Genomic DNA, 242659 nt, shown 5'->3' with positions numbered 1-242659 from the left:
ATCGTGGAGTGTGGATTGTGAATTTTATAAAATGTAGGGTGGAACGGGCCCTGCTCTGATACCATAAAGAAGTTCTGAAAATGTATTATTTCAGAGAGAATGTTTTTGATACATTACATAACTCAATCAATATACAACTTAAATACACAAAAGAATGGACTCTGGCTCCTATGAAAAAGGAAACGTGCTTGATACTAGAGCTGTAAATCAGCCTCACAATATTCTCACAATCTACATGATTAGTGCTTAACAGATCTTCCAATTCCTTTAGCACATTTTGTCACATGCTTTATTCCTTTCATATTGTGACTGTGAATTGATTGCCTCACATTCCATATCCCTTGGACCTTGTGATTCTGATTTGATTCCTTCAATAATACAAACATATATATACGTTGATGGCGAAATTAAACAATAATCCGTGCGTACCGCCACGTGATATTTTGGATAACTTTACAACCACACATTTCTATGGGATCTACTACTAAATGTATGAATCCCACATAAACATATGGTTGCAAAGTGGTCCGGAGTATCACGTGAAGGTACTCCTGGACTATTTGTTAATTACTCAGATGGCAAATGTATATACAGTTGGGTTGATTTTTTTTTTCCCCGCAAAAGTCAGCGTTGTGAGTTACAATCGGTGAGATTTGAATTTCTGTCAAATGAACGAGAATACATGATGTCTGTCATCCACTTGCATATAATTGGGTTGACTTGCGAATTGCGATACATTGTTGCGCACATGTACTCTTGACCCTCGTTCCTCAAGTCAACCACTTACATAAAATATACTTATTTTTTGGACTTATAGGTAATATCCAAAAAACCCCATGTGCTAAAATCCACTTGACAACTCATTTGTAAATCTACTTTTCAAAAATGGTGGTTCAATATTCAAATTGTGTTGCCTCTACTTTTGAAAACTAGACACAACAACAGCTAGACTTCGCCTGATTTTCAGCTTTGAAATGTATCCTCCTTTCTCACACTTAGTACCTTTTAATTAGCTAACTTAGATTCTCAGTAAGGCCAAAATAAAGTCATGCATGGCCAGCTTGCTAATTTAATTAACATAAGGATAATTTTTGTTAAGTTTTCAAATAGAATTCTCCGAGAAAACATTTTCGACCGCATAAAATCAGGAGCTCACACATTGGTCATTCAAATGTATGTGTGATTGTGTAGGTTTTCAAATAGAATTCTCCGAGAAAACATTTTCGACCGCATAAAATCAGGAGCTCACACATTGGTCATTCAAATGTATGTGTGATTGTGTAGGTGCGTTGAGAGAGAGAGAGAGAGAGAGAGAGAGAGAGAGAGAACACGGTACGTAGTACTCCGTAATGTTTTACGAAGTTTTCGTTTTCCTTTGCAATATTTCAAGTGATACTACAGATATGGGAGGATTAGTTGGACCGAAATCTTTCCAAAATTTTCCACCAAAAATGTAAAACAAACTAACAAGGTCCGGAAAATCTCTTATTACCTTGTGAGCAACCTCCGGCCGCGCCTCACTTTCCTTTTCTTTTCAGATGGGTAATGAAAATAATGGATTAATATTGACACATAGAAGTATAATATCATAGGAATGAAAGACCAAGATTAATCACATAAAGAGAATAATTTTTCCTATAACTATGGGATTCAAACATCTAAAAAAAAAGGTCAAAGATTGTACAGGCCCAGCCGAAGGGCAAGGCCTGAGAGGCTTGGGCCTCAAATCTTGGCCCAAAAAGAAGGGCCCGATTGGGAGTAGTTATATATTCTATTTGTCTGGCAACATACATTGGGCCTGCCGGATAGCGTACAAGATTTCTGCTTACAACAGGGCATGGGTGAGCTAGTATGTACGCAATATAACCCTCACTCTGTTTCTAGATAAGCTAATTCGCATTACTCAAAACTAGGGGTGGCAAACGGGCGGGTTTGGGTCAAATTGGGTAAGTTGTTAGTGGGTTGGGTCTTTAATGGGTCATTGACCCATTTAGACCCATTAACTATGAGTCTAATTACCCATACCCAACCCGACCCATTTATTTTAAAGCAAACCCGACCCGCCCATTAACCCAATTACATATATACTAAAAATTCTGATCGAAAAATTAGAAAAGTAAAAAAAAATTATGATCGAAACTCATAAATTTTTTCAAAAAGACGAGAATAAGTAATTTTTTTTGTCTTATTGATTTTTTTTTGTTTTTATTCAAAAAATTATAAGTTTCGATCAAATTTTTTTACTTTTCCGATTCCTCTCATCAAAACAAATTAATAAGTCACAAAAATATGACACAAAACAAAAAAAATGCAAAAAAAATTTGAAAAAGGACAAAAAAATAAGTCAATTTTTTAATCCAAACCCTTTGCGGGACTACCATGAGAGAAATTTATTCACGGCGGAGCACAATTTCACGGGTCCATTCGCGCAATTAATGGATGAGATGTGTTTTCAATTTTGACTGGTCAAAATAATTATTACCGGTCATAATTGATTTTTAATTCGAACCATTCAAAATATTTTTGAACGCGTGTAATTTAAAACAAAATAATTGAATAAAAGAGAGAGAAGGCCATGATACTTGGGGGGGGGGGGAGAGGAGAGAGAGAGAGTGGGAAAGGGGTTGGGGTTTGGGTTTTGGGGGGGGGGGGGTGGGGGGGTCGGGGTGAGTGGGAACGAGGGAGAGAGAGCGGGACCAATTGATGGGTTTGGGTTTGGAAAAGAAATCAATTAAGAGATGAAATTTGGTGGGTTACTTTCATTGCCCATTGGGTCATTTAAGTTGACCCAATTGATGCCCAATTATGACCCAACTAATAATGGGTCAGCTGGGTTTGAACCCATTCTTACCCAACTAATAAATGGGTTGGGTTGGGTCTATTTTCTAGTTGATGGGTCTGGGTTTGTTAATGGGTCTGGGTTCAATTTGCCACCCCTACTCAAAACTGCACCCCGAAACCGGGAATGATAGCAATAGCCTTCGCGCCAAGCCAACACGGTTTGATGTTCCTCTATGGAACAGAGAGCGAATCATTACCCAACATAACAAGCCAACTTGCGACAAAATGGCTTTGTTACCTAGTCCACAAGGAAACGCTGATTTTTCAATCCATCAAATTCATGCATTTACGATTCACACGTAAAGGTATTGATACTCTTGAAAAGTGCAGCAAAGAATTCTTAACTTGAAACTGTCTCTACTCCAATTAAAGGCTCCATCCCCCAACCAGCCCAGTCAGCAGTTCAAGTTAGCTAGCGAGATGAGCAATAAACTCAGATTTCTTGGATATTCAGGAAAAGAACAGACCACTTACCAATGAGTATTTGGCACGATTCGGCCTAACTAATACTAGTATGAAACCTCAATTTTAGTAGGGATGGAGGAACAAAATGAACCTTACAGTACAGGGCATTCCACCTTCTACACTGTATTGCATCTGCTTAATTTGAAAAATGAATTGCAACCAGAGCTACATAAAGTCTCCTATACCTGATGACATGATATGGTTCCTCAGAGGGGGAGAAGCACTGCTTCGTTAGTTACGGCCTTCTTCCAAGCGATGCCTTCCAGTTGTCTCCATGTGGCTTCACGCCTAGTTTTTACCTCTTCTTCCTTTATTTCGTCTTCTTGAAACTTGAGCATGCACTCCTTGAATAGCTCAGGGTCAAGATCGAAGAAAATCTTTCGGACGTTTAATGTCGAGCTGTGGACAGCTTGATTCCAGTGGCCTCTAGCATTTCTCTCCAATGCCGGGAAGATAATGGGCAGTATCACATCGCGATTTTGCTGGATTAGGTTGTAAATGTGATCGTTGTTCCACAAGAACAAAGATCTCTCTGCCACCTGATAGAAATAAGGATTAGTTGGCTGCTTGATAATTAACGATTCAAGAATTATCCGAAGAAAGCTACAAAAGGGGTAAACAAAACTGCTAAAGGCTAATCAAGCTACCGAAGTGACTTTTTAACTGGACTAGTATCAAGGTGATGCTTTTTCTGTTCCTACAAGTGTTTCATTTATTTGGAATTTTGCAGAATTCATGACTTTCTCAATATGATAACCTCTTAGGAAAAGAAAGCTCCAACATATGCACTTTGTGCAAAAGGAGTTCTCAAAAGTTGGATTTTTGAACATGTTTATCATTGCTGGGGAGCCCAAGTGAGACTTAAGTGTTTTAATTTCAACCTAATAGAAAATAGCTAGAAATTAGTTACCCAAAAGGGCAGACAACAAAAGGAACACGTGACGGAGAAAAATAAAGGCAGGAGGCACACTAATAGTAGGGGAGCTAAACCATAAGAAGCGATCCCTAAGATGGTGAATTCAAAAGTACCAAGTTGAGTTATCTGGTTGCAAAGCTAGTCAGCAAACTCCCCAGCATAGAGGGGCTGAAGCACACTTGGCACACTTTTGAGTTGGTCTACAATTGTCTTCATTTGGAGAGTCTCTCTTTAAGTCCAATCAAGGTGTAAGTCCCTAACGGAATTGAGACAAGCACCTTCACAAACCTTAACCCTAGCCAACGAAACACGTAAACACAACGGTCTCAAGCGACTCTCGATTGTGGGGCCAACTTCGAGGAAGTTCTCAGGCCCTACTAGTGCCCTAAGCCAATGGTGTCATGTGTAAATGTACCATTAGAGACAAAAGGACTTCGAGCATATACAAGGGAGACGCTCAATCCAAGGGCGGGTCTAACTGTTAAGTTACTGATTGTACCAAAAGATTAAGTTGTTAGGAAATGGACCCAACAATGTATATCAAGCTATCTAACACCCTCCCTCACATGCAACCCCATCTTGCAGGTGGAGATACAACCATCCGTACATATTGCTAAAGAATGCAATGGAAAGAAGCATAATGCCAAACAGAGAACAAATGCAAATAGAGAGACTTGAATACCTCACATCCTATTCTCCGATTCTGTTTTTAGTTACCAATTTCTTAAAACCTTAAGGTGTTAGGAAATGAGCCCAACACTAGCGTGCATGAAGGAACGCAAAGGACGTACTTGGGCTAAGGTACACCTGACCAAGAATAGGTATGAAAAGTAAACCTACGTAAGTACAACCATTAAGCCTTTAGGATATTGTTACTAGGCCAAGTGCATCCTTCCTTCATAGCACATTCATTTGTCTCAGTTGTCATGGCCTAAGAGCATCCGCAATGGGAATAATCAAAATCGATAACCAAAATGTGCCACGTCAGCATTTGATTATCCATTTAGTTCATAATCAAACTTAACAAACTTGACCTCCACATTGGTTATTTTTGTATCCCTATAAAAAAAACCCCCACAATACGCAATGCACCTATGTCCTATTGCAAACGAGTTCCAATCACGCACCCGACCACACCAAATTATTCGTCTCGATGAGACGATTCTAATGTGAGGTGTTTTTTAATTTTTTAGTTTTGAATTTGGTTATTGGGTTTGATTATTGAGTTTTGGTTATTGGTAAAAGTTGTTAAGTTTGGTTATAGAATGGATGGAATTTGGTTATTTGCTAAAAGACTTGTAACTTTGCTTATTACAATGTGAGGTGTTTTTTTAGCATTGTTGTTAAGTTTGCTTATCCATACCAATTTACTTATTACAATGTGGATGCTCTAACCAGCTAACCTCATAGGGGAACATAAGGACACATGGCAATATCTCGTGGCCCATGTGTCAATGAGATGCATCCGAGTACATGATGAAGGTGATGGCATGGCACACTATGGCACAAGGAAGACCCATAAACTACATGCAAAACCATTTCCAATTGCATTCATAATGATTTCTTTGGTTTATTGTCAAATCAAGAGAGAGTTCACCAAGGTGTTACATGGGACTACTACCTAAGAGGCCGGGGGGATCCCATAAATATTCAAGACCTACTTCTTTGAAGTAAAAGAACATAAGAGCCCACGTAGCCAGGATTCTACTCTACTTGACAATGATTGGGCACATATCTGCTCATGGTACTTGATCTTTGAATTGAATGCTGCTTTTAGCTGTTCAATTCTCCAACAAAGCAGCGTTCTACAAGATGAAAACAAAAACAAGTGAATGTGGACCATACTTACACAGTTATACTGCTACGACTATCAAATACCCTGATACTGCCAGTCTGCCAGCACCACGAGAAGTTTAGCTCTGCAACCACCTTTGTTAATTCCACTTATGAGAACCAGTCCTTAAAGACGACAGTCACACCACCGTAGAAAACCGGCATGGCAATTGGCGGCGTTGGAAGACAAATAGCAGTTTGACCCTAATGTTATCAAACTCAAAACATGCTTCTATTCCAAGACTTCAAAATGGTACTAACTACTAAAGCCACCAACATGAACACAATAAGTGCAAATAAAAAGATTTGGGTGCAGATAAAAAAATTTGAGACTGTTGACCATACTGTGTGTGTAGAGCATCCAGTTTGCATCATACAGTTGAGCATCCAGTTTGCACCATAGCAGTTAACTACACCCCATATAGTTTGATCACGAGCTTCTGTTTTGTAAGAAACTTTAACTACAGCTCATAATGTTTGTTAAGCTGCCGCATTCTACATGCTAATCATGCCCCCTGCATTCAGTACACAGAACTAGCAACTTATCGACGTTATCATTGCATTTTTATTCATCGAATCAACAAGGGTGTCTAAAGGCAACTCAAAAGCCAAAGGATTTAGGCAACCAAACCCTTTTCATCATAGAACGAGGGAAGCCAGTAGCTACTGAGCAACCCAGTTTTAGGCTTGTGATACTGCAATATTTATCCAAAGTCCCAATCACATGAAAATAGAAATGTGAGCATCAATTTACTAATCAGCTGATAACATGTGCTATTTATGAGACATATAGACCCAGAAGGTACACATCCGATCCATGTCATGATACAAATAATCCACCACGACACTTGCTTCGAGCCTAGCAAACATTGTTGCACCAGGCCAGATCTTACGCCACTGCCTTTGCCTTTCCTGTTAACAACATCCGCACCACCACCACCATGTACTGTTCTTGCCACCAGTTTGGAGATGGTAGCTGCTGGTCCCCAATTACCAACGTGGTCAACGTATCACTCCTGCAGTCCATTCATTTCCACCAAATACTCTTCACAAATCATGGCACTACGCCAGCACCGCCATTCAACAACACCCACCAGCTTCACCGCTCCCACAATGCCATCACCAAATCTTTCCTGCGTCATTCCTTCAATCTGTTATACTGTCACTGCGAATATTAGCCACCTCAAGCATGCACCACAACTGTCTCAATTAGTATTATAACTTCTGTGGGTATATGATATATCTTGCAACCGGATACACCTTTTCCAAGAACTCTGCCGGTGACCATCTCCTGGAGGAGCAAGGCCTCCTCCACAAGTTTCACCTCCCGGAGGAGCATGCTTCCTCCACAAGATTCACCTCCAAGAGGAGGCATGCTTCCTCCAAGAGTTCACCTCCAGGAGGAGGCATGCTTCCTCCACAAAGTTCACCTCCAGGAGGAGGCATGCTTCCTCCACAAGTTTCACCTCCAGGAGGAGCATGCTTCCTCCACAAGATTCACCTCCAAGAGGAGGCATGCTTCCTCCAAGAGTTCACCTCCAGGAGGAGGCATGCTTCCTCCACAAGCTTCACCTCCAGGAGGAGGCATGCTTCCTCCACAAAGTTCACCTCCAGGAGGCTTCCTCCACAAGTTTCACCTCCAGGAGGAGCATGCTTCCTCCACAAGTTCACCTCCAGGAGGAGGCATGCTTCCTCCACAAGTTTCACCTCCAGGAGGAGGCATGCTTCCTCCACAAGTTTCACCTCCAGGAGGAGCATGCTTCCTCTACAAAGTTCACCTCCAGGAGGAGGCATGCTTCCTCCACAAAGTTTACCTCCAGGAGGAGGCATGCTTCCTCCACAAGTTTCACCTCCAGGAGGAGCATGCTTCCTCTACAAAGTTCACCTCCAGGAGGAGGCATGCTTCCTCCACAAGTTTCACCTCCAGGAGGAGCATGCTTCCTCCACAAAGTTCACCTCCAGGAGGAGGCATGCTTCCTCCACAAGTTTCACCTCCCGGAGGAGCATGCTTCCTCCACAAGATTCACCTCCAGGAGGAGGCATGCTTCCTCCACAAGTTCACCTCCAGGAGGAGGCATGCTTCCTCCACAATGATCACCTCCGGGAAGAGCAAAGCCTCCTCCACAAACTGCGCCTCCGGAGGAGCAAGGCTTTCTCCAAGAATTCTCCACCCGCGGAGGGGTGAGGTCACCTCCGGGCACCTCACCTCCTATTCGACACTTCGAAGACTCCACGAACTCTTAAAGGCGACTCTATACACCACCCTAGGCCGGGAGCAGGGCCTAGGCACCCCGCTCGGGACCTACGGAGGAATGTGGCTTGGAGGCTAGAGCAAGAGGTTTGTCAAGGAGGACGAGCTTGCCTCCGGCAAGCTCTAACTTGACCGGTCCTAGAGAGAGAGGGGGGCATTGACCGCCATCTGACACCTCGAAAGAAGTATCATACCTACCGTCTGGCACCTCGGAGCTCGTATCATACCTCGCCTGACTCGGCAGATGATACGGGTCTCCATGTATCACCGAAATAGCCTCTGTCGGCTCCTTGGTTACAAACCCCAAGGCCTGACTTGAGACTAAGAGAGGAAAAGAGGTCAACCTCCACTCTGTCCACCAATGGAGATGAGCCCTACACCTGGCTCTCCTTCATCTCCAAGGTTCATATAAAAGACAAGCATTCAATACCGATCAACAAGAATTCAAGGCATTCAATACGCACCTACTCTCCACTGCCATCCCTCTCTCTCTCTAAGTCCGCCCCGAGCTCTCTCCTCCTCCACCTCCGGTGGTTCCCGAGTACCGTTGTAGCAACCGCCATATACCCGGAGGGCGACCTCAGGTACTCTTCCCGCTCCTACCTCCCACATTATACTCTGCTGGGGAAGAGTGGTGCTTGCTACAATGCCTCCCAAAAAGCCAACAGGAGCTCCCGGATTGAGTGGTATTGAGGGCTTGGAGGCTACCTCCGAACCCGTCATAGAAGAAATGCAACCCATTCCTCAAACCGCTATCGTCGAACAGTTGCGTTCGGTTACCGAAACCCTTGCCACGATGCAACAAAACCAAAACCTCTTGATGGAGACCGTACTCGCCCTGCAGAAGAAAAGCACCACCCCTCCTCCGCCTCAGGCGGAGACGGAGGGAACTCATCCGACTGGCTCTCAAACTGAGACTCGCGACAACCAAATCGGTGAGGGAGCACAAAACCTCCAATCCAAAGAGACGCTTACTCCTCCTCCAGAGATTAGCTCCCAAAAGCCCCCCTCCACGGGCGTGGGTTCAGCCGCCGTAGTCCAGAACACGGCAAACACAACCCCCGTCACTCTCGAGCAAGTGCGAGCACTCATCCAATCCGAAAAGAAATCCATCACCTTTGCTTCCGACGCAGACCTATGCCCTCCGTACCCCATAGCGGTCGCAAGCATGCCATATCCAGAGGGATACACGGTCCCTAAGTTCATCCGTTTCGACGGAAGGAAGGGGAACGCCAAGGAGCACGTCATCCGTTTTGTGGACAGCCTCGGCGTCCACAGCGGTGACCGTAACTTAAGGCTACGAGAGTTCTCCAAATCCTTGACGGACAAGGCATACTCATGGTATGCCAATCTCGCTCCTAGCTCGGTCCTCTCTTGGGAGGACATGGTAAAAAAGTTCTATTCCAAGTTCTTTTACGTGGAGGATCGCCTCACAACCCTCCAACTGATGAAGGTGACTCAAAGGCCCTCCGAGGACTTGAATGCTTACGTCTGCCGCTTCCGCGAGCTATCGGTGGATGTTCAGGAACCGATATCGGAAGATCGCTTGGCCAAGATTTGTGTGGACGGAATGCAGCCGACCTTCAAGCCTCATTTGGTCACTCACCATTTCCCAGATTTCTCCGCATTGTATGAGGCGGCCCGGAACTTGAACGAAACAGTGGAACCCCCACTTCCTCCACCTCGCTACCAACATTCTCCTCGCGGAAGGCATCCGGGTTCCAGACAAACGGCTTACGCGGCCTCTGGCCCACCTCCTAGTCGAAGTCGGGGGTATCCGGCAAAACGCCCGAGGTACAATGAGCCTCCACCTCTGCCGGTAACAGCAGCGGAGGCCCAAGCATTCTTGGATGCTTGGGTACAAGACGGCAAGGTAGCACTTCCAGAAGCCAGGAAGGAACCTACTCGGAGAGATATGGAACATCCGGACTATTGCATTTATCATAGGATGGTTCGCCATCCTACCAAAGACTGTTGGGGCCTCCGAACTTTGTTCGAAAAATTTATGGTTGAAGAAGCCGTGGAGCTCACGGCGACCAAAGATGTCCTCCGGAACCCCCTCCCAAATCACAAAGATAATGGGAAGGCTGTCATGATGGTGACTATCTCCCACCATGAAGAGAATGAAGAACCCGCCACGTGTGAAATAGCTAACACAGAAGGGCCGGAGTGCCCAAATTTTGAGGAAAGGCGGGCTTCCTCCCTCCAAAACTCTACGAAATTTAAATGGTTATTTGATCAGTTTGGCTTCTCCCAGGCAACAAGATTCGAGGCGACCAAGGCCATACTTCGCGTGGCTGAGGAGCACGGAGAGCAATGCATGGGCCTATCTGGCTCTGTGAGGAAGATTCTCCGTGACAATCATCTTCCCATCACTTTCACGGAGGCCGACCGACAACTCCCTTTCCCCCACAACAGGCCCTTGTATGTTCCGATCACCATAAATGGGATGGAGTTTCAAAGAGGTTTTCTAGATGGCGGAGCCTCGCTCAACATCCTACCTTACTCCGTTTTCAAGGCGGCAGGCATCCCATCCGGCCATTTAGTCAACCAACCCATCACAATTTCCGGATTCGGAAACCATAGCCAGCAATCCATGGGATTTGTCCAAGTGGACCTCATCGTGGGGCCGATACGATCTGCCACTAAGTTCCACGTGATCGACTCCGAGACGACTTACCAAGCCCTCCTCGGTAGGACTTGGATGCACCGATATGCAGCGGTCCCCTCCACATACCACCAATGCATGAAGGGAATATACAAGAATGGTCTGGTCACCATTGTCGGTTCTCAAAAGCCTTTCAAACCGGAAGAGTCTCACATGGCGGATGCCATATTCTACGACGACCCAAATGAGGAAGAGCCCCCGGCTCCTCCTAGGGGCATCCCGATCCCCAAATGGGATGAGATCTCGAAGGAAGGATCTCCATCCACAAACAACCCCAACGAGAAAAAGAGGGCTAGAGATGTTATCCTGGCCAAGGCCCGCGCACCCGCGGAGGACAACGCCGGCCCCAAAGTGGTGAAGTACAAGAGGCCGGACGGTAAGGAGGTCTATCGCTTGTGAAGGTGCGGGGAGCTAGCTTCCTTAGCTTCCTTGCCTGGGGAAGCCGGCTCCCAAGCGGAATGTCATGAAGTCCGCGAGGATGAAGGGTACCTCGTGGAATACCTCACCCAATGCTGCTCCTTTTCTAGTCTCACGCAAAATCAACCGAACAAGCTAAAGAAGAACAAGAAGAAGAGAGAACCTCCCACAATCCAAAAGTTGACAACACCAGATGAGGGCCAGGAAGAGCAACCCCCAGCCCTCCAAGAAGTCAAGGTGGCTCCAGAATGCTTACAAGATGGGCCTCGGCCTCAGAAGCAAGAGTTAGAGGAAGTGAACTTGGCCCCGGAGGGCATGCCTCCAAAACCAATTTTTCTAGCCAAAGATCTTCCTGGAGAGAAAAAGAAGGCTTTCATTGCACTCATCCGTGAGTACATTGAGGTTTTTGCATGGAACTATGAAGAAATGCCAGGATTGGACCCCGGAGTCACCACACATAAACTCAATGTGGTGCCTTTGGCTCGTCCGGTGAAGCAAGGCGTTCGGTTTTACAAGCCTGACGTGGAGTTAAAGATCAAGGATGAAGTAGTCAAACTCCTCAAAGCCGGATTCATCAGGCCCATCCAACACCCCTCCTGGCTCTCCAGCATCGTCCCGGTGCTGAAGAAGAATGGGCAACTCCGCGTTTGCGTGGATTTTAGAGACCTGAACAAATCTTGCCCGAAGGATGAATTCCCTCTTCCTAGCATCGACACGCTTGTGGACTCGACCTCCGGGCACCACATGTTCTCATTCATGGATGGGTTTAGTGGATACAACCAAATCAGGATGGCCCCTGACGATGCACCTAAGACCTCCTTCCGGACTCCCAATGGCAACTTTTTCTACACTGTTATGCCATTCGGCTTGAAGAATGCAGGAGCCACATATCAGCGGGCGATGACCGCCATCTTCCATGATATGTTCCACGACATACTCGAGTTCTATATAGATGATCTGGTGGTCAAATCCAAAAGACAAGAGACCCATCTGGAGGACCTCCGAAGGGTATTTGAGAGATGCAAAAAGTATCGGCTACGGATGAACCCGCTGAAATGCGCATTCGGAGTCACAGCCGGCAAGTTCCTTGGCTGCATTGTCCACCGCCATGGGGTTGATCCCGACCCCGCCAAAGTCATTGCCATCCGAGAAATGCCTCGGCCCACCAATGTGGACGAACTCCGAACATTCTTGGGGCGCACATCTTATTTACGGAGGTTTATCCCCGCTATGGCTGAGATCACCCAACCGTTCAGCAATCTGATTAAGAAGGATGCCAAATTTGTCTGGACGGAGGAACACAACAAGGCATTTGAGGCTATTAAAACAGCATTAGTCTCTCCACTCACAATGACTCCTCCTCAACAAGGAAAGCCCCTCCTCCTGTACATCACCTCCACTCCCCGCTCCGTTGGGGCCCTCCTAGCTCAAGAGGTGGATGGAACTGAAAGACCAGTTTACTACATAAGCAGAGTTATACAAGGGGCGGAATCGCGATACTTGCCAATAGAACGCCACTGCCTCGCTCTTGTGTTCGCCGCACAGAAGCTCCGCCACTATCTCCTTTCATACCCTCTCCACCTCATCACAAAATGTGATCCAATCAGGTACCTCCTCAATCGCCCCGCTCTGGCTGGTAGGCCGGCCCGATGGCTGCTTTCTTTGGCGGAATACGAGATCATTTGTAAAGCCCCTCGGGCAGTTAAAAGCCAAGCTCTGGCCGATCTTTTGGCTCATTTTCCAAGTGGCCAATACGAACCCCCATCTGAAGATTTGCCAGGAGATGAGTTCCAAGCAGCCCAAGTGGAGGTTGGAGAGTGGAGCCTCAGTTTTGATGGATCATCCACGACTAAAGGTGGAGGTGCTGGAATAGTTCTAACGGCCCCTAGTGGAGGAAAGATCAACCTCTCCTACAAACTCGATTTTCATTGCTCCAACAACGAAGCCGAGTATGAAGCGCTCATCCTTGGCCTCATGGCCGCCCTGAATTGTGGCATAACCCTCCTATGCATAAAAGGGGACTCCAAACTAGTCATCCGGCAAACGAACGGCGAATATGCAATTAGAGAACCTCCACTTGCTTCTTACAGGACCATTGTACAAAGATTAACAAGCAAATTCGACGCCCTCCGCATGGAACATGCCCCCCGCTCAGAGAATCGTCATCCCGACGCTCTCGCGACCCTCGCCTCCAAGGTGGAAGTTTCAGGGATGCCAACCAAAATCGAAATTCTCAAGAGAAGCTTGCCTTGCTCCGTAGCCGAGATCTTCCCCGAAGAAGAAGTTGAAGATTGGAGAACCCCCATCTCCAACGAACTAAAGAGTACTTCCGCCGCCATAACCCTCACCCCCATCTCCAACGAACTAAAGAGTACTTCCGCCGCCATAACCCTCAGCAATTTGAAACATTTCACCATTTATCAAGGAGTTCTATACTATAGGGGCTCCGGAGGGTTGCTAGCGCGTTGCATTGGGGAGGAAGAAGCCAAGGTCAAAATCCAGGAAGTCCATGAGCGATCATGCGAAACCGGAGATGTAAGCCTCTACAGACGACTCCAACGCCAAGGGTATTATTGGCCCACCATGGCGACAGACGCGGCGGCGCTGCAGAGTAAATGTCCCAAATGTAGAGAAATTCCGTCCAAGGCGGAATGCAATTTCATCGGAGTATACAGTGATTGGAGGAAGCCCTACATTGATTTTCTGACCGATGGTACCTTACCTCCTGATCGAGTTGACATGGCAATAGTCAAGAAAAGAGCTCCAAAGTTCTTTGTTCACAATGAAGAACTCTTTCGAAGAAGTTTCGAAGGAAAACCTCTGAAGTGCTTAGCCGGTCCTGAAACTTCAAAAGCATTAGAAGTCGCGCATGAGACCGAGCACCAGGGAGGAGCCAAGCTATTCCAACACTTACTCCATGTAGGCTATTATTGGCCCACCATGGAAGAGGATGCTAAAAACCATGTCAAAAGGTGTAAGGCGTGCCAGGTTCACGGCAATATGATTCATGCCCCCGCCGTTGACCTTAGAGCCATTGGAACCCCATGGCCATTCCATACTTGGGGCATGGACTTGATCGGTCCAATCAACCCTCCCTCCAGAGGAAACATTTGGATACTCACCGCCACAGAGCTCTATACAAAATGGGTGGAAGCCATCCCTCTCAAAAGGGCAACCGGACCAGCCGTCTCCAATTTCATTCGAGAGCACATCATATGCCGATTTGGAATTCCCAAAGTCATCCTCTCCGACAATGGCACACCCTTTGTCAATCGCCAAGTCGGGCAGCTCCTATTCTCCTATGATGTCACTCACCACAAGTCCACGGCCTATTATCCTAAAGGAAACGGGCAAGCGGAGGCGACCAACAAGACTCTCCTCAAAATATTGAGCCGAACGTTAGAGGATCACCAAAAGAATTGGGCATATGCCTTGCCCATGGCTCTCTGGGCTTATCGAACCTCCAAAAGAAGACCCACCCAGATGACCCCTTTCTCCTTGGTTTATGGGGCCGAGGCAGTCCTCCCCCTAGAAATTGCAATACCATCGGCACGGGTGGCGCTACGAAGCGAGGTCCTCCATGACGCAAGACCAAGCGAGTTGGAAGCACTGGACGAACGAAGGGATCGGGCGCAAGCTAACCTTCGCGTCTATCAGCGGAGGATAGCCCGAGCCTACGATGCCTTGGTTAGACCGCGACAATTCGCGGAGGGAGACTTGGTCTTGAAGGCAGCGCCTCATGTCATGAAAGGGAAGTCAGCCTCCAAATTTGCCGCAAAGTGGGAAGGACCGTTCGTGGTGAAAGAAGCAAACGAGAATGGATACTACCGACTCTCGGAGCTGAACTCTAACGTCCTCCTCGCACCCATCAACGCAAAGTGGTTGAAAGCATACCACCCTTAGCATATGCTCCTCCTTTATTATGCAAGCTTTTATTTGGTGTAATCAAAGAAGTTCAAAATTCTTAAGAGCTCTGTTTCATGATTGCCCTACGAGTTAATCATGTGATGGAACTCCACGAGAAGGTGAACACTATGTATTGTACCTCCTTGTTAGGAGCTTTATCAAATTATGAGTTCAATCCCCCATGTCTCAAGTCTTTCTCCATACTTACGTATTGTACCTCCTCGTTAGGAGCCTTATCGATATGAGTTCATTCCTCCACATTTTAAGGCTTCCTCCATGATTGTTTGTTGCTATAGAAAGACTAGAAGAAAGGGAATCATCCCTACCTAAAGTTCGGCAGGCTTGATTAGACGGATAAATGATAAGTCATGCCTACGGAGTGACAACTCTACAATAATTGTTACGATTCATCCTTCGGACCACCAAACACAAGGAAGTCCTGCGTTTATAGGCCTGGCCCGGATTCCCTCATTTCCTAAATTAGTCCTACGCTTGTAGGCCTGGCCCAGATTCCCCCTACTTCCCGAATTCACTCGCCCCTCTTTCGTGAAAATCCATTTCCTAGTCCTGACTCTCCTATGATTCGGGATGACGCATCCACATCCATATTTCACCTCAAGCCATGAGACGTCAAGTCTCCAAGATTCTCCAAATGCTTTTAAAAAGGACCGGAACTCACACCATAGCAAATACAAAAAAAACATCCCTCAGGTCCTCCTCTTTTCCATTTACCTCAACCATGGCTCCTCAATCACCAATCACAAGGTACCTCCACACTCCGACACCGTCCCGAGCGGGACCTAATTCTCCGGTGTGGAGCTACATCCCGCGGATGAGGCGCCTCCCAGCCATGGGGGATACGCAATTCCTCCTACTAAGGGAGGGAGTCGAATCTCCACCAGATTGGTTTATAAAAGGAGGTGTACCGCAACATCTGGTGGAGGAATACAACCACATGGCATCGTCTGGTCAAGCCTCCCTCACTAAGGAACTCATTCAAGCATGGGATTCACTCCCATTGCGCCATCTCCAATTTCACCGGTCACCAAACGACCTCCCAACGCACACTCACCAACTCCGAAAAGATACAGAATTAATCCTCCCATCTAAAGTGCACCACGCCGAGGTTCTTTCAGCTCACGGCTTTGATCAACTGAGAATCACAGCCGAACAATTGATAATGTACGGCCAACCATCGTACCGTCTCTCCGTCACAACTTTTGTCACCCCCAATCAATCCCAAGACCTCGGACCAGCCTTCATTCCCACGGCGGAAGAAGAACACCCAATATTCAGCAGCGACACACCAAGACCCTCCACCCGTCGCTCAGTAACAATTCTATGGTGGAACTGCGAAGGAGCCACCCGCATGAGTTTCTACAAGTACTTTCTTGACACCGTCACACTGCACCAACCAGATTTGGTGGTGGTTTCCAACACATGGATTGGCGGGCATCTCGCCAAGCAGATGAGCTCAACTATTGGATTCGCCAATTCCGCCATCGTGGATCCCCTTACCCCCTACTCGTTGGGAGGGATATGGATACTGTGGACTAACGAGCTCCACTGCACTATCTTAGGCACCTACCACAATGAGATCACCGCGCTGATAGACGCGCCGTCCATGTAATAACATTACCGGAAGATCGAATCCTCCTTATAACTTGCCGGCAAACTACCCTTTCCCCACATAAAGAGGATGGGGACTTAGCCTTTCTGTTTAGGCTCTTTCACCGCAATCGCCGCCGTGCATAATTTCATTCCATGTTTGATTATCGTACTCTAAAAAAAAAAAAAAAAAGAGACTCCATACATGATTCGCCACGGCAAACATAACGCCACGTATCGCCTCACTCGATCGCCCAATGAGATATTGTCTATCAATATTCTCAGCCGCCGCGCTATGGGAATCGCAAGTCTAGCCTAATCGGGGGCTTGTTGATCCACCCTTTCGGCGCTTGGCCAACCTGCCTAGCACGGGTTGACTGCCAAAGCACCGCCGGACTCCATATAAGAATCGCCATGGAAAATATAACGCCACGTATCGCCTCACTCGATCGCCCAATGAGATATTGTCTATCAATATTCTCAGCCGCCGCGCTATGGGAATCGCAAGTCTAGCCTAATCGGGGGCTTGTTGATCCACCCTTTCGGCGCTTGGCCAACCCGCCTAGCACGGGTTGACTGCCAAAGCACCGCCGGACTCCATATAAGAATCGCCATGGAAAATATAACGCCACATATCGCCCATTGAGATAGTTTACCAATATCATCCGCCACCACGATGCGGGAGTCGCAAGCCTAGCCTAATCGGTGGTTTGGCGACCGTCCCATCCTCCATCCTGGGCTTGGCCAACCTGCGTGCTTAGCACTGGTTGACAGCCGAAGCACCACAGGATCGTCTCCATCCACGAATCGCCATTGAAATCACAATGACATCGAGCGTCGCCTTATTTTTAATCACCAATAAAGATATGGCCCGAGATCATACAATCCCCCCCCAACTGCACGCCTCGATGCTCTCATTCCGCCAAATTAACAAAAAAAAAAAAGGGGGCAAAGATCGGGAAGACACGCCTCCCTCCCTAGAAAAATCTGGACGATATACCCCAATGGGGAAGCACACCTCCCTCCTAGGGAAATCTGGAGACACGCCTCCCTCCCTAGAAAAATCTGGACGATATACCCCAATGGGGAAGCACACCTCCCTCCTAGGGAAATCTGGAAGACACGCCCCTTGCCTAAAAGCGACGCCCTCTCACACGCCCAAGCAGTCACGTAACTCCGCCGAAAGAAAAAAAGCAAAACGGTATATATAAACAAGAGATTGCAAGACGAGGGTATTCCATGCATTCATTACCAAAAGTCCATTACAAACGAGAAGTGAAAGCACAAAAAGAAAGGCAAACTCCCAAAGGATTCTTCCTCCAAATTTTCCGTTACCAAAGGTTCATTACATATGAAGATCATTACTATCATTACTAATGTTTACAGAACATGATAGTTCAAGACATTACAAAAAGGAAATGAGCATCAACAAAACAAGAGTGAACCACCCGGCGCCCAATCCGTCTTCACCGCCGCAACCCTTGACCGGCGTGACTAGACATATCGAAGTCTCCTGAGAGGGCACTCTCGCGCTTGGCTACTTCACCCTCAAGTTTTTTCTTCCTCTTCCTCAACCGCGCCGCCGTTACTTCCACCTCCTCCAATTCCTTACTTACTTTCTCCAACCAATCCCGCCAAGCCGGGAGCTCAAGAAGAAAGGCCATCTGATCTATCCTCTTACGGAGCCAATCCACCTCCAATTGATAACCTCCCAACGCAGCCAAACCATCGTAAACAGATATAAACTCCTCAGGCGTAGCTTTTGGCAAACTGACATCCTCCAATAATTCCACAAACGATGCCAAGGAAATTAACGCCAACCTCCTAGCAAAGGTACTCACGTTGCCAAGCCGAACAAAAGTACTGGGCCACTGAAAAAAGATGCCAGACAGCAAAGGTCGATGCTCCTCCCGAGCCTCGGCAAACAACACACTAGGCTGCAACGTCACCTTCTCCTTCGTCTCCAAAGTCACAATGACACTTCCATCAGGATAGCGCGCTATCATAAAGGCACCCTCTTTCCACCAACGACGACTATTGCGCATTTCGGTCTCATTCGCCCCCTCCGGCAAGCTCGATGGCGCTAATTCTTGCGCAATTGAATCGCCACCACCACCCTCCTCCACATGGTCGAATCCCACCTGGTCCTCCACTAAACCGGCCTCTTCCTCACCCTCCTCCTCAACCCTTCGGTCACCATCACAATCATCCTCTTCGCTTTCCTCTTCACTCTCTTCTTCCTCCATTTCCTCCTCTCCCTCTTCGCTCGGCACCACACCCGACGAACGCATGTGACGGAGTGATTTACCCTTCCATGGGTGAGACCCCCCCATAGCCGATCCCCCCTCATCCCCCCAGATATCATTCATAACTCCATGCACCGCCACATTTTGATCGAAAGTGCCTATCGCCTCCAAAGAATCGGAAGGCACCTCCAAACCTCCTCTGGCCGCCATTGTTGAAACCTCCACTTGTGGTGTTTTTCTCACCTTTTCCACAACATCGGGTCGAAGCACTCTCCCGGAAGACACTCCCTCATCCCCCCAGATGTCATCCATACCTCCGTGTGCCACCACAAGTTGATCTAAGGTACTTATCACCTCCACGGAAGTAGAAGGCACCTCCGAACCTCCTTCGGTCTCCGTTTCCAGAATCCCCACTCGTGGCGTTCTTATCACCTCCTCCACAACACCAGGTTGAACCGCTTCAGAGCTCTCCTTGTTTCCCTCCGTAATCTAAAAAAAGGGAGAGAGAGAAGTGTCATTACACCAACAATTTAACAAGAATAAAGAAAATTAAAGACATGCGAAGGCAACGAATTCCAACCTTTCTTCGCTTGCCGGTCTTGGTCACCTACACAGCATCTCTCGCAGGCCTCTTTGAAGTATGCTTACTACTTGATCGTGCTCCCTCGGCCCTGCCCTCTCCATCTCGGTCACTCAAAGATGCACTGCTTCCCACATTCTTCTCCACAATACCATATATAGTTTCCAGATGTTCTTTCACCCTCCCCAATACCTCCTCCTTAACATATGGCGAACGGGCACCAAACGAGGCAAGGACCGGATCCTTCACCTTCGGAAGACACAACTCACCATCCTGGCTCACTACATCCTCCACTCCCAAGGACACGGGAACTCCTTTCACATATTCCAAGAAGCGTACCAGGTTATCCCTCCAATACTCCCCATAGAGTTTCGTACATCCTCCCATCCTTTTAGCCCCAGGCAACGTGATTGTATTCATTGACCTAAGCTCTGCCGGGAAAGCCGATTTCAAGAACCTCTTCCACCCATCTCCCACACCCCCCGACGGCAGAAATGGTTTCGGCACCCCCTGATCAAACCCGAATTGGCGTGCAACCCTCATCGGATCATACATCACAGAACCATACCTCCCATTCACAAAACATGGTAACTCCCCCCTCATCATACAACTCATCCTGAAAAGCTCCGCCGTGGATGCATCATCCTTATTCGCAAAGGCCACCACATCCTCCTCCGAGTACACGTTAAAAGGAAATACCCCTTTCGGCGTGTTCACATACGGTCGAGCAACAAACTCTCCCTCAACATCAAGAACATCGGCAATACTACCCCGCACATCCCGGATGCCACTTCCTGACCATCGCGCCGACCGGCATACATTTCGGCACGGCTCCCCCTTCCCTCCACTAACACCCGCCCCAAAATCGTTCGGTTTAGGTGCAACTTTGGGAAACCGCTCAAACAAGAACATATGAAGAAAGTTGGTGGCCACATAAATCGGCAAGTCATACCTCCCGCAAGAGCGTCGCGCCGCATCTTGAAGCATGTCTAATCTTTTGAACAAAGTCCCCAAAAACAACGGGGCCAACGGTACGGATTCCCCGGAGGCAAGGATCGCCGCAAGTTCAAACAATGTCGTATCAACACCATCCTTCGGAGGACCAGGAAAAATGTACCAAGTTAGCCAATAGGCTAAGAACGCTGCCAAGTGAGCCGATTCTTTCAATCCCGGCCCGTCCGTCACTACGTGAGCTTCCTCCCCGGCCTTCGACGCACCCAAATCCTTGTACCAATATCGTGCCCATTCAGTAAAGGTATTCTTCACTCCATTGTGGCCCTTCTCCCGGCGAACGGATCTCCGAAGTGCATCGACCATATCTTGTTGTGAAGGAGAAAGTCTCCCGGCGGACGGGTCAACTTTTCCTAACATGGGCAACCTCAACAAACAACCCACATCCTCCAAAGTGGGTCCGGTCTCACCCCAAGCTACCGGAAGAGTATGAGAATTGGCACTCCATCGGGACACCACGACATCCATCCACTTCCGCTCCCGCAGAACAACCAATCGCAAACTGTTCACCACGGCACGATGGACATCGGCTTTTCGCAATAACTCCACAAAATCGGCATTCCCCAAAATATCATCCGCCCAAGTCGCAAATGCAGTCGGAGGAACAACATAATTCCTGTAAGCAGATAAGCAGTGTGGAAATTCACCACGCTCAACCTGGAACCTCAGTACTGACTTGGGAGAAATAAAACAACCCTCCTCCACCGAAACCTCCTTGTACCCTAACAACGGCTTGTCAACCACTTTCTCAATCTCCGCATCCGCCTCTACTAAGTGCCACAACTTATCACCGCCGCCAAGATAGGGTGCCCGAAACCAGAATTCCGGACTAGGCAAGGAAGGAGGTGGCTTGTCTTTCTCCGTTTTAAGAGATTTATTGGATTTCAAAGCCGCGGAAGAAGCACGTTCCCGCCGTGGTTCTACCACGGTACCGGCACGGCTAGTGACAAGAAGCTTGGGCCGCGCCGTCATTTCTTTCAACCACAATGTATCCGAACCCCAGCACCTGTCAGACAATTACCAAACAAGACAATCAAGATTCAATTTTGCGAGGGAAGGGCGCCACATGCATCCCTTTTGCACCCTTGGCAAGAACAAGAAAGTTTCACTTTTTTTTTTGGGCAAGGGGAGGGAGCCGAATGCATCCCCCTTACACCCTTGGTCCACAACAAAGATTCATCATCAAGGAGGAAGCGCCGTAGCACTCCGCTTACTCCCTTGGCAAAATTACAACTTTGAAATGAACTAAAAGAGGTTACCTCGAAGAACCCCGCCGAAAACTCCTCCCGCCGGAACCCCACCCCGCCGAAACCCCTCCCGCCGAGCCCCCCCCTTTCCCGCCGACACACCCACCTCCCGCCGACACCCCCACCGCCGAAAACTCCTCCCGCCGGAACCCCACCCCGCCGAAACCCCTCCCGCCGAGCCCCCCCCCTTCCCGCCGACACACCCACCTCCCGCCGACACCCCCACCGCCGAAAACTCCTCCCGCCGGAACCCCACCCCGCCGAAACCCCTCCCGCCGACACACCCACCTCCCGCCGACACCCAGTTCCCACCGACCCCCCCCCCTCCCGCCGGGACCTCTACCCGCCGAAACCCTTCCGCCCTCCTTCGGCCTGAAACCCTCTCATCCACCCCTCGGCCGACCCCCCCCCCCTCCCCTCTCCTCTCGGTTTCTCCCTCTCCCTCTCCCCTCTCGGTTTCTCCCTCTTCCTCCTCTCCCTCTCGATTTCCCCCTCTCCCCTTCGGTTTCTCCCTCTCCCTCTCCCCTCTCGGTTTTTCCCTCTTCCTCCTCTCCCTCTCGCTTTCCCCCTCTCCCCCTCGCCCTCGGTTTCTCCTTTTTCTCCTCCCTCACCGAAAGCAAAACAAAAAAAGGAAAGGGGGAAGAGTTATGAAAATAAAGGAGAGGAAAGTAAAGTAATAAGGGAGAAGAGATGTTAAAAAAAAACAACGCCGGATGGGTGGAGGTTGGTTTTAAGTCTTGAGTGAATTCGCGGAGGATCACGCCACCCTCCTAAACTTACTTTTCCTTTCCGGAGTTGTACGATTCGGATATTACTTCCTCCCTATATAAAGAACCCACTTACTTCCTCCAAGACAATCACAATTCCACCAAGTCCAGGAAGTTCACTTTCTCTCTCTAAAAAAAATCCTAAGGCTCCTAAACTTTTCTTTTGGGTCGAAAGTAAAAAAAAAATGAGCAAGGTAAAATGCATTTATACTACTCTTCCTCGCAAACTGAAGAATCACACTATTTTTGGAACGCAAGGATGTCCTTTCATACTCCTAACTCTGATCAGATGTGAATCCTTCCATAAAAAGAGGCCGCAAGGATCCGGTGGATATACAGTACAAGGGGACATTATTGCCCGCACACACTCACCTCGCAACATGAGTACATGCGCGCAAGGGGACATTAACGCGGGCATACGATACACATCACATCCGGACGAGCATCCTACAAAAAAAAAAAAAAAAAAAAAAATCTTCCGGCAAGTCATCCTACGAGGAACGAGGTTCCCTCCGCGATTCAATTATGCCCGCACACACCCACCTCGTGACGTGAGTATATGCGCGCAAGGGGACATTAATGTGGGTATATGATATATCTTGCAACCGGATACACCTTTTCCAAGAACTCTGCCGGTGACCATCTCCTGGAGGAGCAAGGCCTCCTCCACAAGTTTCACCTCCCGGAGGAGCATGCTTCCTCCACAAGATTCACCTCCAAGAGGAGGCATGCTTCCTCCAAGAGTTCACCTCCAGGAGGAGGCATGCTTCCTCCACAAGCTTCACCTCCAGGAGGAGGCATGCTTCCTCCACAAAGTTCACCTCCAGGAGGAGGCATGCTTCCTCCACAAGTTTCACCTCCAGGAGGAGCATGCTTCCTCCACAAGATTCACCTCCAAGAGGAGGCATGCTTCCTCCAAGAGTTCACCTCCAGGAGGAGGCATGCTTCCTCCACAAGCTTCACCTCCAGGAGGAGGCATGCTTCCTCCACAAAGTTCACCTCCAGGAGGAGGCATGCTTCCTCCACAAGTTTCACCTCCAGGAGGAGCATGCTTCCTCCACAAGTTTCACCTCCAGGAGGAGGCATGCTTCCTCCACAAGTTTCACCTCCAGGAGGAGCATGCTTCCTCTACAAAGTTCACCTCCAGGAGGAGGCATGCTTCCTCCACAAAGTTTACCTCCAGGAGGAGGCATGCTTCCTCCACAAGTTTCACCTCCAGGAGGAGCATGCTTCCTCTACAAAGTTCACCTCCAGGAGGAGGCATGCTTCCTCCACAAGTTTCACCTCCAGGAGGAGCATGCTTCCTCCACAAAGTTCACCTCCAGGAGGAGGCATGCTTCCTCCACAAGTTTCACCTCCCGGAGGAGCATGCTTCCTCCACAAGATTCACCTCCAGGAGGAGGCATGCTTCCTCCACAAGTTCACCTCCAGGAGGAGGCATGCTTCCTCCACAATGATCACCTCCGGGAAGAGCAAAGCCTCCTCCACAAACTGCGCCTCCGGAGGAGCAAGGCTTTCTCCAAGAATTCTCCACCCGCGGAGGGGTGAGGTCACCTCCGGGCACCTCACCTCCTATTCGACACTTCGAAGACTCCACGAACTCTTAAAGGCGACTCTATACACCACCCTAGGCCGGGAGCAGGGCCTAGGCACCCCGCTCGGGACCTACGGAGGAATGTGGCTTGGAGGCTAGAGCAAGAGGTTTGTCAAGGAGGACGAGCTTGCCTCCGGCAAGCTCTAACTTGACCGGTCCTAGAGAGAGAGGGGGGCATTGACCGCCATCTGACACCTCGAAAGAAGTATCATACCTACCGTCTGGCACCTCGGAGCTCGTATCATACCTCGCCTGACTCGGCAGATGATACGGGTCTCCATGTATCACCGAAATAGCCTCTGTCGGCTCCTTGGTTACAAACCCCAAGGCCTGACTTGAGACTAAGAGAGGAAAAGAGGTCAACCTCCACTCTGTCCACCAATGGAGATGAGCCCTACACCTGGCTCTCCTTCATCTCCAAGGTTCATATAAAAGACAAGCATTCAATACCGATCAACAAGAATTCAAGGCATTCAATACGCACCTACTCTCCACTGCCATCCCTCTCTCTCTCTAAGTCCGCCCCGAGCTCTCTCCTCCTCCACCTCCGGTGGTTCCCGAGTACCGTTGTAGCAACCGCCATATACCCGGAGGGCGACCTCAGGTACTCTTCCCGCTCCTACCTCCCACAACTTCATCCTCACCGAAATTGATCCACATACATTCTTGCACCATGCAGCAGCTCAGAGCCACCACCACCTTCACAAACCTAATAACCTATTCACTAAGTCCTACCTACCAAAAGAATCATGACCACCGGCCACCGCTCTACTCTCACTTTTAATGTCCCATTTCCACCACCATGCCCACAGTGCCCACACAAGAGCATAAGTAAAATAGTAGGTATGATTCCAAGAGGAATCACGATTCAAACAACTCATCAGCAATAGATTGATGATAATAGATATTCTGAAATTTAAGAGGACTATGAGCTACCCAGATATCGTGAAACAACCACCTAAATATGACAGGAAAAACATGAAATTCAAGGCAAAGGCTTCAAATTGTGTAATTCATACTCCCTCCGTCCCAATTATTTTGCTTGTTATGAGGAAACCAACTTTTTAAGAAGTCAAAGTCCATATTTCCATAATTACCACTTAGGAATGGCAATGGGGCAGATATGGGCATACCCGTACCCGATACTCGAAACCAAAACTCTACCCGAATCCGCCCCAAAACCCAAAGGGGGTGGGAGAGTCTTCCCATACCCAAACCAAACAGAGTTTGGGTAATCCCCGAACCAAATGTTTTGCTTCTGATAAAAAAATATAAAAAAAGGTACCAATAAGAGAGACAGAAAGAGAAATCATTGGCATTTTATCATAAGATTCATAACCGAAGGCATGTTCACTATGGGGAGGAAGAAGAGTTGATGATATTGTTTTTTGTAGAGTGTATGGTATATAAGGGATAGGAGTGGGGGGAGGACGAGATACCCGGAAGTTGTCAAAATTGGGAGCTTTTCAGGTGAAGTCTTATCATCAAGATTTATGTAGGAGTGGTAATTCTATCCTTCTTTGGCAAGCGATTTGGAAAACAACGGCTCCGTTGAAAGTGAATTTTTTGTTTGGTGTGCAAAGCAAGGGAAGATTCTTACCATTGATAATCAGGGCATCAAGAGCCTTCTACTGCACCCACGCATCCTAATCCACAACGGTCCTCTTAAACAACAGCCCTAGAGACACCAGCAAATGCAACATTGTGCATGCGAAGACACAAAGAGAGCAATGAAATGGAGATAGGAAACAAGCAGTGGTACGATGGACACAAATGCATCCTTGGATGCACGTGGGCCCTACATAATGCAAGCGGGCCCCAAGCACATCCAACAGCTCCGCAGACATACAAGTCCAAATCATTTTTCCCAAAAGAAAACTAGAGAAACTTACCTATAATAATTTATAAGACGAGGAGTTAAACCCCCAAAAAATAGGGTTATTAGGCGGGAAGGTCTTTAACATTTTGAAATTAAGTAAAGCAGCCATAGTATAGTGCCATACTTTAATACCATAAAGAAAGTTTGAATAGAACCCAGAAAATTCCTCGTAAAAGCTACAAAAGAGAGAAATTTTGTAGTATTCTGAACCTTTCGTTTTCTTTTTGGCTAGGCATATTATATTATTCTAATAAGTCAAAATGATTATAATGAACTCCTAGCAAGAAGACGACATAAACACTAACTACGGATAACAGATTCAATAGTGAAAAAAAAAACTCACTGAATGCGCCAAGGGTGGGGTCCTTGGGATCCTTGATGGATGAGCAAATGGTGGCAAGGTCTATGTTGGCTTCGTACCTCACATGCCGGTCCTCGTGGAAGAGTCAGTCGTCCCATGTCTGTTTATTAGTCTCCTTAACCGACATTTTAACAATCTCTACTACTACAGATGATATGTGTACATATCTCTATATGTCTAACCTTTTTCTCGACAGAAATACTTGTTGAATGGAAAATGCTTGCTTTCTCTTTGTAGACATAGAAACGTTGACATAAAAAGCAAGCATTTCTGTCTAAAAAAAGGTTAAGACATATAGAGATATATACATATATCATCTACAGTAGTAGAGATTGTTAAAATATCGGTTAAGGAGGCTAATAAACAGACATACGAGGACCGACTCTTCCTCAAGGACCAGCATGTGAGGTACGAAGCCAACATAGACCTCACCACCGTCTGCTCATCCATCAAGGATTCCAAGGACTCCACCCTTGGCACATTCGGTGAGTCTTTTTATTTTCATTATTGAATCTGTTATCTGTAGTTAGTGATTATATCGTCTTCTTGCTAGTAGTTTATTATAATCCTTTTGACTTGTTAGAATAATATAATATGCCTAGCCAAAAAGAAAACGAAAGGTTCAGAATACTGTAAAATTTCTCTCTTTTATAGCTTTTAGGAGTAATTTTCTAGGAGTATAGCTGCTTTACTTAATTGTAAAATGTTAAAGACCTTCCCGCCTAGTAACCCCATTTATGGGGGGTTTAACTCCTCATCTTATAAATTATTATGGGTAAGTTTCTCTAATTTTCTTTTGGAAAAAATGATTTGGACTCGTATGTCATGGGAGCCGTTGGATATGCTTAGGGCTAATGTAGCACCGACATGGATACGGGACACATCACAGACACAACACCAACACTCAAATTTTCAAAAAATGGGGGACACGGGCCATGCGGCACGTCGGTGTATGCATATCGGAGCGGTTCCGGGGACAACTAATTAGACACCTAAAAAACACCTCATAGTTCCTAATCAGATTTTGATGATCCAAGCCACTCAATGTTATCAAAACGTGATTTTAAGGTTACCCGCGAGAAATTAGCAAAAACAATGACTGGGAAAGGCCTGATTTGAGCAGTTTTTAGCTTACATTTAATAAACGGATCAATTAAAAACTGCTCAAAATAAGCACTTTCCAGTCATATGTTTTGCTAATTTCTTGCGGCTACTCCGAAAATCACATTCTGCACACATTGAACGGTTCAGATCATAAAAATTTGATCGGGAACTATGAGATTGAGATTTGGGGTTGGGTGTCCCTTGAACCGCACCATGTGTGTGTGTATAGTCCCTTTCAGGTAAGGGCGTCCTCATTTTAAATAAAATGTGGACGTCCCCTTTTCTCATCTTTCCTTATCAAATTTCAATAATATGAGCTGCTCAATGTGTTCAGAACTTGATTTTAAAAGTACCCGCGAGAAATCAGCAAAAAAAATGACCGGGAATGGCTTGATTTGAGTAATTTTTATTTGAACTGTTCGATAAAAAATAAACAAAAACTGCTCGGATCAAGCCCTTACCGGTCTTTTTTTTTTTTTTGCTGATTTCTCATGGGTACCCTTAAAATCACGTTCTGAACATATTGAGCGGCTCGGATCATCGCAAGTTGGTCGGGAAAGGGGACGTTGTTAACTTAACAAGTTAAGGGTGCTCTTACCTGAACCTTACTACATATACACACACACAAAACTTCAGGTAAGGGCGCCCTCATTTTAAATAAAATGCGGACGTCCCATTTTCTCCCTTTTTCCGATCAAATTTCGATGATCCGAGTCGTTCAATGTATTCAAAATGTGATTTCAAGGATATACCCACGAGAATTCCGCCAAAAAAATGACCGGAAAAGGCTTGATTTGAACAGTTTTTATTTGAACCGTTCGATAAAAAACAAACAAAAACTGTTCAAATCAAGCCCTTCCCGGTCTTTTTTTTGCTGATTTCTCACGAATACCCTTTAAAATCACGTTCTAAACATATTGAGCGGCTCGGATCATCGCAAATTGGTCGGGAAAGGGGACGTCCTTAAATTAACAAGTTAAGGGCGCCCTTACCTGAAATTTTGTATATATATATTCTACGTAGCATCAACACTTTGTCGGAAGCAGCGTACCGGTATCCAACATGTATCTGACTCTTAATCTCATAATGTCATGATTTTTTTTCCAAGATTTAGGGGTTGGACACTCTCCGACACTCTAAGGACACCCACTGGACACTTTAATGATTGTCCATATCCCGAAGTGTCCCTAAAGTGTCTTTTGCGTGTCCAACCCCAAATACTGAAAAATAATTAGGACACTTTGAGATTAAGTGTTCGACACGTGTCCGAAGCATGTCTGTGTCCAACATTGACACTTCGCTCGGTGCTACATAGCTTGGGGCCCACTTGAATTATGTGGGGCCCATGTGCATCCAAGGATGCATCAGTGTCTGTGGTACCACTGCTTGTTTCCAATCAGCATCTCATCGCTCTCTGTGTTTTCGCGCACATGATGTTGCATTTGCTGGTGTCTCCAGGGCCATTATTTAAGAGGACCATTGTGGATTTGGATGTGCGGGTGCAGGAGAAGGCTCTCAATGCCCTGATTACCTACTTGGGACTGAGGGAGTAGAGAGAGTTTTAAGTGCGAGTTTTAGATTAGAAGAAAACCACGCATTCATGTACGCAATTTAGAATTAGAAATCTAGGAAACTAAAGTGAAAATTAAAGTACCTTGGAATTGGATTACCAAATTCATCTCTAAGTCTCTAACACACACACAATACATGTATGTGTGTGTGTATAGAGAGGGGGGGGTGTTGATTTTTGAGGAGAAATCATCGGCTAAGTTAGGGAGAGAGAGAGAGAGAGCCCTAAAACTTAATTGCCTCACAAACAGAACCCTAAGACTGAATTGTGTTACATATGTAGTATATATAGGGGTAATTACACAGTTTTGGTTTGGTTACGGATCGGTTTGGGTAGCAGACGAACCACAACCGAACCAAACCCGTTCGGTTATCTCATAGCCTCCACTATAACCGTACCTACGGGCAAAATTTTGGTTATGGTTTGGGGGGAAAATCAGTTACGGTTCGAACCCATCGGTTCGGTCGAGATTGTCATCCCTACCCACTTAACTTGACTATTTACTACAATTAAAAACTTGAGGGGTAAGATCAAAAGTTTTTCCCTATTTTGGTGATTATTTTTAGAAATGAAGCAAATATTTTGGGACGCCTCAAAATAAAAACAAGGGCAAACAGAACGGGACTGCAAGAGTAGTTCATTATTTCAGCTATGAAGGACATATCAAACCAGCAGGAATAGGTGAAACTACAATTCAAAACTTGAGGGGTAAGATCAAAAGTTTTTCCCTATTTTGGTGGTTATTTTTAGAAATGAAGCAAACATTTTGGGACGCCTCAAAATAAAAACACGGGCAAACAGAACGGGACTGCAAGAGTAGTTCATTGTTTCAGCTATGAAGGACATATCAAACCAGCAGGAACAGGTGAAACATAGTTGAAAGTAAACAGGCCTTGCACATAATAAAAACGGAAAACAAATGGAGAAAACTATGTAGAAAAAGTTGAAAGCTCACACCTGAAAGTGCAGACTATTCAAGCAACGAGCAATTTGCCGAAACAACGGCACCATACAGCGCTGGAATTCTGGCAGCTGAGTTGCTTCTAGAACTTCCTCCAACTCACTCAGAAACATGACTTCCTTTGAACTATTAGTGACTGGCCAATACTTCAATAAACCCTTGATAATACCATCAGCAAGCTTGCAATCTTTCTCCACAAATTGTGAAATGCAGTAAGATAACTGCTGATAATACATAGCTAAACATCTCGGTTCGTGTAAGGGTATTAGAGCCCGAACAAGAAACAATTTGTGTTCTTCCTTGAGTGGCAAAGCAAACCCATTAATGATACTGCCCAAAATATCTAAAAGTTCAGCAATACCATTATGCTTTTCAGTCTCAAAAACAAACGTATAAAATATGTTGTTCATAGATTTTCGGATGAATGGTCTGTGCACCATGAATTTCCCATAGACACGATGTAGTATAGTTTTCAAGTACTCCCTTTCCCTTGGGTCTTCAGAATCAAACAGATCCAACAAATTAAGAACAAAGAAGTGATCAATGTACTTTTTAGCTGATTTCGCATCAGTTTCGGGTGATGCAACAAACCTCAGCAAAAACTCATAAACAATCTGCAAATGAGGCCAAGCAGGATCCATTAAAGGCTCCTCCTCTTCCAAATCATAGGCTCCTAACACTGTGTTTTCGCGTGGCTGAGTAGTAAACGACCTGAATATATTGGCAGATACCATCTTTATAGCTTCTTCCATAACAGTTTCTGCGAATTTCCCGTTCACAGTAGTGATATAGTCCACAAGCTCCAACAACGTTTGTCGCTTGATTTCCTTTTCCTTTAGGTTCTTCGTTGCATCACTGAAGTCAAATACGACACAACACATCTTTAGCTTTCTGATGAACAGGTTCTCCTTCTGAGAACCTGGAACATCACGAAAACTAGGTAGTGCTTCATAAGTAGCAACTGAAGTCCCATTCAGCTTGGAACTCGCCCCGACTGACAATTTATCTACTTGATTCTGTCCAATATTTGATGCCGAATAAAGGGTTGCAAGAGATGTATTGATCGGATTCCCCAATTTCTTACTTCCTATATCACTACTCTTTGAACTGATGGAATTGTCTATAACTGGGGTAAAGGCAGCATGAACTTCTTGATTTTTAGATGACTTTGAGGACTTCTTAGGAAGCTTACTAAGAATATGTTTGAACATAATTGAACTAAATGATCAAAATTAACCCTCTATATAACCAACATAGTATACAACAGAAAGAACATCAAAAGCTAATCAAAACCCATCAAAGACACTTGGGTTCTAATTTTCTCAACAAATGTGTAAACAAAACACCAAGAATCACAAAACCCACATGCCAAAATTACTGATTTTCGTAAGCATAAACTATGTCCATTCTAGAGAAATTGAAAAAAGAATCCATTACCTAGTCTGAAAAAGAAAACCCAGATACAGAAGATGCGAATTCTGAGCCACGGATCAGGCCAAATAATGGTGTCTCAATCTGTTCTCAATCAGTTACAAACAGAAACCCCTGTTCAACTTCGTACTCTTTGACAAAAATGACCGCATTGGCTTCACTTTTCACCTGAAACAACGAGTGGAAAGACACAGACTTTGACTCGGTACTACAAGACACCAGACAGACGGTAAAGCCGCTTGAAATTCTGTGTCAAGTTTTCTTTTCAAAACTTTTCTGTTTTCATGTTTAAATGGACGGAAAGTACTTTGCTTTACTCCGCTTTTTTCTTATTCTTTTTTCCGACTATAGATTGAGAAAGCTTAGGAACATCTTGACAAATTTTTTTTTTTTTCAATTAAAGAAATTAATTAAAGAGAAGTAATTCTACACGGAGACTATAAAATTGATAAGATATTACTTTTTTCATTTTACCTTCCAATAATCGAATTATAATCAATTGTGTGGTAGTAAAAGAGTAATTATTCCATACTTCTGCATCACGTGATGATGCCCTAACTCTTTTCTACAATACATGTATGTGAGCTCCAAGCACTTTGTGATAGAAACCACACAAATGAGTGGTAGAAAAAGAGTTTGAGACATCACGTAGCAAAGCCACAAAAACATTGAATAATTCTGGAGCGAACCCACCAACCAAAAAGGGGTCAATTGTGGTATACTTTCAGTTTGGGTTCCAACCAATCCGGTCCAGTTTTGGACTTTGGAACATTTGTTGTGGGCCCTTGCCCGAATTTGACCGAAATGGTTGGAACCCAACTAGACAGGACGCTTGCCCTCTCATCTCGCTGGGATTAGGGCTGATAAAAGGAACCAAGTTTATTCTAGTTCGTTTGGTGAAGAAACGAATGAATTAAAAATGTTTGTGAAAACTCGTTAAATTTTTAGACCTCTCAAATAAGCTGCAACTCGATTCCTTTGGTTCAGGATGTCATGTAACTAAGCTAGGTTGGTCAGTAAATTAAACTCGAATTTCCATTTGACCGAAAAAAAAAATTAAACTCAAACATATTTTCAAAACTCGTTAATTTATAAAAGTCAAAGCTTGAACGCGGATTCGGTAAGCACCTTTTATCATATCTAATTGAGATTTGTTTATTTATCATTTGGTATATTGTTTAAAAATATAAATAAGTAACACAATAACTTGGCCCCCACTCGATCTCCAAATCTCGACGACTTTCGACAATAACCACTACAAGAACCTCGTCAAACAGTGGACAACAACTTGGCCCCACTCGATCTCTAAATTTGAAAGATTTTTCAAGTTGGCATAAAAAAATAGCCGGCAAAAACAACTACATTCTATTTTCCTAGCGGTGACAACAACTTGGCCCCATTTGATTAGGAGGGCAAAGGTTGAGGGGCGTAAACATTGGACCTCTAGTCTTGACAATCCAAACCACTTGGTATGCCTCAGCCGCTAAAATAGAGAAAATAAGTGAAAAATTATAAATTTGCAAAACGTTTCACGCTCAATGCGATCATTTCTTCGAGATTTTAAATTCTCTCTCGTTACATAGGGATGCGAATTTGAATTTTCAAAATCATCATAAACTCTACTACTTCAAAACAAATTTGACAGTGTAATTCTTCACTTGATATTCATTCGTCTATCCAAAACTAGAATCCTGGAAAACCCCAAAAAAGAAAGCAGCCGCCAACAATTTCTTCGGTGCATCTTTGTTTTTACATTTTTTTTGAATGGCAAAATTTTTTATAATCTTTGAATTTGTTACAAAAACTAAAGGAACAAAAATTTGACAGCATTATATCCCTAAATCTAAATCAATATATATCCCAAGAATAGTTCTATGCCCAAGAATCCGAGACCCATCTCCGAGATTGACAAAAAGCCAACCAAGGAAACACCCAATGAGCCAAGCCCACACTTATATAAGGGCCAAGCCTAGAACCTAAAAGAAAAAAACCCTAACCCCTATAGACCGCAACCAAACCACCGTCCCCCACCGGCCTGTGCATCTTTGTTTTGATGATGGGGTTCATTTTCTTGGTTCTTTCCTTATTGCCTGCATTGTTGACCTCCAAAATTTCCTATTGGTCAATCTTATTCTGTTTTGCTATCCTGGCCAAGGCTGGGAAAATACCCTTAATCAGACGAATACAAGTTACAACGACCGCGATTAAACCTGAAAACAAAGGAAAAAAAACATTCTGAAGTTATTCACATTGGGGTTACATTTTTTAGATTTCTGGTAGGATATATCGTGCATGTTTTTTATTCTCAATTCACTCCCAGTTGCACGGCATACAAACTCTGTAAAAACCTATATAAAAACCTCGAAGCACACTTTCACGAGTCGAGACCATCTGCCGCAAAACTACTCTGGCACTGAAATCTGCATCATTGACAATTTGACATGTACCGAACAAGTTACATTACAGATATGAGCACAAGCAATGGCTGCCATATTTCTGAGGCTAGAAAGAAAAATTCTACAAATTCCCGGTGGGACACCAAAGAGGCAGGTCTTGAGCATGCAAGTATATCGATGAGAAAGGGTATGTAACACAAGATCAGAACCCAGATTCGGTTTTACTGTGTGAGAAAAGGGTATGTGACACTAGTTCAGAACCCAGATTGGGTTTTACTGTCAACAAAAGCTTGGATCGACGGTTCTCTTCCTAGAAAGTCCAATAGGATCTCAACCGGATCCTTTGCTCCTCCTGGAGCCAATACCTGCCAAACAACTCGAAGTTCAGAAACATCGGTTTTGATGTGATTCCCAACAATATAAACTGATGAACGTGTTACGGAAGTAAACAAAAGTATTATTATTCTCCGTCAAAAAGTTTACACATTAAAGTCGATTTGCTAACCTTATTCCTGAATTGCATGCCTGCAAATTGATTGGAAAGATCACCACGAAATTTGGAGGCAAATATATCCGCCGCAAAAACCTACAAAAGCGTCAATACCTTGTTTCAGAAATAAAGAATTCACGAGGCAAAATATTTGATCTTCGATGTTTAGCAGTTCTTTTTCAGTTCGTATTTGGAAAATTATAGCCACGTATTCAAGATAAGACAGGTAGATAGCAGACTTGAAGATAGCAGCGATTCAGAAAACTGAACTCCTACTCTCCACGATTAACAGGGGGGGAAAAAGATTCAAAGAATGCAAAAAGATGGAGTCTGCATAAGGAGGGTTTCAAACCTCGCTCCAAATGCGACTGTAGCAAACAGCTTCATAGCCAATAGCACTCTGAGGGAAACATGAAGCTGGATTTGTTCCTTCTAACATCGGCAGTCCCAACATCACCTGGGGAGAGAAAGAAGAAGTAAATGCAATCATCATAAGCTTCCCTTCCTGTATCCAACCTATAACAGTAATCATTACCTCAGGATGAAGATGTTTAAATAACGCAACCATGTCAACATTTTCTGTGGAATGTATGATCTGATCGAAAAGACCTGGAAAAAAAAAAAAAGGCTTTTCAAGCTTCAATAAAGATAAGAAAACACATCTTGCTATTTGCACTCTGATAGTAAATGAGAATGGGGAAATTTTCTCTGCCACCTATATCGACATCCTATACAGAATCCACAAGTGTAGCATTCACTTTGATTGACAATGGTTCGATGCAATTATTTCGAAGTCCTCCTAATTAACTTAGCAATGTCAAAGCATATCCCCTCAAAGGTCCACTAACAAATTTTTTTAACCATGTCATCATTTCATGAGTGGTCAGGATCCAAACGATGAATTTTTTAACTGTAGTATAGGCATACAACTCGGCAGCATTCAAGACTTCACGTAACAGTGTTGATTAGCAGTTGCTCAATTCAGAAAGTATAATTCTCAATTTTGAGAGAAAGAGAGAGGGAGATACAAAAAGACTTACAATAAAGAATTTCTTGCTTCAATTTAAGTGCTGAGAAGGAACATCGCCATCTTTTAAGTGCTGTACATGTTTCATCCTTGATGGGTTCCGTGATATCCTATAAGTCAATTTCATAACGAGTAATGCATACCTCAAGGGACTCCCTTAAGAATCTTATAAGTAGATTAGTTAATACAGTCTAGGTAATGGAATTCAAATTCTATTGCTTGCTACAGAGACAGGTCACCTGGTTGTCATTACAAATGCACACAAGCATGTGCAAATTAAAGCATGGTCACAAAGATAAAGAAAGCATTCATCTGAAATGGAAACAAGGCTCAAAAGCATTTGTACCTGATGGAAACCAGATAACAATTTCAGAGAGATACTTTCATAACACCTAAAACAAATTTCCCAAAAGGTAGCAGCATGAGTTTTCAATTTTTTCTAATAGAATAAGTAACTGTATGAATAACTACATACCAGTTTTCTAACACCTGAGCAGGGATCTCCACAAAGTCAGGGTCGATCCGAAGTCCAGAAAATCTAGCAAATGATGCACGATTGCAAATATGATGGACCTAAAAGCTCATCAAAGATTAAAATTAATGTCTGCCACTGACATCAAACAACAGAATTACTGCTAAAACAGTAACAGCTCTATTTAGAGTTACTTCTAGAAAGATGGAACCCTGACCCTAGTACAAAGTCTGGGGCAAATCCTATGTATAAGGAGATTAGGACACAGCTAGAAATTCACACACCAAATTATAATGGTCAAATAGAACCAGAAGTTGTCTGTCAGCATGGTGTTCAACCTGTCTAATGGCAGTTTCCTGAAAACCTCTACCAGGTACTTGAAGAAAAGAAACAAACAAATTATTTTTCACCATAGTACATAATCTATGAGCCCCACTGAAGTGCCACCCGAAAAACTCATTCAACCACGTTTGAACCCGATTTGAAGAACTAACATGCATGTTGGTGCAAAACCTCTTCAAAAGCTTTTATCATAATATCCGATGCCGATTTGAAATCTAGTTTGAGGATTCCATGTGGGTTAGACTACTTAGTCGTGACTTAGAAAAGACTTCCTTTTTCGCAAAACGAGCAGGGAAAGTTGCACTTTTACAAGATCTGTAGGAGTTCAATAAACAGTACTCCATTTTGAATCTCATATAGGAATTGTGTCACAGAAAAACATTTTGATTTTCAAAATGGTGTTTACAGGTTCCAGCTTCTAACAAATATCTAAAAATGGTGCATAGTGAGAGCAAACGGGCCTGGAAAAGAATAAAGAAAAGAATCATACGGAAAGGATAATGATCAAACAATAGGTAGTGATAGAAACAAAATATCAATTTAGATCCACAAAGCATATGAAATAGGAATATTCAAGACTCAAGAGGATTGCATTAAATACAAGAGAAATTGAATTGTAAATTCCGATTCCAAACAACTTATTCACGAGGAAGATATCGACATACCACATGGGCAAACTCATGGAAAATATTAACCACTTCAGAGAATCTCAACAACCCAGTGCGACCACCAACTTCTTTTTGAAGCTGAGAAATAAGTAATGCAGCAGGAATCTACAAAGAGAAATCGAGTTTAACTCCTGCACTTTTTTTCTATTTCAAGTTTCGACAGGATATATATGAAGTCCAGCGAGAGAAATTTCTTCAATGCTGATCAAACATGCTTCATAGGCACCACACAATTTGATTTCAACACCAACAAGAGCTTAAACTTCAGTACAGCAGATAATAATGTGTTACTATTACCTTTCGGGCACCATTGACAAAAGAACCATTCTGAAGAGCCACAACACAGGTGTGTCCATACTTTCCCTCCCTGCTTGAAGATGAAACATGAAGTTTATCTGGTTCTAACTTGTATATGCAACCAAAAAACAAACTGAATAACTGACGACCAAGAGAACTAATAAAGCCAGTAGTACTAAACGAACCTGGCAAACATGTCGAGGTAAAAGTAACCCAAAAGTTCACTAGAAGACAAGTCATAAACTGAGTAAAGCTGCACATCAGAGTGCCAAACCTCAGCATCTTCAATTTCTTCGAATCTCAAGCCTGCATGAGCAATGAAAGATTGTAGATATAAGTGATAAGTCAAGTGAAATACTCAACTCAAGCGCTATAAAGTTGTGTGGTTACCAAAAAGGTCTTGGCATATCTTCAAGATCCCTGACATAACCAAAGCGACGGGAAAGTATTGCTTAAGAGCTCCAAAGTCCAGATTAAATTGTTGTTCCTCAACCCTCTTGACATAGTACAACAAATCCTCCACTCCAAAAGGAAAATCCCCTTCCTCTTTTTTCTGGTGCATCAGTAAATACAGATTGCAGAGAAATGAAACACACTTCAGCATAACAAAACATAGACTAATTCTAACTTAAAAACCAACCTTTAAGTCTTTTAACATGGTGAGCTCTCTGGTGGCCAAGTCTGTTAAACTGGCAGAGAGGTCCTCCAAGAACTCAAATACCTGAAAGCAACAGCATCATGTTTGTCAAAAGAAGGGGGGGGGGGGGGGGTTGAAGAATCAGTTTACGAAGGGATTGGTAGGGAAAAATTACCAGCAGTTATGAGATGATAAATCAGCTGAGAAATCAGTATTTCGGATTTAATAAGATATTTCCATTGAACATTTACAGACATTTATGTACTGGTAAAAACTGGAGAAATGAGTATGCAATATAGGTGCAGGGAAGAAATCCTTTTCTTTTGCGTAATTGTGACAAATCTAATCATATACTAATGCAAGCAAAAACTCTACAAACACTTACACAAACTCTCTCACATGGGGTGTGTGTACCTGACCACCAGAGTGGGGCCCACACAACTCATGTGAGAGAGTTTATGCATGTACTTGTGTAATGCAAATGCTTTCTCCTTTATTCTTTTCAATCACCAAAAGTCTGTTTAATTAACCTGTGAGGTACCTCATTTATCAGGGAATATAAAAACATTTTTGTAACGAAAGAATTGACAGGCAGAAGCACAAGCTTTCATTGGCAAGTTGGCAACAAAGGAAACACCAATTTTTCATCTGTCCAGACTCCAGAGATACTTGCACAAGACTTTGAACCTTCAACTTCTCAAATTCAACACAAATATTAGCAACCAGAACTTATGCTGAACGGGTCTAGACGGGTCCTATTGAATATAGCCAATCATGCATTTAATCCAAAATTACGCAGTTCATGTAAAAGAACGTTTTATCAATAAGGTATAGGTGAAAATGTCAGCCTTGGATCACATAATACACTTCCACTCCAAGAATAAATCGTTCAAAAACCAGTGTGACACGCAAGATAATATGAGAAAACGATATAAACATGTACCAACCTTGGAGGAAGAATTTGCCATTCTATGATTAACAGCATAGTCTGCATAGTTTGAGTAGCCAAGCAATCTAGCAATTTTATGGCGCAATTGAACCTAAACGGCACAAAAACAGACCAATGCCGACAAGCTTTCAGGCGGGAACAACCAGGAGTAACAAGAAGTATCAAATACAAATTTCAAAAGTATTAAACAAGTTAGGACAAAGGGAGCATTCAAATGTGAAGGAGAAGCACCCTTCCAAAGGGATTTCGATGATGCGATGATAACATTAGAAACATAATCATCAGAAGGTCAGGAAAGGTGTCTTTTGTTTGGCCTTACCAAGCTTTCCAAAATAGAGAAGTTAACTTCACATCTCCGTCCATAAGCCACAGCTACTATCCTCCTCGTCAAACCTACCTTTGGAGGTTTAAAGAACAAAGTTATCACAATTGTGTTAATTATACAAGGCCAACTGAAAATCATTTCCATAATAACGAACAAAAGGAAAAAGGTTTGCTCTCATGAGCAAAACAGAATTTAGGCAAAGCTGCAAAAGTAATACAATCCGAGCTATGGTATGGACTTCGCTTACAAAATAAGCACCCTCAAGGCACTTCTTCATAGCATGCAGGTTGAGTCTACGAGAAAAGACGTACAAACCATTGATTTAACAGTGTTAAAGCATCCATTCAAAACCAATTGGCAATGAGAGGAAAGGCTGCCCAGGATCATATACTAATTTTGGAGGTTATAATTAACCAATGTGAGACAAATTCCAACAAACAATCAAAGCTTTGGCCAGAGAACACAGATGCGCAGCAAACCAAAGTGCTTAGGCTTGAGCCTAAGCAGTCTCCATCTGGATGCCTTCAGCGTCCACCTTGATTAAACGTCACAACTTCGGAGTGACATTTTTGTGTTTTCTGCTTTTATTGAACTTGTCTATTCATCTTACTATTCTTTCATCTCTCAGAACTATTGTTTTCACAATCTTTTCATTGATTATCCAAGTAGAATGATGCACATAATATATCCTTTCGCTAAGTTGCTAAAGATTGACAACGGAGAATCAATGTGGAAAATGTCATGTCAAATAATCAAACTATACATTTCTTAGGGATATAGACCAAGATACAATCGATGCATCTGCAAAACAAAAAGGGTAATCGGAAAGGGGTTGATAAACTCGGCCGGCAAGCTTTTGGGCAGACAAACAAGGAGAAGTGAATGGAGGGTGCTTCTCAGCTAGTCTAAAAGAAGGGGCCAAACAAACAGATCTGATGTTATACGGACAATGTGTTCACCCAAAATTCCACTCCAAGTTTTCACAGATCTGATTAGCTATCATGATACCATACAAAAGGCTCTAGGGGACTTTTGATCAAGGGATTAGGACTACATGAATACTCAAAGCTGGCAATACAATCAATAGAATAAGATCCAACCAGCACCGTCAAGCAATATACCAATTCGCCACTATCAAATAGTGCATCAGAAAAGTCCCATTAAACTGCAGATAAACTTAATTTAAGGAAAAGCAAGCTACTGCAACTTATGGGTGACCAAATTAACAAAGACCTACGTGGACTATTTGTTGTGCAGTGCGGGCGCATACAATTGCCAGAGGTGATTTTACCTTACAAAGCTCCAGTACAGGTAAAATGTGGTGACTTCTGAGAGTGACTTTGAATTTACCATTTTCAGCTTTGTCTAAGCTCTGCACAAAAAGTTATACAAATGTAAGTTCTTAGACATACCAGTAATCTAAAATTATTGAGTCATTCTTAATCCACGAAGCCAATACGAACAAACAGCGTAGCAAGAAATAATGTGTAAAGATAAAAACTTGAACAAACAATCTAAAGACAAAAGGTGCTTGAACATTCACAGAATTAATAATCCTCATTGTTGCCGATCAAATATATATATCCTCATTGTTGGTATGCTCACACATAATTCAAGCATACTTCAACAATTGGTTAGAACATTAATTTCTTTAGTTACATTGTATTAAAGCACCCAACTCCAAACCAATTGGCAATACGTAGAGTAGCCTCTAGAATATATTAACCAAGCTTATGTGGCTTAAATGAGCGATGTGGGACAAGTCTAACACTCCCCCTGACAGACCAGGTGTTGAGCAATTAACTCGGGCGACAGAGATGACAGAGACTTTCCCACGAGAGGTGATGCCATCCAAGACCTAGCTCTGATACCATTTTAAATTTCTTGGAGGGTTCCAACCTAAAACCAATTGGCAAGGAGTGGAGAGGCCGCCCGGGCTCATATACTAGTTTTAGAGAAGACAATTAACCGATGTGGGACAAATTCCAACACTCACCCGCACATGTGACCCCTGACTCGCACGTGGAGAGGTAAACAAATGATCCATAACTTGGATCACAACAAACAACGGTGCACTTATGGCACAAATAAAGGGGAACAAATTCTCCGAAACCCTAGCTCTAATACCATGTTAAAGCATCCAACTCCAAACCAATTGGCCTCTAGAATATATTAACCAAGCTTGGGTGGCTTAAATGAGCGATGTGGGACAAGTCTAACACATTGCAACATCAAAAGTTACTTTACAGACTTTTGGAGTACATTTCAAATTCATTAGGGCCACTTACAATATATGCAAATATATATATTCAAACTTCTACTTTGAGAGATGCGATGATTTAGTACCAACATACCAAACTGTCAGGTCCTCAACAACGGCAAATGACAAAATCATTGAACACATACTTCAGAAGTTTCCACACAGAAAAACTGCCATTCAAGAATTTTTCTGATTTAATAATGAGAGAAAAATTACATATGCTAACCTTAAGGAACTCTGGTGGAATGCCAACTAGCTCAGTCTCACTAAACAGAAGGGATGCAGTATCATCATTCAGATTGCTGATATATCGCTTACTTAACTCATCTATTTGAACCCTTAATCTCTGCAACTCCTCTCTCTTTGTTATAGTAAGGCCAAGTCCATTCTGTTCAAAGTCTCTGATCTGTCACTGAATATTAAACAAATAAGTACGTTGAAACAGCAGTTGATGCAGAATAGCAGAAAGTTCGCCTATTCAATTTTAGACAATTATCAACATCAGGGAGCAAGTAAGTATACGGCAGTCGGCTGATGGCTGGTAACACAGGTATCCCAAAAGTAAGTGGAAGTTGAAGAAGTACTTTCATAAATGTAGTATGAATGAACAAGTTTCCACAAGCAAACAAAGGGTTGCTTTTGGCGTGAACTTAAAATCGAATTCAATTCCATTCTCAAGATTCTTGACCATGGCATCCCAAAGAAAATAAGAGTATGCACCGCAGCACCAGAGAGACTATGCATCAATAGTGCTTAAAATATCATATCAATCCATATGGCTGGAAAGGAATGCCATTGTGTTTGGTGGAAGTGTAAAGTCTGCAAGAATGTTGATTGAAGCAATCACAGCTGGAATTAGGGCCAGGGTGTGTTCGTGGAAGGCTTATCCTACAACTGCCACAAACAAGGAACTACGCAAGAGATGGGGGTTCTCCCTTAAAGTTTTGGGGAGTGATCATGATTGATACTTACAGATGGTGGGATAGATGTTTTGATGTCTTGTTTCTCTGTTTTTTTTTGCTGCTCCTTTCAGGAGCTGTGGTTTCCTTTCTTTGTTTAAGGATTGAGTCCTTTTGTACATTGGGTTTTGGTTAATACAATTGTCATTTACCAAAAAAAATATCCATACGGCATAATTGCTTCAAATTTCAGTACCAGACATTGGGTGTAGCATTTTGCTTCAGAACTCATCCATTCTCCCCTTGCTGCAAAAGCTTTGATGACACGATAAACATCTTCACGTTTACTGAACCATTTGCATAAAAAGAACAAATTAAAAATTCAGCTGGGTAAATAAGAAACATGATTGTGTAAAACTATCAAATCCGGGAACTAATCTGGTTGTTGAGATTAAAAGATTTTAAATTGTAAACAACCGTGATCGATAGAAAGCCAAAAGGCTGGTGTTTCCTAATGAAAAACACACGCGCGCACACGGACCATTTCCGCCTGCAAGGGTCCGAACCCACGCCGCCTTGAAGCTTAGGGAGACACATGTAGTTTGTGATTGGATGTAACTGTTAAGACAACTCTTTCGAAACCTTTTTCTATGTGATAAACTGTCGTGACGCTAAACTCCTAGCATAATGGTAATAAGTTCTAAGACAGGTAATAACTCAAAATGGATAGAGAACCAACACACACACACACACACACACACAAAAGAAGCCATTAATAGCGGCTATCAGAATTACAACCTAAAACCAATTCCCAGTAGGTGGCATAGCATCAACACTGTGCAGACAGCATAGGAAGCTTAGAAGAATCAATCTAGGACACATCTCTAACACTCCACTGCTAGCGGGGCCAGCTGAATCAGAGACCTCCCCTGTATCACTTCTCGAAGCACCCAAGCTGGGTCCATATAGTCTAGAGGCTACTCCACCTAGTGGTGTCAATTGATTTTTGGCAGGATACCTTCAGAATTTTACATGGTGATACATCCAAATTTTGGGTAGCCCCGCGGGCCTAAAAACTCACAAGTCATACCCCAATCCACCCCCAAAACCTGCACACACCCCGCAGATCTCATTCTCAGATTTTCTGTTTATCTTACTATCACCTCCACGTGCGAACGGACCGCATGCACAGGGAGTCTTATAGACTAAATCCCGCATCACTCCAGCCACCCAAGCTTAGTCCCTATAATCAAGACCGTATTCTACCTATTTATTCCCTTGGGTTAAAGGCTGATGCCTCCAAAGTTCTAACAGCAACGATACTAGACCATTCTATACAACTAGCTGTAGTTGCTCCTGCATCAAGTGAGCTTCTGCAAACATTATTTCAGTTCTTACTGGTATAATACAATGAGAAATCTATAAACACGGACCCAATGCGAAACAGCAAAATCATTCAATGATGCAAGGTGCCGAGCAGGAGGAATATAGAACAGCAAAACATTGTCCTCAAGTTATTATTCTTATGTCTGACCACCTACAGACAGTATACTCAGAACCAGGAATTCATTGGGGAGACAAAAGTTCGGATCAGTCATTGGTACCTCAAAGCATGGTTCCATTGACCTTTGATGACATGCATGAAAATTGATAACTATCCTTCTACTAACAATGGCATTGCCTTTGTTCTTAATATATATTTTCTGCAGATCCTCCAACATATTCACTCATATTTTCCCTATCTTTGTCAGTCCATGCCTTGAATATATTTTTGGATAGAAGAAAAAGGCAATGCGTAAGGTGGAAGTTAGCAACCTTTTCCTTTCCTGGGTGATGACGACGAAGAAGTAAACTGTCAGCATTGGACTACTTCAATGGCCAGGCAACTTAATATGCTTTCTTCTATGAATTTCACCAAAGGAGGACTTTATTTTTTCTCTAATACCATTAGGGTCACTTTGACGTTAGCTACTTAACGGTGTACGCTCAGTCGCTCATCTCATAACAGACCTAGGGTTCACTAAACTAGTGCTGAATCTGCTGACTCTTCTGTTCTCTGTACCCAACTGTCTCCTCTATCTTCTGGAAGTCCCTAAAGCGACAAAAATGGTCTGAAGTGGATAACACAGAACATTAGAAGGACTGAAAGAGTGAAGAGCAAGACGATACAAACATGAAAGAGTGCAGAACCTGCAACTTGAAACATAAGCATCTATTCTCCTCTCCGCTTCAGCGCTTGCTTTGCGCACATCTTCTGAAGTGGATACCAACTTTGGGAAGACACAAGATTGGACCTGTGGGAATTGTTGTGCTTCAAGTTCTGCCAAAGGTAGTATAGTATTTGCATATGTGACCTGAACAATTTCATTTACCCACCATCAGTATGTTAAATAAGCATTAGCAATATCTATTATGGAGTATCTATTACTATTATAAAGGGAACATTCTTTCGGTGTGAAAGTCAATTTTGAGGCTGGCTCACTTTTTTTTCCAAACTACCCCTTTAACTACCTAAAGAAACTGCCAAGAATAAAAAAAATTGCCCCCCATATTTTGCTGCCCCTATACATGGCACATACTTTGTGATAACTTTCAGTAAATCAGATTTTAACTCCCAGCAACAGAAAATTATAATGAGATGATCAAATAATTACAAACAAATATATTATAATCTCTCCAACTGATAGTCTAATGTACTTCTGGAAGTCTTACATCTAATAATACGGGTTAGATGTGTTACTGAAAACTTATAGCTTAAATACACGGGGTATAATACCTTGTCTAGAGGAACTGAAGCAACCGCATCGTGGACCTCCTTAGATTTGGCAACGATACGGTCCGCTAATCTTGAGATCTCAGACCGGGAAATATTTACACGAACATCATACCCCAGAAGATCTGAAGCAACAAAATCAGGACCGATCGTATAAATTACTATAAAAAGCATAAAACACGTCAAACAAGTTACAACTAGACGTCTATACGGCTCCGTTTGAAGATATAAGGATTCCAAATGACAGGATTTGACACTATCATTCAATGAGAAGACCTAATATTGAGATTTTGGAGTTTATGAATCGATTCTGCCATTGATTTTGGAAGCTTTACCTTAATAGTTTTGAAATGACAGTTGACTAGGAGTGATTCGAAGGCTCCGGTCCCTACAAACCCCCCAATTATGATAATATGTCTACTACATTTTAGGTTTTGTGCGTAAAAATTATGAATAAAGGTCCCCTTAAATTTGTGTAGTTGTTATATGAGGATGATATACATGTGATTCGGTCCCCCATATCACGAATCCTGCCCACCTCTCATCTATCCTTTAATCTACTTACACACGTCACCTGTAGTTAAACTTCTTACACTTTTTTTTCAGAATTGAACATCAATAACTCGCGTCGTTCGAAATTCACGTCTATCCAAATGGAACTAACAAGGGAACAAATTTACGAGTTTAATATATTTGCAAAATAGGGAGTGCCTGTGTGTGCGCGAGCGAGCGTGTGTGTGTGTGTGTGTGTGAGAGAGAGAGAGAGAGAGAGAGAGAGAGAGAAGGGGACCTTTCTTTTTGCGACGATTCTTGAGGGCGTTGACCGCGAAGTTAGCGGCTACGGCGAGGAGGGCAGCGGCTCCGGTGATGGCTACGAGGTGATTGTTTCTCTCTCTCTTCTGGTTGGACATCTCTCTCTCTCTCTCTCTCTCTCTCTCTCTCTCTCTCTCTCTCTCTCCCTGCAGGAGTAGCGGTGGTTGGGTGACTTGCTAAAACCCTCTCTCTCTGGACGGAAAAAGCGAGGGAAATTTTCTGTAGATGACGACGGAATTGAAAATTGACCATTGTGACGTCAGACCAGAAAAACAAGTTAATGATAACCATTTGAGGACTGAGGATGAAACTGATTTTCGAGCTACATTTTTTTATCGATGACGTTTCATTTTTAACGTGACTTCATAAACAAAGTGAAGTGTCATCGGTAAAAAAATAGAGTGTGAAAATCAAAATCCGAGAGTCGATATTCACACCCTTTTTTATATTAAATTATTAACACTTTTTTTTTTGTCTTTTAACAAAAAAAAATACACATACTTACTTTCAATAATAAAAAATAAAGTGTGGATATCAAAAAATAGAGTATGAATATCGATTCTCTACCATTTTTCCCAAATTTTTTGTTCGGTATTTTTTTTTTGAAGGAAGAATAAGAAATTCATTAAGAATAAAAAGAGAAGACCTTATAAGACGGTCAGAACAAAGACCAAACGGACAACAAAAAAAAAAACAAACTGCCTACTCTCAAAAGGAATGCAAAAGCAACTAATGCTATGTTTGGATTGGTGTTTGAAATTTTTTTTTGAAAAATAGTAGGAGTAATAAGTGAAGAGAGATAGAGAGAGAAATGTTGAAAGTAGAGAGAATCTAGGGGGAAGTTTTTGAAAAATTCTTTTTGAATTGTAAAGAGAACTTTCGACTTGTCAAAAAAAAAAAATTGTAAAGAGAACAAGGCATAAATGTATTCATGGATAAAGTTCATCTAACACCTGCAAAAAAAATAAAAACATTAGTAAATCACGAGCAAAAAAATGATACTAGTGTACCGCACAACGCCGCGGTGCCCGAAACACACGAGGATTATTGCAACTATTTTCAATGGTATATACTCGTTTCTGCTTATGCCTCTCACATTTTTTAAAAGCTTGAACACTTTGTGCATTGTCAAAATCTTTGAGCCATGATTTTCTCCTATGAGCCCTGCGTTTACCGGGACTAGCCATACCGGCGACCTCCTTCCTTAGCAATATTATCCGAAAAACCTGAATTCGCATAGTCCTGGTATGCCTCAACATTTGAATTATTGAGCGAGTCATAATATAACCTCCATCCTCAGAATCATTGTCCCTAGAAGCCAGGATACGCTTGGACTCCAGGTTCTCCACACGTTTGGACTTCAGGTTCAATATTTTTGTTTTTTGTAATTTTTTGTTTAGTTTTACATTGTAATATTTAAAATTGATCGCTTGTCTCAACGAAATGAATTATAAAAGTACTGGTGCTTGTCCGTGCCTACGGCACTACACATCCCGGTTGAAATTGTCTGTGCTTACGGCAATTGCTAGCTAATGACTCAAACACTAAAAAGTGGTTATCTCTCAAAATACTTGGGTAAAAGTGAAATTTTTTTACTTTTCTCAGTCGTCTCGTCGAGACGAACTAATAACCCACAAAAATTTGGTGCAAAACTAACAAATGTGAAAAAAATTCAAATAAGAACAAAAATTCTCATTTTAAATTTAAGTTTAAGTTAAAGCCTCTTTTTTTTTCATGGAAGAAGGGATGATTTTATTAAGACAAAGAGCGATCCGAGGACTGAATATCGTCATAGGCAAGACTAGCGATATGTTGAGAGACAAGACCCCCCCAACACTCTAGTCTAGCACCTAATAGGTAACGCTTAGCCAATGAATGAGCTACCCAATTACAAGAACGCTTAACATGAATAAAGGAACAAGATGAAAATAAAGGAAAAAGCTCTACACAATCAGCAAGAATAGAGTTACAATCAGAGAGAGACTTTTTATCTTGAATCAAAGCCTGAACTATCTGCAATGAGTCACCTTCAACAATAATTTCAGAAAATCCTCTAATAGCCGCAGTGACAAGGGCTTCATGAAATCCCAAAGCTTCAGAAGAACGTGGTGATAAAAAACCAGCAAAAGGAATCGAAATAGACCCCAAAATTTCACCAAAATGGTTCATTGCTATAATACTCACTCCAGAAAATGCCATTCTTCTTATTAACTACACCGTTAACATTAAGTTTAATAACATTAGGTGGAGGGGAAAGCCAGGACAGGACAAGGGGTGGGGTTGGGTGGGGTGGGGTGGAGGGTCTAGGGAGGAATGTACTGTTTCTATGGCTGCCTTGAACTCCTCACATGGGGCGATCGCTTTTTCAACTGTAGTTTGTAAGTCCAGAATTTTTTATCAAAGTACGCAGTGTTCTTCCCCTTCCATAACATCCAGCACAAAGTGACCAAAAGAACATGCTTTTGTTTTTGAGTTTGAATACGGGAATGAAGGACACACGAGACAAATGTTGAATTTAATCTCTTCGACTAGTTAAATGGACAAGAATTATGGGATATCTAAAAAAAAATTTAAAGTGGACCAAATTTTTCGGACGGAGGGAGTACCTACTGAAAAACAATACAAAAAGATATGAAAAATAAAAGGAAAAATCAATTACACTACCAATTTGGACATTATTCTCACGAGTGATAGCATCACTTAAATACACTGATAAAAAAATAAAAAATAAAAAAGATAGCATCACTTAAATGGAAAATAAGAAAAATAAACAATGTAACCAATCTTGGATCCTTCAAAACAGAATTAACCACTTGGATTCCTCAAGCGTAACCGCCACCACGGACTTGTTATTATCCCGCCAATTCTCTCTCTCTCTCTCTCTCTCCACATATACATACACGCAACGGCAGTTAACTCTACTCGTCTCTCTCTCTCTCTCTCTCTCTCTCTCTCTCTCTCTCTCTCTCTCCACGTATACATACACACAACGGCAGTTACTCTACTCGTCTCCCACTCTCTCTCTCCACATATACATACAAGCAACGGCAGTTACTCTGCCCGTAGGAGAGAGTTTCAGATGGCGATTCCGGCAATCCAACTGCTTCGTTGCGCGACGCCTCTCAATCGTCCGTCCTCCGCAGCAATGCCGTTCTGGTCTCGGTCGCAGATGGTGGTGGCGAGACCGACTCTTTCGGCTCTGCCTCTGCGAAGTGTCAGTTACGGCCACTTCAGGAGTACTTTCGTCGTCAATTCGAGCGCTCGGAGCCAAACTCGTGCCTCGGCCATGGTTACAACGCAATCTCCTTCGTCTCAAATGCATTTTCCTGCATTTCTTACTTAATGTAGTACGTTTAATTGATTATTTGTTGAGAAATCGTCCAAATCAACAAAACAAACGAAAAACAATCGAGAAAAGAAACAAGAAACGCAGCAAGAACGCAAGACACATGGATTTTATGAGATTCTTCAACTGCGTAGTTAAGTGCATTTACGGCTCACACTAGTTTTCACTGTGTACTTCTAGAGGTTGACTACACACGAAGCATGAGATACTCGATGTGTTGGAAAGTCACGTAGTATCCCTTACTGTTGGTCTTGTGGAATTCCTCGTCATAATAGGGTTTGCGTACTCATTGTTGTCATTAATTATAGCTTTGCGTATGGCGGTGTGTTGTTAAAACTGATCTTGTGATGGAGCCTTGCCAAGGATTCATGAGCATGACCGCATGATCAAATTCTAAAACAAGTTTCATAATGAAGCGTAAAATTAGTGAAAGGAGTAATATATGAAGCACCGACACGGAGATTGCTACATCCGCGTTCAGTTGGAGGCACGTATGAGCGATGCCACGTTACGTGTCTATTAAAATTTAACACTCCTTCCATCCAATAAAGTTAGTCCCGTGCGAAATTACGTGCAATTTTCAAGCTTAAAAATAATGTACTTATCGAAATAATTTTTTTATGTAATATGAATCTTGTTTGAAAGATCTTGATGAGAATACATTATTTTTAAATTTAAAAATTACACGTAATTTCATAAATGACTAACTTTATGAGACAAGAGTGTAAGACAGAACCTATAGTTAGTGATTTTCTGAAGTTGATGGTGGTTATTACCCCCGTTAGTTTGCAGGGGTGTAAAGAATCACTAACTATAACTTCTGACTTGGTTAATAATTGATTAGTTTAGTGTAGCTGTGTTTAGCTAGCAGCTAAGAGCAGTGAGTTTGTTCAGTTTAGCTAGCAGTTAAGAATAGTGAGTTTGTTTTAATCAGTTAGTTAGAGAAAAAGCGGTAGAGTTGACTGAGAGACAGTGGGTTTGACCTCTAAGCTGGCATTTCATATAAGACCAGTGGTGTACATTATGGTATCAGAGCGCAGTCGAAGACCACCGTCATCTCGATCCTGCGATTTTCACGATCGATCTTGTGATTTCATTTTAAGTTCACGACTTTATCTTCTTCACCTCAGATTGAATTCCTCTCTGGTATTCTCCATGGCATCATCTACTACGGTAACCCTACCTGCTTTCCTTGTTTCCAATTTTCATGCCCTAGTGAATGTAAAACTGGATGGGGGCAATTATCTCTTATGGCGTATACAAGTCGAAAATGTTATGCGTGCTAATGGATACTTTGAATATTTGGATGGTACCGTAGCAAGTCCTCCACTTCAGATCAGTAATGCTGAAGGTGTTCTTGGCCCTAATTCTGCATATACTCTATGGAAATTGATGGATTCTCAGCTATTATCTTGTCTTACCGCGTCTCTATCACAGACAACCCTTCCTTATGTTCTAGGGTTAACGAGTGCACAACAGGTGTGGGAATCGTTATCTCATAGATTCAATTCTCTGTCTCAAAATCATGTTCAAGAACTCAAAACAAGATTGTATAGTCATACAAAGTTAACCACGATGGACTCCTATATTGATACTATTAAGGACCTTGCTCAGAAACTGGCTGCAGCAGGTAGCCCCCTTGACGAGGATGATCTTATTTTTCACACCTTATGAGATTTACCTAAGCCTTTTAATGGCTTTAAAACTGCGGTGAGAATTAGGGGAGATACGATTACTTTTACAGAATTGGTTACCATATTAAAAGGGGAAGATCTTCAGTTACTTCAGGACTCTGAGGTTGATACAATAACTGTTCTAGTAGCCATTGCCAATCACTCTTCTCAGGGTCAAGAGTAATTCTGGGGGATCGCAGCTGCCATTTGTTACTCCACAACCTAGTCTTTCCCAGCAGCAATCTGTGCCTTCTGGACAACCTCAGTATTGGTCACAACAGTCTTTTGCTTCTCCTCAGTTTAGTGGACAACCTTAGTCTTCTATTTCTCATGTTCAACATATGCCAGCTCAGACGTCAAAACCCACTATCTCTCAGTCAACTCCACTACCTTTTCTAACAAACTGATTAAACAAACTCACTACCCTTAACTGCCAACTAAACACAGCTGCCCTAAACTAATCAGATATTAACCAAGACAGAAGCTATAGTTAGTGCTTCGGTCTTACAAGTGGGAGTACTATTTTTTGTGCCGGGACACACGCTTTTAACTTCAAAAGTATTGGATCTTATATGTAATATACAAAATATAAGTCTATGTGAGATGCACACATGCCATCGGTCGCTAATGCAGTCGATATATTTAGTAGTTGCAACGTAGTTTGCATAACTGAAAACGTTATTTAAAAAAATTTGTCATCTCCCCTGCCATGTGTCCCCATTTGTTGAGGATTGTCGTGTTCTGTATCCATGTCCTTGTGCCATCGCGTCAGTCTCCCTACCCATGCTGAATAGGGTAACTAATTATGTGTTTGTTTGTTCATACTCTAACTTTTGTTTAACCTGACGTAATCAGATATCACTGAATCGTCAAACATTGTTCTCTGTCTAGTTGGAATGGTGTTTTCTGTCAGATGTTGATGATATGGGTTAGCTGTTGAGGTTAGGGGAGATGAATTTCTGAAGTTATGGAGGAAATGTTTCCAATTTCTCTAAAATCGAAGCTGCTTTTGTGATTTTTGTTTTGGGTGAATGTGCATGGTATTTAATATTGGAGAATTCCACGACCTCTTGTAATCCTTGTGTCCAAATAAGATCTTCACTGTTTCACTTGTTACGATGATCTAACTGGAGTTTTTCCTCCGGTTTTCTAGGTTGAAGATAAGTCCCCAAAGGTGCAAGAGAGTGATCTTTCTGGCACAGCTTATGTTCCTGTATATGTTATGCTACCGGTGAGTTACACAATTTACTCTTGTTCTGGAACATCTTCTTTTGGAGTTATTCTTTCATCATAAGTTATCCATTTTCTTCCCCCCTTCCGTTGTCTTGTTTCTCGAGGCTGCCTGTGCATTCACTCACCAGAACTTCATTTATGTTACTTTAACTCGTCCTCAGATATTGTCTCAACTTATTTGTCAGTTGTTGGTTCTTGCCTTGTTATCTATCTTGATTACGTAATTTGGTAAATTTGTTACTCATGTCTAGCATTTACATTTTGTGGGGGCAGTTGGGTGTTATCAGTATGGACTGTGAGCTGGTTGATCCTGACAATCTGCATAAGGAGCTACAGATATTGAAGTCAGCTAATGTCGATGGCGTTATGGTTGACTGCTGGTGGGGGATCGTAGAGAGACATGCTCCACAACAGTACAATTGGAGCGGCTACAAGTGCCTCTTTCAGATTGTGCGTGACCTTGATCTCAAGCTACAGGTGAGCGGTATGGCACCTGTTTTGCTACCTGTGGCATTCTTTTCTGTTTTGTTTGATCTTTGGTACACGGATTGCTGTCTTTCTTAATTATTATGGGCTGTTTGGCTTTGTTTTAGATTGATTGGTTGTGCAATTGAGGATGGATACCTACCGAGTAAGATGATCACTTTTAACTTGCATTTATCGTCGAGAGAATTGGATTTAGGGAGAATGAAATGAGTCCTATCAAGTTGCATTTTATAGAACTAATGTATGTAGTAAAATTTATCTTCAAATAAGTTCAGGTGTCCATAAAATATCCCTTGTTCCAAGCTTACCCTTCAATTAGAATTGCGGAGATATACTTTTTAATTGAAAGAGTGTAGGTTAATTAGGATACAGAGAAATATGGAGGAAGGGAGAGAGTAGATCTTGGGGGCTATATATACCAAAAATTGACCACTCTTTATATGTTTGATCAATAATTTTATGGATGTCAAGTGGGATAAAATTAGAGTGGGATGAATGAGATGTTCCAGTGGAGGAGTGCATCATGAGGTTTTCATGTTTGCAGAATTCCTATGAAGTTGAAAAACACAATTCATATACTTGTTTTTTTTTTTCGCTCGGCGAAAGTCAATATTGTTAGTTGGAGTTAGTTAGTGAGGTTTGCACCCCCATCAAATGTGTAACTGTTATATGACGTTAATAGCCTATCTCGTGCCCAATTTGTTCCTCTTTTTTTTATTTTTTGGCTTGAGTTTTGCATGAATATGCAGGAATCATTGTGATGAGCAAGGCATTCTTCTAAGTGATGGATAGAAAATAGAAATCTATCTTAGTAGTGTTGTGTACAATAGCTTGCATCATTGGTAGTGTAGTTGATTTTGCTCCATTTCCGAGCTCTTACTTGAATTGCGAATTATCTCATTTAAGAAGAAATAAATCCCGCAGGTTGTTATGTCATTTCATGAATGTGGAGGCAATGTTGGTGATGATGTTCATATTCCACTTCCCCAGTGGGTTGCAGAAATTGGTCAAAGAAATCCTGACATGTTTTTCAAAGACCGTGAAGGAAGACACAATCCTGAATGCCTCACTTGGGGAGTTGATGAGGAGAGGGTCTTAAGAGGTCGTACTGCCCTTGAGGTAGTGCATTCTTCCGTTTCATTCGGCTATAGAGAAATTTTGCAGTCTCCATGTACACTGTAAAGTTTGAACACTTTCTCCATGAATATTGTAGATTATTGTGACATATATTGTGATCAACCTTCTGGCAATCTCTACATCCTCTCTGGTGCTACAGTCAGAGACTGATTCTTTATCATTTCTCTTGAACTGCATCTTATACCTATGCCTCAGATTATGACTGGGCTTCAAAAGTTCTATTATCTAGGTTTCAAAACTATTGCAGTTTAGGGTCATGAGCTTAAAAGTATTTGGGTTTCTTTGGTGATTTATTTTAGATAAATATCTTCGGGTGCATCATCTTTCTATAATTGATGTAGGTGTACTTCGAGTTCATGAGAAGCTTCCGAGTAGAATTTGATGAGTTCTTTGAATGTGGAATCATCTCTGAGATTGAAATTGGACTAGGTCCATGTGGGGAGCTACGATATCCCTCTTATCCTGAAAAACATGGTTGGAAATATCCTGGCATTGGTGAATTCCAGGTAACTTTAATACCTTCCATCGTGAGGGAATTTCTCATTCAGAATGGTGACCCATCACTTGTTTTTTAATGTTGCTCAATAATCTTTCAATATGTTAGGAGGACAAGAGTTTCTCCCATCATCACCTATTTTGTCATGTCTACCCACACTAATTTTCATATGCATCTAATAAATTATTTCTGGCAGTGCTATGACCAGTACTTGTTAACGAGTCTGAAGACGGCAGCAGAAGTGGGAGGACATTCATTATGGGGAAGTGGACCAGATAATGCAGGTTCTTTTAATTCCCGACCACATGAAACCGAGTTCTTTCGCGACGGAGGTGAATATGATAGCGATTATGGCAGATTCTTCCTCAATTGGTACTCCCAATTTCTGATTGATCATGGTGATCGGGTCCTCGCTCAGGCAAATTTGGCTTTTGAAGGCACTTGCATTGCTGCGAAGGCAAGTCAGCTGTTCCAAAACACACTGCTCTTCATAAGGAAGATGATTTCTTGAAGTAACAAGATACTATATCTTTTGGGAAATAATATTGGCACTCCAAAAATTGATGCATGCACTCCAAAATCAGTGCAACTCCAAAGTCACTTTCCTTTGTTTTTTGGAGTGTCTGTATCAATTTTTGGAGTGCCAATATCATTTCCCTATCTTTTTCTCTTTTAAGAAGTTATCTGATATGTGTTTTTTATTCTTGAGCAGCTTTCGGGTATTCATTGGTGGTACAAGACCGCAAGCCATGCTGCTGAGTTGACTGCTGGGTTTTACAATACATCTAATCATGATGGCTACACTCGAATTGCAACAATGTTAAAGAAGCATGGAGCTGCTCTAAACTTCACCTGTGTTGAGTTGCGCACTATGGACCAGCATGAGAACTTTCCAGAAGCATTGGCGGACCCTGAAGCATTAGTTTGGCAGGTACTTGTATTTGCTTCATCTCACCTTTATGCATAATTTTGTCGCTGGGGAGGAGTCCTTTCTTTCCCGAGAACACATTCTGTTTCCGAACTCGCAGCAGAATCAAGCTTTCCTGTTCAAAGTCAATTTGTACAACCTTGTTGGGGATCACTTCACCCTCCCATTCTTTACAGTCCTTTCCTGTTATTGTTGTTGTTTTAATTTCATCTTTTCTTCTTCGTACTTATTCTTGTTGTATTATCATTCCAGTTCCTTTCGGTACTTTGAAATTAATGTGCTAGGTTTTGGGTTCAGATTCGGCTTAGTGACAACCACATTTGCTCTGTTTGGGATATCGATCAATTTCAAATTAATGTAGCAGTATCCCCCTTTTCTGGCCCTTGTCTCGAGTGTGGCTGATGGTCGTTTTACACGTAATAAAGCTTCAAATGTTCACTTTGGAATGATCTTGTTATACTTCAGGTGTTTAAAGCTGCATGGGATGTAACCATACCAGTTGCAAGTGAGAATGCTCTTCCTTGCTACAATAGAGAAAGTTATGACAAGATATTGGAGAATGCAAAGCCCTTAAACGATCCAGAGGGGAGATGTATATCTGCTTTTACATACTTGAGGCTCAGCTCAGTTCTCATGGAGGAACAGAATTTTACGGAGTTTGAGCAATTCGTCAAGAGAATGCATGGTAAAAAATACATCCTTGTTCCGTATAATTGTGCATTTAATTTGGCAGTTATTACCTCTTTTTTCTTTTCCTTGTCCCTTTTGGTAAGGTGACTAAAGAGGATATTTAGCCCTGAAGACATCATGTCAAAATCACAAATGACTGATGCTTTTGTGTTTGATTGAAAATGATGACTGGAACCCTTGTTTGATTCATGGGTTGAATAGTCCCTCTATGGGGTGAGGCAGGGGAGATGTTCCTGGGCTTTCAGATAGTATAATTCATTATCGGTAAACAGCATATTGAATAAACCTTGAAGTAACCACTTATCTGTAGACTGCACCGCATCATTCTTGAGCCGTTTTCCTGACGATGTTTCCATGAGGTCTCTAATATCAGCTCGTTGTGTTTCTGAGACATTTGAGGAATGCTTACTTCTTGCATCATTAGAGATAACCCAGATAGATAGAATTAGAAGTATGATCATGATGTAGCTAGTCTGTCTGATTTACCATATGATCTGGAATTTGCATGGAATTACTATAGAAACTGATCTGCACTGATGAGTAATTTGCATGGAACTACTCTATTGACATCATCTTTTATGTGGCGATTAACTGAGAATTGTGTTGCCTCTTCATGTGCAGGTGAAGCATTGTCGGGTCTGCCATCGTCGTCCGAATGAAGAGGTGTTTGCAGCTAAGTAGGAAGAAACCATATGCACATGTCTGTAAATCTGTTACATACCCAAAAAAATGTCTGTAAATCTTAGACTTGTTCTTCTTCTTCCCGGAAAAGGGGAAAAACAATGTTGCACGTCGCGAAATAGGGAACTGGTTGCAGAAGTTTCGGTCGGACGACCGAAAGATGGACAGTTTATGGAGTCTGACTTTGTTTTTTCCTGTGTTCCACAAACCATAGAGCTTACTTACATCACAAAAGTGGTGGGGCAATTGGCCCATGAAAGGATGAAATAGGAATGCCTTTGTCCTGTTGTCATGTTTTGGTCCTTTGGAAATAAAAGAAACCAGCTATAACATCTACGAGCTTGCTATCCCTGTGTTTTGGCTGGAGGCTATATACTGTTAGGGTGTTCTTCAGTGGGGAAGTTTTCTTTCTTAGAAATCTTCACACATGCATATGTTTTTTGGGGATTGGGGATGGTGTTGTGCACGTCGTGCTGTTCACTTCCGGACCGTTCGTCTCGGCAATAAATTGTTAGGATTGCCGAGACGGTTAAAACTTAGATGGTTGAGATGACGCACAACACCAAGCAATTTGAACCATTGATTGTCGAGATGGACGGTCTGGCTGTGCACAACACCATCTCCTAATCTGTTTTTTTTTTTCCTTTAGTGGACTTCTGGTCTTTTTCATTTAAGTTTTTGACGTCAATTTTTAATGGTGGCAACAATGTCGCGTGGTAATTTTTTTTTTTGTATAAATATTGCTCAGGCGATATGCCATCGATACCACATGGAGTAACTTTTATTTCGTTTTTTAGCGCATTTGTATTATGAATGATTCTTTTTCGGAAAATGACCAATTTGGGCTTATTTTTATTTTGGACTAAACATCGTTTATACACGTAAACGTGACACATTTTTCTCTATATAAATAACATACTCTACGAATCAAATAAACTACGTAACAATTTGGGTCAAATGAATTAGATAAAAGAAGATCTCGTATAGAACTCATAGCAGCATGTTAAAGGCCCAAGACACAAGTCACACAACAAAACCCGGACCCTTAAAAACATTTTCAGAAACCCAAAAGAATATTTTTTGCAATGTTTCGAAAACTGAGTTGTTTCATTGTTTGAACTAAAATCAGAAAACCAGAACAGAAAATACACCCAAAGGTGCCAAACAGTCTCCCACCCAAGCTTGAACAACTTTTTGAAGTTCGTTAAGGTTTTAAACCACGTTCGAAACAAGCTATTAATTGAAAGTTGTTCAAGATCAACTCGTCTTATAAACAAACTGAGTTTAAGCACATTTTTTGAACTCGTTAAGTTTTCACAAGATTAATCAACTACCCACTAATCAACTACCCACTCGGCCGCTTGGCTCGTTTATCACCTCTGGCTACACCATCAGACATCAACGCATCTTCCTTCTAACGTGCCAACCATAGGTTCCTCGCACGGTCGCACCCAAGCTCCTTCCCTCATCAAGCACCAAGTAAAAGAGAGAGAATTTAACCAAAAAAAAAGAAAAAGAAGAGAAGATTACATAATAAATCCCAGAGTTTGATCCCTTTCTGAAATTAAAGCCTGAGATTTCATTTTGAACAACTAAAACCCCGCAGTTCCAGACGTGCTACAATTGGAACCCTTTGTTCACCCCTGTTAGCCTATTTAACAGAATTACCCCATGTCACCTTCACTCTCTCTCTCTCTCCTTTTTCCCAGCATAAAACCACCATTATTCATCACCAAACCCCTCTCTCCTCCTTCCCGGTTCACCACACTCATGATATTAGTTATTCTTATTTGACACCTAAGTATGCTCTCCCATATCATTCATACTTGAAGTTAATTTAGGATAAAATTATAAAGTATTTACCAAAAAAATGGAATATAAAGAAAAATTGGGAATCAAACTTCCCTTATCAGCCCTTCCTTTTTGATAGCCACTCGGGCAGCCTCATCGTCGATTACCCATCCCCGTACACACCCACCTATCTCTCATTCCACATGCCTCCTTTTCTTGCTTTATTTCACTTTCCACGTACACGCCCACTTCTATTACCACCTTCATCACCACACCCGAGCACTACCGCCCCCATTATCGTGCCCCAAATTCTCCACCACCATAGCCAGAAACCCTCTCCCTGAACTCTTTTGTGCGCCATCGGCAATACTAATTTTCCTCACTTACCCATAACCCTTGGACCCACCCATTTACTACTCTCTTTAGAAAGTAACCAAAACCACTGTTGCATGACTGTTTACTTTGACGCTATACCGCCATGTTGGGCCCACTCCCTAGACTTCTTATGCTCAATATATTATAGTCCCACGATGGTCTATCTCTTTTCAAGCTATCCATTTTACTACCTTTTTCAAATTGTAGATGGGGTTTTTCAATCAAATTTTAGGTTGGATTTATTCAAGTGATTTTATCTCTCTATTTCTCTAAAATAGACTTCATATCTCTATTTTTTTTTTCTTAAATGTCCTTTCTAAGGTTACATTCAGAGAGAGAAGGTACTAGTGGGAGGAAAAGCAAGTGAGAAAGAAAGAGAAGGGGGGTGGGGAGTTGTAGAAAAGGGGACATGTTAAGTTGGCTAACGGAGGTGAACGGAGGGTTCGAATTGTGAAATGTGTGGAACTATGTGGTTTTTAGTTGTTCACATTGAAATATCAGGTTTTGATTTAGGAAATGAGTCAAACTATGGGGTTAAATATGTAATTTTTCCAATAAAACAGAATGAAAGAAAGTTATCTAAAAAAACAGACCGAAACGTACAGAACGCCGCAGCCATGGCTCCCAAGGCGAAAGAGAAGCCAAAACCCTCACCCTCGCCGGCAACGGCGTCACAGCCCGCAATCGCCGTCGAAGACCTCTTCACAGCTCTCAATCGCCACATCCAGAGGTCGGAACACGAGCAAGCCGTCAAAGTCGCAGATCAAGGTCATTATCTAAAACACACATATTTATCTCGATTGCATAAGATTACGAACATACGAACCCTAGCGCGTCTTTTGAATTCTGATGAATATGTGTTTAACAGTGCTCTCAATTGCCCCGAATGACGAGGACGCCATTCGGTGTAAGATCGTGGCGTTAATTAAGAACGATAGCATCGATGAGGCTCTTGCGACCATGGAGGCTTCTAGAAGGATCCAAATTGATCTCAGTTTCTTCAAGGTGATCGTCTCTCAGTTGTACCTACTTTTTCAGTTTCGACTATGCTAGTGTGTTGTTTCTCAAGTAGGAAGTTTACTTTGTTTGGTTTGGTTTGGTTTTTGAGGTAATGAGAGGTGATAGATAGATAGAGAAATGAGAAGAGTAATTGTAGAGAAAACTTAGTGGGAACGATGCGCATAGTCGCATAGAGAGGAGTTGAATCTAGAGACTCAAAATGGGGATCAATTTTTCTGTACCGGTTACCGTTCATTTTCAATCATTAGATTACATGCCAGTTTTTATATTCTAAAATTTAACATGATGTAACAGCTCAAAACACTTTGGTACACGGGAACCAGGGGATTTGGTACAGAGGAACTGGTGTGCTCAAAACGAACACAGTTAGCTCTCAATTCGAGTTTGAAGCTATTGGTACCTAGACTGTTATGCGATTATACCAACTTTTTCTTGATTTATGAGGGTCTTTATGAACACGTTACACACATGCTGGTTCATTGTTTACTGAGACAATAGTTTGTGAAAATGTATGGTAATCGGATGTATTTGAGCTGGGTTTTTTTCATGATTTTGGCACCTGTTAGGCAAATGTATGTTGGCAAAGGTTATACAAGTGCAAGAAGTAGGTTAGTTTAAACATTTTCCTTGCCTCTTTTCCTGCCCTTCTTCTTTGGAACCTCAGGGGAAGCATTATGGACCATGGCAGCTGTCAATTCATCCTCAGAAGGCAAAATAATGTTAGTTGCCTCCTCCACATCATCCCCAACCCTTAGTACAGAAAACTTATTAGAATCTACAGGAGAAGGCAGACCAACCATAACGTCATGAGATGCACTAGCAACCATTGGACTTCTCATTTGATCAATAAACCCCAAATCCTCACTCTTGGTATTCTTACCCTTCAACTTTATACTACTGTTACCACCCAAAGGCACTTGAGGCTCCAGACCATCAGCAACTGAAAGAGGACGACATCATACCAGCAGAAACAGCTGCAGATGAAGGCGATGGCTCCTGCACAACAGCATTCCTACTCTTCACTTGCCAGACTTGATTCTGGACCACCTCCTTAACCACGTGACAGGTCCTATACATTTCAGTCTTCAGAGGACGCCAAGGATACCAAACTTTGAAGTAAACTTAGATCCATTTGAGCGAGATAGCTCAAAGCTTCGGGAAGAACATAATCCACATCCACCTCTACATGTATTTTGGCATAGCTAATTTTTTTTTCAAGACTCAGTTAATTGGTCAGCATAAAGAGGTTTCCCTACAGCACTGGCCACATAACTCAGGCCCTGCTCTGTCCATAACTCCAAAGGAAATGTGCCCAAATAAGGACCTTCTTCACGGGCTCCTTTTCAAGATTCATATGGGGATGCCATTGTTTGAGAACAAGCAACCTGCCCCCAAAATGCCATGGGCCTGCTAACAAGCTGCCTATAAGCCCCAGCCTGATCAAATTGAAAAATGAAAAATCCTTTATCGTTTGACAGAACCTCAGGCAATCCAAACTTACCCCAAATCTTTCCTGCGATACTCTTAAAATCCATAAAAGGTAATTTCTTATCAGCAAAATAGCCTACAACACAATCGTTCGATTTAGAAGCCCCAGAATTTTCAACTTCCAAAGGAGGGTTAACAAACACTCAAACAGTTTATCATTCAACACACACGGAGACATATGAGTGAGAGATGTATCTGAAACAACTTTATCTTTCCAAGAAGGGGAAGAAGCCGTACCCTGTTCAGGATGTATCGCAAGGGCCTTTTCCTCCAAATTCTTCTTCAGCAAAAGAATTTCTGCCTTCAAGTCCTTAATTTGTCCAGCAGCAGGCCCATCTGTATCATTAATCAACAAGTGATCATAATTCGGGACTGTTGCCTTCTCAAGAGTTCAATGAGATCAATATGACAAACATTCCTTTCACCAGAACCAGGTGAAACCCTAGCCCCACCAACATCCGCATATTTCAACGAAGAACATTCCTAAACTTGGAATTGGGCCTCGTAGATGGCCCCTGAGAAATCTCCATGACAATCGAGCCAAAACGAGAACCAGAACTAGAGCAACCGACAAAAACTGCAATTGAGAGAGAAGCTCTCTCCTTGAATGGATATTGTTTGTTATGTTTCTGTAACACCAAAGCATCTAATTATAAGTACGTACATATCTTTGAGGAATTTCTCCCCAAATTCTTACTGTGTTGTAGGTTTTATTTTTTGCTGTGTGTGTTGCTTCTGTAACAGGCTTTAGTTAGCTCTTGTTGATCTATTTCTTTGTTATCTTTTTCATTCCCCGTCAGGCATACTGCTTGTACAGACAAAATAAGTTAAATGAAGCTTTAGAAGCTTTGAAAGGCCAAGAGGGAAACTCTGCAATCATGCTACTGCAATCTCAGATTCTTTTTCGTATGGGAAAAATGGATGCTTCTTTGGACATTTATCAAAAGCTTCAGAAGTCCAAGATAGAGTCCTTGGAGATAAATCTTGTTGCTGGTTTAGTCTCTGCTGGGAGGGCTTCTGAAGTGCAAGGAGTGATGGAGGCACTCAGAGTGAAAGCAACAAGTAGCTTTGAGTTGGCATACAACACTGCTTGTTCATTGATTGAAAGGAACAAGCATTCAGATGCAGAGCAACTGCTACTGTCAGCTCGAAGGTGATCCACAATCTTTTGCTTGAGAATTGACTAGAACATGCAATCCACTTTCTAACTAGTTAATGCTAGTTCAGGCACTACCAGTGGGATTATCTCTTTACTTCCACTGCTCTTGCTTCCATCTCTATCTGTTATTGACCTGCTTCAGTACTTCTTTTTCGTTGGCCCTTCTTCATTCCTATTCAGCAAAGAGTGCTGGTTTGATGTTTTGATGAAACTATATTAGAAACTAAAGCATATGAGCTAGGAGATATAGTACCTGGGTTTTCAAAACATTATTGCTTGGAAATCACTTGTCGTGGAAAGAAAATGTGTCCCTTCTGGTCAGCTTGTTGGACATTCTCGTTTCTGTTTGGGTCCATGACTCGTATGTGCTGTGTTCACAGTAAAGTATGTCTTCCAAACCCTGCCTCTCATTCTATTAGGTGCTGTCAAGTGTCAACGACAATTCCTTTACAAACTATATCTTTAGTAAGAATGCCGAGAATAGATACACATCTTACAACCTGACAGATGGATTTTGAGACAATAGATTAAGGAATCATTGCCGCTTGCTTTGACTTGAAAACTTGTTTTGCTAATGTAGGATTCATGTAGAACCCATTAAGTGCTCAGATAGTGCAGAGTTGGTATGCCACCCTAATGTGGTTGAAGCATGTGTTTTTTTAGAAGGTTAACACTTTTTCGTGTATGTGGAATTGAAGGATAAAGTCTATACAATAAGAATATCATCTTCATTCTATGCATGTATCCAATGCACACTGTCTGCTGCATGTTGTTGGTACGTGGATGTTAGGCGAGTCTGCATCTCTTATGGACTTGGGCAACACTGTACAGCTGAATTCGGAAATTTTGCCTTGTCCTTCTTGTGTAATGCAGAGCCATCCCATTATTTTTTCTCCGAGAAGTAATGCGGTGAACAATGTGCAATCCTGTTATTCTCTCTTACATTTCACAGAATGAATATTTTTAATCGGTATTGTCAAGCTTGGTGGGTTTCCCTTCACATGGCTTGAGAGGACTTTGGTGGCTCAATTGGCATGTCTAGACCTTATAATGTTGCTGCAACCGTAATGCCCACATGCTCTTTGGGTGATGGTTTAAACCGTATACTCTCCACTTTAGGATTAGGGCCAGAGCCTTGAATTGGTATTAACATGTTTCAGAACCACTGTTGTTGGGTCCGTTTCTGCAAAATTTCTCTTTAGAAGTTCCTACTATTTTATGTTCCTTCTTAAACGGCACAAATCTCCTTTGGATATTTGAAGGAGATGTAACTATTTTCTCTCTGTGACAGAATTGGTCAAGAGGCTCTTATGGAAGAGAATTTGGCTGATGATGACATAGAGACTGAATTGGCTCCAATAACTGTGCAGTTGGCACATATTCAGCAGGTATAATATGGACACACTATCTCTCTTCTTTCGACAACTTTCATTTTTCATTTTATCTAAGTTGGCTTTTTTCATCAGCTCCTGGGGCACACACAAGAAGCCATTGAAGCTTTCACGGATATCATAAAGAGAAATCTGGCAGATGAATCGTCACTAGCGGTAGCAACCAACAATCTTGTATCATTGAAGGGTCCAAAAGATGTCTCGGATAGCCTCAGGAAACTTGATCGATTGATAGAGAAAGGCAGCGGGACCCAGAGTTTCCAGCTTGCTCGTGGACTGGACTTGAAGCTTTCGTCGAAGCAAAGAGAAGCAATATACACCAATCGAGTGCTTCTGCTACTTCATTCAAATAAGATGGATCAGGTCTTAAATTTCTCTCCCTCACCTCCTTTATGATCTTCCGCTGTTAAACTCGAAGATTTCCAGGGCGTTGTCTTATAATAGGGCCAGTTTTCTTTTAGGATATTTTTTTTTGTTATGTGTTCACAAGGTGAAGGGCAAAACCAAGAAAACAAATAAAAAAATAACTCCGATATCCTCTAATAATTTGGGTTCTTGTATTTTCTGTTTGTAATTGACAAGAAACCTGGGGAAACTGGAGCCTACCTCTGTGAGAAAGAAAGCCGTTCCTACCAAATGGAGGGATGCAATCTCACCTCGCGAGGGAGAGCTGAGATCCTCGTAATGGGTAAATATCCTTGATCTGCTGTCCTATAGGATTTACGTAGACCTGGGGAAACTGATAAACGTATTTCATTTATGTATATATCTATCTCCATGCAATCTGTGCTTATTGCCTCTTCTTTCGGCTGCAAGACTGAGAGATCTAAGGATCGATTTCTTGACGGCTTTGTTCTGGTGGCATATATTGAACTCCCAAGTTTTAGGGGTTTTAAGCCAGAGTTGATCGTCTTTCTTCTCGGGAATCCCTTCCTTTGGAACAATACATAATTCTTCATAAAATAAAATAAAAAAATTTGGACATGAAACCTAGGGTTTGCAAGTTTAGGGGTGTTTGTGAATTTAGGTGTGTGTAAATAAGATTTTCATATTGGTATTGATGGTATTTGCAGGCTCGAGAACTTGTTGCTGTGCTGCCAGACATGTTTCCAGATAGTGTGATACCAATATTGCTTCAAGCCGCAGTCTTTGTGAGGGAAAACAAGGCCGGAAGAGCCGAAGAATTGCTAGGTCAATATTCTGAAAAGTTCCCTGACAAATCAAAGGTGGTTCTCCTCGCGAGGGCACAAGTTGCTGCTTCCGCGGGCCACCCACAAGTTGCGGCTGAGTCCCTATCTAAGATACCTGAAATCCAACACATGCCTGCCACCGTTGCCACCCTCGTGTCGCTCAAGGAGCGTGCCGGTGACATCGACGGAGCCGTTTCCATTTTCGATTCCGCGATAAAGTGGTGGGCGAATGCCATGTCGTCGGAAGACAACAAGCGCCATGTTATCGTGCAAGAGGCAGCAGCCTTTAAGCTCAAGCATGGTAGAAAGGAGGAGGCAGCCAAATTGTATGAGGAGCTCGTTAAAAGCCACGGAAGTGTCGAGGCTTTGGTTGGGCTTATTAAGACGGCTGCTCATTCGGATATCGATAAGGCTGAAGCGTACGAGAAGAAGCTGAAGCCGCTGCCCGGTTTGAAATCAGTTGATGTTGATGGTTTGGAGAAAACTTCAGGTGCAAAGCATGTGGAAAACGGGCCTCATGTGGGGACCGTGGAACCGTCTGAAAGTAAGAGTAAGGAGAAGGCCAAGAAGAAGAGGAAGAGGAAGCCAAAGTATCCAAAAGGGTTTGACCCGGCTAATCCAGGTCCTCCACCGGATCCTGAGCGGTGGCTGCCTAAGAGGGAGAGATCTACTTTCAGGCCGAAGAGGAAGGATAAGAGGGCGGCCCAGGTGAGAGGGTCTCAGGGCGCAGTGGCGAAAGAGGCTACCAATGCCAATTCGAAATCAAACCAAGCTACTACTGCCAAAGCAGCTTCGCAGAATGCAGTTGCAGAGCAGCCCAAGGCTTCTTCTAAGTCATCTAGAAAGAAGTCCAGGAATTAGAGGGAAAGAGAACCATTTTTTGTCTTTGTTTTTTTGGGAAAAAATTGAGTCATTTGCAGCTTTATTTTCTTTTTTTTTTTTTTGAGGAATACAGGTTTTTTTTTTTTTTGGTTGTTGTTTTATCATTTGGCTTCATGAAGTGTTGTGGTTTTCCTTTACATGAAGCCTAGTTAACCATTTTAAAGTATCTTATGTATGTGGTAGCATCAAAATCTATTGGTAGATCTTATCTGGTCTTAACTTAGAGCATCCGCAATGGTAATAATTAAAATTAATAATTTAAATGTGTCATGTCAGTATTTGATTATTCATTTAGTCTATAATCAAATTTAACAACTTCTTTCTCAACATTGGTTATTTTTGCATTTCTAAAAAAAAAAAAAACCCACTATACACGATGCTCATCTGTCCAATCGTAAATGAGTTTCAATCACGCACCCAATCACACCAAATTATTTGTCTCAATGAGATAATTCGAAAACTGAAAAGTTAATTGCCAAAAACATTTTCACGCGCCCTCACATGCTGCCTAAAGAGGCTGCGTGTGATATCACGTGCCTTTACTCAATTTGGAGCATGAGGAGGTTTACGACGATTGGTCTTTCAGTTTTGGAATCGTCTGGTCAAGATGAATAATTTGGTGTGGTCGGGTGAGTGATTAGAACTCGTTTATTAAAAATCCGAATTTGGCTATTGATCGGTTTTGGTTATTGGTAAAAGTTGTTAAATTTGGTTATGAAATAAGTGGAATTTGATTATTTGCCAAAAGACTTGTAAGTTTACTTATTACAATGTTGGATGATTTTTTAGTATTATTAAATTTGCTTATTCCATTTACTTATCACAATGTGAATGCTATTAGCTTTGAGATTTTAGTGGATAGCTTGGGGGATACCGATAAGGTACTCTGAGTGAGACCATAAAGCCATGATAAGGTACTCTGAGTGAGACCATAAAGCTATGTACTGATGGTTTGTTTGGATAATGTTAGTCCAATAAAATGAAAAAATGGAAAACGAAATGAAGGCACTCTTTTTTTTTAAGAAGTACAAGAAAATATGGGTCCGAAAATACAAGAAAAACAACCTAAAAAACTATAATACAAAAGCCGCAAAAAAACATTAAAGGTAGCAAAAAACCAAGGAGACCACTCAAGACTGGATTTTGGAAGAATCATATCTACATCTTGCAAAAAACAACAAGCCCTCTGTTGTCGCGTTGTTGCCACCACGGTTGCCACTACCGCTTCTGGAGGAACTCCACCGCCGTCACCTCGAGAAAGTCGTTGGATGCAGAAGCTCCAGATCTAACATAGATATTGGTGATCATCCTAAAAATTGAAGGCACTCTTAAACTTGAAGTTTTCTTGCAACGAAGCCTAAACAATATTTTGAGTCCAACTATGGTCACGCTGCTACTTACATGCCAAATGTATGGCAGAACTCCACCACTGTCACCTCGAGAAAGTCGTCAGATGCAGAAGCTCCAGATCTACCATAGATTGGTGATCATCTTAAAAATTGAAGGCGCTCTTAAACTTGAAGTTTTCTTGCAATGAAACCTAAACAATATTTTGAGCCCAACTATGGTCACGCTGCTACTTACGTGCCAAATGTATGCCAGGTTGCGTGCGATATTTTTTTGGGTTCCAAATTAATGATCAGAGTTGTTTAATTAATGGTTGATGCAAAATTAATGTCAACTCATTCGAAAAATGGTATGAGCTTGGTTGGTTCGCCAATTTTTGTCCTTGCTGATATTTTTTATAGAGACTCACACGATCTGATATTTAATTAGTGTACATTAAATGGTGTATTCGTACTTTTAAAAAAAAAAATACTAGGAGTGGCATGACACCGCTGAAATGGAAGAAAGTAGCTGAGTAGGTAACATTTTGCACTGTTACTTTACAAATTTGACCTCACAGAATAGCCAAAGTTTTCTAGAAAAAAGTTTTTAAGGCAATAAATTTTGGCACTCCACCCCTTGGTAACCATACTGCATTATTTGGCTTTTAATAATCGTACTTTTTTTTACAAAATCATTACTGAAAATTTTAGTTCTTTCATTTCAAAGAATGATGGTTTTAGATATTGTTACGATTAATTCGGGTTCCGTCTACGGATATATACACATTCGTTTTCCCAAACCCAACAAAAAGAGTAGATAATTATAAGACGCTTATTATGGAGTTTATATCCCCTCTTATTGAGTTGACAATACATTCTATTTATGAGAAGTTCTTTTCTCTAATTCTCTTTATACTATTTCCCTAAAAATTCAAGAAGTCGTCTTCCCTAACTTTTGAATTGGAAAGTTCCACTGTCCAAAGCAAACTTTTTTTTTTAAATTTCTTGGAGAGCACACTAAGACGGACTTTTATTTGTTTGCTTACTATATTAATCCAATAACATAAAAATATATATATGAAGATAAAAGAATAGTAGTTGTCTTGATCATCATGTGGGCCCGGAAGTACCCAAAACATCCAAAACTTGCACACAACGTTTCCTCGTGCGTGTGTGGAACAAATTCTATGCGTGTGGGACCTGAGCATGAAAGCATTTTTGTTCCGAAGATATTTCAAATCTACTGCGGGCCATTCACCGACGGAATTAGTTTTGAGTCGATATAGTATCAGAAAATATACGATAAAAGAAGCCGATATAGAACATGTATATTATACAGAGGTAAGGTAAGGACGGAGACACGTAGAGATAAATGGGATCACTTGACCCCACTCACGTTGATTTCTCATATCGACATTTGATAGTTTGCAGTCATTTTTCTAGTTTGACCTCACAAAAATTCGATAAATTGCCTCAACTTATTTCGAATGTAAAGAAACCACATGCATTAATTTTCTTCCTTTTCGAGAGTTGATAATACTATAAACCAAGCTATCATTCATTGTTTTTAAAATATAATTAATAAATATTTGGTACCAATTATTAAAAAAAAACTCAGTTCTATCAGTGTATAATCTACCTTATAATTAACCTTTTAATGGAGATGTATTTTAGTTTAGTATATAGAAAAATTATTTTTGACCCCACTAACCAAAATTCTTCGCTCCGCATCAGAGGTATATATAGGAAGAATATATATAGGGAAATGTGGCATTTTCGTAATTAAAAAGCCAACTATGAAGCAAATACAATAAGGATAGGGGGAGGTGATATTATTATATTTGCCTATAGGTGGATATACAATTTGGAGGATATAATATCAACCATCTATATTCGGGTGGTAAATAACAGATATAAATAGTTCGGATATAGTATCTGGGTAATAGCATATCTGGCCTCTGTATCCAGTTAGCAAACCTGAAATTTACTTTGTTAAAATTGTACAATAACAGAAATTTACTTACCTCCTAGCTGCCGAAATGGATCGGGTCACGAGTAAGCCAAACCCGAAACAGTCTTGGTCGGAGAGACAGAGACTTGTATCTGGGTCAAACTTAACCCACTCAAATAATCCTTCATTAGATCTGTGTTTTATTTGAATTAGTATATATTTAATTGTCCTTTGACTCTAATGCTATTAAATATTAAATATGATGAAACTCAAAGTGGGGAAAAATACAAACAGAGGTGCTATAGGTACAGCAAGAACTGTACAAACACCGCGTACAACACTCTTTTGGATCCATTTTGGGTTCCAAAAAAATGATCGGAGCCGCTCATTTTGTTTAAAATAATTTGTTTAGGATCCTGGTAAAAAATTAGTTCTATCTGATATCGGTAAAAGTGTTTACAAAACGTCGTTTTTTGCCTCAGAATTTAGCCTGTATTCTAAAACAAAAAAAAGGATGTTTTGTAAACACACTTACTGATACTGGATGGAGGCTATTGAGCTGATTTTTTTACAGGAACGCTAAACAAATTATTTGGAACAAAATGAGCGACTCCGATCATCTTTTTAGAATTTGAAACGGATCCAAAAAGGTGTTGTACGCGGTGCTTGTACAGCTCTTATTGTACCTGTATACTTTCCGAAATACAAAATTTAAGTTGGGCCACATTAAACTTAGCTCATAAGCAATACTTTTTGAAGCATTTGGAAATTGGAAATGACCCCATCTTGTTGGAGAAAGATCAATTTTTCATCTACATTAATGAGATACCAATTTGTTTTCAAAAAAAAATAATGTGATAAAAATTTATTAGTAGTCCAATCTTTTTTAATCCCTTCATTTTGGTAATCGTTTTCTTAATAGTTATTGCCCCGGGTGGTTCATAAGATAATGCGGCCGTAGACTAGTTGCTCTCTTACCGAGTATATATAATGTTAGGATCATTATGGATAACAAATTTTTTTTTTTCTTCTTGCATTTCTTGTCGCTATTTTTTCATAAAAGACACTTCAAATCGCTCCCTCACCGAGTATAAATGATGTCACGATTGGAATCTTATCGTTATAGGTAAGCGTCTTTTCTTCGCCATTTCTTCTGGACAATTGTCATAGAAAGTATTTGAGGAAAAAAATTGAGAACAAATAGGAAAATGTCGGTCCAAACCTCCCTAAAATATCAACTGAGAAGTTGTTAAGCAAGACCTTTCCATGATATCATGGTTCCAACTCTAATCTATCTTTATATAATTATAGAATCGCACGTCATTCTAACACTAATCAAAATGATCACATTTGTTTAAATTTGATGACTAGTTTATCTTTGGAGCAGGTCTGAAATTTGAAACATGTCTTTGTGCATTTTTTTATCGATCTCTAACAAGTTTTAATTGAGCCGGACTTGAGTACTTGAGAATTTTTATACTACATCATAAGCCAATTGAGCCGAATAGTTGCTCGTTCAATCTTGATTGAAACTTAAGGAGCTTTAGAAAATATTAAATGAGCTTTTTACAAGCGAATAGAAGCTAAAACTCGAGTAGGTTGGTTTATTTTGCACTCCTACCAGAAAACCATAATAATTTGTCATAGATAAGGCTTTTACGTCACTATGTCCCACACCAATGTTTATCAATGTGTGGTGAGAAAGGACTTGGAACAATACTAACTCGTTACCGAGTAATCTCCTCTAGCTCAAGTAAGAACATTAGTTTCGAAAACAAGTGAAATTTATCAACCAAATCAATTTATCAACTAGTAAATGTTTTCCTAAACACTAATTAATGTGATAGATATAGATTAGGCATGTGCTTATTTATTAGGTTAGGTAGTATTACCAAACTCTTGGAAACGGATCCGGGGATGTTATAAGCGCTCTTCTTTAGTGCACACTGTAGGAAAGATTTGAATCGTCTATCTTGACAATCAATGGTTCAGATATGTTTGTTAACTTTAAAAGATAAGAGTTAACAATGACCAGTAAGAATGAACAATTGATTGCCGAGATAAACGCTTTGGATCTACCTTACATGATGCACTACGGTCTACAGGGAAGCGATCTACAGCATCCCGAGTCCCGGAAGCTCCGGTGCCCGGTGAAAAACCCCGCTACAAAGAAGGAACTTTCGTCTCCCGCCATATACCATACCGAAATACTAGTAACTCTTTCCATCCCTACACGTGTCCATCATTCCACCCCTTCTCCCTTTCCTAATTGGTCACATGTCCAGACCCTCGTGGCTGAAAAATTATTCGGTGCGAGCAAGGACACATCATGTCTTGTTTCTTATCCACCACATAATTGCATGGTCTTATCACACAGTGTGTAAATCCTACATAAATGTTTGGTGAAAATAGGAGTTAAGGCACCAAAGTGTCTATCTTTGACTCCCCATGCCTTTGCCCGGAGGGCACCGAAAAATTTCTCCTCTTCCCCTCCTCTCTCCGTTGATTCTTAAAATTTCCTCGTTGTATTTCTCTCACCTTGGATAGGGGTAATAAATGAGTCGAGCGAACCCAACAGTTATTTGTTCCAGTTCGATTTGAAAAAAATGAACATGATAGCCCTTTTATAACGTGCTTTCATAAAGGCAGAAAAAGAGGACAAACATGACTGTCGACATGCGAATTAGCTAGCTAGGAATCAAAAAATGAAATTCATGACCCCATAATCGACTAGTTGGAACTGCAAGCTTAGCCCAAGTTCGTAATAGTCAGTAATAATAAACATTTTAAATTAAGTTTCAAAAGGGTAAAAAATAAGTTAACCTCCAAAAATAAAGTTCAAATGAACGCACCCTTATGATGTGAGTACAGACTTTTAAAACATGCTTAAACTAAGTTAAGTTCATTTATGAGACGAGACAATCTTGAACGAGATTGTACCGAACACAATTTGATCTCGAGCAACTTGAACTTTTTATATATCGTAAGTCGAACGAGCCAAATACTAACTTATTCAAACAAACAAACAAACACGTGCTCTTGGTTCCTGTACCAACCCTAACCTCTGGTAAAAAGAAACCCCAGCTACAAACAAGGAACAAGCCACCACAGGATTTCCTCTCCCGCCACACACTCTACCGAAATACCAGTAACTCTTTTCAACCCGCCACGTGTCCCTGACCCCACCCCCCCTTCTCTCTCTCCTAAAATTGGACACACTTCCCAAACCCTCATCCCCTCCCTTCCCTCCCCCATCTCTCTCTCTCTCTCTAGATTTCCAATTTTTTTCACCTCTGGGTTTCTCTCTCCTCCTCCTTCTCCCCTCTCTCCTTCTCTCTACATCCCTTCCCCTGAACCCGATCGGCATATATATCCACGTCGGAGACGATATTATCGGTTTGTTGATATATACATTCTGCATATAAACACGAACGACCAATTAGGGTTTCGATTCAACCCGACGTCGTCACATATCGATGCATTCTGTCGATTGAGTTCTTTCGAAGCAAATTAGGGTTTCGAGCATCGGCGGTAATCAATTCCCTTCGTCTTGCTTTGATTATCTTCGTTTATTTCCATTATATATTTCGTTCTAAGATCTGAGTTGTATTTTCGTGTAAAATACGACTTATTTGTTTAACCCTAGTTTCATTAGTTCAGCCCGAAATAGAGGAAAGAAAAAAAAAATTGATTGCTTCGTCTTCTGATTGATTCCGCAGCTGATTTTGAGGTTAAACTCCGTGAGATTTTTGGTGCGTTGTTTTAGTTAGCATCTGAAATCGAGGGTTTTCTTGTCGGATTTTCTTTTTTCGTTCTGTATCCGTTGAAAAAAAAGGAAAAAAAAAGCTAAAAGAAAAGCAAAAAAAAGAAAGGGTACTCATTTTTCCTCTGATTATTTCATTATTGTATCCGTGTGGAGAAATCGACACGAAACCGGGGGTTTGCATCTATAGACAACCGATTAGGGTTTCGATACCAGACGTCGCTTTGTCATTTTTGTTTGTCCCGGCAAATTAGGGTTTCATCTGTTGAGGGTTTGCGTCTATAGATTGATTGGTTTAGGGGGTTTGGGTATAATATGGCGTTGAACTTCTCTCATCGTCCAATCTTTCCGGCCCATTTATCTGAGGACAATTTAGTTTCTCCAATGAGGATTGCGAATGGTTGTCTCATGGAAGGGATTCCAGAGAGGAGTGGGGATGGGTTTGTTAGGCCGTCGTGGCATTCAAACCGAGACATTGAAGGTTGTTTCGATTATGGGAGGAGGGATAGAGTGGATAGGAGTGGCTCACCGGAGTCTGCTTCCCGAGATGTTCTTGATTTATTGCCTTCGGATCCTTTTGGCATGGATATAAGTACTACTTTTACCGCACTTACGGGTTGGCTCGAGGATTTGGAAGTGGATTATGGAGGATATGGGAGGAATCATTTCGGGACTTCTAGAGGAGAGTACGATCTATTCGCTGGTCTGAATTTCATTTGGAACAATGCTATGCAGTTTCAAGCATTTCCAAGTAAGGTTCATTTTGGCGAGAATAAGTCTAATACAGCTCGTCAAGTTGGAGGTTGCACCCATGAGAAGGGAGAGGGAAGCTCTTTGACCCAAGATGGTTTTGGTTCCGTTTCCACGGTGCATGATGCCATGATATTTTGTGACGAAAGTACTAGTACTGCTGGCCAGGAAATACAACAATGTCACGAGGTTGCTCAAAGTTGTCCCGATGGAGATGGTGAAGCTCCTCATGCGGGTTTGGTTTTCGCCCTCGGTTTTCTGGGTGTCAGGGATCTTCTTTCCGTGGACCGAGTTTGTAAATATTTGCATTCAACTGTTCGAAGTGAAACCCTTTTGTGGAGGAGTATTCACATTGATCAACCGTTGAATGAGAGAATTACAGATGATGTTCTCTTGCAATTAACTTGCAGGGCACAAGGTAACCTGCAGTGCTTGAGCTTGGTGGGGTGCCAAAGGATCACTGATGACGGTCTGAAGCGTGTGCTTGAGAGTAACCCCAGGTTGACCAAGGTCAGTAAGACATTATCTTATCAATTGTAGCTCTCACATTGGTTCTTGAACCTGTTTTAGTATTCATATGCATTTTATATTTGTTGCCTGCATGGAATATATTTTATGTGGTTGATTGGTTGGTCTCTCTGGGCCTGATTTTGTTGCAATGACTATTGGCTTGATTGTTACTGGCAGTATTTGTGATCCATAACCAAAAAATCTGCTTGTTCAGGGCCTTGAAGTCCTTAATTTAAGTCTCTGTGATGCTTACTTTTTCATCAAGCTTAAATCTTCTGGTGATCTTGTTTCAGCCTGGGTCCTTCTGCTTAGGCTGGATCATACTTCCCATTCCGCAAACATTCGTTTGACTCTGGTCCATAATAGGACCTATTGATAGTTTACCGAAGTGCTTCCACAAGTTATGAAAAATGTAAAAAAAGTGCGACCTTTTGCTTACTATTTGGTGACCTTGGGCTACACCAGTGTTTTTGTGATATGTGAACGTGTAACGTACCATCAAATGCATAACTGGAAAGGATATTGCATAGAGTGGTTGATGTCATTTTGGTAATAATTGGGATTTGGGAGGTGTAATACTAATTCATTAATCAGATCCTATCCATCGGACATTAATGACCAGAATAGTACTCCCTCTATCCCATTTTGTTTGTTCAATTAGGGAAATCCAACTTATTTAGGGGACATAGTCGTTACATTTAACGAATTTAAACTTCTCATATTGCATTAGTCACTTCAATTCAAGAGAGAATGGTAAAAGGGAAGTTTTATAGGACTTTGTTCTTGAACTTTCAATATTGACATACAATTTGGGACGATAAAAAGTCCAAAATGGGACAGAGGGTGTGTGACATAATTTAATTATCATCTTTGAGTACTGCCCTTCTTATGAAACTCTTGAAGGTTGAACCAGCAATGAAGGTTGGATCGTAGGTTTTGTCCTGTTATTTGGGAGTGTTGAATCGATGTCATGCTTCTTGCAATTCTTCACAAGACCCTCTAGCATTTCTGCCAGTGCACCTGCAGTTTACTGCCCTATGTTAATTGGAAGTTTTGGCATTTTCAAGTTCGCAAGGATGATTCCCTTAATTTGTGCATGTAATTTCTCACACGTTTTTTTTTTTTTTCTCCCCTGTGGTTATGTAATGCTCTATGTTGTTTGTAAAATTGCTTTGAGATGTGATGAGCTGCTAACAGTTTTCTTGCTTCCATGCAGCTATGCGTTCCTGGATGTACCAGACTCAGTGTTGAGGGCATCGTAAATAATCTGAAGTCTTTCAAGTGTAAGGGCACACCGGGTATAAAACACCTCCGAATTGGAGGACTATATGGCGTAACCGATGAGCATTTTGAACAGTTGAAGTTGTTGTTAGGTGCTGATATCCACAACATTCATCAGAATGATCACAAGCCCCATTTCTATCACCGGGGAAACCTCTATCTGTTGTGTGACGATGAGCGGGCAATCGATATTGAAACATGCCCAAGATGCCAGAAACTGAAGCTTGTCTATGATTGCCCAGCCGAGGGTTGTCAAGAGAGAGGAAGGGATGTCGCTCAAAAGTGTCGGGCATGTAGGCTTTGCATACCGCGGTGTGTTCAGTGTGGTTGCTGCATCAACGACAATGAGTATGAAGAAACTTTTTGTCTGGAGTGGCTTTGTTCAGATTGTTGTAAGCAGTTACCCAAGTCCCCGGATAGGCAAGATGGAAAGGATGGTCTTCCTAAAAATGGTGGGCTCCAGGACCTGAGTTATACCTCCTGTTTTCATGGCTAGAGGACGATATTGCTGCAGTTAGTGGCTTTTGCACTATGGGAGCTATCCAGGTATCTCCTGAGAAGATGTTAGGCAGCTGTTTGAGATTATCGTCTCTTTTTGTCTCATTGTTGCCTCTTGATTCTGTAGTGTCTTTGTTGGTTGGTCCTTTCTATGGACTCTTGTGGCCGCTTTGGCTAGTTGGGGTTCATTGTTTGTGGAGAAAAGAAAAGAGAAAAGGCAGGAAAAAAATGAAGTAAAATTAAAGGAAAAAGTAGACGGGATCTAGTACTAAAACTTTTATATGGGTCACTCTTTGTGGTGTTACATGTTCCTGGTGAAGCTTCAAATGTCACGACTTCTCTGCAAGTCTCTGAGGTCTTCTTTAAGGATTATGTTCTCTCTTTTTCTCTCGGCAATGCTTCTTGGTTCTGTGGCCGTCAGTTGCTGATTCTTTTGATGGACTTTTGTGGCTGCTTTGGCTAGTTCGGGTTTATTGGTCGTGAAGAAAAGAAGGGAGAAAAGGAGAAGAGAGTTACATTCAGTTCAAATTCAAGAGAAAAAGCAGATGGAATCATCTGGTATAAAAATTCACTTTTTTTGTGTATAACTCTTTAATGGTGTTACATGTCTCTGCGAGTCTTCTTTTGGCACTGATCGGCTCCTGGCAAGGGTCTAAGGCGCTAATGGGCTCCTCTCGAACGACTCTATGTGTGGATAATTTGTTGATAAGAAGAAGAGGTCATGCAACGTTGGTGGATGTTTTGTGCCTCTCTTTCTGATCAAGTCTCCATTTGCTTCTCAAAGGATGTTATGCTTATTCCTTTTGAGTGAAATGCTGCTGGTCTGTTATTCATACAACTAGGTTGTCTGGAGATTGTTTGTGGCGGATAGCACAGCACCGCCACTGCGCGGCTCGGTCCACTGCCAATCCATCTACTTTATGTCGTTCATGTAATCTGATTTTATCCAGACTATTGCACCGCACGACTGTGTTAGATTTATTATGTTTATCTTTCTATTTTGAAAGAGCATCGCACTGGCGTCTCTCTGCCTGCTCTTATGTCTCTTGTTGTATCCCTTTCAAATGTCGTGCAATAAGATTTTCTGCACATTGTTTGAATGACAATCACATGTTCTAGATGATGAGAAACTTGGAAGCATAAGTTAGAACTTTTCGTGTAAGCAATCAAGTCTTGTGTATGAATTCATCTCTTTATTCTGTTGTCAAGAAATGGAGTAGTTTGTAAATCTTGAAATGGAATGAAGCCCTAGGTGAGTTTTGGAATGCTTTCGTCTCTAGCATTCACTTCATTCCATGTTTCGTAAATCCCATGCTCTTCTAGTACCAAAATACTTGGGAGACTCAATGCTTCGGACACAACTCAAATACAGATGTTTTTTGCGCCGTCCGATGTGCCATGATTCACGTGCATTGCTTGTGAACGTGCTTTTGGTGGATGAATTTTGCAGTAATAATGGCCGGCCTTGAGTTTCTCCAGTCTATGAAACACTATCAATTGCTATTTTACTCATCAGAAAGTCTAGGCTCACCGCATATGTCCACAGCACATATCCAACGCACGTTTGTGGGATTCACTTCGGGTCCTACAAAACAAAAAATACCCATAAGTTTTAAAATAATTTTTTATGTGGACCTGTGAAATCAGCTCCAATGGATTTCGATAAGTACTTTTTTTGAATTCGTAGGGTGAAACTATTTTAACTGCTCAGTTTCGCCCTTGCTTTTCCTGGTTTGGTTTTAAAGAAAAAGGAAGGGAAATAACAACCTAACTTAACGAAGAGATCATTGCTCTTTCGTTAATTTCCAAACACACCTTAGATTCTGAGTTTACAATGATCATACGTCTAGAAAAATTTATTCAATTGCGGTCCCAGATAATTCTACACCCACCTAATATCGTGTGTCAATAGTGTGAGAGGACCATTGGTCCCGAAGTGAGTAATTTCTTGGTAGAATGGCACCATTATCTTCAGCAAATGCATTTTAAATGCCAAAATTACCATCACACATATCGTTTTGCATTAATTTTCTAAGGGAGAGCTGCTGGGATAACAATTTGACTAGCTGTGGCTAGGGCTGTAAACAAGTCAAGCCAAGCTTTGTCGAGCTCGAGCTTGGCTTGTTTCAAAAACTTGAGCTTGAGCTTGGCTCGAGTCTTAACGAGTCGAGCTTTGTCGAGCTCGAGCTTGTCTTGTTTCTAATACTTGAGCTTGAGCTTGGCTCGAGCTCCACTTGCCTCGTTTACTAAACAAGTCGATAACTCGAGCTCGATTCATTTACAACCTATGTTTTTTTTGCTTGTCAAACATATGCATACGGGTAACGCGCCAATAATCATCATCTACAAGACCCTCTAGACCTTCAAATAACCACATACGATCATCATCAAAGTCTTAACACCAGACTCCCATAGAATGCGCTAGCACGAGGCATAGAAGCCAACTGGCCGAGCACAAGCAGTGTCTTGCCTTGGCTAGCCTGGTGGCAAGCACATGTCCTGCCATGCCTTGGCTAGCCCGGGATAAGTAATGAAAAACTCAACTTGAATTGCAGGTTGAAAAGAGGTTAATAACAGATAAAAAAAAGGGGTAATGGGAACAGACGAGAATTGATTCCACAATGAACTATTCCAAAAGACCCTGAAAGTTGGTGGCAAGAACACAGGAAATTGCTTTCTAACAAGATAGAAATGAACTGCAAGAATCCAATTTCTGTCAGTTAAGGATATTCCACATGGGATCCACACAAATTCATGTTGCAATGTCATAGTTTCTCAGGAACTTGTGACATGTTGGCAAATTTGGACCTGATATTGCCTTTGATCCGTCAATATCAAGGACATTATGAACTGTTGCGTGAAGAGGATGAATATGAACCATGCAACAAGGAAACCCATTTCTTAAAGTTTCCCCTCAATGCTTGAACCGCAAGATCACATACCGCTAATTCATGAAGTCAACGCATTCGAACCCGTCTCAATTTCAATTCAATAATCAATTATCAAATCGATCCGTGTTTTGTGCTTAATGAAGAGGGAAACGCAGGCCAAACACGAAGGAAATCAGAATTCTTACGAGTAGGAATCCATTTTGTATTCACATGACGAAAATAAGTAATATAAGAAAAAATCAAAAGATATCATTTCAACACAATCATCTACCAGGTTTACAACACAATAGATAAAACCATAGGACTAAATTGAAGGAGAATTTTAGCCTTAAATCCTTGAATACCCATATCACCTGTTCCATACAAAAGAATGAGGTCCATGAAAATTTTGGTACACCACCATTATCAATGTCAAAGAATACAAGTGAAATAAAGACGATTCATGCAGTCATAAAAACGGATAGTTAATGACGACGAAATTCATGATCATTTCCGAGATTTCTTGCACAGATCCTTCATCCATTTGAGACTCAATTTCTTCTTCCCAGACTTCTTCTTGCCATCCTTCTCTTTCTTATCATTTTCAGAGGACAAAGGTGGCAGAGGCTCAGGGTCCCATTGATCTGCCCAGGACAAGCCATTGGAATTGACAAATATATCCATCTTTTCTCCTCTCTTCTTTCTCTGGAGAGAATTAGAGAGAGGAACAGAAGAAATTTGATTCAATGGTCGATTGCTTCCTCTCAGGGTCTTATTATCTCAAGTCTTAAAGTTAGTCATTGCCTGTTATTTGATGGAGGGATTAGGTTGAGTTAGTTATTTTTGGAAGCCAACTATATCTACTAATATAACTGTTTTTTACTTGGTCAACATGGCTTCCAACTTCCAAGGCAACGGTAGTGGTAGGTCCAGTTTCAAGATTCTCGAAGCAGAAAAACTTCTTTACGGAGCTTTCCGTAAAGAAGAAGGATTTGCGGAGCCCAATCGTGCACATCCAAAGTGTTTTTGGACGGTCCAGATTGAAAACCAATTGTGACCGGTCGAAATTGAAAACGAATCTCAATCATTGATTGCGCGAAGGGGTGGCTGTGATTACGCCGCTCCGTAAATAAGTTTCTCTCCTCTCGAATATGGTACTTTAAAATACTACTTTATTTGTGGAGTAAAAGGAAAGGGAAAGGGAAAGGGAAAGGACAGGGAGAGCTTAGTGACAAAAGCTGAATTCATTTTTCTTTCCTATCGTATTTCTGTCATTCACAGACATCTCTCGAGAGCACAGTTTTAGGTTCGGCCTCAAGGGTAAGAATATTAAGCATTCACCAAAGCGCTTTCACAGACCAAGAACTGCGGGAACATGTCTTATTTCCCACTAGGGGTATTCTTAGCGATAAGAAACTAAACAATCGTAATTGGTCAAATACTGGCCAACTCCAACAAATCAGCCTATTTAAATCATGATTCCAGATACTCTTCCAAAGACTATTTATGTACTTCCAAAAGCTCCGTTCCGAAAATGTTCAGAAGCTATTCAAACTTGAATGTACTTTGTGTTACATAATATGAACATTTATATTTCATTGATATCTCAGCAAGTAGAGTTTACAATGTCATATAGCCATTCATGCCATACACATAAGTTGCACCAAATTTCTAATATAGCTTAGACCAAGGAGTATAAACTGCACAATAAATGAGCATTTGAGAGTACAATCTAATTTCGCAAGCATTTCTTATTTCTATTAACAGTGCAAATACTGATTAGCATAGCATGCATCATAAAAAGAAATAAAATGGCATAGCTAAACCTAATAAAATGGTTCTCAATGTCGACAAAATGAGACAACAAAATTTTAATCCTACCATTTTATGTGGTAAGATACTTGCATCTGGAAGAGTAATCCTATACAACCAAACATTTCGTAGAACTAGAACCTTAGTTGACAAACTGATGCGGCAATTGAGTTGTTCTCATCATTTAATCAAAGTTTCCACATTTCAAATCTCGAGGCTACCATTCAATTTGAGAGGCCCTGTTATAAATTCCATGGCTTCATTGCTGTGTGAATCAATTTGTGGAAACAAATTCGTAAGAAAATGTTGTTTGTGAAGTATATAGGATATACCCTGTTAGAATAAATTTTGAGCACGATAATGAAAATAGTTATAAAATATCAAGGAGGTTGCAGCATGGAATCAATCGGAATTAGGAATATCTTAGATATGAAATGTGATCTGAGTAGCGAACAAACACATACAATTAGAGCCAATAGATCACAAACCCAAAACAAAGTGCAGCTCACTGATCCTTCCAGTCCAATGCCCATCACCTGTAAAATTCGATGTGACCAGCAATCTCCCTGCACAATAATTTTGACTCACTGGCCAACTTTATACTCACAGAAATTGCCAATCCGGTCTGTTTGTGTGTTGACTCCGGTTTGTATGATCCAACTTCCTCCTCAATCCCTAGCAGCAAAGCTTCCCGGGCAGGAACCACATTTTCCCACCAAAACTCGCGTAAAATCCCATGAATCAATCGCCAATAATCACGGTCTCTACACACCCGAAATATCGTGCTTCCGTTTGGTGTCCAACAATACAAATCAACCCAATCTCTGTCCATTATCTCCATTTGACCCTGCACTTGAGGCATGTAATAGAATGGCATAGTTGACCAAGGTAAACCCATCTCAGGCTTCCCTTTATTATATGGGCACTTAACTTCTAAAATCCCACCTCCTGGAAAACATCCAAGAAGACCATCTGGAGAGGCACCTATCCAATCAAATCGATCCTCTGCATGCGTTGCAAACCCTAGAGAGCCTACATCGCGACCAGTGATGCTTTTATACTTATCCACAGCTACTGCTTCATTGAGTACACCCCACTGCATTGCACTCTTTGAAGCTTCCGTAAATGGTAAAGTTGACGCAAACACTTTCTCATGCCAAAGTTCATACCTTCGACTTCCTTTCCAGAAGCCAAGAGCAGTGCTGAAGGTGCTTGTAGTCAGCTTGTCTCGACGGAGGGCAAACCATTCTTCAGAGCGTTGTGGAGCATCAGACGGGGTGAGACGGGCAGCCAATATTAATGCTGTGGGAGGGCGGATGATCAGAGGGGCACTTCGGAAAATCATTTGTGTTGCACAGGTTGAAAAAGTCCTGAACATTCCACTTTGACACAACTTTTTCTTGGGAAGTGGATTTGCTGCCGTATGGTGAATGCAACTGACTCTAGTGATGCAGACATTGGTCATTGCTAAGCTCTGGGGCTATCGACTGCAATTTTGGTTGGCTGAAGGATTCTACAAAGGCACACACTGTTTCATAGATAAGCTTTACAAGTCAGGGCAAGGAGATTATTAGAAAGGGAAAACAAAGAGAGGGTTAAAACAGCAGAATATGGATGAGCATACTAAATGCATACATAATGGTTAAACTCCTATGGAGCCAGCCCCATTTAATTGTGACACAAGGCTTAGTTTATTACCCAAGCAGCATACATTTTTCGGTTTCTTTTACCTTTTCAATCAGAATTTCTAAAGATTACAGGTGCTTCTCCAGCCAGAAGCCTGGCCCAGGTTCTATTACTACTGCCAGCAAAACAAACAAATCATTCAAGTTGATGTCAATTATCATAGAGAATAACAGGTTATGAAACTTTCCTCTGAGAAAAGGACCAATTTCCAAACTAAGCTAAATACTCCTTTTTTCTTTTTCCTGCAAAAGCACAACATATTACATTGTGTGCAAGTGTGCAACATACCAAAGGCTTGAAAATAACCAGTTCTAAACGTTCTCTTTGTATACAGGATAAAATTAACATAAGGATTAATGCAGAGTTGCCGCCAACTTGTAGAAGACAGCGTGATGGCTGATGGCCAGATGGTCAACTAGGATCCAAAGTTGTCAATCAGCGACAATAAAGAAATCCCTATGGTAAAGAATAGAAAAAACGGACCATGGTAAGGTATAGAATTTTAAGGTCATAACCAAATATTCAAGCCCTACTTGTGTTCTGCTTGTCAAGCTCGTTTGACATTGACTCCAAATGACAAACAAGTAAAGCTTAACACTTTTTGAAACTCTTTTAAGTTTTCAAGCCAAACTTGAAAACCTCGCTACTCGGCTCAGCTCACCTCTTTTGCATTTCAAGGCAAAGTAACCTTGTATTCGAATCTAAATACAAGAAAATGAAAAGAATATTCCCTGTGTATAAAACCACCAAGTAAATCTATACGTAACACTTGCAGTTACTTGCAATATTAACTGCAAATCCACCATAAATTGTCACAGAATCCTTCTAACAATAATCCCATAAGAAAAATTCATAACTACCATGAAAAACATGTTGATGAGTTCATTTACAATGTCTAAAATAGTACACTCGCCAACTGTGGAGCTCCAATGACAAATCTTGTAAAAAAAATGTAAAATAAAAATATCAGCTGAAAATAGTCCCAATTAAAATCTTCTGGACAGTAATGAAAAATGTTAACTCATATACCAGATGACCTGTGTTCCTCGTATAAGCACGATTTGGGAATATCACCAAAAAGAAAATGAACAAATTAACCACACACACAAAAAAACCAATTTCGTGGAGGCGAGACAGATTATTTTGAAGAAAATGAAGGTCATGCATGGGAGGGGTTTGTTTCTTTACCTGAAAGAGGGTTTCGACCTTCTGCAGCTGATTTTTGCCAAGCTAAATTACCGAAAGTGGTTCAACAGCAGAACAAAAGAAGAACAAAGAAAGAAGCTTGAATGCATTATTGAAGTGGGTTTGATTCAATTGCCACCAAGAAAACGATAAATAAAAAAACATCTAGGGTTTTTGGGCTTGCAAAGGGAGGGACGGAAGCGGGGAGAGAGAGAACTGAGATGATAAGTTCACTCTCATTCTACGAAATCCAAGACACAGCCCATTTTTTGCTTGGGAGTTGGGATTGGAAGCCTTGTAAACCAAGCCCAAATTGTTCCCAGCCCAAAATCGAAGAAATTTATGTGGGGTGTTTCCTTTTTTTTTTTTTTTTTTTTATCACTTTTCATGTTTTATCACTTTTCATGTAATATTTCAAAACGTAATATTTCAAAATGTCATGTGCTCAAGTTCCAACTATTGGATGATCAAAAAAAAAAAAAGTTCCCAATATTTGCATTGAGCTCGTGTTTTCAATCCTCACCCTCACGTATTTGAGTAGTTTGGGATTTCTTTCAAAGGCGTTTTCACGTCGCGGTCCCGCCACGCACATAAGCAAGCAAATTATGTTACTTTATCTTGGAGCAAATTTTTGTCTAAACCATGAAATTTGTATAGTGAATCTTAGATTTTAGATCATAATCACAATAATGAATTATGGATGACATTTGTAAAACTAATTTTGCGACTGCATAATGGGAAAATGACGGTCCATGACATGTTTTGATAATTAATATCTGCCAAGGATAAGCTAAGAACATTTGTCAATGCTAAAAATGTCATTGGCGGGTATTAATTATCAAAACATGTCTTTGTCCGTCATTTTTCCCAGAATAATTGAGGTATAAGCTGAAGAATAAATTATTTTTTATTTTTTGATCATGATGCTCTTGCCTAGAATTGGTGAACACCGTTGTTATTACATAGAGAAAAAAATTGTTTCACTCATAAAATGTTTTACGAACTTATTGCATTTGTTTACTTCAAGTAAAAGAGAAGAAGAAGATATTGAATGACATTTGTATAACTAATTTATCTTTTGATTAAATGAGTCCCTTAAGTCAAAGAAGAGAGAAAAATTTATAAAATTTCTTATTCCACAAACTCCTCTGATAAATGGCTCTTTAAATTATCACATGTACCCACCATAGCCGCATTTGGTGTTAAATTTTACAACCTCAAGGATTGGAAATGCAAGTCAAAAAAAAGAAGAAGCACACAATAAATATTGGAAATGCAAGTTAAAAAAAAAAAGGATTGGAAATGCGCCAAGACGTAGCTGCAATCAAGTGCTACAATAAATATAACCTCTCTTTCAGTGCCGGGTGGGTAACACATGGGCCCGCTCGACGCATCCGAACCGTCCATTGCATTTTTGATATTAGAAATGGGTTACTATTTGGAGAATTTCCCAATTGCCAATATTAGTAGCATTGGCATTAGAAATGTGTTACAGCAAGATGAGGGCAGCGTTTCAAGGGCTTATCAGGGTTGAATGCGCATCAAGGTCTTTCGAGATTGGCCCAGGTTGATGCAATTTATTCCACCATGAAGACTTCGATCTATTATTGCTATATCGATCGGTCTAGCATGGATTGAAAAAGGATTCGGTCCGACAGGAAGCTTTTGAAAACGCAGTGCACCTAGGTAGATAAGCAACAACTAACAAGATGAATACAGAGGTTAAACGAGCATCCCACACCTAGGGTTATTGCTTTTTCTATAGTTGGGAGTAATCTGAGTTTCCTGTTGTCAGGCTTGACATTTGAAGTGCGCCTATTCGAGGAATCGGATCACATGCCAGTCCACAGAGATGACGAGACTTTCTACAATGAAGATGATCTACGTGACTTTGGACACGTCTCAAAGAGTATAATGGATGCACGAATATTGTTAGGATGATCTTAAAACCTAAAAATGGCAGCTCGCGTGCAATGGAGAACAGAACTGAGCAATCTTTGCTCTAATTTTGAACGCAGTTCAAGGATCGCAAAGTGAACAGATGACTGTAAATATCTTCCCCCCATCACCCTCTTCTTTTTTGTACTACTTATTAATACTTATGTCATTAGTATTGCAAGTACATTGCAAAATCATTACTGTTGATGCAGTCATCTTTAATTGTCTTAGTTTGCTTCTGTTGTTACTCCTCAGCACTCAAAGGCCTATCCTTCTTCTTTCTTTCTCCCCCTTAAAAATGTCATCTAACTCTTTCTTTCTCCCTCTTCATAATCAATATGCTTATATAATTGATGATGTTGTACAGCACATCACATTCATGGGAACTTTCTTTTTGTTGGATGTTTACAGAACTTGTATTTGCATTCGTATTTCGAGAAGTTCTCAAGTCTAATCCCTCGAATGACGGTGCATACTTGAAGAGAAAAGCAGGTACATTCCTTGCTCACTGGTATTTACTTATCAAGAAAAGAAAGAAAAAGGTCACATGTATCGAATTATTTGTTGATCTCGTATCATATTTTCTGTTTGTGTGATTAATTGCCTAAAGTTACTTAAAAACTTTGCAGAATTATGTTGTTTTGCAGTGTCCTGGATGTAAAAATTACTTCAAGCATTTCCTTGTTCTAGTTTCTGGCAACGACGAACATATATTTAGATCAAAAAGTCCTAAAAAGAAGTTTTTATAAATTTGCGTGCCACTTATAACTGTTGTCATGTTTTCTTAACTAATGAGAATTCGTAGGCTTCAACACATCCAAATTTCTTTTTCCAAACAAAATTTGAGTCTATAGTGGGGATTAATTTGAGTTTCCTGCTTTCGGAATTGTGCCTATTTGAGGAATCGGATCGCATGCCAGTCCACACAGAAGACTAGATTTTCCACAATGAAGATGATTTTCACGTCTTTCTCTTCCGCCGAGGTTGGACATGTCTCAAAGAGGATGCTGGATACAAGAACATTGATAGCATGGTCCTATGGATGATCTGAAACCAAAAAATGGCTGCTGACTTGCAGTGGGAATAGAACCGAGCAATCTTTGCTGTAATTTTGAACATTGTTTGAGGATCGTAAAGTTAACTGATGATTGTAGATATCTTTATTTTCAATTTCCCCCCTCCAGACATCAAAGATCGAAATGCTATATGTCATTAGTATTGGAAGCAGATTGCAAATCATTAATGTTGATGCTAGTTTTTCGGAAACCCAACATTGCGGTTTTGGCCCTTAGACTATGCATCACTACAAGAAAAACAAGGTGACAGCAAGATATTCAACTGGAGCTTTTAAGATTCCATGTTAAATCCGGAGATACAGATACAAAACAATACATCTCTCAATTCTTACATGATGTCAATGTGAATCAATGATTCACCTGAGTCCATTCATATTACTTGAAGGAAAACACGCGCCACACAAAAGAGAAGCCAAAAAGAGCACTTAGAAATCTGAATCAATGATTCACACAACACCAGAGCGGTGACTCTTATTGCTCGTCCCATTCATCATTCTTGTACGACACCAGTGTGTCAATCTTATGAATCTGCATATAACACAATACTATTACTTAACAAGGATCTGGCAATCAAGAGCCTCACAAAAATAACTCTGGCAATTGTTACCTTGGTGTCGAAAGAATGCAGTTTCACCATTTGTGGATTTGCAATCAGTTTGGGGTCACTCTCAATCCAGGTGAACGGTACTGCAACGTCCTTATCGGTGTATGCCAACACATCAAACACACCTTCAACCAAAAAAAACAAAACAAGATTGCTCAAGAAAATTGAAAAAGAAATGGAAACAAATCCAAGAGTGGGGACATGATTTACTGATTGGACTATAGTGATTTCTTACAGGGTTCATCAAGGCATGGCAAGTATGTTATACTAGATGCAATTTGTCGCATGATTGCTTGTATCTCTCTCATTATTTCTTTGTCACTCTTCTCCCTTGACACACTGGATTCAAATAAAATAAAATAAAGGGAAATGAAAATGTCAACAAAATCACAATACAGAAAAACATGAAATTTAAGGTGCAGATTACAATACCCTTTCTCAACGACTTCACTGTCGGTCTCAATACTGAAGTTCCACCTCTCCAATACCTCATTTGTGGCCTTGCTCATTATCACAAGCACCACCCTCTGTAACTTCCCAGATTCCAGCCATTCTTCGCATCATTCAAGAAAATTAAGAGATTTCACTTATCAATAACTGGAACTAACAGAAATCAGAAAGGGATATTGTTAGAAAATCAGGAACTTGCCAGAAAGCTGTGCCGTTAGGCTGGCAATGAAGGTCTTCACACCCTCATCCTGTGTGAGTAACAATGGAAGCCCGTACTTCTTTACCTTCGTGAAACTTTCTTCCGGATAGAGTCCACGGTTATAGAGAATACTACACGAATTACCAGACAACATTACATTTCCATATCCAAGGATAAAGGATGTGTTTGGATGTCAGATTTGTTGAGAGATTTGTAGAAGGAAAAGAAAAGGTTCCACTTGCCTTGTCTTTTCCTTCCACAACTCATTTCAAAAACTCCAAAGGTTTCAAACATTTTGGAGAAAAACAATAGAATTTGAGGATTTGGGGGTTGTTTCCTGTGAGGGTGTGTTTGGATCTTGCATTTGTCGAGGGGTTTGCGGAACTAGAAGAAAAGGCAGGGTTTTAAATTGCGGTATCGGAAGTGTAAGGATATTGGTGACCACATATTGAACAGTTTCACCGATGCATACCTAAAATTAGGTCAAAATCCCTTTACATAACTGCTGACCCCTAATAGCCTTTACTTAAAAGCCTACAAAAAAGTAAGGGAAACACAACTTGAATTTGTGTAGGAAAATTCCTTATCTCTTGAAGAAAACATTAGAAAACAAATCCGAAAGATTCAAGCAGAAATCCAAATCCAAGAGATTCACACACAGCCTCAACTTGAAGAAAAAATTAGAAACGTCAGGATTTCCCTTACCTGTTGGCAGAATAACCTGAGAAAAGGGTTTTGAACAGAGAAACGCAGATATCAGTCAAGAATTCTCGAAAATCCACAAAACCCATCAAAGGAAAAGAAAGATATTGATCTAAAACATACCGAAGAACTCGCTAACAATAGCGGCTGATCCACGGAGAGTGATGATGTCTTTGGTGGCTGTTCTTGAACCCATCTGAAATAACAGCCCTTTCAAGTCTGAATCTGTAAATTTGGTTAGTAGATCTGTTGAAAGACAAGAAGGGTACTTCTATGGAATTTGTAAAACCAAACAAGAGAGAGGAAGGAATGGAACGATTTCGATTCTGCAAACGAGGGTTTGGTTTCGTTGAGTGCCAAGAAATACGTTTGTGGGGTTTTGGAGTAATAAACGTTACAAAGCAGGAAAAAAAGGTGTGGCTTTTGTGTTTTGTCTTGGGTCTTGGCTCGACGATCGGAAGCTAACGGTCGAAAACAGTGTACAAATTTGAAATTGCAAATTCCACTGTGGAAAAAACTTGGAATCTGAAGGGGCCCCGCAAACATAAACACTACTCCTAAATAAATATAGGGAATTCCTTTCAAAAAAAATAAATATAGGGAATTGAATGAAATTGATATTCACCCCTATTTTTTTTATTTTTTATCCATTCTCTTTTTTAATTTTTGGTGTTGATAGTGTATATATTTTTTCTGTCTAAAAGGAAAAAAAAGGACTGCAAATATATATACACACACACATATATATATATATATATATAGTTAATTATTTATAGGAGTTTTTTATGTTTTTATCTTTCAAACAATCACTCATATTTCTACTTTATCCAGATTCCACGCATTGAGTCTAATTAGGTGGTGTTCCAGTTTTGGCCCTTAAAAAATAAGTATTTATTTGTAATTTTCAATCTTAAAAGTAATAGGCTTACTGAAATAAAAAAAATGCAATCTATCAAATCCTGCAAAAAAATTGAAAAATTATTTTTGTAAGCTCATTATTTTTTTACTTGAAAACAGGTCCATATTTTTTATGTACTTATTTGAGAATGTGGAACGGGTGGAAAGATTTTAGTGTTCCAAATTTCAATCTGTTTGAAACGGTGGAAAATTTTTAGTTTTCTAATCATTTTATTCTAAATGGTCATAATTAAATTTTGACTCTATAACTCTCGTTGATTAGCCCTAAGAGATATTTGATTATACGGCTTTCTTAGGACTAATCAACGTGAGCTCTCAAGTTAAAATTTAATTATGACTATTTAGGATAAAATGATTAGAAAACTAAAATCTTTCTACCGGTTCAAACAGATTGACATTTGAAACACTTAATTTTTTAACCATATTTTTTAAAAAATTTGGAACACTTAATCTTCCCTCTCTCCGATTTCCTGTTCGTCTTCTTCTTCTTTTTGTTTTCTCGCTAAATCGAAAAACCTAGTAAATAGGGGGTTGGGGAAGGGGATAAGGAGGGGTGAAATTGTCCAATTTCAAGGGAGATTGGAGGTATAACTTAATAACACCTCAAACCCCATCTATAACTAATACCCCTGCAAGTAGGGCTGCAAATGAGCCGAGCCGAGCCGAGTTTTAGAGTGTTCGAGCTCGGCTCGGCAAAAATTTAGTTGGAGCTCGAGCTCGTGACGAGCTGCAGGACTCGAGCTCAAGCTCGGCTCGATATGTATTTACGGAGCTCGAGCTCGGCTCGTTCGGCTCGTTTATGAAACAATATATATAAATATATATATAAATAAATATAAATATGTAAAAATATATATAAATATATATAAATATATATATAAATATATTATATAATCGAGCTCGCGAGCCAATTCGAGCCGAGTTTCGACTAGCTCGAGCTCGGCTCGTTTATGAAACGAGCCCAGGACTCGAGCTCGAGCTCGGCTCGTTTTTGTCTTAAACCGAGCCGAGCCGAGCCGCTCGCGAGCTGCTCGGATCGTTTGCAGCCCTACCTGCAAGCTCCCTTCTCCGGTATTGCAAAAAGGGGCGACTAAATAATACCGGCAGCCATTTGGCTTCCCAAACCAGGGTTTAGCCCTGGGCCCACGTCCTTATAATTAAGGGGCATAACTAATGCCCCTTGCTAACATCCTATCCAAACGACCCCTTACTTCCTCTTCTGGTATATTCTCTTCAGTATGATGCACTATCAGCTTGTTTTGCTAGGGTTATATGCTTTTCTTCCCTTTTTCATTCGAAATCCCTTTTTTTTTTCTTTTTCTTTTTTTATCTTTCTGTATATAATCAGAAACCCTAAGGATCAATTTGGATCATGGATTTACGAAGCAAAACAAAAGGACAAGGAAAACCTAGTTTTTTGTTTTTTACTTCATTATCTTTCAAGTTGTTCTCCGTAAAACTTAAATAAGTCATTGGTTTTAATGAATAGTTCCTGAGAATGGTTTTGTTGTGTGTGTGTGTTTTTTTTTTTTTTCATTTGGTTTGAATTTCTCGGGGGTTTAAATCTATCGGGAAGAAAATTGAGTATTTCATCGGACATTTACTTGGCTTATTAGAGTGGCAATGGATTCTCGGATGCGCTTATCCTTATGTGAAACACCTTTTCCGGACTTGATGAAATCTATCCATCTATAAAATTTACAAAAAAAATTAATGGTCTTTGGATGTTTATCTTTTGCAGGTTTAATTAGAGTGGAGTGGAGATAAAAGCATTTTTGAAGCCTAATTAAACATGAAGCGGAGTCGCTCTCTAATGTCGTCCGGTAAAGAAGCAACATCATCGCGTGAGGAAGACGATAAATACCTCTACGTGGTCTTGATGTATGTCGGAGGAGAATACAGTCATTCCTTGCACAAGATTTGCACAAGATTAGTGTCACTGAACTGAAATCGCACTCTAGCAGACGTAGACATGGAGGAGAGGGAAAGCCCAAAAAACTACCCAAACCTATTCTGAAGTTTACATGGCTCTAGTTGCCGTACTATCGCTTTCCAGTATTCATGGGTTTCTTCTCGGTCGGGTCCAAGATTTACATGGTTGGGGGTGGGATACTCACCATGGGATTGAAGGACTTACCTTCGCGGAAATGTTATGTCTTTGACACCTGCAAGCGCAACAACCCCTTTGATCTTCTGAAGGACGGGCCTCCTATGTGTAAAGAGAAGATGCATCCTATTGCGTTGGGTCCTCTGAACGGCAAGTTTTACGTTCATGGCCATACCCTTGCCTACGGAGATCTCGAGGAATTCGAACCTGAATCCGAGTCTTGGACTCCTCTTCTGCCCCCTCCCATTGATCACGATCTCCCTAGACCTTTTAAGGGAAATCGTGATGATTATGATTAAGAGGTCCAGGGAAATAGTGGTTACGAGGTCCTCTCCCATGCCATTGTTGGTGACCAAATTCTTTTCTCAACCCGGAAAGGCATAATATATATATGCTGTTGATGTTGTCTCGCGGGAATGGAAGCACATGATGATGAGCCCGTTGGGTACTGGTGAGATTGATCGGTTTCCCTTTTGCTAGCAATCCCTCTGTTTGGGTGGTTTCTGGTATGGTTTCGCCTGCACATTCCAATCCCCTGTTTGCGCCTATGGTTTCGATTGGGACAAGGGGTTCCGAGCACATCGAGAACTTGAAGATAGTTATCCATCCAGGCTTGTGAAGCATGGAATCGGAAAAACTATGGTGCCCGTGGGAAATAGAACGTTATTCTTCGTTGTCCGCGCTGGATTTCGCAGTTTTGCAGGAAGACATTGTCGAGTTACTTTCGACATGTTTAAGTATACAAGCAAGAAGAGCAGCGGAAAGCCCTAAACCTCTCAAGGTTTCTAAATAGTATAGGGCAACATATGTCATGAAAGGTGACATGGGGAAGATCCTGGCATTTCCTGCATGCATGCCTTGCTGTGTGAAGTATGTTTGATCTCTCACTTCATTTCTTGTGCCTTAGGTGGTTTGGGACCTTGGAACTCTTTAACATGTGCAGGAAACTAAAATTATAATCTGTTTACCGTCAGGTGCTTCCAAATGTTTATAGAGTCTGCTTGATTTTAGCCGTTCGTTTCGGCATTGTACGGGTGCAATTCACCTTCTTAAAATTTCTGAAGTATCTCACTCTTCATCCAATTTCCAAAAGAAATCACATATTTTTTATATCGTATTTTTACGAGTCCAATCAAACACAATATAACTAGTTTTTCAAAGGTTATATAATCTCATCTATTATTCCATTCCATGAACTCCACTTGATTCTCTTTTTTTTTTCCTTTTTTTTCTGTAGTCTCACATCTTTTCCAACTCTGCCATCGAGTGTGTCATATATTTTTCTTTCCCCTCCTCCCCAACCCATAGTCACGTCGTATTTTACCGCCAATTAAAAAGAGAATTAAAATTTATAAACTAATGCAGCAAAATTAAAATTATTGTACAAAATCTTTATTTTAGCAAAAATATTATGTCAAAAAAATGACAACTACGATTAGACAGAGGGAGGTCTTGGGCACTAGGGTGCTGTGCTTGATCTCTCCCCTCCTCCCCACCCCCCTAGACTCTCTACCGCCGATTAAAAATGCAGCAAAATTAAAAATTGTGTACAAAATCTTTACTACTTACAGAAAAATAGTTAGTTATGTTTAAAAAAATGACTTCTACGATGAGAGAAAGGGAGGCCTTTGGGGCTCACAAGGGTGCTGTGCTTGGTCTTGTCCCGAGCTTAAAAATAAACAGTATACTTATTATCTTATTTCGAGAAATACTTGGGTAAACATGTCAAGTATTTTGAGAAATAATAAGTTTTTAACGCAAAAATGTCATTTTTGTGTGCTAAAAAGTGGTTATTTCTCAAAATACTTGAGTAAAAGTGCCAAAATTTTAGTTTTCCGATTCCTCTTGTTAGGACGAATCAATAACCCACAAAAGTTTGGCGCAAAACTAACAAATACTAAAAAATTTCAAATAAGGACAATTTTTAGATTTAAGTTAAGTTCAAAAGAACAGGACATTACTGCGGGACGGTTCCGGGGACACTTAAAAAAACACCCTATAGTTTCCGATCAAATTTTGATGATCCGAGTCGTTTAATGTGTTTAAAACGTGTTTTTAAGAGTGCTCGCAAGAAATTAACTCAAAAAATATCGAGAAGGACTTGATTCGTGCAGTTTTTAATAAACAGTGTCCCCGAAACTGCCCCGACTGTTCATTTATTGAAGAAACAATGCTCACTTGTTTGCTAAGTTTTGGATATCCGGTTAAGAGATTAAATTCTTTACACCGCGGTATAAACATTTGTTTTCTTCAAATTAATTATATTGCGTAACGTCGCCATGTTTTATTAATTGGAACCACTGTTTTACAACGTGACACAATGTAATTGATTTGGAGAAAACAAATATTTATACCAATAAAACCCCAAAAATTTGGCTTTTGAGGCTTTTTATTGGATATTTCTGAAAATATTTGGGGGTACAATAAGAATTTTTTACTTTTTAGATTTTTCTCATGCATACAAATTAATAATTCACAAAAATTAAACATAAAACTAACCTACGCAAAAAAGTACTTAAATACGAACAAACAAGAAAAATAATCACAAAATCTTAGCGGAACTTGTTGCGCAAGAAGGAACTTGTTGCGCAACCCAAAAGAGACAGAGCAAAACAGACGACAAAATCCCGAAATCAGCGACTCAAACGGATTTTGTTTTGCTATATTACAGCGGCTCCTCCCTTCCAGGAAGTCAGAAACTACTGCTAGTCTGCTACTACTGGTTTTCTTTTTCCCCAGGCGTTCTACTTTCTTTTTAAATCTTTTTTTTAATTTTTTTTAAAAATAAAATAATTTCAAGTTTTAAATCTTCTTTTTAATTTTTTTTAAAAATAAAATAATTTCAAGTTTTATGAAAATAAAAAATAATTTTTTAATTTTTTTCACCGTTTAAAAAATTTTAATAACATCTATCAAATAAGATTCATATCGATAGAAAAATTATTTACGTAAATACATAACTTTTAAGTTTGAAATTATCTATCTTTTCTAAAACTTCTTTTTTCTTTTTTTTTTGAGAAACTGGAACACCCTGTGTCAGACAGACAGACAAAGCAAAACCGCTCACTTCCAACGCCTTTAAATCAAACCTCCACTCTTTCCTTCATTCTCACAAATCTACATTCCTCTCTCTAACAACCTTCAATACCCACTTCTGTTTCTCTCTCTAGACTCATGGGTAATCAACCAAACATCGTTTTAGTTCGTCTTCCATTTGATATACTGTCAATTTTCCATTGCTGTGTGCTTAGTTGCCTTAATTTGAGTTTTGGGTTTGGTTACTTCGTTTTGTAGGTTCTGCTGATAAGAAGATTAAGATCGGAATCAACGGTAATTATTTTTTTGTTTTAAAAGTTTTACTTGTGTTTTTAGGGGAAATTTCAAATAGTACCGACATTCCACGCAAATTGCACCTGACTTTTGAATATTATAAAAAAACATTTGACCTATTTAAAAATCCATCAATTTTTTACCCGCCGTTAACTTTCCATAAAAAACAGAAGGAAATGCTGAAATAACCCACACCTTGCCATTTGGAGGGAAACCAATATGCATTTTGAGAGAAAAATACATTACTTTATTGATTTTTCGCGCCAAAATCCACCTGTGAAGCCATGGAGTTCCAATAACAACTATTTTTACTTTTTTTATAACTTTTAGTTTTGTTTTCTTTTATTTTCTCTTTTTCGCGTTTGTTAGTTTTGCGCAAACCTTTTGTGACTTATTGATTCGTCTCGACAAGATGAATTGGAAATTTTTTTTTTTTTTTTACTTTTACCCAAATATTTTAGGAAATAACCACTTTTAAGTCAAAAAAATGACTATTTCCCAAAATATTTGGGCAAATATATACATTTTTTTACTTTTCTGATTTGTCTTGACCAAATGAATCAGGAAATAAAAAAAAGTGAGGCGCAAAACTAAGAAACAAGAAAAAAATTTAAATAAGAACAAAACTAAAAGTTATAGAAAAAGTTAAGTGGAATGGGGATGTCCCAAAATCTCCAAACATCTCATTCTTCTCCTTCATTTGCCTCACAACATCTCAAGCTCTGCCGAAAAAAATGGCACATAAAAAATGTGCAATAACCAGTTCAACAAAAACAAACAGTTGCAATAACCAAGATGAAGTCTTATAAGCATTACTCCCATAACAAACCATTGAAACTTCATGGCCCCTCAAGTGAGTTTTGGCGGAAGAAATCAGTAGAGTAATGTGTTTTTTTTCCAAAATGTATTTTTTCCAAAATGTATATTGGTTTCCCTCTAAATGGCCAGATGTAGGCCATTTCAGCATTTTCGTCTGTTCTGGATAGAAAGTTAACAGCGGGTGGAAAATTGATGGGTTTTTAAATAGGTCATATGTTTTTTTGATAACATTAAAAGGATAGGTGCTTATGCGTGATTTGTGTGAAATGTCAGGTGCTATTTTGAAATTTTCCCTAAGTTTAATTGTTATATTAGGGGAATTTATCTATGCTGAAAATGGTTTAGGTTTTGGAAGGATTGGTCGCTTGGTGGCCAGGGTAGCACTTCAGAGGAACGATGTTGAACTCGTTGCTGTCAATGATCCCTTTATCACCACTGATTACATGGTATATATATTTGCTTTTATGTATCTGCGTGTGTACAGTTATTGGTATATGTTAATGTTCGCTTTGTACGTTTGCTCTGTTTTTTCCCTATTAGATTGTGTTTGTTTTCCTATTAGATTTGGGTATATGTGTCAGTCCCTTTGGATTGAGAGATTCGATAAGGAAAGAAAAAAAAGTAAAGGGTTAGAGTTTCTTGCCAAATTGCTCGTTTGGATTGTGTTATTGGTGAGAAATGGAGAGAAAAAGTTAAAAAATGATATATATTTTTGATTGGACACCATTTCTCACAACGCAAATTGAGGCTGGTGTTTTGCTTATGTCTGCGGTAGTGCGGTACATGTTTGCTCCTTTTCCCCCAGTATCGTTGGCTTGTAAAATGCTTAGATTTTAGAGCGTGAATTTGTGATTGCGATTTGACCTCGTTGCTGTTGATGGTCCCTCCTCCAATCAATGCTTAGTATATGTCTGTTTTTTCATATGTATGTATTCAAGTGTGTATGTCAGCGTTTTGATTATTTCACATGTTTTTGCTACTTTTACCTTTTTTTTGGGTTGGAAACTATTCAGAGAGTGATGTTTCGTGATTGGGAATTGTGCAGACATACATGTTCAAGTACGATAGTGTTCATGGCCAGTGGAAGCATCACGATGTCAAGGTGAAGGACTCAAAGACCATCCTCTTTGATGAGAAACCAGTCACTGTGTTCGGCCTCAGGTATAGCGCTATAGCAGTCCGTTCTTCCTTAACTTCTGCTGTCCTAACTTTCAAAACGAGTAATGGAACTTTGCAACTTTCGTGTGGTTTTTCTGCAGGAACCCTGAAGAAATCCCGTGGGGGGAAACTGGGGCTGAGTTTGTTGTTGAGTCTGCTGGAGTTTTCACTGACAAGGAAAAGGCTGCTGCCCACCTGAAGGTTTGATTTGATCTCCCATTTTTGTTTGTTGATTTTCTCTCTCTGATGGAAGTTTTATAAGCCTTTTATATATCGGGTTACATTGTGTAATTGGGTTGTAACTTGCAAGGATAACATAATACAAAGTCCACTGTAATTAATTATCTCAATGACTGAATTGGGTTAAATTGTCCAGTGAATGGTTATCAAGGCTTTTGATTCATGTAGATGTGGTGATTGGGTATTGACTTTAATTGTTTGGGTGGTGATCAGGGTGGGGCGAAGAAGGTGGTCATTTCTGCCGTGAGTAAGGATGCTCCTATGTTCGTTATGGGGGTTAATGAGAAGGATTACAAGCCCGATATGGACATTGTCTCAAATGCTAGCTGCACTACCAACTGTCTAGCTATTCTGGCCAAGGTTACATCTAAACCAATCAAGGATAGCCAGAATTGTTGGCTTAGTTGATATTTTCACATGGCTTTGCTCATAGTTTTCTGTTAACTTTTTGCAGGTTATTAATGATAGGTTTGGCATTGTTGAGGGTCTTATGTCCACTGTTCACTCGATTACTGGTTAGTCATTGCTCACATGGTTGTATATGGTTTTGAATAATGAGTTATGATGTTGGATTTAATATCGTCTAAATGTCTCTATCATATTCTCACAGCCACTCAGAAGACTGTTGATGGGCCATCAAGCAAGGACTGGAGGGGTGGAAGAGCTGCTTCCTTTAACATTATCCCCAGCAGCACTGGAGCCGTTAAGGTAGTTGTCGAAATACAAAGTTACTCTCTCAATTGATGTGACAATTGTTGCTTGAACGATATTTGAACTCAATTTTTGCCCAGTAGTTGGATTTGTTGAAGAGCAGCTAGGCCTGGCCCTGAGATTTTGGAGGCCCTAGGTGAACTTTAAAAATCTGGCCAGGCTTGGCCCTCAGATTTTGGAGGCCCTAGGTGAACTTTAAAAATGAGGCCTCCCATTGCTATGTATGTATATTAGCTGTTTGAAAATATAAGCATGATAAGCCTTGGGGTGAAGTGGCAGTCCCCTTGTCTATTGGGTACTTTAGGTTGTGAGTTCCAATATCACCTCCAACAAATAAATGCCATTTTTTGTACATGTCCAATCACATTAAAAAATGAAGAGAGGGAGAGTTGAACCTGCAACCCTGAAGCTAAAAGAGGGGCCTCCTACCACTGAACTACACTAGCCTATGTTGAAATATAAAAAGCATATATAATATAATATTAGGAGGCCTTATTGTTGGGCCAAAAATTGAAGGCCCAAGGCTGTGGCCTGGTGGGCTTTGCCCAGGGCTGGCCCAAGAGCAGCCACCGTAATTAGATGCAAAATTTTCAAAATCCTGAACACCCATGTTGTGTTTCGTTAAACAACATGTTATAGTTATAGGTTGTGCGTCCTTGTTTGGTGAGATTTTTGACTGATTTCCTTGTTTTTTCCACTCTCACAGGCAGTTGGAAAAGTTCTGCCAGCACTGAATGGTAAGCTGACTGGAATGGCCTTTCGAGTTCCAACTGTCGATGTTTCAGTTGTGGACCTCACTGTTAGGCTTGAGAAGGGGGCTTCTTACCAGCAAATCAAAGATGTTGTCAAGTGAGTATCCCACTCTTGAAACTTGCACCGTCATCTCGTGAATAAAATTAAGCAATTTAGATGCCAGAGGATTTGTTCTGGTGTCCTTGGTGTCCTAACAAGGATCTTACCACTGGTTGCTATGACGTTTCTGTTTTTGCCTCTGTTCGAATCTGCGTTTTTTCGAAACAGCTCGAAAATACGATCTAATCTGTCCATCTTGTTCGTCTCGTCGAGACGATTTCGGGAAGGTATAATAAGCCTTCATCCGACGTCGGGGTGAACCACACCTTCCCGGTCAAAGTTGCGCTTAAGCAGTCAAATCAGAAAATGAATCTGACGCGCTTGTGATACGTTTCCACGCGCAACTGCAGGTTGAAGACGATGACATCAGCAAGATGTCATCATCCAGTCAGCAACATGTCATCGCTCCATCAGTACCACATGGCGCTGTCATCCGCCACATCACCTGCCCAGTCATCCGACACGTCATCTGCCACGTCACCAAACGGGACCCATATGTGCTGAGTCATCAACCACGTCAGCAGTCCGCGTGTCATTCCACGTCAGCGCCAGGTGGGTGCCACGTGTTCGACACCTCAGCAAAAGTGGTCCAGTCAATCATCCAGTCAGCAGAATTTTCCTAAAATTTGTTTTCTGTGTTTTCGGAGCCGTCCGGACTCCGTTTTTCGCCCGTGAGTAGTCGATTTTGACTATCTCGACGTTCCAGATCCAACCCCGTGCCCCGTTTTTCGAGATTCCGTTCCGAAAAATCTGTTGGGAGTATTTTCAGCGGTAAAACTCTCGCTTTTGACTTCGTTGGATGTCCAGCATCGACGAGAAGAGCCCTAGTGTTGTTTCTTCAACACCTATGGACAAATCATCAGATAAGAAGACTTCAGACGAGCCCTCGGTCAGTTCCTACATGAGGAGGAGCTCGGTTTCGAATGCCAAATTCGAAGTGGATAAGTTCGATGGCACAATTAACTTCGGCATGTGGCAATGCGAAGTTTTGGATATTCTAAATCAACAAGATTTGGAATTCACTTTGGAGGATCGTCCTGAGGATATGTCCACCTCCGATTGGGACAAGCTTAATCGGCAAGCTTGTGGCACGATCCGTCTTTGTTTGTCCAAAGACATCAAGTATTCCGTCATGAGGGACAATTCAGCCAAGGAGTTGTGGCAGAAATTAGAGAGCAAGTACATGACGAAGAGCATAGAGAACAGACTCTACCTGAAGAAGAGACTGTATCGTTTTCAGTATCAACAAGGTGCGTCAATGAACGAACATCTAAATAGTTTCAATAAAATTTTGGCCGATTTGCAAAACCTTGATGTTAAAATTGACGATGAGGATAAGGCACTTTTGTTGATAAATTCTTTGCCTGATACATATGACCACTTGGTTACTACCTTACTGTATGGAAAAGATGAAATTCGTTTTAATGACGTTTGCTCTACTTTGATTAACAACGAGGTACGGAAGAAGGTGACTGGAATGGCCTTTCGAGTTCCAACTGTCAGCACTGAATGGTAAGCTGACTGGAATGGCCTTTCGAGTTCATATCCAACTGTCAGCACTGAATGGTCTTCCGTACCTCGTTGTTGCTTTGATACCAATTGTTGCGGAAACTAAGGACCAAACCAGAACACAAACACACACACAAACACAGAGACAAAGATTTACGTGGTTCCCCAAAATCGGGTACATCCACGGGGGGCAGCCGGATTATATTTAGGAGGAGGAGGATTACAAATCACTCTAACTCACACTCACTCACAGACTGATACAAATGCATACATATGCAGCTCTCAAACTCTCACTGATTTTCCCACACCAAATACAAGTGCAGAAGGCTCAATTTATAGGCAAAGAATAGAGCCCTGTTCAACAGCCATGCTTATGGCATTAATTTCAAACCATGCGTGAGATCTTCTGCAAATGTGCAGATCTTTCCATTGTCAAGAAAGACTGCTAGTCTTTGACAAACAAGAATGGGCAGATCTTTCCATTGTCAAGAAAGACTGCTAGTCTTTGACAAATGAGAATGAAGCCAAATCTCAACATCGTTGTCATCTAATCCGATATTCTGTTTCTTGGTTAATTCAGGGAGGAATCGGAGGGGAAACTGAAGGGGATTTTGGGGTATACTGAAGACGATGTGGTCTCGACAGATCTCATTGGTGACAGCAGGTAAATTTTTTCATCGTTTACCTCCTTAGTGTCCTCGCTGATTAGGTTACCTAACATGTGCAAGCATGAAATTCTTATCAAATATCGTGTTTCTTGTGCAGGTCAAGCATCTTTGATGCCAAGGCTGGGATTGCCTTGAATGACCATTTTGTGAAACTCGTCTCTTGGTATGACAATGAATGGGGCTACAGGTAATTCTAGTATTTTATTTTTCTCTCTCATTAGAGTGCAAGTTTATCCAACCACCTAAAAGTTTTTAGATTGGATGAACATTACCCACTCTGTCTGGGGGCCGTACAGTTTCCCTCTAAGATGATCAGAGACAATTAATTTGTAGGGTGTGCTTTGTAAGCCAATCCTGAAAAAAAAATAGATCAATCCGATGTCTGTTAAGTATTTCAGATTTACACTTGTCTTGGTTGAAAATTCTAGTCTAGAATTTGAGCCAAGAATTGAATGGTTTGATGAGGCACTTATCGATGTACAATTGAGTTGGGTTTTTAAAAGAATGGCCAAAAACCAAGCCTTACAACATGGACAGATTCAATCATTGATCCGAGAGTCGGTGAGGCCCTGCACAAAATATGCAATATTCACCTAATTTTTAGAGTGTGAACAAAAACAGCACTTGTTCTCACTATGATTTCTAGTTGAATATTTGCCCCTTGCTGCATATTTAGTTTGTTTCCTTGACACTGTAGTATATGTTGTTGCAGTTCACGGGTGATCGACTTGATCGCACACATGGCTTCCGTTCAAGCTTGATTAGTATCACCTCAGATGATGCAGAGAACTTCTAGTTTTGCTCGTGTCGATGGGTAGTTTTTGGGTCTCTTGAGGTTGGTAGTTCTGAATAAACATCAGGTCTTCTGCACTTGAGTTATTGACCTATGTCTGGGTCTTAAGTTGTTGAACGCTGTCCTTGTTTTTTATTCTTCCTGGGTTTTTCCTTGATGCTCTGTGTCCTGAGTATAATTAGTGGAATATTTTCTAGAATATGATAATTCGCATATTATGTCAGAGTTGATTTCTTTTTTTTTTTTTTCTAATTAATTGACGCGTTTCGCATCGCATAGATGAGTGAACTAGTTCTGTGTGAGGATATTTTGAAGAATGGAGATACCACATTTAAGGAGGCAGATATCACTCTGTTGTAGAATTTGAGATGTCACATTTAACTTGTCTCACACAATCCGTGCTTGTTCTTAGCTGGAAGACATCTAAAGGCTAAGCTACATTTTGGATTTTGTTTCTGTTGGCTCGTCTTAGTAGAGTTACAGAACATTATTTTTGGAATCAATAATGTTCCATGCATACAGATGCTTTAGATGTTTCGTGGGATCCATTTCCAGATAGCAAGACAATGAGAGTTGAGGTAGAAGTTGGAAGGTAGTCCAAAACAACCCTACCAGCTCGTATCTGAGAAACTAATGCCTTGTTTGGATGATATTTTGAAAATTTTTGAGTTTAGTTTTTGGGTAATGAATGAAGAAAGAAATTAGGGTAATGATTGGAGAGGGGTAATGAGTGAAGAGAGATAGATAGAGAAATGAGAATAATGATTAGAGAGAGAAAAGAAAAATGAGAGTAATGATTGAAAGTAGGGGTAATGAGTGTTTTTTGAGTTGAATTTTTTTTCTTTCAAATTATGATCCAAACAAGGCATAAATGCAGGAGATGTAAGCAGTCGAAGTTTCCTAAATCTTGGACAATCATGATAGTGTTATCAATCCAGTTTATGCAAATACGGCGATTCATTCATAAATCTTGTTTTGTGATCCCAAACTTCATAAACTCGTACAACACTTTGTGTTACTAATACAATTCAATCAAACCTTCCTCAACAGTCCTTATTTGTTTTCTAGAGTATATATTATCTTAAAAAGAACGTGTGCGACCTTCTACATCACCATTCCTCGACCTCCTACATAATGATTCCTCCGTCAATGGTGAACACCTGCACAGCCACAATTGCAGTGATGAATATGGAGAATGAAAATAACAAGCAAAAATAAAAAGAGGGAAAGGTGAGCTCATTATTACAAAATATAGATAAGATGAACCAAATTCAACTACTCTGAGAAGAATGTCGACGAGATGGCAATAGAACTATTGAAGTGGATGGGACGAAATAACCAATATACCCTGGTAAAATTGTCACGTGGATGGCACATGGCTATTTTTTGTTCAAACATACCCTTGTAAAATTGTCACGTGGATGGCACATGGCTAATTTCCGTCTAAAAATTTGGACGGAAGGCAATAGAAGGGTTGGATTGAAATGCAATTGAAATTTCAAGGTCGTTCTTGTTCAAATAAAAATAGAAGGGCTGAAATAGAATCTGCATAAAAGTTGCAGAGATGTAAGAGAAATTTACACCGTGAACCTCTATAAATAACACCCATTTCGTTACCCCTCTCATTACTCTCATTCATATTTCATGCATCTCTCTAACCCAGATAGCCATGAAGCCCTAATCCTGCCGTTTGTGAGCGACAATTGTTCGCCGACCGTTCGACTTCTCTATCGCGACCGTGTACACTGTTCGTAGTTCCTAGTTTATACTCTTACTTCCTCTTCTGGTAGATTCTCTTCCGTATGATTTATTAGCTTGTTTTGCTAGGGTTATATGCTTTTCTTCCCCTTTTCATTCGAAATCTCTTTTTATTTCTTCATGTATATAATCAGTAACCCTGAGGATCAATTTGGATCATGGATTTATGAAGCAAAACAAAAGGACAAGGAAAACCTAGTTTTTTTTGTTTTTTTTACTTCATTATCTTTCTAGTTGTTCTCAGTAAAACTTAAATATCCGTAAGTCATTGGTTTTAATGAATAGTTCCTGAGAATGGGTTTGTTGTGTTTTTTTAATTTTTTTTTTCATTTGGTTTGAATTTCTCTGGGGGGTTTAAATCTATCTGGAAGAAAATTGAGTTTTCATTGGACATTTATTTGGCTTATCAGAGCGGAGTGGAGATAAAAGCATTTTTGAAGCCTAATCAAACATGAAGCGGAGTCACTCTCTGATGTCGTCCGATAAAGAAGCGACATCATCGCGTGAAGAAGACGATAAATACCTCTACGTGGTCTTGAGAGGAGAATACAGTCATTCCTTGCACAAGATTAGCGTTGCCGACCTGAAATCACACTCTAGGAGACTTAGACATGGAGGAGAGGGAAAGCCCAAAAAAACTACCCAAACCTATTCTGAAGTTGCCGTATTATCACTTTCCTATATTCATGGGTTTCTTCTCCGTCGGGTCCAAGATTTTCATGGTCGGGGGAGGGGTACTCACCATGGGATTGAAGGACTTGCCTTTGCGGAAATGTTATGTCTTTGACACCTGCAAGCGCAACAACCCCTTTGATCTTCTGAAGGACGGGCCTCCTATTTACGTTCATGGCCATACCCTTGCCTACGGAGATCTCGAGGAATTCATTCGACCCTGAATCCGAGTCTTGGACTCCTCTTCCGCCCCCTTCCATTGATCACGATCTCCTTAGACCTTTAAGGGAAATCGTGATGATGATGATTACGAGGTCCAGGAAAATCGTGGTTCTTTTCTCAACCCGGAAAGGCATAATATATGCTGTTGATGTTGTCTCGCGGGAATGGAAGCACATGATGATGAGCCCGTTGGGTACTGGTGAGATTGATCGGTTTCCCTTTTGCTAGCAATCCCTCTGTTTGGGTGGTTTCTGGTATGGTTTCGCCTGCACATTCCAATCCCCTGTTTGCGCCTATGGTTTCGATTGGGACAAGGGGTTCCGAGCACATCGAGAACTTGAAGATAGTTATCCATCCAGGCTTGTGAAGCATGGAATCGGAAAAACTATGGTGCCCGTGGGAAATAGAACGTTATTCGCTGTACCCGCGGCGTGGCTTTCGCAGTTTTGCAGGAAGACATTGTCGAGTTACTTTCGACATGCATGTTTAAGTTTACATGCAGCGGAAAGTCAAAACCTCTCAAGGTTTCTAAACAGTATTGGGCAACATATGTCATGAAAAGTGACATGGGGAAGATCCTGGCATTTCTTGCATGCCTTGCTGTGTGAAGTATGTACTTTGATCTCTCAGTTCCTTTCTTGTGCTTTAGGTTAGGGACCTTGGAACTCTTTAACATGTGCGGGCAACTAAAATTATAATCTGATTATCGTCGTTTGATTTTAGCCGTTCGTTTCGGCATTGTACGGGGCGCGATTCACCTTCATAAAATTTCTGAAGTATCTCACTCTTCATTCAATTTCCAAAAAAAATCACTGTCTTTTTTATATCGTATTTTTACGAGTCCAATCAAACACAATATAACTAGTAAACTAGTTTTTCAAAGGTTATATAATCTCATCTAATATTTCATTCCATGAACTCTTCTTGATTTTTTTTTTTCTTATCTTTAGTCTCACATCTTTTCCAACTCGGCAATCGAGTGTGTCATATATTTTTCTTTTCCCTCCTCCCCAACCCACAGTCACATATCGTATTTTACCGCCAATTAAAAAGAGAATTAAAATTCATAAACTAATGCAGCAAAATTAAATTTTTTGTACAAAATCTTTATTTTAGCAAAAATATTATGTCAAAAAAATGACAACAACGATTAGACAGAGGGAGGTCTTGGGCACTACAGGGTGCTGTGCTTGATCTCTCCCCTCCTCCCCACCCCTCTAGACTCTCTACCGCCAATTAAAAAGCTAATTAAAGACTAAAGTTTAGTATAAGCTAATGCAGCAAAATTAAAAATTGTGTATAAAATCTTTACTACTTACAGAAAAAATAGTAGTAGCACTAGTTATTTTATGTTAAAAAAAATGACCACTATGATGAGAGAGAGGGAGGCCTTGGGGCACACAAGGGAGCTGTGCTTGGTCTTGTCCCGAGCTTAAAAATAAACAGTATACTTATCTTATTTTGAGAAATACTTGGTAAAAGTGTCAAGTATTTTGAGAAATAATCAGTTTTTAGCACAAATTTTTTTTTGGTGCTAAAAAGTAGTTATTTCTCAAAATATTTAGATAAAAGTGCCAAAATTTTATTTTTTCGATTTCTCTCGTCGAGACGAATCAATAACCCATAAAAGTTTGGCGCAAAACTAAAAAATGCTAAAACAATTCAAATAAGGACAACTTTCAGATTTAAGTTAAAGTTTAAGAGAACGGGACATTACCGCGGGACGGTTTCGGAGACACTTAAAAAAATAACCTATAGTTTCCGATCAAATTTTGATGATCCGAACAGTTCAATGTGTTTAAAACGTGTTTCTAAGGGTGCTCGCAAGAAATTAGCTCAAAAAAATATCAAGAAGGGCTAGTTTTGTGCAGTTTTTCATAAAACAGTATCCCCGAAACTGTCCCGACTGTTCATTTATGGAAGAAAAAATGTAGATTTGTTTGCTAAGTTTTGGATATCCCATTAAGAGATTAAATTCTCTACATCGTCGGTGTAAACATTTGTTTCCTCCAAATCAATTATATTGTGTCATGTTGCTATATTTTATTAATTGGAATCAATGTATGGCGACGTGGCGCAGTGTAAAATATTATTAGTGATCCCAATTAATAAAATATGACGACGTGACACTGTGTAATTAATTTGAAAAAAATAAATATATACACCGACGGTATAACGAATTTATTCTCTTCAGTTAAAGTATGTTTTTTTTCCCAAGATGCTATATGCGTTGAGGTCCATCAGATCCGATCACATTTGAAAGTTCGGGACAAGGCACACGAACAAAGAGAATAAAATTCATTAATTCTTTACTTTTAGAAAATTAAGCCTAAAGAAAGTTCCGCAAAGATTTTTTTGGACTTCTTCTTGTTTTGTTCTCATTTAATTTTTTTTGTATTTGTTAGTTTTGCACTTAACTTTTATGGATTCTTAATTTTTATGAATTCTTGATTTGTCTCATCAAGACAAAAAAAAATTAAAATTATTATTTTTACCCAAATATTTTTAAAAGTTTCCAAGATAAAACCTCAAAAAGTCAGCTTTTGAGGCTTTTTGTTGGATATTTTTGAAAATATTCGGATAAAATAAGAATCTTTTACTTTTTCGATTCTTCTCATACATACAAATTAATAATTCATAAAAATTAAGCACAAAATTAATCTACGCAAAAAATTAAATTAAATAAAAACAAACAAGAAAAAAAATCACAAAATCTCAGTGGAACTTGTTGCGCAAGCAAGAAGTGAATATTCCCCAGCCCAAACGAGACAGAGCAAAACAGACGACAAAATCCCGAAATCAGCGACTCATAAACGGATTTTGTTTTGGAGTACTACTTACAGCGGCTCCGCTTCCAGAAACTACGACTACTACTGCTGGTTTTCTTTTTCCCCAAGAGAGAGACAGACGGACAGACAAAGCAAAACCGCTCACTTCCAACGCCTTTAAATCAAACCTCCACTCTTTCCTTCATTCTCACAAATCCACATTCCTCTCTCTAACAACCTTCAATACCCACTTCTGTTTCTCTCTCTAGACTCATGGGTAATCAACCAAACATCGTTTTAGTTCGTCTTCCATTTGATATACTGTCAATTTTCCATTGCTGTGTGCTTAGTTGCCTTAATTTGAGTTTTGGGTTTGGTTACTTCGTTTTGTAGGTTCTGCTGATAAGAAGATTAAGATCGGAATCAACGGTAATTATTTTTTTGTTTTCAAAGTTTTACTTGTGTTTAATTGTTGGATTAGGGGAATTCATCTCTGCTGAAAATGGTTTAGGTTTTGGAAGGATTGGTCGCTTGGTAGCCAGGGTAGCTCTCCAGAGGAACGATGTTGAACTTGTTGCTGTCAATGATCCCTTTATCACCACTGATTACATGGTATATATGGAGTATTTGCTTTTATGTATGTGTGTGTACAGTTATTGGTATATGTTAATGTTCGCTTTGTACGTTTGCTCTGTTTTTTCCCTATTAGATTTGTGTTTGTTTTCCTATTAGATTTGGGTATATGTGTCAGTCCCTTTGGATTGAGGGATTCGATAAGGAAAGAAAAAAAAGTAAAGGGTTAGAGTTCCTTGCCAAATTGCTCGTTTGGATTTTGTTATTTGGTGAGAAATTGAGAGAAAAAGTTCAAAAATGATACTCCTATATATTTTTAATTGGCTCCTTCCACTTTCTTATCACACCATTTCTCACAAAGCAAATTGAGGCTGGTGTTTTGCTTATGTCCACGGTACATGTTTGCTCCCTTCCCCCCGCATCGTTGGCTTGTAAAATGCTTAGATTTTAGAGCGTGAATTTGTGATTGCGATTTGACCTCGTTACTGTTGATGGTCCCTTCTCCAATCAATGCTTAGTATATGTCTGTTTGTTCATATGTCGTATTCAGTGTGTATGTCAGCGTTTTGATTATTTCACATGTTTTTGCTACTTTTACCTTTTTTTGGGTTGGAAACTATTCAGAGAGTGATGTTTCGTGAATGGGAATTGTGCAGACATACATGTTCAAGTACGATAGTGTTCATGGCCAGTGGAAGCATCACGATGTCAAGGTGAAGGACTCAAAGACCATCCTCTTTGATGAGAAACCAGTCACTGTGTTCGGCCTCAGGTATAGCCGTATAGCACTATAGCAGTCCGTTCTTCCTTAACTTCCGTTGTCCTAAATTTCAAAACGAGTAACGAAACTTGCAATTTTCGTGTGGTTTTTCTGCAGGAACCCTGAAGAAATTCCGTGGAGCGAAACTGGGGCTGAGTTTGTTGTTGAGTCTGCTGGAGTTTTCACAGACAAGGAAAAGGCTGCTGCCCACCTGAAGGTTTGATTTGATCTCCCATTTTTGTTTGTTGATTTTCTTTGTCTGATGGAAGTTTGAGAAGGTGTAATTGGGTTGTAACTTGCAAGGATAACATAGTACAAAGTCCACTGTAATTAATTCTCTCATTGACTGAATTGGGTTAAATTGTTCAGTGAATGGTTATCAAGGCTTTTGATTCATGTAGATGTGATGATTGGGTATTGACTTTAATTGTTTGGGTGGTGATCAGGGTGGGGCGAAGAAGGTGGTCATTTCTGCCCCGAGTAAGGATGCTCCTATGTTCGTTATGGGGGTTAATGAGAAGGATTACAAGCCCGATATGGACATTGTCTCAAATGCTAGCTGCACTACCAACTGTCTAGCTCCTCTGGCCAAGGTTACATCTAAACCAATCAAGGATAGCCAGAATTGTTGGCTTAGTTGATATTTCACATGGCTTTGCTCATAGTTTTCTGTTAACTTTTTGCAGGTTATTAATGATAGGTTTGGCATTGTTGAGGGTCTTATGACCACTGTTCACTCGATTACTGGTTAGTCATTGCTTACATCAGTTACATGGTTGTATATGGTTTTGAATAATGAGTTATGATGTTGGATTTAATATCGTCTAAATGTCTCTATTATATTCTCACAGCCACTCAGAAGACTGTTGATGGGCCATCAAGCAAGGACTGGAGGGGTGGAAGAGCTGCTTCCTTTAACATTATCCCCAGCAGCACTGGAGCCGCTAAGGTAGTTGTCGAAATACAAAGTTACTCTCTCAATTGATGTGACAATTGTTGCTTGAACGATATTTGAACGCAATCTTTTGCCCAGTAGTAGGATTTGTTGAAGAGCAGCCAGCGGAGGCCCTAGGTGAACTTTAAAAATGAGGCCTCCCATTGTTATGTATGTATATTAGTTGTTTGAAAATATAAGCATGATAAGCCTTGGGGTGAAGTGGCAGTCCCCTTGTCTATTGGGTACTTTAGGTTGTGAGTTCCAATATCACCTCCAACAAATAAATGCCATTTTTTGGACATGTCCAATTGAAAGAGAGGTAGAGATGAAGAGAGGGAGAGTTGAACCCACAACCCTGAAGCTAAAAGAGGGGCCTCCTACCACTGAACTACACTCGTCTATGTTGAAACATAAAAAGCATATATAATATAATATTTGGAGGCCTTATTATTGGGCCAAAAATTGGAGGCCCAAGGCCGTGGCCTGGTGGGCTATGCCTAGGGCCGGCCCTAGAGCAGCCACTGTAATTAGATGCAAAATTTTCAAAATCCTGAACACCCATCTTGTGTTTCGTTAAACAACACGTTATAGTTATAGGTTGTGCGTCCTTGTTTGGTGAGATTTTTGACTGATTTCCTTGTTTTTTCCACTCTCACAGGCAGTTGGAAAAGTTCTGCCAGCACTGAATGGTAAGCTGACTGGAATGGCCTTTCGAGTTCCGACTGTCAATGTTTCAGTTGTGGACCTCACCGTTAGGCTTGAGAAGGGGGCTTCTTACCAGGAAATCAAAGATTGTATCAAGTGAGTATCCTACTCTTGAAACTTGCACTGTCATCTCGCGAATAAAATTAAGCAATTTATATGCCAGAGGATTTGTTCTGGTGTCCTTGGTGTCCTTGATGTCCTAACAAGGATCTTACCACTGGTTGCTATGACGTTCCGTTGTCATCTGATCTGATATTCTGTTTCTTGGTTAATTCAGGGAGGAATCGGAGGGGAAACTCAAGGGGATTTTGGGGTATACTGAAGATGATGTGGTCTCGACAGATCTCATTGGTGACAGCAGGCAAATTTTTTCATTGTTTACCTCCTTAGCGTCCTCGCTGATTAGGTTACCTAACATGTGCAAGCATGAAATTCTTATCAAATATCGTGTTTCTTGTGCAGGTCAAGCATCTTTGATGCCAAGGCTGGGATTGCCTTGAATGACCATTTTGTGAAACTCGTCTCTTGGTATGACAATGAATGGGGCTACAGGTAATTCTTGTATTTTATTTTTCTCTCTCATTGTAGTGCAAGTTTATCCATCCAACTAAAAGTTTTTAGATTGGATGAACATTACCCACTTTGTTTGGGGGCCGTACCATTTCCCTCTAAGATGATCAGAGACAATTAATTTGTAGGGTGTGGTTTGTAAGCCAATCCTGAAAAAAAATTAGATCAATGCTTAGCCTCCAAACCTTGCCTTCAAATAAGGTTGAGAAAAACCCCAAGCATAGGGCTAGGTCGTCGGTAGCATAATAAACCGGTAAGACCGGGATCGTACCACAGGGAATCGAAAATAGCTTAATCGGATTGTTGGTTCTATACAGTGGTTTCGGCGTTTAAGACGGCCAACTTGGTTTTGCTTTAAATGGTGGAAAACTAAGGCAAAAGACTAGAAAAGAGTTTTATGAACTAAAAGAGGCAAGTCTAGGGATCGTCTAACCCTTGACTTAGGCCGTTACCGGTTCTCAATATAACTCAAGCGAGAGTCACGACCGCGTGCTCACGCCCGGAAGATTTAGCTTTAAAGACTACGTTTATTGAAAGATGTGATTAAACAGAGGCGAACCAACTTGTTTTTAACATTTATTGAACACATAGGAGGCCACGAGCCCTCGGTAAGTTGCTTGCCAAGACCGCTTGACTAAACAACTTACCAAGGAGTTAACACCCCTTGTTTAGACCAAAAATGCAAGTTAAGCTCTATTCCGAAAATCATGCTTTTAAGCCCGGTGGTTTGAGAACCAAATAACGACCCTAGTCCTCGGGAAAGAGTATTCCGAGACTTAACCAAGTAACTACTCACTCATAGCTAAAGCACAAAAGAAAGCATAAGAATGTGACATGATTTTCTAACCGATAGAATCGAAAACAAACTGGATTTTATAAAGGATCTAGTCCGTACTAACAACTTTAATAAACAAGAAAAGAACAAACGACAAATACCTTGAGTAGTTCTTGAGGAAATTAACACAAAAGCTTGAGAGTCTTTAATGGAGTTTCTAGAAAAAATAAAATACTTAAAGTGAAAAAATGACAAGAGAGTAAAGAAGAGAGAGGGATGAGCTATTTATACAAGATGGCCTTAATCCCTCACAAAATATCCTAGAAAATATCCTAAAAGTAGCCAAAAGTGGAAAATATCCCAAAAGTGGAATGATGAAAAAGTAGCAAAATCGTGAACATTTTCTGCAGTATGAACCGGTATTGGCCAAATCCCAATACTGGTACAAGGCCTTCAAAAATCTGCCAAAACCAACACTCTGATCAGCACGTACCGGTACTCGCCAAATTCCAGTACCGGTTCATAGTCTCCAGAACTTATATTTTGGGCCTGCCTTGGTCTTATCAGCCCGACGACGACCCGACGCTCTATCCCTTCTCCAGTAATCACCCGAGGGGACTTGATGGGGCGTCGCCACAAAGCCTTGGACGCTTGGAAACTTCCGCGAGCAATCCTTAGCGATAAAAAAACCTTCTTAAAGCCACATATTTCCTGAAACTATCAAAACACAACCTTACGTGCAAAATGGAATAAAAATAATAAAGTAAGGAAACAAACGCTACAAATTAAAGGATTTTAAGCGCCAAGACTATACAATCTTGGCCGCTTATCAATCAATCCGATGTCTGTTAAGTATTTCAGATTTACACTTGTCTTCGTTGAAAATTCTAGGGAAAATTTCAAAAAAGCCCCTGAACTTTTTGACAACTTGCAAAAAAACACCTGAACTTTCACTATTAACAAAAAAACACCTAAACTTAGCATTCCGTTAGCAATTAAACCCCTGCCGTCCAATTCCGTCAATTTTTAACGGATGGAGCTAACGGAAGGTGTTAACTTTTTATTTTTTTACTTTTTACATTCAAAAATTACTTTTAACTCTTTCTTTTTTTATTGGTAAATAAATATGCAATTAAGTTCTTTTTTTCTTATTATTTATCGAAAATTACTTTAACCCTATTTTTTATTTTCAAATTTTACCTTCCCCCCCCCTTTTTTCATATTAGAATCGACTCCACACAACCAACCGCCAAAGCCTTAGCCACAATTTCAAAAATTCAAAAGTTCTTTTAACCTCCTCTTTGTAACCTTTTCTTTTTTTTACTACTTTTACTTCCAAAAATTACTTTTAACTCATTCTTTTTTTTAGTCATAAATAAATATGCAATAAATAGTAAAAATGGGTTAAAGTTATTATTATAAATAGTAAAGATTAGAGTTAAAGTAATTTTTGATAAATAGTAAGAAAAAAAACTTTATTTCATATTTATTTACTACTAAAAATAAAGAGTTAAAAGTAATTTTGGAAGTAAAAAATATAAAAAACAAGAATGCTAAAAAAAAGAATAATTTCGAATTTCTAAAATTAGAGCTAGAGCTTTGGCAGTTGATTGGTGGAGTGGGGTTAAAGTTCTAAAAAGAGAGAGAGAGAGAGAGAGAGAGAGAGAGAGAGAGAGAGAGAGAGAGAGAGAGAGAGAGAGAGAGAGAGAGAGAGAGAAGGGGAAAGGTAAAATTTGAAAGTAACAAAAAAGATGGTGGTTAAAGTTATTTTTGTAAATAGTAAAAAATAGAGTTAAAGTAATTTTTGATAAATAGTAAGAAAAAAAAACTTTATTGCATATTTATTTACCAATAAAAAAAAGAAAGAGTTAAAAGTAATTTTTGAATGTAAAAAGTAAAAAAAAATAAAAAGTTAACGCCTTCCGTTAGCTCCATCCGTTAAAAATTGACGGAATTGGACGGCAGGGGTTTAATTGCTAACGGAATGCTAAGTTTAGGTGTTTTTTTGTTAATAGTGAAAGTTCAGGTGTTTTTTTGCAAGTTGTCAGAAAGTTTAGGGGCTTTTTTGAAATTTTCCCAAAATTCTAGTCTAGAATTTGAGCCAAGAATTGAATGGTTTGATGAAGCACTTATCGATATACAATTGAGTTGGGTTTTTAAAAGAATGGCCAAAAACCAAGCCTTACAAAATGGACGGATTCAATCTTTGATCCAAGAGTCGGTGAGGCCCTGCACAAAATATGCAATATTCGCTAACTTTTTAGAGTGTGAACAAAAACAGCACTTTTTCTCACTATGATTACTCGCTGCATATTTTGTTCCTTGCTGCATATTTAGTTTGTTTCCTTGACACTATAGTATATGTTGTTGCAGTTCACGGGTGATCGACTTGATCGTACACATGGCTTCCGTTCAAGCTTGATTAGTATCACCTCAGATGATGCATAGAACTAGAAGTTTTGCTCGTGTTGATGGGTAGTTTTTGGGTCTCTTGAGGTTGGTAGTTCTGAATAAACATCAGGTCTTCTGTACTTAAGTTGTTGACTATGTCTGGGTCTTAAGTTGTTGAACACCGTCCTTGTTTTTTATGTTGACTCATGGAGTCTTCCTGGGTTTTTCCTTGTTGCTCTGTTTCCTGAGTATAATTAGTGGAATATTTTCTAGAATATGATAGTTCGCATATTATGTGAGAGTTGATTTCAGTTTTTTTTTTTTTAAGTAACTGACGCGTTTCGCATCGCATAGAATTAGATGAGTGAACTAGTTCTGTGTGAGGATATGTTGAAGAATTTGAGATGTCACATTTAAGCTTTGCTCTCATTCCCACTCTCTTTGAAGTTGCCTCACAAAATCAGTGGACACCATTCTGCTCAATCGGTTGGAAGACATCTAAAGGCTAAGATCCATTTTGGATTTTGTGTCCGTTGGCTGGTCTTCCCAGAGTTACAGAACATTATTTTGGAATCAATAATGTACCATGGCCGCCGTTCGAAAAAAATAGAAAAAATGTACCATGGATACAGGTGCTGCTTTAGATGTTTCGCAGGATCCACAATGTGTGTGTGTTCATTTACGACCCATTTCCAGATAGCAAGGCAATGAGAGTTGAAGTAGAAGTTGGAAGTTAATCCAAAACAACCGGTTGATGCAAATACGGCGATTCATTCATAAATCCCGTTTTGTGATCCCAAGTTTCATAAACTCGTACAACAATTTGTGTTAATCAATTCAATCAAACCTTCCTCAACAGTACTTATTTGTTTATTTGTTTTCTACAGCATATCTTAAAAAGAACGTGTGCGACCTCCTTCATCACCATTCCTCGACCTCCTATATAACCATTCCTCCGTCAATGGTGAACACCTGCACAGCCACAATCGCAGTGATGATGGAGTAACAAGCAAAAATAAAAAGAGGGAAAGGTGAGATCTTAATAAAAAAACATAGATATGATGCGTTGGATTTAATAACCTGTCCAGTAATGTAACTGGCTGCAGGATTGAGGGCCAAGAATTCTACCAGCCCAGCAATTTCTTCCGGTTGGCCATACCTACCTGAATTTACAAAGCAGACGATAATAAGAATTATTCAAAACCTTTTGCTTCATGTTTGTTTTGAAATCACGGATTTGCACTCCTATGAATCAGATAAAGAAGCAGTCGTCTCAACCCCAATGTTATGAGAACAAATTCTATCAGGATTAGCTGGAAAACACCCCCTTTCTGCCAACTCAGCAAATGCCTTCTTCTCTCCCACAACTTCCCTGGCTTGGAATCCTATGTTCCTGTCCCAGTGCTAAAAACACTACACGTGTCCACCACATTAAAAAAAACCATGGACAAGCCACACCCAATCCTCCCACCAGGATCTCTTGATTGGATTTCGCCGACAGCGACCACCAGAAGAACACCATCTCTCTACTCTACAATCACCACCTTCTCACATCTAAAAACTTTTGAGCTACACACACAAACGCATATATACAACTCAATCCACAAGGAATTATATATGACATATCTGTAAATGCATTTCACGTTCTGAAAGATAAATAGTGTTTTATTGTATTTCGTTTTGACTTGTTTTCAAAATCAGAGTTTAATGAATTAACAACCCACCCTTAAATTCTGAACAATTCGATCGGCTGTGTTTGGGTTAGGTCAAAAGGAGGATTTTGCTGAGTTGGCGAGCCTTGATTTTGGGGGGGGGGGAGAGGAAAGGAGGATTTTCCTGCTGATCCGGATAGAATTTATTCTCCAATGTTATAGGCGACCCTAATGTTACATCTACCGGACGCAAGGGAGCGCCCTTATTCACCAGATGCTAGCTTGTAGCACAATTGGAAACAGGGATTTAAGATTTGTTGTGGGCAGCAAAAGGAAGTGAAAGAACTAGTAAACCCAAAGAGAAGTGTTTGGATTCAAGCCCATGGTACAAAGACAGATCCAGAAATAGAAAAACAGAAGAAAATCAAGTAATTCAGGTTTAGGTAGAAATGAAACGAAAACACAAGGCTATATCTCAGCAAGAGCTTATATGTTTTCATCTATCTTACCCAAAGGGATGGTTTCCAAGATTTTCTTCTCAATGTCTCCCCCAAGCTTAGCGGTCATATCAGATGCAATGAATCCTGGGGCAACAGCATTAACCTGTTCAAAGAAAAGCTTAACTATCTAGTACAGTGTGTAATTATGGGAATGGATTGACAAGATTGAAAACTCACATTAACATTCCTGCTTGCATATTCCTTTGCCACGGTTTTCGTTAGGCCAATTACCCCTGCTTTGGCAGCACTATAATTGGCTTGCCCAATATTACCAGTAAGACCAACAACTGATGCTATATTAATTATCCTCCCCTGCGACAAATGAAAGATCCCAAACCAAATTATTGGATGAATTCTTCCAGATAAATAAAAACATTTTATCATTTCTTCTCAAAAATCCAAAGATCATTCTCAACGACACTCTCAATATCATAACCGGTGACCAGCGTACTACAACCTGTGAGAAAGGGATACCTTTTTCTTTTTCATCATAATTTTGGCCGCAGCCTGCAAATAGTGGAAAACATTATTAATCCAACAAACAAGAAAGCTACATGTCTGTCAATACTCAAGAACTAAAAGCCTTCACACCTGTGTGCAGTGGTATACACCAGTGAGATTCAGATCTATAACTTCCTGCCACTGAGAAGTCTTCATTCTCATCAATAAACCATCTCTAGTAATACCTGAAATGATAGGGAGGATCATTCAGAGGAAAACCTAAAACTGTATACCATGGAAGCAGAGACGAACTTTCAAGAACCTGCATTGTTTATCAATATATCAACAGTTCCCCATGTGTCAACTGCCTGTACATGGGACAATCATGAAGTATTAGCAGAATATTTAAACCTAAAACAATTGTGAAAGAGAAAATGTGCTCACAGTTTTGATCATTGATTCCACATCCTCTTCTTTTGAAACATCTCCCCCAAAAGTAAGAGCCTGACCACCACATGTCTCGATCTGCAATTAGTGGTAGTGAAGTCATTTTCCTTCCACATTAGGGCCAAGCAACACCTTGTGGTGCAAGGAGTACAACAGATGAAGATGAAACATACAAATTGACAAGGATAGTCTCACGACGTGATTCAAGGGGATGGCTAATGGGATACACATCTTTGTTTCTTCTTGTTGTAATTACAATCATGAAACAGAAAAGTAAATATCATACATGAACCACTGGCCGCAGCAGTAATCGGCCATGTAGTTGTATAAAGTTTCCTCAAGTTCACTAGGTAACAGTTCCTGTTGGTGTCGTAAGAAACCAATATAGATTTGCAACAACAATGTTCCATAATAATCAAGTGGCTGACTGGCTGGTTTTTAGCGGTAGAGGGAGGGACAAATCATTCAAGTTGACGCCTTTGCAGTATAGCAACCATTGAACCTTAATAAAGTCCACCAACCTTCAAGTTTTGAATTGTTAATTAAGAAGAGATAAACTCAAGGAGAAAAACAGGAAGAGCACATGCATCATGCTTATAACAGCTGTGCTATGAATGCAGCAGAATATGTCAAAGGAGATTATAACGATTTAACAGCACCAATACAGCTACAGTACCCACATCCTTAAGAAGAAAAAAAGAACTAATTGATCAGATGACCCCTAAAAAAGAGTTATCCGTTACCTCTTTACAAACTTCTTCTGCCTCCTTCGATGACCTAGCATAATTAACCAGAACCTGTCATTGGAAGTCCATAATTAACATTTGGAGGAAGAGCCAGCTGAATGAAAACTGATCCACTGCTTATGATATCAATTATCACTCTGAGGCAATCAAAAAACATCACTTATCACTCTGAGGCAATCAAAAGTAGGTTATTGAAGCATGTAAATGCAATTCCGGGAATGGCTTATGTAGAATCATAGAGTTGCAGTCATGTCCTTTGTATGTAACTTGCAAAAGCATCTTTAGCAACAAACCAAATCATCCACTGAGCTAGAAGTAATGAAACCTAACAAAACTATTGCAGTAAGTTACTTGTCATGGGTCATAAACTTGTGAAAATTGGTAATATTTTTAAGCTGATATTACTCACTAGAGAGAAATATGATTTAAGCTAACATCCTCAAATACTTGTGAAGAATCCTCTGACCTTACAACCAGCGTTCCCCAAAGCCAACGCGATAGCTCGGCCAATGCCTCTAGAGGCTCCAGTGACCACAACAACAGGAGCTTCCACGCTTTGAGTTGATTCAATACTAGCTTGTGCAACAGTGGCGACCTGCGCTTTTACACCTGCAGTTTCCATCACAATCAAACAAATCTGAAGAGTTTAAAGAAAAAAATTTAATTTCCAATCTAAGACATGTAAATACAAGGACATTCTTCATCGAACTGTCTTTGTTTTCAAGAAAAAACACTGACATGTTAAATCTCAATTCAATGGGTTTCTCAAACCCATAATTTCCGAGAAACTCTATGACTCTTGATGTCCTAAATTAGCCATATGCGCAGGTGCGGCTCCGCAAGGCTTTCTCAGGGGTTCCCTGGTTGAAAAAATGCATTAAAATATTCTTTCTTTTTGCACATAATTTTATTTTTCTTTAATATTGCCTCCACTGAATTATTTGTACAAGTTCAGAGTAAATGAAAATTCAGTTAAGGAAGTAGATTATATAGCTCAATAAAATAGGATAAATTAGGCCTAATAAGTTTTCAACCAAAATAACTATATTTATTTTATAAAGTGTTTTGTATACAAAATAAGTTTCACATATTTTTCTCACCGATGAGCCTGCAAATGCGTAGCAAGTCCAACACAAAATAGGCCTTCAACTAATTCCTCAAAATTATGCCCGAGAAAGTACTACTCTCCTTTTTTAAGTGTCTAGATTTGTAAATAATCTCAACTTATCAAGGAGACATCGTAGTTAGACTCTTCACATCAACTTTCACATCCACTTTGTTTCCCAAATTATACTTCAATTTTATCCATCAACTCTTAACACATTAACTTTTCAAAAAGACAAAATAATGATTGTACAAACTTCTATTAATTAATTTTTCAAAATGAACATTTATAAAAGAAGTGTCCAAAATGGAATACTGGACTGGACTATTTGTAGAGGAGGGAGTAGTTTTTTTTTTTGAGAAGGCAGAAAGTACGAGTTCTAACACGACTGATTCGATCTAAAAAACACGAACGATTCAATGCAGTGATGTCATTAAGAAAATGTCGGAACGCAATAACAGCGACAAGCCTACGTATTTGCGTCCCGCAATGTATATATGTACACATGTAGTCTAGTGGAGTGAATTGCAGAAGAGGAAACGAAATCAGTACCGGCCGAAACTAACGACCCGCAATGCGATTTGAGGCTCTGCCGGAGGTGAACGGATCCAACTCGGCCGGTAACCGGAGAGCATTGCCGGAAATGAGCGAGTTTCAGGTCGCCGGTACGTGCGATCGCGGCGGTTTTGAAGGCTGTGACGGTTGGAGTAGCCATTGAAGCTCTGGTGAAAATTTGAACGGAAACGATTCAGGAGGAGAGAGAGAGAGAGAGAGAGAGAGAGAGAGAGAGAGAGAGAGATAGTTGCTTTGGAAGCACCGAAGTCAGAGAGAGTGGCGATGAATACAAAGAGGCTCCCTTGATGAGAGTCGTTATATAAAAACGTTGGCTCCATGGGTCGGTAGGGACGCGGGGGGGCTGCTGCCCCAATTTTGGGGCCCACCCCGATCTCGCTCCGATAATCTGAATCGTTCACTTTGTAGAGCTCGTCGAGTAGAACAACTATGCAAAAAATCAGCTTAATTGGATATCATTAAGTACCTGATCGGAGCCCATATAACTCTTAGTCCATGAGGTACAGTGGATTTGATCCAGTGTTTCGGATCCATTCTTTTTAAGATAAAAAGGTTCCGATCAAGTACTTAATGATATCCAATTAAGCTGATTTTTTGCATAGTTGTTTTACTCGACGAGCTCTACGAAGTGAACATTTCCGATCATTGGATCGAGACCGGAGTGAGCCCCAAATTCGGGGACAGCAGCCCCCCTCCCTCCGGGTCGGTAGTGCCCGCGGATGGATGTCAACATCTCGATCACTCGTGTGATTCTTCAGGTAACGCAAAAAAAAACATCCACCACCATTCTTATTTACGACATGAGCCAATTATATTGTAGGCCTTGATCTGTTTGACGTTTATGCAAAAAAAACAAGTCGATCTGAGATCCAGAAAGATTTGGTCGAATCGTATTTTGTGAAAAGTAATAGATGGCCAAAGTCTCACGGTCTATTTCTCTTGTGACAATATGTTTTCGTTGAAATAGATAGCAGTGTCCAATGATCTTAGTTTTTTGTATAGATGTTAAAAACAATAAAAAATGAATTGTGTGAATCGTTAATTGAACCTAGTGATTGATTTCGTTTCGTGTCACACGAGAGGATCTCGATTGGTGGAAGGCGAGTGAAAGATGCAAAATTAAACCCACAACCTTATTTGTTTATTTTGTTGCAAGACAAATAGACAGCTAAGACAACATGTTTCTCTTATGACTAACATGATTCAAAGCTCTTACGAATTTTCAATAAACATGATTTTTTGCAATGTATGATGAGAACATAAAAACCTACAAAATGAAGAGATTAGATCGTCAAATAAAACTGTGGTAGGCCTTATTTTACATCACGAGAGGGTCACATGAAAATGTCAATCAAGTGAGAAAATCTTGATTCCTCGGACTATTTAAATAATATAAATACAATAAGTATTGAATAACTATCTTTTACTTCATTATTTTTTTCAAATTTAATTAAATTTGGTTGTCACTTATAATTAAATATAAAATTGTTTCACTCTTAGCCTTTATTGGTTGTGAAACTCAAATTTTTCCATAATAGTGATTGCAATTCACATAACTTCTCACCTTGGCTCTAAAATATTTTAAAAAAAATCTCTGTAATTGTTGTCAATGTACCTCAATTACAAGGTGCCGTCCATTCCATTTCGTTAACTGAAAATGACAAATTTGCATCATCTCATTGTGACATCTGAACTTATCGTAACCATAAAAAACAAAAAAAAGTCATATTTAAGCTATTCAAATCCAAACAACATGTCACAATTTATTTATATTTTTTTAATCGTACCATCTATTTATGTAACCAAACATAACCAATGACCATCAATTTTTTTTTTTGGTGCTTCAGAAATTCCAACCATTAAAACGAAAACGAAATAAGTTCAAGTACATGCATACTGTCGCGCCCTAGGTTTTCAACATAAATAAATAATTCATTTCAATAAATGAACCTCGCATATTACAGATAATACCCCAAAGAGAGAGTTTCAAATGATCATTTACAAACCAAGTTTCCAAGTTTAAGGTTTTACAACATTGGCACTACGGCTTAAACTCCATGGCTAATTAAAAGAGTAGATTTAGAGGTTACATAATATTTGAAGTTAAAAGAGTTCAATTGAATTTACAATTTACATCTTTACAAAAGATCATACGAACAATGATGGAATCACTTCACAAAGATGGCATTCAAAAGGGCATGAAGCCACGCATGCACACCATGCACTCCGCGTCGAATCATTGAGATGTACCTGAAAATGATAGGTTGAGCTACACTAGCCCAGTAGAGAATTTTATACTCAAGCTATATATAAATGCGATGAAACATGCTATAAGAATGAATAATTTCCAATGAACGATAGAAGATACAAGAAGCATAATGAACCGACAAACAACGACTACGGAATTCAATACGTCTTATAGATATGCCTAACCATTCGTACAGTAACTATGAGTAACTTTGAGCACAAATCAATCTAATCAACCCAATACTATTTCTCAAATCATTTTAAGACTCCTCAAATGAATACCACCTTTACCTTTCTTCATTTCTTACCATTTACGTTCAAGCCTTTTTTATAAAAAGAAAATATTTCCTTTTGATTGCCAAAATAACTTTGAGAAAAACTTTCGACCTTTACGGGCCAAGCTCTGTTGATTCGCTTGAATACCGAAATCCGTTGATTTGTGCCCAAATACCGGAACCGTTGATTCGCTTACCTGAGGATTTTTCATAAAAATCCTTTTTCTAAAACCAAATTCCTTTCTTTTCAAAACTTTGATAAAATCAATCATTTATTTCTTTGTTCGACAGTTACCATCTCGAGCAACAAACAACTCAACAACATCACGAACTTCTATAACCAATCATAACTTCTTTCATCATGCGAGTCATTCAACCGTATTACCACCCCTTGAGTTACTGTTAATTCTTTCCACCTGGGTTTCCGCATTATCACACCTTGCGTTGCGGGTCCTCTAGAGTCCCTGCATTACCACACCTTGTGTTGCAGGACCCTCAATTCAAAATTATTAACATACACACACACACACACACATTACCAATCCACATACAAGAAAACAACGTTCCCAAGGTCATATTCTTTCATTCATCGTCACATAAGGTTTAACAAACTCATAGACACGTCCCCTTATACATAAATAAACACCTTAAGCTCACGTTATTCTTCTAAGTCTATCACGATGTCCCACGTCATGCATCGAACGACTCCATAGTACGTTTCTTAATTCACCAATCATCACATCATGTTATAACGCTTAACAAGTCTATATCGATCATTAATAAAAGCCACAAAATCTACTTCAGTCGACAAAGAGCATAAATAATGCACGAGTATCCTTATCATTCGATTCTACACTTTTCTAAGTTATGATGAGAGCCCAATGAGATCGATTGGTCAACAAATCTTTCGAGGTACGAACAATCAAGTTTAGAAGCGATTCAAAAGTGTTTAAAGCGTGCTAAAAGTGATTGGGGTTCAAACGAGTATGAGAAGAGCAAGACGTGTCAAAACTGTCCAGAAAACAGGGGAGGTATCAATACCCCAAAATGAGGTAGCGATACCTGGACGGCTGCTATCCAGAAAGGGCTGGGGTATCAATACCTCGGAGTTTTTCAGCGAATTTTCAGACTTCGAAAGACAAAATCCCAACAACAACAACGAATCAAGGCACGATCCAAGTACATAATCACCTTATAAACACATAGAGAGAGTAAGAAATCCCTACCTCGAAGTCGAAAAGCAAACACGAAGAGAGATCGGGCCACGCAAGCTCTAGAACTCAAATCTCGAAATACGCCAAGTACACTCCTTGCCGAGCCGAACCCAATGAACAACGAGCTCGTGAACACGCGACGAAGGTAGAATGATGGCTGTTTTTCATGGGTTTTGAGTTTGGGAGAGAGTTTGAAAGTGGAGGATGGAGAGAGAGAGAGAGGGCCGAAGGGGAGGGAGAGAGATCGGGAGAGTGGAGAGAGAATGGATTGGGGATTTTAATCCCCTACACCCCCGCACACACATATATATACTAAGACACATACTAATCACACTTGCACTCCCTCCACTTTCAATCTTTATTATTTAAGACCCAAATTAAATAATTCCAACAAATTTCACATTTATTCAAAATTTTAATATTAATACAACCTTTAAGCGATTTTTGAATATACGGGTCTCTACACATACTACAAAACAAAGCAAATAACTTTGTAGATTCGAACGAGGGAAGCCTGGGTGCGAGTTAGTAGCATTTTCGAGTCAATAGCCAAAGCTTGATAAGGGTGCCCAATAGGGGGGCCATCATTGAGAAATGGGAGATGCATCTCCTTAGCGGTTGACTCGGATCTTAAATGAGCAATGAACAGTTGAGAGTTGTATGTGTTCAGATTCAATCAGAGCCGTCCGTGTCGAGATGAACTGCTGAATGAGCCGCTATGCACCCGCTCCGCAGAAAGCTGCCGGGAAGCATCGATCCTCAGGTCCCATCATTGACCATCATTGATCAACTAGACAGCAACAAAGCAAGGGAGTCTGACTCAATGCACACATTGCTTAAACCTTTTTCCAGCATTATGGACAGGCCTTTATAAATTCCCAAAGCTCCATCTCCAAGCTTTGGGACTTTTTTTGTCTTTGGAAATGTAAATTAGCCCGGACGATCTAAAAAATAAAAAAAAAATCTCAATGGCTTAACCGGAATACAAGGTGGTTATAGGGTTTAACCCAACCAGATTTTTTGCAATCAAAATTTTGATTTGGGCGAAGAAAACAGTTCACAAAAGTACATTGGCCGAGCCGGATAAGATGTGTAGCAGATTCTTCCTCCAGATTGCACAAAGGCACCTAACTTTGATCAATGACACCATGTATGGCTCATTGATCATATTCCTTTTACCTGTAGAAAATTTCCCCTTGAACACTTCAGTACTTTAGGAAAGACTTTAATCTTTAAGGGATCCAATTCCTTAATTCTAACCTTGAGAGATCGGCCAAGTAGTCTTGGCTTGAGTGGGTTTGTTCCTTCTTAAGGTTTCAGGTTCAATTCTCCTTACTAGCAATTCTTAGGTTCATCTCACCCCGCGCGTAAGCGTGTGTTACGGTTGTGGGAGGGACTGTAGAAATTAGTCCGAGGAGTGCGGTAGCTAGCCCGGGACTCCTGCATTACAAAAAAAAAAAAAAAAAATCCTCAATTCTTGAACTGGTGAAAATTTTCTCTTCCTTTTGCAATGACCCCACAACCAGAATAATGAAGACCTTATTCCTTTCCAAATGTTCGTAACCTATAGCAACTTTCCCTTGAACATTTCAGTCTATAGGGATTAGGGAACATTTCAATTTCAATTTTAATTTTAAGGGAACAAATTCCTCAAGTCTTAACTTGTGAAGAATCCCTTCCTTTTGCAAAGATCATATATAGCTAGCTACCCTCTGTATCACAAATACCTAAATCCACAGATGCGTTTGAAGCCGTGCGACGCACTCCCGCCTGTTTCCTCAGTACCCAAGGGGCTGAGCCGGAAACTTTTGTTAGTGGGGTAAAATATCAACGCGTTAAATTTTGCAACTTGCAATTTCCCTACACTAGTAAAAACAGCTTCAATAACACCGCCACCGAAACATACTTCTACCAAATAAATAGATACTAAAGGCTCCGTTTGTTTGTGCGTAAATTATTTTTCAGTAAAATGTTTTACCTATTTTTCGGTGTTTGATTGTGTAAAAAATTTGAAAAACATTTTACATGCAAAACATTTTCCGTCAATTGGATGAAAATGACTTACCCTTAAATCTTCCGTATGTTATTTTCCGGAATGAACCCGTTGTCATCTGCTGCAATTTTCACTGCTCAGTTTTCTCGGTCGTCAGTCCTGGCCTACGTTCAATTCTAATATTTTCATATCTCTTCACCGTTTAAGCCCCCCACTCTCTCTACACTGTTTTGTTGATTTCTGAAAATATTTTCAAGTGCTAACCAAACACCGAAAAATAAAAGTTTGAAGTTTGTTTTCTGAAAAAATATTTTACGCGGAAAACATTTTATATTGTAAAACATTTTACATAGAAACAAATAGCGCCTAAATAGCAGTATATGGCCATTTTGAGATTTAGTGCGAGAGACCACTAAGATATATTAGCAAGTTCAACGGTCTTGCCAAAATGGCTGGAGCCGCCATTCCCAAAAAACAACATTATTGGTACAATGGTGTAAAGCCATTAGCAATGCTATTTTTTCAATAATCCTTTTTTTTAATCCCATTTTCAAATTGTTCAAAAGGCAGGGATGGATTTTGTGGGTTTTTTTTTGGTAAGTATGGATTTTGTGGTTTGATTTGCTGACGTGGTAGAAATGCCGGTCCCGGGTCATTTTTGGGTGAAAATGGGTGGAGCAATTTATGGCTGGAGAAATGAATGGTCATTGAGGTAGGTTATTTTTTGCAAATTTGGTTTATTTTGGGGAATGGCTCAAGCCTTTTTACCACCACTCTAAGATAGTAGGTCACGGCAATTGCAAACAGACTTGCGAGACAGAGAGATAAAAACGGCGGCTCCATGTTTGCAATCAGATTGCTAGCTCAAGGAAATTTATAGTTTGTTCTTCGAGCATTTTCATGTATTATGCGGGGTTTTTTTTTCCTATATATTTGTAATGACCTATGCCAGCTGATCTGCTAAGCTGCCTTAACCTTAATCACACAGCTCAAAAGTCATAACTCGTGTTAACAGTAGGTAGTGGGCATCACCTTATTCTATATTCCTTAACACTTTTACTATCACTTTCCAATGTAAGTTTATACATCTACCCACGGAAATCGAACTTACACCCCCAGGATCGGAGCAAACTTACTGGCCTAGTAGAGACATCATCGTCCGGGATGTATTATGTAAGGTTAAGATTGCCAAAAATATCTATAAAGTATAGAAACTCATTTTCAATGGAAGTGCGTCAATTGACCCCACTTACCCTATAGTCCCTCTGCCCTTGCAAGTACCCACTTCCAAAGAACTATACACATCCAATACACCCGTCTTTATTTTTTTCCGATGATCAGGGGTGTCAGGACCTGTGATACCTCACCTCATTGTTTGAATAGTTAAATATATTCTGTGCGAAACAAACTGAGGGGGGGTTTTGGTGGTTCGAGAAATTTTTTAGTGCTGAGCGGGTATCATGTGGTGTCCGCTTGGCACATCCGAACCATTCCTTTCGGTTTTGGACGATTCAGATTTGGAGAGAGAGAGTGGTGGGATGAGAGGAGAGAGAGTGTTTAAATTTGGACCGTCCAAAACACTTTTCGACGGCCCGTATGTGAGTGCTCGGCACCCGTCAGGACGTTGACTGCCGTGGATGTGCAGTACTCTGCGGAACAAAATAGATACTATTTGCTGGTAAGGAAAACAAGGGTGGTCAAAAAGCAAAGCACCACTTGAGTACATGTGGTCAAGTATTAAACACCACTAGATTACTAGTGATCAGCATGCGCTATAAAAGCAAAAGCGCATAAATTGAAGTTAAGAGGGGAATAAAGAGATGACCATAAAGGGTTTGATGTGGCTGGGTTGAGAATAAAGAGATGATCACTAGAAAGGGTTTGATGGGGCTAGGGTGAGGGAGAAGTTTTTGGTTGCTGGTAGGGCACCACACACGTGGTATTCTTTTGGCGCTTCGGATTGTCAAAATTTGTTTTGAATGGTCCGGAATTTAAAGCGACAAAAAGAGGAGGGAGAGTGGTACCCGCTTGACACCCAAAAATCTCTTGGGTTGAGGAGGTGGAATTTTTAGGAGTACGTGGATGTGTCAGTCGAGTATTTTGACATTCGCCATTCGGTGGCTGTGCGATTAAGTGAAAGAAAAAGTCTCGCAACACATACCTTTTACAAACTCCGAACACAACTGTATCTAGAATTGCTGGAGGCATGTGGGCCATATGCATCCAACGGTAGCAATTTTTTTTTTTGGGTAAATATGCATGGAGCAATCCTCTTAAGTGAAATTTTGTTAGTTTTATTTAGGAGGGGAATAATGGTGGTACGCGGATGGAGGAAACTGGAAACATTCGGATAAGTTTTATTTCACTTAATCGCACAACCAATGAATTGGTTTTAGTCGAATGATATTCCCCGCGTGAGGAACATGTTCCAAACCTACCAGTTCTTATTTGTGCATCTGTTCAGCAAGAATTTTTTTCTTGAACGGTAAAGAAGGATGGAAAGAGACGACCAGCGTAGCAACCTTCCTTGGCCATGACTATAGGGGTTCCCGACCCGCTGTGGAATGTCTGGTTTGAGTCATAACTACTGTCCGGAAAGGCGAATACATCACCACAGCACCACCTAGGTACTAGACGGATAAAGGGCGCTCCACGCAAGTCTCGCAGTTGGCGGGACTCGAACCTGGACGGATGGTGAGGAAACACTTAACCCCACTCACCCGTGACATATTACCACCTTCGGGGACATTCAGTAAGAATATGGATCTTGATGCCGAGCAAAAAAAAAAAAAGAATATGGATCTTGATCAATATTCCTTGTTAAAGCAATTTCAGGTAAACCCCAATATAGTGTTGCCAGAAATGGCTTGGCTTCATAGACCTATAAAGAGAATAGCAACCCTCTCTAGCCTGCTGTAATTCTCCATAGATAGATTTTCAAAATTTCTGCTCTCTGATTGCCTAAAAACAAGATGAGAAGAACCCTTACCGTTGTTTCCGTCATTCTTGCATTAACTCTTCTCCTAAGCACCAGCTTGCCTCGAAAAGCCGATGGTAGAGTCTTCTACAGTTTCAAAGTCCTTCAATCAAATGAGTTTTCTTCAGAACTGATTCTGAAAACAGGAACAAACAGAGCATATTTCCCGTCGCGTCATCTAGCCAGGGGTCTAGTCCCCCCTTCAGCACCAAATCCTGACACCTACATACCCCATCAAGCCCATGCCCGTCGACATGCTACGCCTCGTTTTCTGTACCCATAGCTCGTGGTTTCACTTGGACTAGAGAAAAAATCAATCGCCATAACAAATAACGACGACCAAGAAGAAGAAGAAGCAGCAGCAGCCGCCATTAACAACGTCACTATGCGGTGTATAAAAACTCTTCGTAAGTTGTGGGGTTTTAATCATGCATAGTGACCCTATATTAAGGAAAGTTTAAGAGGATATCTTTTCGTGTATTGTCTTTCGTAACAGAACATAAAGAAACATAACAGTAATGTATGCAGTCTTAGCTTCTACGCTATTGTTATTGTTATCCGACGTTTGACCGCATTGTACCATGTCAAAAATATATTTATAAAACATTGGAGTTAACTACTATTCCGTAAAACAGTGGTTAAGACCGAGTCAGGGACAGTATGGCTAAGTTACTATAATTTCAATTAACTTTTAGATTAATTCAAGAAAGGATTGAATTGTTTGATTTGAGAAGACTGAATAGAGTAAGAGAACAACTAATTAATTGATTGAAAACTGGTGGAGGAAGGATCTAGGGTTTCGAATCCACCCCGACCGCGTAACAACGATATGCATAGGTTAGGTTTAACATTAACATTTGAATAATTAAAGACTATCGTTAGAGCTTGCAATCCCTTTCGATAATCATCAAGAAAATAATCAGGTTGTTAAAAGGCATAGACTATCCCATAGCACGGATTGTCTCTCAGTAGCACGGTCTGGCTACCTAACGGCACAATCCGTCCAACCACAATCAGTGAAAACTATTGTTTAACTCCGTATTTGAAAATCGCAAATATAAATGCGAAACAAATTGAAAGAATTAAAACCATTCCATAAAACTGAAACAAGTTCTAGTTAAACAATCGATCCGAATATTAAAACCTACACCAATACATATACAAAGTTACTTGGCATGGTACTTCATCTTCTTCCTAGGTGAGGGTTTAGCCGGCCATGGAAGCTGAAGTCCTTTGTTCGCAGCCTTGTTCCATCCTCCGTTCTCTGTTTTGTCTCAAGCGCCCAACCCTACTACCCCTTGGATATTGTAATAACATGTGCCGACATTACGGAAGGCTGGCTCAACTTTCCCCACAATTCACTTGTTAATCCTTTACCCTTTTTTTTTTTCAATACCAGCAAAGACCAATGTCAATGGGCCCAATCTCCTCTCGGAAAATCATAAACCACGTGCAACCCATAGGCCCAGGAATAATTCTTGATTAACCCTTTTACAATACAATACTACTCGGGCCCACCACATAAATTGTATTGTTTCATAGCATAACAATTCCATAAGACCTTTCAATTTGCACATTTTTGCACCCATCAGTCTCCAAGGCCTACAAACATAATAAAATGCTAAAATGTATCAAGTAACAATGTAAAGGGACCGACAAAGCATAGATTAGGCGGATTAAATGAGTGTTTTTCAGCACCTATCAACGTTACTCTTTCTGCATAGGTGTCTTGTTTTTAAGGGCAAACTTCACTTATGCCCATGTGGGTCGGGCTATGTGCGGATAAATCCCTTCACATTGCTTTGTTGCATTCGCACCTCTTGTGGTATCCACGCCTAATCTCGTCCATGTTAAAGGAAATGTGTCTCACACGCCTTGAATCTGACCAATAGAGAACCACTGCTATGGAAATGTGTCGCTCGTCTTCCTCCTCCTCTCCCCCCCCCAAGTGGTGACCAAGGTTCAAGCCCCACAGAGGACAGGGCTTTGGGGGCCAAGGCTATGGATAGCTTCTAGACTCTGCATGCCAACCTTAACACCCCCGCTAACTATACAATAATAGCAAAAAAAAAAAAGAATCTGACCAATGTATTAAAAATTTAATCTCAGCCGTCCATAATGTTAATTCGAACACTATTCTAAGTAAAATAAAAGGTAAATTTAAATGTAAAATTTATTTTATACTCCATCCATCCCCATTTAATAGTCTTTTCTGAAAATGTAAATTTAAATGTAATATTTGTTTGGAGGGCAAATATTTAGAATATATCATTTAGTTTATTCCAAGCAAGTGTGTTTTAAAGTTGAAGCCATTGATCTTCGTTCCGTGAGAATTTTTTTTTTTTGGTAACCGAGGAACAATCCTGCCGCCCAGCCACTATTGGACTTGACTGTGCAATCCAAACCTCGGGGGAGACTAGCATAGCAATCCACCGCCATGGCCCCCCACTTAAATCATAGTTTGCCTCCAAGGGGAATCGAACCCTGCTATGTTGCAAGGGTAGGTTCGCCCTTACCATGTTGACAACCCATGAGTGGGTAGTTCAGTGTGATTTTATTTCCACGGATGTTGTATTTAGCAAACCGTACAATATAGGATTGATGAACTAGATTATCAAGGTGACCTCGCAGACCCGCAATAGTCTTAACTTCACGGTGAAGTTGAGATCTCCAATTTTAGCAAATCTTGACTCGCTATTGAGGCTCCCGAGGCATTCCCATCCATCAATAGAATTGCTTGGGATTCATACCTAAAGAAAAGGTTTAATGCTGAGGTGATTAAGGTGCATTTCCAGGATTTGTACAAGGCCCCCCTAGCAGAAGCTTTGATGACATGCTTAGCCTTATCGACCCAATCATCTCCCCAGAGTGTAATGATCAACTGTCCAAAGAAGTCACAAGAGAGGAGGTCCAGTTGGCAGCCTACAACTTGGGCCTCTGAAAGCCCCTGGGTCTGACGGTTTTCCAGGACTATTTTATCAGTCCTATTGGGATATTGTGGGGGAGGATGTCTTTGGTGCTGTCCAGAGTTTTTTTCAGGAAGGAACACTTCTCAAAGAGGTGAATCAAACTAACGTCACTCTTATCCCCAAGGTGCCTAATCCTGAAGGTATGAATCACCTCCGCCCTATTAGCCTTTGTCAATTTATTTACAAGATTATTTCAAAAGTACTCACTAATAGGCTACAACCTTTTATTGGCAATATTATATCGGAGCACCAATCGGTCTTCATTCCTGGAAGACAAATCCAAGATAATATTATCATTGCCCATGAGGTTTTCCACTTTATCAAGCACAAGAAACAGGGCTCAAGAGCTTCTATGGCTGTCAAGCAGGACCTTAACAAAGTTTACGATCGTGTTTGTTGGGATTTTATGTTCAAAGTAATGGAAAAGATGGGATTCAATGACAGATGGATCAATTGGGTGAAACAATGTGTGTGCTCTGTCAAATACTCAATCATGGCCAATGGGAAACAGGTCTGCTCAGTGAATCCAGGAAGAGGTCTTCGATAGGGAGACCCGTTATCCCCATATCTTTTCTTGATGGTGGCAGATGTGTTCTCTGCTGTCTTACAAAAGGCAATCTTGAATAAATCTATTGGAGGAATTCGGATGAGAAAGAGGTGTCCTACTCTTTCACACTTGCTTTTTGTTGATGATTCCCTAGTGTTCTTGGAAGCGGTGCCCAAGTACTGCTCAAACTTTATGCAGTTGATATCATGTTATAGTGAGGCATCTGGATTGTTCCTTAATGTGCAGAAGTCAAGTCTGTTTTTCTCTCCTAACATAGGGGAGAGTCTCAAAGAATAGGTGAAAAGTATTATGGGAATAAAGGAAATGGAAGGGGATGCCAAGTATCTTGGGCTTCCCTTGTTCTAGGGGAGGTCCAAGCGAGAATCTATGAGCTCCTTACAAGAAAAGATCATGAGGAAAGTGCAGGGTTGGAGTAATAAGGAATTGAACCAGGCAGGAAAGTATGTTCTTATCAAGTCTGTGGTTCAACCAATTCTGATGTATACCTTCATGTGTTTCAAAGTCTCAAGCTCTATTTGTGCCTATTTGAATTCAGTAATAAGTAAATTTTGGTAGGGGAAAGGGGATGGAGCCAGTCACATCTACTGGGGAGCATGGCATAAATTGACAAACCAAAAAGGGATGGGTGGTTTGGGTTTCAAGGATTTTGAATCTTTTAATACTGCACTCTTAGCAAAACAGTTTTGGCGGTTGGTCTCTAATCCTAATTCTCTTTGGCAAGGATCCTTAAAAGCCTTTACTTTCCCAATAAGAATGGTATGGAGGCTGTGAGAGGGGCTGCACCTTCATGGATTTGGTCCAGTCTACTGGAAGGGAGGGATCTGCTTAAAGAAGGGCTTCAATGGAATGTGGGGAATGGAGACTTGATTGATTTTTGGAATGATCTATGGGTTCCCGATATTCCTGGTGGCAAGGTGACTCCAGTACAGATTGGTCAGCAATTACCAACAAAGGTCATGGATTTTATGAAGCAACCATCCAAAGAATGGGATAGAGAGAAACTTAAGAGCTGTATACCAGAAGAACAGGTCCAAGCTGTGTGTAGAATCCCAGTTAGTCTCTCGAGCTCCCCGGATAAACTCATTTGGCATCACACTAACAGTGGGGAGTATACTGTGAAGTCGGGGTACGTATTTCCAAAGAAAGAAGAGTGTTACTGAGGTGGTTTCTAACAGGGCTTCTGGTTCGTTTATCCCATCAAAAACAATGTGGACAAGCTTATGGAATTCTCTAACAGCCCCTAAGATTCGATTAAGATTTGATTATTCATGTGGAAAGCTGCTTGCAATTGGCTAGCCTGCAAAGCCAATTTGTTCCGTAGGAAATGTGCCCCTAATCCTATGTGCCCAATTTGTGTAAGTGCTAGTGAGACAATTGAACATATTCTGTTCCACTGCCCATGGGTTAAAGCTGTGTGGTTTGGTAGTGGCAAAGTTTTTTGGGTGCTCCAAAAGGAAATTGTGGCAGTGGACAATAGCTAGAAGATCTACTGTGTGGATGCCTTTCAAAAGAATCTACAAGAGAAGATGTGGGGTTTATCTTTCAAATTAATTTGTTGGGCAATCTGGAAGGAAAGAAATAGGTGTGTCTTCAATGACAAGAACTCAAGGCCAAAAGTGGTGATTGAGCAGGCCAAAGGAGCTAATGTGGACTATTTACAAGCTGTTTGCGATAAAGTTCAGAGGGATTTTGTTATTCAATCACGGGTGGAAAGGTGGTCCCCGCCTCCTCCATCGGTGTTGAAAATTAATTGTGATGGAGCTTTTAATACTTCATGCAGCCTTGCTGCCTTTGGCATAATTGCTAGAGATAGTGGTGGATTAGCTCATGATTGGCGGTGTGGCAGAGTTATGGTGTCTTCGTCTTTGATGATTGAAAGCTTGGGCCCTTAGAATTGCTTGCTGTATGACAAAGGAGCAGAGCATCCCTGAGGTGATTTTTGAATCTGATTGCAAGACTCTCATCAACTGCTTCAACAAACCCAAAGTGAAGTGCCCATGGGAGATCGCCACAGTAGTAGCAGACATCAAGGGTTGGGCTAAATCAAGGAATTGGTTGTTTAGTTGGCGTAGTCGTGCTTCAAACAAGGCTGCTCATTGAATTGCGTCGAGGTGCATAGATAGGAAAATTTTGTTTCATACGGGCAGTATTCCACCCGAGTTACATTCTATTTGTACTCTCACTTGCACTGAGTTTTTAATCCAAGTGACATATTCAAAAAAAGAAAAGAAAAGAAAAGGTTTAGCTATTACAGGTAAATTTCTACTTAGAGACATACAGAAAGAGATACAGATATATAAATTGCTGCATTATTTCTACATAGTTACTAGTTAGTTTTCCCTTCTCTTTGATTGCCTAAAAGCAAGATGAGAGCCCTTACACCGATAGCATGGTTGTCTTCCCAAAATGTTATGGCTACCGACGGTGGCTTCACCGATCTTGCACCGATGGTCAAGCGGGGCTCACTACGGATTCCGCACAGAAAATACGAGCCGTTCAATAATTTTAAGAAAAAAATCGAATGGCCCCGTAAAACATCAAATCAATCCGATATATGTAGGTGTTTGATCCAATTTTTCCATTTTTCATTTAGATTACATGATCATTATTCATTCAAATTACAATATTTTGTAATTTGAATGAAAAATGAGAAAATTGAATCGAACACTTACACATCAAATTGAGCTGATTTTTCACGGAAGCACTCGGTTATTTTTTTAAAATTATTGAACGGCTAGGATTTCAGTGCATGACCCATATTGGGCCCCACGTGGTAGTTGGTGCAAGGTCGGTGGGTGCAAAAAGGTTCGTTTTCTTCATTCTTGCATTAGCTCTTCTCCTAACCACCAATGCCCAAAAGCATTAAAACTGAGATATGAGAATCTTACTTCTAAGGAAATAAAAAGGTGTCTCTTCTGCACAGCCATAAAAGCATGAAATTGCTTAATGTAGATACTCCGGTACCCTTGCATTGCAAACCGAGGAAAAATAGAAAGACATGAATTGCAGCTTATTCCCTCCCGCGTTAGTCCCTAGAGTGTTGTTAGAGCCATCAACAGTTGACTGAGAGTGTGTTTGGACCCTCATTTCCAATAAGGTCTGATTGCTAGAAATTAAATTGGTTGGTTCATCACTTTTGGAAGGCTTGTGATTGATCAGCTGCAATTCCCTCGCGCTGTTTACTACAACAAAACCCAAGGCTACAAAACCCAGAGCTATTGGTTCTAAACCTGTTGATTTTGGCATTGGCGAAAATAATTGAACGACAATGGCGACGATCGAGATTTGAGAGCCATTCAATCGCCGGCGAGACCTTCCTGATGCAGAAACCGCATCCTCCGCCATTGGATCTGCTCCGTTCAATCTTGACATTGATTGGTCCGACGGTTGTCGATGGAAAGAAGCCAGAGACGGCCACGACGAGGGTAAGCATGGTAGGGACAAGGACGAGCCTGCAGATAACGAAGAGCGAGGTGGTGGTGAGGGCGAGGCCGCCGATGATGAGGCCAGAGAGGATGGTTTGATTGGGTGGGGACGGTGATAAATAAGCAATGCTATAATTTAGGGATGTAATCAATATACATCGAATAGAAAGCATGTAAATGAAAATGAAAATGGAAATGAAATCATAACTGTTTAAAACTGTTCAAAAAGTGTTGGATAAATACTTACGTGAGATAGAATTTGAGAATGAATATTCAAAAAACTCCAAATTTCAATGACACCCTTGAAGTTTTCCTCAATGACAACTAACCTCTCTACGTATGATAAATGACAATAAACTTCACGTAGTTCATTGCATCAACACCCCAATCTATAATAGTTAGACCAATACTAATGTGCCACGTCAGCAACGAGGTACGAAAGTGGAGAAAGTCACACCTTTTCCTCTCCTCTGGTTACCAGAGTTAACTTGCAAGTTTTGAACAATTACAAAAAAAACCCATCAGTACATAAAGACCTCTTGTTCCCATTATCAAGAATTCCACTCGTGCGTATAGAGAATCGTCAAATTTTTTATGCTCACCGTGCTTCAATTGGATCTCTTAAAACTGTATATATTCATTTGCAAAGATTTCTAACTTTTCAATATAAAATAAAATGGTGGTTGTGCACATACACACTCAATATTGTCTCTTATTCGGACCTCTCGAGTAGCAATATATATTTTTTTGAGTGGCAAAAAAAAAGAAAATTTTATTAATTTTTAAAGTGAATACAAAGACTAAAATGAGCAAAGAGAAAAACAACAAATGTCATCTGAGACGAGTAGCAATATATAGTTAAAAATATTTTGAGAAATGCATGATTTCCACACTCCTTTTTCTATATCGACACTCATTTTTTGTCTTTTAGCAACAAAAAAAAAATACATCCATTTTCAATACTAAAAAACAAAAAGAGAGTGCGGATATCGAAAAAGGAAGTGTGAAAATCACTCTCCATTTTTGTATTATCAATATGAAGATACACATGATTTGCGCCCATGCTAAACATAAATACTCCGTTGGATTCCACTCCCAAATATAACAAAATACAATTCCTAAGTTCTGAAAGGGAGGAACCATTGTGTCACATCTCATAATCCACGTAATAATTTCAATTAAAATTAAGCTTTTGTTATCATTCTCAAAATTTATCCCGAAAAAATCAAAACGAGGATGTGTATGTGGCCTCCATCATCAAATCCTGCATAAAGAATGAGCAATGCAGTAAAAATAAAATCATACATGGTTGCAAAATATAAAAAAAATGCTGTCATTTAAAGATTTATCCAAGCTAATAATTTTAGCAAAAATGCTAGAAACACAACGTACGGACGCACAACAACTCACACAACCGCTGACGTCATCATCAAAACGACGTCGTTTTGATTATTAAAAAAAAAAAAAAAACCCAGGTCCTGCGGCTTTCTCCTTCCTCCCCTTCTCACGATCAAAAACCCAGCGTTGAAAAAACCCAGAGAGGGGCTCCCACCACCGGCAACCACCACAACCCAACCCAGCGCTCCACCACCGTCGGCTACAGCCACCATCGGCTTCTAAGCTCTCTGACGTTGTTACCTCTACCACGAAGGTCTCTCTCTCTCTCTCTTCTTGTTTCAGATAGATAGATTAGCCCCACTATTTCCTCCTCATCCTCATCAATTAGAGGGTTTCAATTTGAGAAACTGTGCTGCAGCAAAAAAAAAAAAACTATTTCGAAAATTTGAGAAACCCCTGATTTGAAAATGTGAGAAACCCTAAATTGGAGTGCTTGTGGTGCTTTGATAATCTGATTTGTTAACCCCAGAATAGTCGTTTAATGTGTTGGTAATCTTTGTAAATTGATACCATTTTGTGCGTCTATATGAATGGTTTGCAAGAACTTGTACATTTAGTTAATCAACCACCAAACCACAGTTAGTGGCTTTTGGTATTGGTTCTCTTTAGGATTTTGGCTGTTCTAAGGAAGAATTTTTGTTGTTTGTGGCATGTTTTTGAACTGGATCTTTAAGGAGAGATAAATCTGAATTGGGTTTCATTACTGATTCCCTAAATAGTCAAGTTCAAGACCTTAAGGGTAACATTACTGATTCCCCAAAGTTCACAATCACACTTGCTTTTGACTTTTCTATTAACTCCTTTGCTCCTTTAATTTGCAAAGGCACTAAAATCTTTAACTGACTGGTTGACTAATTGGTGGTGGAGTTTCAATAAAGAGAAGATTGCATTGTGGGTGATTGTGGTTTCTAGTAAGTATGATCTGTGTGATGGAGCTTGGCTACCCCATCTTCCAAGTAGGAAATCATCCAACTTATGGAAAGGAATTTGTTCAGTAGGTAATTTGGGTGCTGATATGGGTGATTGTATTATTCAAGATTTCATTTTCAAGGTTTATTCTGGTACTTCTATCAAATTTTTGGAACAGATGTGGCTGGGAGAGGATTCTTTGCAAGCTGTATTCCCAAGATTATAGAAGCTCTCCACCCAAAAAGATGCAATGATAGCAGATATGGTGGATAACCAAAACCAAGGACAGTGGAAGTTTCAGTTCAGGAGAAAGTTTGGAAGGGCTAAGAGGGTTTCGAATGAATGAAAATGCTGAAGTTGTGCTAAAAGTGAAATCTTCTCTGCTGTGTTTGCTGGGCATACATCCTGCAATTTTGATGTATCTTCTTTGATACCTCTTTTTTACTCCCAAACTTGGAGGGCTAAGAGGCTAGAAGTTCCTATTTTGGCTACAGTTATTGCATTCTGCTAGTTCTAAGGCTCTGCAATGATAATGTCCATTCTCTGCCATATGCTGTGAATGGAGTTACTCAAGTGCTGCCAAGACTTAGTTCAATTGCTGCTGATATGTATCCTGAGGAGTGGCTAATTGTGTCCGTTTATGTAGAAAGTTGTAACGGTTATGGGCTCATTCAATTTTCCCATTGGATGTAATTTTCTTTTCTTTTGTTTCCTTTCCTTGGCCTTTTACTATGCCTTATCTTCTGTGGCTAGTATTTGGTCTCGTCTCGATGTACCCTTTGTCGAGTTTTTAATAAAATCTTGTTGCCGATCAAGCAACTTGTATTGCCATTGCTTGGTTCATTTACTTGATATTGTGCTTCTGTTCCAATATATATGCACATGTAAAAGATGCCAAACTCCGAGCATGCAGTTTATGACATGCCAAACTATGAGCATGTAGAATGAGAAATGCCCGGCGTGGGCTTGTGCGTAAGCTGATGTTGTTCTTCTTGTTATTGTTGTTACTAATTGAGACGCGAGACGTCGGGCTAGGACCAAAAACAAGGCAGACTCTGTCAAAATTTTTCCAAAACCTACCTTTGTGATTAGTTTTGACATTATACCATATCTATGTTCATCTCCAACTTTATGCCCAACCGGAACAAGTTTGAACCAATTTATGGAAATGGACTTAGTCAAGTACGTTCTGGAAAAAATTTGGTAGAGTCTCCCCTATTTTTTTCGTCTTAACCCGATGTCTCGCGTCTCAGTCAGTACAACAATAACAACAGGTTACCCACAAGCCCACATCGAACATTTCTTATTCTAAATCACCATTCACAAGTCACATTCATAGCCAAAAAACAATTGCCAAATTATCCATTCACAACAAAAACCATAAAGCAATATAGTCACACAAATAGGCTACAATCGAAGTTAGGATTCAAAAAACTCAAACTTGTTACTACAACTTGATATTTCAACAAATTACAACTTCATATTCCAAATTACAACAAATATTTGATCATAGCTTCAATCTCTTTCATCCAATTTTCCAACCAAAAACCCTTCTTTTGTTGCTCCAAGTATATGTATAAGGGGAAAATGGGTCCCAATTTTTATGTTGAGCTGCATTTTAAGTCATTGCCAATGGAAGCGGCAGAGGAAGCGAGAGTGGAGGCTCTCCCTCTGCATGAGAAGCCGACATTGGAACTGGTGATGTTTCAGCTAGGGCGATCTCTTCTTGGGTAGGACGATCTCTTTGCAGCAACAGGTGATGTTTAAGCCAGCATTCGAGATCCCTTCACAGCTTCAGCTCCACCCTCGACCTTCAAATCATAATACCTGAATGGTAGGCCATCAGAAATTTGTTTCTTGGTAAACAAATGAAGAATGCACAAATGACAAGTAGGTATTTCAGAACTTGTTTTCGTATCCATTTCTCAGCTGCCAATGGTATAGCCAGTGGGATTCGAATGCACATCAACATTTGAATTATGGTCATTGTAGAATATCAGGAAAATGGTTCATTGAAAACTTTTAGAGAAAAATAGATTAGCCATTGCCTCCACTGATAAAGCTCATCAACTTTTGGCCAATAAAGTTATTCTTTGCAAGGGAGTGAAAGAATTACAGTTCTACTATGAAATTTGTGTAACACATAAATGTGCTCATTGTAGAATTACAGTTTGGTCGCTGCAGCTTTTTCCAAACAAAAACTCTTTCTGCTTACAATTTGGTGATAGTATTGCTTCACACTTAGATCACAAAAAAATTACTTCTCTTTTATGCATAAAAATTGGCTGTGTAGACTTTACTTCTTGAAGAAAGAGAGAGCATTACGAGTCTACCAGCAAATTTTTCATCAGCAAATTTTTCATCACAGAATGCATATAAAGCTGAACTATATGATGACCGCACAAGAAATTAGAAAAAAAACGGGATTATCTCTTGACAGCCAATCTATAGCACTTGAAATGCTAAAGCAAAACAGCTAGTGAAGGTCAACTTGGTCGATAATAGCACGGTGATTGTTTCTCCCTTACAAACATTACTACTTAAGAAAGGGACGAATTTCCTTCCTCTTGGGTGCGAGATTGGTCTCGTTGCAAGTCGAATTCCATTACTTCTATGGAACAAATTTATGGTAAGACTTGTAAATGCATGTTAGACAGCTGAGTCATAATTTCATTACTTCTATGGAACTACCTTGATCCGTTAACTGAACCATGGTACATACTTATTGCAGCTTATTTCTCTCCTGGGTACAAAGTTCGTGGGTTCATAATTATAGGTGAGATCTATTCCTTTTTACTGCACAAAAACTTGAGAAATACCCAAGCACAGTCTTTAACCATATCTCGATATTTAACAGCCATCCAAAGTATAAACTCTTTCACTACCAGAAAAAATGAAACTTTTATTTTCGAATTGAAGCCCTAATTTTCGAATTGGGGTTTTTTTTTCAGCAACTCAATTTTTTTCAGCAACTCAATTAAGGATACTAATTGAAACAAGGAGAGAGAGAGAGACCTTCGTGGTGGGGCAAAGTCGGACTGCCCAGAAGTCGGTAGTGGTGGCGTTCGCCGGCGGTGGGGAGCGCTGGGGTTGGGTTCTGTTGGTGGAGGTGGGAAGCGTGGTCGCCGGTGGAGGTGGGAAGCGTCGTCACCGGTGGTGGGAGCCCCCCCTCTCTGATCGGTGGTGGTGGCAGTCGCCCCTTTCTCTCTTCTCTGGAATTTTTTAGCGTCGAAGTGGGGTGGGGAGGGAAGGGAAAGGGGAAATCAGGAAAGAACGAGGTGGGTTTTTTTTTTTTTTAATAATCAAAACGACGTCGTTTTGATGATGACGTCAACGGTTGTGTGAGTTGTTGTGTGTCCGTACGTTGTGTGTCTAGCATTTTCCTAATTTTAGTACCATGAATGTAGAACGCTGAGGATTTTGAGATACAATAAAGTGTGTGATGGGGTTTCCACGCACGGAGAGGAAGAGGAAAAGGCCCGACGTGGACGATTCGGTGTAGACACGAGTAGAAGTTGACGATTCGGTGGGAACGAGGGGCCTTTATGCCATGGTGGGTTTTTTTTTTTTTTTTGTAATTGTCCAAACTTTGCTCTCAAAAGTGAAGTTAACCTTGGTAAATAGAGGAGAGGAAAAGGCGAGACCTTGTCCACTTCCTTACTTTTTTTTTGCTGACGTGGCACATTTGTATTGGTTTGGAGGAAAATGAGGGTTTATAAAGAATTTATTCTCTTGTGATGATAAAAAGTATCAATAATTCTAACACCACACTCATTTACACACCCATTCACACACACACAAACTCACAACAAGGGTGGGGTCCACACATACTGGGTGTGTAGTGTGTGCGGGCTCCACCTTAGTTGTGAGTGTGGGTGTGTGAATGGATGTGTAAATAAGTGTGGTAGTAGAAGGACAAAAGTAATAAAAACCTATTTGATTCTCAATTATTCTTAATCAAGTTGACTTTGCTTATGCAGCTATTTTGATCAAAACGGATAAAATTATAAATCACCCTTAATTAATTTACTCATTCAAAGAACTGTTTTGGTCAAAAAGAATAAATTTCTTTTTTATATACAACTTGAGAGAACTTTAGTCTTGATTCATGAACTAATACTACTTTTGGGTAAAAAAAAGAAAGATAATTGAAAGCATTTTAATAGTTATTATACTTATCAAATAGCATAAGTTTTGTCAATGTAAGCTACGTTTGGCTGATTCCATCACGAGCATGTTTTGTCAAATTGTCGATTGGGGTGTAGATGAAATGAAAAATGAAACCACAGGGTGTTTAGATGTTGGGATTAGTTCGATCCCACCTGCAATGAAACCCTAATGAAAAAATAAACTTGCTCGAAGAACACACAATATTTATGTGGTTCAGTATCAAAGCATACTCCACGGGAGAAAGAACAACTTCCACTAATATTTGAATGAGTATAATGAGATAACAAAAAAATACCCAACCCAAGTTCTCAAGCACTTGCGTATTTTTATCTCTCACGGTCACACAAGTTGGAATACCTCGGCATTGTTTGGTAACCATTTCACTTTCAGTGTTCAGTTTTCTTTTTTAGAATTTTCAAAAATTGGACATGGAAGTATGTTTGGTTGTCTATTTTGATTTCCAAAAAGAGAGAATGACTTTCAAAATTTTTGAAAATTGGAGAAGTAGCAAAACTGAGCTTCCACTTTTTTCAAAACCAGAAACTGGCTGCCAACTCTTCCGCTTCTCAAGAAACAGGCTTTTAGCAAATAGAAAAGTGGCAGTGTTACCAACAAGACCTCATGTGTAGAACTCAATTAACTCATTAAAATAAAATTAGAAATTAAACTCGTGATAATATATATGTGATGATTTATTATTAGCAAATACATCAATGAATAGGACTGGAAAAAAGGAGGGGTTTTTATTGACGTCAATTGTAAGAGTTCTAGTCCATGTCTTCACATTCGTTTTTGTTCAAATAGTATGCTTAACCTATTAATTACCCTTCTATCTATACAAATATAATAAGGGAGTTCAGTTTTTAAATCCTACATAAATAAATCTAACGGCCCAAACTTATATAGATAAATCCAACGGCTGTATTGAGTTTTCACCCAAATCCAAACCTCACCTATTACATCTGCACCAAAGAAAGTCAAAGAAAAAGAAAGGCTAACAGCATCTCCTTTGTCTCCCTATCTCCAACGGCTCCCCCTCTCTCCTTCGTCTCACTATCTCCTCTTTCTCTATCTTCCCCTTCGAGCCCTAATTGGTACACCACTTGAAGAAAGGCAAACAAAAAGAAAGTGGAATAAAGGCAAACAACCAAGAGAGAATTAATCCTTCCTTTTTCTTTCTTTTTATTATTTCAGTAATCTCCCTTTGTAATTTCTTTGCTTTTTGTTTTATTCCAGGTATTTTCGTAGGCATTCAGAACTTAGAACTTTAGGAATTTTATATTGCATTCAAGATGTTTGTAAGAATGCCTAAATGAAATAAAGAACTATACATTTACCTTTTTTTTGCTCCTCCTCGCAACATCTAATTTGTTTTCTCGATTGTATAGTTAGTTTCCTATGAGGCTGCACATTTGTTAACCCAAAAAATAAAATAAAAAACGAGAATACTCCTATATAAATAAATCTAACGGCCCTAACTTATGTAGATAAATCCAACGGCTCAATTGAGTTTTCACCCAAATCCAAACCTCACCTATTACGTTTGCACCAAAGAAAGTCAGACAAAAAGAAAGACTAACAATCTCTCCTTTGTCTCCCATCTCCAACCGCCGAATTGGTTACCCCTCTCTCCTTTGTCTCACTATCTCCTCTTTCTCCATCTTCTCCTTCGAGCCCTAATTGGTACACCACTTGAAGAAAGGCAAACAAAAAGAAAGTGGAATAAAGGCAAACAGCATAGAGAGAATTAATCCTACCTTTTTCTTTCTTTTTTATTATTCCAAGTAATCTCCCTTTGTAATTTCTTTGCTTTTTGTTTTATTCCAAGTATTTTCGTAGGCATTCAGAACTTAGAACTTTAAGAATTTTATATTGCATTCAAGATGTTTGTAAGAATGCCTAAATGAAATAAAGAACTATACATTTACCTTTTGTTTGCTCCTCCTCGCAACATCTAATTTGTTTTCTCGACTGTATAGTTAGTTTCCTATGAGGCTGCACATTTGTTAACCCAAAAAATAAAATAAAAAACGAGAATACTCCTATATAAATAAATCTAACGGCCCAAACTTATGTAAATAAATCCAACGGCTGAATTTAGTTTTCACCCAAATCCAAACCTCACCTATTACGTCTACACCAAAGAAAGTCAAATAAAAAGAAAGACTAACAACCTCTCCTTTGTCTCCCTATCTCCAACGGCCGAATTGGTTTCTACCTCCCCCTTTCTCCTTCGTCTCACTATCTCCTCTTTCTCTATATTCTCCTTTGAATTGAGCCCTAATTGGTACACCACTTGAAGAAAGGCAAACAAAAAGAAAGTGGAATAAAGTCAAACAACCTAGAGAGAATTAATCCTACCTTTTTCTTTCTTTCTTATTCTTCCAGGTAATCTCCCTATGTAATTTCTTTGCTTTTGTTTTATTCCAGGTATTTTTTTAGGCATTCAGAACTTGAAACTTTAGGAATTTTATATTGCATTTAATGTGATTGTAAAAATGCCTGAATGGAATAAAGAACTATGCAATTACATTTTGTTTGCTCCTCCTCTCAACATCTAATTTGTTTTCTTGACTGTATAGTTAGTTTCCTATGAGGCTGCACATTTGTTTATCCAAAAAATAAAATAAAAAACGAGAATATTCCTATTTCCTTAAAGCATAGTGGGATTATTATTATTTTCCTAAATGTCATTCTCATACTTTATGGAAAAACTGGTAATGTGATATCAAAAGTGACATTGGTACAACGTGCACGACGACGAGAACGAGAAATAATTTTAAAGCAAGACACTGTACGATTGTGCCAACGCTTGCCGGGAGATTGTGAGCGACCTGGCGAGTATCTTCAAACGAGACAGCATACAAATTTACCTTCGTTGACTCCTAGACGCCGTCATTTAGAGAGCTTGGACCAAGACCCAAATGCAACAACTGTCAATCTATCCGCACAAAAGCAACAAATGGTCACCCGGTCGATTACAAGATCATTATATAGGCCAAACTTCTTGTTTCCTCCTCCAAGTATTAGGTAAACCTATATTTTACTTTACGCTCATCAGAATTCCCACGGTGTTACACACCCTTATTTTTTGAAGTATAAAATTTTGTAGGCCTACTAATACTGACCGAATTCATCATGAGAATCTATGCAGCGATGATGAATTAAATATGCCTATGGGTTAGAGTTTCCTGCTCCAATGCAACTAAATGTAAAGGGGCACTTAACGCATCCTTTTTAAAGCATAGTTGGATTATATTATTATTTGCCTAATTGTCATGATCATATTTTAGGCAGAAGCTGGTAATGTGATATCAAAAGTGGCATTGGCACAACGTTCACAATGAGAACGAGAAAGAATTTTAAAGCAAGGCACTGCACAATGTGTTGATTGTTCGAGTCGTGCCTTCGGGCACGGGCATGCACTAGAAGAATTCTATTTGAACTTAATTTTTAAAAAAATCTTCTCGTATAAATCAACTTCGTTGCCAGGAGTGGTTAATAGTTTTGTAATTTATTTTAGTTGTGTTCAAGATGCGTTGCGCCGTGCCTTCAGACATGGGCAAACCCTAGTAAATAGACGTAGCAATGATAAATTAGGGTGCGCATATATGAATGTTGACGCGCCTATCATGCATTATATCACATGGGCAAAAAAACCCAACATATTTGTCATTAAAAAAAACCTCAGGGAGTGTCAGTTTGGTTTGGGTGAAGAAAACAGTTCACAAAGTGCATTGGAGCTGGAGAAGATGAGTTAGCATGTTCTTCCTTTTGATTGCACTAAAGCACCGACCTTGGTTAATAATATCAAACGTAACTAATTGACCATATTTTTTTCTTTTCAAAGGTTCACAGCCTTTGTAGCAATTTCCCCATTGAACTCTTCAGTCTTAACTCTTAAGGAAGGATTTTAAGAAATCAAACACTCTGACTATGCCAACAACGGAATCCAAATAAGATGCTCTGACTATGCCAACAACGGAATCCGAAATAAGCTTCATCTTCAAGTTGGTGAAGAGGTCCTTCAAATATGGGTGTTAAATTAATGAGCATTAGGAAACCATCTAACTCTAGTAAAATCGTGTCTTTCTACCTTTTCCAGATAATTGATAAGTGGAGAGGGAATAGAATATGAACATTTCAATCTCAGAAGTCTAAGATCAGATGTGTTTGAAGCCGTGCGATATACTCTGGATGCCTGTTTCCCCAGTACAGCACTCACTCCAAAAGAACTATTATATCCCACCATGGGCTGACACAAGGGGGTGCCATTGTGCCCAGGCCCTTGCACAACTCCAAATACTCTCATCTAATTATACTAGTTTTTGAGGTTAATTTGAAAAAGTTTTATAGGACCGGCCCTTGCAAATCTCTTGAGGGGAAAAAGTTTACAAACTCTTATATATGTGTGAAGAGGCCTGGTACAGTCCATAAACTGGACCCATGGAACTGTCCAAGAAACTCTCTAGACGGTCTAGACAGTTTCATGAATTCAGTGTTTAGTGAATCTGGACGGTCCAAACAGTTTCATGGATCCAGTGTCATGGATCCTATCATATTTGATGTGTGAAACCCCTTAAAATTTCAAGTCATCAACCATTTTTTGGTTGTAGGTAAAATTTGTAGACAGTACACTTTCCAAATTGTTTTTTGCCTGGGAAGAATAATTTGTGAAAGAATTATTATATTATGTTCCAAACAGACAAACAGTAAACCCCGATATAGTGTTGCCAGAAACATGGCTTCGCTTCATACATATTATAAATATCCCCTGCAGACTGCAGTAGTTCTACATTACAAAATTTCATATTTTCTGCTCTTTGATCGCCTAAAAACAAGATGAGAGCCCTTAGCGTTGTTTTCGTCGTTCTTGCATTAGCCCTTCTCCTAACCACCAGACCTCAGAAAGCTGATGGTAGAGTCTTCCGTGGTTTCAAAGTCCTTCAATCAGATGAGTTTCCTGCTCAACTCATGATTCCGAAAACAGGAACAAACAGAGCATATTTCCCGACGCGTTGTCTAGCCAAGGGTCTAGTCCCCCCTGCGGCACCAAATCCTGGCACCTACATACCCCATCCCCATGAAGTCCATGCCCGTCATGCTACGCCTCGTTTTCTGTACCCGTAGCTCGTGGTTTCACTTGGTCCAGAGAAAAAATCATTCACCGAAACAAATTAATAACAACGACCACGACGATGACAACGAAGAAGAAGCCATTAACAATGTCACTATGCGGTGTGTAAAAAACTCTTCGTAATTGTTGGGTTTTAATCATGCATAGTGACACTCTATAAAGGAAAGGTTAAGAGGATATCTTTTTTCCTGTATTGTCTTTCGTAACAGAGCATAAAGAAACATTACAGTAATGTATGCAGCCTTAGCTTCTATAGTAGTAATCTATACTATTGTTATTGTTATCGGACGTTGCTCTTTCTGCATAGGTGACTTGTTTTTAAGGGCAAACTTCACTAATTACCCCATTTGGTTTGGTCTATGTGCGGATAAACCCCTTCACATTGCTTTGTTGCATCCGCACATCCTGTGGTTTGTGTAAAATTGTATCCACACCCAATTTCGTCCATGTTAACGAAAGTGAGAACCGAACACTATTCTTCGATAAAGCCCTTCACATGCCTCTTGAATTTGACCAATATATTAAAAATTTAATCTCAGCTGTTCATGATGTTAATCCGAACTCTATTCTTGGTAAAATGAAATGTAAATTTTTAAATGTAAAATTTACTTTATAATCCCTCAGTCCCCATTTAATAGTATTTTTTGAAAATGTAAATTTAAATGTAATATTTGTTTGGAGGGCAAATATTAACTTTTTAGAATATATCATTTAGTTTATTCCAAGAATGTGTGTTTCAAAGTCGAAGCTATAGATCTTCATTCAACGTGATTTTATTTTCACGGAGGTTTTATTCAGCAAACCATACAAGATTGATGGTTCGGATTATCAAGGTGACCTCGCGAACCAACAATAATCTTAATTTCACGGTGAAATTGAGATCTCCAATTTTAGTGAGTCTTGACTCACTAGTGAGGCTTCCGAGGCATTCCCATCCATCAACAAACATGCCTGGGATTCTCATACCTAACGAAAAGGTTTAGTTTGAATTGTCTCATAAAGCTGTTACAGGTTAATTTCTACTTATAGACATACAGAAAGAGATACCGATATGTAAATCGTTGCATTATTTCTACATAGTTTTCCCTTCTTCAGACTCTTCGATTGCCTAAAAACAAGATGAGAGCCCTTTAGGCCGATAGCATGGTTTTCTTTTGAAAATGCTACGGCCACCAACGATGACTTCACCAACCTTGCATCGATGTCCATGCCGGACCTACTATGGGTTCCGCACAGAAAATATGGCTCGTTCAACAAATTTTTTGAAAAAATGGGTGGCCGGCCTCGTGGAAAATAAGTGCAATCCGATGTGTAACTGCTCGCCAATCTTCATATTTTTCATTCAGATTGTGCTTATTTTTCACATGAGCACTCGGTTATTTTTTAAAATTATCAAACGGCTAGAATTTCAGTGCGGGACCCATAGTGGACTCTACATGGCAGTCGGTGCAAGGTCGGCGATTGTAAAAGGGTTCGTTTTCTTCATTCTTGCATTAGCTTCTCCTAACCACCAATGCCCAAAAACATTAAAACTGAGATATGGAAATAGAAAAGTGTCTCTTCTGCACAGCCATAAAAGCATAAAATTGCTTAACGTAGATACTCCGGTACCCTTGCATTGCAAACAGAAGAAAAATAGAAAGACATGATTCCAACCGCATAGCATTCTACAAAACATGGAAAGTCTGAGTTTGAATTTCTAAGGATGGACCAATGACTCAATATTTCATTCTCATATGCGGTACAGAAGAAAAATAGACACAAACAAAAACAAAAAACAAAGGCTTCTCAAAGGGAAATCCCAATGAGTTAGCCTCCATAATCACACGGAATTGATTCAGACAGGTTTAGGAGAGTCGCAATATGACAATCTTGTTCCGCACCCAGTTTGGCGAGCCTGTCCACCACCCTGGTGCCCTCCCTCAGAGTGTGTCCAAAGGTTTAGAAAGGATAGTAACCAGCTATACGCAGATACGGAGAATAAGAGGGCTACATCCAAAAAGAATGAAAAGGGTAATGGAGTGCTAACTGCTAAGCACTTCTCTGCGCTGGTCTTTTAGAATTATTCTTGCGTTGCACCTTTATCAGAGCCTTATCCAAATCCTGCAAGAGGAAAAGCACATCATTGTTGTGAAGAAACGATAAAAACAGAAGTGCCATGGATCTGCGTCAAATTCTGAGACGTAACAAAAAACTACACACACAAGATTTTCAAGATGAATGTGGATTGAAGGCATTCCATTTCCAGAGCCACATATATAATTCAGTTTATATCTAGACGGATCCTTCCTCTCTCTAAAGGAGAGGAGACAATATTTGTAGGAATCATTCAACATCAGGGTTTACAATTGATGCATGCCCAACTTCCGTCATCATCCAAAGTTGCGATAATCTATCATGTATTGCAGCTCATACGAACACGTCTCTAAAAGATCCAACAGTCAGGGTAAGGTTTGTAGGAGGACTCCAAAGTTCATGCATCACCACCAAATCTACCAATGGCCAATTCTATCGGTCCAACCATCTTTACTACTGCAGTTAATGTATTAAAATCCACTCAACAAATACAGCCATGAATCAAAGTGAAGCCCACTCTCACTAGTCAAGTTATTATAGTTTGTAACATCCAGAGACCCTTGGGAGCTTCTGAAACTGTATATGAGTCCCATTTCTTTTTTGGCAAGTATACCAGTCCCATTCATCACGCATGGAAAAGGTATATGTAAAACATGCAAAAAGCAAGAACAAGGCGCCAGAGATAGAATTCTGATAACTTAAACCTGTCATGGCAAACTCCAGTTTCAGTGCTCTTTCTAAAGACCTCAAGGCTTGATAATCAGTTACTTGTATCCAAAATGTCAATGGACAATAAGCCCTAGCTTTCTCATCAAAAGCATGAACAATAATTGTGCCTGAAAGGTAGTCACCGAAACCCAGTTCAATCAATACACAATTGCTAACTTAGAACAGTCTGTCAGTGAAAAAAGATTACAAGTATAATGAATCCCTCAATATTAGTCCAGTGAAATCGCTTGTCTTGTTGAATTACATATCCACACGTTATGAGTCCGACTAATCAAACATGGCTTAATAGTTAGCTAAGGCACTTTGTAGTTTTTGAGACTATGATGCCAATATCCGCCAACATTGCACAAAAATAAATGTCCAAACAATCCCGATAAGTAAACCAATAGAGACGTGAACATACCAGAGTCGATAACGATCCACTTCCCCTCCTTTTCTCCTTCTATACTGGGAAGTAACATCCTCTCAGCCCCTCTTTGCTTTTGCTTAACCTGTCCATCAAAACCAGACAATAATGACTCAATTAACAGTTTTTGCTTTCCTAACTAACCCAGTAACACAGAAACTATTCTTAAAAATAAACAATCGGCACCAAGTTCTGATTCCAGTGAGAGGTTGTGATTGGAAAGTCTCAAAATCTTGGCTCTCTTTGATTTTTTCTTGCCTTTTATGAACTTCATCCAGATTTGAGTTCAATGTGATTATAGTTTTCCAGTGAGTCTTCATGAGATGAACCAAGAAAGTAAACATATAGAACAAATTTGTAACAAGAAAAACAAAGACAACCAAACCCCAAAATATTAAGCTTTTTTAGAATGACAAAAAACGGAAAGGAAAGGAAAGAAAAGAAAGTGCTCAATTCCAAGATATTGGTCAAGTTTTTCAATCATCCGAAAAGGAATGCAGACCATAGTGTGTGGCAAATAAGCTTCTGCGAGACTGTGTGGAGGAAATAGAAAAGGTTGCCTGGTAAATTAGTGCTTGATCAGGTTCTTGTCTAACAGCAGCTAGTAAAGAGTAAAGAGCGAAAATCCTCTTTTGCGTGGGACTACCTCAAAACCAATGAGGTATGCAAGTCTATTCTTACTGACAGCACAGCTACATGCTGGCACGCAGTTCCTCGCACTCAATTCCTCCCAGATACATTGCTTACATACCTGGCACAACATTCTTGGGAAGCAATTGAATCTAAGGTCCCGAGGAGAATTGGCAGAATATCTTGTGAACTAATCGAGGTCAAAGTTGAAGATTCCGATCAGCTAAACACCCAGTGTTTAAAAGGTGCCAAGCGGATAGGAAAATACTTCTAACACAGAAATAATAATACAATGCAACAAGTACCCATTCTAGCCTTTCGGGAATTCAAATTATTGCATATCAAAACAACACTGAAGTAAATAGTAGCAATTCACCAAAAATATCAACCACCACAAAAATGCGTGCATGCGTAGGACTTCAAACGAACTGATCCCAAGCAGCTTCACGTTCAGCTCCTTAGTAAACGAGTCCATTTTGAGCTCAAGTTTTAAGCTCGGTAAACAAACCCGAGCTAGTTTTAAGCTCGGTAAACAAACCCGAGCTAGTTTTAAGCTCGGTAAACAAATCAAGTAATTCAGGTTTAGGTAGAAATGAAACGAAAACACAAGGCTATATCTCAGCAAGAGCTTATATGTTTTCATCTATCTTACCCAAAGGGATGGTTTCCAAGATTTTCTTCTCAATGTCTCCCCCAAGCTTAGCAGTCATATCAGATGCAATGAATCCTGGGGCAACAGCATTAACCTGTTGAAAGAAAAGCTTAACTACTTGCTGCATCTAGTACAGTGTCTAATTATGAGAATGGATTGACACGATTGAAAACTCACATTAACATTCCTGCTTGCATATTCCTTTGCCACGGTTTTCGTTAGACCAATTACCCCTGCTTTGGCAGCACTATAATTGGCTTGCCCAATATTACCAGTAAGACCAACAACTGATGCTATGTTAATTATCCTCCCCTGCAACAAATGAAAGATCCCAAACCAAATTATTGGATGAAACCTTACCAGATAAATAAAAACATTTTATCACATCTTCTAAAAAATCCAAAGATCATTCTCAACAACACTCTCAATATCAGCACCGGTGACCAGCATACTACAACCTGTGAGAAAGGGATACCTTTTTCTTTTTCATCATAATTTTGGCTGCAGCCTGCAAATAGTAGAAAACATTATTAATCCAACAAACAAGAAAGTTACATGTCTGTCAATACTCAAGAACTAAAAGCCTTCACAACTGTGTGCAGTGGAATACACCAGTGAGATTCAAATCAATAACTTCCTGCCGTTAAGACGTCTTCATTCTCATCAATAAACCATCTCTAGTAATACCTGAAATGATAGGGAGGATCATTCGGAGGAAAACCTAAAACTGTATACAATGGAAGCAGAGATGAACTTTCAAGAACCTGCATTGTTTATCAATATATCAACGGTTCCCCATGCATCAACTGCCTGTACAGGAGAAAATTATGAGGGTATTAGCAGAATATTTAAACCTAAAACAATTATGAAAGGGAACAGGGGCTCACAGTTTTGATCATTGATTCCACATCCTCTTCTTTTGAAACGTCGCCCCCAAAAGTAAGACCCTGACCACCACATGTCTCGATCTGCAATTGTTGGTAGGGAAAAAATATCATCAATAATTTTCCATTCAGATTAGGGCCAAGCAACATCTTCGTCGAGCAAGGAGTACGACAGATGATGAAACATACAAATTGTGAAGGATAGTCTCAGGACATGATTCAAGGGGATGGTTAATGGGATACACATCTTTGTTTTCTTGACTAGTAATTACAATCATGACATTTCGTGTTGGTGTCGTAATAATCTAATATAGATTGGCAACTCCAATGTTTCATAATAATCAAGCAGCTGACTAGCTGGTTTTAGTGGTAGAGGGAGGGAAAAATCATTCAAGTTGATGCCTTTACTGAATAGCACCATCAAACCTTCATGAAGTCCAACAAACAAACATTCAAGTTTTGAATTGCTAATTAAAAGAGATTAACTCAAGGAAAAAAACAGGAATACCACATGCATCAGGCTCATAACAGCTGTGCTACGAATACCGCAGAATATATCAAAGGAGATTATTTATGAAATTACAGGCTCTAGATAACAATAAACTATTTAACATCACCAAGAGATAAGCAGCATTGGTATCACATCCTTAAGTAGAAAAAAAGAACTAATTGATCAAATCACCCCTCAAAAAAAGTTATCCTTTACCTCTTTACAAACTTCTTCTGCCTCCTTTGATGACCTAGCATAATTAACCAGAACCTGTCATTGGAAGTCCATAATTAACATTTGGAGGACGAGCGAGCTTAATGAAAACTGCTCTACTATTTATGACATCACTTATCACTCTGAGGCAATCTAAACAAAACTTCTCGCCCTGAGGCAATCAAAAGTAGGAAATTGAAGCATGTCAATGGAACTCTGGGAATGGATTCTGTAGAATCATAGAGTTGAAGTCATGTCCTTTACATGTAACATGCCAACTAGCAAAAGCATCTTTAGCAACAAACCATATCATCCACTGAGCTAGAAGTGCTGAAACCTCACAAAACTATTGCACTAAGTTACTTGTCATGGGTTTTCGAGTTTAAAAAAAAAAGTTACTTGTCATGGGTCATAAACTTGTGAATTTTTTTGTCTGCCAAATGCAAATGAGACAGTATTCAAAAACAGTTCTACATTAACATAATTCAATGAACAACATTGCATATATACTTTCATATTACTTATCAGTTAAGGAAATAACTTGTGCATTGTGTACGACCTCAATTGTCATGGTTGCAATTATTAAATCACATCACGTTGAGATCCCTTCAGATTCAAAGATGACCGAGGTATCCAATTAAACAACGGAACAACCATTATGTCTTCCTAAAATGCCAATGACAAAAACGTTTGATAGGTCAAGGTTCTTTGATGAATAGATGCATCCAAGAGATTAATGGATAATATTGTTTGAGTTGATACTACTCATTCCATAGAAATATGATTTAGGATAACATCCTCGCAACTGCAGCGCATAATCGATGTGGAGGCATAGAATAGTAGGTGCACCCTAAACACTTAAATACACATGAGTGGTGTAGTATCCTCTGACCTTACAACCAGCTTTCCCCAAAGCCAACGCAATAGCTCGGCCAATGCCTCTAGAGGCTCCGGTAACCACAACCGCAAGAGCTTCCACGCTTTGAGTTGTTTCAATACTCGCTTGTGCAACAGTTGCAACCTGCACTTTTACACTTGCATTTTCCATCAAAATTGTTATTTCCAAACTACATGATAATTATAATCATATTCTTCATCGACTGTTTATGTTTTCAAGAGAACAAAAAACTGCATACATAACTCTCAACATCCATTCTATAAGTTTTTGAAACTAACAGGAGTAATTTCAAAGAGTAGAAGCCTTTGATACACCCCCCAAACAATTTAGGTGACAAAAATTTTGGCATAAAAAAAAAAGCGTAACTAACACCAAAAAGATGCATAATCATCTAGAAAAATACGTAACTTTTTTGGGATTTCATTGTAGCTGAAATGAGGATGTTGAGATGGATATGTGGTAAGACTTGGAGAGATAGAATTAGAAACGAAACTATTCGTGAGATGGTAGGAGTTGTATCTATACAGGATAAGTTAGGAGAAAATAGACATTTAGCGTAGAACTACATATGCAGTAGTAAAGAAGAGGGACATGATAGTAGTGGATAGTAAGGCTAGGAGAAGAGAAAGACCCAAAATGACTTTGGATGCCGTGGTATGTAAGGGGTTGGGCTTACCTAATCTAAGTGAACCGGTAGCCCTGGACATAGCTCAATGGAAAAATAATATTCATGTAGCCGACCTCAATTGATTGGGACACAAGACTCGGTTTGGTTTGGTTTGAATTACCGTGCACCCCTATTTGTAACTTCATTTAGAAACTGCGCAACTGGAGTACCACAAAACTGTGTAACTAATAAGTCAATAAATACACGTACCTATACCAAAAATAGGCATACTATGCACGAAAACTAACCATACACTTTCGATGTCAAATATAGGTGACATACACCAAACTATGCATTTCCATACAAAAAATTAAAAAATCGTAACATTTCTACCATACACCTAGCTTTCTCCTTTTCTGACATTGAGATACTCTGACTCTCGAGGTCCTAACTTGTCCAAATGCGCGCGTACTAATTCCAACACAAAAATGCCTACAACTGGTTCCTCAAAATTATGCCTGAGAAAGGACTAGCTCTAACTTCTATTAAGTCTAACACGACTAATTCGATCAACAACGCACGAGTAATACAATAATACAGTGATATCATCCAACAAAAAGTCAGTATACAAGAAAAACCGCGAACCTACATACTTGCGTAATACTTTTGTAATTCTTCTTCCGTCCCTAAATTATAGTTCACACTCCACTATGAACGACGTGCAAATTTTTAACAAAAATTACTGTGGAAACTTTATATCCATCTCAAAACCAATTGGCAATGAGTGGAGAGGTCCCAAATGTTATTAAGTGATCACTTATTCCACTCCCAGGCAATGTGGGACTTTATATCTTAACATCCCCTCACGTGCAGCCGCTTTTGAGGTCTGTCACGTGTGACCACTTTTAGGTCCTATCATTGTGCAGCTTTTTGGCTGGTCTGTCTGGGGTGGAATGAGCCCCGCTCTTATACCATGTGGAAACTTTATATCCATCTCAAAACCAACTGGCAATGAGTGGAGAGGTCACAAATGTTATTAAGTGATCACTCATTCCACTTTCAAGCAATGTGGGACTTTATATCTTAACAATTACAACAAAACTAATTGAGAATTTGAGATGTTCTGTGCGAAGACTTAATTTGTTTTTTTTTTTTTTGAAAATTACACATCATTTTGTGAGTACACGTGTAGTGACTAGTAGTGAGGAAACGAAATCAATACCGGACGAAACTAACGAGCGTCTGGCGCAATGCGGGTTAAGGCTCTGCCTGAGGTGGACGGATCCTACTCGGCCGGTAATCGGAGAGCATTGCCGGAAATGACCGAATTTCAGGTCGCCGGAATTTGCGGTCGCTGGGGTTTTGAAGGCTGTGACTGGGGGAGCAGCCATTGAGGGTCTGGTGAAAATTTGAACGGAAACGATTGGAGAGAGAGATGCTCTTAGATTGTTTAGTTAATACTTAATAGTATGTTGATTGATAATGAGAGAGAGAGAGAGTTGCTTTGGAAGCACCGAAGTCAGAGAGTGTGGCGATGAAAATTAGCGTCATCTTTTGGCCCGAAGGCCGTGCCTTGCCCAAAGCCCGCCCGCTCTGTCGGGCTTTTATCCGGTCCGAGCCCGTAAAACGGACGGGCTAGCTTGGCTTGTAGTTTGTAATGGGCGAGCTCGGGCCTATGAATTTTTACTCGGCCCAACCGTAGGCCTGGCCCGTGAGCCCGCCTGTGGTACCCCCAAAAGCCCGCCAACGGGCCCGCCTATTAGCTCAAAATCTCAGAAAACCCTTTCTTTTTTCCCTTGGTTTAGTTTTGCCTAAGAAAATTTAAGGGGCGAGCTCGGGCCTATGAATTTTTACTCGGCCCGACTGTAGGCCTGGCCCATGAGCCTACCCGTGGTACCCACCCAAAAGCCCGCCAACGGGCCGGCCTATTAGTCCAAAATCCCAGAAAACCCTTTCTTTTTTCCCTTGATTTAGTTTTGCCCAAGGAAATTTAAGTCCGCCCGGCTTTTGGCCCGCCGGCCCGCCAATTGGGCTAGCCCGTGGGCCGGGCTTGGGCTTCAATTTATGGTAGGCCGCCCGGCCCGCCAAAAAGAAAAAGCCCAATCGGTCCGGCCCGTGAGCGGGCTTGGGCAACGAATTGACGGGCTGGGCCGGCCTGGGCCGGCTCGATGATGACCCTTAGATGAAAGCAAAGAGGCTCCCTTGGGCGTCTTTCTTTGATGAGAGTCGTTATAGGGGTTGGCTACATGGATCGGGTCGTCAACACAGTTGCGTGGGTCGGGCCTGTGGATGGATGTCAATGTACTCGGTCTCTCGTGTGATTCTTTATGTAACACAAAAAAGGCATCCACCATCATTCTTATCTACGATATGAGCCGATTATATTGTAGGCCTTGATCTGTTTGATGTCTGTAAAAAACCCAACCCAATCGGCAATCGATAAAGATTTGGTTGAATCGCATTTTTCTGAAGAGAAATAAACGGTCGACAATTTATTTCTTTTGTGACAATCTGTTCCGTTTGAACGGATAGTGATGTCCAATAAACTTGAATTTTTTATTTTTTTGCAGGGATGTTAAACACAATACAACTTACAAAATGAATTGTTCGGATCATTAATTGAGCATGTGATTGAAGGCAAGTGTGAGACGCAAATTGAAACCCGCCATGTTTTAACTTGACGATCCAATCCATTTTTTTTTATCACAAAACAAATAAAACTCTGATTGTTTTTGTATCTATTACGACTAATATGATCCAATTGAGCTCTTATGAATTTTCGATCAACATGATTTTGCACAGGACGGTAAATCATATGTCTTTCAATTTGAACGGCTTAGATCATTAAGAACACTGTGATGATCTCATTTTACACCACAAGAGGATCGCATGAGAGGGTCGTCGCATTAGAAGGGGCTATTGACATACTATACATGAATTTAAGATTTATCATAATTATTGAATAGCTATCTTTTACTTTTCCATTTTTTCAAGTTTAAACTTTTCTATTTTTTCAAGTTTAAATAAAGAATTTGGTTTCCACTTTTAATTAAATGTAAAATTGTTTCTCTCTTTTAGCCTTTAAATTTTTTGGTTACCGAACACAAATTTTCTTTTAATACTGAATTCCCATTCATACATCTCCTCACTTTGGGTCAATATTCTTTTCTGTTAGCCCAAAGGTTTCAATAGAATACCATATTGATTTTGATGATAACAAAACATATTGGAATTGAAATATAATTAATATTGTGATATTTGGTACTCATTTGAATTCATGTTTATTTTGTAGGATTTGGTTGAAGTACACTGGAAACATTGCTACACCAAATCATTATCTTCAATAGCCAAGATAAATTGAAAGGAGGAAGATTAAGGACAAATCTTCTCCTAACTTAATTGGCTAGAGATTGATTCAAATGGATGGAATTATTGGTTGCATGATTTTATATTTCCAACGGCTAATGGAACTTCCCAAGTTACAAATGGCTTGCATTTCAGTGGCGAAGAAATGGAAACTAGATAATTGATTGGCTACATTTTTGTTGACTAGAAGAATTATCTCTAACGGCTAAATGATGGGAACAAGTCATGTAGAATATGGCTACCTAAATGGGTTCCTAACGGTTAGTGTGGAAAAGGACGGAATTGTGTAATTGATTTCCAAATATGAAGTGGTGCTTCCATGTTCATTGGTGCTTCCATGTCCAATTGTCACAAGGATTGTGCTTCTATCTTGTCTCTCATAACGGCCGTGAGATGGGCCATTAATCACCATATGCTACATTTACACATACACACTAATGATTCTTATCTTTTCCAGCAGCTGAGAAACTTTAAAGAATTCCCGCCAATTGCAGCCCTTCTGTTTTTTGACTTCTGCCTTCTAGTTCAAGATCTCCACATTTGTAGTAAAACCTTATGCAAGCGGAACAGAGTTCATCAATCTTTACTTTTGGCAAGATTTGCAGCCGCTTCCAGGATCCACACCGAAGTTGACATATCTTATCCCTTTGACAACGGATAAGTTTTCTCAAGTGGAACCTTTTGCTTTGGGAGTTGCTTATCTTTTATGCTTGTTGTTCTCCTTTTTCTAGCCTTTAGTTTATGTATCTTTTATCTTTGGGGCTGTATTTAATATCTATGACTCTTGTATTGACCTTTATGTATCTATGAAGTTCTTTTTTATGCCAAAAAAAAAAAAAGGACGTATATAAGGCCAAGGAAGATTAAAGAGATGCAGAGGAGAGCTTCACGAAAAATACTGCAAGACACATACTGATTAAATCTCTCAATACTCAATTCTTTATCTGGATATCTATACACTTGTGTGAGAGTGCTTAGTTTGATCTCCATTGTAAAAGGGATTGTACACTCTTATTCATACTCAGTGATTACCTTTTATGAGTGGTTTTAGAGAGAAAATCACTTGGTGGTTAGGTGTTACTAGTACTGGAGTCAAAACTAGTTGGGTTAGGTGTAACTAGCACTGGAGTCAAAAATTAGTCGGGGCGATTGGGGAAAGATTGCTCGTTGTAACTTGTAAAGGTTGTCTAGCACCCGCGAAGCTAGAAGGATTGTAACTATTGGAGATAGTGCAGCAAATTCCCGAGTTGGACACTTCGGGAGGGAATTAGGCCGTGAAGTTGCGGACCGAACCACTATAAATCCTTGTGTTCGATTCTCTCTTCCCTACTCTCTTTACTTTCCGTTTTGCATATCGATATTGCATGAGTAGAATAGTATAGGAGTATTTAATTATCCATCTTCAAAATCCATCCCACGTAAGTATCCATCCTGCACTTTTTGAACAGTTATGATTTCATCCTCATTTTATATCATTGAAATTGGAATTGGAATTGTAGTTGAATAGATTGCAATTAGTTTTTAAAAATTTCGCGTTATATTTGAGATATCCAATTCACCCCCTTCTTGAATTGCTAATTGGATCAACAATTTCAATTTCTTTAATTGTTGTCAATGTACTTCAACTGGAAGGAAGGTGCCGTCCATTCCATTTCGTTAACTGAGAATGAAATGCTTGCGCTTCCCGTAAACAAGAACTTATCTAACCCATAAACAAGAAAAAAAGCCATATTTTAAGCCATTCCAGATAAAATCTAATAACCATCTACTAGGAGTATTTGTTTTTAGCCGTACAACCAATGGCCATCACTTCCCGTGTAATCAAGTATCACTTATAAGTAGAGCTGTAGCCTAGTGATAGACATCATATACTCTTATGCTTTTGACATTGATTCAAACTTCACTAACGACGATTAATAACAAAGACCCTACTGTTGAGAAAAAAACATATCACTTGCCAAAAAAAAAAAAAAAATCCGATCTCCACCGCTTGATAACCCACCTCTCCACCGATCTCCTCCACCCCTTCACCTCTTGCACCCTTAGCCTTTCCTCGCCGTTGCACCTACGCCTCACCCCTTTCTCGCTGACGCCGTTGCTTCTTCCATCGCCGCCGCCGCACTGTGCCTCATGCACCTTGCCGCTGCACCTTTGCCTCCCACTGTCGCCTATCACCGTTGGGCCACCAACTCTCTCCGCCGAGCTACTTTGGTGTTAATTTATTGTATATCCTTTGCTTCCTGGGGTTGTGATTCTAGAATTTTATCATTGTATATTTTTATAGAATTCTTTGTAAGTGCCGTTAGGTTTTATTGAATATATGAATTATTTTCTTTTGATAAAATAAAATAAAATAAAATTGGACCAATGGAAATTTTACCAAATAAAAGGGATTAAGTTTCAAGGGTAGACTTAAAGAATCATCATCGGGTTTAATTCTTTGTAAGTTTCCATCCAGTACCTTTTGAACAGTTATGTTTTCATCATTTTAGATGGTGAATTACCTATATTACCCTTTTAATAAGGTATTCATATTAGGTGTATATTTCCTTCCAAAATTAGTGGGTTGATTAATGGATAGAAATGGGAAAATTTTCAATTTTCAAAATTTAAAACCTTGAATGGATATATTCTAAACCATTCTCTCTCCATAATTTCATGAATTTTCAAATTCTTAATTTTTGTGAATTTTCGTAAATTGGTCGTATTAAATTATAAACTTACATGAATGGTTCGACCAATTTCACGAAAATCATTTTTATTCATGAAAACACATGAATAAATTAATCGAAAAAACATCAAAAATGAATAAATTAATCAAAAAATATGGAAAAACATGAATAGACCATATTTTTAATCGACCAGGAAAAACAAAAAAAAAATTAATCGGCCATGTTTTTCATGAATACACCATAAAAAATATGAATACACCATGTTTTATTCATGAAAACACAACAATATGAAAAATACACCATGTTTAAAACGAAATACACCATGTAAAACTTTTACCACAAAAATATCAAAGATTGTTCATGAAAATCATCCACTCGTAAGATCCAAAATCGCATGAACTCTAACCCACCCAAACCCTATGGAATCTCGAAGTTTTCTGGCGCAGCTTTCCCTCCCGCCTTAGTCCCTAGAGTGTTCTTAGAGCCATCAACAGTTGACTGAGAGTGTGTTTGGACCCTCATTTCCAATAAAGTCTGATTGCTAGAAATTAAATTGGTTGGTTCATCACTTTTGGAAGGCTTGTGATTCATCAGCTGCAATTCCCTCGCGCTGTTTACAACAACAAAACCCAAAGCTACAAAACCCAGAGCTATTGGTTCTGTTTACACTCATTTTTGGCCAGAAAATCAGAAGGCCGATCGATCAGTTCAAGGACAGCCCTCGCTGAAATCTCCAGGCTTGGGAAGGGTTCGAAAGTCGGTTGCCGTTGGTATCTAGGCCGAAATGTCACTCTAATAAAAATCAGGCTTGGCCCATGTCTTAGAAAAGATGAGGCCCTTTAGTAGGTCCAAATCAGTTAAAGGCCCAAGGCCTGAATCAGTCAACTTATCTCGTCTAAATCCAACCCAAATCAGTCAAGGCCTTGGTTCTCTCACCAGGCTTAAAGCTCAGAAGGCTTACAATGGGCAAAAGCCCATTATTCACCTGTGAATACAGGTCCAAGCAGCTCAAAGACCTGGAAGCTGCTCCCAAGCAGCTCGAAGACCTGGTAGCTGCTCTCAAGCAGCTCGATGTCCTAGAATATTCTTGCTAAGACAGGTCTGGGGAAGCTGCTCACAAACAGCTCAAAGTCTGGATTAGTGGGACCCCGCTTTTAAAATGGTACCAGGGCACGCAACAGGTGGCACGCATGCAGCCCATGAAATATTGGTACATAACTCTTACAGACCTAGGCAAGCTGCTCACAAGCAGCTCACCCAGGTCTGCCCGAGCTGCTGTTCCTCGATCCTCCTTCCAAAAAAGACCAAGTTCAGAAGATTTGAAGGCCCACAAGAGGTGCAAGGTCCAATAAGATGAAAGGAATGTTGGTCTTCAGCAGTGAGGGGTCCGGGGGGAATCCACTCAAGCGATAGGTTGAGTGTTGAAGCAGCTCAAAGGCTTGGATATGGCAGGAACGGGAATCCTTTTTGCAGAAAGAATAGAGGGTTCTCAGGCCTTTGCCATTCTCTTGGAGTGAAAGGCACGTTTTGTTCAGAGAATAACCCCTCATTGGACCATTTTGAAGCTGCTCAAAGCCTAGGACTCTACCAGGAGGCCACACGGCAGCCATGCATTGGAGTATTCGGAAGCAGCTCAAGGCCTGGGCCTCCTATAATTCTCAGTTTTGGAGGCCTTGGCACAGGCCCACGACCTCAAAGCTCACAGCTTAAGCACTTATATTCCCATTTCTTTCGAATATTACATGTATTCACTTCAAAAGTAGTTAAAGTTTTACCACATTTCTCGTACCCAAGCTCCATTGAATCGATTAATGGAGTTCGTTTGATCCTTTCTTACTGCATTGTCTTTCTTTCCATTGTTCTAACAACGAGTGGGAAATACTTCAAGTCCTTAGCCCGACAAGGCAACCAACGAATCATCACGAGGCCTTACCCTTTAGGCCGAGCGCAATCACTCGATAGAAGTCAAACTTTGAGGCACGAAGGCCTTAAAAGCAATTCGGACAGACTTGTCCTGGCATGCCCCCGCATTCCAAGCCATTTGGTTTTAACACTTTTTGTGGAGAACCAGGTTCTAAACCCGTTGATTTTGGCAATGGCGAAATTGAACGACAATGGTGACAGAGCGTCGTTCTTCGTGACGACCGAGATTTGAGAGCCATTCGATCGCCAGCGAGACCTTCCTAGTGTAGAAATCGCATCCTCCGCTGTTGGATCTGCTCCGTTCAACCTTGACATTGATTGGTCCGACGGCCGTCGATGGAAAGAAGCCAGAGACGGCCACAGCGAGAGTAAGCGCGGCGGGGACAAGGACGGGCCTGCAGATGACGAAAAACGGGGTGGTGAGGGTGAGGCCGCCGAGGATGAGGCCAGAGAGGATTGTTTGATTGGGTGGGGATGGTGATAAATAGGCAAAGCTATAATTTAGGGATTTAATCAATATACATTGAATGGAAAGCGTGTATTATGGGATTTGATATCCTAGAATAACGGACCTAAACTTTAAAATTTCATCCCAAAAATCTGTGTTATATATATAATATTATTAAGGGTAGTTTTGGAATTATTTTAAAATAGGAATAAAATCATAACTGTTCAAAGAGTGTTGGATAAATACTTACGTGAGATGAAGTTTGAGAATGAATATTTTAAAACTCCAAATTTCAATGACACACCCTGAAGTTTTCGTTAATGATAGCTAGCCTCTTTATGTATGAGAAATGACAATATACAAACTCCTTGTAGTTTTAATTTTCATTACATCAACGCCCCAATCTATAATAGTTCGACCAATACTAACGCGCCACGTCAGCAACAAGGTACGAAAGTGGAGAAAGTCACACCTTTTCCTCTCCCAAAAATGCTAGAGGCACATCACCCCCAACCACACCCTCTCACATACAGGCGGATTCCACCCTCTCACATACAGGCGGATTCCACTGAAACGGAACCCGCCTGTATGTGAGAAGGTGTAGCTGAGGTGTGGTTGGAGGTGATGTGCCCCAAGCACTACTCTTTCCTCTCCTCGGTTGGAGGTGATGTGCCCCAAGCACTACTCTTTCCTCTCCTCTCCTCTGGTTATTAGAGTTAACTTGCAAGGGTTAACTTTACTTTTGAGAGCAAAGTTTGAACAATTACAAAAAAAAAAAAAAAACCCATCAGTACATAAAGACCCTTTGTTCCCATTATCAAGAATTCCACCCGTGTGTACATAGAATCGTCAAATTTTTTATGCTCACCGTGCTTCAATTGGATCTCTTAAAACTGTATATTCATTTGCAAAGATTTCTAACTTTTCAATATAAAATAAAATGGTGGTTGTGCACATACACTGAATATTGTCTCTTGTTCGGACCTCTCGAGTAGCAATATATATATTTTTGAATGGCAAAAAAAGAAAATTTTATTGATCTTTAAAGTGAATACAAAAGTGAATGCAAAGACTAAAATGAGCAAAGAGAAAGACAACAAATGTCATCCGAGATGAGTAGCAATATATAGTTAAAAATATTTTGAGAAATGCACGATTTCCACACTCCTTTTTCTATATTGACACTCATTTTTTGTCTTTCAGCAACAAAAAAAATACATCCATTTTCAATACTAAAAAACAAAAAAGAGAGTGCGGATATTGAAAAAGGAAGTGTGAAAATCACTCTCCATTTTTGTATTATCAATATGAAGATACACATGATTTGCGCCCATGCTAAATATAAATCCTCCATTGGATTCCACTCCCAAATATAACAAAATACAATTCCTAAATTCAGAAAGGGAGGAACCATTGAGTCACATCTCATAATCCACGTAACAATTTCAATTAAAATTAAGCTTTTGTTGTCATTCTCAAAATTTATCCCGAAAAAATCAAAACGAGGATGTGTATGTGGCCTCCATCATTAAATCCTGCATAAATAATGAGCAATGCAGTAAAAATAAAGTTATACGTGGATGCAAAATATAAAAAAATTGCAGTGATTTAAAGATTTATCCAAGCTAATAATTTTAGTACCATGAATGTAGAACGCTGAGGATTTTGAGATACAATAAAGTGTGTGATGGGGTTTCCACGCACGGAGAGGAAGAGGAAAAGGCCCGAAGTGGACGATTCGGTGCAGAGACGAGTAGAAGTTGACAATTCGGTGGGAACGAGGGGCCTTTATGCAATGATGGGTTTTTTTTTAAGGAGGTGTTCCACTTTCTCCAAAAAATTACTTTTTAAAAAAAAAGTAATTTTAAACTTAAAAATTATGTGTTTACGTAAATAATTTTTCTACCAATATAAATCTTGTTTGATAGATCTCATTGAGATCTTTTAAACAGTGCAAAAAAAATTAAAAAATTATTTTTTATTTTCATTATATTTAAACTTGAAATTACCTTTTTTTTCAAAAAGTAACTTTTTGGAGAAGGCGGAACACGACTTAATTGTCCAAACTTTGCCCCGAAAAGTGAAGTTAACACTGGTAAACAGAGGAGAGGAAAAGGTGAGACCTTGTCCGCTTCTATATTTTTTTTGCTGACGTGACATATTTGTATTGATTTGGAAGAAAATGGGGGTTTACATTGTCGGTGTGAAAAATTTATTCTCTTGTGATAATAAAAAGTACTCCCTCCGTCCATTTTTTAGAGTCCAATATTTCATTTTGGGCTGTCCCTCAATAAATGTCTATTTTGTAAAGTTAGTTCATTTTGCCCCTAAAAGTAAATTCCTTTTTGAAAAGTTAGTGAGTAAAATGTAATGATGATGTCTCTATAGAGGGTAAAGAGAGAAAGTGGAGGTAGAAGTTGATGTGAAAGGTGTAATGATAATGTCTTTTTAATAAGTTGGAGTTACGAAACGGAACACTTAAAAAGGGACGGAGGGAGTAATAAAAACCTATTTGACTTTCAACTATTCTTAATCAAATTGACTTTGTTTATCCATTGAAAGAGCTATTTTGATCAAAACGGATAAAATTATAAATCACCCTTAATTATTTTACTCATTCAAAGAACTGTTTTGGTCAAAAAGAATAAATTTCTTTTTATATACAACTTGAGAGAACCTTAGTCTTGATTCATATTTCATGAACTATAACTACTTTTGGGTAAAAAAAAAAAAAGATAATTGAAAGCATTTTAATAGTTATTATACTTATCAAATAGCATAAGCTTGTCAATGTAAGCTACTTTTGGCTGATTCTATCACTTGTTTTGTCAAATTGTCGATTGGGGTGGAGATGAAATGAAAAATGAAACCACAGGGTGTTTAGATGTTGGGATTAGTTCGATCCCACCTGCAATGAAACCCCAACGAAAAAATAAACCTGCTCGAAGAACACACAATATTTATGTGGTTCAGCTTCAAAGTACACTCCACGAGAGAAAGAACAATTTCCACTAATATTTGAATGAGTATAATGAGATAAAAAAAAAATCCAACCCAAGCTCTCATGCACTTACGTATTTTTATCTCTTACGCTCACACAAGTTGGAATACCTTGGCCTTATTTGGTCACCATATCACTTTCAGTTTTCTGTTTTCTTTTTCAGAATTTTCAAAAATTGGACATGGAAGTATGTTTGGTTGTCTATTTTGATTTCCAAAAAAAGAGAATGACTTTCAAAAATTTTGAAAATTGGAGACGTAGCAAAACTGAGCTTCCACTTTTTTCAAGAGCAAAAACTAACTGCCAACTCTTCCGCTTTGCTACAGAAACAGGTTTTTAGCAAATAAAAAAGTGAGTGTTACCAAACAAGGCCCTTATATGTAGAACTCAATTAACTCATTGAAATTGGAAATTAAACTCGTGATAATATATGTGTGATGATTTATTATTAGCAATACATCAATAAATGGGACTGGAAAAACGAAGGGGTTTTTATTGATGTCAATTGTAAGAGTTCTAGTCCATGTCTTCACATTCGTTTTTGTTCAAATAGTATGCTTAACCTATTAATTACCCTTCTATATATTTATGATATGAGAACTGTAATTTAGTTTGTCAATTCCATTAGAGACCGATGATGGACATTATGAACGTGATGCTACAAAATTATTGAATGACACCATTAATCACAATTCCTGCAGTGGCCACTATCACTTATTTTTCTAAAAATCTCACTCAAAACCCAACCCAAATAGAGCCTGGCTTTGACCAAACCTCCAACTCATTGCACTGCTCAAAATCACCGAACCAAACAACGTATGCCATTATTTTTGTTTTCCCTATGCAAACTCATTCAATTCTCACCCTTTTTTCCAAATGCATTGCTTAGGAAATTTCTAGACCTAAAATAATGGCCCAAGCGTAGGGCTGGGACCGATGTAGCACAATATCCGGTAAGATCGGAGGCGAATCCACAAAGATGGTGATGTGTGATGACTTAAAAACTCGGATTGTTATAATTTGAACTGGTTCTTAGATAGCCACCCTTTGTCGTTTAATGCTGAGATCAATAAAACTTAGGAAATTGTTTGGTTTTTTTCAAATAATTAAAAGGAGGTACAGTTGTAGTATCCATAGCACTCGCAACCTGTTTGGACTTATTTGTTTCATTCGTTGTTCTTGAAAACATTAGACTTTAGAGAGAAAAAGATACCCTGAAGGATACAAACCTTTATGGTCGCCGTTTAACCATGCACAGCGGAGAATGAGTTTTGGTCCCCCATTCATCCTTTCACAAGGGTTCTGACAATGCCCGGATTCATCTAACGAAAGTGCTTTACTAACCTAAAATTGCCTTTTCATTATTATTTTGAAATGGGAGCATATCCAACCTGGCCACGGTGTGCTAATTACCCCGCGACCCTACCTATAGGTGTTGGTCGCGGGTCAACATCCTGCCCACGCGGGTTGAACCGTGGCGCTTGGGGCCTGCTACGCTATGGTATAAGGAAATAGAGTTGCGCCTTTACCACTACCTGCGGGTTTTGGTAAGATGGTAAGCTCTGATACTAGGACTACTCATTCATTATCAAACAAGAAACAAAAAAATTCCTAGATTAAAACATGCTTTTATTGCTTGGAAAAGAAAAACAGACGAGAGATTTATACTAAACGAATATCAATAAACAATTTTAATTAAAAATATAAATTAATACGAGTTATCAAAGTGCGAGTTTTGAACAGAACTTCGAAAACTGGAAGGGGAAAGAAAATCTAGAAGGAAGAACGTAAATATAAAACTGCCAAATAATATCCTTACTGGCCGACCTATAGAAAGTGTGTTCCTGTTTTTTTATTTTCCCGTGCGCAGCTTTTCTCCCTTTTATATATCCTTACTAGCCGACCAATAGAAACCCGGGCCGAGTTTATTACTCCCCAATTGCAGTTGACCGGTTGATCCGAATTCCTTCTTCAGTCCACGTTGCAAGTTGCATTGGATTGGCCAAGACATAACCACTTTATTCCCAAGGGAGTTAAACCCATAAAATATGAATGGACCCATCAATTAAATTGGCTCCGTTCCAGAACACCTTTTTAAAAAATAAGTATTTATTTCATATTTTCAAACTCAAAAATAATATAAATAAAAAATTATTTTTTAATTTTTTTTTACCGTATAAAAGATCTCAATGAGATCTATCAAACAAGATTCATATTGATAGGAAAATTATTTACGTAAACACATGATTTTTGAGCTTGAAATTGCCTTCTTAAAAAATAAGTACTTATTTTCGTTTCCGGAACGGGGCCTAATATCATTGGCCATGCTGGAACTCCACGTACCAATCTGCCAACTCATATGCCAATTTTTCCTTAGTAAAGCCCATTAGAATGGTAAGTCTTCAAATAACTACAAAACAAAATAAACGCATAAAACTCTAAGTAATAATATAAATAGACGTAGCAATGATACATTAGAGAGCGCGTATGTAAATATTTAGGCGCCTATCATGGATTATATCACATGGGCAATAAAACCCAACATATTTGTTATTAAGAAAAACCTCAGGGAGTGTCAGTGAAATTTACCGAATCGAAAAATTGGTTTGGGTGAAGAAAACAGTAGGGGTGTCAAATGGGCGGGTTTGGGCCAAATTGGGTAAGTTGTAAGTGGATTGTGTCTTTAATGAGTCATTGACCTATTTAGATCCGTTAATTATGAGCTCAATTACCCATACACAACCCGACCCATTTACTTAAAATCAAACTCGACCCGCCCATTAATCCAATTACAGACTATATACTAAAATTTAAAATGAGTAAAATACCAATGTACACTAAAATAACTATATTACCCCTGTAAATTATTGTACTATCCCTCTACTACTAAAATGACCAAAATATTTTTTTTGCGTTTTTCCATTTTTTGGTTCTTTCAACTACTTGTTGACAAACATTTTTACTTTTTTTATCTTCTTTTGTTTATCTTAGATAAAAATGGAAAATTTAGATATACAAATAAAATTTTTATAAAGCACACGAAAAAAAATCATTCTTATTTTCACTGGACATTAAAAAGTACTCTATCTAAATAGGAATCTTCAAATGTAAACCCCACGTGTGCAAAACTTCACAGATTGTGATTTTTATCCATTAGGGCCCCGTTTGTTTCGTTGTAAAATATTTTACGTCCAACAAACGGAGCCTAAGTTTAAAAACAAAAAACAGGGGGAGATCCAAGAGTTGGCAAATATTGTATCCAACGGATCTTATATGGAGACAAAATGAGGTTCCGAAATGCTATGGATCATCTGTAGCTTGCAGTTTCAGCTGGGGATTTTCATTCCAAACAGAGGCAGCCCCAAAGGTCGAACTCTTTGTTTGATATTGACACTTATAAATTCTTCTCATATGTCTCGAGAGAGAGAGAGAGAGAGAGAGAGAGAGAGAGAGGTGGTGTTCTCTGTGTGGAGATCAATTAAAGGAAGAGAGAGAAGTAGAGACGGTGGGTATTTTGAGTAGAAAGTGTAGGGGAATACTTGCCCGTGTATCCCTTCTCTATTTTTTCTTACCGGGTTATGTTCATGACTTATTGGATTATTTAAATTAATTCAATTAAGACCTAATTAATAAATGAGTTAGATGAGTTGGACTCATTTTGACCCAACTAATAAATGAGTTGGGTTGGGTCTATTTATTTTTTAATGAATAAGTTTGCATTGATTAATGAATTTAAATTTAATTTGCCACCTCAGAAAACAGTTGACAAAGTGCATTGGAGCTGGAGAAGATGAGTTAGCATATTCTTCCTTTTGATTGCACTAAAGCACCGACCTTGGTGAATAATATCGAACGTAACTAATTGACCATATTCCTTTTCAAAGGCTCACAGCCTTTAATTTGTAGCAATTTCCCTTTGAACTCTTCAGTCTTAATTCTTAAGGAAGGATTTTAAGAAATCAAACACTCTGACTTTGCCAACAACAAAATCCAAATAAGCTTCATCTTCAAGTTGGTGAAGAGGTCCTTCAAATATGGGTGTTAAATTAATGAGCATTAGGAAACCATCTGACTCCAGTAAAATCGTATCTTTCTACCTTTTCCAGATATTTGATTGGTGGAGAGGGAATATAGAATATAAACATTTCAATCCCAGAAGGCTGAGATCAGATGTGTTTGAATCTGGATGCCTGTGCCCTCAGTATAGTACCCACTCCAAAAGAACTAATATATCCCACCACGGGCGGACACAAGGGGGTGCCTAGGTGCCCAAGCCCTTGCACAATTCTAAATACTCTCATCTAATTATACTAGTTTTTGAGATTAATTTGAAAAAGTTTTATAGGACCGACCGCTGCAAATCTCTTGAGGGGAAAAAGTTTATGAACTTTTATAAATGTGTAAAGAGGTCCGGTATAGTCTATGAACTGTATCCATGGAACTGTCCATGAAACTGTCTAGACGGTCTAGACAGTTTCATGGATTCACTGTTTAGTAAATCTGGATGATCGAGACAGTTTCATGGATCCAATGTCATAGATCCTATCATATTTGATGTGTGAAACCCCTTAAAATTTCAGTAAGTCTATAGGTACATCAGATTGGAACAGATTTTGTGCACAGATTTTTCATGGGGCCTACTATGGGTCCCACACAAATGATCTAAACCAATCATTAAATGTAAAATATTTTTTCAAGGGCTTCCCAAAAAATTCAACTCAATCCGATACTTATAGGTGTTCAATCCAATCATCTAATTTTTCATTTAGATTTCAGGATATGAAAAAAGTTAGATGATTGGATCAAACATCTATAAGTATCGGATTGAGCTGAATTTTGGCGAGGCCTTTGGAAAAATGTTTTACATTTAGTGAACGGCTCGAATCATTTGTGTGGGACCCGTGGTGAACTCCACGAAAAAATCTGTGCACAAAATCTGTACCAATCTGCTGTACCCATAGACTTACTGCATCTATAAATACCTCCCAGCAGACTGCAGTAGTTCTACGTAAGAGTAGAAAATTTTCATATTTTCAAATTTTCTGCTCTTTAACCGCCTAAAAACAAGATGAGAGCCCTTAGCGTTGTTTTCGTCGTTCTTGCATTAGCCCTTCTCCTAACCACCAGACCTCAGAAAGCTGATGGTAGAGTCTTCCGTGGTTTCAAAGTCCTTCAATCAGATGAGTTTCCTGCACAACTCATGATTCTGAAAACAGGAACAAACAGAGCATATTTCCCGTCGCGTCGTCTAGCCAGGGGTCTAGTCCCCCCTGCAGGACCAAATCCTGAAACCTACATACCCCATGAAGCCCATGCCCGTCATGCTACGCCTCATTTTCTGTACCCGTAGCTCGTGGTTTCTGTACCCGTAATGACGACGATGACGATGACAACGAAGAAGAAGCCCTTAACAATGTCACTATGCGGTGTGTAAAAAACTCTTCGTAAGTTGTTGGGTTTTAATCATGCATAGTGACACTCTCTATAAAGGAAAGGTTAAGCGGATATATTTTCCTGTATTGTCTTTCGTAACAGAACATAAAGAAACACTACAGTAATGTATGGATGGATAAAAAAAAAAACACAGTAATGTATGCAGCCTTAGTTTCTATATAGGAGTAGTAATCTATACTATTGTTATTGTTATCGGACGTTGCTCTTTCTGCATAGGTGACTTGTTTTTAAGGTCAAACTTCACTAATTACCCCAAGTGTGCATAGGTGACTTGTTTTTAAGGTCAAACTTCACTAATTACCCCATGTGGGCTTGGTCTATGTGCGGATAAACCCTTTCACATTGTTTTGTTGCATCCGCACATCCTATGGTTTGTGTAAAATTGTATCCACGTCCAATTTCGTGCATGTTAACGAAAGTGAGATCCGAACACTATTCTTCGATAAACCCCTTCACACGCCTCTTGAATTTGACCAATATATTTTAATCTCAGTCGTTCATAATGTTAATCGATCCAAACAATATTCTTGGTAAAATGAAAGGTAAATTTAAATGTAAAATTTACTTTATACTCCCTCTGTCCCCATTTAATAGTCTTTTCTGAAAATATAAATTTAAATGTAATATTTGTTTGAAGGGCAAATATTAACTTTTAGAATATATCATTTAGTTTATTCCAAGCAAGTGTGTTTCAAAGTTGAAGCTATAGATCTTCATTCAACGTGATTTTATTTTCACGGATGTTTTATTCAGCAAACCGTACAAAATTGATGGTTCAAATTATCAAGGTGACCTTGCGGATCCACAATAGTCTTAATTCAGGTGAAATTGAGATCTCCAATTTTAGTGAGTCTTGACTCACTAGTGAGGCTCCCGCGGCCTAGGCATTCCCATCCATCAACAAACTTGCCTGAGATTCATACCTAAAGAAAAGGTTTAGTTTGAATTGTCTCATAAAGCTATTACAGGTAAATTTCTACTTACAGACATACAGAAAGATATACCGATATGTAAATCGCTGCATTATTTCTACGTAGTTAGTTTTCCCTACTTCAGACTCTTCGATTGCCTAAAAACAAGATGAGTCCTTTAGGCCGATAGCATGGTTTTCTTTCGAAAATGCTATGGCCACCAACGGTGGCTTCACCGACCTCGCACCGATGCCCATGTGAGACCTACTACGGATTCCACACAGAAATATGGCTCGTTCAACAATTTTTTTTAAAAAACAAGTGGCCGGCCTCATGAAAAATAAGCTCAATCCGATGTGAAAAATAAGCTCAATCCGATATGTAAGGGCTCACCAATCTTCATATTTTTCTTTCAGATTGTGTTGATTTTTCACATGGGCACTCGGTTATTTTTTAAAATTATCGAACAGCTAGGATTTCAGTGCGGAACCCATAGTAGACTTTGCGTGGCAGTCGGTGCAAGGTCGGCGGCTGTAGAAGTGTTCGTTTCTTCATTCTTGCATTAGCTTCTCCTAACCACCAATGCCCAAAAACATTAAAACTGAGCTATGGAAATAGAAAAGTCTCTTCTGCACAGCCATAAAAGCATAAAATTGCTTAATGTAGATACTCCGGTACCCTTGCATTGCAAACCGAGAAAAAATAGAAAGACATGATTCCAACCACAGCATTCTACAGAACATGGAAAGTCTGGGTTCGAATTTCAAAGGATGGACCAATGACTTAATATTTCATTCTCATATGCGGTACAGAAGAAAAATAGACAAAAACAAAAAAAAAACAAAAACAAAAACAAAGGCTTCTCAAAGGGAAATCCCAATGAGTTAGCGTCAATAATCACACGGAATTGACTCAGACAGGTTGAGGAGAGTCACAATATGACAATCTTGTTCCACACCCAGTTTGGCGAGCCTGTCCACCACCCTGGTGCCCTCCCTCAGAGTGTGTCCAAAGGTTTAGAAAGGATAGTTGCCAGCTATACGCAGATTCGGAGAATAAGAGAGCTACATCCTAAAAGAATGAAAAGGGTAATGGAGTGCTAACTGCTAAGCACTTCTCTGCACTGGTCTTTTAGAATTATTCTTGCGTCGCACCTTTATCAGAGCCTTATCCAAATCCTGCATGAGGAAAAGCACATCATTGTTGTGAAGAAACGATCAAAACAGAAGTGTCATGGATCCGCGTCAAATTCTGAGACGTAACAAAAAACTACACACACAAGATTTTCAAGATGAATATGGATTGAAGGCATTCCATTTCCAGAGCCACATATATAACTCAGTTTATATCTAGACGGATCCTTCCTCTCTTTTAGAGAGAGGAGACAATATTTGTAGGAATCATTCAACATCAGGGTTTACAATTGATGCATGCCCAACTTCCGTCATCATCCAAAGTTGCGATAATCTAACATGTATTGCAGCTCATACGAACACATCTCTAAAAGATCCAACAGCCAGGGTAAGGTCTGTAAGGAGGACTCCAAAGTTCATGCATCACCACCAAATCTACCAATGGCCAATTCTATCGGTCCAACCATCTTTTTTTTTTTTGGTCAAGCGGAAAATCATCGGTCCAACCATCTTTACTACTGCAGTTAATGTATTAAAATCCACTCAACAAATACAGCCATGAATCAAACTGAAGCCCACTCTCACTAGTCAAGTTATTATAGTTTGTAACATCCAGAGACCCTTGGGAGCTTCTGAAACTGTATACGAGTCCCATTTCTTTTTGGGCAAGTATACCAGTCCCATTCATCACGCATCGAAAAGGTATATGTAAAACATGCAAAAAGCAAGAACAAGGCACCAGAGATAGAATTCTGATAACTTAAACCTGTCATGGCAAACTCCAGTTTCAGTGCTCTTTCTAAAGACCTCAAGGCTTGATAATCAGTTACTTGTATCCAAAATGTCAATGGAGAAAATAGAAGTTCTTTAACAAGCAAATCCACTCAATGAGAAGTCAAATCCAACTATTTGGAGATGACTCCACAAATCCTTTTGAAGAGAAAGTAATAATTATAAAACACCATTCTCATGGTTGCATGAATGATCTTGAAAGATACCGTATAAAATAAGCTAGAAAAACCTCAATGTAAGAGACCACCAACAAGCAAACCCCATATTCACCTGAGTTTGTTCTTTAGTTGACATTTCATCAGTCCAACGACTCTCCAGATTGTAATAAGCTCTAGCTTTCTCATCAAAAGCATGAACAATAATTGTGCCTGAAAGGTAGTCACCGAAACCCAGTTCAATCAATACACAATTGCTAACTTAGAACAGTCTGTCTGTGAAAAAAGATTACAAGTATAATGAATCCCTCAAAATTAGTCCGGTGAAATTGCTTGTCTTGTTGAATTACATATCCACTCATTATGAGTCTGACTAATCAAATATGGCTTAATAGTTAGCTAAGGCACTTTGTAGTTTTTGAGACTATGATGCCAATATCCGCCAGCACTGCACAAAAATAAATGTCCAAACAATCCCGATAAGTAAACCAATAGAGACGTGAACATACCAGAGTCGATAACGATCCACTTCCCCTCCTTTTCTCCTTCTATACTGGGAAGTAACATCCTCTCGGCCCCTCTTTGCTTTTGCTTAACCTGTCCATCAAAACCAGACAATAATGACTCAATTAACAGTTTTTGTTTTCCTAACTAACCCAGTAACACAGAAACTATTCTTAAAAATAAACAATCGGCACCAAGTTCTGATTCTAGTGAGAGGTTGTGATTGGAAAGTCACAAAATCTTGGCTCTCTTTGATTTTTTCTTGCCTTTTATGAACTTCATCCAGATTTGAGATCAATGTGATTATAGTTTTCCAGTGAGTCTTCATGAGATGAACCAAGAAAGTAAACATATAGAACAAATTTGTAACAAGAAAAACAAAGACAACCAAACCCCAAAATATTAAGCTTTTTTAGAATGACAAAAAACAGAAAGAAAAGAAAGTTCTCAATTCCAAGATATTGGTCAAGTTTTTCAATCATCCGAAAAGGAATGCAGACCATAGTGTGTGGCAAATAAGCTTCTGCGAGACTGTGTGGAGGAAATAGAAAAGGTTGCTTGGTAAATTAGTGCTTGACCAGGTTCTTGTCGAACAGCAGCTACTAAAGAGTAAAGAGCGAAAATCCTCTTTTGCGTGGGACCACCTCAAAACCAATGAGGTATGCAAGTCTATTCTTACTGACAGCACAGCTACATGCTGGCACTCAGTTCCTCGCACTCAATTCCTCCCAGATACATTGCTTACATACCTGGCACAACATTCTTGGGAAGCAATTGAATCTAAGGTCCCGAGGAGAATTGGCAGAATATCTTGTGAACATCGAGGTCAAAGTTGAAGATTCCGATCAGCTAAACACCCAATGTTTAAAAGGTGCCAAGCGGATAGGAAACTACTTCTAACACAGAAATAATAATACAACGCAACAATTACCCATTCTAGCCTTTCGGGAATTCAAATTATTGCATATCAAAACAAAACTGAAGTAAATAGTAGCAATTCACCAAAAATATCAACCACCACAAAAATGTATGTGTAGGACTTCAAACGAACCGATCCCAAGCAGCTTCACGTTCAGCTCCTTAGTAAATGAGTCCATTTTGAGCTCAAGTTTTAAGCTCGGTAAACAAACCTGAGCTAGTTGTAACTTGGCTCCTTAAGTAAACTAACCGAGCTCGAATACCTTGATATTGAACAAGTTGAGCTCGTGCTAGACTAGTTTTTTACGAGCTAAGCTCAGACACATCAAAGCAAGACTCGGCTTGTTTCTAGAGGATTGTTAAGTAAACAAACTGTTAGCCCAAAGATTTCTATGAAAACCTTATTGATTTTGATGATAACTAAGTAAATTTTATTGAAGAGAAATATAATTAATATTATTTGCTATTGATTTGAATAATGTTTATTTTGTAGAATTTGATTGAGCTACACAAGGAAAGACTCTACATCAAAACTCCTATCTCAAATAGTCAAGATTGAAATTAAAAGGAAGAAGATTAAAGACAAATCTTCTCCTAAGTTTTGATTGGCTATAAGGACTCCTATGAAAAGCAAATATTAATTAAGGAGGAACATAGAAGATTACTTGGAGCTTAATTATGTCTAACGGCTAAATGATGGGAACAAGTCAAGTGGATCGAAGTATGGCTTCCTAATTGGTTCAACGGCTAGTACACAAAAGGAATGGATTTGTGTGGACTTGGATATGTTTCCAATCAAAGGCATAATGTATCAGAGTATTTCCAATTGTGATTGAATGCTTCCAACGTTCATATGTTGAAGACTATATACAAGGCCAAGGAAGAAAAAAGAGATAGACTAGTGAGCTTCACGGAAATATTCTAAGGAATACACCAATCTCTCAGTACTCTATTCTTTCATCTTGATATCCATACACTTGTGTGAGACAGTTCTTATTTTGATCTTTATTGTAAAAGATATTATACCCTTATTCATACTCTTGTGAGTGATTACTTTTGGTGAGTGATTTTGGAGAGAAAATCACTTGGTGTTAGGTGTTACTAGCACCGGAGTCAAAATTAGTCGGAGCGATCGGAGATAGATTGCTCGTTGTAAAGGTTGTCTAGCACCCGCGAAGCTAGAAGGATTATAACTATCGGAGATAGTGCAGCAAATTTCGAGTTGGACACTTGGGGAGTGGATTAGGCCGTGAAGTTACGGACCGAACCACTATAAATCCTTGTGTTCGATTCTCTCTTCCCTACTCTGTTTACTTTCCGTCTTGCACATCAATATTGCATGAGTAGAATAGTATATCATTGAAATTGGAATTGTAGTTGAATATATTGCAATTAGTTTTTTTTTTTAAATTCCGCGTTATATTTGAGATACCCAATTCACCCCCCTCTTGGGTTGCTATTTGGACCAACACAAATAGATTTCAATCACCTTCATATTAAACAAGCCGAGCTCGAGCTATACTCCTTTTAAACGAGCTAAGCTTGAGCTATACTACTATCAAACAAGCCATGCTTGAGCTATACTACTTTCAACGAGCCATGCTCGAACACTTCAAAGCTCAGCCTGACTCATACACGGCTTGTTTGTAGAGGCTCGTTAAGTAAAAGAACCAATTTTGATCACCTTTATATTAAACAAGCCGAGCTCGAGCTACACTACTCCTAAACGAGCCAAACTTGAACACTTCAAAGCTCGTCTCGACTCGTTTGCAGCCCTAGACTGAAAGTGTGTGCGTGAGCTCAAGCCAGTTGTAAGCTTGTTTGCAGAGGCTAGTTAAGTAAACAAACTGAGCCGAGCTCAACTACCTTGATAACTAAACGAGCCTAGCTTGAGCTAGGCTAGTTTTAAAAGCAGCCTAGCTTGAACACTTCAAATCTCGGCTCAACTCATTTGCCTTCCTAGACTCAAAGTGTGGATGTGAGACCGCCTGCGAAGGAAAGTGAAAAGGCGAACCTTGTAAATTAGGGCTTGAGCGATGTTCCGAACGTGCCAAGCGGACCGGCCGGTGGCGAACACCATGAAATCGGTCCACTCGCACTGGTTCCCGACGGGGACGACGCTGATGTTGTCCGCCTTGACGTCGGTGAGAATCTTCTGGACCTCGTCCAACTTCAGCAGCCCTCTGTCGACGGCGACGGCGTCGTCGTTGTTATCGACGAGGGAGGAGCACAAGGTGCGGTTGAGCCCTGGAAACCCTAGCTTCCATTGCCGAGTGGATGAGAGAGAAAGAGCTCGAGACCTCAGAGCAGCCCACATCGGACCACAACCCACTTCGGTATGCCGGCTACCGTTGAGGGAGAGAGTTGGCTAGATGGATTCGAACGTAAACGACGGCGTCGCGACGAAGACAAAATCCGATACGACGGTGGTATCTATGAGAGCTCTGTCCCCGTCACAATTTTTTTAGGGTCTGTTTGGAACCTAGGAAAAATTAGGGGGAAAAAAGGAAATTTTTTTATTTTTCTTAAAGGCTGTTTGGTTCCTATTTCAAGGAAAAGGAAAGTAAATAGGAAGCAAAGAAGGCTCTGGAGAGGGGAATGGTTGGGGAAATTGGAGAGAAACCCCCCCTCCCCACAATTTTAAGAAAAAATATAGTTACAGTAAAAGTTTTCCTTTTTCTTTTCATTTTCTTCTTGAAGTCAAACAAGAGAAAATTATTTTTCTCATAATTTCTTTTCATTTTCTTTCTAAATCAAATAAGAGAAAAGAATTTATTTTCTCAACACTTTTCCTCTCTTTTATTTTTCTTTCTTTTCTTTTCTACAAGTTCCAAACAGAGCCTTAATCTATTCCTGATCTAAAATGATTAGGATTTTTTTTGGATTTTTTTTTCTCTCGAATCTCCGCAAAATTTGTGTATTAGGAGTAGTTTGCAAGTCTCATTCATATACTCCATCCAATTTTGTTACAACAAAAGCACAAACTAATAGTACTATATTTTTGTATGAAGAGCAAGGATTCTTGATCTAGGGGGCCGGCTTAGTAGATATATATTATTTATAAGAACATATACTTATAATATCATAATATTTTTATTTTTCAATTAATTAAATTTGTATATTAAAATAATTCAAGCCTAATGCAATTAAAGTATATCAACCATTTTATTTTCTTTAGACTATTTCAACTGTCACGTGCTCATTTTTTATTCATGAAAGAAATTGAGAAATAAAAATGTAAAATAACCAGGTTTTTTTAATGAAATCAAACAAAAAATTTTAAGATTGTAAATAGCTATACACGAATAATTATCAATAATATTTAAAATCAGGTATATAAAAAATAAAACTTAAATCAGGTACAGAAAAAATAAAATTTTTAAAACTCGAGGGTTTGGGGGTCAGGTCCTAATATAGCTCCTCCCCATATGCCTTCTATTTTCCAGCTTTGTTCTACTCCAATTACATAAACCACAAGGGAAAAATTGGTAAAGAGGTTAGAGCTGGCTTTGAGCTAAATCAGAAGAAGCGGCCGCTTTATGGTCCCCTAAAAAAATTTGAACTTTAAGGGACTCTCTTATTTTAGTACCTTCTATAACAGTAGTTCAACAAAAATGCCCAATCTTTATTTTTCGCTTTAGGTCCCTGAAAATTCAAAGCTGACCCTTGTCAAGAAGTCTCATGTTGGTACATCCACTCAATCATACCGCTCCAGCACCCGAAAAGAGGTCTAAAGTTTTGATTAGGAACATTAATGTCTTTTAAATTGAGATTAGAAGAACATTCATGTCATACAATCGTTCTGAAGGGGTAAAATGTGTATACACGCTGGTGTAAATGTGTAATTTCGGTTACTTTAGTAACGGTCTACCAACGCTAACGGAGAGTGGAAAATCGGCAGCAAAAGCAGAGAAGGAAAAATTGTAATTTCAGAAACTCGGGGGAGGTTATTGTCATTATCAGAAACCTCAGGGTTGGTAAGTGAAAGTTAGGCTCCGTTTCAAAATAGGAAAAAAGTTTTTATTTTTTATTTTTTAAGAAGATAATTTTAAGTTTAAAAATTAAAAATTTATTAAAATTTAAAAATATGTAAAATAAATTTTGATTGAAAGATTTTATCGAGATTTTTTATATAATATAAAAAAATATTTTTTATTTATATTATTTTTAATTTAAAAACATAAAATAAGCTGTTTTTTAAAAAAGGTTTCTGGAACAGTCCTTAACCTTGTCTGCAACCTCGTCTCTCTCTCTCTCTCTCTCGATCGAGTCGGGGCTCTCCGACGCCGCCTCCACGACGATCGATCCGGTCAGTCACCGAGTCACCGGCCACCTCCGCCTCAAGTCACCAGAAACCCCAAGGTATGGCACCTCTCTTTTTCTACTTGCTATGTAGGGGCTTCTGTTTAGGGCTTATATCTACTGATTCGTTACGATGTTATGAATTTTTATTTTTATTTTTCGTTTTTGTGTGCGAAATATACAGGTCTGTTAAAAAATTGTAAAGTGCCGTCTGATTTTAATTTGACTTAGATTTTCTTTGTAATTATCTAATTACTGACAACATTATGGACGTTTAGGGTTTCAAATTTCAATTATGATTGTTCCTCTCGCGTAGCCTAGTAGTGTTAGTTTCTTTACCCTGTTTTAGTTCGATTGTCTGTGGTATTATCGTTCCATTTCATTAGAATTTCATCTGTGGTGGGTTTTGCACAAGGAAAGGAAGAGTTGATATGGCTGATACGAGAATGGCGTTCGTGAGTGAGGAGGAGAAACAGTTAGCGGGACCGGAACTCATCAACTCCTCCCAGACAAAATCCAACAGGAGACTTGAGTCGTCTCGTCCTGATGGCGATAAGAAGAAGAAATCCAAATTGGATGGTGATAAGAAGAAAAAATCCAAATTGGATGGTGATAAGAAGAAATCCAAATTGGATGCTGATAAGTTGAAACCAGAAATAGATTATGATAGTTTTGATTATGATAATTTTCCAGTAAAGCAGTGGATGCAAATGTTTCGCAAGTTTACATCCCTAGAGATGATGGATTACCAAAGGAGGCTCCTAAAGAGCGGGGTATGTATATACATATTTTGATTCTACTACTATTTATCTCCTTAAATTCACTCTATAAACACTCCCTCCCCTCTTTAATAAGTAGGTTTCTATTGTAATTCCAATAGAATATTTATATACATATAGGGGTTTGATGTTGGGGATATTCCCAATAACATACATCCTCGGGATGCACGCATCACACCAGTTCGGTTGGATGATTCCGCTGGAGATGAGCAATTGAAGGAGCTCGAGAGTTATTCAAAGTTGGCTCTTGACCAGTACAACCATAACAGTGTATGTTTGTGTGTGTGGGCTTTTCTGGTTCTTTAAAAATCTTCCATCCTTGCCTCATTTATTGTAACTCCTTCTAACTTCTTCCTTCAATTGTACTGTAGAAAACGAAGTACCTTTTTGTGAAGTTCCTCAAGGCGAACTACAGCCCCCACGCTTATGAATATAAGGAGTATTACTATATTACCTTTCAGGCCAAGGAGGTTGCCTGTTCTGAGCATTCTCTCCCTAAGAACTTTCAAGCTCTCGTTGCTGCTGGTGAGGATGAGGCAACGGTTGATTTTTGCAGGCCTGAACCATGATTCTAATTTCGAACTAGTCCAAGGTACTTTTTGTCTGAGTCATCTGTTTATATTGTAGTAGTTGGATTGTTGATGGTTTCATACTTTTATGTTACCTCCCTTTTCTTTTTCTTTTTATGTTTGACACTTGTGCACTTCTGCTGGTTTTTGAATGGATACCATGGCTTTGAAAATTGGTCTGCCCCTTCACTTTATCTTTTCCTCCGTTCGATGTTGTTCGAAATTATTTATATGTGGTCTTGTTATGTCTTTCACTGTAGTCCACTGTGCACCTTTTCAGCAAAAATTAGTTGAAGTTTTTTTCCGATGTTGGACGGGAGGAAAGATTTTAGTTTCATTCCATAGAAATACTGCAATAACATTGGAATCAGGTTATATTGTACAGTTTTCGAACAGTTTATCTTTTACTTTTTCCTCACTAGATTAAAAACAGATAATGTTATGTCATTCTTTTTAAGAAATGGTATGAAGAGAGCATGGTAGACGCTTTTCAGTATTGCTCTCATAATCAAACTTGGTCACAACATTATTCAGTATTGCTATCACCTTTTTGTTTTCTTAATTACTACTCCCTCCGTCCCTTTTTAAATGTCATACTTCGTAACTCCAACTTATTAAAAAAACATCATCATTATACCTTTCACATCAACTTTTTCCTCCACTTTCCCTACTTACCCATCATCATTACACTTTTTACTCACTAACTTTTCAAAATGGAATATACTTTTAGGGACAAAATAGACAATGTACCAACTTTTACCTACTAACTTTACCAAATGGACACTTATTAAGGGACAACCTAAAATGGAATACTGGACTATAATAAGGGGACGGAGGGAGTAGGTTTTTTTTTTTTTTTTTGCAACGAATGGTGCTTGATGTTCTAAGTACTTTGGAGTTTAGACATCTGTTTTTATGCTGGCCCAGCATCAATCTATTTTCGGCGAAGGGACTTTAGGAATAGCTATTCTAGAAGGGTGTTGGCTCTACAATTTTGAGTTTGCAAGAGGCGAGCTATTGCAACTGAAAATCATGGGCTTTTTCTTGAGAAAGGCTTCTTTTGCAGAACTGATCTCTATATTGTGGGGAACCCTTAAACGAACTTGCGGAATCTGGGCCGGTTTGTTTATTGGCTCATTTACTCACCAACTTTTTTCCAATACTGCTTTTAGTTGTCTTATCATATGGGCTTTAAACTCCTCAGCTTCAAGCTAATTATTAGTTGGGGAGAGCCATCAACATCTTTGATCCCAGAATTACACGTCCTTAAACTTGTCATTCTTTGTCCAAAGATTAAAATCTGCAAGGTTTCTTCATTTTAACTTGTGGCAATATTGTGACAACTGCTAGGCTCTGAAAACTTTGGAGTGATTGTGGGGAACCTTAAAACGAACTTGCGGAATCTCAACCAGTTTGTTTATTGGCTCATTTACTCACTAACTTTTTCCCAATACTGCAATTGGTTGTCTTAATATAGGCTTTAAACTCCTCGTCTTCAACCTAATTATTAGTTGGGGAGAGCCATCAACATCTTTGATCCCAGAATTACACGTCTTTAAACTTGTCAAGTTGTCATTGTTTGTCCAACGATTAAAAATCTGCAAGGTTTCTTCATTTTTACTTGTGGCAATATTGTGACCACTGCAGGGCAATACTCTGAATACTTTGGAGGCATCTATGAAGCAAGGCTACTAAATGAAACATAACGATACCGTACCAGCCTACGAGGTGTATTTTCGATTCTGGCATATCACATGTTTCGCATACCCAAATTCTTTTTCTCAGTCTTTGCCATACACTAGACGGCTAGAGGTACCCTCAATACACTCAGCCGTTCAGCCGGAATAGTACTTTTCTATCTAGTTTCTTCTATACCTGGGATTTTATTTTTATACTTTGCATCTTTCAAAATCAACTTTTGGACCTCTGTTGGTCTTTAATGTAATGGCACTGAGCTTTGGGTTTGTGATATTAGTTTGGTTAGATAGGCTACAGGAGTAGGAAAAAAAAAAGTTTCGGTGTTGTTTTGATAGAGAACACTAGGAAGAACACCATATGCTTGATAAAATGTCTAAACCAGTAAAATGCCTAAGGTTCCGTTCCAGAACACCTTCTTAAAAAATAAGTACTTATTTCACATTTTCAAATTCAAAAATAATGTAAATGAAAAATAATTTTTTAATTTTGTTTGCACCGTATAAAAGATCTCGATGAGATCTATCAAACAAGATCCATATTGGTAGAAAAATTATTTGCGTAAACACATTATTTTTTAGTTTAAAATTGCCTTCTTAAAAAATAAGTACTTATATTGAGTTCCGGAACGGGGCCAAGTCAATCATCAACGAATTCTGAAATAGTCGCTAGAGATGAGTAATGTCAATTGTATAAGTGGATCAATTGGAGCTTTTTCCAGATTAGGTTTTCGTGTAGAGTAATTATGGACTAATACGAAGGAGTATATTGTAGTCCAGATTAGGTTTTCGTGTAGAGTAATTATGGACTAATGCGTAGGAGTATATTGTAGTCACTTGATTTTGGTTTTATGCTGCATCACTTGATTTTGTGATTGACTAGAATACTTAATTTGCAGATACCCTTGTGATCCAATATAAGTCGTAAATGTCTACCTACAACCACTTTGATTCATCATCGTCATCCTCTTCCTCTGACGGTGGTGGGATTAAAGCCATATATAGAGGTGCTGCTATTGCGGCAAATGCATACGAGAGGCAGCGTTAAAAAAAGAGGCCTCGTAGGGGCGGTTTTATGCAATCGCGATGATACATACCTCGTGATTGGATTGGGGCTGAATTTTTTTTGAAGAGGTATTACAGCCCGTTCCAGAAACGAAATAAGAACTTATTTTTTGTGTAATAAGAAGGCTTGTTCCTGAAAATAAGAAGGCTGTTACTTATTTTGGAAGAATTTATATAGGTACCGACAGGCTGGGGAGGGAAATCGTACCGGCAGCCGCGGCCGGCTGTCTCCGGCCACCGGACGGCATATCCGAGCCGTTCAAAAATTCAAAAAAAAAAAAATGAGGGGGCCTGCGCAGGAATCAACGGCATTCGAGGTGTGTAGGGTGCTTGATTCGAGCACCCCTTTTCCGTGTATATATGATCAAGCACCCTACACGGAAAAGAGGTGATCGGATCAAGCACCCAACACACCTCAGATGCCATTGATTCCCGCGAAAGCCCCTTTGTTTATTTTTTTAGAATTTTTGGACGGCTTGGATCGGCCGTCCGGTGGCCGGATACGGCCCAGCATGGCCGCCAGTACGATTTCCCTCCGCCGGCGTCCATTATCATAGTAACAGTCTTATTTTTTGTATAAGGCAACTTCAAACTCAAAAATTATGTGTTTACGCAAATAATTTTCCTACCACTATGGATCTTGTTTGAGATAGATCTTATTGAGATCTTTAATACGGTGCAAAAAAAATTGAACTTTTTTTTTTCATTTGCATTATTTTTGAGTTTGAAAATGTGAAAGGAACTTTTTATTTGAATTTTGTGGAATGACCCTTCTTATTTTTGAATGAGAAGTGGCAAAATAAGTACGTATTTTTTAAGAAGGTTTCCGGAACGGAGCCTTACTCTGACGAGGGGTTCACATATATTGATGAAACATTTCGTCGACAATTCCGGATGAAAAAAATCACTCTTTATGAAGATTCATAATAGGAGGAAAGGAAGTTACCGATTTTTCCCCCAAAATTAAGAGATGAAATCAATATATTTTTGCCCAAAAAAACATAATGTAGGGAACTGAATGGCGGGAAACAGAGGGGGAGAGAGAGAGTGAAATTGTAGTGGACGGGCCTTGGATCCTTTATTTTGGTTATGAACTAGAAGTGATCATTGTGGATTTTAATATTGTTAAGCTTAGCAACCTTTTAAATGAATAATTAAAAGCTGATGTGTCAACTTTTAGATTCTCCATTTTTTATTATACTACTGTGCATGCTCTAAAGACATCCATTGTACTTCATTTTTGGTAGTGGAGCTCGGTTCATTACCCCCAAAATACAAGTCATCTAACTATTTCTTCTAAGAAGAAGGTTTGTCCGTCATTTGGGTGCTGGACTGTACCTGGGCAGCCTGGCTAGCTCTGTCCTCATTTAGGGCCAGTTACAAAGATTGGATTCGTATACATTGCAGAGCCTATTGAGTACAATAGCTACGAAAAAAATCAAGTTAATCGGTTTCCGAATGGTATCTAATCCGAGAACATTTATATTGTAGAAAATATGCTCAGTGTGCCAAACTCATTTCAAGTCACTGTCTCTTGAAGCCTTTGTAGCTGCTCCCGGACTCTGGCTGGGGTCTTCTCAACACAATTGGGTTGGGGTGGAACAGCTAGACCAAGTGGATTTTGGAAGAAAGGTTGTTGGCAAAAGCCGGGATTAGATGGGCAAGACTAAACCCGCTTCAGTCTTCACCCCGTTTGCGTCATCAAAGGGTTGCTAGCATGAAAAATCCAAGTTAAATAGAGTAGTATGATATGAATTTTCCTTCTCTGATGGAACTGAAGCAAAATGATTGGAGAAAATTTTACACAATACATTTCAGGGCTCGTTTGAATGAGGTATTAGGTTTGGAGGTATTATGTAAGAAGGGAAGATTGGATAGTAGGGGGTATTATGTAAGAAGGGTGAGTCTACATTGATGTGACGGGAAAATTAAATAATACATGGTTTGAATGAGGTATAAATGGGGGGATAAGATTGTTTTGTAGTTGAATGGAAGAGAGAGGGTGTATTATAAGGGGGGATTTTACATAGCCGGCTCCTACCCTAGCCATGTGTAAGCCCCCCTCAGGGGGTATTAGGGGGGATTATAGAGCAGGGGTATTAAGATATCCACCATAGTTTTGAACTTCCTAAACCACGCCATATGCACGGACCCACGTATTAGGAGGAGGGATATTATAATCCCCCTTCGTATCGCTGCATCCGAACAGGCCCTGAACCCAACAAAGTTATCACTGTCACACATTTGTACTTTGTAGTGAACCCCACTACATCGCTAGCTGTTGACAATGAATTAAGCCCCGTTTGGTGGAGTACTATTTTTCAATTTCAATCAATTTTGCTGTGGTGGGTCATTCCTCATTAATGCTGTGTTTGGTTTGGTTTTTGAAAAATAGTAGCAGTAATAAGTAAAGAGAGATAAATAGATAAATGTTAGAAGTATGGAAAATTTAAGAGAAATTTTTTGAAAAATTCTTTTTGAAAAGGGAAGAGAACAGAGCATTCTAATTTGTACGTATCGTATTGGGATGGTTATGAAATCGTTTGGTTGATTGTTAAATTGTGGCTGCTGCTTTGGTTGATTGTTCAATTGAGGTGTCTCCTGTTCCTTTCGTGTCTTGGAAAAATATCTGCAAGTAGAGAGGTTTGGAATCTGTTCAAAAAGTAGAGAGGTTTGGAAAAGTCTTTCTGTAGGAGCACTTATGGGGTACAATAATTGACAACGCTAGGAAACATTATGGAAAATTCTAATCTCCTCCTCCTCCTCCTCCTCCTCTCTCTCTCTCATAAGGAAATTTCTAATCTCCTCTCTCTCTCTCTCTCTCTCTCTCTCTTCAATAGTAGGGACATCACCCGAATTCCTGTAAAAGATATTGTGAATTCCATATGCTCCTATCTCTGTCCTAGTGGTGAGATCCGAACTCCGCTGGCTGGCAAGTACGCCGAATTCTGGTGAGAACTTGCAAATCCATGCTCCTAAATGCTCTCTCTCTCTCTCTCTCTCTCTCTCTCTCTCTCTCTCTCTCTCTCTCTATGTGTGTGTGTGTGTGTGTCTTCTTTGAATTTGGAAACCTGGAACAGATCTTGAAAATTTCGAGTTTCTGTAGATGTTTCCGAACTTTGTAGTTTTGATTTAGTGATATTGTTAGGCCTGGTGCACCAGGGACTTAAGGGTTTGCTTTTTTCAAAGTGTTGGGTTCGAAACCTCTCATATGTTATTAGCCCCTTTGGGATAATTAGAGATTTTATTCGGTCGTTAATTTCGGAGCTCGGAATAAGTCAAGGTCGGCAAGTTGGTTGGACACCTGGTTATAAAATAAAAAAATATTGAGATATTGGTCGTTTCGGAAAAATGATCAAACAAGTGTTTTGTGTGATCTTTGTTACTATTTCAGTAAATGTTTATAGTTGATGTAGTTAAAAATGGCGTTCCCAAATTGCAAAATCTCTATATATTTTGACAGATTACATGGCCAAAAAGCGTTGAAGTGGAGTACATTTGTTGCTTCGGTATAGTACTCCTTGTGTTTGCGGTATTTGCAAAGAAGTTGTATTGGCAAGATATGAAAATACATATATGAACTTTTGTTTTCTTTTGTCTATCGCAGATTATATTTGAACCTTAAAAAGGTTTTCTGTAGCCTCATTTTGTCTCAACAATTGCTTTAAAAAGTTGAATTAAGTACAAAACATCCTGATTTTCAGTAAACTCTAAGGAATCGGCTCCTCTCTAGTACCTCCTCTCCCATTCCCCTCGGATTTGACAATATTGATTGGAATCGTTGATGTTGTAAATCTCATCAAAAAATACGACCCCACCAAAAATCATATTGGTCGGATACCAGCTGATACGATCGGCATGTTTAGATGAAAAACACACACAAATGGGTCAAAATCCAATGTGAAAAAGCAACACTTGTGTATTTTTTTGAAATATGAAATAATCAAAGATTTTCATACGTTGCGCCGACTTAGAAATATGAAAATAAACAACATAAGTGTGTGTTTTACTTATGTATTGGGTCTTCTCATAGAGATGTGATGAGTTTTTTTTTTTTTCTGACTTTTCTAATACTTGCTTGCATTGCCGAGCAAAAATACTTGCTTGCATTTTTTAGTGTTAAAACCGTATTTTCCAAAAAGGCATTTATGTTAGCTTGCAATTTTAAGTAAAATAATCCAACATGATATTTCTTCACAAAGCTAGTTAAATTCTTGGTTTTAAGAGCTATCTTGTAATTGCATGCGAATTATTTGATGAGATGAACTGAAAAATTAAAAAAGCGAGGCGCAAAATTTAACAAATGCATATTATTATTATTTTGGATAAAACACAACAAAAAAGAGCCCAAAAAGTGCTTCGCGGAACGCCATTCTCCTACATTGTCCTGCTATTGTAACTAATTACTAACCAAGTAGCTAGCTACAACTACGTTTACTTTCCCACACATATATACATTGACTGGTTGACACACATACACACAACTAACACAAGTGTGTGGTCAAATAAGTGTGAGTTGAGAAACCAAGTTTGGTTGAGTTGGTTTGCTCATGTATCTATTTAGTGGTTGTCAGTGTTCGAGCCACAAGCGAAGCAAGTTTGGGATTCAAGGTCATGAATGATTTAGGACTATTCATAGCTCTGAAGTAACATACAGTACCTGTTAATCCCGATTAATGTATAAACTATGGCCAAAAAAAAAGAGAGTGCGAGTTGGCTAGTAATTGACTTGTGTGTGTGACCTATAAAATTTTCCACTCCACTAGTATAATTTATATGGGTTTGCCTCTAAAATGTGAGCCATTGTTTTCTTATCCTCTCTCTCTCTCTCTCTCTCTCTCTCCCCGGTAGTAGGGAGATCAGCCGTGTTTGTTCCGATCTTTGTCCTAGTTCTGAGATCCAACTCCGTTGACAAGTACGCCGTATTAATTCTGGTGAGAAGTTGCAAATCCATATATGTATATATACTCCTAATTCAATTTTCTTTCATTTTTCTCTTATCTCTGTACGCGGAAAATACCGTTTGTGAAAATAGTACCATCACTCTCTTTTGTCCAACCAAGTCATTATCACTAATTTTGCTCACGTGGTATTTTCGCTCGCTCATAAAACCATTTTTTCTAAAATGATAATTTTTTTGTTAGATTTCCACTGAGAACGAAGACTGATGTACGTTTTACTTCTAATACCACTAATATAGATTGTGGAAAAAGGATCTAAAGACTTACTTTCTAAGTGGGTCGCTGCGCATATATTATATAAGCGAGAGATGATATTAACATAGATGTGTTTGAAATTCGAATATAGATTCGATCGTAGATGGGTCTAAAATTGTTTGAAATATGTGAATCCACAAAATACACGTGAAATTGACACATAAAATGATTTTGGGTATATTTGTGTTTGAATTTTGTATTTGAACATAAGTTTTTGAAGCTTTTTCAATAAGTGGAGGGGACACGGCCCGCCCTCCACAAGCTACTCAAATGTGTCTGGATCATTTGACATTTGTGTTTGCCTATTGTGCGTTTGCAATTTGAGAAAAAAAAAACCCCTCTACTATGACCCATTTTTATTTAACTTCTTTAAAGTTTAAAACTCAACGGTTAACGCCCTCAAACTATACAAATACTAGAGGTCAGAGATGGCATTAATGGAAAATCACAACTTACCCTCTTGCCAACAATCATGAGCCCAACGAGTTTTTTTCGCGTTAACCTTCACTCTTAACCTCCCTAAAAGCACCTCATCGAAAAGAAAATCCAGTCACTACACTTAAATAGAAGCTATTCCAAACCCAAACACCTCCTATCCTGCGATCGCTTGCGTTCCCATGACTAATCTCAACAATAGGTTTTAATTTTGGGAATTTGCCTTACATGAAGAGAAAAGAGTACTTTTGTCATAAGATATTTTTATCATCATGTCATGTTGTGCTCACATGACAAGTTCCGTCTAAAATCTTCTCGTTTTTGCTAACGGAAGGAGTTTATTTTCGTCAGACGAATTCTTTGAGTAGTTAAATGTTATTTTTTAGACATTAAATAGATTAAACTAAAAATCAGTGATTCTTTAATTACGGTGGTTTAATGTAATTTACCCTTCATCTTTTGAGCTTGTCAAGGACATTAGCGATACTAAAATAAAGTTTATCGGTAACATTGATGTAATTGTGAACCGTATTTATCTCTCTTGAAAACAAAAAGAATAGATTGTCATAATGGGGATCAATTTAGGTTTTATCTCAAGATACATCCATTTTTTTTTTCTTGGCATCATGATACATGCGTTACCATTTGAATTACTCGTATACACCGCTTGTTTCGGCCCTTTTGGGTGTATCGTACGTCGCTTACAATATTTTGAGGCTCATTTTATGAATTTTTGTGACGGTTCACAATATGAATATTTATAACTCCACATGTGAATTTTGTGGTTGGTCAAAGTAGAAAAATCCATATGAACTTTGTTCCCTTGTGTCTATCACAGATTATATTTGAACCTTAAAAGGTTCTTTGTACCCTCATTTTGTCTATAACAACCACTTTAAAAAAGTTGAAGTACGTACAAAATGCCCCGATTTACAATAAATTCTAAAGCGTTACACGCAATTGTTGGCCATCACCCCAAGATGGCTTTGAACACTCTCAAACTCACCATTGCATGCCATCCGACCTTGAGAATCCGCTTTCTAAAAGGAGGGTGTGGAAATCATATAGCTCTTCAAGATAAATATAATTCTGTCACCTTGGGTTATTAAAACGAGCTGGGTGTGGAAATTTCTTTCCTGTATCAATACTTGTACTTTGGCTTACTATGTCAATAGGATGGCAAGTTTTCGTTGTATACCATACCATACTAAGAACAATCATTGTTATCTAAGTATTATTAAACTCGGATTTCAAAATGAAGTAATCTGAATTAATAATATTCATGTTCTCCCTGTAGTGCAACATTTGTGCTTCTCCATCCCTCTCTATAAGTGAAGTAGCACTTTACTACTGGAAGGAAAAAGTTGAGGATCATCTGATTTTTGGCGTCTCGATCCAGAGTTCTTCAATTATCTCGATCTCATGGCTGACGGTAATTTTACATATTTTATGTATTATGTTTGTATGTTTCTTAATCCATATAGTCAATGCATATAGTTTCTAAGATCAAAAGTCCAACCATTAAAGAAGGCCATGGCACTTGAAAATTACTCAAATACTCAATTCATTGCCCATTGCTTGCTATACTATTATGCTAGGACTGTAAAAGTCATACTGATTTCCATGGTTATATGCAATAGTAACTGAACTGGCAAACAGAAAACTTAGCTTAAAATCGAAGAAAATCTTGCCAAGTTTTGCAGATCGAGTACCTTTCTCAGCACTTCAAGAGAAAGTTTTGAAATCTCATGGCCACTAAGGGCAATAAACGAGCCGAATTATTTTGGCCACCAAGGGCTGAATTTGGAGGCCGCAAGGGGCTCATTATAGAGGCCACAAAGGACAATTTTAGAAACCACAACACCGTCCATTATATGGCCCCATTAGGGGCATAATGAACGGGTTCTTTAGGTCACAATATACCACAAAATTACAGTACGTAGATGATTGGAATTCCTTATATATTACTTTTCTTTTTTCCAACTCCCTGATGTGGGACTTTGGGACCTTGGGGTCTCACAATAAGTCGAACTTGTCAAGCAATAGCTTGTTTGATCTGGGTCTCAAATCATAGGCTCCATTCTTGGCTTTTTTGTCTAGGACTTTTTTTTAGTACTATATTTTATTTTCATAACTTTTTGTTCAGCTTTTCATTGTAATTTTTGGGATTAATTCATCTCAACGAAATAAATCAAAAAACTATAAAATTATGGACCGATGTTGAAAAAAGTTTATATAAGACGATACTTTAGACTAAAAAGACAGCTATTTGGGATTGTTCTTGTCTTTAGTGATTTTTTTTTTTTGCTTTTGGTCGTAATGTTTTAGTACTTATATAGTCTCCTCTTGTTGAGACGGATGATTAATAAAAAAACACAAATCTAACAAAACGTTAGAAAAAATGAACAAAACACCTAAAACGAAAAAGATAAATAAAGTTAAACAGAATGGAACCTTAATGAGTTTCAAACTAAATTCGGTCTTGTTAACCTCCACAGGCCATAGGATAATACACAAATATCTCACAAATATTAATACACTTTCACAAACATCAATACACTTTTCACGGATATCAATGCAGCTTTTACCTATTATTCTACGCCTTGAGGGCCGAGGTTAGCATTTTTCAACTATAATATCATTCAAGCTTGGATTGTTTATGTAACAAATGAATTTCAAACGAGCTTTTTAACGAGTGAACACGAGTTCGATGTCCGTTTCAAAACCCTAGTTGTGAGTCTGCTCTTAGGCGACTTGATTAGAATTTTTTATTTTTCGTTACTATCCTTAACTAAAGAAATGAAGTACTATTTGTGGCTCTTGATCACTGAAGCACACTGGAATTCCAAAGATCGTGTTCAAAATTTTAAAAAAAAAAAAACTAAAAAGAAGTAAATGAAACAAAGCACATGAATGATAGACCATTTTTGGTCCATCGTTTAATCAAAATCCCCTTGAAAATCTTCAGCTTTATCTTTTCACGTAGGAAGGGCATAAATAGAAAAATGATACTCCCTCCGTCCATTTTTTAGAGTCCAATATTCTATTTTGGGCTGTCCCTTAATAAGTGTCCATTTTGTAAAGTTAGTGGGTAAAAATTGGTGAATTTTCTATTTTGCCCATAAAAGTAGATTCCATTTTAAAAAGTTAGTTAGTAAAAAATGTTAGTGATGATGTTTCAATAGAGGGTAAAGAGTGAAAATGGAGGTAAAAATTAATGTGAAAGGTATAATGATGATGTATTTTTAATAAGTTGAAATTACGAACCTGGACACTTAAAAAGAGACAGTGGGAGTAATTATTTTAGAAATTATCCTTCTAGTTTGAATGATATCTACATTTCGGCCCTCTAGTACTAATCGTGTCAAATTTAACCATTTAGCTTATAGTCCCTCACAATTGCGTCCTATGATTGGAACATACGAAGTTTGTAGGCAAATTGCCATTTCTCCTCCCTGGAGGCACAAGATTGTGATTTCATGCAAACAAGAGGAACTATTGGAAAATCCGAAAGTCATAACCGTAGTTAAATGTCTTTGTATCATTTTTTTTTCAATGGTTCTCTTGATTTTTATAACCACCTTATCTTCTTCCTCTTTTTTGGTAGCCCCAGACCATGTAACCCCTCTCTTTCTCTGTTCTCTCTCTTCTTTTCCCACTCCATTTTTTTTTGGTAATGCAAGGTGTCTCGGATCAGCTTGCGCGCACCTCAGACTAATCCCTATAGGCTCTCCCACAACCGTTTCACACGCTTAAAAGATTCCTAGAACCCAGTAATAATGCGTATAGATTAGACAACAAAAATTGTAAAACCCTACAAGGCAGAATTAGGGTTTTACCACAACTCCCTGCGACACGAACGATGGTTGAACTTGTTATAGCACGCATTGCTATAAACCACAAATACTGCTCGACCGTACCTTACGATCTTCTATCGTATTCCCTGTATGTCTAGAACACGAACCAAGTGTGGACTCTTTCGTGATCTATTTGCTCTCTCTAAATCTACCTCTATTTACTGAATAATAAAAAAGCGTCAATCTGACCTAGAGAGCATAACGTGTATATATAGGGCTACGATAGAAACCTAAGGAGTAATAAGTCTGGGCTTCTAGTATAAATAAGAAAACCTAATCCCATCAGGATTTTATTTCTTATTTCACTAATTATAATTCACCCCACTACAGAATTATAATTGCACTCTCGTCCTTATCTCAATTATATTACGAGCTCCGTGATATTAAATACTTATTAATCTCCTCACGTTAAGATTACCGATACCCATTGATTAATATAAATTACTAACAATCTCTCACTTAATCAACATCTTATCTTGAGACAATCCGCTTAACTTATTCGATATGTCGGATATAAATATTCACCTGTAGGATTTGACATAATCAAAACTTATAAGCTTACTCAAGGGGTATCATCAATCCCTACTGGGACGTGGATTCTATCAATAATTAATAGTTGTCATATACATAATGTTGCTATCCAATTCACCGAGACTATTGATCGTATAAAGATCTCATTCTTTAATAAATCAAAGTTAACAACATTAAATATACACCTCTAATACTTATTTTTGGATTAAGAGCATAAGCATTTCATAATAACCATGAGGTTTCAATTGTCTTATAAAGTTAGTATAAAGACAATTACCTCAATGTGGTCCCGTTTAATACACACAAAGTGTACTAGCACAATGAGTTAGAACTAGACTGTTCCTTGTAGTCAAGACAAACCTACTAAACATTGTACTACAGTCCTACCGATGGTGTGTCCAGTTCCATCTAAGACTGTGAATCATATCTTATATTTCACAAGAACCGATGATCTGATCTTCTGTGTGTAAGCCGAACTCTACACTCCAGATCATCTACTTTGTAAAATAAAAGACACACATGCACAACATACAATAATATTATGCAAACATTGCCCATAAAAGATTCTCATCAAAAATGGATAAAACTAATTAATACATAATAATATTAATCCATCATATAAAATCATAACTTTTACATAATCTCCTAACAAACTCTCACTCAGACTCAAAGTCATGTTGCCACGCATCTCACTCACATTCCCTCTATGTGACTATCAAAAGTCTTAGCCTGTAAGCTGTATGTAAAAGAATTTGCTAGATTGTTTATTGATGCGATCTTGGATACAGCTACATCACCTCGCTGAACGATCTATCGAATCAGTTGATACTTACGCTCAACATGTTTTCCTTCTTATGAGTCAATGGCTCCTTCGAGTTGGCAATTCCACCATTATTGTCACAATAGATGTAATAGCTAATTGCACTATCACTTCTAGATCCATCAAGAAGTTTCTAAGCCAAATGGCCTCGTTGGCTACTTAAGAAGCTACCACATACTCGGCCTCCATGGTGGAATCAATCGATGCACGATTGCTTGATACTCCTCCAACTTATGGCTCCACCTCCTAAGGTAAACACACATGCGGAGGTAGACTTTCTGGAATCCTTGTCTGACATAAAGTCCGAGTCAGTGTACCCATAAGGTACCAGACTCTCTGATTGGAACACTAACATATGATCTTTAGTTCTTTTCAGATACTCGAGTATATGTTTCACTCCAGTCCAATGCTCTTGTCCTAGATTAGACTGAAATCTACTAATTATGCCAACGGCAAAACAAATATCAGATCTAGCACATATCATAGCATACATGAGGCTTCCTACTGCCAAGGCATAAAGAAATGCCTTCATCTTTTCCATCTCCTCAGGTGTCTTACGACACTGATCATTGGATAGGTTGATTCCATGTCTAAAAAGAGAGAAACCCTTTCTTGAAATTCTACATGCTAAAACAAGCAAGGATCTCATCGATATAAGTAGCTCATGATAAGCCAAACATCCTATACTTATGATTTCACATAAGTTTAATCTCAAGGATATGACCAGCTTCTCCCAAGTCTTTCATATCGAATTGGCTAGATAGTCACACCTTTACCGAAGACAACATTCCCACATCGTTTTCGATTAGTAGAATATCATTTACATATAGTACCAGGAACACCATAACTTTTTCTTTGCCCTTTTTGTACACATATGACTCATCCGGACATTGATCAAAATAAAAAAAACTTGATTGCTTGATCAAAACGGATGCTCCAAGATCTAGATGCTTGCTTGAGTCCATGAATAGACTCCTTAAGCTTGCACAACATGTGCTCTTGACCCTTTACTATGAATCCATCCGATTCCATTATGTGGATGCGTTCATCCAGATTTTCATTCAAGAATGCAAATTTCACAAACTTTTTGTCAAAATTCCGCATCTTTACCTTCTAGTTCCTTCTAGTTCCTCATTGTAGTTGCAGGGTTCAGCATGTTGTTCTTCAGGGATCATATCATAAGATTCTCTCAAGAACGTATACCGATTGGGTGGGACAACAAACCTCCCACTACAATGAGGTACCAATGTGTCAACAACTCTTTCTTGCAGTGTAACCTCCTGTACTATTGGTGTTGAAGAAGTCTTTATCGGTCTCTCTCCTCTCAATTTCTTTAGAACAATTTTGCTTCTGGGCTTGTGGTCTATTACATAGTCCTTCACTAAGAATCGGGCATTGGTGCGAACAATGACCTTCTGATTTTTAGAACTCCAAAATAATCCACATTTCGTTCCTCTAAGGTACCCCACAAATAGACAAACTTATGTCATTGATTTCAATTTATCTGCGTTCCCATTCAGCAAATGTGCTGGACTACCCTAAACCCGAACATGCTGCAGACTAGGTTTGCGCCCAGTCCATAGTTATGTGGGTGTAAATGGTACTGACTTAGATGGTACCAAGTTAAGAATGTATGCTGCTGTTTCTACTGGACGTCCCCAAAATGAAATTGATAAATTTGAATGACTCATCATTGATCTCACCATATCCATAAGAGTCCTATTCATTCTCTCTGCTACTCCATTTTATTGTGGCATACATGTAGCTGACAACTGGGATATAATCCCTTTAGCTGACAAGTAGTCCCTAAACTCTCCTAAGAGATATTCGCCACCACGTTCAGATCGCAGTGTCTTGAGACATTTACCCAAATGCTTCTCCATTTTCGCACTATACTCCCTGATTTCTCAAAGTATTCGGACTTGCGTTGCATCAAATAAATATATCCAAACATTGAGTAATTATCAATCAAAGTGATGAAATACTCAAAACCACCTCTTGCTTGGACATTCATGGGTCTACACAAATCAGAATGAACCAATTTCAATGGCTCTTTAGCTTTGTGTGGGCAGCATGCCCAGAAAAAAGGTGGATCAATGAGCGCACTTTTTTTCGCAGACGAGCGCTCAATTTAGAGTCGCTACTTGGGTTTGAAGGTCCGACACCTAAGGAACCATATTTCGAAGCACTTGCAGCGCTATTTGATTTGAAAAAGTGAATGAACCAGTCCGTCATAATCATATCTGGGTTCGGGAGCCAGGTTAGAGAGGGGAAGGGTTTTAAGGCACCTCTCTCGCCCAATCCGGAGATCGGTCTCTACTTAGGCATTTTGTGAAAATATTTGCAATTCTTCTTTTATTAATCAATTTTTAGCCAATTAGGGTGGGAAAACAGTTAATCGGGGATTAAAACTGTAACACTTTGCAAGATGTGATATGAGAGCATGGATGAGTGAAATAATAAACAATAAGCGGAATAAAATCCAACACTGTGAAAGAACATCAAAACATTGCACTATATGAATTTGACATGCACAGCGGCCAACTTGCATGCATGGATCTGCATGCATGCAAGTCCACCATCGCGTGCCAGACCCATACCATCGCGCGCGGGTTGATATCCTTCCAACAGGTTGAGTTTTATCCCCTTCTGGGCTCTGAAAGGACCAGCGCTCACCCAGGAGGCAAACCAAGCAGTTTATATGAACTGAAAGTAAAGTAATAATTACAAACAGAATGAATAAAATATGAAACACAACCCCTAAACAATGGGGGTATTAAAATGGAGGCCATGGACCATGTTGCCCATACAAAAGCAACTTCTGGAAATAGGCTGACCATCGCGCAATGCAGTGAGATTACCGCGCTGGGACATGACTGGACTTCCAGTCCCCCTCAAGGATCAAAACAGGAAAGCAGTAAGTATGCTATACCTTTGGTTTTTGAGGTTTGAAAAGTATTTGAGCTTTGATGTTTAAGGTTGAATAAGGTGTGAAATGGATTGTAAGATTTTGTAATATTTTTTCCTTAACCTCTCTAACCCAATATGTATGAATTTTTTGAACCCTTTAAAAGATGAACAAATGGGAGTATTTATAGGGCAAGACCTTTCCATTAATGGAAACCCTCCATTAATAGAAACTATACCATTAATGAAAATCTTCTATTAATGGAAAGTATTCCATTAATGAAAACTATTCCATTAATGGAAATCTTTCATAAATGAAAAGTTTCTAGAAACCTTCCAGAAGTGGAAAGTACAAGGTCGACTGCAACTTTAACCAACCCTCGCGGATCGCAAACTGGTGCGCGTGAGCAAAACCAACACGTGCCAGTAGGGTTTGTGGCTTTTTGAAGTGGCTTAGGATTAGGTTAGGTTCAAGAGTTTTTCAAACACTCAAAACTCAAATACATATCATTCCCGGGGTGTTCTTGATCCAATTCATCATCGGAGAATCAAAAACCGAAAGTAAACTAATTTGGAAGCCCAGATTGGGGTGTTTACACTCTGTAACCTTTTGCTGATAAAAAAGCCTCTTGGTCATCTTACCTTCTAAACAGGATTCACAGACTAGAAGTTCCTCAACTTCCAATGAACCCAAAAGTCCATCCCTGACCAGTCTAGAAATCCTATTCAGATTAATATGACCAAGGCGTAAGTGTCAAAGATACGTTTGGTTCAATTTAGAAGGTTTATTTCTCTTACATGTCATATTATTTAGTGTTATTCAATTCATGTGGTTGCACTATAGGAAATATAGGATTAATAAAATAGAGATTATCTACCAATGAGCCAGAATAGATAAAACGTTTATTTAACTTAATAACCACAAAGTTACTAAAATAAACTAAATATCCATCTTTAATCAACTTAGAAACTGAAACCAAGTTTCTTCTAAGTGTGAGAACATAAAGACAATCTTTCAAAATTAAACTCCTATTATTACTAAAATTTAAAATAACATTTCCTACTACAATTACTGCCACTCTGGTAGCATTACCCATGTGTAGATAAATCTCACCATCACTAAGTCTTCTGGTTTCCTGAAACCCATGCAATAAATTGCAAATATGATTAATGGTTCCCGTATCTACACACCAGATATTGATAGATAATATCACTAAACATGATTCAACAACTAGCGAAAAGATCTATCTTGATTATTCACTTTATTAAGATAGAATAGACATTCAAGCAATGAAAACACTTGCCCTGTATGCTTTTTTACTTCATTTTGAGGCGCTCTAATTGGCTCCACAACCTTTTTCTAAGATTTATTCTGCTCCTTCTTGCCTTTCGACTTAGAAGTAAAATCCTTTTTCGCCACTAATACAAAAGGTTTCTTCACACCCACAAGACCCTCAACTGCATGGAGTTTCTTAAGAAGTTTCGCTAAAATAAAATGCATTTTGTTCATAGAATAGTTCAGGTGAAACTACTTAAAACTCTCAGACCGCAGTAAATTAAGAATGAAATTGATCTAGGTTTCTCCATCAATTTTAGCTCAAAGGATCTCTAGTTCATTAAGAAGAGCTATCATCTTCAAAACATGATCCCTAATCGGGGTCCCTTCAACATGGATGATACTCACCAATTTTTATAAAATTTTACTTCCTGTTCTGTGGCATTCTCATTAGGTCTAGGAGGGCACACCTTAGACAACACAAAATTGTGCCCCTCAACAGTTAACACCATATCCAAGTTTCTTTTCCAGTCAATATAATTCGATCCAGTAAGTTTATTTGCTTTGAGAACAATTGCAAGTGAATTGAAAGAATCCATTTTTGAATTTGAGAATCACATAATAACAATATGAAGGGCAATAAAAACTTGAATTTCATTTTAATATTGGTTCCCTTAACCACATGTTAAAAGAAAAACATTGGCAACCCTACACACCGTGAAGAGCATGCCTCGATGGGAAGGTCGTCTTCTCTTCATCATTCGTATAGATAGGCACAACTTTTTAATTTTACTATCTAGACATTATACTATGCAAAGCAAAATTAAATAGCCAATATTGCTTCGGTCCTATAAATAATAACAGTGACTCAGATAGAAAGGATATTATTATTTATAGCTAAGTATATACCATTACCAAGCTTCTAGAGTTATTGTTCCGTTATGAACCACCTCAGATGGAAAAATGACCCACACAACAATTATCTTAGAGCTATCCCTTTAGGAAGTTTGTACCGATGATGCCACAATTAATTTTGTCCGATAGGAAGAAAGGTTCTGAAACCAACACACAACATTAATTATATCATCTACAGACCAGGAATGAAGACCATGGGATTTATCCAAAATAATTCCCTCTCCCACTTAGTTATTTAAAAAATTTGTGAAGGTTATCAAATTTTTGAGTTTGCAAAAAAAAAAAAGTGATCTAGGTCAAAAGCCAAATATTACCATGTTGTCCAATATGGTAAACTATCACATATGCAAACAATATGGTAAACTATCACATATGCAAACAATATGGAAACACAAATTATAAGAAAACACAAGATAAAGAATCTAGCTATTATGGTCAAAGATGCAATCCTTGAGCAATAAGAAATCCTTCCAAATTTGAAATCCTTAAGCAATAAGGAGTCCTTCCAAACTTGAAAACCTTTAAGCAGTCATTCCAAACTTGAAATCCTTCAGCAATACTTGTGTGGAAAACTTAGATAGTTTGAATCAATCAAGGAAACCAAAATCCAACCGTGCTTAGGCAATAAAATTTGGATTTGACATATTCCCGCGTAAACTGCACAGCCTTCAGTATTTTGGCCATATCTTCCTCATCCAACCTCCAATTGAAATGATTCAAATTGAGTTGGATTTGAAATTCAATTATCTACAACTTTCGTGAAGAACAGATTTTCTAATAGTACTGCAATAAGACCTTACGAATCTGAAAAAAATCTGTTGCGAGCCAAACAACTTGTATCTTTTGTATCTACCATCTTCGATCTCCGAATAACCGTCGAATGCTATTACAATCGAAGAAATATATAAACATCGATCTTATGCCTCCATTGGAGTTCACATGCTACGTTAATTATTACAACCACGAAAAATAATCGTGGCATTCAATAGATAACACATGCTTCGTTAATTATTACAACCACGAAAAATAATTTTGGTACCCAATAAATAACAATAACCATGAAAAAATTATTGTGGGATCCAATCACACAAAACCAATAAAAATTCATGTGACCATAGTAGTTGGGTAAGAACGCTGCAAAACAAAAGTTAGCATAGTTCTACGTTCTACCCTTTATAACCTACGGATAATATGGCCTGTTTAATCCATACGCGTGATTACAGTCTGCTTTGATACCACTGTTGGGAAACGATTCCCAGAACCCAGTAATAACGCGTACAGATTAGACAATAAAAACCGCAAAACCCCTGCAAGGCGGAATTAGGGTTTTACCACAACTCCTGCGTCACGAACGTGGGTTGAACTTGTTACAGCACACTTTGCTGTATGCCACGAATACTGCTCGACCGTACCTTATGATCTTCTACCGTATTCCCCGCACGTCTAGAACACAAACCGAGTGTGGACTCTTTCGTGATCTGTTTGCTCTCTCTAAGCCTGCTTCTATTTACTGAATAATCGAAAAACGTCAATTTGAGCTAGAGAGCATAATGTGTATATATAGGGCTACGATAGGGACCTAAGAAGTAATAAGTCTGGGCTCCTAGTATAAATAAGAAAACCTAATCCCACTAGGATTCTATTTCTTATTTCACTAATTATAATTCACCCCTCTACGGAATTGTAATTGCACTACCGCCCTTATCTCAATTATATTACGAGTTCTATGATATTAAATACTTATTAATCTCTCCACATTAAGATTACAGATACCCGTTGATTAATATAAATTATTAACAGTTTACGCGTAGGAGTGAAGTGACCCCAAGAGTTATTGGCATTCCCATTATTCTCACTCTTTTTTCACAAGAGAATACACAATTTATACATCCAACCACCTATTGAATCGCCGAAATAACTAGCTGGCTTGGCCTCACTTTCAATTATCATCCTCTCTATTGTCTCACACCTCACAAGCACTCTAAACCCCACAATAAATTAAGCTTATCTCCAACATCCCTTCGGGAATAGGAATAGTAGAGGGGAAAAAAAACTAAACGGGTAGGAGCATTTGTTTTGGTTAGTACTATGGAATGCATTTTCAATTTTGTCTTCATTTAAAAAATAAAAATTAATCTTATTTTCGCAAAGAAGGGGATGTGAAATACCACCAAACAAACAAACTCTGAGTAAACAAGCTAAATTCCCACAAACATTGCTTGGTCTTAAAAACCTAACTTCTCAATCAAACTTCTATTTTGTCAATTAATCATATTGCATTTGTCAGTTGCTGCAGCTTCCATCCCACCTGCCTGGGAGATTGGGAAGTGCTTATGGGATCCAATTGCTAGGCGCATCAATTACGCCAGACAATTGACGAACAATTGGGAAGCACTTTCCAAGAAAGCATCGGAATTACGTTCCAAGAAAGATGACATTGATACTGAAATTGAAAGATTCCGTCTGCAGAGAACTCCAACCCAGGAATGTGATAATTGGAGAAATGAGGTGGCAGAAATGGAGAATAAGGTTACGACCTTACAACAAGAGTTCAATGTTGAGAAGAAATGTGCTTGGGGATTATGTCCAGACATTTTTGAGCGTATAAAGCTTGGTAAGCGAGTGGTAAATATGATCACTAAGATTGACCTACTCATAGAAAAGAAGTTTGAAAATGGATTTCTCATTGATTTACCACCAGCTAAAGTTGAGAGGAGGCCAGACCCTGCTTTGAAATTGACAACGTCTGCATATGATACACAGGACATGGTACTGGATAAACTTCGAGATGAGAGACCTGCAAAGATTGGTATTTGGGGAATGGGAGGAGTAGGTAAGACAGCTGTCTTGCAACTCTTGAACAATTATTACCATGACGTCAAAACGTTTTTTGATTTTATCATATGGGTAACTGTATCCAAATCCCCGACCATTCGAAATCTACAAAACGAAGTGGGGAAGCGGTTGTCAATAGAAATAAATGCTGACGAGTCTGATGATAGAATTGGACGTACTTTATTTAGGAGACTTGAGGGCAAGAAATACCTTTTGCTTTTAGACGATGTTTGGGATGAGGTGGATTTAAGTGTTGTAGGGTTCCCCAATGCCGATCAACAAAATGGTTGCAAAGTTGTTTTGACAACCCGAAAAAAAGAAGTTTGCCGGAAGATGGGAACTGATGCTGAAGTACCCGTTTCAGTTTTGCCAAACGAAGAAGCATGGGAGATGTTTTCCTCTGGAGTGGGTCACGTTGCAACGCTTTCAACCATCAAGTCATATGCCCAAGATATTGTTACAGAATGTGGTGGCTTGCCACTAGCGTTGAAAGTCGTTTGCGGTGCACTACGGAAAGAGGAAAATGTGAATGTATGGAGGAATTTCTTAAGAAAATTAAGGTCACCTGCTACATCAGTCATTGAAGACTTGAATGACAAAGTGTTTAAGGTATTAAAGGTAAGCTATGACCGGTTAAAGAATATTGAGGAAAAGAAATGTCTTTTGTTCTGTGGATTGTATCCAGAAGATTCCATGATTGAAAAATCAAGATTGATAGGATATTGGAGAGCAGAAAGGATTTTTTCAGGTAAACTTACTTTGGAACAGGCACTTGATGAGGGAGAAGCTATATTGCAAGCTCTTATAGATGCGTCTTTGTTGGAGAAATGTGATGAAGATGACTCTGTGAAGATGCACGATGTTGTTCGAGACATGGTATTGGCAATAACTTCCCTGCAAGGAGAGGAACCCACACATCTGGTGCGAGCTGGAATTTCTTCAGAGATGATTCCACAGGAGGTGGAATGGAAAAATGCAACACGAATATCCTTTATGAATCGTGACTTGCGCAGCTTGCCAGAATCACCAAATTGCCCGAAGCTACTGACATTGTTGCTTCAAGGAAACGAAAATTTAGAGGTGATTCCAGAAACTTTCTTTAATAACATGCCCAGCCTCCGAGTGTTGGATCTGTCACACACCTGTATTAAATCGTTGCCAACTTCAATATCTAAATTGGACGATCTTCGAGAACTAGTCCTTTTAGATTGCGAAGATTTGGAGGCTCTCCCCAAAGAGATTACTGCACTCAAGGAGCTGGAAGTCCTTTATGTTGGACGATCTAAATGGGAAATTAGCCAGATGGGGATGAAAAGTGAAGAGTTAATTATTCCTCTTGGGATGATATGTGGGATTCCTCATATTGAAGTAATTGAACTTACAAGTCGATTGAGCGATGAAAGTACAGAAATTATTGCGAAAGAACTGAGCAACTTGGTTTCACTTTCTTCTCTTGCATTTGACTTCCACATAGTAGGTAATCTTCAGCACTTCCTGCAAAATAGCATACCATGGAAAGAGAGAAGACTGACGCAATTCGTTTTCTTATCTGGGAAATGTCCACACCAATTATACGAACATTATCGTTGGTTACTTCAATGGAGTAAGAATGATAAGAGGCTTCTAGGTTATGAAGGAGGAGGAGAAGAAGGGGATAGTGGCCTTCCCCCAGCTATAGAGGATGTACTTATCCGTTCAAATGGCTTTCTTTTAAGTAGGCAGGGAAAACTCAAAGCTCTATCAGAATTGGGCACGCAAAACACAGATGAGTTAAGATATTGCCAAATTCGAGAATGTGTTGCACTCGAAACAATAGTCAATAGAAATGGGTTTGAAATGAGCGCTTTTTCTAATTTAGAAGAATTGTTTCTGCGCGACCTATCGAATTTGAAGTCCATTCTTTGTTTGGAGATGGAGGAGGGACAATCATCACCACCACCACCACCGTTAAATGCAAACAGCTTTACCAATCTAACACAATTGGTCGTATCGCGTTGTCCACTAATTGAGCACCTTTTCTCAAGTGGATTCATGCTACAACAAATGTCCAACTTGAAAGAGTTGAGTGTCGGAAATTGTCGGGGACTCAAGGGGATGATTCCAGAGGATGAAAAGGTGGACTATGAGGCTCTACCCAAATTGTCTTGTTTGTACCTCGGTCTTTTGCCTGAATTTGTCAACCTTTTTGAAGGTGTTCCCACGTGTTGGCAGTCACTGGATAATGTGCAAATATCGGATACTCCTAAGCTGAGGAAACTCCCCTTTGACACTAATAGCGCTCCTAATTTGAACGCAATTGTGGGAAATGATCAAGAGTGGTGGGATGCATTAGAGTGGGACAACCATGCCGCCAAATTACAATTTATTAAGTGGCCCTGAAATTGAAAAAGTAAGCAATTATGTCGATAAACTAAAAAAAGTTAATTTTAAGACCAAAATAGTCAAATAATATCTTTGGTATATTTTTGTCTTTTCTGAATTTTTTCACGTTCGGTCCTTATTTTTCTACTGTTTTGATTTTTCTTGTAGGGCCGAATCGGGAAAAGAGATTCACCAACAATGAAATAAGCCAATTGTTGATCCGGAAAAAATTATTGGCTTCCAACGCAGAGTATGAGCTTCCAACTATGAAAAAGATATGCACCACCGAGGCCAAGTGGTTCATAAGTATCTCATGTACCACAATTAAAGTCGGTGCACTTCTCTCTTGACTCTTCTCAGCTGGCTTTAATTTTAGTTTCAATGTTTGATGCTTGTTTTTTTGTTGATTTTATCATTTTAGTTCTTCTTTATGAGAGATCGGTAACGATTTGACATTTGGTGGATGCTTTTATGTATCAACTTTTCCATATTTGTATAATTGTATGGTTCCAGCTATGTCCTCGATCTTCGCCCTTCTCTGTGATATCCTTGTGCTTGTTCTCTTTCCTTGGTTCTTTTTTCTTAATCTGTATTCGGTGAATCGGTGGTACTTTACTTCAAGCAAAAAAATCCATATTTGTGGATTTATTTCTTCACGTAATTTGTTCACAAAATGTAGAAATTTGAAGCATGTGGAAGACGTTTGTATAGCCCTTCCCAAATGAGTGCCTTTAGGCCCCATTTCAGAAATCTTCTTAAAAAATAAGAAGCTTATTTTACATTTTCATACTCAAAAATAAAGTAAATGAAAAATAATTTTTTAATTTTTTTTGCATCGTATAAAAGATCTCATCGAGATCTTCCAAACAAGATCTATATTGCATATTTTTAGATTTCAATAAATTTATAATTTTTGAGCTTGAAATTGCCTTCTTAAAAAATAAGAATTTTTTTTTTTTGGTTCTGGAACGGAGCCATACTGCTTCTGCGAGTCTTCTCCATCTGCTTTAACGTAGACTCTTAATTTCCCGGCCATTGACTTGAATAATGACCTCCCCTTGTGATTCGTTTCAGACAAGCAATTTGTTCGTTTAATTCCAAAAGGAACAAACAAAATCGCTGAAATTATCGGTTTCTTTATGAGATGAGATGCTTTATGCTTAAGGGGGCAGATCACATCCAGTACTTTATTGTCCATTGTGGTCCAGTTAGTGGCCAGGGTCCTTATAAAAAATGTTTTATTCAAAATGATTCAAACTGCAAAGTTATTTTTAAAATATTTTTTATGGGTTCTTGAAATAAATTAGTTAAATCTGATATCAATAAGAGTTGTTTCAGAATTCTTAGGGTGTTTCAGAATTTGTAGAGCCCATACGAATGTTGAAAAAGCCCCACGGATATCGGATTGAGCTAATTTTTTACAAAAGCCAATAAAAAAATATTTTAAGAATAACTTAAAATTTGAATATCTTTGTGAGACCCGAAATGGGTCTCACAAAAAGCGTGTGTGACGTTTGAGAGCCCCTTAAACATCTGTTTTTCCAAAAAAAAAAAAATTTGTGTGAGTGTGCCGTGAGTGTACAAAAAGGAGAAGAAGAAGATTTTAGTACTCTTGATACCCATTAGTTGCACCATGTACTACCCTTAGCCTTTAGCTCAACAAAAACCTAGAGAATCCCATGGATACATGAAGATGGAGGGTACAGGAGATCCCATGAATTGGGGGCCAAGTAATTAATTATAGGAGATTTTGTGTGTGTGTGTGTGCCGTGTGAGTGAGAGGGAGAGAATTTGATCCAAAATCTCATCATTTTACACTATTACAATAATCGTAAAAGATGACAATTTAAAAATGTCATTAAACGTGAAAGATGACAGTTTTGAAACTGTCATCTATGGAGCTATCATTAAAAGTCTGAATCTTAAAATGACTGTTTGAAACTGTCATTAATATCTATAAAGATGACGCTTTATAAACATAATTGAAAGTAAAAGATGACAATTGTGAAATGTCATTAAAGTGCTTGAAACTGTCATTAATATCTACAAAGATGACGGTTTATAAATGTAATTGAAAGTAAAAGATGACAGTTGTGAAACGTCATTAAAGTGCTTTAAAGCCTTCATCTTTTGTAACAACCCGCTCCCGCCTTGTATAATATTGTCCGCTTTGAATACTAAACCCCATCAAACCTCCCAGTGAGGTCACCCATCCCCAGGATTACTCCAGTGCGAGCACGCTTAACTATAAAGTTTCAATTGGCTTTGGCACCCTCATACCTTTAAAAGTCCTTGTACAAGATAAGATGACGATATATTATTTATAGCACACAACTTACACTTCACCAAGCGATGTGGGACTACCCTCGGTTGACTCTTCTGGTCACCGATCCGACAACCCCTTGCACGGATCCCAACTGTGCTCAGGCTAGTTGACCACTACCTGGAACTCAACAGGGGCGGGGCAGGGCATCACAATCTCCCCCACTTAGGAACACACATCCTCATATGATGTCGAGATTCTGTCTCACATTTCTGGTTGATACAGCCTCTGATACCATATGTAATGACCCGCTCCCGATTTGAGACTTCAAAGCAACAATGCTCATAGATGGCGCCGTTTTCTCCAAAAATAATTTTTTGTTCTTCAATGTCACTTATAAGGAAAAACTGACATTAAAAAAAAAGAATAGTTTTGTCACTATTTTACAAATGGACATCATAAATATATTAGATCACAGTTTAGGAGAAAACTGACATTAAAAAAAAAGAATAGTTATGTCACTATTTTACAAAGTGACATCATAAATATATTAGATCACAGTTTAAAAGAAACTGACATTAAAAAGAAAGAATATATAGTTATGTCACTATTTTAAAAAGTGACATCATAAATATATTATATCACAGTTTAAGAGAAACTGACATTAAAAAAAAAAGAATAGTTATGTTCCTATTTTAGAAAGTGACATCATAAATATATTATATCACAGTTTAAGAGAAACTGATATTAAAAAAAAAGAATAGTTATGTCACTATTTTAGAAAGTAACATCATAAATATATTATATCACAGTTTTTTAAATGACTGACATTATTTATCTATTGCAATCTTTTTAATTACGATTTTTTCAAAAACTGACATCTTTTCATTTTTTCAAGCGTCATCTTTTAACAATATTGTAATAGTGTTAACTCTACACTATCCTAGTATTGTAGCCATGTGAGCCTACAAGAGAGAAAGGATGAACAATAAGAGCCTGTTTGGCTGGTGGATTTGGAGGAGGATTTGTAAGGCCCCCTGATTAGGAGTCCTGGTTCCACACCAAGTCCGGTCTTTAGGTGTTTTTTCGTCGGGTGGATTTGGATGATGGTGGGATTACATATCCACTTGGAGGTGGATATATAAGGATGGGTTTTAGCCAGCATTGGCAAATCCTGGTGGGTTTTGGTCTATTGTGCCCCTGAATCTCTCTCACTTGTGTGGTGTGTATTTCGATAACACCCCTACTGATATATATATATCTCTCACTTTACTGATATCGGATTGAACTGATTTTTTACATGAACGTTCAAAATATTAAATAAATAGACCTTTGTAAAAATCAACTCAAACGAAAATTGATAATCGGTAAAAGAATATATATGTTCTCTGGATCATTGTTAGTTATATAAACAATCTAAAAAAATTAAGTACTCTAATTTTCAACCTGTTATAACTAATGCGAAAATCTTATTTTTTTGATTAATTTATCGTAAAAGGTCATAATTAATATTTGTCTATAGGTCTCTCATAATTAAGTATATGTTCTTCATTTGGTTCTACGGCTTTCTTAGGGTTCTCATATGAGAGCTCTAAAGCCAAAAATTAATTATGATCCTTTAGGATAAAATGCTTAAAAAATTAGGATCTTCGGATCGGTTCAAACAGACTGAAAATTGGAGCACTTAATTTTTTAACCATTGTTATGGCTGAAATGGGTTATATTGATTTTTTTTTCACTTTCCAATCACGTTTTCTTAATTTTGGTAGGAAAATCATATTCTTTCTAATAAAAAACATATTTTCAACGTTTGTATTTTAAAATGAAATTATTTTATCCTAAAATTAATGATAAATATTAATTTATTCTAATTAATAAGAAATACACCAATTAATTTTGAGCATTAAAAAATCAAAGTGGGGGCAATTCAGTCATTTGACATCTAATTCCATTATATCCACCTTTCAAATCACCTTTCTCAAAAAATACCCAAACACCGGATATTCAAATCCACTATTCTTAGGAGTGGGGTCCACATTTCTTATATATCCACCATCATTCTATATTCACCTTCCTTCTATATCCACCTAAAACAAATCGATCATCCAAACGGACCATAAATGTGTCATCCTTGTAGCTCACGCATATGAGAGAGAGAGAGTCTGCCGAGAGGGAGAGAGAGAGGGTTGGGTTTTCTATCTAAAACCTCATCACATGCTCCCATGTTACCCTATATTATAGCCTATCCTACAAATATATACTATGGGTGCATTTATGGATGGGACAAGAGAGAGAGAGAACCGGGTAAGAGGAGGAGAGAGAGGAATTCATTGGCCTATAAATACCAATGGCTGCTCCTTCATTTCTCCCATCACCAATCATCCACTTCACTTGCTTCATTAGCTGGGAAAGAGAGAGAGGGGTTTCGGCTGTGAGAAAGAAAAGGAGAAAAGGAATTGAGTTCAAGCCCACCACCACACTACCACGGTACCTTTCCACCGCCACTCAAACCACCATTCAATCTTTCAATTCCAAGACCTAGAAGTTGTTTGGGTTCGTAGTAAAAAGAAAAGTAAATTTTCTTTTTATCAAATTCCAACCGAGGCGACGTCACTCTATTCATTTTCCGACCAGACGAATCCGTAATCCTCTACCGCCAAGAAGAACGGTAGAAACCTCCTACCTACTCACCTAAATATAGTAGTGCTACATGTTCGTTGATTTTAAAAAGTATTGATCTAGAGAATTTTATAATTACCCGCATAATTAGTTTGTTGGAAAATAATTAATAAATGTTTAAGTCGTTATAATTTTTGTTGTATTATCGAAACTAGGTTTTCATGATAATTGCTTGTAAGAAAAGAAGCATAGCTCCTGGAAATTTTTTTTTGGAAAGATAATCACGAAAGGAAAAGAAGTTGCTAGCCTACTGTTATATATGTTTGTGGTTAGTATTAAAAAGCATGCTTAGGACTTGATTAAAGAAATTAGTACTTAATTGTTTCTGCATGACAAACTTACTGTTGTGATGAAAAAAAAGAGTAAACATAGAAATTGACAAATGCTTGGAATATTGCTAGTGTACTATGTGCCATGTTAATTTTTGGAGAGCATGAAAGAACTTATTTAATCGCATGATTTTAGTAGTGCTAAGGGAAATTATGTGAACGTGAGAAAATGATGCATGTTTATGAGACACGAGAAATGAGAGATGGTTGACGAAAAGAAACGAGAAATTAAAATGTGAAAAAGATTGATAATTGTGTGAGCATAAGAGCCCGATGGAATCTGAAAGAATGGTTAGGGAATTATGGCTCAGGTGTGCATGTGTGAGCATGAGAGCCCGATGGAATCTGAAAGAATGGTTAGCAGAATCATGGCTCGGATGCGTGTGACCTTGGAGCCCGATGAAATTTGAAAGGATGGTTAGCGGAACTAGTGTCGTGTGAAAATGGTGAAATATCCAATGAAATGAATAAGACTGAGAGCCCAATGGAATCTGAAAGAGATGGTTAGCGGAATCAGTACTTTTGGGTGGAACAAATTAGCCTGGGAGCCTGATGGAATTTGAAAGATGGTTAATTAGCGGAACCAGTGCTCGAGAAAATAAAATGGAAAGTGAAATCGATACTGATAAAATGATGACACGAATTACGATATGCTGCGTTGACTCTGAAAAGACATTGACACTTTTTTGTTGACTTGATTTATATGATGAACTGTTAAATCTCTGTGTTTTACCTTGTAAAGTTATATATTATTTTTGTTAAAGTACCACATAGGGGTAGGAGTTAGCTATTGAGCTTAATTGCTCACGGTGCTATTTTTTGTGGCCCTGACATCATATGCCAAAGTTTAGAGATGTACATGTGTAGTACTATCCGTCAGAAAAGTACGGTGCTGATCAGAGACTTGTTGAGAAGGAAGAAGGGTACGAAAAGTAGATTACCTTAGTGCCTATCTCTATCTGCTAAATAGATGTAATTTGGATTTATGGATTTTTAGAATTTGTAATGACCTTATATTCAATTCTATTTAATAAATGTTAGAAATTTATTCAATTAACTTTCCCAAAAATCGGGGCGTTACGGATGTACAGCCTTTGCTCTGTATGCAATTTCCTGTTTGGTAATTACAAGATAATGGGTTGATCAACGCATCCGGTTCTGCCTTTTTCGGGTCCATGCTGGGCTCATATTGATGATCGGAATTCAAAAATATGTAACTCTCATCGAGTATACTTGACCATGCAAAAATTGGTTTGGATCGAATGTCGTTCGATGCCTGATCAGAAAACATATATCTTGAAAACAAGTGAGAAAATGTGGTTTCTATCCAGTGTGTTCAGTACATTTTTCCTAAGATTTAAATGTGATCTGATTAATTATCTATATACTCATCGAGTATACTCGTACGTGTCCCTAATGTTGCTTGTTCTTGTGTTGCCCAATCCAAATACGACGATCAGCGTCCATGCTATAGATTGGGCTCGATTGATTGATTGGATATGGGACTCTTTTGGACCTTAACTACTCCTGAAGTCTCTAATTTGGGCCTTCGGCTTGAAAATAGCAGGAGACTTTTATTTGGGCCAATTTTTGAGGACCTTATGCAAAGGCCTGGGCCAGGACTTATGCAATGGGCCAGAAATTGCAAACATTTGGCCACTAGGATAACTATATTGCCTATAGGATTCAAGATTACTCGAGGAGCGCATAAATTAGCTCGGATATCTAAGTCATTGAAAGAAGCAAAAACCATCCCATTAAGCGGGGGTTAGCAAGATTTTAGTTAAAAGAAATATGGCCATCCTATACAAACTAGGTCACCGACTACTATTGACTGTGTCTTCAAAGGGTTGGTAGCATGAAAAATCCAACTAGAATGGAGTAGTATGATATGAATTTTCCTTTTCTCTGATGGAACTCAAGCGAAATGATTGAAGAAGATTTACACAATACATTGAACTCAACAAAGTTATCACTGTCATACATTTGTAGTGAACCCCACTACATAGCTAGCTGTTGACAACGAATTAAGCCCCTTTTGGTGGAGTACTATTTTTCAATCAATTTTGCTGTGGTGGGTCATTCCTCATTAAGTCTAATTTGTAAGTATTGGGATGGTTATGAAATCGTTCAATTGAGGCTGCTGCTTTGGTTTGTCTTGGAAAAATATCTGCAAGTAGAGAGGTTTGGAAAAGTCTTCCTGTAGAAGCACTTATGGGGTAGAATAATTGACAACACTAGGAAATATTAAGGAAATTTCTAATCTCCTCCTCCTCTCTCTCTCTCTCTCTCTCTCTCTCTCTCTTAAGGAAATTTCTAATCTACTCTCTCTCTCTCTCTCTCTCTCTCTTCAACAGTAGGGACATCACCCGAATTCCTGTAAAAAGATATTGTGAATTCCATATGCTCCTATCTCTGTCCTAGTGGTGAGATCCGAACTCCGCTGGCTGGCAAGTACGCCGAATTCTGGTGAGAACTTGCAAATCCATGCTTCTAAATGCTCTCTCTTTATGTGTGTGTGTGTGTGTGTGTGTGTGTCTTCTTTGAATTTGGAAACGTGGAACAGATCATGAAAATTTCGAGTTTCTGTGGATGTTTCCGAACCTTGTAGGTTTGCTTTTTTCGAAGTGTTAGGTTCGAAATCTTTCATCTGTTATTAGTCCATTTGGGATAATTAGAGGGTTTACTCGGTCGTTAATTTCGGAGCTTGGAATAAGTCAAGGTGCCACAGGTTGGTTGGACACTTGATTATAAATAAAAAAAAATAACAATTATTGAGATATTGTTCATGTTGGAAAAATGATCAAACAAGTGTTTTGTGTGATCTTTGTTATTTCAGTAAATGGTTTTAGTTGATGTAGTTAAAAATGGCGTTCCCAAATTGCAAAACCTCTATATATTCTCTGCACGCGGAGAATATCTATTGCGAAAAGACGACCACTCTTTTTTGTCCAACCAAGTTATTATCGCTAATTTTGCTCATGTGGTATTTTCGCCCGCTCATGAAACCATTTTTCTCAAATGATAATTTTTTCGTTAGATTTCCTTGGAGAACGAAGACGGATGTACATTCTACTTCTAATACCACGAATATAGATTGTGGAAAAAAGAGACTACTTTTTAAGTAGGTCGTTGCTCATATATATATTATATAAGCGGGAGACGATACTAACATAGATGTGTTTGAAATTCGAATATAGATTCGATCGTAGATGGGTCTAAAATCATTTGATACATGTGAATCCACGAAATACACGTGAAATAGATACCCATAAAAAAATCTAGGGTATATTTGTGTTTGAATTTTGTATTTCAACATTAGTTTTTGAAGCTTTTTCAATAAGTGGAGGGGACACGGCCTACTCAGATGTGTGTGCATCATTTGACATTTGTCTTTGCCTTTGCTTATTGTGTGTTTGCAATTTGAGCAAATTACTCCACTACACTACAAAGTTTGTGAACTCCACATCAGACAATGATGAAAAATTCTCTAAATCATTGCTCTCGGAGCTTAGAATAATCTCTGTAGTTTCGATTAGCTAGATTAATAATTGTTGGCAATTTGAATTTTTTTTTTTTGTCCAATACTCCACTCAAAGGAATTGCATCCATGAACCGTCTACGTAGTTTAAACGGGAAATGACAGGTAAGTTCCATTTTTTTAATAGAAAATTAGTTTTAGGTCCATTATATGAACTTCATAAGCTCACAAGTTCACCTATTAATTTTGTAAGGTCTCAAATCCATTTTAGCTACCCTAGGACTTAGGCACTTTAATAAGATTTTAGAGTACACTTTTTTATTATAGGATAGGGTATCCTAGGGTAGGGTAGATTACCCTAGCATAGGATATCCTAGCATAAGGTACCCTAGGATTTAGGCACTTTTATAGGGTTTAGAGTGCACTTTCCTATTATAGGGTTTTAGTAGTTTAGACACATTCATAGGGTTTAAGGTTTTAGGCAATTTTATAGAGAACCCTAGGATTAGGTTTTGTGAACTTGTGACTTTACAAAGCTGTTAGGTGGAATTGTGGGCTTATAAAATGACTATAGTAGACCTATCACTAAATCTCTTCTTCTTCTTTTTTAAGGAGTTCTGTGCCACCCCCTTTGTAGAGTCTATTTCCTCCGGGCCCTTTTTAAAAATACATTTACAATTTTGCCCATTTATACAATTTTATTTTGCCTTATTTCAAAAGATTAAAGAGGTGTGAATTTTGAGTGTAAATTCTGGGTGTGAATTCACATCCCAAAAAAATCCAAGAATTCACGCCACAAAAAAGAAGAAGGTGTGAATTCTTTTTTCCCGTCAAAATAATGCAGCCCGGCCTTCCACTCTCAATTTGAACAATAGACCTGAGATTCCATGTTCCCGTTTCAATTTTCGCGCGAATCAAAACCAGATTCCAGTTGTAAAGAAATGATTGAACACTAAAATACAAAAATACACAAATCAGCTTCGGCTTAAATCAGAAGCAAACCCAATTATTCGGCTGAAATCAGCTTCGCCGCCGCCGTCGTCTTCCTCAAAATCAAAGTCGCAGTCTTCCTCTGCAGCTTTGCCGCCAACATCGACCATCTCTCTGGCGACGATAAGCACCTTCTCTCCTTCGTCGGCCCTCGTCGTCCGATACCTCCACAGCGCCGCCTAGATAGGCGAGTGGAGATCGAGCGACGACGGAGGGAGGGGGACGGCTGTGTACAGGGGCAGTGCGTAGCTGGAGGACTCGACGGTGCTGCTCCGGCGACGCGTCATTCCGTTAGTCATCAGTCCATGGCCAGCAACAGTCCCCGCGAGAGAGAGCGGTTGTTGTGCGGGGGTGAAGAGGAGCAACGATGAGCGGGGTAGTTTGGGCAGATCACTTAAAATGGGACCTGGACGGGTATGGTGAGACGCGTGTGGGTGCTGGACGGGAAGGCAAGTACAAAATAGGGCCAGCTAGTAAGAACCCCGCACCTCATCGGAAACCAAATCCAATCACTACACTCAAACAGAAGCTAATCCAAACCCAAACACCGCCTATCCTGTGATCGCCAGCATCCCCTAATTTTGTCCTAGGATCTTTTTTATCATCATATCATCATGTTGTGCTCGCATGACAAGTTCCGTCTAAAATCTTCTCATTTTGCTAATGGAAGAAGTTTATTTTCGTCAAATGGATACTTTGAGCGGGTTAAGTGTTATTTTTTAGACATTAGCAATACTAAAATAAAGTTACGGTAACACTGATTTAAATGCGAACCATATTTATGTTGAAAAAAAAAGAATAGATTGTCATAACGGGAATCAATTTTGGTTTTATCTCAAGATAAATGCGTTACCGTGATTTACACCTGCACACCGCTTGTTTCGGGTGTGTCGTACGTCTCTTACAATATTTTGTGGCTAATTTTGAGTATTTTTGTGGCAATTCACAATATGAATATTTATAGATCAACACATGAATTTTTTGGTTCGTGTTACAAGATTTTTGTAGTCAAAATATGAAAATTCATATAAACTTTTGTTCCCTTGTGTCTATCGCAGATTATATTTGAGCCTTAAAAAGGTTTTCTGTAGCCTCATTTTGTCTCAACAACCATTTTAAAAAGTTGAAGTAAGTACAACATGCCTCGATTTACAATAAATTCTAAAACGTTACACACAATTATTGGCCATAACCACTAGACGGCTATGAACCCTCTCAAACTCACCACTACATGCCATCTAACCTTGTTTATCAACTTTCTAAAAGGAGGGTGTGGAAATCATATAGCTCTTCAAAATAAATATAATTCTGTCACCTTGGGTTATTAAAATGATCGAGCTGGGTGTGGAAATTTCTTTCCTGTATCAACACTTGTACTATGTCAATACGGACGATGGCAAGTTTAAGAACAGTCATTGTTATCTAAGTATTATTATACTCGGATTTCAAAATGAACTAATATTCAGGTTCTCCCTGTAGTGCAACATTTGTGCTTCTCCATCCCTCTCTATAAGTGAAGTACTTTACTAGTGGAAGGAGAAAGTTGAGGATCATCTGATTTTTGGCGTCTCGATCGAGAGTTCTTATCTCTCATGGCTGAAGGTAATTTTACATATTATATATTATGTTTGTATGTTTCTTAATCTATATATATAGTCAATGCATATAGTTTCTAAGATCAGAAGTCCAACCATTAAAGAAGGCCATGGCACTTGAAAATTACTCACATACTCAATTCATTGCCCATTGCTTGCTATACTATTATGCTAGGACTGTAAAAGTCATACTGATTTCCATGGTTATATGCAATAGTAATTGAACTGGCAAAAAGAAAACTTAGCTTAAAATCGAAGAAAATCTTGCCAAGTTTTGCAGATCGACCTTTCTCAGCACTCTAAGAGAAAGTTTTGAAATGTCATGGCCACTAAGGGCAGTAAACGAGCCGAATTATTTTGGCCACTAAGGGCTGAATTTGGAAGCCGCAAGGGCCTCATTATAGAGGCCACAAAAGACAATTTTAGAGACCGCAAAACACCATCCATTATATGGCCCCATTGGGGGTATAACGAACGGGTTCTTAGGGCCACAATATACCACAAAAAAATTACAGTAGATTGGAATTCCTTATATATTACTTTCTTTTTTCGAACTCCCTGATGTGGGACTTTGGAACCTTGCGGTCTCACGATAAGTCAAACTTGTCAACCTATAGCTTGTTTGATCTACGTCTCAAATCTTAGGCTCCATTCTTGACTTTTTGCTCTAGGACTTTTTTAGTAACTTTTTGTTTGGCCTCATTGTAATTTTTGGAATTCATTCATCTTGACGAGAGAAATCAGAAAACTATTAAATTTTGGACCGATGTTGAAAATTTTTATCTAAGACAACACTTTAGACTAAAAAGACAACTGTTTGGGATTGTATTTGTCGTTAGTGAATTTTTTTTTTTTTTTTTGGCTTTTGGTCCTAATGTTTTAGTACTTATATAGACTTCTCTCGTCGAGACAGATGATTTATAAAAAAACAAAAATCTAACAAAAGTTTAGAAAAGATGAACAAAACACATAAAACGAAAAAGATAAATAATGTTAAACAAAATGGAACCTTAATGAGTTTCAAATTAAATTCGGTCTTGTTAACCTCTTTAGAATAATACACAAATATCTCACGGATATTAATACACTTCCACAAACATCAATACACTTTTCGCAGATATTAATGCACATTTGACCTATTATCCTCCGTCCTGAGGGTCGAGGTTAGCATTGTCCAATTAAATTATTCAAACTTGGGTTGTTTATGTAACAAATGAATTTCAAACGAGCTTTTTAACGAGTGAACACGAGTTCGATGTTCGTTTGAAAACCCTAGTTGTCATTCTGCTCTTGATCATTGTAGCAAACTGGAATTCCAACGATCGTGTTTAGATTTAAATAAAACAAAAAGTAAATGAAACGAAGCACATAAATGATAGACCATTTTTGGTCCATTGTTCAATCAGAAGCCCCCTGAAAATCTTCAGCTTTATCTTTTCACATAGGAAGGGCATGCATAAATAGAAAAATGATAAATTTCTTAGAAATAGTCCTTCTAGTTTGAATGAAATCTACATTTCATCCATCTAGTACTAATCGTGTCAAATTTAACCATATACTGTAGCTTATAGTCCCTCACAATTGCTTCCTATGATTGGAACATATATACGGAGTTCATAGGAAAATTGCCATTTCTCCTCCCCGGAGGGCAAAATTGTGATTTTATGCAAAGTAGAGGAACTATTAGAAAATTCGAAAATCATAACCTTATGTATTATTATTTTTTTCAATGAATTTATCTTGGTTTTTATAACCTCCTTCACTTCTTTTTCACCTGATTAAAAAATTGTCCAAAATTTTTGAGTTAATCTTATAATCGTTAATTAAGAAGTGGAGCACTATTTTCTCTTTCTTTTTCGGTAGCCCCAACCCACGTTACCCCTCACTCTCTCTGCTCTCTCTCTTCTTTTCCCACTCCATTTTTTTTTGGCAATACAAGGTGTACCGGGCCAGATTGCACGCACCTCAGACTTACAGCCTCTCTCACAGCCATTTCACAAACTTACGCATGAGGTGAAGGTGGCCCCAAAAGTTGTTGGCATTCCCAATCTTCCCACTCTTTTTTCACAGCGAACACACAGATTTATACATCCAACCACCTATTGAATCGCCAAAATAATTAGTTGGCTTGGCCTCGCACTTTCCATTCTCATCCTCTCAATTGTCTCACACCTCACAAGCTTATCACAAACGTCCCTTCGGGAATAGGAATAGTAGAGAAAAAAAAACTAATTTGGTAGGAATATTTGTTTTGGTATGTAGTACTATGGAATGCATTTTCAATTTTGTCTTCATTTAAAAAATAAAAATTAATCTTATTTTCGCAAAGGAGGGGTTCGGGGGATGTAAAATACCACCAAACAAACAAGCTCCAAGTAAACAAGCTAACTTCCCACAAACATTGCTTGGCCTTAAAAACCTAACATCTCAATCAAACTTATATTTTGTCAACTAATCACATTGCATTTGTCAGTTGCTGCAGCTTCCATCCCACCTGCCTGGGAGATTGGGAAGTGCATCTGGGTTCCAATTGCTACACGCATCAATTACGCCAGAAAATTGACAAACAATTGGGAAGCACTTTGCAAGAAAGCATTGGAATTACGTTCCAAGAAAGATGACATTGTTGCCGAAATTGAAAGATTCCATCTGCAGAGAACTCCAACTCAGGAATGTGTTAATTGGAGAAACGAGGTGGTAGAAATGGAGAACAAGGTTGCGACCTTAGAACAAGAGTTCAATGTTGAGAAGAAATGTGTTTGGGGATTATGTCCAAATATTTTTGAGCGTATAAAGCTTGGTAAGCTAGTAGTAAATATGACCACCAAGATTGACCAACTCATGGAAAAAAAGTTTGAAAATGGATTTCTCGTTGATTCACCACCAGCTAGAGTTGAGAGGAGGCCAGAACCCCCTTCAACATTGTCAAGTTCTGCGCATCATACACTAGACATGGTACTGAATAAACTTCGAGATGAGAGCACTCAAAAGATTGGTATTTGGGGAATGGGAGGAGTAGGTAAGACTACTATTTTGGACCTTTTGAACAATTACCCTGATGTCAAAACAATTTTTGATTTTGTCATATGGGTAACTGTCTCAAAATCTTGGACCATTAGAAAACTACAAAACGAAGTCGGGATGCGGTTATCAATAGCAATAAAAGCTGACGAGTCTAATGATAGAGTTGCAAGTAAATTTCTTACGGGCCTCGAGGGCAAGAAGTACCTTTTGCTTTTAGACGATGTTTGGGACGAGGTGGATTTAAGTGTAGTAGGGTTCCCCAATGCCAATCAACAAAATGGTTGCAAAGTTATTTTGACAACCAGAAAAAAAAGAAGTTTGCAGAAAGATGGGAACTGATGCTGAAGTACCCGTTTCAGTTTTGCCAAACGAAGAAGCATGGGAGATGTTTTCCTGTGGAGTGGGTCACGTTGCAACGCTTTCAACCATCAAATCGTATGCTCAAGATATTGTTACAGAATGTGGTGGCTTGCCACTAGCGTTGAAAGTCGTATGCGGTGCACTACGGAAAGAGGAAAATGTGAATGTGTGGAGGAATTTCTTAAGAAAATTAAGGTCACCGGCTACATCTGTCATTGAAGACTTGAATGAAAACGTGTTCAAGGTACTGAAGGTAAGCTATGACCGGTTAAAGAATTTTGATGAAAAGAAATGTCTTTTGTTCTGTGGATTGTATTCAGAAGACTCCATGATCGGAAAATCAAGATTGATGGGATATTGGAAATCAGAAAGTATTTTTTCAGGTAAACTTACTTTGGAACAGGCACTTGATGAGGGAGAAGCTATATTGCAAGCTCTTATAGATGCGTCTTTGTTGGAGAAATGTGATAAAGATGACTTTGTGAAGATGCACGATGTTGTTCGAGACATGGTATTGGCAATAACTTCGCTGCAAGGAGAGGAACCCACACATTTGGTGCGAGCTGGAATTTCTTCAGAGACAATTCCAGAGGAGGTGGAATGGAAAAATGCAACACGAATATCCTTTATGAATCGTGACTTGCGCAGCTTGCCAGAATCACCAAACTGCCCAAAGCTACTGACATTGTTGCTTCAAGGAAATAAAAATTTAAAGGTGATTCCAGAAACTTTCTTTAATAACATGCCTAGCCTCCAAGTGTTGGATTTGTCTTACACCCGTATTAAATCGTTGCCAACTTCAATATCTAAATTGGACGGTCTTCGAGAACTAGTCCTTTTAGATTGCGAAGATTTGGAGGCTCTCCCCAAAGAGATTAGTGCACTCAAGGAGCTGGAAGTCCTTTATGTCGGACGATCTAATATGGAAATTGGCCGTAGGGGGATGAAAAGCGTAGAGTTAATTATTCCTGTTGGGATGATATGTGGGATTCCTCATATTGAAGTAATTGAACTTACAAGTCGACTGAGCAATGAAAGTACAGAAATTATTGCGAAACAACTGAGCAACTTGGGTTCACTTTCTTCTCTTTTATTTGACTTCCAGATAGTAGGTAATCTGCAACACTTCCTGCAAAATAGCATACCATGGAAAGAGAAAAGACTGACGCAATTCGTATTTTTAGTTGGGAAATGTCCACACCAATTATACAAACGTGATCCTTGGTTTCTTGAAAGGAGTAGGAAGTATAAGAGGTTTCTAGATTATGAAGGAGGAGGAGAAGAAAGGGATAATGGTCTTCCCCCAGCAATAGAGGATGCACTTATCCGTTCAAATGGCTTTCTATTAGGCAGGCATGGAAAACTCAAAGCTCTATCAGAATTGGGCACACAAAACACAGATGAGTTAAGATATTTTCAGATTCAAGAATGTTTTGCACTCGAAACAATAGTCAATAGAAGTGGGCTTGAAATGAGTGCTTTTTCTAATTTAGAAGTTTTGATTCTGCGCTCACTATCGAATTTGAAGTCCATTCTTTGTTTGGAGATGGAGGAGGGACAATCATCATCACCACCACCACCACTGTTAAATGTAAACAGCTTTACCAATCTTACAAGATTGAGCGTATGGAATTGTCCACTAATTGAGCACCTCTTCTCAAGTGGATTCATGCTTCAACAAATGTCCAACTTGAAAGACTTGATTGTCGCCCGTTGTTGGGGACTCAAGGGGATGATTCCAGAGGATGAAAAGGTGGAATATGAGGCTCTACCCAAATTGTCTTCTTTGTTCCTCGGTGGGTTGCCTGAATTTGTTAACCTTTTTGAAGGTGTTCCCACATGTTGGCAATCACTGGATGATGTGACAATATCAGATACTCCGAAGCTGAGGAAGCTCCCCTTTGACACTAATAGCGCTCCTAATTTGAAGGGAATTAAGAGCATTAAAGAGAATCAGGAGTGGTGGGATGCACTAGAGTACGGGACAACCGTGCCGCTAAATTACAACTTCTTTAATACTAGCCCAGAAACTGAAAAGGTAAACATTTATGTCGATAAATTAAAAAAATAGTTTGTTTTAAGACAAAAATTTGTCAAATAATATCTTTGGTTTATTTTTGTCTTTTCTGAATTTTTTCAAGTTCGATCCTTATTTTTCTACTGTTTCAATTTTTCTTTGTAGGGCCGAATCGGGAAAAGAGGTTAACCACCAACAAGATAAGCCAATTGTTGATCTCGAAAAAATTATTGCTTCCAATGTAGAGTATGGGCTTCCAACTATGAATAAGATGCACCGCTGAGGCCAAGTGGTTCGTAAGTATCTCATGTAACATGTTTGTACTATATTATCAGCTTTTTTGTTGGGGTATATGCCCCTCCATATAGCTTGTATGTTCATTTGGTTTCCAATGGATATTAGTTTACCCCAAAGAAAAACATATTTGTACTATATTAATCAGCTTTTCCATATTTGTATGGCTCCAGCTATGTCCTCTTCCCTACGATATCCTTGTGCTTGTTCTCTTTCCTTGGTATTTTTTTCTTAATCTGTATTCTGCATTACTTTGCTTCAAGTAAGCTTCTGATAATCCTAAGGGGACCAACTACCCCCATGACGACGGGGAATCGACGGGTTCGCGGGGCTCACTTCGGGTCCAACACGGATGATTCGAGCCATTCAATTAAAAACCGAGAGGGCCCGTGAAAAATCAGCTCAATTTAATATGTGTAGATGCTCGATAAAAATTGCACAACAATCTCCATCCACTGAATTCCTAAGGGTATTCCTTTCTATTTGTGTCTGATTTTCATATGTTGCGCCGACCTATCCTCTCCTTTGGATGAACCAACATTAGTTGTCAAATGCGTGCGCCTAGGAGCAAGGTGAGGTGAGTTGCATGACCCCAAGTTAGGCAACATTGATTGGTGCAGCCTAGGCGCAAGAGGCAACCAAGGCGACAAGGCGCAAAAAGGTGCACTTCTTTCAAATTCGATCACAATCCTAAGATTAATTATGTTGTGTAGGTTAAAATTTAATAACTTTTGGCCATTGATCTGAAACAAAACAAAAGGGTCTCTAATTATTTTCTCTCATTGATCTCTCTCTTGACTCCTCTCATCGATAAGCCAACTTCAGAGAACTTGAAAACTTCAACGAGCAGTTTGATCAATTCTCTCATGACCCCTCTCATCGATCAGCTGACTTTAATTTTAGTTTCAAATGTTGGATGCTTGTCTTTTGTTGATTTTGACATTTTAGGTTTTGTCTTCAAACCTTTTTTTTTTTTTTTTCTGAAACAAAATTAAAAGATTTGATTCAATTCTCCTTAAATGTTAGTCATTGAGTTTTTCTTTTCCTGATCCGAAACATTTATCTTTAAATTTGCAATCTTTTCATTAGTTGGGTGAAAAATCAAGTTGTTTTGATGCTGCCTAATCCAGTACATGTAGAGTAAAATAAAACTCCTTGTGAAACTGGGGAGGACCGGGCCACCGCACCCAACAAGCTCCGCCCCTACAACTGACCAATTGGGTCGCTCACTTTGTTGGTTGATCAGAAAAATGCTAGATTCAATAGAAAAAAAATATTAGGGTAACGTATTGCATGCCGTATTGGTGCTTGTCATGGCCGTTGGTGCGCACAATTAATCATCTTCTATTCTTGTCTTTCATCCCTTGGTGAATTCCTTTGGGAGAAGTTTGTTTAATCTTATTATTATACAGTGCAACCAACTGGGGCTAGCTCAGTTAGCTAGAACTCTTGCATCTAACTAGGAGGTCAGGAGTTTGCGTCTTTCTACCTGCGTGTGGCTATTCTTTCCTTTGTTTTGTTGGGGTTATCGAGCTCCATGTGAGGGGAGATATTAAGGAAATAGAATCTCACATTACTTAGGTATATATGGAATATTGGCCATCAGTTAATATAAAGTTAACATCTCTCCACCTACCTTATAGCTTAAGTTTTTGAGTTGTATATAAAATTTACACATATGCGACAAGAGAGAAAAATTGATGGAAATAATTGGCTTTTACCGGCATAAGGACATCTCTAGTGCATGAGTTAAGCACTTAGTTATGTCATAGATTAACTGACATTGGCATGGATAACCAACAAATTTGAGTTTTTGGCTTTTTGATGGGTTTTCTAACTGGAGTACTACTAAAATTTTAACTTTGATTAACTATAGCATCACAATTAAGGGAGAGAGGGAGGAGAGAGACAGAGACAAGGGGGAGAAAGGCGGACGCGGGGCTCTGCTGCCCACCATGGGCAGCAGCCCCAACCCACACTCACACACGACACCGTTTTATATAGGAAAAAAAACCAAATTCTTCCGCTTGCAATCCTATGGAGCAGAAACGTGATTATGAGAGCTCTAGAGTTAAAATTTAATTATGTCGCTTTAGAATAATATGATCAGAATAATAAGATCTTCACGTCAATTCAAACGGATTGAAAATTGGAGCACTTAATTTTTTAATCATATTTTTTAATATATAAACGGTCTAAAAAATTAAGTGTGCCACTTTTTAATTCGTTTGAACGAGTACGAATACCTTATTATTCTAATCATATTATTCTAAAGCATCATAATTAATTTTTGTCTCTAAGACTCTCATAATTAAGTATCTGCTCTTTATTTAGGATCCTGTAGATCAGAAACGTGATTATGAGAGTCCTATAGACAAAAGTTAATTATATCTCTTTAGAATAATATGATTAGAATAATAAGATTTTCGTACTTGTTCAAACGAATTAAAATAATAAGATTTTCGTATTTTAGAATAATATGATTATGCGTTACGTTTTTAGTAATTTTTTATTAGTGAAAACGGGGCCTAATTCCGCCACTACACAATACTCATCTCCTTCCCAAATTATAAAGGGGGAGAGGATCGCTTCGAAGCCAAGCATAACAGGACACACACTTGGGGCCCCATCGTCATTGTGCAAATTGCAAGCATATCTGCTTTTATATGAGACGCGTGAATAAAGCAAATTAAAGCAAATGCTTAATTCAATTAATTCAAAAAGAACTCATTATTGTTACTCCTCCATTTACTATTACTAGTATACTCAAATTTCAAAATGAACTAATCAGAATTACTCCTCCCACTGGTACTTCTCTCCCTGTAAGTGCAACGTTTGTGCTTCGCCATCCCTCTCCTCTATAAGCGAAGTACTACTTTACTGCTACTGCAAGAAAGAAGTTGGGAGGATCATCTGATTTTTGGCGTCTCGATCGAGAGTTTGTCAATTATCTCTCATGGCAGCCGATGGTAATTTTACATGTTTCATGTGTTCCGTGTGTGTGTTTCTTGATCTACAGACAAGATTGTTTTAGTTAGTGAGATCGATCTGCCGCGTTTGATCCGCTAAAAAGAATCCAATTCCATGCTCCGATCTTTGTCCTAGTTCTGAGATCCAACTCCGTTGACAAGCATGCCAAATTAATTCTGGTGAGAAGTTGCAAATCCATATATACTCATAATTCAATTTTCTCTCATTTTTCTCTCTATCTCTTTGCGCGGAAAATACCGTTTGTGAAAATACCATCGCTCTTTTTTGTCCAACCAAGTTATTATCACTAATTTTGCTCACGTGGTATTTTCGCTCGCTCATGAAAACATTTTTGCTGAAATGATAATTTTTTCGTTAGATTTCCACTGAGAACGAAGACTGATGTACGTTCTACTTCTAATACCTCGAATATAGATTGTGGAAAAAGGATCTAAAGACTTCTACTTTCTAAGTGGGTCGCTACGTATATATCATATACGCGGGAGATGATATTAACGTAGATGTGTTCGAAATTTGAATATAAATTCGATCATAGATGGGTCTAAAATCATTTGATGTGTGTGAATCCACAAAATACACGTGAAATAGTTACCCATAAAACGATCTAGGGTATATTTGTGTTTGAATTTTGTATTTGAACATAAGTTTTTGAAGCTTTTTCAATAAGTGGAGAGGACACACGGCCCGCCCTCCACAAGCTACTCTAATATGTGTGGATCATTTGACATTTGTGTTTGCCTATTGTGCGTTTGCAATTTGAGGAAAAAAAAAAAAAACCCTCAACTATGACCCATTTTTATTTAACTTCTTTAAAGTTTAAAACTCAACGGTTAACGCCCTCAAACTGTACAAATACTAGAGGTCAGAGATGGCATTAATGGAAAATCACAACTTACCCTCTTGCCTACAATCATGAGCCCAACAAGTTTTTTTCAGGTTAACCTTCACTCTTATATAACCTCCCTAAAAGCACCTCATCGAAAACCAAATCCAGTCACTACACTCAAACAGAAGCTATTCCAAACCCAAACACCTCATATCCTGCGATCGCTTGCGTTCCTATGACTAATCTCAACAATAGGTTCTAATTTTGGGAATTAGCCTTAGATGAAGAGAAAAGAGTACTTTTGTCATAAGATATTGTTTATCATCATATCATGTTGTGTTCACATGACAAGTTCCGTCTAAAATCTTCTCGTTTTTGCCAATGGAAGGAATTTATTTTCGTCAGATGAATACTTTGAGCGGGTTAAATGTTGTTTTTTAGACATTAAATAGATTAAACTGAAAATCAGTGATTCTTTAATTACGGTGGTTTAATGTAATTTACCCTTCATCTTTTGAGCTTGTCAAGGACATTAGCGATACTAAAATAAAGTTGATCGGTAACACTAATTAATGTAATTGTGAACTGGCGTTTATCTTGAAAAAAAAAGAGAATAGATTGTCATAACGGGGATCAATTTAGGTTTTATCTTAAGATACATGCGTTTTTTTTTTCTCGGCATCATGATACATGCGTTACCATTTGATTTACTCCTACACACCGCTTGTTTCGGCCCTTTCGGGTGTATGGTACATCCCTTACAATATTTTGTGGCTCATTTTTATGAATTTTTGTGGCGGTTCACAATATGAATATTTATAACTCCACATGTGAATTTTGTGTTTGGTCAAAATATGAAAATTCATATGAACTTTTGTTCCCTTGTGTCTATCGCAGATTATATTTGAACCTTAAAAAGGTTCTTTGCAGCCTCATTTTGTCTCAACAACCACTTTAAAAAGTTGAAGTACAAAATGCCCCGATTTTCAATAAATTCTAAAGCGTTACACGCAATTGTTAGCCATCACCACTAGACGGATTTGAACCCTCTCAAACTCACCACCGCATGCCATCTAACCTTGAGAATCCGCTTTCTAAAAGGAGGGAGGGTGTGGAAATCATATAGTTCTTCAAGATAAATATAATTCTGTCACCTTGGATTGATTAAAACGAGCTGGGTGTGGAAATTTCTTTCATGTATCAATACTTGTACTTTTGCTTACTATGTCAATACGTACGATGGCAAGATTTCGTTGTATATACATCATACTAAGACAGTCATTGTTATCTAAGTATTATTATACTCGGATTTCAAAATGAACTAATCTGAATTAATAATATTCAGGTTCTCCCTGTAGTGCAACATTTGTGCTTCTCCATCCCTCTCTATAAGTGAAGTACTTTACTACTGGAAGGAAAAAGTTGAGGATCATCTGATTTTTGGCGTCTCGATCTCATGGCTGAAGGTAATTTTACAAATTTTATGTATTATGTTTGTATGTTTCTTAATCTATATAGTCAATGCATATAGTTTCTAAGATCAAAAGTCCAACCATTAAAGAGGGCCATGGCACTTGAAAATTACTCACATACTCAATTCATTGCCCATTGCTTGCTATACTATTATGCTAGGACTGTAAAAGTCATACTAATTTCCATGGTTATATGCAACAGTAACTGAACTGGCAAACATAAAACTTAGCTTAAAATTGAAGAAAATCTTGCCAAGTTTTGCAGATTGACCTTTCTCAGCACTCCAGAGAAAGTTTTGAAATCTCATGGCCACTAAGGGCAGTAGACGAGCCGAATTATTTTGGCCACCAAGGGCTGAATTGGGAAGCCACAAGGGCCACATTATAGAGGCCAAAAAAAACTTGTCAACCAATAGCTTATTTGATCTAGGTCTCAAATCTTAGGCTCCATTCTTGACTTTTGGTCTAGGACTTTTTTTAGTATATTTTATTTTCATAACTTTTTGTTTAGCCTCGTTGTAATTTTTGGAATTAATTCATCTCGACGAGAGAAATCAGAAAACTATTAAATTATGGACCGATATTGAAAAAAATTTATATAATACGACACTTTAGACTAAAAAGACAACTGTTTTGGGATTGTTTTTGTCTTTGGTGAATTTTATTTTTTTTGCTTTTGGTCCTAATGTTTTAGTACTTATATAGACTCCTCTCGTCGAAATGAATGATTAATAAAAAAACACAAATCTAACAAAAGTTTAGAAAAGACGAACAAAACACATAAAACGAAAAAGATAAATAAAATTAAACAGAATTGAACCTTAATGAGTTTCAAATTATATTTGGTCTTGTTAATCTCCATAGAATAATACACAAATATCTCACGGATATTAATACACTTTCACAAACATCGATACACTTTTCGCGAATATCAATGCACCTTTGATCTATTATCATCCGCCCTGAGGGCCGAGGCTAGCATTGTCCAATTAAATTATTCAAGCTTGCGTTGTTTATGTAACAAATGAATTTCAAACGAGCTTTTTAACGAGTGAACACGAGTTCGATGTTCGTTTGAAAACCGTAGTAGTCAATCTGCTCTTAAGGCGACTTGATTAGTGTCACACCCTCAATTTTCAACATAAATAAATAAGCCATTTCAATAGAAAGCCCTCGCATATCATAGATAATACCCAAAAAAGTTTTCCATCTCTTTAATTTACAAACCGAATCTCCAAGTTTAGAGAATTACAACCTTGGCACCACGGCCCAAATAAACATAGGTACAAGTACGAACATGTTTAGAGTATTACAAACGTTTAGTCAAAAGGATTAAGAAGATAAGTTACAAATACATTTCTCTCAAAAGAGAGTCATTACAAAGATGCTTAACTAACTAAATGAAGTTAGCTTCCAAAAATCTTTAATTTCCAAGCACACACGATGCATGCAAGCTAATGACCAACATTTGAACCTGAAAAGATATATTACGTTGAGCTACACTAGCCTAGTAGGAAAATCTTTACAAATTCTATATGCAAATATGGTGATAAGTATGAAGGGAAGATGACATGAAAGTATAGCTCAATTGATGGATAGCAATCAATTCATAGGGATGCCAACCATTTACAACAATCATTCTAAGATATGCCACTATCACAAATTAACCACATTGTTTACAAAACACATGCAACTCTATGATTTTGACTCAACTCACTATCACCAATCTATGTCATCTGTATTCCCACCCTTTGAGTTACAGTATATCACCGTATTGCTACCCTTTGCATTACGAAGAACCCTAACCACTTGGATTACCATATTACCACCCCTTGCGTTACGAGACCCACTTGAATATCCGTATTACCACCCTTTGCGTTACGAGACTTCCTAAACCAACTTCCGACCCAAACAACTACTTTCTCACTCTATATGCAAGTCAAGACTCCCCCTTGATCATATTCATACATGGAACATCTTACAATATGCCATCAATGTCACAAAATATGCCACAAACATCCACAAGTAATCAACCAATCACGAGGTCCATTTTATTAATGTTTTAACCATGTAAACTATTATTCATTCCTCTTTAACAGAGGGCCAACGGATCAACAATAACATCGAACAATCATAGGAAGTCAATTTGATATGCAAGAAATAGGTTAGAAGTCGATATGGTGCAAAACAACAAAAATGTTGTCCAGAAGAGAGGGGGATTGATCCTCCCATCACCAAGGATCGATCCCTGGGCTTGCTGGTCCAGAGAAGAAAAGGGGGATCGATCCCCTAAGTTTAGGGATCGATCCCAACGCATTTTTGGGCGATTTCTGTAGATTTTCGACAGCTTTCAAATGAACAAAGGGAGACGATCAAAAGTCGATTTTCACACCATATCAACATATAAACACATAAAAGAGGTAAAGAAGTCCCTACCTCGCGACGATAACAAAGATCCAAGTGATTTGAACAAGCTCTAGCCTCTTTGAACCTCAAAGCTTCGCTCCAAGCTTGACCCAAGGATTGTCGAGCTCGAGAACGTGATTGAAAGGTCAGAGGGAGGTTGATTCTTGAAGTTCTTGAGAGATGGAGTGAGTTTTTGAGTGAGGGAGTAAGAGAGAGAGAGGTTGGCAGAGAGAGGGAGAGAACGGATGAGTTAGAGAGATACAAGGAGATCAAATGATCTCCTACACCACACACACACACACACACACACACACACACCTCTTTTATACCCCTATATCTTTTTATCACACACACACTCCTTCAAGTCTCAATTCCTTCACTTCAATCCTCAATTCAAATAATTACCTAATAAACCATATTTTTTCAATTAGGCATTTAATAAGCATTTTCAATAATTAAAATTTTACGGGTCTCTATAGTCTATCATCCTTAAAGAAATTTCGTCCCGAAATTTACAACTCAAGTCAACTAAGATCATGCATCAAGTAATTATGTTTATGCCACAACATATGTAACTAAACAACAAGTTAACAATCACAGGGTTGAAATTTCAAGACTCACTTTGATTTGTTCAGAAACAAATGTGGATACTTTTCTAACTTCGTCTTCCCTTTCCCATGTTGACTCTTTTTTTTCGAGATTACTCTACAAAACTCGCACTAACGAAATGGTCTTACCCCTTAAAACTTGCTCGCGCGAATCCAGGATACGTATCGACTCCTTCCCATAAGACGCATCGGCTTCCAACTCTAGTTCGGGCCACTCTAGAACGTGTGACGGATCCTGCTCGTACTTTCGTAACATTGACACATGGAACACATCATGACCGCCTGATAGCTTCAATGGCAAGGCCAATCGATACACGACCTCCCCAATCTTCTCGATAATGTCAAACGGTCCGATATATTGCTATGACAGCTTGCCCCTTTGCCTAAAATGAGATAATCCCTGACGCGGTGATGCCTTAAGGAACACGTGATCCCCCACTTCAAATGACAATGGTCGGCGACGACAATCGGCATAACTCTTTTGCCTACTTTACCCGGTTAGCAATCTTTGACGAATCACTTTGACTTGCTCGGTGGTTCTCCTTTGTGCTTCAAGAAGACGTTGACGAATCGCTCTCATGTTCTCGGAGGTTTCTTGGATGAATTCTGGCCCAACCATCGTAGCCTCGCCCAACTCAGTCCAACAAACAGGTGATCGACACAGTCTCCCATACAAAGTTTCATATGGCACCATCTCGATACTAGATTGGTAGCGATTGTTGTACATGAATTCGACTAACGGTAGGTGATCTTCCCAACTACCCCAAAAATCCATAACGCAAGCCCGAAGCATATCTTATAAAATTTGGATCGTTCTCTCGGATTGACCATCCGTTTGAGGATGATACGAGGTGCTGAATAAGAGATTAGTGCCAAGAGTGGCCTGCAGACTCTGCCAAAAGCATGCAGTAAACCTTGGATCTCGATCCGACACAATAGAAATGAGAATTCCATGAAGGCAGATAGTCTCATGGATATACAAACGGCTAAGCGTATCAATCGAATCCGAAACCTGAATAGGTAAGAAATGCATAGACTTGGTCAATCGATCAACTATCACCCAAATGGCATCATGTCCTATTGGCGATCTTGGTAAATTGGTAACGAAATCCATAGTCATGTTCTCCCACTTCCATTCGGCCACTGGTACTAGTTGTAACTCCCCCGCGGGTCATTGATCCTCGGCTTTGACTTGTTGGCACGTAAGGCATTTGGACACGAAAATAACGACATCTCTCTTTATTCCCGGCCACCAAAACTGTCTACGCAAATCATGATACATTTTCGTTCCCCCTAGATGCACGGCTTGCGGTGAATGGTGAAATTCTTTCAATATTTCCTCCTGACATGAAATGGATACGAACAATTTTTCTTGGTATCGCAAACCTTGATCGGCATGAATCATCCACCCCTCTCAAGCATTTTCGCTAAGAAATTTGGTACAAAATTCCCCTGCTTCTTCGTCTTGCTGCTAGGCCTCAATTACTTGAGTCGATAAGGTTAATTGAACAGTTAAGTTACACAAAGTGACTCCCTCTCGAACCTCCTCAAAATGCAATGCATACGAGCCTAAGTCGTTCATCGTCTTCCACTCTTGGATAGCTACACTCGCAAGGTGTGTCGATTTTTTACTCAATGCATCCGCTACCACGTTCGCCTTTCCCGAGTGATATCGCAACTCAAAATCATAGTCTTCTAAGTGTTCCATCCAACGGTGTTGTCGCAAGTTAAGCTCCTTTTGAAAAAAAACTTATTTTAGAGTCTTATGATCAGAAAAGACTTCGAATCTCTCACCGTAAAGATAATGACGCCAACTATTTAATGCAAAGACGACGGCCGCAAGTTCTAAGTCATGAGTAGGATAGTTCCACTTGTGAGTATTCAATTGTCGCGACCCATACGCCACTACTCACCCCAATTACATCAACACGCACCCCAATCCCTCTTTCGAAACCTCACAATACACGGAATAACCGACTCCTCGTTCGGGCATAACCAAAACCGGTGCGATAGTCAACCTTCTCTTCAATTCCTCAAAAGCCTTCTCACACACATCATTCCAAACAAAGCGAGTTCCTTACGAGTCAATTTAGTCATCGGAGCTGCTAGGCAAGAGAAATCAAGGACAAAACGATGGTAGTACCCGGCCAAGCCCAAGAAACTATGAATCTTGAATACATTCTTCAGTCGCTGCCAATTCATTATGGACTCTATCTTTCCCGGATCAATGGACACCCCATATTTTGATACAACGTGACCCAAAAATTTGACCTCGAACAACCAAAATTCACACTTACTAAGCTTGGCATACAAACGGTGTTCTCTCAAGAGTTCAAGAACAATAGAAAGGTGAGATTGGTGTTCTTCATCCGAAGGCGAGTAGATAAGGATATCGTCAACAAAAACGACCATGAATCGATCAAGATAGGCACAAAAGATACGGTTCATTAAATCCATGAAAGTTGCCTGTGCGTTCGTCAATCCAAACTCTCAACTGATGGTCATAGCAAGTATGAAAGTGGTTTTAAGAATGTCTTCCCTCCGAACTCTCAACTGATGGTAATCGGATCTTAAATCAATCTTAGATAAACAAGTTGCACCTCGAAGTTGGTCAAACAAATCATCGATTCTAGGCATTGGATACTTATTCTTAATGGTGACACTGTTCAACTTACGATAATCAATACATAGATGAAGCGACCCATCTTTCATCAGAGCAAACAAGGCCGGTGCTCCCCACGATGATGTACTCGGACGGATAAACCCCAAACACTTCAATTCTTGTAACTGAGTCTTCAATTCTCTCAACTCGGCAGGTGTGAAACGATAAGGAGGTACGAAAATAGGAGCGGTACTAGGAAGCAAGTCAATGGAAAACTCGATTTCTCTCTCGGATGGCAAACTGGGTAACAACCTCGGAAACGCGCCCGAAAAATTGCAAACAACAAGAGGTAATTTCTCATGCGTGGATACATCCTCATCTATGGCCAAACTTGCTAGTAAGGCATACACTAACTCCTATTCCCGAGATCCACACAAATACAGCTCTAACGGTTCCCGAAGCTCCCCAAAGAACTCAAAACAAGGAACCCCAGGCAGACAAATAAGGACCCGACGCTTAAATTAATCTATGGTAGTGTGAAACGTAGACATCCAATCCATTCCCAATATGAGATCGAACCCCGACATGTTCAACATGATGAAATCAAAGGTAAAATGACGATCTCGGATGATAAGTTCACAATCTTGGCAAATACAATGTAATGGCGACCTACCTCCTATAGGTGTCTCAATGAACAATGGAGGACTAATATTCTTAACCTCCAATTCCAAAGCATAAGCAAAAGATGTAGCAATGAATGAATGCGATGCTCCAAAATCAAATAGTAATCTAGCAAATGAGTTAAACAATAGAAATGTACCCCTCAGAACCGAAGTTTCTGGGGCCTGAGAAGTAACAGGAGGTGGTGGAGGCGGAATAACAGAAGTGATAGCAAAATCCCTTCCTTGCATAGTCTGACTCAGAACATGTCTACCCTGATGACTGGAACCTTGGGTAGGCGTAGATGAACTCGCTCCTCTCTCAACTTAAGATCCCTGAGCTGAAGTGGTATGACAAAAGTGAGACTGCTGCTGCCTTTGATTACCCCGAAACGATTGCCGACTAAAACCCTGTCCACCCCTCGGCTGCTGCACTAAACCTGACTCGCTACGAGCCCCTTATCCACGCGGGCAATTCCTAGTAAAGTGATCGGCCTTCCCATAAGTAAAGCACATGTTCAAAAGTCGCAGACACTGGGCGCAAATATGCCTCGCCTGACCACACTCATGGCATACGATCGGAGGTCTATTAAAAATTCCTCGGGTTTCAAACGAAGAAGATGGCGGCCTAAAGTTTGGCGGACCCTACGAAGTTGACATTTGATCTCGTTGTCTCTTTCTCCCTTGACTACTAAAACTCCTCGAAGAAGAGTTCATACCCCCCACTGGTTGTCTTGGTTCCCAAACTTTAGTATTTTTAGGTGCCTTCTTAGGTGTCTCGATGCTCCTCGCACACTCAACGACCTCGAAAAACTTCCCTTTGTGTTGTGCCACAACAAACTTCTTCACAGTGTCGTGCAAGCCCTTTTTGAACCGCCTACATTTTCTTTCTTCAGTAGCCACTAACTCCGGCATGAAATGGGACAAGGATTGAAACTTTAAGGCATACTCCGATATAGTCATTTTCACTTGCTCTAGCCTTTCAAACTTGTCTCTCAATTGGTCACGACTCGTTTCCAAAAAAATATTGCTCCTCGAAGAGCACCTCGAATTCGGCCCAAGTTATGTTCTCAACACGTGGCTCATTTGCTTAAGCCACAGTCCTTGCCACTCTCCTTGCGTATTTCCTCGATTCCAAAATTGACTCCCATTATTCATTTGCTTCCCCGATAAGTTGAACGACCACAATGTTGACTCGCAAGTCATCCTCCGTGATTTTAAGGGCCCTGAAAAGTTTTCGGATCTGAGCTAGCTAATGATCGGCCACAAAAGGGTCACTGCTCGACCTATCGAACGTTGGTGGGTTCCTACGACTGAACTCCCTCATCGCTGACGAGGCATGACTATCTGCACTTTTCTTAGGAGCTGGGTTTAGAAGGTTTGTAGCTGTAAGAGCTGAGACAAAATCCCTAGCAAAAGGATTTTGAACAACAGACACCTCATCTCTCTGACCATGTCCGGCCCCTTCCCTCGGATTCCCATTCGAATTTTCCCCATGATGACTAACTTCATCCTTAACCGGCGTCCCTTGGCCACGACCACCCCGACTTTCGGCCTCACCTGCTCAAGTACGCGTTCTTGGAGCCATCTTACTAAAAGTTATAAGAAAGAGAAGTTTCATCAACAACATCATTTCATAAAGTCAAAGCCTCCAACTATCCCAACATGGGTGAAAACAACTCTATGCCACTCTACTATATTGAAATGCAATGCCACATAAGTCAAATAATGTCTTTTTACACAAGCACACATATATTATGCAAAAGGCGTGATATTTTGAACCCATGAGACTAGAAGTCTCCCTATGGTCTCAAAGTATTCAAACTTAGTAGCTCTGATACCAGTTTGTCACACCCTAAATATTTAACATAAATAAATAAGTCATTTCAATAGAAAGCCCTCGCATATCATATATAATACCTAAAAGAGTTTCTCATCTGTTTAATTTACAAACTGAATCCCCAAGTTTAGAGAATTACAACCTTGGTACCATGACCCAAATAAACTTAGATACAAATACAAACATGTTTAGAGTATTACAAATGTTTAGTAAAAAGGATTAAGAAGATAAGTTACAAATACAACTATGTCAAAAGAGAGTCATTACTAAGATGCTTAACTAACTAAATGAAGTTAGCTTCCAAAAATCTTTCACTTCTAAGCACATGATGCATGCAAGCTAATGACCAGCATTTTGAACCCAAAAAGAAAGATTAGGTTGAGCTACACTAGCCCAGTAGGAAAATATTTACCAATTCTATATGCAAATATGCTGATAAGTATGAAGGGAAGATGACATGATAGCTCAATTGATGGATAGCAATCAATTCATAGGGATGCCAATCATTCACAACAATCATTCTAAGATACACCACTATCACAAATTAACCACATTGTTTACAAAACACATGCAAGTCTACGATTTTGACTCAACGCACTATCACCAATCTTTGCCGTCTGTATTAACACCCCTTGCGTTACAGTATATCACCACGAGGATTACCATATTGTCACCCCTTGCATTACGAAGAACATACCCTAACCACTTGGATCACCGTATTACCATCCCTTGCGTTACGAGACCCGCTTGAGTCTCTGTATTACCACCCTTTGTGTTACGAGACTTCCTAAACTAACTTCCGACCCAAACAACTACTTCCTCACTCTATATCCAAGTCAAGACTTCCCCATGATCATATTCATACATTGAACATCTTACAATATGCCATCAATGTCACAAAATATGCCACAAACGTCCACAAGTAATCAACCAATCACGAGGTGCATTTTATTAACGTTTTAACCATGTAAAGTATTATTCATTCCTTTTTAATAGAGGGCCAATAGATCAAGGATAACATTGAACAATCGTAGGAAGGCAACTGGATATGCAAAATATAGGTTAGAAGGTGTCCGAAAGGGTTTAAAAGTGATCGAAAGTCGATACGGTCGAAATGGCGCAAAACAGCAAAATTGTTGTCTAGAGGAGAGGGGGATTGATCCCTCCATCACCAGGGATCGATCCCTGAGCTTGCTAGCCAGAGAAGAAAAAGGGGATCGATCCCCCAATTTTAGGGATTGATCTCTACACGTTTTTGGGCGATTTATGTAGATTTTCGACAGCTTTCAAATGAGCAAAGGGAGATGATCAAAGCTCGATTTTCACACCATATCAACATATAACACATAAAAGAGGTAAAGAAGTCCCTACCTTGTGACGATAACAAAGATCCAAGTGATTTGAACAAGCCCTAGCCTCTTCGAACCTCAAAGCTTTGCTCCAAGCTTGACCCAAAGATTTTCGAGCTCGAGAACGTGATTGGAAGGTCAGTGGGAGGTTGATTCTTAAAGTTCTTGAGAGATGAAGTGAGGTTTTGAGAGAGAGAGAGAGAGAGGCCAGTGGAGAGAGGGAGAGAACGGAAGAGAGAGATATACAAGGAGTTGAAATTATCTCCTACACCACACACACCCCTTTTATACCCCTATATCTTTTTATCACACACACACTCCCTCAAGTCTCAATTCCTTCATTTCAATCCTCAATTCAAATAATCTCCTAATAAACTATATTTTTTCAATTAGGCATTTAATAAGCATTTTCAATAATTAAAATTTTACGGGTCTCTACAATTATAATTTTTCATTTTTCGTTATTATCCTTAACTAAAGAAGTGAAGTATTTGTGACTCTTGGTCATTGTCGCAAACTGGAATTCCAATGATCGTGTTTAGATTTAAATAAAACAAAAAGTAAATGAAACAAAGCACATGAATGATAGACCATTTTTGGTCCATCGTTTAATCAGAATCCCCCTGAAAATCTTCAGCTTTATCTTTTCACGTAGGAAGGGCATAAATAGAAAAATGATAAATTTCTTAGAAATAGTTCTTTTAGTTTGAATGAAATCTACATTTTGTCCCTCTAGTACTAATCGTGTCAAGTTTAACCATATACGGTAGCTTATAGTCCCTCACAATTGCATCCTATGATTGGAACATCCGGAGTTCATAGGCAAATTGCCATTACTCCTCTCCAGAGGGACAAGTTTTTGATTTTATGCAAAGTAGAGGAACTATTAGAAAATTTGAAAATCATAACCTTAGTTAAATGTCATTGTATTGTTTTTTTTTTCATGGGTTTATCTTGATTTTTATAACCTCCTCCTCTTCTTTTTCACCGGATTAAAAAACTGTCCAAAACTTTTAAGTTAATCTTATAATCGTTAATTAAGAAGTGGAGCACTATTTTCTTTTTCGGTAGCCGGTAGCCCTAGCCCACGTTACCCTTCACTCTCTCTGCACTCTCTCTTCTTTTTCCACTCCATTTTTTTTTGGAAATACAAGGTGTCTAGAGTCAGATTGCGCGCACCTCAAACTTACAGCCTTTCTCACAGCCGTTTCACAAGCTTACGCATGGAGTGAGGTGGCCCCAAAAGTTGTTGGCATTTCCAATCTTCCCACTCTTTTTTCACAAGCGAACACATAGATTTATACATCCAACCACCTATTGAATCGCCAAAATAATTAGTTGGCTTGGCCTCGCACTTTCAATTCTCATCCTCTCTATTGTCTCACACCTCACAAGCCTATCACCAACATCCCTTTGGGAATACGAATAGTAGAGAGAAAAAAAAACTAATCTAGTAGGAGTATTTGTTTGGGTTAGTACTACGGAATGCATTTTCAATTTTGTCTTCATTTAAAAAATAAAAATTAATCTTATTTTCGCAAAGGAGGGGTCCCGGGGATGTGAAATACCACCAAACAAACAAGCTCCAAGTAAACAAGTTAACTTCTCAGAAACATTGCTTGGCCTTAAAAACCTAACATCTCAACCAAACTTCTATTTTTTCAACTAATCATATTGCATTTGTCAGTTGCTGCAGCTTCCATCCCACCTACCTGGGAGATTCAGAAATGCATATGGGTTCCAATTGCTACACGCATCAATTACGCCAGAAAATTGACAAACAATTGGGAAGCACTTTGCAAGAAAGCATTGGAATTACGTTCCAAGAAAGATGACATTGTTGCCGAAATTGAAAGATTCCGTCTGCAGAAAACTCCAACTCAAGAATGTGTTAATTGGAGAAACGAGGTGGCAGAAATGGAGAACAAGGTTGTGACCTTAGAACAAGAGTTCAATGTTGACAAGAAATGTGTTTGGGGATTATTTCCAGACATTTTTGAGCGTATGAAGCTTGGTAAGCAAGTAGTAAATATGATCTCCAAGATTGACCTACTCATAGAAAAAAAGTTTGAAAATGGATTTCTCGTTGATTCACCACTAGCTAGAGTTGAGAGAAGGCCCGACCCCGCTTCAACATTGTCAAGTTCTGCGCATCATACACTAGACATGGTACTGAATAAACTTCGAGATGAGAGCACTCAAAAGATTGGTATTTGGGGAATGGAAGGAGTAGGTAAGACTACTATTTTGGACCTTTTGAACAATTACCCTGATGTCAAAACAATTTTTGATTTTGTCATATGGGTAACTGTCTCAAAATCTTGGACCATTAGAAAGCTACAAAAGGAAGTCGGGATGCGGTTATCAATAGCAATAAATGCTGACGAGTCTAATGATAGAGTTGCAAGTAAATTATTTATGAGACTTGAGGGCAAGAAGTACCTTTTGCTTTTAGACGACGTCTGGAATGAGGTGGATTTAAAGGTTGTAGGGTTCCCCAATGCCAATCTACAAAATGGTTGCAAAGTTGTTTTGACAACCAGAAAAATGGACGTTTGCCGGAAGATGAGAACTGATGCTGAAGTACACATTTCACTTTTGGAAAGCGAAGAAGCGTGGGAGATGTTTTCCTCTGGAGTGGGTCACGTTGCAACGCTTTCAACCATCAAGCCGTATGCCCAAGATATTGTTAGAGAATGTGATGGCTTACCACTAGCGTTGAAAGTCGTATGCGGTGCACTACGGAAAGAGGAAAATGTGTATGTATGGAAGAATTTCTTAAGAGAATTAAGGTCACCTGCCACATCTGTCATTGGGGACTTGAATGGCAAAGTGTTCAAGGTAGTAAAGGCAAGCTATGACCAATTAAAGAATACTGAAGAGAAATGCCTTCTGTTCTGTGGATTGTATCCAGAAGACGACATGATTGAAAAATCTAGATTGATAGGATATTGGAGAGCAGAGAGTATTTTTTCTAGTAAACTTACTTTGGAACAGGCCCTTGATAAGGGAGAAGCTATATTGCAAGCTCTTCTAGATGCATCTTTGTTGGAGAAATGTGATAAAGATGACTCTATAAAGATGCACGATGTTGTTCGAGACATGGTATTGGCAATGACTTTCCTGCAAGGAGAGGAACCAACACATTTGGTGAGAGCTGGAATTTCTTCGGAGATGATTCCAGAGGAGGTGGAATGGAAAAATGCAACACGAATATCCTTTATTAATCATGACTTGCGCAGCTTGCCAGAATCGCCAGACTGCCCGAAGCTTTTGACTTTGTTGCTTCAAGGAAATGAAAATTTAGAGGTGATTCCAGAAACTTTCTTTGATAACATGCTTAGCCTCCGAGTGTTGGATCTGTCACGCACCTGTATTAAATTGTTGCCAACTTCAATATCTAAATTGGACAATCTTCGAGAACTAGTCCTTTTAGATTGCGAAGATTTGGAGGCTCTCCCCAAAGAGATTAGTGCACTCAAGGAGCTGGAAGTGCTTTATGTGGGACGATCTAAATTGGAAATTGCCAGTAGGGGGATGAAAAGGGAAGAGTTAATTATTCCTGTTGAGATGATATGTGGGATTCCTCATATTGAAGTAATTGAACTTACAAGTCGACTGAGCGATGAAAGTACAGAAATTATTGCGAAAGAACTGAGCAACTTGGGTTCACTTTCTTCTCTTTTGTTTGACTTCCGCATGGTAGGTAATCTGCAACACTTCCTGCAAAATAGCATACCATGGAAAGAGAGAAGACTGATGCAATTCGTATTCTTAGCTGGGAAACGTCCACACCAATTATACGAACTTGAACCTTGGTTATTTCATGAATGGAGTAAGAAGTATAACAGGTTTCTAGCTTATGAAGGAGAAGAAAGGGATAGTGACCTTCCCCCAGCCATAGAGGATGCACTTAACCGTTCAAATGGCTTTATATTAAGCGGGAATGGAAAACTCAAAGCTCTATCAGAATTGGGCACGCGAAACACAAACGAGTTAAGATTTTGCCGGATTCGAAAATGTGTTGCGCTTGAAACAATAGTCAATAGAAATGGGCTTGAAATGAGTGCTTTTTCTAATTTAGAATATTTGATTGTGGGCGAACTGTCGAATTTGAAGTCCATTCTTTGTTTGGAGATGGAGGAGGGACAATCATCATCATCATCACCACCACCACCATTAAATGTAAACAGCTTTACCAATCTAACAAAATTGGACGTGTGGTCTTGTCCGCTAATTGAGTGCCTCTTCTCAAGCAGATTCATGCTTCAACAAATGTCCAACTTGAAAGAGTTGACTGTCGGATATTGCATGGGACTCATGGGGATGATTCCAGAGGATGAAAAGGTGGAATATGAGGCTCTACCCAAATTGTCTTTTTTGTACCTCGAAGATTTGCCTGAATTTGTTAGCCTTTTTGAAGGTGTTCCCACGTGTTGGCAATCACTGGATAAAGTGAGAATAGGGAATACTCCGAAGCTGAGGAAACTCCCCTTTGACACTAATAGCGCTCCTAATTTGAAGGGAATTAAGGGCTATCGGGAGTGGTGGGATGCATTAAAGTGGGACAATCATGCCGCCAAATTACAACTTTTTAAGTTGGAGCCCTGAATTTTTAAAAGTAAGCAGTTATGTCGATAAACTTAAAAAAAAGAGTTTATGTTAAGACAAAAATTAGTCAAATTATGTTTTTGGCTTATTTTTGTCTCTTCTAAATTATTTCAAGTTCTGTCCTTATTTTTCTACTGTTTTGATTTATCTTGTAGGACCGAATTGGGAAAAGAGGTTCACCGACAATGAGATAATCCAATAGTTGATCTGGAAAAAATTACTGGCTTTCAATGCAGAGTATTGGCTTCCAACTATGAAAAAGATGCTCTGCCGAGGCCAAGTAATTCGTAAGTATCTCATGTAACATATTTGCACTTATATTATTAGCTTTTTGTAGGGGTATGCCCCTCTAGCTTGTATGTTCATTTGGTTTCCAACGGAAATTAATTTACCAAAAAAACAAAAAACAAACTTGTACTATATTATCAGCTTTTCAATATTTGTATGGTTTCAGCTATGTCCTCTTCCTACGATATCCTTGTTCTTGTTCTCTTTCCTTGGTAGGAGTACTTTTTTCTTAATCGGTATTATGTAGTACTTACTTCAAGCAAAAAATCCGTATTTGTGGATTTATTTCTTCACTTAATTTGTTCAAAAAAATGTAGAAATCTGAAGCCTGTGGAAGAAGTTTGTATAGCCCTTCTCAAATGATCAGTGGTGTCGGGAGGGGGTTAATAGCCTTTCGATATGAGAAAACCATATTAAGATCAAAACTAAATTATTGCGAAATAACTAGACCAGCTGGGTGGTAACGAAAACGTAATTAAAGATACCTGGATAGTACTGAAGAGTAATAACCTATTAACTAGACCAGCTGAGTGTCATTCGATACCTGATTGGAAAACGTTTATCTTGGAAAAAAATGTGGGAAAATGTGGTTTCGATCTAGTGTGTTCAGTGCATTTTTTTTAGGATTAATGCGATCTGATTAATTATCTAACGGCATTCGATCAAAATGTGGGAAAACACGTTTGGATGGCCAAGATGGTGCTCGGCACCACGTGGCCCACGCCCACCCGGCATTGAAAAACTTCTCCTTGGTCTGACTAGGCCACATCATAGCGATGGCGGAGAAAGCTTCACTTCGACTAAAAAGGGATCGAGCACAGCCTTGATAGCAATGAGATTCTGGATCATTGATACCGTTTTTCATTGGCCGTACCGTCAATACCGTTACTTTTCTCCAATACCGTTGCTCCTCGCTGATTTGACTGAATTTGTCAACCTTTTTGAAGGTGTTCCCACGTGTTGGCAATCACTGGATGAAGTGATATATTGAATACT

General features: G+C 39.3%; 15 protein-coding genes, 2 long non-coding RNA genes and 2 pseudogenes across 26 annotated transcripts; 10 read left to right on the top strand and 9 right to left on the bottom strand.

The window, feature by feature from the left end:
- Window positions 1-3262: 3262 nt before the first annotated feature.
- Window positions 3263-31973, bottom strand: LOC131310903 (serine/threonine protein phosphatase 2A 57 kDa regulatory subunit B' theta isoform-like). The gene is made up of 2 exons (XM_058338162.1): window positions 30222-31973; window positions 3263-3845 (listed from the first exon to the last, which is right to left on the bottom strand). The coding sequence occupies exons 1-2, from the start codon at window positions 31434-31436 to the stop codon at window positions 3513-3515; spliced, it is 1548 nt and encodes a 515-aa protein (XP_058194145.1). The 5' UTR covers window positions 31437-31973; the 3' UTR covers window positions 3263-3512.
- Window positions 31974-34035: 2062 nt separating this feature from the next.
- LOC131311514 (probable thimet oligopeptidase) lies at window positions 34036-46211 on the bottom strand. The gene is made up of 20 exons (XM_058339010.1): window positions 45982-46211; window positions 45195-45316; window positions 44609-44772; window positions 42675-42765; window positions 41746-41925; window positions 40551-40631; window positions 39254-39331; window positions 38933-39025; window positions 37989-38069; window positions 37739-37901; window positions 37534-37654; window positions 37349-37418; window positions 37049-37156; window positions 36045-36142; window positions 35916-35961; window positions 35583-35679; window positions 35078-35151; window positions 34895-34999; window positions 34558-34638; window positions 34036-34417 (listed from the first exon to the last, which is right to left on the bottom strand). The coding sequence occupies exons 1-20, from the start codon at window positions 46100-46102 to the stop codon at window positions 34307-34309; spliced, it is 2085 nt and encodes a 694-aa protein (XP_058194993.1). The 5' UTR covers window positions 46103-46211; the 3' UTR covers window positions 34036-34306.
- A 2857-nt stretch (window positions 46212-49068) lies between these two features.
- Window positions 49069-57021, top strand: LOC131311726 (beta-amylase 2, chloroplastic). Of its 4 annotated transcripts, none has more exons than XM_058339285.1 (9): window positions 49069-49293; window positions 52177-52254; window positions 52530-52733; window positions 53667-53861; window positions 54221-54385; window positions 54572-54832; window positions 55088-55306; window positions 55769-55988; window positions 56615-57021. In XM_058339285.1, exons 1-9 carry the CDS (start codon window positions 49084-49086, stop codon window positions 56650-56652), a joined length of 1590 nt encoding a protein of 529 aa, XP_058195268.1. In that variant the 5' UTR covers window positions 49069-49083; the 3' UTR covers window positions 56653-57021. The 4 variants fall into 4 exon arrangements, with proteins under 4 accessions (XP_058195268.1, XP_058195269.1, XP_058195270.1 ...); XM_058339286.1 differs by lacking the exon at window positions 49069-49293 and adding an exon at window positions 50358-50523; XM_058339287.1 differs by lacking the exon at window positions 49069-49293 and adding an exon at window positions 50359-50496.
- A 2407-nt stretch (window positions 57022-59428) lies between these two features.
- On the top strand, window positions 59429-66136 carry LOC131310846 (uncharacterized). Its single transcript, XM_058338083.1, has 6 exons — window positions 59429-59608; window positions 59709-59845; window positions 62149-62501; window positions 63799-63895; window positions 63974-64261; window positions 64972-66136. The coding sequence occupies exons 1-6, from the start codon at window positions 59458-59460 to the stop codon at window positions 65947-65949; spliced, it is 2004 nt and encodes a 667-aa protein (XP_058194066.1). The 5' UTR covers window positions 59429-59457; the 3' UTR covers window positions 65950-66136.
- Window positions 66137-72483: 6347 nt separating this feature from the next.
- LOC131310768 (F-box protein SKIP14) lies at window positions 72484-77181 on the top strand. Its single transcript, XM_058337964.1, has 2 exons — window positions 72484-74272; window positions 75489-77181. Exons 1-2 carry the CDS (start codon window positions 73328-73330, stop codon window positions 76047-76049), a joined length of 1506 nt encoding a protein of 501 aa, XP_058193947.1. The 5' UTR covers window positions 72484-73327; the 3' UTR covers window positions 76050-77181.
- Window positions 77182-79262: 2081 nt separating this feature from the next.
- On the bottom strand, window positions 79263-79917 carry LOC131311260 (uncharacterized). Its single transcript, XM_058338622.1, has one exon. It carries the CDS (start codon window positions 79603-79605, stop codon window positions 79429-79431), a length of 177 nt encoding a protein of 58 aa, XP_058194605.1. The 5' UTR covers window positions 79606-79917; the 3' UTR covers window positions 79263-79428.
- A 1213-nt stretch (window positions 79918-81130) lies between these two features.
- On the bottom strand, window positions 81131-83909 carry LOC131311259 (uncharacterized). Of its 2 annotated transcripts, none has more exons than XM_058338620.1 (2): window positions 83608-83909; window positions 81131-82261 (listed from the first exon to the last, which is right to left on the bottom strand). In XM_058338620.1, the coding sequence occupies exon 2, from the start codon at window positions 82196-82198 to the stop codon at window positions 81266-81268; it is 933 nt and encodes a 310-aa protein (XP_058194603.1). In that variant the 5' UTR covers window positions 82199-82261; window positions 83608-83909; the 3' UTR covers window positions 81131-81265. The 2 variants fall into 2 exon arrangements, with proteins under 2 accessions (XP_058194603.1, XP_058194604.1); XM_058338621.1 differs by having other exon boundaries at window positions 81131-82246; window positions 83608-83800.
- Window positions 83910-86862: 2953 nt separating this feature from the next.
- LOC131311110 (mitotic spindle checkpoint protein MAD2) lies at window positions 86863-88980 on the bottom strand. Its single transcript, XM_058338440.1, has 7 exons — window positions 88697-88980; window positions 88577-88592; window positions 87872-88002; window positions 87655-87775; window positions 87458-87561; window positions 87226-87347; window positions 86863-87146 (listed from the first exon to the last, which is right to left on the bottom strand). The coding sequence occupies exons 1-7, from the start codon at window positions 88767-88769 to the stop codon at window positions 87090-87092; spliced, it is 624 nt and encodes a 207-aa protein (XP_058194423.1). The 5' UTR covers window positions 88770-88980; the 3' UTR covers window positions 86863-87089.
- A 5655-nt stretch (window positions 88981-94635) lies between these two features.
- Window positions 94636-101901, top strand: LOC131311109 (glyceraldehyde-3-phosphate dehydrogenase, cytosolic-like). The gene is made up of 12 exons (XM_058338439.1): window positions 94636-94776; window positions 94893-94928; window positions 96093-96193; window positions 96793-96908; window positions 97007-97106; window positions 97359-97505; window positions 97600-97660; window positions 97756-97853; window positions 98563-98705; window positions 100798-100881; window positions 100983-101072; window positions 101598-101901. Exons 1-12 carry the CDS (start codon window positions 94773-94775, stop codon window positions 101644-101646), a joined length of 1029 nt encoding a protein of 342 aa, XP_058194422.1. The 5' UTR covers window positions 94636-94772; the 3' UTR covers window positions 101647-101901.
- A 5249-nt stretch (window positions 101902-107150) lies between these two features.
- LOC131311100 (glyceraldehyde-3-phosphate dehydrogenase, cytosolic-like) lies at window positions 107151-114086 on the top strand. The gene is made up of 12 exons (XM_058338429.1): window positions 107151-107375; window positions 107492-107527; window positions 107610-107710; window positions 108328-108443; window positions 108549-108648; window positions 108878-109024; window positions 109118-109178; window positions 109283-109380; window positions 110027-110169; window positions 110351-110434; window positions 110536-110625; window positions 113792-114086. Exons 1-12 carry the CDS (start codon window positions 107372-107374, stop codon window positions 113838-113840), a joined length of 1029 nt encoding a protein of 342 aa, XP_058194412.1. The 5' UTR covers window positions 107151-107371; the 3' UTR covers window positions 113841-114086.
- Window positions 114087-114560: 474 nt separating this feature from the next.
- Window positions 114561-155546, bottom strand: LOC131311101 (3-oxoacyl-[acyl-carrier-protein] reductase 4-like). 2 transcript variants are annotated; one of them, XM_058338430.1, is made up of 11 exons: window positions 155363-155546; window positions 118062-118204; window positions 117593-117646; window positions 116847-116927; window positions 116725-116770; window positions 116553-116647; window positions 116436-116468; window positions 116139-116273; window positions 115971-116064; window positions 114890-114972; window positions 114561-114781 (listed from the first exon to the last, which is right to left on the bottom strand). In XM_058338430.1, the coding sequence occupies exons 1-11, from the start codon at window positions 155529-155531 to the stop codon at window positions 114749-114751; spliced, it is 966 nt and encodes a 321-aa protein (XP_058194413.1). In that variant the 5' UTR covers window positions 155532-155546; the 3' UTR covers window positions 114561-114748. The 2 variants fall into 2 exon arrangements, with proteins under 2 accessions (XP_058194413.1, XP_058194414.1); XM_058338431.1 differs by lacking the exon at window positions 155363-155546 and adding an exon at window positions 119253-119550.
- On the top strand, window positions 136462-138079 carry LOC131311108 (uncharacterized). Its single transcript, XR_009195404.1, has 2 exons — window positions 136462-137337; window positions 137427-138079. It is a non-coding gene; the product is annotated as an uncharacterized LOC131311108 (long non-coding RNA).
- Window positions 138585-140513, bottom strand: LOC131311107 (uncharacterized). The gene is made up of 2 exons (XR_009195403.1): window positions 140264-140513; window positions 138585-139075 (listed from the first exon to the last, which is right to left on the bottom strand). It is a non-coding gene; the product is annotated as an uncharacterized LOC131311107 (long non-coding RNA).
- Window positions 148151-177953, bottom strand: LOC131311105 (protein Iojap-related, mitochondrial). Of its 2 annotated transcripts, none has more exons than XM_058338436.1 (4): window positions 177432-177934; window positions 174505-174592; window positions 174111-174208; window positions 148151-148658 (listed from the first exon to the last, which is right to left on the bottom strand). In XM_058338436.1, the coding sequence occupies exons 1-4, from the start codon at window positions 177732-177734 to the stop codon at window positions 148587-148589; spliced, it is 561 nt and encodes a 186-aa protein (XP_058194419.1). In that variant the 5' UTR covers window positions 177735-177934; the 3' UTR covers window positions 148151-148586. The 2 variants fall into 2 exon arrangements, with proteins under 2 accessions (XP_058194419.1, XP_058194418.1); XM_058338435.1 differs by lacking the exon at window positions 148151-148658 and adding an exon at window positions 172569-173093 and having other exon boundaries at window positions 177432-177953.
- Window positions 151019-154563, bottom strand: LOC131310208 (3-oxoacyl-[acyl-carrier-protein] reductase, chloroplastic-like; annotated as a pseudogene).
- A 1675-nt stretch (window positions 177954-179628) lies between the features above and the next one.
- LOC131311102 (uncharacterized) lies at window positions 179629-181240 on the top strand. The gene is made up of 4 exons (XM_058338432.1): window positions 179629-179779; window positions 180135-180492; window positions 180619-180768; window positions 180870-181240. Exons 2-4 carry the CDS (start codon window positions 180151-180153, stop codon window positions 181065-181067), a joined length of 690 nt encoding a protein of 229 aa, XP_058194415.1. The 5' UTR covers window positions 179629-179779; window positions 180135-180150; the 3' UTR covers window positions 181068-181240.
- Window positions 181241-186394: 5154 nt separating this feature from the next.
- Window positions 186395-205495, top strand: LOC131311095 (disease resistance protein At4g27190-like). Of its 4 annotated transcripts, none has more exons than XM_058338421.1 (4): window positions 186395-186777; window positions 190775-190909; window positions 202071-205007; window positions 205148-205495. In XM_058338421.1, the coding sequence occupies exons 2-3, from the start codon at window positions 190900-190902 to the stop codon at window positions 204995-204997; spliced, it is 2937 nt and encodes a 978-aa protein (XP_058194404.1). In that variant the 5' UTR covers window positions 186395-186777; window positions 190775-190899; the 3' UTR covers window positions 204998-205007; window positions 205148-205495. The 4 variants fall into 4 exon arrangements, with proteins under 4 accessions (XP_058194404.1, XP_058194406.1, XP_058194405.1 ...); XM_058338423.1 differs by lacking the exon at window positions 205148-205495 and having other exon boundaries at window positions 202071-204733; window positions 204810-205001; XM_058338422.1 differs by lacking the exon at window positions 186395-186777 and adding an exon at window positions 188608-188760.
- Window positions 205496-212541: 7046 nt separating this feature from the next.
- LOC131311094 (probable disease resistance protein At5g43730) lies at window positions 212542-222169 on the top strand (annotated as a pseudogene).
- Window positions 222170-224693: 2524 nt separating this feature from the next.
- LOC131311097 (disease resistance protein At4g27190-like) lies at window positions 224694-241848 on the top strand. The gene is made up of 4 exons (XM_058338425.1): window positions 224694-225160; window positions 227174-227294; window positions 238452-241385; window positions 241531-241848. The coding sequence occupies exons 2-3, from the start codon at window positions 227285-227287 to the stop codon at window positions 241373-241375; spliced, it is 2934 nt and encodes a 977-aa protein (XP_058194408.1). The 5' UTR covers window positions 224694-225160; window positions 227174-227284; the 3' UTR covers window positions 241376-241385; window positions 241531-241848.
- Window positions 241849-242659: the final 811 nt, after the last annotated feature.

The sequence above is a fragment of the Rhododendron vialii genome, chromosome 12a, assembly GCF_030253575.1.
Source record: "Rhododendron vialii isolate Sample 1 chromosome 12a, ASM3025357v1".
NCBI lineage: Eukaryota > Viridiplantae > Streptophyta > Magnoliopsida > Ericales > Ericaceae > Rhododendron > Rhododendron vialii.
This window is presented reverse-complemented; position numbering and strand designations above follow the sequence as displayed.

Excerpts from the sequence above, each read along its gene's own strand:
- LOC131311514 (XM_058339010.1), bottom strand. The coding sequence starts at position 46,102 with ATGTCCAACCAGAAGAGAGAGAGAAACAATCACCTCGTAGCCATCACC. Across the intron at positions 37,655-37,738 it reads GATATGCCAAGACCTTTTTG|GCTTGAGATTCGAAGAAATT; the intron begins GTAACCACACAA and ends TTGCTCATGCAG. Across the intron at positions 36,143-37,048 it reads TCCATGAGTTTGCCCATGTG|GTCCATCATATTTGCAATCG; the intron begins GTATGTCGATAT and ends ATGAGCTTTTAG.
- LOC131311726 (XM_058339285.1), top strand. The coding sequence starts at position 49,084 with ATGGCGATTCCGGCAATCCAACTGCTTCGTTGCGCGACGCCTCTCAAT. Across the intron at positions 53,862-54,220 it reads GAGGTCGTACTGCCCTTGAG|GTGTACTTCGAGTTCATGAG; the intron begins GTAGTGCATTCT and ends TAATTGATGTAG. Across the intron at positions 54,386-54,571 it reads CTGGCATTGGTGAATTCCAG|TGCTATGACCAGTACTTGTT; the intron begins GTAACTTTAATA and ends TATTTCTGGCAG.
- LOC131311102 (XM_058338432.1), top strand. The coding sequence starts at position 180,151 with ATGGCTGATACGAGAATGGCGTTCGTGAGTGAGGAGGAGAAACAGTTA. Across the intron at positions 180,493-180,618 it reads GGAGGCTCCTAAAGAGCGGG|GGGTTTGATGTTGGGGATAT; the intron begins GTATGTATATAC and ends ATATACATATAG. Across the intron at positions 180,769-180,869 it reads ACCAGTACAACCATAACAGT|AAAACGAAGTACCTTTTTGT; the intron begins GTATGTTTGTGT and ends ATTGTACTGTAG.
- LOC131311109 (XM_058338439.1), top strand. Across the intron at positions 97,107-97,358 it reads AGGCTGCTGCCCACCTGAAG|GGTGGGGCGAAGAAGGTGGT; the intron begins GTTTGATTTGAT and ends GGTGGTGATCAG. Across the intron at positions 97,661-97,755 it reads CACTGTTCACTCGATTACTG|CCACTCAGAAGACTGTTGAT; the intron begins GTTAGTCATTGC and ends ATATTCTCACAG.
- LOC131311259 (XM_058338620.1), bottom strand. The coding sequence starts at position 82,198 with ATGACCAATGTCTGCATCACTAGAGTCAGTTGCATTCACCATACGGCA.
- LOC131310768 (XM_058337964.1), top strand. The coding sequence starts at position 73,328 with ATGGCGTTGAACTTCTCTCATCGTCCAATCTTTCCGGCCCATTTATCT. Across the intron at positions 74,273-75,488 it reads GTAACCCCAGGTTGACCAAG|CTATGCGTTCCTGGATGTAC; the intron begins GTCAGTAAGACA and ends GCTTCCATGCAG.
- LOC131310846 (XM_058338083.1), top strand. The coding sequence starts at position 59,458 with ATGGCTCCCAAGGCGAAAGAGAAGCCAAAACCCTCACCCTCGCCGGCA. Across the intron at positions 59,609-59,708 it reads CGTCAAAGTCGCAGATCAAG|TGCTCTCAATTGCCCCGAAT; the intron begins GTCATTATCTAA and ends TGTGTTTAACAG. Across the intron at positions 64,262-64,971 it reads ATTCAAATAAGATGGATCAG|GCTCGAGAACTTGTTGCTGT; the intron begins GTCTTAAATTTC and ends TGGTATTTGCAG.
- LOC131311105 (XM_058338435.1), bottom strand. The coding sequence starts at position 177,734 with ATGTGGGCTGCTCTGAGGTCTCGAGCTCTTTCTCTCTCATCCACTCGG. Across the intron at positions 174,209-174,504 it reads GTGGATCGTTATCGACTCTG|GCACAATTATTGTTCATGCT; the intron begins GTATGTTCACGT and ends ACTACCTTTCAG. Across the intron at positions 173,094-174,110 it reads CAACTAAAGAACAAACTCAG|GATTTGGATAAGGCTCTGAT; the intron begins GTGAATATGGGG and ends TTCCTCATGCAG.
- LOC131311101 (XM_058338430.1), bottom strand. The coding sequence starts at position 155,531 with ATGGCTGCTCCCCCAGTCACAGCCTTCAAAACCCCAGCGACCGCAAAT. Across the intron at positions 116,648-116,724 it reads TATATTGATAAACAATGCAG|GTATTACTAGAGATGGTTTA; the intron begins GTTCTTGAAAGT and ends CTATCATTTCAG. Across the intron at positions 116,274-116,435 it reads TTATGATGAAAAAGAAAAAG|GGGAGGATAATTAATATAGC; the intron begins GTATCCCTTTCT and ends CATTTGTCGCAG.
- LOC131311260 (XM_058338622.1), bottom strand. The coding sequence starts at position 79,605 with ATGGATATATTTGTCAATTCCAATGGCTTGTCCTGGGCAGATCAATGG.
- LOC131310903 (XM_058338162.1), bottom strand. The coding sequence starts at position 31,436 with ATGTTCAAACATATTCTTAGTAAGCTTCCTAAGAAGTCCTCAAAGTCA. Across the intron at positions 3,846-30,221 it reads TGAATAGTCTGCACTTTCAG|GTGGCAGAGAGATCTTTGTT; the intron begins GTGTGAGCTTTC and ends TATTTCTATCAG.
- LOC131311110 (XM_058338440.1), bottom strand. The coding sequence starts at position 88,769 with ATGGGTTCAAGAACAGCCACCAAAGACATCATCACTCTCCGTGGATCA. Across the intron at positions 87,776-87,871 it reads CCTAACGGCACAGCTTTCTG|AATGGCTGGAATCTGGGAAG; the intron begins GCAAGTTCCTGA and ends AATGATGCGAAG. Across the intron at positions 87,348-87,457 it reads GCCATGCCTTGATGAACCCT|GTGTGTTTGATGTGTTGGCA; the intron begins GTAAGAAATCAC and ends TTTTGGTTGAAG.
- LOC131311100 (XM_058338429.1), top strand. Across the intron at positions 108,649-108,877 it reads AGGCTGCTGCCCACCTGAAG|GGTGGGGCGAAGAAGGTGGT; the intron begins GTTTGATTTGAT and ends GGTGGTGATCAG. Across the intron at positions 109,381-110,026 it reads GCAGCACTGGAGCCGCTAAG|GCAGTTGGAAAAGTTCTGCC; the intron begins GTAGTTGTCGAA and ends CCACTCTCACAG.